Source organism: Aythya marila (assembly GCF_965140915.1).
Source record: "Aythya marila genome assembly, chromosome: 5".
In the NCBI taxonomy this organism is placed as follows: domain Eukaryota; kingdom Metazoa; phylum Chordata; class Aves; order Anseriformes; family Anatidae; genus Aythya; species Aythya marila.
In genome coordinates, this window is record NC_139046.1 from 46,232,605 (window position 1) to 46,504,305 (window position 271,701).

At 39.6% G+C, this 271,701-nt stretch overlaps 2 protein-coding genes across 4 annotated transcripts; one reads left to right on the top strand and one right to left on the bottom strand.

Annotated features, from left to right (window-relative positions):
• Nucleotides 1-11,603: 11,603 nt before the first annotated feature.
• On the bottom strand, nucleotides 11,604-109,601 carry CHID1 (chitinase domain containing 1). The gene is made up of 12 exons (XM_082762232.1): nucleotides 109,320-109,601; nucleotides 108,499-108,648; nucleotides 107,537-107,669; nucleotides 106,481-106,525; nucleotides 105,085-105,191; nucleotides 103,209-103,270; nucleotides 93,843-93,935; nucleotides 69,591-69,692; nucleotides 67,460-67,615; nucleotides 17,430-17,510; nucleotides 14,409-14,451; nucleotides 11,604-12,388 (listed from the first exon to the last, which is right to left on the bottom strand). The coding sequence occupies exons 1-12, from the start codon at nucleotides 109,428-109,430 to the stop codon at nucleotides 12,290-12,292; spliced, it is 1,182 nt and encodes a 393-aa protein (XP_082618358.1). The 5' UTR covers nucleotides 109,431-109,601; the 3' UTR covers nucleotides 11,604-12,289.
• An 8,352-nt stretch (nucleotides 109,602-117,953) lies between these two features.
• AP2A2 (adaptor related protein complex 2 subunit alpha 2) lies at nucleotides 117,954-164,110 on the top strand. 3 transcript variants are annotated; one of them, XM_082761859.1, is made up of 23 exons: nucleotides 117,954-118,119; nucleotides 132,244-132,312; nucleotides 142,847-142,989; nucleotides 143,788-143,981; nucleotides 145,709-145,838; nucleotides 146,816-146,917; nucleotides 148,364-148,472; nucleotides 148,979-149,129; nucleotides 149,539-149,707; nucleotides 150,574-150,711; nucleotides 151,843-152,025; nucleotides 152,732-152,829; nucleotides 153,004-153,235; nucleotides 154,293-154,466; nucleotides 156,285-156,448; nucleotides 158,153-158,230; nucleotides 159,141-159,223; nucleotides 159,989-160,078; nucleotides 160,672-160,795; nucleotides 161,919-162,035; nucleotides 162,258-162,327; nucleotides 163,005-163,139; nucleotides 163,959-164,110. In XM_082761859.1, exons 1-23 carry the CDS (start codon nucleotides 118,053-118,055, stop codon nucleotides 164,034-164,036), a joined length of 2,898 nt encoding a protein of 965 aa, XP_082617985.1. In that variant the 5' UTR covers nucleotides 117,954-118,052; the 3' UTR covers nucleotides 164,037-164,110. The 3 variants fall into 3 exon arrangements, with proteins under 3 accessions (XP_082617985.1, XP_082617983.1, XP_082617984.1); XM_082761857.1 differs by lacking the exon at nucleotides 158,153-158,230 and having other exon boundaries at nucleotides 117,955-118,119; XM_082761858.1 differs by lacking the exon at nucleotides 158,153-158,230 and having other exon boundaries at nucleotides 117,955-118,119; nucleotides 148,982-149,129.
• Nucleotides 164,111-271,701: the final 107,591 nt, after the last annotated feature.

Sequence of the window (271,701 nt, forward strand, 5' to 3'; positions counted from 1 at the left end):
ATTATCATCTGCAGTGGGGCTACTCAGATCTCTATCAGAGAATGAATTAGTATTGAAATGGGTTACATGAACCAGAAGCACCACGGAATTTCACAGACAGGAGTTAAAAAAAAAATAAATTCAGGCAGCCATCTGAGCCAGTCTTTTTCAAATCTCCTCTGGCTAGCTTACTGATAGCACACATCACTAGCCTCAACATAATTTCCATTTCAGTATTTCCATATAGCTACATTTGCTTATTTGAAAGCTTAAACAAGATCTCTGTTCAAGGAAGAAAGTTGCTCTGCAACTCTTTTTTTTTTTTAAGGTTTGGGTAAAATTGTTCCTGTGGCAACAATATAATAAGAAATGAAAACCCTGAAGGAATGACATTCAGCATATACAGACACACACAAGGAATTTAAGCCCAGGAATGAAAGTAGATTTGCCAGTAGGCAAGGTTGTGCTGTAGTTTCAGTTATGTCTTCAATACAATTTCTGAAGCAGAGAATATGATGATTCCCCAGGGAAACTGCACAACCACAATGCCTAAGCATATTTAAAGATTATCATTCAGGGCTTTTAAAGCCAACTCTGTTTCCATTAATCCACTGAGCTGCCAGCCCAATCTCACATTGGCAGGCTTGCTCGCTCTTTAACAATAGAGAGCTTATTAAATATTAAGGTCTTAATCTTAAGTATTTCTGTATGACTGAGAAATCCTGAACAGTGCAGAGGAAATAAACATTTTCCAACTAACACAAATATATAAGGGGTGGTATTAGATGAAGGCAAATGTCCCCTCACTAGGGGGAGAACTGAGTAATAAATCCCAGCAGTGTGCAGCCAGCGTGTCCCCACAGTCGCATTCTCCCCTGCTTGTCTAGACACGGGGTTCACGGGCTTACCTCTGAAGGACAAAAGCTTGCTGCTCTCCTGCCTTGAAGCACCAGCATAGCAATTAGCAGGAGGTTCATGGAAGGGTTCATGCTACTCCTGTGGGAAACACTACAGGTAAAGAGAAAGAACGATGGATGCTTGGATGAAGTTAGTGGGACAAGCAGCATGTTTGATTTCTGCGTACCGTTACAAAAAATGAACCAAAGGTAAAACCTAAAATGTTATCAATATAGCCTGTAACTGCAATACTTAAACTGAGTATATATCCAATAGGAAATTTTCTGAAAAATCATTTTCCACCCAACAGGGAAGAAGGGCATCTAATAAGATGGATTGTTTTTCTCTTGTATTTGCAAGTGGATCGCTTCAGACCTAGCACAGCTCAGGGAAAAGAGAAAACAAAAGGAAAGCTTTCAGCTGAGGTTTTTAGCTTTCCATACTGCTAAGCCACTGCACGGAACCCAGCAGCAAGACAGATGGTCACCAGCAAAACAGGCAGCGGAAAGAAGCCAGGGAGAACCCACAAAGGTGCTGAAACCCCACCGGCCTCTTAGGCAGATCGGCAGAGCTCTGCAGCACAAAGTGTCCTGTAACCCCTGAAGCAGCCCCAGGAGCTTGTGACGAGTGTGCCTTGCCCGAGGAACTGAGACCTCCCCCGTACAGACAGCTCCTTTGTCTTCTTTCTCTGCGCCCTTCCCTCCAACCCAAATTTTCCACTGCAGCCAGCTCTGCTCCCTGCTGCACAGCATCACCATTCCCCGGGGGCTGCCAGGCTGAAATCCCTTGGCCTCTCTGACAGCAAGTGGAGGCACGGCACCTTCTCCACAAGCAGAAATACAAACCTGAAGGTCTCTTCCTAGACTCCAGGCAGGTTCAGGTCACAAACAGCAGTCAGACAGGCAACACACTCAATACTTGGGCACTTCCAAACATGACAGAAAGAAGGAGCTTGGCGTTCATGTGTACACACGCAATAGATATCAGTCAAGAGCAAAACACTGTATTTAGGGCTGAGGTGTCTGAGGAACACAGCTACCATTTCATAGAACACGTTCTGCAGGTGCTGCATTGAAGTACGGAGGTACTGGGGGCTAGGAAACACATAAAGCTTCCAAACCTGCGGAAGGGATAATGCAGCACACAGAATTATGTAAGTCATTTTGTACTGCAAGCCAATCCCCTTATTAACAAGGGATTACAACAGTCACAGCATTTGGTATCGTTCACACACATACAACCCGTGTATTAACTCCTATATATGTGAAACCCGGTTGGACGATACACACCTGGACGACACTTTTTTCCCTCCCCCCCCCCAAGGTTTTTACATATAAGAATATCAACACATCAGATGTAAATTTCCAAAAGTGTCCTGGATTGTCACAGAGCAGGGCCACTCGCCAGAGCCGAGAGGAACGTGGTTTCTTCATTTACCCAGAGCTCACAAATCTTTGCCCTTATGGCAGCAGCCCCTATGACCATGCAGGCTACCAGGGAAACTGGAAGGTCTGAGGAGTGACTAGTCTGAAGCAAACAATATTCAGACTCCTTTGTAAGTCCTGCAGTTGTTTCAAGGACTGGCATTTGGGAATAAAATTATCTTCCACTTATCATATCAGTTCTTTTGTGTGTGCACCAGCTTAGCTTGTTTATGCCTTATTTTATACTTGGATATCTATTTTATAGTAAGTCTTTAGAAGAATTCACTATAGGTGCTTACAAGTGCTCCTTTATAAAGGAAACAACAAAAACTGAAACATTGCATCATTTTAATGGACAAAATACTTAAGGTGCAAAATAATTTCAAAGAAAATAATGTGTTACTTACGTAAGCATGGGAAGTAATTATTTTGATAATGTGCAGAACAATCCTTAAGACATTAAATAAAAATAAGCGTTTCAGCTTCCTTCTGAATAAATTCTTTTATAATCTCCTCTCTTGACAGGTAAGCCAAGTTTGGCTTGCCATAAATTCTATGTGCCCTAGCACAAAGCTTGGCAGACCTATCTCATCATAATTTAATTTCTTTCCTTATCCTTCCTAATTCTTAAAGTTTAATTTAACATTGGCAGAAATGAGCTGGAATAGCTCAAATTAAGTGGAGAACAGCCATTATTATGAATGCACATTTTGCCAGCCTCTGTTCCAAATACTCATGGAAATGGAAAGGATTTATTCTCCAAAGCATTGCTGGTCCTCAGACCCAGATCCCACATCTTAGCACCTAATGCACATTTTGACAAACTGTATATGGGACACAATCCACGACAGAGATTCCAAACAAGGGGTGCCTTTTAAGATGATTCAACACAGCATCGCAGGGTTCCTTGATTTTGTACAAATAATTAGCCTCAGCTTCACTTTCCTGAATAGTTTCTGAAGAGCCTTTTCAATAGCAATGGAAAAGGATTCATTGCAACACAGATAACTCAAAGCAAACCAAACATCCTTCCTCAGGGCGATGCAGGGGCTGCTTGCAAAATACTGCTGATCAGCAGAGCATTGGCCATTTCACAGTCCGACAGCAAGCAAAGTTTTACAGCAAAAAAATTAAAAAAAAAAAAAGCACTAGACAGGGAGATGCCATAAGAGACCTTGGAGGGCTTGCCAAGTGCATCTCACTTTCAGCACTGCTTTTCCTGACCACCTCAATACTAACAAAAATTCAAAAATGTTTTCATGTGCAGCGAGTCATGCCACAGCCCTGCTTCATCAGTGCTTGCAGTCATTCTGGGTGACATCTCCCTGTCGCCACAAGGAAACTGCCCAAATTTAAGCGCCTGACACCTGCACTGTCACACGTTTCTCACTAAGAAAAGCTTTCATTATTTTGAGTTTGTTCTGAAATTAGAAGTAAATTCTTTCAAATGCATCCATTTACTTCCAGAATACCCCCAAATGAGTCACTTGATACTGCCAGTAGAAACTTTAAAAAGGGAAAGAAAAGGGATCATGAAAGCAGCAGCATCAATAAAAAGGGAGCTGTACAACTTCACAGCATAGCTCTGTCCTCAGAAGTGTCCTCCTTTTCATCACAGAGACCACTTTCTGCTCCGCCCTACCAAACAATGGTTTTAAATTTGGTGCAGGAAGGGGGGAAGTCATTACTATTTCTTTTGATTCCTCCAGTTCTAATTGTGTCAACACAACTGCAGGAGATGAAGCTGGATTATGTTTTCATTCAAGATTCATTAAAATAACTGCAATCAGGCTGCAGCTGCACTGCTAAAAATCTGTTTTAATTATAAGCAACGATAAAAATCCTAGAAAACAAATGGGCTCCAGATACACAAGTCAGTGGCCTGTGGCATCTTTAAGCAGTGATGGTGCCTAAACATGAAGAACGTGAAATGCCAGGAAAAAAAACAAACATGCCTTCACTTAGAAAGAAAATGGCTTGGAACAGAAAGCTGAGCAGCAGTTTGACTCGGACAGCTCACACACAGACCACGCGGTGACTTTCAAAACAGAGAAGTGCATCTTCCGGAGTGCGTCCACAAGCAGAGCAAGGCTGGCCGTGCAAATGTGATCAACTGCAGATCCTCGTCGCTGTCTTAATCTAAGTAAAATGCAGCAAATGGCAGAAGTACCCAGGCACTGGAAAAAATGTTCCTCCTTTTAACATCTATAACCACTTAATGACTAGGAAAATATTCAGGCCTTTTAAAAACCCAGCTACTGTCTGTAGCCTTCTGCCTTACTGCAGTAGTTAATTGCTCCACCTGATCGCGTGCTGTGCAAATTACTGTTTCCATTTATCCCTTCTAGATTTACTTGTCTCCGTATCTACAAGCAAAGCTATTTTCAAAGCTATTCTCCCTTAACCTGTGGTGGAGAGGGGAGGAATTCACCGCTCCTCACGGTATCACTCAATGGCAACGCCATTGATGATATGGAGGTGGGGTCTAGCTACCAGTGATAGGACAGACAGAAACCTTAGACCCTGTCTGACTCTGTGACCACCTCACATAGAAGAAGTTAATTTTTCCTTTTGTTTCCCCTTCATCCTTTGGCTGCTAGGTCTGTTTAAAGCTGCATGCTCTCTGGAATGCCATCCTCTTCCAGTCTGTAGTGCATCTCCTGCCTCTCTTCTATTCAGGGAAGCCTACCTGTTTTTTCAATACAGTTATTATCCCTAACAACTGAGGGTTCCTGAATAACTTGCCAGAGAGAGAGAGAGAGAGAGAGAGAAAGGAGGAGAGAGTGAGGCGGCTTCTCATATACTTGATAAATGAGTTTAATTCTGCGTATGCTTGAAATTCAAATTATACACCAATATGCACACCTGGGAAGGCAGTAAGTATTTACAATAGTCATGTTGTGATCCACAAATTCATTCAGTAACTTAATTCTCAGCCAAAAAACACTGCGTGCAACCATCAGAACAGTACACTTAGTTTTTTACAAATATATTGGCCAAGGGTACAGCATTGACTCTGCCAAAATACTACATATTCCTTGGCTTCAAGAAAGACAAGGCACAGGGAAGATCTTGGGAATGCAGACGCTTGGCTTTTTTATTTTATTTTATTTTTTGCCAAGCGTAGCTCTTTGATGCTCCTATAATAGTTAGAAAAGGAGAAAACATCTCTTCTGAGAGCAGCTGCTTCCCTCCAGTCCCTCTCTCCCATTTTCCTCAAACCTTTGTCAGCACTGTTTCCCTTTCCTGACCCATCAACCACCTTAAGAGATGCAGGCAGAGAAAAGCTCAGTAGCTACTGCCAAGAGGAGATGAAGTCTGATATGAAACTCTGACCTTGCTCAAGCCAAATGTTTAAGCGCTGTATCCGAGCAAACAGGCAAGTACTCACTCTCCTGGGGAAGATATTCTCCCTGTCACTTTATTTACATAATTTTATATCTTATCTCTTTATATAATTTTATATCTTACCTCAAAAGAACAGATAAATCTCGCATAGGAAAAACAAGAACTTTTTAAAACCTTACTATGGATTTCCCTTTTTATCAGGCTCAGTAATCCCAAGTTTTAAAACAAATACTAAAGGTATAGTTTAGCCCTCCATGCTTTAAAATAGTCAATATACTCCTAAAGTGGTCTTTCAAGACATGAGCTCAGCCATTTTCCTCTGTGCAAATGCATCCTCACATCAACAGCAATTTCAAGGTTGATATGAATGAAGTGAGAAGGAATTAGATGGAATTTAAAATCCTGGCACACTGTTCGACACGGAAAGTCCATCTAAACAATTCCAAGCTAACAGCAAAAGCAATTTAATTTTAATAGAAAGTTCTGGGTTAAAAAACATAAGCAGCATGCAAAGACCTGATACAGCAGACAACCATTTAGTGGCTGTAATTTTAAAAGCATCATTGAATAAAACACTTTCTAATGTTAATTCAAAATGATGATAACAGCAAGCTAAATGGACTCCCCAAAAAAACAACTTCACTGGTTAACTGCATCTACTGTTGCAGCACAAGAGCCAGTATGTTTGTGTAGAGGGGTGCTTGCCACAGGGACTTGAGACAAAAACTATTTCTCTCCTTGGATTTGCAGAACTTGCCTGCAATTACTCCAAACGCCTCCACCTGGTTCACACCAGAAGTGCAAAACAAAGCGACTTGGGCAAGTAGCTGAAGTTATCAGTTGTTTTAACAAAAATAAAATGATTGTTAGCAGTTTTTTCACACCATGACATGAAATAGCAGAGTAAAACCAACACAACTGCTTGTTTTACACAAGCTGCTTGTTTTTCACAGGAACTGAAACAGCAAGTACATGTGAGAGGGAAATCAGCCCAGCTGCTCTGAGCAAAGTGGAGCTTTGCCACCCTCCACTCTGTCTCACTGTAGTAACTGCAGAGGCTAGGGAGCCACTGTGGCAAATAAAAAGGCTTAAGTTCCCTCTCCTCCCCTCTCACTGCAGACATACAACACTCTCAGGCACCTTTTACCAAACTTTCACAGCACAAGAGTGCAGATGTTGTTACTGCTGGGCCTTCATCTGCTCATGGTACACAAATGTATCCACTCACAGCCCCCTTTTTTTTTCCTTAGGTTCCAAACTAGCAAAGGGAAACAAAAGGTTACAAGCATGGCAAGAACAGGCGAATAACCAGTAGAAACTTAACTTTTCTCTCCCACAAGGGTTCATCTAAAACTCAGAGGAGAAATATTAAAGACTGGGTGAAAATAGACATAGCAAGTTAAGCAGAGACTGCCCAGTGGCTGTTCACAGTCACGCTCCCATTCTCAATAGCTGCAAGCAATTACAGCACACACCAAAGGCTCTGGCACATGGGGGGAAAACTGCCTGAAACATATCAAAGGGCCTACCCAGACCGTTTCTAAATACAGATTCTAGGGAACAGAAGAGAAAACTAACATTTAGCAAAAATTAGTGATGCCCTTAGATGTTGGATTGTTTTTGGGGGGGATTAAACAAAAGAAAACAACACACTCAGCCTTACCTTTCTGAGCAGGATGAGCAGCAGCAGTAACCAAGTAGCAGGTTCACATATGGAAGGAAACTGGTGAAGGACACCACTACCTTCTGACTTCAACACCCTGCACACTGACCTTTGAGAAAGGTGAGGTGTAGCACTCAAGCAACCCCAGCTGCAATTAATTATGCATATAAGCAGGGTCACCACAGAAGAGCTGAGAGAGCTGGAACATTAGACAGCCCTGCTCCAACGTACTGTGCCTGCATGTGCAGGAAAATGCAACCATCCTACGAAGTTTATATCAAGTCACTTACCTCAAAATCACAAAGCATACAGTCTAGTACTGGAGAGTGCATTTTTTTAACCACCGTTGTGCTTAGTAGGTTCAGGTAAATGAAATTAGGAAGGTTAGGAAGTCTCTAGAAAGTCAATGTGCTGCTTATCTACACTGATCACCTTCACATGAGCTTCATTAGCCATCTTCAAAACACACATGTACATCTGGTTAAGTTCTGTTCCCACCTGGGTAGTCACAGAGTTCATAGAAAGGGGGGCAGCTTTTAGCTTATTTTATGTTTTGCCTTTCCACTCTGGAAAATTGCTGAATTTTACCTTATTTAAACTCCACACTCCAAACAATGGGTGGATCAAAATGTGATCAAAATATCATCACCTATGCGCCCCATGAAGGCAATTCACTCATAGCCCTTTGCTCTCCTTTCAGCAGTTTATGTGAAGAATGTAAAATGACTGATTGTTTGTAATTCTGAGCCTTAGATTCCATTCATACGTGTGTTTTGTTTTTTGTTTTGAAAAATTACAGTTTGTAATAATATTCTCATTCCAATGTAATACATTACAGGCACATTTTCAGCTTTTAATCTCAAGTGCTAACACTTATAAGTGATCTTATTTATTTTAGCAATGTTTTGAATGAAGAGTGCTAATCAAATTCTATTCTAGTTATTTTCCATATTAAAGATTTTATTTTTTTTCCTAAAGAGAAGATCTATATTCCCCCAACACAGAGTATCAAAATGATTCCCTGGTAGACTACAAAACACCAATTCAGGCTTACTTAATTTGCACTTACTACATAAAAAAGATATCACTGGTGAATGAGATTTCAGGAAAAAGTAAAATAGCTACATTCTGCACCTCCTCAAGCTGCAGAAGTAGAACCCATGTGTTTTGTGCTGCCATTCATTTAACTGAAGTTAAATAGGTGCACTGGATATTAATCAAAACAACGAACTATAAAAGACATACCCCAAATTCAGGAGAGACTGTAATTACAGTTCCTATGGATTTTCATTAACTTTATAGTCTCCACAGAGAAGTATGCACAGAACAACCTCACAGTCCCCAAAATAATCACTACTATTGTATTTTTTTTTCTCAAGCCCATAAGCAATGTTAAATTGTTACAACTCCATCAAAAATTCTTTATAACTAAGGAGTGGTTCAAGAAGCTGTTCTCCTGTTGTCATACTTCACTCTATCTTGCCTCTTTCTCTCACTCCCACTTAGAAGCTACAAGTAATTCTGAAGTTTGAGACCTACGAACGGCAACGAAAAGAAATTATAAATCAAATACTGGTGCAATTTTACTCGAAGAAGTAGCATCTCACCGTGACACAATCTATACAATTTATTTTCCACAATTCTCTGTTAAAACAATTTTTGCTCACAGAGATTCCATAGTGGCTCTCGTTCTCAAGACAGACACACTTACCACAAGAGACATTTCCTGAGATAACGTACGATGTTGTTATTCCAGAAGCATGGTCAATGCGATCCTGCAAGCAGATACACTCTTTGCTGTGTTAGTAAGATACTTAGTTGTACACAGATATGGGGAAAAAAATCCTATTAAAATGATGATAATTAACAATAAAAATATGCACAGTGAAGGCCAGCTGCAACACAATCAGCTATTTCTTTTTCTCAATGCATGCAATCAAAATCGTGCAGAAAAATGAATTTACCTTAATTCTGTACAAGTCTAGCCTAAAAAAGTAAAACACGGGGAAACACAAGGATTGGATGTAAGAAAGCTCTGAGATCTTACTCTAATATATGGAAATGTGTTCCTACAACAGAATGAGGTGATAGAGCACAGCTTTTTTTTCTTACTTGTACCTTAGTGATGGAATATTCTGTTGAAATAAACACACTTCCATTTTACTACCTGCTATACCAGGTGTATTTATGCTTTATGTACACTGCTTTAATAGGAACACTAGATATTTCTCCCCAGTCATACCCTTGATTCTTTAAGCCCAACATCTTTGGCCCTAAAAGTACTTCATTCAAGGAGTACTTGCTTCTAAGGAAGAGTGAAATGTCTTCTTTTTTTTTTTTTTTCTTTTTTTTTTTTTTTTAGCATTACAGAAAAAAGCCTCAATGCACCATAAAGCAGTGCTTTCTGTTCTGTTTGAAACAAGGGAATAAAAGCCACTTGCCTGGCCAGTACCTTGGTTCTTACAGCAGTGCCACAACAGCACTCCCACCCATCATCTGTCCTTCGCTCAGCTTGTCCCCTTGTCAGAGGGAAAGTCATAAAAACTGATGAACCCACTCACATACCCAGCATCTCTCTTGTGTCATCTTTTCAAACGTGTAGTCAGGTGCAACTCTCAAGAGAAGCCTGCCTTCATCATGGATCACTGATGGCACCCGGCTTCTTGCATTCTGTGATATCTGACAAAAGACAATCTGACACTGCCACGCATTGAAAAATTAAGCAAACATAAGACAAATCCATTAGAAGCCAGTTTTCATTCATTCTGGAGCTCAAACACTTTCTGCTACTCACTATATTTTTTGAAAACTTCACCCTGAACAATTATGCCTTCCTTCTTTTGAACTACTATTTTTAAAGCACCAGATCTATTTTGCCCTTTAGAGACAAAAGGTAACATCTTTGGCCTTGAGCACCTATATACCACGGATTGCTCAAACTTGCAATGTACTTCTCATCTGGTATTTATTTTTCATGATACAGCAAGGGTTAGTTTGATCTTTTTGACACATAGAGGTATTCATTCTACTCTAAGGATGGAAAAGACACTTCTTCCTAACAGCTGCACTCAAAGACAAACAGAGCAGTTGAACTTCACAGCAAATCACCATGGAATAAAAAACTGATGAAGAAAAACATGACAAATTACAAATATCCTTTCTAGAGAGGAACCAAGCAACTAAAATGAAGTATTTTCTTCTTCCCCAAACCCTCCATGTTTGAAAGCACTACCTCCCAGACAGTACTGGTAACGGATGCCATTTCAGATCACAATCCCCTCCATTTTTAACTGACCTTCTTTTTTGTTGTTTTTATGAGATACTGTGGTTCTGTAGTGTCACTGAAAGTAGAAAAACAGCATAACAGAATTTAATTCTTGTGCTATTCTAGATACTATTGCCAGAGTGACTTCAAATTGCTTTTGAACGAACTAGAAAGTTCAAGTTAATTGAACATGAGGATTCACATAGCAAATTATCTTAGTACTAATGGTATGGAAGAAAGAAGCCTGATTAGTAAACCCCGCTGGATACTGCAATGTGAGTACTCGGAGATGCCAGAACTAAATCAGAGAGGTGAAGATCAATAGTTCTTTAATCAATGGTGGATTACAGTGGAATTTATTCTGCTGAAACCAGCAGGGGCAGATAAATCCCCCGCTGAGATTAATTACTGGGAAGGGTGGATGCAAAGAGAGGAGTGCAGTTATCTTTGTGACAACTGTAAGTGGCAAGAAGAACACCAGTGGGAGTACAGAGCTATTGCCTGGATCTCTGCTGGCGACCAACAACACCCTCATCAAATTCCCAGCACCTCCCCTTGGTTCCTTACAAGAAACTACCTTGAAGCCTGTGTATTTCTACAAATACAAAACACATAATCCAAAAAAAACAGGACAATTTCAGGAGGGAAATTCTGGCTTTGTTTTTAAACTAATGGATTGTTACAGCTTTTTGGTTAATAAAAATAAATAAATCTGTTTTATGGAGGTAAAAGTACCAATGTGTATAGTTAAAGAATGACAGCTTTATTCAGAAAGATGGTGATCACATTGGCAACACCTACTTAAGTCAAGGAATTGTCAGAGCTGCTCTGGGGCTCTCTTGGGGCTATCCGTGTAATCCATCATTACATGCATACTTCTCAGTTCCATTGCAGCTTTTGGTGCTAAACACTACAGTTCCCACAAACTAACCACTAATGCATCATGCACTGGTGCTAAATACTGTAAACTAAGAAACTAAGCAAGTTAAGTAGAAGAGAAAAATCACAAAGCATCCTCTCTTGTATGAAGAAAAAAAAAAAAGAAAAAAAAAAAAACGGTTTAGAAACAAAACATGAATCAAAATTACTCCAATTTTGAACTACCTGATGAATTTAGCAAAATGAAGGAAACAAGCAGAGCCAACAACACGGCTTGTCAGTATTTAATCCTCAATAAGCCTGAGGGAAAGATATCTAATTGCTCCCCTACCTGTGCCACCCCCCTCCCTCTTATGTTGATTTACCTTATCAGAAGACAGCAAGCTGCAGAGAGTCCAACAGATATTAGATTTGCTGTAAATATCTGTTTACATACTTTTATTATTAGCAACAGTAGTTTGAGAGGTCTCCATCTTAAACTTTGATCAGATGGTGAGAACTTGTCCATTTTATTTCTTGTAGAAAACAATTTCAATTCCAGTGCCATCCCAGTTGTGTAGGTCTGTTTTCAATGACTGTGAATTCAGAAGCATTATAATAAATTTCTGTGGCTTTTCTTTTCTTTTTTCTGAATGTTATCAGAAACCAACGATCACATCTACATGGCAAATCAGAAAAGCTTCTTTATTGGAAAAAAAATGCAATAATTTTTAATACAGGTATTATATAAATTACAAAACATACTTTAAAAATCACCTCTCTGGTATACCCAAATTAATTGAAGGTTGGAGTCTCAGCGAAGCAAATAAAGTCTCTCCCAGATCATCTCTTACTTTAAAGAAGGTCATAAAAATAATCCAGGCCTTGTCCCAGTTCCCAGATGGATATTCCAGTGCCCAATTCTTTTGCAAGCTCTAAGCGCAACTGGATGGACTAAGACAAAGACACATAAAGCAATTAGCTTTTAGTCCGTGACATCAGACATTCCATGCTGCCATCTCTTCATACCATTTTCAGACTTTAAAAATAACCATCTGTGAACTAGATACTGAAAAACTTGAAGTCTGTATATCAAGTATTCTCTGGTTAGAAAGCAATCATTTAGTAAGAGACAGTTAATTGCACCAGCTAATTCAATGACCTAATACACCATAACCAGCTAAATAGACAAAATGCCATGGAAATAAATCTGATTTATGAACTATGCAAAGGACTATTCTCATTTAGGCTATCACTTCACAACTTACAGAAATCCTAACTCTTCCCAGAAATTTCCCAAGGGTAAAATAAAACTTTATCACTGAAGACAATTAGAACAACCATCAAGATCTTGTGCATACCCTTGCCTTCTCTCAAGACAGAGTCATAATTTTCATTATCAGAATTCTATTTTAGAATGATTCTGGAAGATTAATATTAAAATGTATCCTATCTGTGCTACTGCTATTGATTCAGAATTAGTTTAGCCATTGGTTTACAAGGGAACTAATGTTACAATTCACGTTCTGAACTTCTTTCAGTTCAGACAATAAAAATAATTCCTTTTGAGTCTCATTTTCAGGTTTTCTGACTTTGAAGTGCAGCATTGCTTGAACTGCACATACCACAGGGATGCTTTAAAAACTCATTTCCATAGGAAACAGAACAAAGTGTTGAGCCACCATTAATACATCTGCTGGAGCCAGACTTCATGCTTGCTTTTATCTTATTATGAACAAGTCAATTTTGAGTCGATCAACCTACCAGTGACTATAACATTAAAAAGGGGAATAAACACACCTGTGAGAGGAGAAATAAACCAACATGCAGTGTTCCACTGATCGTCCTGATCACCGTTATGTGACTATTTGATCTGTCTCAGCATACAAGTCTCAAAGTATTTCATTACAGCCTTGTTAAAATTTGAAAGAAAACCTGCTTCTGTAAATTCACCAAACACTTCAGTTGAATATGTTATTAATATAACAAGGTGTAAAGAAAGAAATCTACAGGAATAAATGTTCCTTAACCAGGCTAGGACTGACTCTAGCAGGGTTAAATCCTTCCATAAGACCAGAGAGGATGCAGCATGACAACATGCAGCACAATTTGTCTTTTCTCTGGTAGATTGGCAATGAAACTTTCTGTCACTCCAAGACAGATACTAGGAAGCACATAGTTAGACACGGTGATTAGTATCTCATATATTGTAGTATTTCCACCTGTATTAGATTAATGAAGGGAAATATAGTTGTATTAACAGAACATAAGACAATATTCCCATTCAGAAAAATGGAGCTTTAGATAATTTCACACTAGTTTAACCATACAAAATATCTCTGCTCTCTCCAAATATGATATATTGTCACTAAAGAAGCAATTCTCTTCTAATATTAAAAGCCAGAAGAGGCTTAAGATGCTGCCTTTAGCTTAATTTGAGAAAACCTAAAAATAGCTTCCTGGGAATTAAGGCAAGTAACCATTGTATCATGTATTCTCATATATTGCAGACTACTGTCTGCACAGAAATTGCATGTCCAGCCAAAAGACTTCAGTAAGGGCAAAGTTTTCAAAATACTAAATATGTTCCAGAGAAAAAGAATGGAAGATAATAGGCTGATGAAGGGCAACAGTGCGAAACAGGACCCCATTACAGAGGAAGGTGAAACCAGCACCTGTTAGCACATGACCTGTGCACTCAAACAGATCCTCTCAGAGCACTGTCTGCCCTGGTGTGTCTTATCTCAGACATGGCAAATCTTCAAAGATTCTCCAAAACCCATTATGCATTAGACAGAAAAAAAATATCTCGTACTGGAAAATGAAGCCTTGAATCATAACAACTACATCAGGGTGAATTTCTTTCACAGAAGTCTAAGCCCACTTAAGCATTTTCCAAATTGTCTCAATAATGCAAGTCCAGTAAACACTTTTTTCCTCTTACCGCCCTCTGACCTGAGAAAGTCACACCTACCTTCAGTGTTGGATAGAAGATGGCATGTTTTCCTCCTTTATTTCTGCAAAACAGGGAAAAAAAAAAAAAAAAAAAAAACAGTAATCACAATAGCTTTAGTAGACTCTCATGGGACTTTTAGCTGGGTTTATAATTAAAAAGTTTTATTCTTTCTAATAAGAACGAAACAAAGACAGTGCTGAAGAAAACTGCTGACTTCATTGTGAAGAAGTTACCACTTTTAAAAGTAAGCATTACTATGCCACTATCAAGAGACCACTTGCAATTTAGCACCTTGTCTGAGATTTCTTACCCAGTGGTCATCCCACTCTGGAGGCTGAGGGACACTGAATTCAGATACTTTTGACATTAACGTCTGTTCAGCCCTTACTTGCCCTCTGACTACTCTAGTTACTGAGTGCAGGGTAGGGCCAAAATGTTCTCCAGTTCTCTTCCCTTTCTACTTCAGATAAAAACCTTCTACTCCTGCTCCTTTTCTACTATAGATACAAACATATCACAGTACATGAATCAAAAATGATTCATGTGGTGGGTAAAGAAAAGCAATTAAAGAAAAGCAATTAGGGGAAGCTACACCTGCACTGTGTATCTGTAAGTCAAGTATGCAATCTTTTCACTCTCCAGCCGGTCTCAGTTACAGGAATATTTGGCAGTACATCAAACAAAATATGTATTTACTCCACACAAGTGGTGTTTAAGGAGGACAACACTTAAAAGAGGTGGAAAGGCTAATAGCAAAAAACAGAGGCTCCAAGATGTCCAGAAGATGTAAACTGAAAAGGACATCTCAAGCCAGAGATGGCTTGATACAAGATCTAAGTAAATACCTTGTGATGCCTTACTGCAGCTGAGTGCAACAATATTGTAAAACTGACAGATAGTAACAGGCAGTTCTGCCTACTAAATACTTATTGGAAAAAAAAGAAAAAAGATGAAGACACTTGACTGTCAGATGCAAACTGTGAAAAATTTCCTCAAATAACCAACCATTTTTTATGTCAAACTAAATGATACCAGTATAAAATACATAGGCAAGGCAAGCTACAGTGGGCACAGATACCAAGGCTGCATTTTAACCACTAGAAATGAGAAGGATGAGTTACAGGTGGTCTCACAGCATCACTTCACCAGTTAGGCTAGGAGGGAAGGCAGAGTGCTTGGACAGACCAAGCGGACATTGCTGGTCGAATCTTTCAACTCAAGCAAATGCATACCTACCTGTACAGTGCACAGGGACAGACACCCAGCGATGACAGACATCTGTGATTATTTGTAATATATTCTGCTTCTTACGTGAAAACCATTAGCTGTGGTTTGCTTAAAGATTCACGATTTGATTTCTTAGCAACTGCAGACATGCAAGATTTCCAGGTGAGATGCTTTACTAGTGAAGCATATTTCAGGCCTACCTGCTATTCCCATCCAACGTAACTGCTCCTTTGCAAAGCAAGGTGGTGCCTGAAAAAGTGTTCCCTTATATAACCCCCTGCATTTGGCTGAACTACTGCAGACACAGTGAGCCACACAGTTGCCTGCCAAGCACTGCACACCAACTGAAATTCAGAGTGATTTTCTTACCCAGCACGTTTTACGCATCAAAAATTGTTCTTGAAAGGCCACAAACAAGAATCTCCAAAGACTGGCTTTCAAAGGCAAATGATGTAGTACTACTGACAAGCTTTCTCTTTCCAACATGTTCAGTTTGGAAGACGTTTAGGAAATGTGTTTCCAAAATGAATCCCAAACTCATGCCATTCAAACAGAGCCCTCAGATTTACTGCTTTGAGAGCAAGTTTTCATCCAGTGGTTATTGTGTCTCCAACTGGATTTTGCATTAAGATCAGTAAAACAAAGCTTTTGATTTATTTCTCTTTGGTTAACACAAAACACCTTGTAACCGTTTGACACAGACAAAGTAACCGTGCAACAGGATACCAAATAATTAAAAATGAAAGGACACAGATTCCAGTCCTGCTATACAAACACATAAAATAAATTGAAACATTGCTGACCTACAAGTAATTTTTTTTTTTTCTGATAAGAGATACATGTAAGCTGAGAAGTTTACAACGCAGGCGAAAATTGCAGGTTGAGAGAATACTTGAAAATTAATTACAATACCTAGGTAGGGCAGGGCTTTTGTTTTTGTTCTTTTTTTTTTTTTTTTCCTCAAGTTCAAAAATATCCAAAGCAAAAAGGTATTTATTAAAAAGCAATGTAGTTACATTACTGTTTTTTTTCTTAAAGCACCCCAAGATGTATTTCACTCTTAATTTCAGTGCTTCTTCTCAGCAGTCTTCAAAGCAGTAAGATTTTGTTTGTAAAATATTACTGTATTTTTGTATGTTTGTATATAACATATAGCAAATTATTACTGAGGCTTAATAAGATTTTGCTGTTTGTTTAACTCTGTTTTAAATGGATTTTTAATAGCAGCAGGAAACCTCTTGGCATTTCCTGATGAAAAAGAGAGGACAAAGAAAGTTATTAACCTTTCCCTTCATGCTCTTGGGAAAACATTCCCAGACTTTTAACAATTTCTAATGTTCACCTGATAGTCTCATTACCCTACTCCACGGTGCATTTTACTTAGTGCAATTGCTTAACCAATCTAGTCACTAGGACTTCTAAAACCAGACTCCCATTCCACAGACTTTTCTCAGAACTATATTTGGCTGAGTTACTGGTAATCACCCAATTAACTCACAATACTAATCTCAGATGCTCAGAGTAAATGACACTCAGCAGATAACTTTGATGGATAGCTTCTAAAGATATGACTCATCAGACTTCTCTTCCGAAGATTGTGTTAGCTTGGGTTATTTCATTAATCCTTCCCTGATTTAATTCTCTTGCCTGAAGCACTCTTATGCTGCAGTTCAGTGTTGACATACAGATCACAAACAACAGAATTTCCATTTGCTGAATTCAGTTGCATGCTATAGTTAACTGGTAATACATTGTGTACTGGGCCATGCCTAATAATATTTGCAGAACAGTAAGCAAATAACTGTAACTCACTTTTTGTATTTGAAGTAGTGTTCAGCAATTTGTTCATCCCAGACAATTTTCGGTTTGTGCTCCTTCAAGGTTTCAATGTACCTACAAATTAAAAACATAGATATGGAATTAACTTTTCTAAAAAGCAGTTACAAAATTAAATAGCAGGCAATTCTAAAAAGCAGCTTTACCACGCTTAGATGCTGAACACTGTATCAAAATGTTCTTGCTTACAAATAATTTTCTCAGTCAATTTTCCAATTTGCCATGTTTGCATTTATAAGCTTTTTTATTTAAGCAGTGAATGAATTAACATTCATCAGATAAGAAGATGAAGACTATTCTTCAATATTTTTATAGTCTAATTCTTATATATGAAAGCATAGGAACTGAAGTCATTCCTAGGTTGTACCTAATTAGGTAGCATGAGGCTAATCAATGCACTTAATTATAAGCCACTATTATGTGATCAGAAAGGCTGTCCGGTAAAAGGGGCTTAGTTAATGTTCTAAGAATAAAATAAAAAACTATAAAGCTTGTTTAAAAGAAAAAGTTACTGTTAAGCAACTTTTAGCAAAATTTTCTTTACCACTATCTTCTTGGCATTATTTTCTTTCATGGACATTTTGAATGGGGAATAATCTACCTCATATCTACTTGGCACAAAGTGGAAACTGAAAATTACTTGTATGCAAAAACTGTGTAGGCAACTAGTGCAGAATAGTTAGTATGTTGTAAGCTGATGTTCTTTGTTCCCAGCATCATCTCAGCACAGAGACAGTGTCTCCTTGTGTCTGCATCTTCGACTGCACAATGGAAACAATGCTGCTTGCTGCCTCATGGAACTACACCAGAAGATGGCAAGCTACTAACGAGAGACCACAGCAGCATCACAGCCTCTAGCACGTTCTTCCATCTCTTCTGCAGCATTGTAACCTGCAGCTTTGGCCAGCAAGAAGGCTGAATTAACTCTGCTGACAACTTTCTTGACTACACATTAGGGGATTTATCTGGCCACGGTCACTGGTTTCTTTTTTTTCCCCTTGGGGATTATATCAGCAATTTAAATCTGAACTCCTGTTAGCAGTTGTCCATCTGTATGATGATTATATAAAACAATCAAAAGCAAACACGGTGGTCATAAGGTAGCATTAAAGATAATTTTTTCCATTAATAATGTTTCTATAAAACCTAGTAAAACTATACCTTTCAGAATGTGTCTCATTTCCCTTTAAATCTTGTTTGAAATTTCTCCCTCCTAAGATGACTATAAATTATTTCCATCAGACACTACCCTGATCCCATCAATGCTGAAATTCCATTTCACTATACAGTTAGAGAAAGAGAGAGAAAGAATTTGTATTTCTCAGTTCAAAAAAGATTCATTTTCCCCTTCCTTACTAATCTAAATTACTACTTGCAGAATTGCAGGGAATGTTTTCCTCCTTATGCTGTGGTTTGCTCATTCATGTATTGGCAAATTGTCGCCTACTGCTAGAAGGATTAGAAAAGATTTTCATTTCATATTTAGGCCAACCCAAGCATGCTATTTAAGTATCTACATAAGCAAACAAATGGTATCAGCTATTACACTATTTCTCAATACACACATGCCCAGAAACAATATGCCTTTCCAAATAGTGCAAGTTAAACCTTGGAACCTTCACATATCCCTTTGTAACAAATACAGAACTGTAAGTTGTCCCACTAGACAAATATGAAAACAGATCTACTTTTCTACATTTAAAATTTAAGGATAGCTTTTAACATCTTGTCCCATTCCAGTACAGTGACTTCAGTAATGGCAGGAGCTAACCTTTGTGCAGAATCAAAAATGAGATGTTACAGCCCAGAGTTATCACCGAAGGAACCCTGGCACACAGTTTTCTTCTTCAACACATTCCCTCACTCTGGAAGTTCTCACTTCTGTTGCTAAAAATCCCAACACGATTAAAAAATACTCAACATACATATGAACGAGCTTGAAAATTAGAAATGTAACTTGCAGCAATTATTACAGCCTATTACATGTAAGGTATGCTGTTATTTTAAAGTTGTTCAGGCATGCACCTCATTTAATGAGAACCCATCCTGACCATGCACAGAGAATTTATTTTCCTTTCTCCTGCCTCTGGGCATTTATCAACATTGTATGTAAGAGCAAAAGTGAATTAATTCATCTTCAAATCACATCCATGGGGATGATACTAGCTCCAACCTTGACTTTTGGAAAAAATCAATATTAAGCCCAAAACTGTAACTATCATCCGATAATTTTGTGTGTCTGACTTTAAATGCATTAACTTTTTTTTTTTTTTTTTAAATTGTCTCTGTTAAGGACAACAAAAATTCAAAGTACAATGTTCAAAATAGGGAGCTCCCATTTACTTTGATTGCAACTGTGCACAGACATCTTCCAGATGTGCCATATCTCATCATCTCTGACCTATCCTATTACATGCATCGTAAGAAGGGTTACTGTGTAAAACTGCAGCACACATATTACTGCACACTTGCTTGAATCACAGTAATGCTAATCAAACATTCTTAACATGTTATGTCCTAGCTGAGGTGGTACTTGACTCAACAAACATTTGACATGTAGTTATTTCTTAAAAAATACTGGATTTAAAAGAGCAATTTTCCATCACGCTGAACCAGACAAGCATGGGATATTGGCATGCCTGGGACAGAAGAGATCCAGTTTCATTTCCACATTCTGAAAGAGGGAAAGGGATGGGCAGGGAGCTGATCACAAACAGCCTTCCTCTTTCTCTCCACCTCTCACCTCACTCCTCTCCTTTCTCGTATTCATTGCCTTTTTCCTCTCTTCTCTTTCTAATCTCTCCCTTTTTGTACTGCCACTTTCATATCCCTTCAGACTAATTTATTTTCTTCCTTGTCCGTCAGCTCTTAACTTAATAGACTTCTTTTACCAAGCTGCTTCAGCAGCTAGGGTACGATAAACACAGAAAACCTCAGCTGCCTTGCACTAGCCATTTCCCAGGAAGCTGTGACCAAAGACAAAGGAAGTCATGCTCAGTTTCTCCGCTCCTGGCCTGAAGCACAGATGAAGCACCTGGAGTGCTGATGCTTCTAATGAAGCTCCAGTGCAGAATTTCATTGGATTCATCTCTATTGAGCCTCATTTCCCCTCCGGCCACCTTCATATCTAGTTTAAAGCCCTCTAGATGAACCCTGCCAGCTCTGGGTCTACAGTCCATTTCCCCCTTTGAGACAGGTGGGACCCATCGGCAGCCATCAGGCCAGGTACCAAGGAAACCTCCCCATGATCAAAAAAAAACAAACATAAATTCCTACAACGGCACCAGCCTCTCATCCATGTATTGATCAGCCAGGCCTTCCAGGTGCACTCAGTATCCCTCCCCATCCCTGAAGGGACAGAGGAAAACACCACCTCTGCACTCACTCCATCCACTAAGTGCCCCAACCCCCTGAAGTGCTAGCCTTCAGGCTTCTCTCAGCACTTTTATTGCTGCCAGCCTGAATTATCACTAAGGGATAATAATTAGAGGGGCAAACAAGGCCAGGAAGGTTCCTGGTAATATCCCTGACCTGGGCCCCCAGGAGGCAGCGGACTTCCCTATGGGTAGGGTCTGGCCGACATATGGGGCCCTTTGTTTCCCTCAGAATCACCTATGACCATTATCTTTCTTTCCTTCTTGGTGGAGGCAGTCTTGAGGCGTGCAGTTGACCTCCTCACCCTAGACAGCCTCCTGTACGGACTTTCCCCCACACCCCCACCACACTGTCCCCCGAGCTCCCGGGCCTCAAACCTGCTGTGTGAGGGCAGCTGGGGAGGCAAGGTGGGTAGGGAGGGGGCTCCCCTGCGACGCCGAGCAGGGACCTGTTTCTGTTCCTCTCCATCTCTCAGGTCCCCTCCCTCTGCCCGACAGTGCCAGGGCTGGGGGTCCCCCGCTCTTTGGGGTGTGTCACCCTGGTGCCTTTACCTCAGGCACGGCAGGGAGTGACTCCGCAGGCCTAACTCCTGCTCACACCCCCGTAGCCCTTAATCTCCTCACCTCCTCCTTGAGCTCCGCCACCAGGCTGCTCAGCTCCTCCACCCGCCCGCACCTCACGCAGGCAGCATCTCTGTCACCCTCCGATGGCAGCGACAGGCTCAGGCACCCCTGCAGCCGGAGCCCTGAACAGCCACATGATGGGGCAGGCACTCGGCATGGGTGGCCACAGTCCTTTTGGCGAGCACTGGCCGCCTGGTGGTGGCCATGGCTGCGTTTGCTGCCTGGGAGGCAGCCAGTAGGTGTCTTACTACAAGTACAGAAGAAAACACAAACGTTACAGCCTTTCTATGCATATAGGCTTACATGTTCATGGCGCCTCTTATTCTCATTTAACTTCACAGAAGTTTTATAAAGAAAAAGCCCTGAGGGCTTACTCAGTAGCGAAGCTGGCAAATTACCCTAGGGAACCGCAAGTACAGCTGAAAGTACCCTAATGCTATCTCTTCTCAGTATAACCCAAATGGTTCTCCTTTATAAAAAGGAAAACAAAGTTATATATCGATCAGAGAATAGAAGTAATCACGTATGAGGCAGAAGAGGTGCAAATGTTTATGTATTTAAGGTTTTGACTCAAACTGGCAGATACAAGAGGAACATATGAAAATCTCCTTAAAGAAAACAAGACCTTTATTTGTAACCTAATAAATATTTCCCAGACAACACAGACATACCAGATTGAGGCAGACGGTTTGCGTATCTGTTTGGATACCTTTGATAACATGCTGCTGTTCAGCAGTCCCGTTTTATTTTGCAATGATAGAGATTTAATATTTTTGTTCTTATCCTCTGTTTGAAATGCTTAGGTGAGGCTACAAAACATGCCAATTTTCATTGCCAATTGTTTATGGTAACAGCTAGTTACTAAGTCACTGTTTGTTACACGCATTCACCTTGGGTATTTTCTATCAGAAATCTTTGTTGGGCTGACCACAGACAAAATCTCAACTTCCTAGCTGAAGCATCAGACAGTATTTCCCTTTGTATTTGTTCAGTTAGCTGTGGATTTTTCTTTCCAATTTATCCAACCTAACACATGACAGATGTGTTAGGGGTTTATAGTATTTACAGAGGTTTGGTTGTAGTAGCTGTTGCTACCTTGCAAGAATGAGTTCCTTGCCTTTAAAAGCCTGTTACGTTGTCTGGACGTCTCTTTCTGCTCTAGCCGAAGGGCACCTTCCCGTCAGGCAGAAGTTAATGGTAGAAGAGTTTACTATGCTAGAACAACAAGCGGGATTCAGGCAACCTTACAGAAACACAATTCCACAAGAGCACTGAATGTAATAAGGCACAGAGTTACAGACTAGCTCACAGAACAACTCTATTTAGTCATATTTTCAGAAGTTTAGTCTGACTATTAGCTAGAGGATTTATGTGTTTGTTTTATGAACTCAGTACATGGCTCAAGTCTTCACTAAATCAGATCTTCATTTAGTCTTGACTGCCTTAGCACACATTTTTAAAAATGTGACTATTTAACAGAAGTGCGATGTTGTCTCTGGTATTCATCATGGAATTATCACCAAGTAGGCATGCGACCGGACGAACAAAGAGTGACACAATTCTCTCTCAATTTCGGAAACAGGTCACCTCGAGGTTAACACAATTCTGCTTCTAACTTATTTCTGTTACTTATTTCTGTTATTTCTGTAACTACACCAGACAGACCTCTCATTATGCGCTCACTTCTAAGCAAACATCTTCTCCCTCCTCACAGTTTTAAGTTGAAATTAAGAGGAAAAAAAAGAGAAAAAAATGGCAGATGTATAAAACAGTCAGATGTGAATCATTTAATAATTTAAAAGTTGATCTGAAGTAGATCCTCCCCTCTCTCACACTTCTTCTTTCATAATTAAAAATGTTTTCATTAGCTATCATAACTGTCTCTGCTGTACATCAGGGACAACGTGAAAAGCCTGCTTTAAAGCAGATTGTCAGACTACATTTTGCAGATGTAAGACGCACCACACTGCAAAAGCAAACTGATTTTCCTCCAAACTCAGTCCATCAGCAACACATACCAACAAACCACATATAATATTAAACCTAAAAAAAAAAAAGGAAAACCCTTTTCCTAAATGTGATTGAAAACTTGTATTACTTGTGAAAAGACAATTTCAATAAAATGTGTGCAGCTGTACTTATTACAACATCATATGTCAAATCACACAACCTGCACTTAGTTATTAAAGTACTATATTAATTTTCTATTAGATTTTATAATCAATGTAATGTTTCAACTATTCATTATGATACTAGGAAAAGGCAGGAGGGGGAGATACCGTTTTTACTAAAGTCTAGTTACAAAAGTATTACAATAAACTCGTATGAAACAGAATATTCAGCAAAAATACTTTGTTAGCAAAGTATGTGACCTTCTTGTAGGATGTCAACTTCTAAGAAAAGAACTTCCCTCATTCTGAAAAATGAGAGAATCATGGTTTTCCCACTTTTTAATTTATTCCGTTTTAAATCACTTGCCTCATTAGGCTCTCTGTACATATATTTATATATAAATATATTTGGGATTTCTTTATTATTTATTATTATTATTAATTTTCTCTCTGGACAGGATTTGTAATCTGGATCTTTTGTGGCATATGGAAAAAAAAAAAAGACAGTGTAGAGATCTGTATTAAACTGAAATCTGTCTAGGTGTCCCCACTACATGGAAAACTGCACTGGAAAAATAACCCTCTTTTCAGGACAAGCCTCAAACTACAAATGTTGTTTCAGAATGTTTATACCTGAAGATGATAGAATTCACTTTGAGCACAATGAAAGCATTGATTACTCCAACCACACTAATGCATTCTCCACCATAATCCAGGATGAGAATCATCTCAACACCAAAGATTTGAGCACATAAACTTCCATTAGAGATGAGGAAGAGTAAATGGAAGACTAATTAAATTATACTGAATAATAAATAAATAATCTTGCTGTCAAAAATATACATAACGCTTAAATTACATAACAAGCATCTACATTGAAGAAAAGAGGCTGAGTCACAGCAATGTTATTCTTACAGAATCTTGTAATACATATTAAGTGCTTCCAGGCTTCCAAGACAATGGTACATCTAAAGGAGAATTGAAAATATGTATTGTTTTGTTGAGAAGCCAATAGGTGATTTTTTTCTGAACCACTACACTGACATTACTGCAGCTTAACGTCCATCCTTTGTAGATGAAACATGGGTCCTAATAAATTCTTGTTAGATGATGTATCATAAAAGTAGAGGAATTAGTCCTTGCTAGACTGGACAACATAAATACAGAAGCTCTACTCCACCTCATCCAATAGTATGTCTTACTACAGTCTTAGACGTGACACCATCTCTCTGGTTAAAAACTACTTCTCAACATAATAAAAAATAAGCTTGTTTCAAGAATCAGCAGGTTAATCGTAAAAAGAATTTTTTGAAGATAAAAACTACTAGTTTAAGGGCACATATTTTGAAATGCTTAAGTAACCCTCAAGTGAGGTTGAAGCATTTTCAGATACAGTACTCTAAATACAATACTGTGCTCTGTTCCTCCAAGAACTGGTATTATACACAGTGCACGTGAAAAACTGAGGCTGTCAATTCCTGGATGTGAAACCGAATAAAATTCAGACACACTAATATATCTACTACTCAGCTTCAGCTGTAAATAAGAAAAAGTATAACTATGGTAGTTCTGCTGTATGGCAATTTGTTTGTTCATTTGTTTGTTTGTTTTAACAAATAAATACAAAATTAAAAGCTTTCCAGATTACCCTCTTGCTTAGAACATGCAAATCTGCTATATTAATACAGTGCTACACAGATCGCTACAAAAACTCTTTATGCTGGGTTTGGAGCCTGCTCCATGGCAGATTACAATAATTTTTATTCAGTGTATAGGAGATGTTTTTTGATCAACTCCAGCTATGACTGGATGAAGGTTGAGCTACAGGCACTTGATATCCCAAATTCTTCCATGCCTGATTTAAAATTGCAGATAGAACAAAATTACATTTCTTTTCCATCCTCACCTAAAAGGTCAGATCTTTCAAATGCCAGAGAACATCCTGACTAACTCTTCCAGTTGCTTCTTGCATTTCTCCTCAACCACACCTGAATTAAAACCACCCCAGTACAAACTCAAGGTGACCAGCACCATCACCCAAAAGATTTAACAACCACAAAAGAAAGAGGGAGCATCTTTCCCTCACCCTGCATCAGGTAAGGAGCAGTGAAGTTGTTCCAAGCCCCCATCCCAGCCCTGCCTAACCTGGAGCTGGGGTTCTGTGGTTGCCAGGAGGCCTGAGCCAGGTAGGTGTTCTTTGCTTGGTAGCAAAGAAGAATGAAAGGGAATGTACGTTGGGTGCAAGCAGCAGAAGGCACAAAGGGTGGGAGAAGGATGCTGTGACTGCAGGTGAAGACCTGATAGCGGCATAGCTACCAGATGATGTTCTCTGGTCAGGCAGAGTGTAAAACTCACAGGCTGCAGGATTCTGGGTATATAAAACTGATCCAGGTCAGCAATGGCGTTAGGAGAGAAATGTTGTCTCTGTTTTCTCTCCAGAAATAGTGTAGGCCAAACAAAAGCAGTGTTATTTGCAAGGAAACAGAACTTCAGGTGATGAACAAACCTATCTACAGTAGGGGAGCACAGCATGAAATCCTATCCACTATTGGATTTCTTCTACTTCACAAGATGCTGGCAATGAGATGCTCCACTTCAAGGAGCCTCAGAAGAAGAGTGTTTAGATTCCTTAACTGGGAGTCATGCCAGGCCTGGCATTTCCACCACCAGTATCTCTGCCTGTTCCACCCTGGCCTTACTACTAGCGGGTTTTCAGTAAAACATGACCTGTGAAGGCAAAGTTGATAGAAAATGCTAAAGCATGGACATGATCTAGCTGTTTAACAGCTCTCTCCCTTCAAAGCAGTGGGAACGTTCATATCCTTCCAATCCCTTGAAGGCAGCCCCTGCTTCAATGGCCCTGCACTCTGTATTTAGGGTGTGCTTCATTCTTGTGCTATAGGAAAGGCAGCTCTAGAGGCAAGAAGGCAGCATTCCCCACTGCCCTTTGCACCTTTGCTAATCCCGAGCCTGCTGAATGCATCAAATCAAATGCTCCTGAGAACACTTTTAACTTCTGCCCAACAAACAATTTCATGACAGCATTTCCCTCATCAGGGACACAGTTCTCAGAGCCCTAAGACTGTAATTTTGAATGATGCTATCACAAACAATGCCCACTATTTACTTGGATCCATTTTTGTTTATATGTGAAAAGTGCATAGTAAATACTTTCAAAATGCAAGAATAATTATTAACTTTAAGTAAAAAAAAAGAAAGAATTCAACTCAGTAAGATCAATTGAGACAAATTATCTAAAAGAAGAATCAAAGAACTGATAAAGCTTTGATTATCTTAGTGTGCTGCTTTAGTTTGATAATATATTTTACCCATGGTCTCTTAAAACTAATGCATTCAAAAGCTATTTAAAGTTACATTCCTAAGTGGAAGCATACTGTAATATTCTCTGACTTCTACAGGTAGCAAGGACCAAAATCCAACAAGTTTTGCTCTTACTTCTGAGGTTTAACTGCCACATTCTCATTGCTGATAAATCTAGTTAAAATAGGACTACAAGGTTATTACATACATAGTTTTTGAAATTAATTTGCTGGAATGTCAATTAAATTTTGGTATTTCAACCTAGCTCTCACAAAACTGAAGAATGTTTCTAAGGCTATTCTATGTCTTTTACACATCACCTGTCACACTTCAAGTCCAACCTTGCAAGAGCTGAACACTAAATGCTTTCTGTAAGATAAAAGAAACACAGAATAGTGATAGTTTTTTGGCATGAAGTAGTTACAGATGTGCAGTAATACATTTAAATGATCAAGCATAGTACAGCAAACAGTATTACCTTCACATGAAAGAATTCATAAATTCAATTCCTGCCTGCAAGGACTGTAGTTAGAGAAGGCACCTATGCTAGATGAAAATCTATGGTACCTCAGTAAAATCCAGTGTCCTATGCAGCTATGAACTATATACCCATTTCCAGTTTTTGTGACTGAGCTAAAGAACAAAGAACATTTCTGCTGATTTTCCAGTTCCTTCTTAATACTTATCAAAGGGAGTTTTCGCCTCTCAATTGACCATATTTTAGTCACAGTTATATAGAGTTATTTAGGATTCACACCAACGGAACTACTACATGGCTTTCAGCCTTTGTTTTTTGAAAAGATAGAATGGTGACAAATTCATGGAAATAATTATTAATATCTCATAAATGATACAAATTTCACGGGGTTAGCACATTTTAAACAGGCTTTAGAATAATCTGGATGGCACTCTTGACTTGAATTGGAAATGGACTATGAAGTAATAAAACTATATTTTATCCAATTAGAGTGGAGATTTATGACTTTTAAGAAGTTATCTTCATCAGGGCAGTTAAATACTTGAGAATTTATATCTTCTGATATTTAGTTAAACTAATACTAAGTCATGTGGCAGTATGTAAAGAAAACCCAGCACTTTGCACCATGAAAAAGCAGAACATCTTCCATATCTGTGCAGTAAGTCAGACAAATATTTATGTATTTTTATTTGTTCAGTTTTTGCCAGAAAAAAACATATCTGTGCTTCCTGCTAAGATATGTTAAGATTATATTTTAAAGCAAAGAACAACGCGCGTATATTTATTCAAAATGATTTCCAAAAGAGGTGTTATTTAAATCAAATGGCAACACTTGGAGCACAAATCAAGGGACAAAATGATGCTCATACTTTTTTTTTTTTTTTTTTCCTTAAATTAACTGGAAACTTCAAAATGGAATATTGTCTTACCTCTAACAACTATGTGTACATATATACTTTTTACCATTAAATGAAGCAGACTGATTTTTCACATTAGCCATAACTGCAGTCTTCTATCAGGTATATAGCACTCTGGACACAAAGAATCTTTGGTTTTCTGAAGAAATTGCTAACTTAGAAGAACAGCGTTAATAGGAATTACACTCACAGCATCTGTGGGCTTTGTGTACATTCTAAGATTTTGTTACTGCCTGAGGAAGTTAGAAAGATACATCTTTTTGCCATGTTTGAACAATAAAAGTTTGTGTTCTGCAAATATTTGAGCGAATTCAAGACAGTAAGTGTTCACAATTAATCTGATTACACCGCCAAAGGTAAAACAGTACAGCATGTTCATAACTGAACTGGTTCCACATGCAAATATGTGAAATTGCAAGAAGGCTTTCAAAATACTAACACTTTGCATTCCCTATACAAGTCATCCAACACATGGAGTAATCACCAGTGCAGCTGTGCAATTAATATAAGAAGTCCTTAAAACACCTACTAATTGTAAATCTGAACAAGTTAAACATTAACAAACACAATGATATGTATGTAACAGAAGGCCAAACGATAAAGACCAAAGTAAAGTTAAAGAGCAAAAACTCCTGCAAGGCACCGATTAATAAAAGCATAGTGGAAGAGACACTAATAAAGTGGGAATGAAGAAATAATGTTTTTGTTTGTTTAAAAAAAATAGAGAGAGAGAAAAAAATCTTGGGCAGACAGAGTTTATCACTTTTCCCTTTTGCTTCAGTTTTCATCAGTGAACTTTTTTTTTTTCTTTTCAAAGTCATAAAAAGCATTTGATTGTGTTAACTGAAACATGGATTCCATTGAATTAAGTCTGCTAAGATAATAAATAGGTTCACCGCCACAAATAAGTCAACTTTTCTACCTTGAGGGAGGCCTGAAGGGAGAAGTAAAGCTTTCCTTCTCATTGCAAAGAGCCATTTCAAAACCATATGGCAGAGGTGCCATGTGGGAATAACTCCCTGTGCTCCACATATCTAATTATCACAAGCTCCTGCTACAGTCATATACCCAGAGAAGAGGTACGAATGACCTTGTTAAGTAAAGAAAACATAAAAAGAAGATGATTGCTAAGCTAGAAGATGAAGAGAAACAGATGGGACTGTCAACTGTAAAACCGCAAAGCCCTGTGATATAAGAACATGAACAACATGGAGAACAGTACCTGCATTAGAGGAAAAAGTTCTAGCTGAAGTCACTGGAAGATTTACTGACCTATGTTTGGGATTGCCAAGGCTTTTGCTGTGCATTATTTTAATTCTTTTTCATAAGGTGGAAGGATGTAATCCACTGCAGCTATTTCAATAAACCTGAGTACTGCCTTATACATATTGCAGTCTACAATGCAGCCTTTGCACCTCTTCAGAAGCTCTTTTATTTCTGTCCCCCCACTCAGGATGGCTGCTTTCTTCTCAAATCCAGGAGTCCTGAAGACATAGGAAAAATACCTCCCCAGAATATAAAAAGGCAGGTTCTTGGCTTTTCAGTAAGCTCTGATTCCATAGCTGGTATCAGTCGATGATTACCTTTTGATCAGTTTTCTGATTGATTTTGTCACTGCCTGAACTGAAATCCCAAACACTATGTTGTGAGTAATCTTTTTTCCTCCAAAGCTCTACATCTGTGGATTATGATGATTACTGTCTTTGATCAAATGCTCAAAAAGTTTCAATACTTGGAAAAACAGGAGAACTCACAGTAATATACAACCAAGAGCCTAAACCCTAACAGAGTAACACACTGGAAAGGCCAAACCAGATTTTATCAGGCCATTTGTCCATGTGTTTATCAAGTCAAGGAAGGTCTAAATGTATCATACGTGTTATAGGTTTTAGAAGCTGACAAGAAGAGATGAAGGAAAAGGAAAAAGGGGGGAAGGGAGCAAGAGCTGTTTTTTATTCTTTATTCTGAGCAAGCAAAAGCAATTCAAATATGTTGGAAACTGGTTTGAATCCTGGGGAATGAAGAGATAGGTTATTAGACCTATTAATTCATAACCACGAAATACATTCCAATTACAAGTGGTTTCTGACCCTTTCTGTCCCCACAGCCATTGCAAGAACCTCTTTAATTACTTGCCTCTTTTGCAATAAAATACAATTAAGCCGTACTAATTATTTGACACAAGATATTTTAAGTATGGAAAAGTCTGACCAGTTGCTATAACAACACAACATAATGAGCTTGACTGGCAGGTATTACAGATTCATGCCTGTGATTGCTCCTCCCTTGTCATAATGGCTTTGAACTGCATCCCCACTTTCAAATCTATCATCTTCGTTGCTATTTGTTATTTTGTACCTACAGTAAAATACGAACATGCTGAATACAAGCACACTCAAAGAACTCATAAAACCATCAAATTGTCACAGCACTTCACACTTCAGGATGATTGCATAAACATCAAGCAATTAAGACCGAGGTGGGAAGGCTGGTGATTAAAATAAAGACTCCTTTTTGGAAACAAGTTCTTCCTCTGAAAGATAGAAGTATGGGATAAGGTTATAAATTAAACTAGACAAAAGCAATACCAACCCAACCAGAAACCACAGGGATTTTGTACAATTAAACAGTGACTTCTCCCTAGCAGCAACTAAGGAGCAACTAATATTTATGCCACGATGCATAAATATTTCTTCAGAAATACTGTAACAGCTTTAGCAGATGTTTAGAAAAAGGTAATTTAAGGCAGATATCAGAAAATTATAAAAACTTTGCAAGTTCTGTACATGATTCTAGATGATCTTCATTGTGTCCAAAAGGATGCCTGGTCATGAAGTGAAATGAGAAACTAAGCTACCAAGTTAACAGAAAAGCAATTTTAAGGAAGCAAGACAAGATTGCAAAATTTCAGGAGCACTTTGCTCTAGCTTACATCTAAAGCAAATCAAACTGTTCACTACTTAATAGTTCCAGTCAGATTCAGATTTCATTTTTTAACACAATCAAAGAATGATGAATTCAAAAGGAATCCAAAACGCTGCTCCAATGTTACAGAATGGCAACACCATTCTGTAAAGAATTGGTTTTGTAATTTTGAGTGCAGAAGGACAATACCGAAGCTTCACAGAACTAGAAATATTGTTTCATTCCAGCAAACAGATCTGTTGTTCATAATAAAATACAAATAACATATCCAAGTTTTCTTACCTTTCCATTTGCATTACTGGATATTAAAATTATATTTGAAGCTAACTGTATTCATGTTTGCTTTTACCCACAGGCTAAACCATTCCTTGAAAAACTTTAGTTTTAACAATTAAAACTGAAGGCAAATGCTAGAATTTTACAACTATGACCCATAATTAACTACAACTTCAAACAGAACAGAGTAAAAAATTCTTGACTGATGTCTGATATTCATCATTACCACCAAACCTTTCTTTTTGACCTTGTGACTTCTTTAGCTAGTCAAACCAAATGAGGAAACATAGCAGACTGATAAAACAAGACTAAAATTCACAAGTGCTTTAGAAAACAGTACACACCTACCATTTTGCCACTATCAAATCAATCCTCTCTCTCCTTCATTGAACAAACAAGCATAACCCAGCTCTGTTCCTCTGCTAGTCAGTGTTACCGGAGTACAAATACTTGCATTTGGTTCTACAAATATTTTCAGAAGAGAATTTAGCTAAAGCATCAATTAAGAAAATATTTAAAACATTAAGATACATTAGTTACCTTAAAAAATATAGAAATAAATCCAAAATATTTAATTAGTAGTCATTACACAATTCTCCACTAAGCCAAAACTAGCTATCTTGCATTGCGTACACAGTAATAGTTTTTTTTGTTTTGTTTTGTTGTTTTTTACAATAATTACATAAATTTAAGCTTATTTCTTTCTTAGAAAGTATATGGAGTTTTAAAGATTCATATCTTAGTCTATGAACTATTTCAATACAACATATTTTAGCATTTTCATACAAAAAAATGTTAGTAGGACATATTGTAACAACTTCTGAGGTTAAAAATTTGGGCAATCTTTACCACTATAACATTAAAATGAAAGAGCACCTGATAGAACCTGGCCCATAATGCTTCAGCATTAATCACATCCATAATCATACATATGTATCATATTTAAAGAAAGGAAATGAAATGAAAAGGATCAAGGAAGGGAGGTAATAGACTGTGATCTTCTGTTTAGTTTGATTTTCACAGCTACTAAGAAAGCAATACATTTATTAGTCACACATGGAAAGTCACATCTCACGGGTGAGATCTGGTAGACTGCAGGATGCTACGACTGACTGTACTCGATCCCACCCCCACAAATACTGAAGAACATAGTCCTTAGGTATGGAAATATTTCCTCTCCATGAGGCAGTACTGAAAAATTGAAACTGAAACTTCACATCTTTTTCTGAAAATAGCCAGGATGGTGATAGTCATTAAAAGAAGCAAACAAAGAATAATTTATCTTCGGCACCTCTTGAACTTGACTAATTGACTGCTTAACTTTCACTGCCTTTGAAGTGTATTTTAATATAACTATGCAATCACTGTATGCAAAACATACTAATAACTTCCATAATTTACGTATTCCAAAGCATTATGAAGAGTAATGAACCTTGCTGTTGAGATTTATTATGCAAGATAACCTAGTCAGAAAGTTTGTCATTAAGCAGCCACTTTCCCTTAACAAAAAGTGGAAGAAGTCTTCACTAATGGAGGAAACACTATAAAATACATCTTACAGGTACATAAAGGCTACTTTAACCATTCCAGAAGTTTCTGTAAAATTATGGGAACTTCAGAAGTGTGAACAATTATTCATCAAAGGTCTCCTAAGATTTTTCAAGGTCAGGTGCGATAATGTTTATTTCACAACGGTCTAGCATCTTCTAAATGCTTCACTGGCATTATTCAATTAACCTTCAGAGCAGTCTATCTTCCACATAGAGGCAGAGATGGTAACTTATGTCACTAGTAAGGGTGATGTGTTCAAAGTCATCACAGGAATAGAGGTCTGCTGTTGTAAATAAAACGGTGGGTTTCTGTATGTAAACAACTGATTATTATCAAAATAGGATTCTGAAGTAAACTTAATGCACTGTTTTAATACAATTAAGTATGTAAAAAAAAAAAAATAAAGCAACCACTCACTTGATTAACACTTTTCTTCCTAAATATTTACAAGAAGCACAACTCTTGATTAATCACCCATTTGTTCACCAGTCTGAGGATAACATCAGAAGACAAGGTAACTAGATTCCAACTTGGAGAACAAGTTTATTTCCTTCCATTAAAACTAAAAGTCAGTTATTTAAGCCAAACTTTTATACTACTTTTAATAGACTTGTAATCAACAAAAGAAGAAATTCATGGAGGGAGATAATGTAAAGCAGGAGGAAGAGGAAAAAGACATCAGGATAGGAAATAAGTACAGGACTGCAAATTATAAGAACTCAGGATAAATTCAGGAAAGATGAAGCGTATATAAGACTTAGGGACTGACATGGATTGAAAAATAATTAAATTGCCAATAAGGATGGTTATTAAAATATCAATACTAAAAAAGTTAATTTACATAAATGTATGTGTTAAAAATGGGATACAAATCAAAACCAACCCTTTTCAAATTCAGTTTCATATCAGAGGTGAAAATAAAATTACTTAATTTACATCCTACATGAACTTACAGAGACAGAGGAATAAAATATCTTTTTCAATATACTAGTCCTAAGTTTGCATTTAGAAACTTGCCAAGGTTTGTGGTGATGTTATAAAGCTGAACTAGATGTTGAGAGCAAGTTTTGCTTGTATCAGTTTAGTAAATCTTGATGGAGTGAGACCTGGGAGTTGGTGCATTAGACAGCTAGCAGAGTTAAAGGGTTGCTAGCTTCCTACTCTTCCCCCTCTTTTATGGCTACAGGCAAGTTACTTATGAACACAGAATATCCCCATCATAATACAAGGTTATACTCACTTTCACAAGACATACTGAAACTTCAGACTGAACATAATACCCAGATGAAGTACTTCCAAGGCTCTTTTAGAGGATTACATAAGTACACTCAGTTCTAACCTGTATTTACTGTTCATAAAGAAATTCTGTAATTTTATAACATAGGAAAGAACCATGAAAGATTCAGTAGCAATCCTTTATTGGCCGAAGGGATTTCATCCTGTCCTGCTATGTGTATAAGCCCAATTCTTTAAATCCCCTTGCAGTAACCTATCTAGCAACCATTAGAAAATACTCTTAACTATGAAAACAATGTGGCTGATCGTGGTTTTTATATGAAGTTTTGTTTTAGTTACCTTTTTGCAGACTTTTTTATATTTAGATTTCAATATACAAGACTTAGAATCTCGAAATATCAGCTGCCTCCATTAAACTTGGTAATAAATCCAAAGGTAAAATAAGATGTAGGAAAAATCAAGTCAGGAGAGTCATACTGTCTAATGTCTAATGAGAGATTTCTCATTAGAACGAGTCTTCCCAATTGTGAGTACGTTGTAACAACTCATAAGTCCAGCTAAGCCAATTACTGAGCCATGGGAATGACTTTTGGTTAAAATTCTGACAACACAACTCCAGTACAGAAGGTTTAACGGGAAATGAAAATGAAATCTAACACCAACAAGTCTGTTTTCACTGGGCTACCTTCTGTCTATTTTTCAAAGGCACTAGGTATAGGTTAGATGCTCCACAAATAAAAAGGCAAAAAGCATGTGGCACCTAAGGTAATGCTTGACAGTAAGATATTTGGCGATTATAAGCTTTACTCTGAGTAACCACAAAAAGCCAAGTAGAGAAGCTCTAAAATTAGCATTCAAGAAGAAGCTAGTAGCTGTTGGTCAACTGTCTATCAACTAGGATGGAGTTGAATGACAGGAGCTCTGGTTGCACACTCTCGCAGCCAAGGGAAGGACGTCTGATCCTCAGCAGGCCTACCAGATGACGCAAAATAGAATCGGACAGCAAGAGCCTTGTTACAGAACCTCAGAGTGGCCCCAGAGACATTCATTATGCACTGAATGTCAAACTCGGCTTTAATTCACTAACAGAACATTAAATACATCAAAGGAAATGCTGATGAGGGACATTCTGGCATAGGCTGTCCTGCTGAGGCATGTGAGGGAAGACAATTATGTAATTTGTGGAACAGTCCCTGGCTGAGCTGGGTCAAATGCGGAAGACAACCTTGCAAAAAAATAAATATGTGGCCTGTTAAAACTGATACGTCAGACAGAACAATGCTTAAATTTAAATATGATTTCAAGGGAAATAAGAATCTACTTGGGAGGGCACACTGTTTTCTAATGCTTATACTGTGTTTAACACTCATTCTGTGGCAGCATCAGCTGATGCATTTGAACTAGTTGTACATTAAAATACTGTGCAGCATTACTATCTTTTCTTAAGTCTGAATTTATATTCTTTCATGTAATTACCAAGATAAATGTTTGTTGTTGTTTGTTTTAAATCCTCATTGTCAAATTACATGAATAAAATACTAGCTGCAGAGGTACACAGCATGAGTGGCATGCCTTCATCTCTGATTAACACACATACAGCAGCACAAGATGTGGATGTGCTGGGTCTGGCCCTCTGTCACCCTGAGCATCACCTTGCACATGGTAAGGCCTAGGTCCTAAAACGTTTTCATAGGGTTCATTTCTATTATGAATCCTAACTTTAGAAAGCTTCAGTAAGAACCAGGTGCCCAAATGCCTTGGACAATCTGGTCTGCAGACTCCAGAGCCAATACTTAAATGTACTGGGAAAAGAGAAGGTTCAGGCCTTAAGCACTGCAAATCTATCAGATTTTATGTCAAGGGTTGGTAAGGGACAGGGCAGTTATCTATGATGTCATTTAAGTATACCTACAAACTTAAAAGCACTGCAATTAATAATTAAGGTGATCATAAATTTTACACTACCCACAAAATAAATATATGTTTTCCAAATATAAAAGAAATGCATATTTCATTGCAAAGCAACATGGATTGTTGGTGGCAGTAAGAGCAGGGCTTATGCATTATTCACTGCCGAAAAAAATTCAGTGATTCAAAGGTTGCCTGATGGTATTCGTGCCCTTCTGCAATGCTAAGTCTGAAGATGAGCAAAGGTGTTTGAAGCTCAAGACCACTGAAGCGCCTGCTTTTGCTGCCAGTGGCTCGCAGGGAAATACTTGCACGCAGTGCAGGCACCTCCAGAGTGGGGTCAACAGAAAGAACATGGCAAAGCTATGGCTGTGGTGGGCGGTGTTTCTTTAAACTTCACAGCCTGGCCCATGCACAGGAAAGAGCTGCATAAGAGCTGTAGTTTTGAGAGGTCTGAGCACTCCCAGATTCAGCACCCTAGCTGAAGATGTGGTATTGCTAGTGAAGAACTGCAACACTGGTCTGTAGATTTAAAGGTGAGCAAGTAAAATGACAGAACTGGAAGGCAACAACTGCTTTAATGTGAGCAGTAATCAGTGTGACCAAAGGACATAAGCATGGATCTTCTACGGCAGGCAGTGAAAAGGCAGCCTGCAAGGACTACTGGGCATACTGGTGCATCGCCAAAAGAGACAACAGCTGCTGTACGACCAAGTCAAAAACCTCTCACGACTGATAAAAGATACTGGTAGGAATCCACAGCTCTGCAACAAGTAAGGCTTGCTCATCAACTTAACAGACAAATGGATTTGTTTGGCAATAGTAAATGGTTGGTTACACAACAAAAAGAGGTAAGCTGCAGCATTTCACAAAGATCTGTGTAGCTACCTTTGCTATTCAATCTATAGACAGAAATAACCTGAAAAAGGAGAAATTAGCACAGGTACAACAATTTGCTGATTGCAGAAAAATATACTGAAATCTGTCACAGAATTTCATAACAACAAATTAAGTGGCAAGAAAATGGCAACTGAAATCTGATGCAATAAATACAAAAATAATAACTATGAGAAAAGTAAAGCACTGGTTCTGAATAAGCTGTTATCAGTCAGAAGAATGACCTTGGTGTTTCTACAGATGGTTCTCCGTGAGCATCAGCCTAGACTTGGGTCAAACAGGATGTTAGAAATTACTAAGGGAGGACCAGAGAAGCAGGAACTACAAGTGATAAACTGTTATGTTCACTCAATCAAGTACTCTGAATGCAGTTCCCAGTTCTGGTCCTTGAAAGCCTATGATGTATGAAGAACATTTTAACAGGTTATACAGCAACATTCAGCTAAAGATCACATTTAAACAGAATCTGGCCAATCTGCAGCCAATACCATTGTCTACTACACATCCCCTTGAACTAAGAAATAAATAACAAACCAGAAATCATTCATATTACGTTGCCCATATATACCACAATCAGTTAGGTGAACATAAAATTTATCTCTGTTTGAGCACCTATTTCAACTTTGTTTTCCCACAGGGCAAGTAGGTGCCACTGCAGTACAGATGTCTAGGAATTAAAAAAGTCTGAGGCACATTTCCATTAGTCATGGTTTAATCTCAATTTCTACGGAAAAAAAAAAAAAACAAACGCTAATAGAACCTGTCAGTCATCAGAAAATCTGGGGGAAGGGTGGGGAGGAAGTGGGAAAGAGAAGATGCTGATTTGGCACACAAACCTTGTAGAAGACATACCAAACTCCAAGGAAAATCTAAGCAAGAGTGTTAATTTTACACTATGTAGAAAAGCATTAGAAACAGAATCAAGTTCTTAATTTTAATTGCAGCAGATCTGGAATTTTAAGGATATAATTTATCACCTTGATTGTCCAGCATACTTGAAGGATCAAGGGTTTTGAAATTCAGTAGATCATTTGGTTTTTAGAAATACACATCATATAAATATGCTTAGAAACACCTTAAAAGGATAGAAAGCACTGGTTTGACATTTATGAATGGGTTCTGGGATTAGCACGTTAACTTGTCACCAAACATGAATATTTTTTTTCAAAATGAACATCCTTTAATACTTGGAATATAACATTACCGATAAAATATCAGTTATTTTTAATCACAGTCATGATATTTCAGCAAGCGAGCTGCAGAAAAAGTTAAATTTTCCAATCTTGCTTTGTTTTTCACTTCTCCCTTTGTGAGGACTACTAACTTTCAAACCAGACTGGTTAGTACTAAAAACTGACCCTAGAAAAGGATATTGATTGTCATTGAAATGTTGCTTAATATATAGATTTGTTAAAATGGTTTTAACTTTCTTTTAACCCTTCATCAAAAAGAAACAATGTCAAAATTATTTTCCAATTGGCACACTAAAGCAGCAGTAAACATTATTTGCAATAAAACTTCATACATAATTTAAAGAATGTAATTATAGCATACTAAAACTTTAAAGCAACCCAATATCATAAACAGAGCCAGTATTACAATGGTACCATGGCTGGATATTACGGTTGAAATTTCAGTGAGATATGCTTTGGGGATTTCTCAACTGCAAGATCGCATGCATGTGTGACAATACTTAAGATGGTGCTGTGAAAACTAAGAATTCAAAAAAGACGTGCAGACTGAGGAAAACTCTTGAAACTTGCAAGGGAGACTGAAAGACAAGATTCTTTACCTTTGAATTAAAAAATAATGAAAACAATACAAGTAACAAACTTTAGAGTTCTGCATATGTGCACTTCTTGCCACTGTGCAGCTTCAGACTATAACATAAAATAATCCTAGTATTCCTGTAAACGTACAATGCCACCAAGTTTCTGCTTACTATAACTGCTAATGCAAGCAATGTTTCTGGATGAGACACAAAACAATAAAATAATAAATATACAGTATTTTTTAAATTACATTAAATATATAAATATTGTTTATAATATAAAAAAATCCCTGTCAATAAGACCAGGCTCGTCTATCAAATGGTACATACTGAAATACCAAAAATAATCTGCATGTCATGATTTAACACCACTTTGACAGCCCTTCAGCATGAAAACTCATCCACAGGCCTGACAAAATCTGTATCAGCACTGCTTAAATCCATTACTCAACTATAACAGGTAAAGTAGGCAAACAGACAAAGGAATCTGCATTAGGTTGGTGTCAGCATAAAGCTTTGCCAGTTAAGTGGTTTTCATCAATATTTTAGGCAAATGCCAGCAAAACATTTTAGAACAGTCTATATCTTAAACTTCCCTTGGAGTAGCAACTTTTACGCCAGTCCTAACTAACTTGAGCAGACTGCAAGATGTAGAGAGAACAGGAGAAACACAAACTCAAACTTACGTCGTCTGAAAAAATGGCAGATTTCAATGCAGTTTGTTCTTTTCATTTCACTACAGAGGTGTTAAAAATACCAGCATTTTTAAGCCACTTGTCATTTTGTGTAAGTGAAAACAATATTAAAGTAGCAAACTATGTAAACATAGAAAATGAATATTATTAAAGTAATAGGATTTACGAATATAATCCAAAAGAAAAACAGAAGTTGGACAATCTAGTGTACCTTATGTTTCTTTTCTGCTTTTGCGAGCATATTTTTGCTATTTAATAGCAATCTAAAAGCTCTGATCTATGCAGTCTGTCTCCTCATAATGAACTACAATATTTATAGATTTAAATAGAAATGGATTCCAGGATCCTTGCACTGACAATCTTCATTTTGTGACAGTAATAAACAGACTCGTCATCATTTGCTTCTTTCACATACACAGCTTTGCAAATACCATATTGCTTTCACTTGTGTTAGCAAGCCTCTGCATTGCCATTCCACCCTTCTGTTTTATCCAAAAGTAACAGCACAATAAGCTTTGCAGAACATTTTCTCATTATTCTGCACTGGAGGTCACAGAACTCCCCCCCACCAACCCCAAGTAAATCTTTCAAATTTCATTTCTTCCAGTTGAATTTCCATCAGCTACCTTTGACAAGTCAGAGAATGTCACTAAGATATGAATTTTGCTTAAGGTTATGAAAAGTCACATCTCCTATGGTCTCACGGCACATACACTTTGCAGTACGCCCTCAGAGCGGCAGGTAGCCTCCCACAACAGATGCGATACCGGATCAGGTGCTGACCATCTATTCAAACAGAGCAACCTTGGCAAAGGGCTCGCTACACAAAACTCCCATTACATTTGAATCCTAAAAGATTCTAAATAAAAGAATGAATTTGACCCCCACATGAGGCTGTCTGGTAAAGACAGACAACAAGAGACAAGGGATTTTAAAAGGAGGGGTTACCTAATGGTCCTTTACTGAGAACCTAGCAGAGAAAATATTCAAAAGGATTTTTATTTTTTTTTCCCCAAGCAGAAGAGTGAAAACTATGTGCAGGATGGGAACACTGAATGAACTCTCAAAGCCTGTAATGCAAACTCTGAATAATACTAAACAAGGAAAGTGAAACCATGAGAAAAACAGAGGCGTTTAGTATTTTGTCCTCAAATATTTTGTCTCTTCTTCTACCTAAAGTGAACAGTGCTTATTTCCTTGGACTCATTACCAAGTCCCAGTGGTCATTTATTTGCTTGTTTTTCCTCCAAGTATCACAAATATCTGATCAGACAAACTGCAAAATGAAACTATAGAACAGGAACTCAGGGAGAGTGTGTGCTGTCAGTGAATTTGCAGGATCCATGCTCGTCTGGGAACTTAAACAAGTTGAAAGGTACAGTCCATTCCTGGAGAACAAGGGTTTAAACTAAGGGCTTTAAACTAAAAGAGGAGAGATTTAGAGTAGATAGGAAGAAATTTTTTACTACGAGTGGTGAGGCCCTGGTCCAGGCTGCCCAGAGAAGCTGTGGATGTCCCACCCCTGGAAGTGCTCAAGGCCAGGCTGGATGGGACTTTGGGCAACCTGGGCTGGTGGGAGGTGTCCCTGACCATGGCAGGGGGTTGGAACTGGATGATCTTTAAGGTCCCTTCCCACCCAAACCTTTCCGTGGTTCTATGACCAGCAAAGGATGGTGAACTTCAAATCCTTGTGCAGCAACAGAACCAATCGGTACTTGTGTTGTCAGTTCCACTACTTGCCAATTTTTTTTTGTTGTTGTTGTTTGGTTGTTTGTTTTTTCCTTCAAATCCTGCAGAGATTTTCCTAGTAAAGCCCCAGTTGCAGAAACACAAATTTTCTGTGAAATCTCTGAGGGAATCTCACCACATTAACAGCAAGAATTATGTTAATTAGAACTCTGGTAAGTGGAAAATAAACATCTCAAGCAACTTATTTCAAAGCGTTGTGTGAGCTGTGCTGGAGAACTTATCCATGTACTCCTTCAGTTTCATAGGAACAGGCTATTTATTACAAAGTGGACTTTTTCCCATTTATTTTGTCTAGCCATTCATGCCAGTATTTCTCAGAACTCATGCACCAGATAAGAGATGTGGTCATGGCTCACATGAGAAAGTCTGAGCACTTAACTGTGCAGCAGATGGAACCATAATTACTACCAAGTGTAATTTTCCATGCTTCACTGTTTTGAATTTAGACTGTGTGTATTTATAGCGATTTCAGAACAAGAAAAACCTGCTGAAGTCAACTGAAGCCAATTCTTTATTGGCTTAACTGAAGTCTCTGCATTGGTTCTGTTCATCTTGTTGATAAGTTTTAAGTTGATCTAATAACAGATTTCACCCCATGACTTTTCTTTGTAGAGTGGCTTTTATATTTCTTTTTTACTTACACCTTCAATTAACTTACTGTCAAGAACCCAGTGGTAATTTTCCAGAAAGCTGAAGCCTAAGTAAAGCATTTGCCGGGACAGCAGTGGTGGTTACAGGTGTTGTACTTCGCTTGTTGCAGTATTTATCACGTGGCAAGTGAGGAGTTTTGGTATGCAGCGTCTTTTACACACTTTACACTGGGAGTGTTGTCTGCGGTAGCTATGCCTACAAATATTTGTAGTGCTAACCCCCAAAATTTGCAGACTGATACAAATATTTATAAGGTGTTCACACCAATATTTGCAAAAATACTCTGAGATCACATGTTATTTCAGGGATGGAAAATTTCCATTAAACTACTGTACCAAACAGGAAGGTAAACAAAACCCCTCCAGAACAACACTATACTTGGAGACATTGTACGTGACAGTTCAACCTACATTTTTGTGCAAGAATTTCATGTTTGAACACTTAAATGTATGATGTTTGTGTTACTGTAATATTAAAATACTTATGCAAGTGCTCTTCATGTTCAGAGCTAAAAAGTGTATTTAAAGGATGGAAAATAATTCTGCTTAATTAAGTCCATACACACATGTACACAAGGATCACAACAAAATCCCTGAAAAAGTCTGAATTTTCAGCTGAACTGACATTCCAGTAATGGTATCACTGAACTAGCAGTGTTGGGCTAACCACAAGTAAATGTGAAATCAGAAATTAAAACATGTAAGCTATTAAAGTTGTCAGTTCTTCCAAGACCTGACAGAGTTGTATCTTATTATCCAGTCACCTGCTCTAAATTTCAGAAATCCTGGTGAATTTACCCCATACAAGACTTACTAAATACTTCTTACCATCTTTTATTAAATACTTCTTACCACCTATGGCATTTTTAAACTTTAAAGCAGTACTTATGTTTTACTTTCTACAACTTCTTTAAAGGGCTATTATAGAGATATACAATATATTTAACAATATATTTATTTATCCTCACAAATTTCAAAATACCATTGTGTAACCTTAAGCATTTTGATTCACTGTGTTTTTGAACTGTGTCCCGTCCCCCCCCAAGATGGTTTTGTGTGATACAAAATTATAAAAGAAAAAAAAAAAAAAAAAGACCCTACCATCCCCTAAACCTGCCTGTTTTTCTTCATCAGCTTTTCTGTGATCCTGCTGTGACTCCATGGATGGAAGTTTCATCCTTGGCTTGGAAAACTGAAAAAAGATACCCCCAAACAGTGCTTTTCTAAGAGCCTGCTTTATCTACTAAAATAAGTTATAAATATTCTCCAAACTATCAGAGTTTATTTGGAATGATGTCTCCACTCTTACATTTGGCATACAATCCACTTGCTCCTTCCGTTTCCAAACAATAATGTTAGTTAGAATTAATAAGCATTGGTTTTGATCCAGCCTATTAACATAGCACGATTGATCCACGGGGTGTTTTATAGCTTGTTAAAAGTTTATTAGCTAACGCAGACCATCAGTAAAAACTGTTTAATTGGCTAATTACTACAGCTGTTTCTGACAGTGACGCTTGTGATTCTTCCCATACATACAGTAACATCTACTCCTGAAATCCACCTGCCTGACATTCATTTTTCATTCTTCTGCAATGTGAAGCAAACAGCAGTTTGTTTCTGCTCTCTTAACATTTATTATGAGAAACACTAGATTAGGTCAGAGCTGAAGACAGAAGAATCTTTTTTAAAAAGATGGAAAATAAACAAATAAATAAAAACCCTGCCCATGTCTTGGTTTGGTAAACAGTGACCTCCAAGTCAGTGCTACGATGAGCTGACTTGGGATTACTGCAGCATCTCAGTCTTTCTTTAGGGCTATACAGCAGCTGCTTCACAATCTCAACTCAATTAAGCAAGTATTTGCACTGGAAAACATTTAACAACCAATATTTGGTCAGCTGGAATTGTAAGAATGGTGATATTTCACAATTATTATTATTAGCTGCAATGTAGTTTTATTTGAATTCTATTTCAAGAGATAAAATTGTTTGATATGCAGGAACTTCTCATTCTCTCCATAAACAACTTGCTCTAATTGCCTGTAATATGAAGACTGTTTAAAAACATCAAGAGTGTATTTTTGCTCACCGAAACAGCTCTTAACTGTTATACATTCTGAAACAGGGTTATACTTGCAGAAATTCTTAGGGAAAGAAAATGCATATAGTGTTTATTCATTCATCTATTCCTTCCAAGTGCTGAGAAGCTCAAGCACTGCTCTAAAGTAGGTATTTCTGTAACAGTCCTCCTTAAATGTTCTGAGTGAAAAGAAAGAGCACAAGGGCTGAGAGCAGCCTGTTACAACTTTGAATTTTCTTTATTTAAAAAGGCTCAAGTAGAATAAAAGTGGTGGTGGTAAAATATTTCTGGCAAGAACCTCCTCTGGAACATCCACTTTTGCTGCAGAAAAAAAAAAAGAGGGGTCTAATTTCTTTGCAGTTATTCTTTTAGATTAATTCAGGTTCATTTTAAGACCATTCCTTGCATTCGGATTCTAGAACCTGTCTTATACACAGCATATTACTTTTTACTAGCCTTCCAATATAAACTTGATATTGACACAATGCACAAATGCACTGAAATCTAGAAAAGCTTTCTGTTTGTTGAACAACAGCAGTAGTTACAGAGCAGATTATCATCCTAGCAGATTGTTAAATCTGCTTGTTAATTATACCTTTAAGTGTTGACCAATGCTAGAAGTGAATTAGTACATTACAAAGACGTAATGTGTCTTAAACCACTGTCCTCTCAATAACGAAGTGAAAAATAATTTTAACTGCAGTTCAACTGGATAACTATATTTTAAAGTAATAGTTTATGCTACTAAAGCCTGAGTGCTTGTAAAGCTAGTGTGAGCATATCAAGTCATAAAAAACTAGGCCAGTTGCAATTTATATTGCTGCCTTAGAGTCTTACACATTACTGTAGATAATCTCTCCTAATAAATCTAAGCATTCAATTTTTAATTGTGTCCTAGTATTTCTTATCCTTGAAAAAGTCATCCTATGTGTACTTATATAGCGGGCCAAGGAAAGAGAAGAAAAAATGTAATAATTAGATATATGATTAGCACTGGCACTAGAATTTGTAGATTAAAACAAAACAAACAAAAGCAAAACAAACAAAACAAAACAAAACAAACAAACAAAAAAAAAAACACAAAAAAAAACACAAACAACACCACAGTGCTAAGCTGAATCTTCTATTCCAGACCAATTCTACTCTTACTGGTTCTCTGGTCATTTCCTAGAATTCCTCTAGTGCCATGTACAGATTAGTTAGTATTTGTAAGGATCTTCATAATTTATAGACACTGAAACCTGGAAAGAGAATATTGTTCACATTTCTTCCTCTGCGAGACTGAGAGAATTCACATTTCTGCATCTCAGTTTGAGGTAAACAGAAACTCTTAAGGATTCCTAGGAGCTATGATGGTAGCTGAATAGAACTCATCTCATGCATGGTACCCACGGTACGTGGTACTCTGACAGCTTTTGCGATATACAAGCCAACCAACCAAATTTTTTCTATCCAACCAAAATAATTGAGAAAAAGATGTTGCATAAGATAATTTAAACCAGTAAACAAACTAAACATTAAAATAAAACATATCCTGAAATTTACTTTCCTGTATTCTTTTTTTACAAGCCTCATAAGCCTCCTGAATACTTACAGAAATGAAAGGCTTAAAGAAATGGAGACTCAGATCCTGATTGTGGCACATCAGTACTGGGATACAAATAATTAATGCATTCCAATGCAGTATGACGGTCAACAGAGCATTCGTACAGCCAAAGAAAAGGTCACAAAATAAGTCTCTTTTTAATGCATATGGCTGTACGATAGCGCTGAATTCAGAAAATATTGAATTGCTCATGAGATAATGTGAAGGAGGAAAAAAAAAATGAGAAAAAGACAATTTCCACTGGAAGATTTTTTTTTTTTTTTCTGAGATGGAACCAAAAGGATGTGGCTGCCATGCACCAAATGCTATGGATAATCTCAGAGCAGAGCCCGCAGCCATTGACAGTGTGGGTTACATTGCAGTCTATCACCTGCGCTTTTAGGGCAAAAACCCTGAAAGCTTTGCAATTTCCAACGTCTTCTACCAGGGAATGGAAACCTAAAAACAAGGACCTGACAGATGGCATCTAGAGACAGAACAGCCAGCCTTATGGTATGTGTCAGAATCATGGTTTTTAATCAAACTTTGACTTTTAAGTCAAATTTCTTAAGAGCGAGCTCTGCTGAATAGGAAAGTATGCAGAGAAAAAATTCTAAAGTGGCAGTCAACAAGTCTCATGAAAGACCACACCAAACCTTTTCTAATACCATCTGTTAATACCAGATGAACACGCGGATACTGGGTTTATGCTGGCAATCATTAGCATGTTTTTCAGTTATATCTTGATAAACCCCACAAGTTGTTTAGTTGCACAGAAAATAATCCATAAAGTAAGGAGTAGGTCTAGCGAGGCCGATTAAGAAAACCCATATGGACAGGCAACTTTTGTACCATTGCAGGCTTTAAAAGGCTACTCTCTAGCCAAAGAAAGGCTATTTCTAGGCAAAGAAATAGAAGACCAAGGAAGATTGGAAACTTGAGTGAAACCCCAAGCCTGTATTTAGCAAAGACGCAATAAAATGCATCAAGGTTTTCTTGTCATTCACAGAAAGACAGATCTCATCTAAAACACGCAGCTGTTTCACAAACAAGGTGGTTGCTCATTCAGGTTTCTATTAAGAACTCCATCCGTTGTAAGGTAAGATTGAACAGCCCTTCCTGATAACCAACCAAAACTTGTACCAGCATCCACCTCGATTTTAATGAACATAACACCCTTGGCTGGTACAAAAAAAGTAACACTGTAGCGCAGTTCAACATGGCTACAGCAGAGGATAAATCCATGCTTTTTGGAACAACTTTTTAGCTATTAAATTCTGATATAAGCAAGTCACAGTTATTCTCTTTCACTAAATAAGGAAGAGTTGAGTAAAGTAGCATGCTATTACTGCGGCTGGCTGTAGAATGGGAACTGCTTTGCAAAGACTCAGTCATCTACTAGTCCAGCCACCTCCGTTTGTGAAAAATTAGGAATGATATTTGGGTGCTGAATATTTACTAATTGTAAAAGATTGCAGTGTGAAAAACACCAGTCATCATTGCCTACCAACAAAAAATGGACAATTCAGGCACTGTATATACCTCCAATTTACCCAGAAAATGTGTCCTCAGGATAGAATCAGCACAATTCATTTAATCATCCTGATTCATAGAATAGATGAATTTACATGATCTGTTTGTAATGCCAGCTGACCTCATATGAATCAGCAAGTCTGAATGAGTATTTTTTAGTCTGTGGCTCCCGGACGGTTTGTTAGAACACAAAATCACATGCTTGCAGCCTTTCACCTAGCCAAAAAGAAAACAGTCAAGCTGGCATTTTCTAGTTCATCATTCAGAGAGGCTTAGTACACAGGTAAGAGATGGAACTACATTACACCAGTCATTATCCATGCCTGAAATGTTTTTATTTGTCATATTCAGCTTCAGCATTACTCAAACCCCTTTCTGTCTTAGAAAATATTGACGTCCTACACAGTGCTCTCCAGTACCATCACCACTAGTGACATCAGCTTTGCAATATGCATGTGCGTGCTGAATGTCAAAGTCTTCACACCTAAATAAACATTGCAGGGTTTGGAGGTTGTGTTATCACTTTTGCACTGAGGAAAGGATGGGGAACCCAACCTCATGCTCAGATGTCAAGTTCATAGATGGTGCATGAATTCCGCAAATTAAAGTAATTTGGGTTGGTTACAATTCCCTGTGCAAGCATATAATTAATAAAATGGGAATAAACCTTGCTGTACAATTTGTGCCAGCACTTGCTCTAATTTCCCAGACAGCCCAGCCTCATTACCTCCAGATTTGTGCATCTCATTATGATGCTGACACTCACATTTGTGTGATTAGTGCTGAAATTACAGATTCATCCTGATTTAGTGTGGCCTTTATTGCTGTTAATTAGGCAACGAAATGTGAAAACTGTTACGGCATTTTAATTACCTGAATGCAATGAGATTTGTATGGTTAAAAAAAAAAAAAAAAAAAAAAAAGAAGAGAGAAAATGCAATCTTTTCCTTGAAACAGTTGCTGGCTCTGATGGAAAGAGCTGACTAAGAGAAATCTGATGTTTTGCTCCTAGTTGAGATGATCCATCGTGTCTGTATCTGTCGTGTGCAATTCCTTTTTTTTTTTTTTTGTAAAATGACAGATCAAATATGCTCTTTTATTAAAGGGCATCAGAATATGGAAAATCAAAACCATGAATGGAAAAAATATGGATGAATTGGTTAATCTAAATAACTTTTTAAATATTATTTTGGCCAAGATCCTTCAAAAAAAATAAAATAAAAAAAAAAAAAAGGAGGAACGGCCACAGTAAGCACAAGTAATGTGCAGAAGCATAACCTCAAGGAAAGGCAGCATCAAATCTCCAAGAAAAGAACCCCTGAAGTTGCTCGACTTGTGTTGAAGTAATTTTGCACAGATTGTGCCCTGAGCATGAGCCATGCCCTGTAAGAACGTGCTAGAGAAGGCAGCAGGGGGCTGCCCCTATGACAGGGGACTACTGCGCTAACAAGCTGTCCTGTGACTGTTCGCTTTAGGCACACAGCTCACATGTAGACATTTGCAGGTAGACACACAAATGTACACGTCTGAGTCTTGAATGGCTTCCATGCCTCTTCAGTTTGTATCTCTGGACGTACTTAATTATGGCAGACATGGTCTTTACAAGCACTGCTGTGAACACAGAGCATGGGAAGCCTGCAGGCTGATAATGAAATGTGCAATTTGAGGAAAGCACTGTTGTGGTCCCACAACTTTTGTCACAGACTCAGATTCGCAGAACATTATTTTCATTGTGCCCATTTAAATACATTAATAGTCTATTGTCCATTTAAATCATTCTTCAACAGCGCACCTTATGTAAGCGTTTTCTTATTTGACCATAAACACCTTTCTATACATAACACTATGATTTTGGTGATTCTGACTACGGTTTCTTAAGCCTGTCTACTCCTTTCATCATATACTGGATAAAATTTTGTGGTTTTTCTTTTTTTTTTTTTTTTTGATCTTGCAAAACAGTATTATGCTTATTTTTGAAAAGAAAATCAAATTGGAGCAATAGTTTTTAAACAGACAGATTTCAAGTAGATTTTAAATCAGCAAGAATCAGGAAACATGAAAAAGGACACTCTCAAAGAAATTGCAAATATAATAGATTTTATACATTTCTATCCAAACAGCAAATGCATCCATCAGTAGCCCATAACATTACAATGTAGTTGGCATGGTGTTGCTCTGAGAGCTTCTCTGGTCTCTATGCATTTATGTTCTTCTCTTAAATTATGTCCATTTACAATTTTGGATTGACAATTTTTTTTATGAAATAGATAAGGAAAATATTAAAGACTTTTTTTTTTTTTTTTTTTTTTTAACTATTCTGTAAACTTGTAATGAAACCAAATTCAAAACAGCGTGGTGAAAATACCAAAGTCTTTTTATTATTGTTAGTATTGATCTACTGACTTTTAACATGCAAAAACTTAGCATGCTTAGCCAGGTGCTCAGTATTCAGAAAGCAGAAGAAACCGTTTCAAAGAGATTTCATCCATAGTTTCTTTCATGCAGATACAATGACCAGCACCTTTTCAACCAATGAAGTCCGTTTTTTCCCCTGAATGTTGATTTGGCATAAATCCAAATTTTAATTCCATTAAAAAAAAAAAAAAAAAAAAAAGATAATTACCTTTATATTTGCTTTAATATTCCTAAAAAAAAGAAATGGCATTCTCTTCCTTTAAAGCCAATATAGTTCACGTTGTATCTCTGGAGTCATAAGACATCACCTTTTCCTTGCATTGCCGCATGCTCATTCAGACATTCTGCTATACAACAGAAATACCACCGTATTTTGCCCTCAGTAGAGAAGAATTTAGGTCCAAGTAGGAATATCTGAAAAGATTATCTGTCCCCCCACCTTCTGCCTCCCCTCTACTTTTGATACCACAGACAGTCCCCTGAATATAATTTTGACAAGTGTACCATAAAGATATTATTGAATTGACCATCTGCCTCAGGAACTAAACATGGATTAAAAAAAAACAAGACAGACAGGAATAATATAAATAAATAAGGATTTGTCCAGCTATTTTTCACTCTAAAGACAGCTTCCCCCAGAAGCGTTTTACAAGAATAAGTACCACCATTTTTCAAACTAGGGTTGCAAATATTACACAATTTGCCAAAGGCTACACTAGTCAATAAGAAAATCATAAGCAGAGTCCAGTTCCTTGCTGAATTCATTAAAGTGCTAAACAAAGTCTTTAGAAAAGGAGGGCAAGAGACACATATTCTAAATATAAGCAAGAAAACAATGTTGATGGAATAAACACAAATACAGGTATACAGTCAGCATGGCAGTACTGCAGCTTTTTAAACCACTTAAAAAAGCAGAAAGATCAAAATTTGGGGAAATAGCATCTTTCTCTTACTTTCAATTCCAAGACACCTAGTAGTTGAATACACTATTAAGAAAGTGCTCAAGTACACCCCTTTACACATCATTCCTTGACACCTCAACAACCCTAAACCTAACCCCAATTATGACCCTAGCCCAACACCAAGAACACCAATTTCTCCCATCAAAAAGTGCTCACATCAGAAGCCTTTTGCTTTGACCTGAGAGACTGTTCCTATAGGAGACCCTTTAAAATTAAAAATTAGAAGGAGGTGTGAATCATGGTTGTAAACTAACCTTTAACTTCTTCTTCAGCAAAAATAATGAATACCACGTGTAATTGGGAAAAAGTTGGATTACACAGAATTAGAATGTTTCCAAGGTATTCTGTTTTTTATATTAACATGTATATCATTCCTCATATTGATGTTCAGAGGGCAATAATACTGACCCTGAATGTGGAAATGTTACCTGTGAGGTAGGGATTTATCTATATGGTACCAAATATGGTAGCTACAGGAATGCTAATATATATCACACACACCAGACACAACATGGGAATCATCCTATAACTGAAGGGCTAGTCCTGAAAGGCAAGGGGTGGTATTGGTAATGGTAATTGGTAATTATGTGGTAATAAAGCCAGGAAGGTGCTGACCCTAGGATGGAAGGAAGCTTGCACCCTGGGGGCAGTAATTTCAAATGTAATTATTACCAAAGACGTACAAAGCCAAAGCCCCCTTGGGACCAATATACACAGAATGAAGAGGACTCCAGCTAATCCTCTAGTGAACAGGAACAGGGCATTTCACACGTTTGAGAGGTGGTTTATCCCTAGGTTAGGGGTGAGTAAATTAGAGAAAGCTATTGTGAATATATCAGCTGTAATAGAGGAATTAGAAAATAAAACTCTGGATGCGATCTAGGCACTACAAGAGGAGGTGGTGAGTCTGTCAAAGATAGCATTCCAGACTCTAAAGGTGCTGTTTCTATTGCTGCTTGCAAGGAGGGGTTCACGCTATAATTAATGCCAGTTGCTGTATGTACGTAGACCAAATGGGGCAAACTGAGACTGACCTCATAAATATTAGGGAGAAAACCAAGACCTTAAATGAGGCGACCCAAAATGACACTCCCTGGGGATTTAGAGACAGTTGGGAAAAACTGTCTGGTTGCCTGGATGGGATTGGCTCAAGTAACTATTTGTATTCTAGTAATAATAGCATTGTGCATAAAATGCCAAGTATACTCTCTGCTAATACCACTGTTAAAGGAAGTATACTTATTAGCCAGCATAATTAGCTGCAAGCTTCTGAATGTCAATTCACCATGCAAGGCTGAATGACAAAAGGGAACAATCAGTCTGACCACTAAGGTCTTTATGAATTGCAGACATTAGCAAATCTCAGTAAGAAAATGCCCTGAAGTGTATATTTGCAATTTCTCTGCTATTAGAGATTATTAAAAGTTATTCATATGCCACAGCTAGAATGGGACAAAAATAGAAAGCTTCCATAATCATCTATTATGAAGAATGAGTACCAAATGTAAAAATAATTGAAAATGAGATTGTAGGCAGCCACTGGAAAGCTAGAGTTGCCATAGCTCTAAAAATACACAATAATGTATTTGTTGGTTAGTGGCTGTAAAGGACATACAGCTGATCTGCATTAATTTATAAACACTGCATGTGACCTGGTCACTGTAACAGCTACTGCCTGCATATATCAACTTGGCTTAGTAACAGAGCTGTTGGGAAGCTAAACAGAACCATTAGATTAGCAACAATTGCCAGGTTATGAATCAATCACCCTGTAAACATCACTGATGGAAATAATAGAGGTCTTCAAGTCAAAGTTGCAAGACTTATTTTTACCTAAGCTGGAAAGCAAAGATCTAAAGGACACCCAACAGGTAGGAAGCAATTTTCCACTTTCAGCTAGGCAAGAAACACTGCAGTGACCTGCTAAGTAATCACAGTTTGCAGTCTGTACACAAGTGGATCACCCAGCTCTCACTTTACAAATGAGTTCTCCTGCAGGTGAAGGAAACAAGACTGAGTTTAGCAGAGACACTCAGGAAAACCAGAAAAGGAAACAGAAAAGCAGCCAATACACAAGCCCTCACAAAGACATCTTTGAAGAAAGTGCTTACTCTTATTTTTGGTAGAATGTTAAGTATCCTGAAATTTTCTCTTAGGAAACCTCTCTTTTTTTTTCTTTTTTTTTTTTTTTTTTCTCTCCTAGCATTAAGGGTGTGCAATGTTCAATAACATACATGGGTTCACTAACACAGATGATTCATACAGTGGTCTAAATAAAATATTCTGTGCAACTGACTTAAGTATTGTGCCTGTTACCACCAACATGTTCTAGACTTGCCTAATTTTTGTACGAGCACGAGTATACACGTAACAAAACTAGTAATCTGACAATTGCTTAAACTAGAAAGGGTATTCCCAGAGGACAACTTGTCTTTCTCAAACCTTCCAAAATAGTTATTAGATAAGGAGTCACGATGCCCACTCACACATAACTAAAGCAGACACAGCTCTCATGGAAATTAATAACCATAGATAGAGTCTATGATCAGCAACCTATACTTTCACCACATTACACTGCTCATTGTTTCGCTATCATGTTGAAGAACCTTCTTAGCTGCAATGAAGTGCCATTAAAAGAATAAGGTGCTAGAAGGAGAAAGAAAATGATGTGGCCTTGTGATATTCAGAGGTCACAGCAAAATTAATCAGCATGTGTTGCCATCAGTGCTATATCCAGAAGTTCATGCTGTCTAGAGGTGAAAGAATATAAAATTAAAGATGAACTGTGACTCAGAGAGAGGTCAGAAATGATCTCCTTTCAATTTATCTCTCAGCATAATATACTATGTGTAATAGAGGCCTTACCCCCTGAAGATGATGCAATAGAAAATGGGAAAAATACTTGTTATAGTATGTATGAAGGAAAAAAGACGTTTGCTGCATCTTTTAAAGTGCATATCTAGTATATACTACCTTTTATGAGACAACTTGTTGCAATCTAAAAACTAAGTTATGTGTGGCTACGTACCACTGGTACTTTGGTTTGTTTCATAAGAAAAAAGGAAAAAAAGGCTAAAGCCCAGAGAAGCCCAGCAACTCCAGAAGTATCTTCTCATTGTGAAAACTACAGAGGTGGAGCACCAGAAGGTGTTTACAGTTAACAAGAAAGACCTTTGAGACTTAAGGTTCTTAAAACCGTATTAGTGATGTCATTCAACATCAAGTCTCACAGAGCTTTATAAAAACATCATTCTGAAATGCAGCATGCTTCTACAAAGAAACTCATTAAGAATGATACACATAATCACGTTGACACTGGAAGAAACCCACTACCCAAGTGATACTGCAGGATATGCTGTCTGAGCGTAAAGAAGCTTTCCTTTTCAGGTCTGGTGGAAGCTCCTGGTAAACTGCATTTCTTGCAAAGAAAGAGGGAGAACAAACCAATTAACTGCTCTTATTAGTAACAACCTCAGAATTATAGCAGAGATAACAGAGTACATTTAGGTTCTAAATTCATGATCTGGGTGTGGAAATTAAATTTTCATTTAGCGATCCAAATGGGTTATGCATAGCAGCAAATTTTGCAACAGATCTGAGTTTGCACATACTAAAAGATGTATGTGCTAATGGATGCCACATGGACTTTAATATTTCAAGCTAGCAAAACCCTATCAGGCCCCTAACGACTTTTACCTATATCTTTTAAGGTATTTCCATACTAATTGTACATTGTTCACCAAATGCTACTTTGAAATAGCAGCCAAATATCTTAATAATAGTGTCTGATGATCGTAGCTCAATATTACAGTTAGAACAGTGCTCCTTCTTTGTAAATATTGTTTTCCATTTCCAGCAATGACGTTAAGCGATTCAAAAGCATCATTTCATGCTTCTTGCAGTATGCACAAAAAAAGACGTTAGTCTTTCTGTTCCCAGTAGCAGACGAATACACACAAAAATGTATTGCCAGTAAAGGGTGATCATGTTTTACGGATTTTACCTAGTATTTGTATCAAGCTTGAGCAGAACCCATGTAATATCACTGATACAGCGTAAGTTTAATCCTATTCACATGATTTTGCAGTACTTATTCTCATTATAAGCAAAAGTTCCTAAGGTCAAAGGCATTGGGGAAAATGTTTCATTTCCCTTCAAACTCTGAACGTTACCTGGAATTAAACATAGTGCTTAAGTATCTGGATGCATTTAGATCTGCTCAAAAAGCATTTAATATCCTTCTGTAAATAGCAAATTCAGTCACTGAGGTGGTGCAAAGAACTCCTGCAAGTGTTATTAAATTAATACATAAAATATATATCATACTATACTCCCTATGTATCTATATATATAAAATGTAATAATGAATTAAACATTGTGTATGAAGTGTTTGTATTTTCCACTATGATGAAAGCTTCTCTTTAGTCAAATATAGCTCTGGATTAATAGTTTCAGCTGCTTCTAAAAAAAAAAAAAAAAAAAAAAAAAAAAAGTACCTGACAAGTTACTACATCAATTAAATGGAACCAAGCCAAATGAGGAATATACTAATAACTTCTGGAATGAGAAATGTTAATTCTTTTACATTAACTGGCCTTTTGGGGTTTCTAATAGGCTGAATCTAGCATTCTATGGGATTTTAACATTGACATGTTTCTAATGAGAGGTTAATGAATCTAATCTCTCACACTACGGTGAAACACAAGACTGGGATTCAGGGAGCCAGCTCTGATGGTGTTTGGCTGTGTTCCAGTTGAGTTCACTTATTTACGAAGAAGTTTCCATCAGATGTTCCTTTTCGTACAGAAACAAAGTGACTTGGGACAAAATGGTCCCTGTGGCATGGAAGAGACTGTCAGCAGCCCAAGGAAGAGGCCAATTCTAAATTAAAATTCATTAACCTTAGCATCTGTCAGAGTTTTGAAAAAAAAAATAAATAAATAAAGGAGGGGAATACATTAGACAGAGACAAACAGAATTACCACAGTTTCTCTGCTTCCTAGCAAACTACTTACTGAATCAACAGCCTTCATTCTCTGAGAATGGTATGAGCATTTGATAAACAGAAATATGATTCTGACTAAGTACCATTCTTCACTGACAACTCCCTTCAACTACCTGCTATTTGAATGTGATGAATACCTTTTTTTTTTTTTTTTTTTTAACTGTCTTCCTTTTTCTGTCCCCCTGGTCCCACCCCCAAGGTTTTTTTGTTTTGTTTTGTTTTTTTAATACCTCCCAAATTCCATTTCTTCCTTAAGAAGCATAAAAATTCAATAAGAGTTTGCAGCCATGTCACATAGAGACTTGGTGGGCAAAAGAACATGAAAACCATTTTAAAGATTATTTGTGCTAATGAAGCATCTATACATGATGAAATCGCTATGGGTGAGACAGTGCAGTCTTCATTTGTACCATGCTTTTAGAATCCACAGCTAGCTTTCTGCTACTACAAATGCAAATAATGTATGATAGAACTCCAGAAAAGAAAGAAAAAAAAAAAAAAAGAGTAATTAAAAAAATATTTTCCTCTATTCAGAAGTAAGCATTTAAGAAAATGGTGGGCTTTAAAGAAAAACTGATAAGGAGAAAACAAGATTTCATTCTTCTCTCAACAAGCACTAAGACCAGCACTATCGATGCAAGGAAAAAAGAAAACAACACCATAAAAGGCAGGCAAAAAATTTAATTTTTTCCTTTGAAATCTACTGATTATGAGATACAGATGTATTATTAGGTAGTTATCAAATACAACTATCATAGCATCAGAGAATCTCCCAAGTAGGAAGGGACCCAGAAAGACTCTAGTCACTTCACAATCTTGGTAGCCCTCCTTTGGGCATCCTCTAATAGTTTTATGTCCTTAAATTGTGGCACCCAACCATTTTTAAGGCATAGTTCCCAAACATGTGAAACAATATGTTAACAACAAGCCTTATCTAAAACACATTTGCAAAATAACTTTTCTTCTTCTGAATTTGTAATAGCGAGTAAAATTTTGGTTTTAGGCACTGTTGAAACTTTCAAGTGGATTAACTGCTCTGCTTGAGTACCGGGAAGAGCTGATAGAATTAATGTGTAAGTACTATTTTCCTCAGGAGGCAATAATTTAGTGAGAGCAACTGAAAGATGAAGTCTGTATCTGATTCAGCAACTAATAAAGGAAGTTCGAGGTCATCTGAAGTGTGATTACTGATGCTAGTTGCCATGCAGACAGGCTTGTATATTTGGGTATCATTCTTGTCAGTTTAAATAGTATTGAGAAAATATGTTGACCTAACTTGTTTCTGGCAGAACACTGCTTGCTGTGTAACTTCATAACAACAAGTGTTTTTATCCCCTTCTTGACTCTCAGAGCAGCATAAAGCAACCAAGTGTTTTGGCCAAATTTACGTATGGTCAAGCAGAAAGCATCCCACCAGCTAGGCCTAGAAATCTACCTGCCACCAAAACACTTTTCACGCAAACCACACCCAAAGAGTCACACTGTGAGAAATGCAGACATCACGTACTCTAACCCAACTAAGCACACAATTTATGAGGTCTACAGGCATAGCAAACAGGAAATCAGATTTAATTGTTGTGTGGGGCGTGGAACTATCTCTAGCTGGACTCTCATTTAGCCAGGTAAAAAACCTTTCCCAGTTAAGCTCCATATGGATTCTCTGTAAATCAGTAACAGATATAGCTTAGAGCAGGGAGTCTTACTCTCCTTACAGCTATAGCTTGTGATTTACAGCTCTGCTAAGCCACCCACACTCAGAAAAGTTGTCATCTTTGAGAACTTCAGCCTCTGTCAAATTTGGTTTAAATTAGCCCATATATACAAAAAGCACTGCAGAGAACAACTGTGTGGACAAGATGACCAGCAGATAAAACACAAGTTAAAAGCCTTATTTCTTTAAGAAAAGGAAAAATAGTACTAATCTGGATGACTCACTGTAGAATACTCAAGATATGAAATATATCAAATGAAGCCAATAATGCATTTGAGTACATATATATTTATCTGAATATATATACAAATGAAAAATCATAAGCACCTCAAAGCAAATGGAACTGAGAAACTTCCAGAGGTTTATGAAGTGGTATTAGTGTTCACTGGCAATTCAAAAGTCAGTTAGCATTTCAATACATAATCTACAGTAATGTCCTCAAAACACACTTTTTTTTGGCAGACTACTCTGACGAATATTTGGAATTTGTTTTTATACAATTTGTATTTCCTAGCAATTGGAAACACAATCCTACAATTTAACAGTGCCACAACATGGGTAAATAAATACATTTTATGCAAGTTATTCAGACAGTCTTACTGCTTTTCAAATGTTATGTTCCTAGTCTTTGACTGTAAATGATTAGCATCCTGCTCTAATGCCTCTCTGCTTAGCTTCCTTTTAAGTTGATTCTTGCCTGGAATAAAGCTGCTTTTGAATAGAAGCAGGTTGTAGTGATCCAAAGTCTTGTAATACTTCAAATATTTGATTTATATATATATAAATACATATTATATATGTATTTTATATATATATATATATTTTAAGATTAACATGCTCTTCTGTCTCTCTCACCAGATCTTGAGACTTGGATTAGCATTTGTAATTTAACTGTCCATTCACTCTGTGGGAGCTCAGGTTCCTTATTTGGGTCAGTAAACTCCAATTTTGGGGTCAGGGACATCCCTTTTCAGTGGTGCTATACTAGGAGAAGGTTTAAGCCACTCTGTACGTGGCACAGTCCTAACAGATTGAAACATTGTAGTCTGGTAGCTTTTTCTTTCACTTTACAAGCTTGTAAAATACAAAAGATTTGGAATTATGAACAGAATCTTTTAACAAAAATACATGCTTTAGCACCAGGATAAGAGATCATCCACGGGTATGGTGAACTTTGCAAGAGATGAAAATATAAATTAGAAGATGTAGTAGAAGCTTTAAAGATTTTCAGTGCATATTTGAAGAAAATCACACATCAAATAATAAGCCGAAATAGAACATGCAGGTATAACAAGATGTTCAACACTGGTAACAGCAATGTTCCCATCAAAATGGGCCTCCACTACTGCAGAAAGGCAACATCATATGTCCTCAACTGACAAAGATTATTCTTTTCTTGGATGGGCAACATTCAAAACTAACACTGTAAACAAACAGGAAAAAAAGACAAATAACTTTGAATCTAATCAAATAACTTCAAAATAGGTAGCAAAATAGGAATAGTCTGTAGATGTAATATTTTGTTGAATATTTATTTGAGACAACCTTCTACTGTAAAGAGGACACTGTAAAATGACTTTCCTTGTTTCACTATAATGGAGGAAAATACTGCCAGTTAATACTATTAAAGATGAGAAAGTATCAAACATTCACCTTCTCAAAGCCATCCACATTTTTCACAGTCCAAACTGAGATCCCTTGTGCCACAGTGTTCCAGGATTATTTTTAATAATCGCAAACTAAAACAACAAAAACCTCACTTGCCCAATTCCTGCATTCCCATTTCATTCTTTTAAAGGCTGTTAACATGTTCAAAAGTCTCCCTTCAACAGGCTATCAAATACAGCAGAATATTCCGTCACTTCCCTTTATTCTCCCCAAGTAGTCCTGGCAACCATAAAAACAAGAGAACAAGAGGCAGAATTGCTATCTGCTGGAGGAAGGCTGAGTTCTCTGGATTACTTCATGAAATGATTATTGTACAGTCACTTGCCTGCCAGAAATTTTTACGTGAAACCAATGTTGGTAAGAAACATGTTTAGGAAGCAAAAGTACAGCTTATTCCTCATGAGAATGACATTTTCTTCTTCCCCCAGCTTTACAGAATACCTGGTAGAGGTTTTTTAGTTGTTTAAAAGATTTGCCATGGTTTTTTTCCACCTGTCAAAAATCTTCCCTGCAGTGAAATTGTCTGAAGACAAAGGGCAAAGTGACTCTATTCATGAAGATTATCTTTAGCAATTAACTAAGACAAACAGCTAATGAGTCTGAAGGTGTAATATGCAAGGCAGTTAAGTTCAGGTAGCAGGAAGAACCGTGAAGAGAAACCAGAACAATCAGGAATAGAAAAGAACAAAAGATAATAATGCCTAGGATTAATTAGATAATTGATTAAATGCATATGACTAAATTAATTCAAGAAACCAGATGAAAAGCTATTATTGGGTAAGACAAAATGTATTTGCTTTCAGCAAAAAGATCAGATGTTCCTTCTAACACCACCAAAAAAAGTAAAACAAAAAAACAAGCTCATCCCAGTTACAGTTCTCCATCTGACATCCCAGTGTTCATTACACTGTCACTGCCCAGTGCTCCTGAATTGTGCATTACCAATATTTACCATTGCTCTGAGTAGCATACCACAGTCTTTTTACGTTGTGGTATGTTATTTAGATACAGAAGGGCTACAAGAGCAAAAACTGTATATCAAAATTAATTCCAAGTTGTTTCGCACTGCACTAAAAATCTCAACATTTGCCAAAGTTCAAATGCATACCTCTTACCAGCAATACCCCTAAAACTAAATTACATCCGTCTGCTTTTCTAATAGTTCAAATAAAGGAGGAAAGAGATTAAATAAATTGCTAAGGTTTCACAGCAAAGTCGACAGCACTTTGAAAAGCACTAAGCACTAAGAAAAGCACGACAGCACTAAGAAAATAAAAAAGAACATTTTACTTCTATTAAAAATTCTGCCTTTTCACCAGCATGTTTGTTTTCTTTCAGAAACATAACCTTGAATTTTTATTTTAAGTGAGCCAAAAGAACACAGGTCTCTGCACAGATGCCTGTTTTTGATAAGCTTTCCTATCATTTGCTGTCCAAACTCTACTATGTTTCTAGTCTTATTAATTACAGTTTGCTTTGGAGGGGATGGGGGGAACTTTGCTCCCCTGGCAATGCGCAGTTAATTATCAGGCCTATTGATTGGAAATAAAGATTTATCAAAAATGCAAAGGAAAAGGAAACATTTACACAGCATTGTTTTCCTCAGAGACCTCTCTCTTACAATTTCAATACCTCTGTACGTATCAGAGTGAATTACACTGGACTGCTTCATTCACCTTACAAAGCATGTCCAGAAATAAGTGCTGTTTAAACTCCAAGAACAACTTCCCATCGGATCCATGTAAACAAAAATAAACTAAAATTTCAAATGACAAACAGTTTACATGTAAAACCAGAGACAGTCAGCTTCAGTTGTGCACAATGCGAGAAGGGAGTTTTAATAACTGCAGTGAACTTGGAGAAAGTGAATGAAAAGAGAGAACTTAAAATACAGCCCATGTCAAACTACACATACTAACATCAAGCTGGGGCAAACGGCACCATGACAGCTGTAGCAATTTTCTTCCAGGCTCCAGAATTACTAACTTTTTTGAAGACACTGACTTTTCCTTACTGCAGTTTTAAGATCACATCTTTTCCTATTCAAGTGCAAGATCACTGAGGAGGTCTTCTGAACAAGGTGTTTTATCTTCTGCTGGACTTCCTACTGCTTACATCTATCTACTAATCCACTTCAAGATTTTAATTTTATATTCTTAACACACTCCTTTATATATATATATATATATATACATATATATATATATATCTTATATATATATATGTATAAGATATATATATATATATATATCTTATATATATGTATAAGATATATATATATATCTTTCAGGACTACAAAACAGATCCTAACATACTTACTCTGGAAGATCTTACTGTACTTAGTAAAACACACAATCAGTCTTCTATTATGCACCATAATAATGACCATTTCATGAAAAACTAATGGCAAATGTTTTCTTTGCAAACTGCCAGTGTTTTCCTTCAGGCAAGTTCACAATTCAATACTATACTCTTGCTTTAAAAAGAAAACACAACCAAGACACGTACACGCACACAAAACCACAAAGATTTTCAATGATTCTTAATGCCATTGCTAAATAAATGGTGCCAGTCAGCAACAGGGTTCCAGGCATATCTTATGATTGAATATTCCCATTATGGATTTACTCAAAGAAGACTCTAGGGGTAAGGAGCAAGAAAACACTTCATTTCTGTAGAGGTTTTCAGATCTGATTTAATTTTATTGATGGGGCTCTCTGTGAGCTTGACACACTACAGCCAGTGGCGCAGGGCTTCTTTGTTTTGTCTGGGGAGAGAGATTATATTTAATTCAGACTTATCAAGCACTTCAGTTTCTCTTGACCTAAATTTTAATTGATTTTCTTAAGACAAAGCTGCTTTTTGGTTTGCTGCTTCCATCAGCTTTCTTTCATGATTAGATTTGCGTAGAACAATTAAAAGAACAGCTAAAATACACCTGAGTATAATTGGTTCTAACCCAGGAAAAGTATCACACATACTGCTACATTTGGTCATAACTTTCACTCACATTGTCAATACCATAATATATTCCACCTCTATATTGAGTTTTCCTCAAACTGTCTAGTGCCTCATTACTATAAAATGAAGAATTCAGTGAAATAACTATATCTAAATCCATTAAAACTAATTCAAAGCAGTGCAAGAACATGGAAAGTGACAGCTTCATTGACTTTTACCTTTTCAGGTTTACAGCTCCAAGTGATCAGCGTATTAAGCACAGACCTCTAACCCTCAACTCAGCTAGAAGCAGAACAGGAAAATAAATTCCTGGGACTCAAAGCCTGCATTCACTTAGACTACTGCTGACTCAGGGAAGTTTTGCTTTCACTCACACAGGCAAAAAAAAAAATCTTGTAAAAACACTGATGTGTCTACATTTTTTTAAATACAAGGAATCACTAATGATAAGATGACCTCCTCTGGGTTTAATCATCTTAGTAAATAATTCACATTTTTATTGAAAAAAAAATCACACGTACCACCTGCCTCTCTTGCCCCCACCCAGTATCTAAGGCTGGCAGTAGGACCATCCAGGCCTACAAACGTTACCCCTCTCATGCAATCTACATCCTCGCACACGAACGGGAAGTACGTATTCCTGCTGTAAGCTTGGCGATGCGGCTACTTTGAACTGCACATAAAATACAACTCTGGACAAGTTTTCTTTCTGCTCCCCAGCCATAAAGGCAGGTAAATAAAAAAGCTGATTCTATCCAGAAAACATAAGATATATGAAGAGATTCAAAGACAGCTTCTTTCTGAAATAGATAACAAAAGCTACACTAGATTTAAATATGGAAATGACATACCTCAAATGGCAAGAGGCAACTACTGAGGATATACAGACATTTTGGGCAATCTTGTACATTCCATACAGTTTCCAAATAAGGCACTTATAATAGTTTTTGTAATATTGTATCTTATTCTAAAAGAAAAACTCTGCCTTGATTTTCATCTTAGTAACATTTTGAAATGCAACTCTATTTTAAGCGCACAGCTATTTTAGCTTAATATTTGTTACTCAGCATTTTTAGACTCACTTTCCTAAAGCAAGCACAAAATAATTTAATGGTGGGAAAAAAAAATCTCCTTCTGTTTCCTGGTGTTAATAATATTCGGAAATGTCTCAAAAATGTGATGAAAAAATTCATTGGACCTTATACTGCTATTGAATGTTATCAGCAGAAACCTTATTCAATCACCTGCTTTATAACACTAGGTATAAACAAGCTGTTTGCCCAAAACAAAAGCTGTTAATGTTGTGGAACACACTTGCACTTCTATTACTCCAAAGACTCTGGAGCTATATGCTCCATTACTATTTTCTGTTAGTATTACTCCAAGCCTATTCAGAATCTTGCATATTTCACAGGCTGGCTCTTGACTCATTTATTAAGTTCTTCCATCAGGAATTAAATCATTATGCTTACGTTGTCGCTGCCATTGCTACTTTTCTCTAGAATCCTAATAAACATAAGCATTCCTTCCTGCCCAAATCACTGGGCATAAAAACATTGAGAAATGTTTGCTGTTTCGTTTTTTTTTTTTAACAGAATCTTTTCCACTGCCTTACACAAAAAGCAATCAGTACTTTTTGTAATGCTATTACTTTTTGTAATTCTGCGTCAAAACTCTGTCAAAATGAAAGGAGGCACTTTGATTTTGTACATCAGCCTTTAGTACAAATCAGAATAGAGCTTGTAAAATAAATTCTTAACACCACAATATAATCCCAAATTAACATAAGTGCTGCATTATTATTATGATATTACTGCAATTGAATAATCATTTATATAATATAATATCCTAATGATTAAGAGGTTCTTAAGAGCAGGTAGCTAACGGGGGAAAGAGTACTTTGGAAGAAGGAAGTTTGCAAGACTGAGGGGCTTGTTGACCTACTGAAGGTATCAACAAGAACTCAGGGGTAAAGATTCTGCAGAAAGGCTGAACAATTTCTTAAGCTTCGGGGGAGAGTGAAGAATTATTTACCCAAGATGTACACTTCAGAGGTGAAGAAGAAATATTGTCAGGTTCAATAGTATCAACAGAGGACACACCGGAACAAAGTGATCATAAGAGCAGCAAGCCAGCCACACCAGCTGGTTACATTCTGACAGGACTTTAATACAGAGGTAAGTTTTAATGACTACATCTTAGCAGTTCAGAAACCTGATTCTTGACAGCCAGAGGGCAGTAAACATTGCCAGAAGCACTAGAGGTGGTTTGGGGAATCACAGTCATGTAACCTTTACTTCAATTTAGTATTTCATACAAATTATGTCAGAACTAAGTATACATGGGAATGTAGCTTCCCTGCAGCTAAACAACAATGGTACTTGGTAGATTAAAGCACAAGAATGTGCTATCATCTCTGAGAGGCTCACTGTATTAACAAATAATACTTGTTGCTGCACTGCAAGTGAAAGATGAACACATCATTAAGGCAAACATAAGTTGTAGTTCCTACTGTAAAAACTCCCAAAGACAAAGCTACGTTGGGCTGTGAAAGAACAATTGTTTTCATTTCATATAATTCTGATATATAGACACATATACAAGCACAAACACACATACATATTACTTTTTCCAGTGTGTATGAAGAAAAAGGATATTATATGGACAGCCTGTATATCTTTTCAGCAAAATGGTAACCAAGTAGTTCTACCTTCAGATTGCATGCTGCAATAAGAACAGCCAGATATTTTATGGAAATAGAAACTCTATTGAAAATTGTTCTATGAGCTTCTTAACTAAGAAAACATTCAGTGAATGAGATCTGCCTACTTTCAGAATCTCTTTACATCACATAATTCCTATACTGAAGAAAAACACAAACATGAAACCAGCAAAGGTTTCTGCACTCTGCACATAATTTTACATATAAGCTATGCCAGTAATTTTAAGCACTAGCCTGTTGAAGACCTGCATGTGCAATAAATTTCACACGCAAAAACTTGAAGAAAAACCTACAACGAAGAAGTTGATAGTCCCATATAACACTTTGCTGAACATATTTTAAAATAATTTTACTGACAGTACATCACTATCCATGCAACATATTGAGGGTACCTTCAAGGAGCAATGACAAACATTCGGCACTTACTACATGACCAACACTGGATTACAGCCACCAAAATAGAAGATCAAATTCCCTGAGGACTGAAGGTAAGAAGCAAATAATTAAGCCATCCCTTTCTACACATAGCAACTTTTTACATAGCATGAAGCAGATACAAAAATGAGAAAGAACAGCATCAGCCTCAGACATGAGTCTTTTCAGATTTAAAAAAATAATACTTATGAAGCTGGAGTATTAACAATGGAATAAGTGGGAAGCTTTTGGAGAGGGAGGGAGAGCCTCTGAATAAGCTATGCCCACTGTGGGATTCAACTGGTTGTGATACGGATGGTTTTCAAAGACTCACAGATGCTGGAAACTGAGATTTTCTTACAAGCAGCCTTGTACCAATTAAGAGGCAGAAAGCTTATTTCACACTGAACTCTCTTTTACCCCTTTTAATTCAGAAGCTTGGCCTACTTGGAAACTATTTTAATTGAACCTGTTTTACTATCACATTACTATATATGACACATATAGCAATGACTAATGCATTAAGTGTGCATGCTCGAAACGTATTTCTGGAAAAGCAAGCTTAACCACAGACAGATGCTTAACAGGAAAGGCAGCAAGTGAAAACTAATGGGATTTATGTATAAATTCAAACAGTCTCTGACACAAAGACTTTATCCAGAAGCAAGGTTCTGGTAGTTCTATGTAAAATGTCAATAACATGCCTGTTAATGAAGAACATGTTAACAGAACTATTCTTCGTATAGAACATGTTGTCCCATACTGTGCACCTACAAACAGCTAAACAATGCCTTTCACTAAAACTTAATCACAGATAACTATTAGCTAGGAGATTTTTGTCATTAAAAACAACATGCAATTACTCTATAATATAATCCAGGATATGAAAGGTCTGTGCAAAGTAAAAGTAGTCACCTTTCTAGTGTGCAGTATGTTTTCTAGAAGAAACTTCACTGCAAAAGCTGCAGTTCAGGAAATACCAAGATTCATTTACTTTGCAGATTAGTGATAGTCCAACCTGCAAAAGGAACTGCAAATTTTGTAGTGAGCTACGTTAATTGTGCTGAGTTTCAAAGAATCACAGAAAGGATTGGGTTGGAAGGGACCTTAAAAGATCATCCAGTTCCAAACCTCTGCCATGGGCAGGGACACCTCCCACCAGCCCAGGTTGCCCAAAGCCCCATCCAGCCTGGCCTTGGGCACTGTCAGGAATGGGGCAGCCACAGCTTCTCTGGGCAGCCTGTGCCAATTCCTCATCACCCTCAGAGTAAATGAGTTTATACAATTAGGCTTGCAAATCAACAGTGCTTTGACTAAATATTAAAATAGCTCCTGCCTAACCACGTTACAACCAACTTTACAGAAGACATTCGGATATACTTTCCGTATACCTTCCACTGTAAATAATGGCTTTATTCCCTTCACGCTATAGTCATTTTCTACTATCCAGCCAGACTCATACAACTCAGCAAGTGGAAAGAACTATGTCAACAGTATTATATCCCAGCAAATGGCCAACGTGAAGCATGAAGACAGTGTAGGCTAGTAAAATGATGACAAAGTGTTTGTGTAACTGAAGGCACTGACATAAAGTGGACCTTACCTTATACAACCCACACCAGATGTTATTTCAGTGCTTAACTATTTTTTTAAACACTATATTGAAATTTCTTGATATCTTAGTAATCTGTGTATGGAAGTGATCATCTCTTATGCTTTAAGGTCTGCTTCCACCTACCTGTCTGTTTTAATTTTACAAATTAGTATCAAATTTCAGAACAAACCTGATTTTCCTGCCAAATTCACATTTTTCTTGCTTTCTCTTCTGGCTTGATGCATTCTACCCATATTGTATTTCTGTGAAGCTCACTGTTTATTACATGTGGTTGTTACCCAAAACTAAAACAACCATTATCTTCTGAGAATCAATATAAAATTTCAGGCTGTCTTTGGAACACTTCCCTTTATCTTCTTATAGATTTTTGTCTCCAGGTGAGCTTACTGCAGCTTTTCCTACTCAAAAGAAACTCTGTGGCATATTGCTGTTTGAAACTAATATCAAATTTGAAAGTAACAGGTAACAACATCAGGAGCTGAGAGAAAAAATCTTTAGGTCACCTGAATGAACCTCCAAACTGATACAGAATATAAAAGAATAAAGTAGAACATTGTAACACAAAGATGACAAACTGAATGTACAAACATGGAGAGAGAAAGGAAGGAAAATTGCACAAACCTTTTTTCTCTTCTGTGTTCTGACAGGGTATCTGTGCCATCTATCTGCACTTCTGTACAAGGAACAACTGATCTTACTCTAAATGGTGAAGTACTACTTCATGCACGAATTTATCACTTTTGCCATTTCTGTGTTACCAACACATTCATATTTCTAAACAAGAATGCTTCTGAATTTCCATGTTTGTGAGAATCTCATGTATAAGTACTTATAACCAGAAAAGTCTTACCTTCCACCAAGGATTGGCTCCCCCAAAGCTCCCAAAGCAGAGTAGTCCATGCCATAGAAATTCAGCCCTAGAAGAATCTTGTTTCTCCATTTTGAATCAGGATCCAGTACTTGAACACAGGCTCGAACCCAGGGAAGCGGGGAATTTGGACCAGGTCTGTTGAGTTAGACAAAAAACAAACAAACAAAACACACATGATCATGCTGTCAGAAAAAGTACATGTTCATTCTCAATAGCCCTCTCTTTTTGCAGAGTGCAATTATAGAGAAAGCTATGGCACACAAAAAGCATTGAAAATAACCTGCAAGCCTACAAAGATTCAATGCACATACTTCAGTGGCTTAAAACTGTTGCTGCACAGAACATGCTTGTCCCACTAAAAGGTCATTCATTTCTAAGGTGTACATGAAACTTCCTATGATGGGTAAAGAAGTTACCACCTAGCACATTTACCGTCACTGAGCTTGGCCCAACTGTTTTCCAATACCATCCTCAATGTTTTTACTGTACACCAGCACAATATACAGGGACAAAATACATCATTTACTCATAGAACAACTATAAAAGCAGTGACAAGGAAGCAATACAAGTTTCAAAGACTGCTTAACATTTGTACACTTTATTTATGAATAAAACTCTAAAGGGGCAATTGCTTAGCAACAAAAAGCTCTGTTGTTAGAGAGCAGCACCTGAATATGCAGACTAGTTGAACTATCCTAAATACAGCATCAAGATACCAGTCTTACTTTCTCCCGAGCTCAGAGACTAGAGCAACAGGCTCTACTGCAAACATTCACTAATACGATAAAAGTAAAAGCACATTCCAGACTTTTAAATATCAATATTTTCTGCTCAAGGTCTTCAGAATATCTGTAACATTAAAACTGCAAGTGGTAATACAGTACAGAATTTTTGCTGTATGTACACTGCTTTTAGTATACTCAAACCAATAAAAGCAAATTTTTAAAAAAGGTGTTATTGTTGTTTTTTGTTTTTTTTTTTTCCAAAACCTCTCTCAGAAACTACATTTATTTCAAACACAACAATGAGTGTGTTAACTGAACTTTGAACTACTTCAAAGTACAAAAGAATAGCAGTTCCAAGCCAGATCTAAGTAACTTAATGCAGCAGTAAAAGCATTAAGGTGTGACTGTACCATAACAGAGCCTGTAATTTTAACATGATATAAAGCATGGTGCAGCTTCACCACATAGGAAAGATGTAGCCTACAGTATGGTGTAAAACTCAAAGTGCATCCAGAGTTCCAGATGAGTTTGCACTGACTGTGTGAAAGCCCTTAGCACTTCATCTTCATAGATGTCCCATTTACCTAGAGGAAAGCTAAAATGGTTACCTCTATGCTTCATATTCCAGCAGAAGAGAGTAACAAAAGCCTGTTCTAACCTCAGTACACATTACTGCCCATGATTGTTTTCCCCTAGGGTGCTATGTTGGAAGATCTAGAGACAGGGTCTGGGGAGAGAGAGGAAAGAGGAAGGTAAATTTCAGAAGAGACATAATTGTTCTTCTATTGAACCTGCCTAGACACTATCAAAGTGCTAGAATACTACGGGTGGCAGATGTCTTAGTGATGGAACACATGCAAAAGCGATGGCATGTAAGTCTGCCAGTCTACCACAAGCATTAACTCTGGAGAAGCCACCTTCAAGCAGAAGGAATTTGAGAAGCAGAAGGAATCTGAGAAAGAATTTGTCTGCCTCAGGATGAAGCAGACAAATTACTTGTCAATTTTGCTATTCTTTTTTCCCCCACAATGATATGTACTGGATTATTTTGTACCATTATGCAGAACTGTGCCAAATAAATAAAACCAAAATATCCTAGTCTGGAAAAAATAAGTGTCACAATACTAGTAAAAGAGTAATTCTTTAGCTCAGGTACAAAGCCCTTCACAGTACTGGGTGCCAGATCCTCACTGCAGTTACACCCAAGTTATGGGCTGATTCAAAAATAAACTATCCTAACTACTAATCCAAAACTTTCCTGTCTATTACAGTTAACACACACCATCCATTTTATGGGAAAAAAAAGGTAACTCATATTGTAGGTTTCATAGCAGCGTAAATGGAAATGAGTTCCTTCAGCGTGTTTTTCCTAACGTTAGTCTTACCGTTGTGGTGTTGAATAGTCGTATGTCATGAGACTGAAGCTGTCTATTGCTGAGGCCAACTGATCAAATTCTTTCTTCGTGAACATTCCTGGCTGGTTAGTCCTTTTAAAACAAAACAAAATAATAATAATAAAAAAATACTATTGTAACAGTTGTGCTTAATTTCACCTTTGGGTTTCAAAATCTTACTTTTTTTTTCTTAAAGCACCTCAGAATGAATCTTATTTCTGTTCTTAAAATACATGTAAATTATAAAGAAAAAAAATATTCAGTGCTACTTCTGTTGCCAGTAGAAAGAATCAGACATCTACAGCACACTAAGCAAATCTGCATCACCAGCATGGCTACAATAGTGGTTGTAAGGGCTATGGACTAATCAAGTTGCTTTAGATATTAATCAGTTGAAATCTAAAGGCTTTTACAAAACTCTGAATTGCTTGGACTGTCAAACTGTCCTTGGTATTTATAAAACTAAAGGTTACCTGAGGCATACTTAAATGGATGAGTGCAGCTGTTGATAACAAAATACAAATATAAATCAAAGGTAACATCTTGATTAATCTCCTAGGCAAAGATAATTTTATCACAGAATGGTTTGGGTTGAAAGAGACCTTAAAGCCCATCCAGTTCCAAACCCCTGTCATGGGCAAGGACACCTCCCACTAAACCAAGTTGTCCCAAGCCCCATCCAACCTGGCCTTGAGCACTTGCAGGAATGGGGCATCTCCTAGGGATGTTTTTTTTTTTTTTTTTACTGTACTTAAGAAATTTCTTCCAACAGGAAAAGGTTATGTTATTTTTTTTTTCCTTCACTTCTAAAAAGGTGATAAAAAGCAGCAGGGTAATACAAGTACAGCCTTTTAGCAAAAGGCTAAACAAACCCTTTTTTTTTTTTTTTTTTTTTTTTTGAGGAAAAAAACAAACAAAACATTTCTTTTTCTTTTTGAGGGTAAGTAGCAGTAGTACAAAAGGAGAACTTTTATACCCATGTGTGCTACTAACAGTAGTAAGATAAGGCAAAGCAATTACCCATTTCTGAGAAACGGCTTAAGAGTTCAAGTCACTGCAAAGTATTCAGCAGGTATAATATACATGCTAACCAACATTCTCTTTTTTTTTTTTTTTTTTTTTAACCCCACAAATAATGGCTCATAACACAATATTAGGGAAACAAAAAAAAAAAACTATCAGTCTTGGAAGAAGACTCCAAAAAGGAAGAAGGTGACTAAAGTAAGTACTAGGGGTTGATTTTTCCTGCATCTTGGTGGAAATTCAGCATTTTATCCTCAGTTTGAGGAAAATACAGTCTATGAACTTCACATTCTATGAACACAGCATTCTTACTCCCCTGCACTTTTTTTTTTTTAAACTTATTCTTCATCACAGCAGGAAACATAAGGAAGCCTTAATCACAGGGCAAAGATGGCAGTGAACAAAAGAGAAAGAAACGGTGTTCTCAGAGGGCTCTGAAGCATAAGAGACAGACAGGTAAAGTTGGGTATTCTCCTGAATAGCCTAAAAAAAAAAAAAATAAAAATAAAAGCTAAACTAAAAGCGGGGCTCACAGGAGAACCCTGCAAAGAAAAAAAAAATTGGCTTAACAGCTACAAATTCTAGCACAACAGCCATTCTAACAGATTTAAACAACTGTATGAGATCCCTCTTGAGGATAGAAGGGAAGAGACTGAAGAATTTAGAACTTTCCAGTGATATCAGAAACTACTACTTGACCTACAAGTTAACAGGCAATGCCTATGTAGACAAGCTATACATTACAAGTCACTTGTAGTCCAACCTAAATGTAAAAAAACAAAAGATATGCTCAGCAACAGATGCAAGTAATAGACTGGAAAAAACAACAACTTATTTTGACCCTCATCGCTTTTGGATCAGTGCATAAATTCTGCATCCAACAACATTTGCTGAATGGGTCACCAGAGCATAACAGCATTCTGCTACTGTTTTAAAAGGACACTTTCTGTTCTCCAACATTAGGAAATAAGTTAACAGAGTACAGGTAATGAAGTGGGGCAGAATAAATCATTTAACATGTCTGTCATGTTATAAGGGAGCAAAGCATGAATGATATTTGCAAGTGAGGTCAATGGACCTGACCAAATGCACACTGGATTACGTAGCTCTAATTTGTACAAAGCACAGTGGTGTTCTGGCTGTCTGAAGTTTTCAGAACCAGTTATATACTTCTCATAATGAGGAGAAATCCCGTCCCCTTTCATCTGGGGTTTTAATAAATTAACACAAACCTTCACTTCTGGAACCATTGGCAGACCTCTTTTTTTTTTTTTTTTTTTTTTTTTTTTAATAGTTATCTGCCTGTCATTTACTGCAATTGCAAATTATAGCTGTTCTACAAGAATAAAGAAAACGAAGGACATTTTTGAAACAATGTCATGGCAACCTGGATGCCCTTAGGCAAAGCAATTCCCCATTGCAAACTCCAGCAAAACACATTTTCAGTAAATTGATTTTGATTACTTATGATGGGAAAAGCATAAAAAGTAATTATAATGTGCATTAGATATTATGGCAAGTCAGACTGCCTTACAGATTAATCTGGGTAGTATTTTAATGAAACTTGGATATGGAGGGCAGGTAATACATCCACTTTTCATATATATTGTCAAGGAATGGAAAAAAAATCAGGTTAAAATGGATGTAGTCATTCTGTGCAAAGTAAGCTTGTAACTGAACTACTTAACTACAAAGGAAAAGCATCTGAGGAGCAGAGGCATAAGTTTCCAACTTGGAACAAGTCTAGCAGCAATGAACATGCTTTGTCCATTCATGGTTGGTGTTAAAACCAACTTTTCTGCAAAAAACAAGCACCACTCACCAGCTCTGTCAGCACCAGTCAATTCTGCTCTAAGTCAAGCACATTGAGAAACTGCTCATTGGAACAGCACTAAGACTACTGGACACATGCCTTCAGAATGGTTCTGAGTCAAAAAATGGCACTTAAGGATAAAACCAATTATTTTTTCACAGCTGTTATGCTTCTCTTTTAAGGTTCTCCAATCATTCTGATGTTTAAGTTAGTCCTAAACTCATCTCAAGTACTGTTTCCAAAACACTCAGCAGTGACAGGCTCCATCAGCATTTATCAACAGTGTACAACTTACATACCAAAGACGCCTTGTTATTAAACTGCCAGCAGACAAACCTTGGTGACTTTTATTTATTTATTTATTTTTGCTTACCACGAACATCACAAACGTGAAGAGACAGAAAGCAGGTACATCAACACGAGTTATAGGAAAAGCAGATTATTTAATACATAATTTAATTCAAAAGTCTCTTTGCATGAAAATAACCCTAACCTCTGAAGTGTTTCATTTGCTTTATCTTTGAGTTTACCCAAAGACACAATTCAAAAATTACACCTCTTTGGAGTCTAACAAACGTACTGGATAAAAGAGTGAAGCTGAGCACTGAATAGAGATCTGCCATATAAAGAAATCTGCTCCTACTGGCCTACATAATTTCCTACTGAAATTATGCAACATGTGTTATAAATATAAAACAATTGGGTTCAAGAAGTAAATTTGAAGCAGGAAAGAGTATTCTTATTATGCCAACTAATACTAAATCCTTTTTATTTTTTATTATTTTTTTTAAGAGCCAGAGACTTGATATAATATTTGCATTTGTATTTCTCTATCTCAATAACTGAAACAAATTTCATTCATTCAGTTTCCTTAACACTCTGCTCAGATGCACTAGTGTTCTTGTTTGATTCTTATATCAATCGTTCAACATAACTAACTATGAAGCTTCCTACCTACTAACAATAAAACCCCTGCTATTCAGGTTTGGAAATGGCCATCTAATCAAGACCAAATTTGCATCTATGTGGACTGTAAAAGTCACTCCAAGAGAAGAAATTCATCAGAGATGACATTTATAGCACACTAGTACCGCTGTAAAAACCACTAATACTGAATATACAGTAAATCATTTGTTTTACGTGAGGTCTGGATAAAATGTCCATTGTGATATATGGGACAATAACCTAGGTGCTTGATGAACTTGCGTATCTTGTTTGTCCTTTTGTAGGGAACCACTGAGTTACTGAGAGAAAACAAGCACTCTACTTTTTGAGCATAATGCTTAAGAGATGAACATTTCTAGTAAGTGTCACAGTCCATTTCTTGTACAGATTACAGCTGTCCAAGATACATCAATACTTCTACTTTAGACCAGTCCGTTTGCCTGAAAGGTAATAAAGCTTCCACTACATGCTTCAAAAAGATTCACTTCTTGGCTAAAATACTGATGTTCCTGCTGAAACATTGTTTATATGACCATTCTCCCCCATATCTAGCTAAGCCACTTTTTGCTTGACTAAGAAGCTGTGGTGGTTTCACACCGATGGCCAACCGAACCTCACCACAGAGCTCTCTTACTTCCCCCCTCCTCAAAAATGGGGAGAAAACATAAGGGGGAAAAAAAAGTCACAGGCTGAGATGGGAAAAGTTCAGTTAAAGGAAAGAAGGAAACAAAACAAGCAAAGGCTGCAGAGAAGCAAAGAGAAAAATTTCTGACCCAAATTTCCATTGAACAATACAAAGAATAAATATTCCCTGAGATCATAGGTCTCATTTGTACATATCCTCTTCAATTTATTAGTATTTTTTGACAGTTGGCTTGTTTATATAGATATATATACACACACATATACAGAGACAGAAATTGGTAGTACAGTACTTGAACATCAGACTTAGAAGAAGAAATCACATGTTTTCCTTGATATTTCTCTATACCCAGCTTAGAATTTCCCAGGCCTTTTTTACTATTCTTTCCCACCTAAATAAGCACTGGGTGGTTTGTTTCATAGCTTGGAATGTCTACTACCTGAATCTTCCAAATAGCATATGGTAGTATGTATCAAAATTCCCATTAGAGCTTTACTGATAAGTATTTCTATAAGGTTTTGACTTTGTCGTCTTTCATTTTGAAAGAATGGAAAAAAATACTTCAACCATGCAAGCCACTTTCATTTACTTTCAAATGAATCTACATTCTCAATTACTTCTTGTCTCACTATGATTACTTTCAAAATGAAATAAGATAAGGAAAAAAAGGTCTTGTAGCTGACTGCTATTCCCTGCAAGTTTGAACTGCATTCTTGTCTGTTTACCTCACCTTGTCACCTACCACGAGAGCTCTTCTTTATCCTCACTTTGAACGGTCCTTCATAATGGAAAGCTGATTGATTTTCTGTTTCCTCTATATATCTATTTCAGAAGTCATCTGCTCAGTAATGACTTAATTTTCTTGTTGCGTGTAATTCTCTGTTTTCTCTGTAAACCAGCTGTTTGCAAATCTTCCCTTCTCCCTTCTGTTCTCACCACCAGATATTAGTTTTCATAGCTCCTCACAGTTAGCTGCACTAAAGTATAATGCTATTGCATTTTATGAACAGACCACTGAATTCAGTTAATGCATGATCATGGAATACAAATTCACCGTTTCTCTCTGCACCCTGTCTGTTCTACAGCAAAGAGGAACAAGAGCTAAATAAATCTCTACCATGTGGATCATGTAATTCAGGCATTGATAATGAAGTAGTAAAACACAAACAAGTTACAATCCTAAATTACTTTCTTTTCAGCAAAAATCCTCCTGGCAGTTCTGCAACTACCCTATCTCATTTTAGGTTCACCAAAACCCTAGATGGATGATAGCTCACTGAAGTAATTCTCTTCTACCAATACTTAAAAGATAGTTCTGTGTGAATCCTGGTTTCCATGGACATTTTGCAACTAGACGCTCTGGTGTCTTATAAATGTTTCATTTACAATGCCCTCCCACTGCTTGGTCTTGAAGAAAAAGATCAGTCTTACTCAGCTGCCCAGCTGCCTGTTTTCATGAAGTGGCAGGGACCTGACTATTAAAATTCTATGCCTATGTCCACTTTGTCTGAAACTGGCCAAATGGTAAATACACTTCTGCAGAGGGATGAAGAATGGAACAGATAAAGCTTTGAGACACCTTGCTTTCTGTGAAATCAGGCTAAAAATAGAATTAATCTGTGCCTGCAATAGTATTGGATGAAGCAGGCAAGTCAACAACAGGACCCTGACACGATACTGCTGTTCAGAGGCATGAACAATAATTATAGACCTAATCCTTGCTGTCAGAAAAGAACGTGACCATACTGAATGATTAACCAAAAAGGGATTCTCAGACAGATGAAAACAGATTGAATATATAGCGTGGGCTGAATTCTGTGCAGCTGATTGGAGAGTTTAAAAAGCACTGCATGATCTGCATCTCTGACCTCCCTCCATCAGCGAGTGCATCCCTGCAGATAACATATCAAGGTTTTTACATAGATGCACGTTAGTTGGTAAGCATTTCAGAAAATGCACGTGCTTAGTATTCAAATAAGCTCACATACACTTGTAATAAACCATTCTTTTTCTCGACTTCCCTTCTGAGGACAAAAAGTTTCAAGAGTTGAAGAACTGTATACAATAATATGCCCCAAATCTCCATTGAAGCAGAACTTAAACACAGTATCCGATTACGTGGCCTACGCTTCCAGATCGATATGACAACTCAGGGACCGTACATTGCAAAACCAAAACTATTAGTTCATTGAACCATAGTGTTGAGGTACATCTGTTGCAGGAGAAACAAATAACGAATTCCAAGTTATTACACATCTTTTTCTTTGTTCATGCACCGTATGCAAGTACTGTTCCTCTTAGAATAGAGAGAAGAATCCAACTGAAAAGGTAATTCCATAAAACCAATCACCACTGCTCACATACTCTCCCAATTTCAAACCTGAGAAGTCTCAGGAGAGATGGAGGGAGAGACAAAATGGTTCTTTGCCCTCCCAGCCAAACCCCATCATCTTAACATCTCCATCCACATTTTGCTTATATAATATGAAAGACTACCATGCTGGTAACAAAGCCAAAGAAACTACATTCCAATAGATGAAAACTTTGAGAGAATGAGCAAATAAAAAATGGAAACATGAAAAACTAGCAGTTAATTTTTAATGTGCTAGAACAGCATGAATATCCCAACATAAGAGGAAAGCACAGAATACTGCAGTTGCACAAGATCTCAACATTAGCTGAAGACTGAGTTAGAGTGCAGATTTACAGGCTTCCAGCAGAAGCTAATGTATGATTGTCCACAGTAAGACAATAAGAGACATGAGTGTGTGATGTCGGAAAACAGAAATCTAAAAATCACTGGCAAAAAAAATACAGAGTAAAAATATTCTCCTTGCATCACTGAGTGCTTTTCCCATTCTTGTGTTCTTCTCAAGCACAGTCACATTACTTTGGATATAGTTTGAAGAGAATTTAAAACTCTTTTTGAAGGTTTAAAACTCATCTAACATTTGAAAAGTATTATTTATCATGTCCTCTGTAAGAAACCACTGTAAGGAAGAATGAACACTGCTAGCCAAGGAACAGCACTTCTTGCTTTTTATTTACACGTGTAGATATATTGAAAACCCTTCAGGCTTATTAATTCCCTTCCTTTTTCTCTGGATTTAAAATGCACAACAGCTACTAGAGGAAAATAGAGCTTTACATTTCCTTGTTTGCATCTGTACTGCAGGCATTTATATCGACATGATTTTAGGGTTTAATTTACTGATAACTACGGCTTTGCAAACTGAGAATTACATTTTTTTAAGAGTGTAAACAATTCCAGTTTATATTAGTAAATATAAACCAACAGGACTGGCAAACAAACTTATAAAAAGAACAAGCATAAACAACAGGCTTTTTTTTTTTAAGCCTGTTTTAGTTTTCTGGTTCAATTTCAGAGATCAGCCATTTTACACAATCATTTCTCAGTCATAAGGCTCGAGGGGATGGAATTTACTTTTTTTTTTTTTTTTTTTTTAATGAAAGCTGATCACTTATCACAAGCTTCTCATTCTGGGACAGCACCATATAAATTCCATGTGTGTTTTCAAAAATTTCACTGACATAGATAATATTCCTATTTGATGTATGCCACTATTGGCCCTGCAAGAAAACACTGGACAAACAGTTGTTTAAATTATTAAGCACTTCATTCGAAAACCCAACTCATTTTCTGTAAGAATGAATGTTGTGATGAATACCAGCATCACGTTGGGAAAGGGGATTCTGCATCTGTTAATGTGACATTTGTATAACTGCATGACTTTTATTGCAGATCACAAAGCCTCTGATCCAAATACTATTTTATATATTTCTAGTTTAATTCCCTGATTTCTGAGCATTTGCAACAATCTGCACTAATATTCTACCTGTAAGCCAGCTTTGCTTTTTTTAGTATTTTGGTCTCATCTATCTTTCTGGTACCTCTTGCTATTGGAATCCAAAATCCTGTCACAATTTCTGTGTGTGGCCTTGTTTGTTCACCTATTGAATTCACATTCTAGATTATAATTTAGCAGACGTACAATGTTTGAGAATACAAATTATGTTTCTACTATCAATGAAAGAATGTGACAAACCTATTAAACCAAAGACTGAACACTTAAGGACCGTGAAACAATATATACAAACTCTAGAACATCTTATTGTAAATATCAAAGGTCCTGTGCTAAAATCATCATATTAGATTTTTGAAAAATAGGAGTGGATGGTTCACACTTCAGGGCAGAGGTTGTCCCTGCAGTAATGCATCAGATTGTTGATGCACAGACCAAATGTGCAGGCTACTGCCTTTTAAATATAGACCATCAGTTGTCAAACTTCTCAGTTGCATGAAAGGGAGGACAATGTCTGACAATCTCCGCTTGGAATAGAATCACAGAATCATTAAGGTTAGAAAAGCCCTACAAGATCATCTGGTCCAACCATCCCCCTGTCACTAACGTCACCCACTAAACCATGTCCCAGCATCACGTCCAACCTTTCCTTGAATACCCACAGGGACAGTAATTCCACCACCTCCCTGGGCAACCCGTCCCAATGCCTGACTGCTCTTTCTGAGCAGAAATGTCTCCTCATTGCCAACCTGAACCTCTCCTGGTGCAACTTGAGGTCATTTCCTGTTGTCCTATCTCTGGCTATCTGCGGATAGGACAATGCATAGCTTTAAGTTACAAAACAAGCAGGCCTGGGCTAGACAATACTGAGAACCTTCTAATGGTGCAGGTAAGTGTGGGAACATTAAAATCAACCAGCGAACAGGTGTTGTTATAAGAGCTCATTAGATAAATGCCCATCAGAAGCTACTTAATTATAGCTTATTTTGCCTTAGAATAATACCCCTTTCAATACCATTCCCTACTATTCAGAATAGCAGCTTAAATTCAGAAACAAACCTCTCCAACCCTATTTATGTAGTGCCTTCAGCTGCTGCACTAATTACAGAGACATCGTATAATTCAGATGCCTTCAGAGAGCACAAGCACTGTCAGTTGTCCACAACAAAGATCATAATTTAAACTACAAAATTAGTTCATCCTAAAAACACAAGCCTGACTTTCCTTGATGCTATTAGCATTCCTGATGTTGCTCAACTTTTCTTAATGGCAAGAATCTCTTTATCAAATTCTCTGATTAGATCAGGATAGTCATTAAAAAACAAAACTAAACTAAACCTAGCCAGCTTGACAAGCACAAAAATTTTAACCAAGTGCTACAGGTTCACAACACAAAAGAGCTGGGAGTGGTCATTCACAAAAATATGAGAGCTTCACATCACTGGGGAATTGTAAATGGTAACTGACAGAAAAACAAAAATTTGCTCTATTTTGATCAGGAAACAAAATGGTATTTGCAAACCAAATGGAATTTTTCAGATCACTGAGGAATGGCACTCTTCCTTAATATACATATCCCATCCCAGCTGTTGCCTTTTCAATACTTGGTCTCCAAACAGAGAGAAACACAGGATCTGTTCTTGTCATGGAGTAGCCTACACAGTTTTCACGAAGCCAAACTAATTACCTGTGGCCCATCTGGTATAAACCAGTAACAGAAGTCAAGAACGAGAAATACGCCAACAATTACAGGTCCTGAAAAGAAAGCAAGAAATCCCAGCAGACACCTAAGGACAAATGAACCTGAAAACTGCTGTCCTGTCTTTCCATTGACAGATTCTTCCAGCTAGGGCTGAGGCACACCAGCAGTCCCATCTGTATAACCTGCAAATTCTTAAGTTACCTGAAAAATACAGTGTATCTGAAACTCTTAATCCAACATAATAAATTAACCTGTGTTAAAAACAGACATATCTGAATATCAATGAAGAAAATGTTCCTTTTGATACTTATTGTATTTACTGTTTCCATTTTGGGGAAGATAAACTGCTGTCCTTTAATGCCATTCCTGTTATGTTGCTTTATCCTCTTCAGAGGAGTCATTTACGCAATAAATGAAAATTAATTGTGTCACCATTTGGTTCTCCTAATTTCCAAACTATTCCAGTGCCTTTGATGCCAGGGCTCAATGCCCAGGCAAGGCATGCTCCAATAGCATAACATCATGCAAAACAAGCTTGTACCCTGGAGCATATGAACCTAATTTAAAAAATCTAACACACCAAATGTAGGCTTAATTCCTCCTTGCAAAGATTAAAAAGCTCATCTTTTTTCTCTATCCACCCCCCCTCCTTTTTTTTTTTTTTTTGGAAAGTTGTCCAACATCACCCTGAAATTTCTGCAGTCATTGCTCTGTAGCAGCTGGCTTAGAACTGAGAGAGCCACAAACACCAGACACAGTGAGGAATATATTTCACTTCTCTTCAACCATCATTAGTTGACCTACAGATTATTTTAACGATTCTCTCTAGTGGGAATTCAAAAGCTGATGAGTGCACCTGCTTCAACACACAGGAGCACAGTCAGACCTTGGCTGTATTAATTTTATATAGTGAGGCACAGTCTTTTAAAAGCCATTTACTTCTAAGAATATATTCGTTCCTCTCAAGTCCCTTCTGAATCCATACAGAACGCATTGAACTTTCATGGTTGCAGTCAGAGCCATGCTGTCCTGAGCTGAAAACCCAACGAACAGCAGCAAAACCAGGCAAGTCACTGGCAAAAGAAACACAGGTAGCATTTATAGCCATTAACAAGCATCCAGATTTACTGTGGCTAGCAGAACCCAGTTTATAAAGAGAAGCGACTGGCAGATCTATTCTATAAGCCTTTATACAGCAACGAAACAAAATCCACGAGCCCAATCGCGGGACCAAGTATGATTCAATAGTATTACTGTAATTTGAAGAGGTTATTAAACTTTTTCCAGTAACAGTTACTCAGAAGTAGTTAGCAGTCATCTCATACCCAGTTTCCTGCTCTCCTCAATATAAACTCATATTTCAAGCTCTATCCTGTGATCCAAGTCACACATTTTATAAGTTCTCTAACACCCAGTAAGAACTATTACGCCAGTCAGCTAGCCTAGACAACCCACTTAAGAGTTATTTCTATGCCTTCTCCAGTGCTGAATTTTATGAACAGAGCCTAATTTCAAAGTCTTGGTTCATAAATGTACCCTCCATATTTCTGACAGTGTCACTTCTTAGGATACTCACAGGAAGATTAACGACTACAGGAAAGATGAAGGGCAGTGTGTTATTACCTACTAGGCACAACAAATAGGAAACTGCATAGTTATAAAGAGCTCTCAAATTTTCCTTCCCATGTCCTGTTTTGTGTTTATTACTTGCCCAAAGAGATTGTCTTCAAGCATCAATTTCCTTTATTAACATACAACAGGTCTGGGAGAACATACCTGGTGTATATGCTGGCTAACTATACAGTGACCATTTTGGGAATCACCTGCTTTTATGTGACTTCGCATCAAACTGGAAGGAAAAGTAAAAAACATAACATGTAGAAAGATTAGAAAAGCTCAAGAGCCTTATTGATTCCAACAAAATTAGATCACTACAGCCAGGTGTGCCACAAACACTTTAACCTTTCACAACATTAACTATAGGTATTGGTAAAAACACCAGAATCCTACTTAATAAACTCTACTCAACAATATTGTTTTTCTAACATGCTGTTATTTGAAATAACTGGTTTATTTAAAACTCCACCCCAATCTAGAAAGGGGTTTTCTGCTGTTTTGATCCCTGATATTGTTTACTTATCAAAATTTCAAGAATTTACATTCTGACCCACAGTCCTGCCTGTGAATGGTGTTAAAACTAAGTGTCTGTTCTTATTTCACTCCAGAACAAAGATATCTTAGAAGCTGTTCATAACTGAACTGCATTTGTTTACCATAGATTATCATATGATAAACAATGGGGTAATTTTATGCTACATCAGACTTACTACTTGCTAGCAATGCTTGTAAGGAAAAAAGTGCATGTACTGGAATAGTGAACCCACCAACACATCTCTCGGTATACACAAAGTCATGGCAAGGCAACTAACTGAATCTTCAGCAACTTTTAAAGATGATACTTTTGGTGAAAACTAAATTCTTTCAATAATTAGAAGTGCCCATCCGTAATCAACTTTTAAGAGACTAAAATACCTATTGCCTTTATCACACAGGCAAAACACTGGTTCATTGGGACATCCACTGAGCTGGGCAACTACAAGGGCAACAGACCATTTTCTATCATGTACCCTTTCCATTTTCCAGCACAGCATGCACGTAGACTTGTAGGAAAGTAGAAAAGTAGCACAAAGTAAAAGAAAGGAACAAGTTCTCCGTCTTGCTGACAACCTTTCAAAAGATGCAGGGTAGCACAACTATGCTGATTTCCACTGCTACCTGAAAAATTCTGAATAGCAGTAATGACGATTGAATACCTTCTGGTAATTTTGGTATAGCAGCTTTGGAAAGAAAATGCTGAAGCTCTTTAAGGTACCTCTGTAATGTGCTTTTTTTTTTTTTTTTGGTGATGTTTATATTTTATTTTATTAAACAAACAATAAAGAATTAACTGAATGGCTAAAATCTTTATTTTACACAAGTGGAAATTAAGAGGTGGAAAATACTGACACCGTGTACTTAAAGAAGCTTTGACTAACAAAGAGAGAGACTATAGGTTCTTCTACTCTTACATATTCAAATATGAACATCCAAAGTTAGGGATGCTTGCTGTATTTTGAATGAGGAGCACACATTATGTTCAAATATTTGAAGATAGAAGAGAGGTTCAGGTTCCTGTGGCTTTCAAATGAAAGCAGCTGCACTACTGCTGTGCATCTCATGAAGCCAATAAAGACAAACAATTTGATATGGATTATTTGCCAAGACTGAAGCAGCTTTACTGTGTTCTTTCCAAAGCCTAGACTATAAAAAAGTGGAAAATGAAAAGCATGCTTAACTACAGATTCAACTGCACATGTTTCACTTGCAAGTACGAAGCTATGAGCAAGATTGTTGCACAGTACAGAAGTGTTGTGCAAGCTCTTTAAAACAGGTACTAAAACAGCATTATAGACCAGTAGACCGAAGAACCTGAATATTTTGGCACAAATTGGAAATCCTAGTTTCCAGCCACCTCTGGTTCTGGCTGCTTAAGTGACTTTCTTCAATTCAATTGTCTGGCCTTCAGTTAAAGCTCTGGGAACACGTGTACTGTTTGAGCATTTTCTTCCTGTATTTTTTTGAGCATTTTCTTCAGAGATTGTACCAAGTTCAGCACAGCAAAGGTAGCAATAATTTGAAATTGAGCAACAACATTTTGAAAAGAAATCATCTCAAGATGCAGGTAGCTCTCCCTCCCCCAAATCCATTGTTACACACCTTGCTTACACCATAAATACAGAACAATTCAAAGACTCCCCGTTATATAAAGGTGGATTTTGATCCATAAAACTTGCAGTGAGGTCTAAGTGACACCTGATTACCACAGCTGAAAAACAAACATTCACTTATTCTGAACAGTCAGACAACTAGTGCCCTAAAGGAAGACACTCTGCTGCATAAACATCACCACATAAACACGAGAGAAGCTAGATAAAACTTCCAGCTTCTCCAGAAAGGTTCTTTCTTTACTTCCCACTCCATCAGAAGAACCATTTTTAACATCTTATTTTTCTGGAAATAGAATTTCTTCCTTCCTGAAGGTTCAGTGAACTGTAACCTTTCCATCCTCATACAGTTCTGGGAGAATTTCAAATAAGCGTCTTTAGGAAAAGATGAAATACTTGCCCTAATTACTATTTAACTTGGAATAATCATGCCTAAACAGCATGAAACTGAATAGGATGGTAATCTGTATTAGCTGCCTTCCACGCCCATCACCCAGAATGTCCGAAAAGATGCTTAGACTAATTCCATATATGAATAACTCATGAATAACTCACCATCACAAACCATATTTTTCAGTGCATGAGGACTGCTGTTCCAAAGTTACCAGAGACAGCTAGTTTTTCCACGTCAAAAATATAGGAATTTATAACCAGTCCCACCTGCCCTCCTCTATCACTATTAAAAAAAAGAATCAGAACTGGTACAGAACATTCCTCCTGACCTTTTTCAGGAATGTCAGACTTGTTCCTGTAACAACTACAATGAAGATTACCAAAAAAATACTACAGAATATTTGAACATAAAACACATTCTATTTGATGCCTTAAAAAAAAAAACACAGCACTTTAAGGCAGAAAAGAGGAAAATTGCTGAATCACATTAAAGCACTATCAAGGTTTTATAATCTTTCTAGTCTAAAAACAGTAATAAAGTAATGGCTTGAGATACTTTTTTTTTTTTTTTTCCTCAAAGCCTCTAGTATCATAATGCATATGTAAAACAAAAATACCCTCTGCAAGCAGCTTCCAATTGCTTTTAAAAACATAGTGTGAAGAAGACATAGCCTCAGTGTAATCCAAATCTGTTATCAGATTTTAAGACTTCAGACTGCTTGAAAAAGTACTTTGATTTCCAACTTCTTCCAGTCAAAAGAGATCAACCACAGTAAGAGGCAGCAGTTAAAAATGATGGTGGGGACAGAATTGCACTTAGCTGAGAATGGATGGGAAGCAGAAAAACACTGAGATTCTGTGCTTCACATACAGATGTGGCAAACTGCTCAGAACAGGGAGAAAACAGCCACAGTATCTGCTACAGAATGCTTTGTCAAAGGCATGTTTTGTCAATTTTAGACAAGTCATGAAAACTCACATCAGGCTATAAATTTAACAGTATGAGCCTCTTCAGCACTTTAGACATTATTTTGGAAATGTTTGTCTGGTATTTTAAATCACTGAGACTAACAGCAAGCCTACAAGTCTCAATCTAAGAACAGAATGCCAAAACCTGACTTCCATGTCTTCAGCTCCCTCCATTCCTTTTCTGTGACCCTTTTCCAAACATAACCAAAACAAACAAACAACAAAACAAAACAAACTATCTAGATTTCTGATTTACCTGAAACTTTAGTAGGAAGTTTTAAAAAGACAAAGAAGTCTTCAAAAAGTACATACCAAAATTTTCCTAGGTGTTTCTACAGCACTTTGCCATACAATGTTATTATTTTTCTAGTATTCAGCTTAAGACTTCTTTATCAAACTAAGAGCATTTTTAATCCTTTTCTTCCATGCTGACAGAAAGACCTATTTATCAGTCACTTAAACAACCCCTGTTGACATACTTGAAGACTTACGTCTCCTGACACTTTTTGCTCTTTTTAATATATGAAACACAGTCCTTCAAATTTTTGTCATAGGAGGCATTACCTATTTTCAGCTGTTTTTCTTACTTTTCTCTAAGCACTCCCATTTTTCCAAATCTTCCTATAGATATTACCTCAGACAGTCTGCCATGAGACCTCCCAGCACTGAGAAGTGCAGACTAATTACTTTTTGGCACCCTGAAAGCTCAATGCCAACCATATCTCAATATCAAAAATGTTGCGTGTTGCTTTCCCCACAAACAGCAGCGTAGACTCAGCATTTTGAAATTCTGATCCTCTTCCAATTCAATTCCAATTTCTGTTTCTGAAATAACCTCAAGATCTGATCATATTCCATTAATTTTTTTCTGCATTGTTGTTTGTTTATATATTTTTTTAAAACAATCTTGTACATTCTACAAAGTTAAGCCAAATCTACCTGCCACACCATCTTAGGAAAATGTTTTAGGTGACTTTCACATGACATACACTTCCCTAACACTTCTTTGGCCCGGATTTTACAGAAGTCCAGCAACCTGGATAAGTAGCCACAAGACCAGCAAAGACTGATTTTATACTGCATGTACAACAGGTCCAATATATCCAGGAAGTACTAGGTTTGTAAGGCATAAGCTACACAAGTGATCCGTGCAGTCCTAAGTGTTCTGTTCTATAGCACACGGACACATTTCTGCCAGGAAAATCTAAGGACCACACCTTGAAATAATTTCAACGTATTATTCGAATCTAGTGTTTGGGGAACCCTATGTTAAGGAAGACATAGGAAATTTAGTAGAGTCCAGAAAAGAACGATCCACGTCTAGAAATCTGACTCAGTAAAACGTTAAACAGACTTCAGCTTATTTAGTGCATGCAAGATCTGCTCGTGGGTCCCCTCTGAAATGTCATCACAGCCTGACAGTCACACATCTGCAGAGCAGACTCTTTTAAGAAAGCTGTGCACTTAATGTCAAATTCATACTGAGATCCTTTGCCTAAGAGATGAGGAAACACACCTTATATGCACTAATGCTTCTCAGTTCTTCTGAGAGACGTGAAACTGTGAGGTTAATTGTACCCGTTATCATAGACGAACACGCTTGGTTTTAATTTAAATATTACTTTGACAGACACTATCAGAAACTGGCCAGGAGATAATTCATTCTTGCTAGACCACATGCAATTTACCTGTAGTAGCATTTTTGAGAATTTCATAAGGGCAGCGATAGCCTCAATATCTTGTTCACAACGTGCTACGTTCTTGCCAATAACCCAAATACCATGTCCTGTAAGGACATACTGCTCAATTACCTCTGGTCTGTACTAGTAAGCATTTTACTACGACACGGGTAAGAACAACAGCTATTTTGTATGTTATTACTTAAACCAAGGATCGGGGTCTCATATACTTCAAGCATTATCATGCTAGATTTTGTAAAATTAATGAAGCATAAAGCTGCCTTGTGTTACTTGAAGTTTCTTAACAACTGAATCAATCCATTTTTAAAATTGAATTCCATGTATCAATCATGATTAAAGTGCATACCAAACTCCAAAAGCAAACAAAAGCAGCAATCACTATTCTAACAGGCTTTTTACCTGTAATGGCAAACTCTCTTCGAAGAGAAAGAAACACTCATAACGGTATGTTATTGTTTAAGGTATTTCATGTGTTTACATCAGATTTTACTCCTTCTGACTTACAATTCCTTAGAACTTTAAGAGAGAAAGAATCATCTGCTATTCTTGGAGCAGCTACTGCCCTATAACCTAAAGACAGGTATTGAAAAAGGATATCAATCATGTAGGCCATAAGTTGCTTGTTACATATCCTAAGCATCAATATGCAAGTAAAAAGCAGTGTTATATTATGAAGTTAGTGATGCAACCAATGCCATTTTTTTATTGCTACTTTGTACAAAGGATTCTACTTCAGGGGAAAATAAAATTCCGAGAAAAGCGATCACTAACAACCCATCTGTAAATATGGAGTTACTTAACACAGTGTTTAGTCTAAATAACATTTTTTTAATGACTTAGTGCCTTCAAACCTGATCCTCAACTGTTATGCCATGTGGAATGTCTGTAATAAACTATAAATGCCAGAAATGCACCCAGTTAAGGCACAACCAAGTTCCATTTGCCTTTTTAACAGCAAATTTAACAGAAGTTGATACCTACATCTATGCGCTTTTTAAAGGCTGACTCCTAATTTAAACAAAACAACAAAAAACAACACCATAACAAACACAAAGCAAAAAAGTAAACAGAAAAGACTAGTACCACTACCAAACCAGAATAGAGCATAAAAGTAGTTTACTCCAGCACAGCTACTCCATTTGAAAAGAGGCTTGTGATACAAGTAATAAAAACATCCACATCCAGCTTTTGCCACTGTAGTTTCTGCATTAAAATCACTGAATTGATTCCTTCGCTAGAAAAACAATATATAGTATGTATATATATATGTGTATATATATATGTGTGTGTGTGTGTGTGTGTATGTATTTTTATATATATATATATATATATATATATATATATATATATATATATAAACAAACACATTTAGAACCACATATTTAAGCCAAGAATTTTACCAAGCACAGGATTAGTCAGCACAAAGAGAGCTACCCAACATCACCAGTTATTTGGTGACCAACAAGCAGAACATGCCTGGCCACCCACTGCTGTTTTAGATCCGGTACTCACAGAGTTTCTACATGCATCTGCATCCATGCATGCTCAAAGCAATAACACTGTCTAACATTTTGAGGCAATCTGTTGAAAGACAGGCTGGAAGCCTTCAGCAAACCATCTGCACTAGCAACCATTTACATAACACAACAGCCCTAGCACCTCTTCTCAGACACGCACAACCACAAGTCTCCCATCCCAAAGGAGAGTCACTGCATAACACGCACACACTTCAGATGACAGCTTTGTCTCCTACTGTTTCTCCCTTGCAGTCCCTTATGTCTGTGGGAAAATCATACAGTTCCTGGACATCAGGTGGATGGAAGTGCTAACTATCTTATTTCATGTTTGCCAGCAAGGTAGCTCCACATGCATTCTCTGGGACAGCAAAGCTTGCTAGCAAGATTTCTGCCTCCCCATACATTCCCACCTTTTCATTAGGTCAGTGCATCTGTCTCAAGACAACATCATAAACAGACGCATTAAAAATGCTAGAGAGTTATATTCAAGGTCTGCTTCTACCCAGCCTCCCCAGGTGAGGCTTTCCTTTAGCCCAGAACATTTCAAAAGCAAACCAAGAGCCAGAGGCTTTACAGGATCCTTCGGTTATGAAAGCAACCTTCAGCTAGTGGATCTCTTAGTTTAAGTTGTTTGCAAAAGCTACATCTGAAAAGTTAAACAGATGACCCAGCATTTCCTCCCTGCATTATACAAATGATCTCATGTACAGCGATGCATTTTCCAGACTGTTTTTCCTGAAGCAAACCAGTATTTTTAGCTCTTAAAAGTGTCTCTTCTCAGACAGTATGCTGCCAGACTGCTTTGATCTTAATGCATATCAAAGAAGTATAAATTACAAATTCTTAAATAAACTGCTTACATTTAACTATGCTCTCTTTAAATTTTAATCAGGGTAGAACACAAAAGAAACGATGTTTCAGCTGCTAGGATCCCAGCTGGGTAGGGTATTCCATGTCTCCTTTATCAGTCCTTTGCCAGCTGTTGAACTCTAAAATATTATTTGATTCTTGATGATACTTATTTCCATGCCTTTTGCTGTCTTTTTGATTAACAGTCTACAGTGACTCCAACAAATAAAGGATATAAGATGCATTAAAGGACACTTCAATCGTGTGGAAGTATTAAAACCCAAAGTGAGTTTAAAGACACAAAGAAGCTGACACAGGATTTAATACACAATGGAATGTAAGCCTTGTTATCCTATAAATCAAGATTTTCAAGTAGAGCTACAATCCAAAAAGCAAAGCAAGGAAAAAAAAAATCAGGATTCTGTTTGCAGATATCATTAGGTCCAACAGATTTCTAAGCTTTAAAGCATCCATGGATTGTATACATTTTAGGATGTTTCCATAACTGATAGCTGCACTTTCAACTACCTGTTTACCCAGTAAGTTGAAGTGTTTCTTGTAGTTAATGCATTAGGAAGACATAAATGCAAGCCAAAGGTTTATATAACAGTATTAATCTAAAAGAATGTGACTAATTATTCTCCTGAGCAATCAAGGTTTATGATCAAATCCCAGAAACCTTTGGAATGCATAAAGAAACAAATTGTTTTAGAGGAATGAGACTTTTCAATTCTTTCATATGAACTATGGGTTTTATTTCCCAGGGCAAGAAAAGGAGACTACTTTACTACTCCTTTATAGATCAAGGCCATTTAAGGGCAGGCATGTAAAATATATATATATATTTTTAATATATATATATAATATATATTTTTTATATATATATATATATATATTTTTTTTTATATATATTTTTTTTTTCATGTCAAAAAATGTACCTCTGACAGACAGCTATTCCCAGCTCCATCTGTAAGAGGGCAGCTCTAAATCTCAAATAACAAAGTTGTTGCAACAGTGAACACCCTATCAGGTCAGTATTCAGGACAGCAGCAGGAGGGGCAAGGGCAATGCAAGGTCCAAACCTGGGTGTGGTGTTACACTTCTAACTAGTGCTCACAGTTACTGTAACAAGGCAAACTGACCAAGACAAAATGTGAATGCAGGGAGCTTACACTAGCTTCAAGTCCTTTATTATGGATTTAAAACATTAGACTGTAGAGACATATGTGACTGCATCTAAATAGAACAGACTTCTGTCCTTCTGGGCACAAGACTGAATCCAGTAGCAGCACTATAAAAATAAACAATAATCTTAAGGTCTGTGCTGTTCTCCACTTGCTTCCTAACACCAGGAGTGGATGCACCTTATTGTAACCATTGTTCACAGCAATTACTTAAGTTTTAACACTGCATGTATTAGCATTTTTAAAAGCATTTGTGTGATGAACTGATTGATAAAGCATTTCAGAAAAATGATTCAAGTGTTCTCCTTTGCTTTATCTGTAACAGACTACAATTAATAGCAACAGAAAATTGCTTTAAAAAAGGAACTTCAGTTGGGATGAAATGTAGATCATAAGACAGCAGCATGAAAGATTAGAATAAATGACAGACATAAAACCTAGTTATTTCTCATTATTTTTGACTCAACTGAAGCAAGAGAATCTCAAAGTATTCTGTTATCACCACTGAACACCCATGTGATGCAAAGTTGTACCACACCACAATTTTCTAAAGAAACCTGCAAAAAAATGAACAGATTGAGTAGCAGTGGCCTGCCAACATTGCAAAGGTTATCTCATGAGGAAGGATCAATTTTCCAGGATTTAGCTTCCACGTCTATATTTCTAAGTTCTGCAGTCATTCCTGTGTGATGCAAAGATTTAATACAAGAGATAACACTTTGGTTTACTTTCAGCCATGCTAGCAATTCTATTTAAAATTTCTGTGGTAGTAATGAATAACATTTTCCCAGTAGCTCTGATTACTTGCAACATGTGTGATGCCTCACCCTGATGAGGAAGTTCTGATCAGAAGCTCCCTTGTTTTTGATATCCCTCAGCATCTTCTGTAAATGCTGCAATTTCTGCCACCTCCCCACAGCTTGAGCCTTCCCTCATTATGCTGTGATGCTTACAAGAGGTTCCAGATTTACATGATGCAACAATAAAGAGGAGAGGCACCATGTGTAGGACTACAGTCCTGTAAATACTCAACTGACCTAACAGGAGTATGGTCTCAGGACTCATCTTCACCTGAATTGGATTTAACTCTTCACAAGAGTTGAGTGCAACGGTCTACCAAACTGCCTCAGGTTTACAGGCTGTGTATTCTGATATAGGGAGACCATGGAAAACACAGAGTACGGAGAGGAATAAGGAACAAGCCACACTAAGTCTAGAAGAAAAAAAAAACACCAGCAAAAATTGCCAGCCACACATGGAGGCAAAGGGATTTTGCATTAAATTGACTACCTCATTTTAATGGTATAAAACATTTGCACTACGCAATAGAGAAAAATAATAAAGAAAAATCCTCAGATGCTTTTACAGAAAAGAATCTGCAACCAAATTTCATCCAGCTATTGAAGAACAAAATTACAGGTGGGTATTATTCTGGACTTACTAAGTAGGCAGAAAGTATGTATGCTACATTCAGGACTCAATTTGGACAGGGCTACATCACTAACATACAGTTGAGGTGACAACAGAGTGGAGATGCCAACTGCTCTCAACACAGAAGCAGCTTTTTAGTCACCTACATGTTGTCTGAATCTTCTTAGCAGGCAGCATTTAAGCTCTGCACAGATCCTTATAGGCAGAAATGCTTTGTTTCTCCCTCTTGCTACGGGACCTCCCCACAGAACTCTGTGAAAACCTCTCTAGACCATTGCAAAGAAAAGGCCAGTTGCAGAAGATACAAGGCATTTACAAGCTTGCTCGGGCATTCCATTTTCTCAGCCTTTTTGGCACCTTGAAAATGAACGTATTCGGAAAGATTGCAACAGCCTACAAGAAATGTAGAGGCTTATCCATCACCATCCTGAAACTGCTGTTGAACTGCCATAAAGCAGTAGTGACTGTAAGCCAGTAAAACAAAGAAAGAGGATGTTGTAATTTTCTCTCTTGCTGACAAGTTTCACCTAAAAAAATACCTAATAACGGCTTTCCATTTAAGATTGACACGTGTTTCTGAATTTTCATGTGCAGATGCAAAGCTGCTGAACAGCCTGAAGAAAAAAGGAAATTTGGGAAGAAAAAAAAAAAAACAACAACAACACAAACTTTCATTGCTTACCATGCTAATATTCTAAATCTTCCCTAGTTATCATTATCAGGAAGTCAACCCCTAGGAAGCCATAGACATTTGCACAGTTACAAGGAGGTGCTATTCCACTAGGTTATATTCAGATATAAGGAACAAGAGTGATATAGGATCAGTACGTGTCCTACCAGTCACCTTTTCTGCAGTTAGTACAAACCTTTGGAACACACAGAGTTATTTTATGAGGACTGTTCCACACACATAATCCTATACGACAGGTCATGCTTTGTCACTGCTGTCCTGCATGACAGAAGTCCTCACCTTAAAAAAGTAAAAAGCCTATCTTAAACAATTATAGTTACTTGGAGTACCTTACCCAGAGTAAGAGGCCATGCCATATGCTTAACTTCAACATTTGGCCTATCTACAGTGTAACAGGGGCACTCATTGACTTCGAGGGCCAAGGAAAGGGAGATGGGAATACAAAGATTTAGAATCTGACAGTTTATGAGATAAGATAACCCCTGTTAGCACAGCTCTCTGTAAGAGATGATGTATTCCTTGCAGTATATCCTTGTAACACTATTGTGTATCATGAACACTTGTACACAGTAGGACAACAGATAGCTATGCTCACAATGCAAAGATGCCAGGCAGCTTTTCACCTGAAAGGGTACTCAAAGGTGACCAAATGTTACCAGATAGTTCTGCTGGGAGATGGATATTGGCAAAACTCCTGCTATTAAAGCTTTATAGCATTAGCATTGCCCAGACTTCAATTTGAAATGACAGCACTACAGTTCTATTACTCTGCTAATCTTCTGAATCACCCTCCACCGAAATGGCTTCAGTTCTATCTCCTCACTCTTACGTGGGTATAATCACTGATAGTCTCATCCTTCAGTGTTTCACTCGATCAATCTCCTGAAACATAGAAATACTGCAGATCCACTGGCTTTCAGAAAAAGTAGTACAATAGTACTAGAGATATACAGAGTGGAAGAATCACTGTTTTATCATATGTCTCAAAGACAATGTAGAATCTTTTATTAAAAATGCAAAACTATAAAAAAGATCCAAATTCCTTTCACATATACTGAAACTACATTCTCACTTTCCAGTTTTTGTTGGTGGTGGATTTCTTTGTCCCCCAGCAAATATAACTTAGGAAGTAAATATCCGCTATAAATATGGAAAGATAAGAATTCCTTACTGTTATTGAACCAGAAGCAGCTTATCAACTGGCATATATATCAGATTCAAATCACTGCACAAATAAGCAGAATAATTAACAATTCTAAATAGTATCCTCTTACTAAATGCATTTTTGGTACATATGAATTACCAAGTCAAAACAAATAATTTTAGAAAAAACACAGCACATACAGATTGACTTAACAACATACAGATATAATTCCTTCCTGTAGCTCTGCCTTTCTTGCTTCAAGAACAAGCATAATCTATCATTGCTGAAATTGTGCCCAGAGGCTCAGAAAGCTTTTTATATGCTACTTTTATGATATCCTTTTCACTCCTTGGCAACAAGTCATTAAGCTCCACAATTGCTTTGCTCTTCTGCTGGAAGTTCTTACCAGACATTATGGGTTAACACCACAATAGGAGGTCCTTTCACAAGTTATTTTCGTATCAAAAGTTCTAAGTTATACACAATCACATGTAGTTACTAAGACTCCACAGTGCAACATGCATGAAGACATGACTACCTCAAACTATTTTTTTCATTTAAGCAGCATAGCTACAAACAAAGCTTTGATTTTACTGCGTAACAGGCAAGCATTTCTCATCTGGAACCTGCTATTTAAATAGGAATACTCACCCTGCTGCAACTGCAGGAGGGATGACCAGTATGAGTTTTAGTTCTGCTTCATGGAGAGCTTCAGAAAGGTGAACGAGCAAGTGAATCAGCTCCCTGAAATATAAACATAGTGTTAGGGGGACAGACAGAAAACTGTTGCTACTGATTGACAAGAGCAAGTTAACAGATAACAGCAGAAATAATTTAAAAGACGCAGCTGGCAAGAGATCCAAACATGTTTTCTAGTGAATGACCATAGCAGAAGATTAAAGGCAGACTAAAAAGAGTTTACTCTCTTACAGGACTAGGAACGCTGAACTGCTGGAGATAGTTTTATTGTATCCTGTGACCTCCTTACGGCTAACACATTTTGTTGTAACCTAATGATGCATTGTTAGCACATAAAATCAGTGCATCTTATCAGAGCAGGTTACCCCTTGAAGTCATATTCAGTAAAAAGGATTAATCAATAAAAACACTGTTCTGGAACAAGCAACTGTTGAATAGAATCAAGTTGCTACTGTACTACCACACATGAGATCTGAGAATCTGTAAAGATGTTTTCACAGCAAGACATGCAGTGTTCAAGGCATGTCTCTAGAAAGAGGCCTCAAATATCTGTGATTTTTGTTGTTGTTGTTGTTGTTTGTTTTTGTTTTGTTTCTCAATATATTACTGTTTAACTACAAAATGACTTGAAAATGTCATATCTGGAAGAATCATCTCCCATATGCATAATTTAAAGATTTCTCACAAAAGCTATTTTCACATCCTTATTTCAATAGAATAATAAATTCCAAAAGTCTCTTCACAAAAACTGTTTCTAGCCTTCTCAACTTGAAGAGTATGTTAACAGCAGACTGCAGAAATGAGAAAGTTTAATGGTTATTATTTTCACCTTAAGAGAAGTCCAATGTGACCTTCAATTCACACCATAAACATAGCCCTTCTGTGTGTTTTATATCACTTACATCTTCAGAACAATATCAACTTCCCTATTTATCCATCAGCAGAGTAGATCCACAAAGGCAGGCAGCTATCAACAGGAAATTCTAGATCTGTTCAGAGCTATGCTTAAATGTTTAAACTTGAGTAGAAAGCAACTCCACAGCCCACTTCAGCAGGCTGGAAGAGCTGGAGCAGGAAAGTCAGGAAATACACAAGCAAACAAGTTGCTTGCTGTACTTACATGTATCAAACCAGATTAGACCTGAACATTCAAAAACAATTCTGGTACTGCAACATCCCTTCAAGGCAGTATCATCCTAGGAGTATTCTTCTAAAATCATTGATTTTCTGCAAAATTATCCATCATGGTAATTAACGATGTTTGACTTACACAATGTGGACTCTATTCAAATAAAGTAACCAAGTATTTTTATTTTTGCTGAAACACTTCAATACCCACTGAAAACTTCAGAGGAATGCTACAAAAAAACCCACTCTCAAACCCTTGGCAAAACCAAATAAAACAAAAAAGCGATTTTTATTACTTTCCCAATACCATCAACATTTTGTGCTTACAGTCTGCAAGTTGGGTGTGCTGAACAGCTCTTGCCAATGAACCAGGACAGTCACCTATATTTCTCATCCAGGGGGGACACAAAATTACAGGTATCAGCTCTTAGCCCATCTGCAGCACGTACTCCTACCATTCTTATGCTGGGAAAGCAACAGCTTTCCCTCCCATTCCTTACCATATTGCATTTCACATTAAGAGTGTCACTATTCAGACAAATCAATTATGGCAAAGAATCCTTTTCCATGGAAAGCATACAAAATTACAACAGTAACACATTTATCGACTCCAACATACACATCACAGCTCCCACATGACACAGTCCTATCAAAAACTATAATCAGTATTAGAACTAGCTAAGCCTTCTTTAATACTGATTCCTGTCTCACGGCTAAGTGACCTTTTAGCTAATTATGGCCAAAGTAGTACAAATATACCCTTTATAAGATGTCAAAGATGCTACTTGTAAGGTGAATTTGATCAAAGAATCAATTCCTCTAGCATTGAGATTATTCGGCACTCTTCACCAGCAGGATCTCTTCTCTACCTGGGTCCTTGTTAGCTGTAGGAACTCTGAGATCTCTGCACTGTAAAAAGTATCTTCTGACTTTAAATTGTTTAGAGGGTAAAGGGAGAGAAAGAGGGGCAAAATAGGACAAAAATATAACATAGGTGCAACATCAAGGTAACACTTTAGTTTTGGATTTAGAAGCAAGGCTGACACCACAACCCCTGCTGCAGCTTCACATATCTGCCCCAGCTCCTAACACTTTGCTGTACTGATGCAGCATAAGAAAGGCAGCTGGAATTATTTTAAACCAGATGCAAAAGAAAAAAAAGTCAAGTCAATGTTAAATCCAAGGTTCCTCCCTTCCTCTGCAAAGTCAGATGCTCGTGGTTCAGCAGGTCAGCAGAGATAAAAAAAAAAAAATATATATATATATATATATATACACACACACATGCACACACACACACACTCACAAAAGCAGTGATGCACTCACAAAAAGAGTGCACAGAAGTAGTCACACTTTTGAACTGGAAAGGCATGCAGCATAAGCAAGCCTGGCATACAGCAACTCTGCAATTGTAAACAAAGGGCAGAGATTTGAGGCCTGATACAGGGCCAGAGGCATGTTTGGGATTTCTCTTTATTTTGGAGCAAGCAGACAGGACTAACTAAAAGCAAATTCCATCAAAACAGCTTCCACCTCCCATCTTTCCTCCAACAAATCCAAGCAATATTGTTTTGGACAAAGAAAGTTAACTTCAACTAGGAGTAGGTCAGAAAGAAAAGGTATAGTAGGACAGATTCTTAAACAAGAAACCTAGATTAACATCTACCTGCTAACCTGTCAAGCCAGGTCTCTTGGCTCCAAGACCTTTATTAGCAAATCACACTGGATTAATGGTCAGACCTCATTTAGGCTCACTTCTATCTATCAGACGAGATAATTATGTAAATCAAATGTGCACTCTTCCCTCCTGCCTGAAACAGCAGTAGCAGAATGCTCAGTTATCGTGTGCTATAAATTAAAACTTTTCTGGCTCCCAGTAGTGTTTTCCAATGTTCTTACACAACATTTTCCCATATTACCACCAGTAATTTTGAAGGAACTACTGACATTTTAAACATTATAACAAAGTGCAGGGAATTAGGAATAGTATCAGTCTTCTTGAAAAGGCTACATTAAATATTTACTGGAGACTTCAGCATTGTCAAATTTTACTTCAGAGTAGTTACTAAGACATTGGCAGCTTTAAGACCCTCTTAAGCTCATTAAGGTCTACCTCAATCCGACACTGTCAGGCCTTCTATTAGTACTATCATGTGGAAGGTCAGTTTTTAAACATTCATGATTTTGAAGTATCTTGTCCCCTATGAAGTATGAACACCTCCAAATTTTCCTCACCCAAAGTTTGAGAGAAAGGGTTTTTTTGGAATTCACTTTTTCCTAACACTGCTACTCTATTGTATTTGGGACATCCTGTAACAATTTACTTTGATGCATAAAAACAAGCTGTCATTGTATTTGAAAAGCCTCACAGAAGATGCTTAAGACTGTCAGATCCTTCCCTTCAGTTACCTGACCCTTCAGAACCCTGCAACTTTCCAACTTCTGCCACTTTCTTGTGTAAGTCAGTGCTCCCTTAAATTTATGCCTTGTCAAGAAAATTGGACAGAATAAAGCTGTCTGCTTCAAGAAGAAATTGCCCTTTTGTGCCATTTCATTGCCTAGTTAATACCAGGAAACTGGAGTGAATTATGACAAATCTTTGATTAATAGATTAATTTTTTCAGGGACTAACATGAAGGATAGAACTGCCAGAAGAGCTTTTTGCTCCTATATTCCTACCAGCATTCATAAGATGTCTGAAGGTCATCTTCTGCAAGATTTGCAGCACGTGGCGTCAAAAATCATATTTTTCAGACTGATTCTGTGTGATGGCAGTGCCATCTGTCAGCTGATGCCAGACAGAGCAGAATGATGTGTACACTGTGTACACTATGAGATTTTGATGGGCACATTCATGCCTTTTTTTTTTTTTTTTTTTTAATAACATGACCCAGGTTGGGGGGAATAAAAGAAGCAAAAAAAAAAATCCATATAACAAATCCACGCATGAGATTAGCAAAGGAGACATTGTCCTGTCTGCTTGTTAACTAAATACACTGAGAAAGCAGAAGCTCTCCTGCTATCTCAGTATTTTTGCCATGTGTAATTTTCTAACCTTAATCACCACAGCATGAATAACTGACTTTTTTTCAATAAAATAATAAAGTCGATAAAATAATAAAATCAATAAAGTTTTAGATAAAAAAAGACAATTACATAATTAGGAAGCAGGCTTAAACAGTAAAAGGCAGTAAACTATATTAGAATTAAGATAATGTTTGTATTGGATACCTTAGTTGATTTTGATTTTTGTTCAGAAAGTAATTTCCTATGTGTTAGAATAAAAGATGTAAAGCTGAGTACTTTTTCACTGTGCAGTGATTGTCAGCAAGACAGAAGGGAGCAAAGAGCATTTCCTTGCAGTTAGATGGAGTCTTTTATCTCACAAATTTGACTTTACTTATTTGGGTATCAGTAATTAGGAGCTTCTATTCTCAGAAACCACAGGAAAGAAGGAGGTACGTACAGAGGGCTCTCCAACGTACCTGTACATTTACTGCAACCTGACCTGGTCAGTGTTAGGCCCCTACAGCTTAGGTCCACACGCACAATTCTGCACAATCCAGGTTATTCAGATGGAATAGGTGGTATTTCAGCATTTAAATCTGAGAATCTAATGCCATTTTAGACATCCAAAGGTATACAAAATACACATACACAATTGCTGTTCAAGCCTCCAGGCATCCAGGGCCCTCACATCCTACATGAGCAGCCAGAGACCAGGCTGCTTTGGTAATTTAGCATAAAGCCAGGCAGCTATATCCAGGCACATAATTCTTATTATATATTCTATATATAATAAGAATATTATATTCTATATATAATAAGAATATATAATAAAATTCTATATATATTCTATTATATTCTTATGTTATATAAAATTTACACTCAGTTTAAAAAAAATTAAATGATTATATAAGAGAAAATAGCATGAAGGACTAATATAATTTAAGGCTTCACTTTTCTGAGCATTAAAGAGCAAGAAAAAACAGCAAACCTAACCCCAAATAAGAATGATTACAACATTAAGTTTTTGTTCTTGAAAACAAAAAATGAATTAAGTTGGTTCTGCTTAACAAGATGTTAACGTAAGATACATAGTGAATCTAAGACTACATAATTTCATGTCTTGCTAGATGCCAGCAATATAACTTCCTAGCAACATTTCACTTCTGGAATACTAGCTAGGATAAACAAGAAACTGAAAGCTCTTTTTAGGCAACTACTCATTCCTTGCAAGAGAAATTTCCATTTGTTCCAACGATGCAATGAGAAACAAAAAATCAGGATTTTTTTTCTAGCAAGATGCAAAGTGCTGAAATGGAAGTAGATCAGTTTGCCTCTTCTTAAAAATTCGCAGTGATTACAGGTTCTCAAAGAGGCTGGTGAGAGACCTTATGGACTACAAGAACTTTGCAGAGAACACGCACTGTTACCTAGTTATGCAGAGACACTTACAAAACTTCATAGTCACAAGGCCTTCAGGAAGTTCATTTTTCTAGATTCCTTTGCAGCCTCATCTGTCTCAAGAGATAGTGGTACACTCATGTTTAATAGCAAATACCTCTGCCAAAAAGTATCACGGTACATCGTCTTTAGAGAGCGGATGCTGATGTTACAGCTGAAACACTGCCAAAGGAAAAGTTCTTCCTAACTGTAGATCAAGAACAAAAGTTCCATAAGCAAATCTCACTCTCTAGACACTGTCTGATAAAGAAACCTGTGCTGTAAGTATCCCTGCACCACTAAGGCAGCCCAAAAAATGGCATAATGGGTCTTTTTCATAATGGTACTAAAACCAGAAACCATTTCCATGGCTTTCTCCTCAATGTGGATACATAAAAGGAAGCACTAGAATAATTGAGTGCCATTTTATGATTTATGCATTTAATAGCTAGAACATCCACTTACTCTGGGTTTTTAAAAATGAAACGCATAATGCTCTTAAATTACTTTTTAAAAACATAGATCCCAACACCAATCCAAAAGGAGAATTTCAGAGTTCCAGTTTCCTCTGTCATTTCATAAGGTAAGCTGATAGCTGCAGCTTAACCCCAAATAGTTTTATGCACCTGAGTTGAATCTCCATAACTTGTTGTTGACTGCTTATGCAAGCTTAAGACTATTCTGTGTATTTCAGGGGAAAAAGCACCACGTGATTTTTTATTATTATTATTTTTAAACTAACACACATTCACAGTAAGTGGTAGGAATAAATTGTATTAGTTAGGCAGGTCTCCTTGTACTTTAACACAGCTCTGGAAGCAATTTGAAGGCAGACACTATCGGTGCCTAGAAGCATCATTATGATCTTTTATTCCTTTACCTAAGAATAGGTTAAGCTGTTTTCAGGTGTTTGACCTTGAAGGATTTGAAGGATCTGAATGAGGAAATCCTACACAATGTACCTAACAGTTAATACCCATGCTCCATATGGAACATATACAATTCCTGTTCTATCAAGGCTTTGCATCTCCAAAGGATAAAGGGTCATCTCTGTGTTGACACCTACCTGCCAATTGTCCCTAAATCTTCTAATGTTAAGAACATGCTGTACTAGTGGTGGCTGTTGCTTTGAAGATACAATCAGACAAGGATCATGTATGAATCACGTTACAATACTGCCACTCTGTGGACTAAAGAGGTCATGGGCTGCTCTAATTTACTGTCAGGACCAAGTGAAGCAAAGGGGCAGTCGATGCCTTACCGATTTTATCAGGACTAGTTCTGCTCTGCTATTCAAAGGGAAATTAACAGATCTCAGAGTAAAAGCACTCAATATGCAATTAAAAAATAAAAATAAAAAATCAGGCTTGACAAGATGCTAAGTTCACTTAATTCTGCCCTTAACATCTGTTCAAAGCACCTGTTCACTCCAAAAAATCACTGATAGGGAATTTCCCTGTGACACGGGATACCAAGCAATCCAGTTCTAGAGTGAGTAAGCAGCAGAGCAACTGACTGTTCTTGTAAAAACAAGAGTCCCTTCACTTACAAGTATCATGAGACAAAATTTTAATGAAGTGCTCCCCCTACTTTCACAAAATAACTGCTATTTCACACATTAGGGTAGCTTCACTTCAGCATGCTGCCTAGATTATCCTTTTTCAGAATGTTTTTCTTTGAGTAGGCAAAGCATTTTGCATCTTAAGCACCCCAACCATTTCTAAGGCAGTGGCAATAAAATGAAAGAAAACACAGGTGGGTTTACACTTGTTAAATCAAAAATGGTGTTGAACAATAAAATATGCAGTTCATAACTTTTGTTTCTACTCAGGTCTTTCTGCCAAACTTCTCCTTTAGAATTTTGGTTAGGATAATCCTGAAATCTTGCTCACAGGTGGCCACATATAATCAAGCATTACGGGCTCAGAGCAATGGAGACAGTTACCAGTCTGCTTCATGAGAATCACCCTCTTCTTCTCTAAGGTTTGGGAAATACTTCACATTCCTGTTTAACGATAACTGAAAAACACTGAATATGTAAGTGATGCTTCTAAACTTTGCCCAGATAGCATTCTGGTACCAAAGACTACAGTAACTGCGCTCATCTATGACAGTCAATTCTTAACATGCAAGATGGGACAAGCAAGATGGGACTGTTTGAACCAGCATTACTCCTGGCAAACAAAAAACATTTTAACCATGCAAGAATTAAACTCAATCTGGAACTAATAAATATGTATGTTTGATACTCGTTCACCATTTGCAGTACAGGATTCTGTTGTTTGTATGCTTACATTGGTTTTCAGGGAGCCTTAAAATTACAGCAATATAGTCTGACTTACGTTCATCTAAGTTAATTTACAAGAAAAGCATCAGTTTTACTGAATAACACTAGATAAACTGACCACTACACCCAACGTTTGGCTTGCAGTTACTATTTGCTTAAATCACTTTATTGACCGGCTTATTAGGAGATTGCAATAGGTGATCTCCGTACTGAGCTCTGGATCCATCAGCAACAACCTGGCAAATTACCCAGTTGTGAGCACAAGCATTTAGTTTAAGGTTTATTCATTCCAGTGTAAATGACAGAGCCCTTGGAAGGGCTACAAAGATTCAGCAGTTTCATTCTCCTATAAAATCAATACTTAGGAACAAAGGAACAGTAGGAGCCCCTTAATAGCACACTCCATTCCAGAAATAACTATTACATACCATCAGCCAATATTCTTAACTATAAACTATCCAATACCTATTACATACTACCAGCCATTATCCTAAACAGAATATCCTGGAGAAACCTTTTTGAAACGTTAAGTCTTCCACCGAATGCAGACTTCATTGTGGCACTTTTAGGCCATTTCTCCCTCCCAGACCTTTTAAGCACCAGAGAGCTATTAGGAATGCTGTGTTTTAAGGAATGGATGTCTGAATTTCCCAAGGCAAAATTTTCAGATTGCTGCACTGAATGATTCATTTCATCCCACATTCTGCCTTTTCCTCCTGAAGCAGCAGTTTGGAGCTTGCCTTACCTTTACTCTGTCCAAGATGTTAAGACAGCCAAAGGGCTTTTGCTCAAGGAAAATAGATTACAACATGTCAGGAAACAACTTAATATAGATAAGCCCTCTAGTTTCAGCACATACCATAAATTCAGTTTCTGTGAAACTTCACAGCAGAACTACTAAAAGGTAGATCAGCTACTCCAAAGTTTAAAGAAAATAATGTTGTGCTTGCAAAAACTGAAAGTAAGTTTCTCCCTAGGTTTTCTTCAGGTTGGGGATTTTGATTCTACTTTCAGCAAACCAAGAAGATCTCCATATAAAGTTTTGGAAGATTTCCTAATTAACTCAAAGCTGGTGCTCTTGAAAGTAACCACACTTCCAAGAACTACCCAGTAACCCATATCAATCAGTGATATAATAAAGGCCAGTGCCAGCATCTAAGTGCTGAGGCACCCTCTTCACTCTTGTACAATAGTAATATCTTGCAAAACTGAAATATAAAAAGCTAACATGGTCTGCTAGGTCCACTGTGAAGATTAATATGTTACCTCTGAGCTCTTGTAGAGTTAACTCTTCTCCTTAATTCTAAGTCAAGTGGAACAATCTCAGTTGTCCTAGTGTAAAGCGTATTTATTTACAGAATATGACAAATTCAAATCAACATGGACAAATTAAACTTTAAACAGATGTTTTACAATAGGTGATTTTTGGGAATTGCATCCTAGAGACTTGTACTTACTTTTGCTTTTGATTTCCCAGCTGACTCCAAACTTCAACTACAAAACCATCAAAGTTTTCATTCTTAAAAAAAAAAAAAAAAAAAAAAAAAAGAATTGACAACAATATACAGCTCATCACTATGCTTACACTTTCATCAGAGATAATACAATAGGAGAATCTTATCAAGTAGAGATAGAGCGCTGACAGTATTAAACTAGTGGATGCTACTTAGTGTCTTTGCTAACTATTGTGCATTGTGCAAATTAATTAAAGCAAGAAGCCTTGGGCCCCTTACCAAGGTTAGTCTCTTGATAAGAGTGTGAGCCTATCTTAACTGGCAGAAACTGGTCCTGTGGATAGACAAGAGCCAAGAAGCAACTGAGTCTGCGCAGAGACAGGAGGTCAACTAGCAGTGATGAGGAAGAATCACCAACCTTCATCCCCATGACCCCTGGCAACCACCACCAGGAGACACTGCACAAGCACGGATGGGAGGAGCTTATGGAAAAGACATTCAATTTTAATACGAAGGAGGAACAGGTTATGCATATGTATAGGCACATTTTGAAACGTCATAACTCTTTACTGCATAAACCATGGCAAGTTGATGCGTCACATGTGCACAACTTTGGTGGGACTACCCCACGTGCTGCCCAGAGCTGAATAAACATACCTACTTTACAATCTTACTGATTGTGGAGTCCATTTTCCATAAGTCACTTGCTAAGCAAATCATTTGAAACCCTTTATGTGTATATTGGGGAAAAAAAGTCATGAGTTATTGAATATAAAGATATAAATATTAACCTGGCATATGCATAATTCCAAATTAATTTAGAATAATAAATATGTCCATAATTCCAGAATTTAACTTGTGAAACTTTGTTTAGCATGATCAAGGATACTGTTGGACTTGAGTACCCCTTTCTTAAGAGGCCAACTGCTACAGAAGACCTAGAATTGACATAGCAGTCACAAATTTTAAGAAAGTATTCAGTTCACCTCTACATCCATCTTCCGCTAGAGCATGTTAAAATTTCTTTACAACCTGTAACAAATGTGAAGATTCTTATTCTGATAGCAATTAGGCAGGCTCTCATCAAACAACCACTAAATTGAATGTATTTAGGGAGCAGCCTGTCTAGTCCTGCGCAGGCATAACTCTAAAGCATTAGGCTGAAGGACTGCCCAGAAAAAAAAACCCTTAGCAAACAGCATGTAGTTCTTAAAGAAAACCCTCTTTTCTTTCTTTGAAGTGTTAAGAGGCTGGGGAGACTGTTTTATCAGATTTGAACAAAACTGTACAGTAACAGACACCCAGCAAGTTATTCTTGCTATTCAAAATGACTCATTTGGTTTAGCACACTGAGTTTGAGCCTACTCCTGTAACACAAACAGCAAGCACTCATTGCACCCATGACCCTTTTTCAGCCTCTCAGTAAAATGCAATAACCAATTTAGTTCATTAATAACAAATTTATTTATTAATTTCTACTAATAAAATCAATCTGCTCACTAGATGACCTCCATGAGATGTTTATCAGGTATCCATTGCTGCCTCAATCTTGCTCAGCACATCAGCTGTCGAACAGATTTCATCAATTATGCCTTATAGCAGGCAAAAGTATGCAACTGCCAATGATAGTTTAACACGTTTATGGTGATCAGACCTCTTTAGTCTCACTTTAGACTTTTAGTCAACTGTTCTTAAGTATTGCTGTACTTCATATGTACAGGAGTTGGACACATACTAGAATATACTACTAAGAATCCTGCTGTTACTTTTTCAAATAGAATTTTATACAATACAAAATTACTAGAAATAAGAAAATACACTTTAAAGAAGGAATCGGAAAGTATACTGTTTTATAAGCATTGGTTAAAGGTCTTTTTACCTTGGCTAGCAGAACCATGTTCTTGGAAAGTTCCTCTATCTCATCTTCACTGCCAAAAACACTCTCAAAGTCTTGGTAAGTCCAGCCATCAAACAAAATTCTAGGCACTATCAAGCAAAGAAGTCCATCAGTAGTGAAAAACTAAAGATGTATTACATATACTGAAATATTTCTGCAGAAACGGAGAAGTGTAATTTTATAGCAGATACCAACAGAAGCCAGCAATCAACATACTTCATAGCTAAGATCATTGCACTTTATCAGCACTGAAATTGATAGTGCAGAACAATCTTCTTTTTTTTTTATGGTTAATTAAGCGTTAGTGAATAATTGATGAAAGTTTTAAGAAAAGGTCTATTCAATTGACAACTGAACTATCACTTAGGGCCCCAAGTAGAATCTTTAAAGAACATCATTGAGAAACAGCAACCCTTCCGTAAATTGTGCATCTCTTCTACCACAAGAACAGCGAGAGAGAAGAGTTTGCATCAAATTCTAATTTGCTCTCATGTACATAGCCCTATATTACTTCACTCTTGAGGCTCTCAATAACCTATGACAAATTTTTATTTTGGAAAAAATGAGCATTTGAGTGTCCTCTCCCCTCCTCCCCAACGCATTTAAAGCACTAAAAATGTAGTCAGGCAAGAGTCAAGAAAATTGCTGTTGGAACAGTTGACAGGCGTGCTGACATGCACCCTGGAAATGCCAACGACTCATACAAAACTGTGTCTAGGCCCTTTCTAACTAGCAAGGACCTAAGAGTATTTCTGAAAAGTCTAGAGAGGCTTCAAAGGCGTTATCATCTGGCAGCTGAAGTAATTTAGAATATCTGACAGAGCATTCAATTTTTCTAATCTGTTCCAAGTTTCATACTACCTTCTGAAGCAAGAAGAATTTCACCAGCTTCAGCACCCTACAATATTCTTGCTATAGACAAATGTGAAGAGTTCAGCATCCCATTATCACTGTAGCAGTGTAATACATTTCCCTTGAGGTTTCAGCTTCAAGAGAAGAAAAGGGTGCAGGAAAGTCTGATTGCCTCAAATTTGGATTTTTTTCTCTCCTTTTCTTTAAAGCTGGAGCAATAAGCTGGAGGACTATTCCCCAGGTAAGCATTTCACGTTATGCGTAGAGTACCTCTCCAGAAAGGGCCCAGTGGCCATGGGTTTGTCTAGAGACAAGAAGCTACAGCAAAATATTAGGGCACCAACAGGATTAACACTTTGATTAGTTAACTATTCATAGCTAACTGCTTTTACTTTACTTTTCAGACGTCTTCTGTCTTATGGCTATGCTCAGGTGAACTCTCTTCTGTATATACCTGGAACAAAGCTTCCCCTTGGTCTGCTAGGAGTCAAAGAAGATGAAAAGTAAACACAAAAACCAGGCTCACCTATTTTGATGTTTTTGGAGTTTTTTCTGACATCTTTCATCCAGCCTGTCAAACGGTATCAAGTAAGAGAACAGCTTTTAAAATATGGATGTGTTGACAATGACGACGTATTTTGAAGCACTCTTCACATAATATAGCACAGTTTCACCGTATCTGTCTTCCTGCCACAGGCTATTACTTCATAAGCAATGCAGGGGAAACAGACTTTGATATACGGAAAGTAAAGCTATTCACCTCCACCATAGCACAACTAGTATTTACTACAATCTTACAGGAGTCTCTCCCCAAACCATCCTCCTTGCTGCTTGCAATTCTGCAGCATCACAGAAAATAACTCACTGACTAGTGCAAACAACACTTCCATAGGCACCAATCATCACTTGGGAGGAATGCATTTTGTTTGGTTAGGTTTTGTTTGTTTTTTAAATTAAGATGCTACTTTCAAGACTCATGATCACTTGCTCTTGGCAGTGTTTGCATTAGAATGAATTTGTTAGTAGGCACTAAAATAATAAGAACTTTAGCTCTTTAAGAGATTCCACAGACATTATCTTTCAATCAAGTTCAAAAACAAACTACTTAGTTATTATTTAAGAGCATACTAACTAAAACATGGAACCTGCTGTGAAGGGAAGTTATCTTCAGAGTAAATTTATCTTTCACTCACAAAACAAACTCACCCAAAGTTTCTTGTCTGTAGAGGGGAGGGGGCAGACGAACAAGTAAATAACTGCACAGTGCAAACACCAAGGACTATTTCTGTCTGTGCAGATTCTTTATTTCTTCCGTTTTCGAAAGGGGCTTTGTAGATAGTCTGCTGGAAGAACTAATCTTTCTTATTGTTTGGACAGAAACTATGAGCATTGGTGGAAGCAGGTGAGAACAGAAAAGAGCTCATTCTCAAAGAAACTTTCCAAAAATTTAATGGATTAAAATACTTCACCATGAGGCAGAGCGAGAATAATCCACATACATATATTACTGAACTACACATCGGTCCACAACAAGAACAGTAATCATATTTGTAATGCATATTCAAAGAAAAGAAAAGGAAACCTTTATCAGCATCGTGGAGCCCAGTGAACTGGAACCTCTCCTTCCCTTTTCTTCTCACTTGTAACCAGACTGGTGAGATTAGTGTAAACTTGTTTCCAAATATTTTGGAAATGTCATAGCCATGGCTGTTCCACTTGCAAAAGAAAGAAAAAAAAAAAAAGTGAGAGGCTCACAAGCGAGATATACAATCCACTTTTTGACCAATAAGAACTCTAACACAAACATAATCATTTGCTAGATCCCCATTCGTTAGTTTGAGGAACCCTTATAATATGTGTTTTGTTTAAATAACAAAGATCTTTAAAAACTGACAGCTACATGTCAATCTTCAGTTTGTACAAATCCACCTGAACTAGAGAAATTTGTATGTAGATTCCAACAGACATTTGAATTTACAGGCTCTGCATTTACGTCCAACAGAAATTGAGAAAGGTAAAAGTATACGGGGTACCTATTTCTCTTTTGAGCAGTGCAAGAATGAATCAAGTAAGAAGCATTCTCTAAACAAAAGAAAGCAACATTTATTATTCAAGAGAGAATGCTTTGAATAATAGCAACTGGATAGCAAAAGAGATCAGTTTGACAGCAGTATAAAATTTTTATTGTTTATTTAGAAAGTTCAAGTTGGTAACTGAATAGTACGAGGACACTTAATACTATTGATCTAATATTACTCTACTGCAACTTCACCTGGCTTGATCATAAAGAACACATGAATACTTCTGTTTTACCGGAGACAAAACCAGAATGACCTAGATACCCTTCAAGAGGTGGGTGGGAAAACACAGGTTTGAGACCACCTGAATCCCAAGCCAGCACTTGAATAATCCTCTGACTACGTGACTGTAGACCGGAAGCTCCTACTACTACAAACATAGCGTTACAGCAGGGATGCAAGACTGCATATTAGTACTGTCTACTGCATATTTATTCAAAGCACCAATTTTGTTTTATTAACTTACAGGAGTAACATATCCCAGAACATCTCCTGAGAAGTGTCTTTCCTTCATCTTCTTGGAACAATAACTTCTGTGTTCCAGTATGATATCCTTTGCCTTTGGATCCACAACTACCAGACCCCGCTCCTGCACTGTTTTATCAGAGTGCAGCACCTGAGGCAAGAAGACAGTTTTTAGAACCGTGTGCACTAGCTACTTTCAAGAGCAGCAGACCTCAAAAAGAACAAAAAAAACGAAATGACTTTAAACTGCGGACTTTTAAAATAATGTGGAACATTTTGATTTAAAAGCAAAACTGGAAAGAGCTTGGAAATGATTTGCCAGTAAACTTACCTTGTTTGCAAGGCTAAAAAAAAATAAATCAAGAATTAATAAGATTAAACATCATTCACCACAGCTGATGACTAGTACATCCACAGCATAAAAAGCAATTCTGCAAGCAGTTTAAACATGCAATACAGTACTTTCAATGTCAGAGTGAGGGTCTAGGACAATTCCTGGCAGTTAGACACGTTTTGACATTAGCACTTTCTAAATCCTGGTCTAGGACAACAAAACATGAAAACGATGCAAAAGCAGAGAAAAAACTCCTCTTAAATATTAATAATGGCCAATCCTGCAAATCAATAAAAAGTTTGTTTCAACCCAGAAAAGTTGAAAAGGACAGTTTCAGGTAGTTTCATCAGTGAGAACAGGCTTCATTGGAAACACATGGTTGCTTTTAATACAATATGGAAAGAATGAGAATCACTTTACCATCTCTCAAAGTCTGATTAGTTTACTGCTCATGTTAAAGAAGATGAGCATTCAGCTATTTATCTTACCTTTTCTTCCATTTTTTTGGTAGCACCTTTCTTTGCATCTGTTTTTGACAAGGTACCTTCAGCTAGCCAGCAAATCACAGCAAAAGAAAGTGAAGTACAGAGAAGTCTCATGGTGTTTCTCCTGATGTCAAGTTCCTCCTGCCCTGAAAATGTAAGGGTTCAAGTCTCTGCAAACAGAAAAGAATAACAGTTAAGAGAAGAAATTCAGTCTTCTTGTCTAACAAGAGTCAAGTGTTTGTGTTATCTTCTGCCCTCTAGAATCTGGCTTACTAATGCAGTTGTTTTAATACTACCTTGGCTCTTGTGGCAAAACAGAGTATTTTAAGAGATTTTTACATGTATCACAGGAAAAGCCAGTAGGATGCTAGCAGCTTTCCTTTTAAAGAACCCATAAAGAAATACAAGGTTTCACAGCTGAGGCTGCAATAAATGTCTGCTGCCCAGAATTATTACAGCACAGCTTTGCCTATTCCATAGCATGTAAGAGATACAATTTGTTTCTGCCCTACCCAACCAACAATGCACAAGCTAAATAAGAAAAAACTGCAGTGATACACACAGAACTGGGAGGGGAAAAAAAAAAAAAAAAAAAAAAAAAAAGTGTCTGGCTGTATTTGAGCTGCCATTCATGAGTTGCATTGGCTTTCCAGCCTAGTTCCCAGAAGCAGGTAAGATGAAAAAAGAAAAAATACTTTGCATTAGGGCAAGTGGAATAGGAGGCAAAATACCAAAATTGAGAAAAGTAATCTGCTGCTAATTGTGGAAGCCCTAAGGATCTCAATGAGATTAGCTTTCATCTATAATAAACTATTGGGTCTAGACATATATCTGTCTACCTCTCATAACTCAGATCCTAATAGAGAAGAAAAAAAATAACTTTTTCACAACTGTCTGAAGTTTAGTCAAACATATCCCTTGCTCTCTTGCTCTTAAAAAAAAAAAAAAAAAAAAAGATTTATGTCTGAAGAATTAACATTTCTGCTACTCCCTCTGAAGACTTACTAGATCATTTCTTCAAGTTTTATTTACAAAACTCCTTGTTCTGTTGGCACTGAGAAGGGCTGTTCAAAATCTATACAAAACATGAGGCGAGGGCTCCCACAACAGCAGACTAAGCACTCTGAAGGAGTACTGTGGCAGAAAGATCCTGGCAGAAGAAACCTAAAAGGTTAAATCAGAGTACCCAACGGAACAGAAGCCGTATGAGGCCAATCCTGGTAATACTGAGATGCAATTAACAACCCAATAAACTACACATATTTGGACAAGACTGGTTTAGCACTGAGATTCTGAAAAGCAGAGAATTCTGCAATGGTCAAGGAGGTGATGGTCAAAAAATGGAGCACAGGAAGTTCCACACCAACAGGCGAAATAATGTCTTGGTGAGGGTGATGGAGCACTGGAAGAGGGTGAGGCAAAAGCTAAATTATTGTGCTACTTAAGTTTCATTATTAATTATAGCTAGTGCGTTATGCTTCTGCTTTGCCTTCAAGGTCACTAGTAATTCTCTTGTTTTCTGCTTCCTAGAAGATTAGTCAAAGGAGTTTGCTCTCGATAGCATCTACTCTGTTCCATCTAGCTTGGCAGGATCTATAAACTACTGCAGAGAGGAACAATTGAGAGCCTGAATAGTCAATACAAGTCTTAACAGTTTGGACAGGATATCAATTCTTCCAGAAGCTGGTATATATTGATTTAGAGATGTTTGATTTCACTTTCAGAAACAATTAGCAACAGTATCGCTTTCCTAAAGAGAAGTTAGTGTTTAACAGGTAAAACACAACAGTTTAAAAATCCATCACAGAACTCTGATTAGACATCAAAATATGCTCATTTCCTTGACAAGATCATATCCATCCACCAGTTACTACAAGCCAACATCCACACTCCTGAGTCTATACAAAGAGCTGAGCCTGTAGCGATGGTTTCTGCCAGCAAAAGTCCAACATTGACCCTTGGTAGGAACCTTATCTTAATAAATGTTCTTTAATAAAATTGGTTTAGTGAAAACTAAGTACACATCATCACTCTACTACTAGAACATGAGTAAGTTAATCTTGAAATGTTTTTTATGGAAACTATAAGCATGAACTTTGCAAGCTTTATGCAACTAGACGTTCAAGTTTACTTCAGCAAGCCTTCCCTCAACGTTTTTTTATTTTCTTCATACTAACTAAACCAAGCAGAACACCAAGAGCTTGGCATTCTTGCTTTTTATCTGTTCTATTACAACCAACACGCAAAATCAAAGATTGACTCTGCTTAGGTCCTCGTAAAAGCGACACTAAAGAAAAATTCAAAATTTAATATGATTTGTTTTAATAAATTGGTCTGAGGCCAGAGTTTCTCTAACCCAGGTGGTAACTCCTGCTTAATCAGTCTCCATGTGAAGTAACACTTTTAGGCAGGTGTTTTAAATGCAACTTTATTTTAAATAGAAAAAGCTGATATAGACTGAGGCTGCCCAAAAGATGCAGCCAAAAAAAATCTAAATAATCTTGGAGGCTGGCACAGAAACTATGTGGAAATCTGAGCAAACGTTCATATATTATTTTTAAAAGAGAAACATGGTTCTAAGTGCTGCTGTGGTAGTCTGAGGTAACACACTTTGCTTAGTAAAGCAAACCCATGACGCAAATTGTTGATGTTTTTAATTTAAACTAGAAAAAGGTAGACTCGGAGATGAAATGAGTGAAAATAAATCTGCTGCTAAGTTGTGCAAACAGCATTCCCTTTCCTCTTGGAAGCTTCTCTTCTTTAAGAGCAAGAATTGCCTCCCGTGTCTCCGGAGGTAGCCAAGCTTTCTCTTTTACCTCAGCGCCCTCCCGCCAGCCCGCCGAACCCGCGGGCTCCCTCAGAGCAAGCCCCAGCCGCGGCCTTACCCCGGGGCCAGCCCCTTCGGGGCCACTGGGCCACGCTTAGGACCACCCTCATGGCCACTGGACCACCCTCAGTGCCCGTGCCGCCACCTCCCGGCTGCGGGGCAGGCTGAGAGCCGCCATCCCACCGCCCGCCTCCTTCCTTTCCTTCCTTCCCTGTCTCCCTCCCCGGTGGAGCCGCTGCCACCACCTACCGCCCGCCGCCGCCTCGGAAATGGAGGCGGGCGGCACCGCCTCCCGGCTGAGGGGAGGCGCTGAGGGGACGGTTAGGAGCTGGGCGCCATGATGACGGCGGGGTGATGAGCGGCTGAGGTGGCGGTCTAATGTCCCTGTTGTCTCAAGCCAGGCTCTCCCTGCCTCCTTCTAGCTCATAATAAATAAGTAGCGAGTTTAGGCTACACTACACGCACTGTCCTGGGGAGTAAAAATAGCATAGACCAAACCTGAGGGGGTCTTTGCATGTAGAGGGGGTCATCAAGCAATATCGCTAACTCCTGGTGTATGGAATGTGTGTCAAGCCTCAGGTGGGCATTAACAGGCTTTAAAATAAAAGCTTGTGTTTTAAATTGAGATTTTATCATCTGTTTTGACCTACCATTTATGCTTTAACATGTAGCATGAACTTGCTGTTAGTAATTTTACTGCAGTGGAAATTTTGATGTAACCCTGTTATTTCGTGGGCTGTTTATAGGGAATAAATACCATATGGGAAGACTTGATAAAAATGGTTGTGTTAACAGCATCGTGATGTAGTGGAAAACCTAGCGTGTTTGGCACTGTGTTTCCCAGCAGAAGCCTTTCTGAGACCTACTTTCTGCGTTAGTTAGAACTTGGTGTCACTTCCCAGAAGCAGAACTGCAAGTTTTCCTGATCTATCCATCTCTTTCTTTCCTTCTTATATAATTAAGATCACCATGAACATTCTTCATCATTGAATAGAAAAATAGAAGCATTTTTCCTCTGGAAAAAAGTATTGTCAGTGAACCAGATGTATGGTCCTTCTGGCAAGAGCTGAGTATGTGTACGTTTCCCCTGTACCCTAAATTCTGAAATTCTCACAAGGGCTTCAGAAAGAAAACTGATGCTTATTAGCAGGTTTGGACCCACACCCTTGCAGACTAAAAAGCAAGAAAAAGGAATGTCTCATCCTATTTTTTTAGTCACCAAAACATCTCTCAAACCTTCAGCTTCCAACGAAGAAGTGGTGCCTTTTTAATCTTATAGGACTGCATAATATGCGTGCTTAAAAGTGTACATTTTTAAATACAAACTCTCCCAAATTTAAAGGGTGCATAACTCAGTACTTGAAGTCACTTACAATCTATTGGGTACTGGATTTTCTATTGTTTTGTAAATGTTGTTCATCTTTCACAAACTTTAAACATTTCCAGGATACACTGCTCAATAGCAGGAAAGACAGAGATAAGGCAGGAGGGGATGAAAAATTAGGTTTGTTTCCAGCTTCTCTATAATGAAATCTGTCATTTCCTGTGTTGCGTTCCTATTATACCCTCCTGCTGACTCTCTCATAGCCTAGTGAGGCAGATACAAAGATTTGCTGCAGGTAGTTGACATGGTACATGCTGCCTGTAATAGAATCACAGATCATTACTCTTAGATGTAACGATGCACCCGAAGTTTTAACACATCTACCAGGTATTGGAGAGTCCTTCCAGAGACTCATATTTTACCAAGGGAAAAAAAAAAAAAAAGTGGGTGGTGGTGGTGGTAGAGGGGGGTATCTTTCTTTTACTTCTGTGTTTTCAGTCTGTACGCTACTATTCCTTTGAAAAATAGTGCCTGAGTAAGATAGGACACCTGGGGGAGAGTAGAAGTGTGCTTCTTTCCTGGAGAGTAACTGTGCATACTCAGGAAAAAAAGGCTTGGAAATAAAAATGGTGTCTCAGCAAGAAATGAAGTCTATAGCCTCATTTGGAAGCCTGTAGCTAAAGAGAAAGACAGCTGAGAGAAATAGGTACAAGGAACAGAACAAGGCCTCAGAGATGAAAGGAAAAAGAAAACACTCCTATGAGCTAGAAGGAATTATATGTAGTTTATTGCAACTCACAAAGCTACCTAGCTGTCTGGCACTACCCTGCCACCATGCAGGTGACAAAGGGGAACTTGTCCATAGACCCTTTGCTCACCCTCATTTTATCTTGTCTACTCTCTTTGAGTTTATTTTAAGCTTAAGTATTCTATTTTATGTTTTTGCATACACATGGTATTTTGAGTGCAAAACTGTTTGGGTCATTGAGATGCTTACTGTAAAGAAAAGATCTAGAAAGATCCATATCTAATTTCTAGAAATGTACGGCTTCGTGATATCAATATTATCCTAAATTTGTGTTTCTTAATCTTGAAAGCAGCACATCTGATACTCGGGAGTGGCAGAAGACATTGCTGATAAACCTATGCTCTCCATTAATAGATAATGAATGTTAGATATCAGGTAGAGAAACATGATTGAGTATACGTACAGGAGAAACCAATTCTATTTTCTCCTTATATCTTTTTGCTTCCATTATGGTTAGAATGACCATGGGGAGGAGAAGAAAACTGATGGGGTGAGGGACAAATCTGACAGAAGTAACAAAGGAAAAGGAACAATTTCCCTTTTCTGTCTAGAAATTCATTAAGGTGGTAGGAAAAGCTGGCAACCCAGCTATATACCACAGTGCATGACTTCATATCCTAAGCACAAAGCTGTCCAAATTATTCTAGTGTGATTTTGGCAGATAGTCAGGTAGGGGTGAAGAGTAGCTGTAGGTAGCAGAAGAGCTGTGGCAGCACCAAGCACAGTATGGGCTGTAAATTATTCTGAGTGTTGGATGATTTCTGGTGTTAAAATTCCTCATAATGATGTGTAATCATACTCAAAAATGAATCATATTTTGGCTTCAGAAACTAAAGAGGAAGCCACACTGTGCACAGCAGTTAAAGCTCCAGAGCAGGAGATGAACTCGTCTGTAAGCCACCACTCAGGTCTAAATGTCAGGCAGAAAAAGAAATGCAGAAAAAGCTGTAGTTCCCACAAGCAGATAGATACTCACCAGCTGAAACCAGTCAGCTTAATGGTATTAATTTTGTGGAGGTCAGACTGATTTTTCAAGTCTTTGTACCAAAGGATATTGAAATTCTGAAAAAGATTAAAGCAGTTTATGGATGACTTGGGGAGGATATAGACATTGTGGATTTGTTGGCAAACAAATGTGCTGTAAAATATCTTGCATAATAGGAAAGCATTTCTTGATATTATTTCCACTTTAATGCTGATTTTTTGGAAATTGGCAATCTCTAAAGATCACGTCATCTTGAGATGTATGGAACTGATGAAGTCTGGGTTCTCACAAGCTGGTGTTTTGTAGATGTTGAGCTCAAACTGAAACATTTTCCAGATATATCAACTAGGTCATTTGTAAGGGGTATCTAGTGTGAACTCTGTGCTCTCTAATAACACATTGGGCTCGCATTACATTTCTTTCAGTCAGAATGCATCTAGAGACCATTACGAGCTCTCTTTCCTCTAACTGGCTGTTTATTCATGTAAAATCTTTATCTTCTCCCTACCAAAACTGTCTGAAATTGGCTACTGAGCTCTAAATTAAGAGGAAGTAGGGGCATTCACCATAATTGCATAAGAATTTGTTGACGCAAAAAAAAAAAAAACAAAAAAAACACGAGAGCAAGAATGTGTATAGTAAAGACTGAAATGTCAGTCAAAGGAGGTGGATATAAAATAGCTGGGGAATGCGTACTGCATACTGAGTCAGTTAAAAATGAAATAGTTATAACACTAAAGAGCTCCACGTAGGTTTTCTATTTGAATATTTACTCCCCTTCTGAAACAGAATTTACAACCCATAATGTGCTTGGTACTGCCACAGCTATTCCACTAGCTGTATTTAAGTTCCTTCTTAAAAGGTTGCTTAAGTGTACCTGCACATCTTACAGCTGCAGTGTTGACTGGAATGCAGCCAGACAGAACTGATATACATAGCCTTTACGTGTCACTCTGCTCTCAAGAGTAGAAATTAGTTCAACATCTTGTTTTGTTTAACTCTAATATTTGTTTGTTTGTTTGTTTTTCAGAAAAAGGAATTCCTATGTAGTGAAATCTTAAGTTTTCAGCTTTGAAGGTAAATGGAAATTATAGTTAAACATCAGTATTTGATTATAAAACTCTGAAGAAGCACAATTTTCTTCATCTAAACTTCCTTATCCAGAGCATCTGCATTGTGCACAATTGCCACTAGCTGCACTTGGTCTACTATGCCCAGGGAGGAAAGGACACATTCCTGACTACCAGATGCTATCATTTTCTCTTTCTAATAAATATCCAACTAAAAAGCACTGGTGTAAAAATGTATCCTGAAAACATGCAGAAAAGACACTTGAGAGGTGACCTGGCTGAAGTGTGCCACCACTATCTGAAAAAGAGTATCAAGTATTGCATAGCTCTTTATTTATGAGAGAAAAATATATCATTAACTTATAGGCACTGAAGCTTGATAAATTTAAGTAAGATGCGAGCTTTAAATGAGGAGCATTAACCATGGGAACAAACTACCCAGAGAAACAGTACATTTGGTACCTTTTGATGATGTCAGATCAAAACTATGCCTTTCTGGACAACGGACTGTGACTAAAATCTAGTTTTTGGCTCAATGCAGGGAAGAAAAAAAAAACCAAAAAAAACCCCAAAAAAAAACACCATGCGAAATGAAATAGTTTGAAGAATACAAGAAAACAGATTAAATAAATTACTGAGTGATCTCCAGTAGTCCTAAATCCCATGATTCTAGAGGTCATTATAACCTGCTAAGTCTACTAATAATTTGTGTTATGACTGAACCTCTCAACACACTGTGGTTTAGGGAGACTAGGCCAGTTTTGACACCCTTTGAATCTATTTTCAACTGATGAGATTAAATGCTCTGTGCAGTCCAACCTCTTTGGTGTGTTTAAGAAAGTTTAACCTTGAAATGTTTTCCATCTCAGGAGCAGATGTGGCGTGGGACTGTGTTGCTCTGCACGTTCACGTCCTTCGAGGGAGACATGTGGCCCTGGCCTCGCACACCTGCACGCCCAGGGTAGCATGAATTGCCATGTGTAATGCAGAACAACTGCACTGCTTACCCCAGGGGGTTGTGACAGGATCTGCATGTACCAGCTCTTCTAACTATGCAAGGCTTGTGATGGAGATCCCATGCACAGCTTTTGGGGCCCATTTTTCACTGGAGGACTGAGATGCGTCCTGCGTTGGCCCGCACTGGGGAAACCATGGTCTTACGTATCCTACCGTAAGGAGTCAGTACCTCCCTCTCCACACTTCAGAAATAAGATCCTAGATCCAAACTTACCTCTGAAATCCCACTTCCCTGTCAGATCTGCTGTCCCTCTCCTTCTCTCTTAGAAGTTAACACTCTCTGAGGCAAAACCCACACGCTCCTCCTTCACCCATCACTAAAATCCGCGGGGGCAGGGGGTGAGGCAGCGATTAGGCCGTTCCTGAGGAGACACCGACGCCTCAGCAGAAGGACCCTGCAGCTCCCGTTCACCCCTTACAGGCCGTGCCCCACAAACCAGCCCCCAACACCGGCAGCGGGGGGCCGAGAGGGACACACGGGGAGGGCAGGGACACACGGGGAGGGCAGGGCCGGGTCCCCGCCGCCTCCGCCCGCCAGGGGGTGCCCGAGCCTCGCCGCCCGCCGCCCGCCGGGGAGCGGGAGCCATCGCGGCGCCTGCGCGCAGCAGAGGCGGCGGCAGCGGCCTGAGGAGCCCCGCGGGGAGAAGCGGCGGTGGGGTTGCGGTGCTTTGGCGCGGCGCTGGGCGGCCGTGATCGCTCGCCACCATGCCGGCGGTGTCGAAGGGCGATGGGATGCGAGGCTTGGCCGTCTTCATCTCCGATATCCGCAACTGTGAGCGCCGGCCGGGGCGCGGTGGGGCCTGGGTTGGGCAGGGCAGGGCCGTGCCGTGCCGTGCCGCGCCGGCCGGGCGATCACCGGGTGTTTTGGGGCCGCGGTGTGGGGGGGGTTCCCTCGTCCTCCCCCTCTCGGCTCCCTTCGCTGCCCCTGGCCGCCGCGCCGGGCCGCCCGCGGCTCTGCCGCCTCACGAAATGGCGACGCGCCCCGGGGGGGCGGCGGGAGATGCGGGGGGGGGAGGAGAGCTCGGGGCGGGCAGCCGAAGGCTTTCTGCTGCGGGTTTGGGGTTAATTTACGGCTCTTCTGGTCTGGTCGGCTTGATTTTGTGTGTGTGGGGGGGTTGTCCCTTTGTTGTGGCCGAGGCCTCGGTGGAAAAGGGGTGCCGGGGGGCTCGGAGCCCGTCGGGGATCCCAAAGGGCGGCGGTGGGCGGCTGGGGCCGGGGTGGGCACTGGCGGTCGCCTCTCAGAGCCGCAGCCGGCTCTCGATGCAAAATGTCCCTGAAGGAAAGCAGGCCTCTGGAAGGCTGGCAGCGAGCAGGGCCTTCTCTGGGTGTGTTTACGCTTGGCTTCAGTCTGCTTTCAAATCCTGTTGTGATAGAAAGCAGCTCCTGGGATCCGCTCGCTTGTAATCGCTGAGGGAGCGTGGCCTGAGGGGAGCGGGGACCCTCTGCGTAGGGCTGTGGTGCAGAGGGCAGAGAGAAGCGTAGGGCTTGGTGGGGCTGGGGGCTGGCTGCCTTCCTTCCCAGCCCCGGGACCTGCATGAGAGAGCAGTTTAATATTAATCGAAGTCAGAGATCTAAGTGTGTGATGTGGCAAGAATTGCCTGGGGAAGGGCTAAGGTCGCTGTGGTTGGCGTGATGAAACGGCCATATATTTTGTCCACCTGCGCGGCTGCGGATTACCTGAGGCTATTTTAAAAGGAATGTCATCAAGGCTTCGTGTCTGACAGATAAACGTGGATTTGGAGAGATTGTAATGTAAAATTATGGCGATCTAGCTAGGCGCATATTAGGATAACCAAACTGGCTTGGAAATGTCTCCACCTTCAGAGGGCTTTGTGGTGATGACTTCGGAATTAATCTAGGAGCAATAGAAAAGACTGGAGAGAAAACTGGACTGATAAAATGAGACCCCTTAAATGTGCAGTTTCCTTCAACTAAATTCAGGTGATGTGGATTTATAGCCTGGTACGTAAAATTCAAGGTCCTGAATCTTCTCTACGGAAGGCGTTGTCTCAGCATTTTTTCATAACCGAGTTTCAGATCCTTAGGTTCCTTCAGACTTCGCTCTTAATGGCCTTCTGCGCATACAAAATGTGGTGTTTATCAGTTCAAGGTTACTGACTCACTCTTGTGCTTTGGCTGGTTGGCCCAGTTTCCTGAACATCTTCTAGTACACCACTGTTGTGTGCCAGCTGCATGTGTAACATAGTTTCACCTGGTGATAATGTAAGACATTGTTGCTGATGTGTTTTAGCTCTTTTGAATGACTTATTTCATTCATTTCACTAGAAGTACTATAATTTTATTCTTCAAGTATCTCTTACGTCTTGCAGTTGGTCAGTATTCCTCCACTCGTGTTTCCTTCTACTCAATTTCTCTGAAAACAAGAGAAACATTCAAGGTCTTAGGTACCTAACATAAGTTAATAGATACAGAATTACAAGATTTAAGGTAGTAGGAAGAACAAATTAGTGTTTTTTCCACAGGCTTGCCATTGTTTAGACAGTGCAGGAACCCGGATGAAACAACCACCTGTCTGTCCAGTTTGGACAGCAAACCACTCATGCTCTCTATGTCTGCAAGAGTGGCAAAGAAGTAACTGCTGTGTGAAACAAATAAGATGTTAATGCTTTATCTGTTTAAACATATACAGATAATTCTGTCCCTTTCCAGCTACTGGAAGCTGTAGTTACCTTTGTATCTTTCATCTTCATGATGAAGAAGGCAACTGCCTCTTCTAAATAGCTGTGAAAGAGCTGATAGTTCCCACTGGTAGGTGATCTAGGCAGCTTACAAATAGCTGTTCAATAACACCTGCGTCTCTTCCATCAAGGGAGCTCCTAGTGTTGCCAGTTAACCATGGGCTGAGTAAGATTCCCAAATACACTGAAGAGCACTCTCTAGGGACTTTGCATTTTGCAAACACTGGTATTAGCTTGAGTTCCATCTTTCCCTTTTCAGTGTGGGGAGCTAGGTATTTGTCAAGAACAGAAAGTAACAGCTGCTTAGCTGACAGGATCTTTGGACATGGAGATCTAAGAAAATGTGCCTGTTCTGGGATGGGAGGGAAACAAGACACCAAGTGCAGCTTTTAGGCTCTGTTCTAGCCTGAAAATCAAACAAAATATCTGATCCGTGTACTGATGTGCCAAATACCTGCTGCTATTCTAAATTGGTCTTATTTTTGTCTTTGACTCATTCATCTCCTTTTAATAGGTGCCATCTCTTTGCCATAGGTGCCTGAATTTTTTAATTTGCCTACAATCTTTCCAGATTATAAATCGGACTTTTTTTTTCTGAAATACTTTGTGCAGATAAGGAATTTGCATCATAGATGTTGCTGAATAATGAAAATGTAGATATGTGCTAACTGCTTAGGTGGATGTACAGCATGTTTCCATGGTAACAGCATAACACTTCAAGAGGGACTTCAGTAAATTTAGACCTTCTATCTTTATAAATATTTAATCTTACATCAAGGTTTATTTCTTGGTCATCTGTACCTACAGCATCTGCAGCGCTGAACAATGTATTCTCAAACAAATTTATTAAATTACTGATCTGGGAGTCACGCTCATCTTCCATGTCTATTTTTACAAGTCTATTACAGAACTTCAAAAAATATATTTGACAGCAACTTTCAGTTCTTACAACTCTAGCTGGTTGTGAGTTAACACTGCTGGTCTGTATTTAGTAATTAAAGGTTGGTTGTTACTTTGTTGGTTAAGCATGTTTTTAGACACCTGGGTTATCTGTTAAACTTCTTGATCTGTGTGTGAAATGCTTCTATGCCATGACTTTGAACACAAGACTGACTTTCTACCTGATTTTTAAAAGTCTGCTTAAGATATTCTGTTTTCTCAAGTCTACAAAGCTTTTTTTTTTTTTTTTAAGAATACTACTTACAGCAAAAATTACAAAACCTTTTTAAGAAATGGAAGAGCTTCTTAATATTTTGACTTTGCCCTAGCGTATGTGATACACTAATACTCACTGACATTTTCAAAATGAAATGTTCTTTCTTCACATATCTTCACAAATATCAAGTGCATTTTTAAAACCCGACTGTAAGAAAACAAGTTATTCTGCAGTTTCTGGTATCAGAGTCTTATTTCAGGACAACTTCTTGTTGTAGGCCATGTATTTTGCATATATTTGTATTTTTGCTTGGTGGAGAGAAAAGACTTCTTAAGAAAAGTGAAAATAACATGACAGCTTGCTGGTAGAGATATGGGCTTGTCTAGAAGCTTGCCCAGGCAGATGGCTTTGTAACATATATAGAATAGTACAGCAAATAGTTTTTTAGCTCTTGTCTTTTGTAGACCCCAGAGAAGAGACAAGAAAACTAAAAGTTGAAAGCTGAACTGAAGCACGTAGTTGAGATAGCACAGGTAATTAACTCCTATATAACGTGGCCTACTGAGAAAATAGCAAGACAGGACTGTAGTGCAAAATAGATGGTGGTGATAGTGGAGCTGTAAAGCTGTGACCAGGGGTTTGATGGAGTGCCATCCAGATCTCAGCTCTGGAAGAGCACTTGTCACTGCTTGGATGAAGTGCCTCGAGCTGAAACCCAACAAAACCTGCATGCGTTACGCACACAAGCATATGGAGTCCTCTAAGAAATGCTTGTTTTTAACTCAAGTGTGCTAAATCTTTTTTGCAACTTCCCAGTACATGCACACAAAGAGTGATCTCGTTAAGGCAAGATGGTGCTTTATAAACTCTTCAGCTGTCTTTGCTGATTAAACAGCAAGATGCATCATCACAGGTCAGTTTTCTTTTTTTTTGTGAGAATGGCTTTATGCTTACCTGGTGATAAAGTTCCAAGTCATCTGTCACTCAGGCAGTTCTGTTGCAACAGCAGCCTTATCTGCCATTCACCAGGAAAACTAGGAGAGCTTGCGGTGGTGTAGGACTACTTTCTGTTATAGTATTAAAGATACTACTGGTAATCCAATCCTCCACTGTAAAATTATGAAGTCATCTACTCTTGCGCTGATGAAATGGGCCTACACAGAGGCAAAAGGTGCTTTTGCCCCAGGTTTGTAGGACAAGGCAGTTCTTGTTTTCCCTCCCTACTTTCAATAACTGTCTTACATTTTCAGTGGTACTGTAGAAGTTGGACAGAGTGAAGGAGGATTCCTTTAGTTTAGTTCTCAAAATATTTCCATATCTCTTCTTCTGTACCAAGATACCGCTCCTTTCTCCCTGGGCTATATTTTTTCCTTAAGTAAAGCCTAACAGATGTATTAAATAAGTATCTCTTACAGAATTTAACACATTAATTCCAATTTGTACTAGGCAGGGAAATTGTTCAGACCTCTTGCAGTCTGTTTTCAGTAGGTTTGCTTCACTGAATTGGGATGGGTACATTAGGTAAAGAACATCAGGTTACAGATAGGCACATGGGGGGGTTAAAAAAGGCTGGTTTGTGCAATTGGTCATATGCTGATTACCCTTTTGACTGGACAGTGTATAATGAAGTGCCCTACCCATGTGTGTGAGAGGGGCACACGTGAGCTTAAAGATCAGAGTTTGTTCTTGAGAGCAGCTACACAGTGAAAGAAACTTCACATAGGGTGAGTTGGGCACATAGGGCTTGTTTTGGTGCTGTATCAGTAACGTGGCTTTCAGAGCGTGGACTAAAGCCCCTACGTGCTCCTCTGAAGTGTAGGTTCTTAACTGCAGGGGGTATAATTCTAAAGTAGGACTTGTTTTACTTCTGTAGACAGTCAAGGACTTTGCTGTGTATGTGCAGACTACTTATCTCTCAGAAGAAATTTGAAGGCAAGTGTTATCAATTTGCTGTCTGTCCTGTTTGTCCTGGGAGGCTGTGGCCACTCCTCCAATACAGACGCTTCCCTGTCGCTGTCTGGCCAAAGAAGACCCTAGGAGAGGGTGCTATGTAGAGCTATGAGAAGCACCAGGTCTTGCATCACTTGCGACTATTTGCAGGAGAGTGATCTAAGGAAAAGCACAATTAGCATGAGATTAATCTGAGGGGGTGGGGGTGTAAAACAAAACTGGAGTTCTGCATGTGGCTTCTCTGTCTTTGCTTTCTTCTGCTTCTTGCACTGAACTCTTCTTTTTGATTTTTATTTTTTTTTTTACACTGTTGAATTTGTGTACGTTTGGCTGAGAAAAGTAGGTGAAAATGATAATCAGTAGATGAGAGGTAGTAAAGAGCTAGGATCTTTCATGCTAACATCCAACCACTCTGTCAGAGTCAATGGAATGGTATAACGACTGCTGCATTGGAGATGCTTTGGATAAAGGCAGCCCATGAGGGCTGGTAAGAGGAAGTTGAGCACTGCTGCAGAGAACATGGTGTTAGCTGCATCAGTTAATGAGCTCGCGTAGGATATAGTCCAGGTTAGATGTGACAGTGAAACGACGAGAATTTGGGTGAGCCTCAAACTGCTCTGTTGTTTGAACATGAACTGAGATGAAGAAGAGTCCACAGTGCCTTGAATTATCTCAGTGCAAATGCTGCCTTACCCTGGTGAAGGGAGTGTAACAGCACGATCTGAAAATGTCACTCAAGGAAATGGCCACTAAAATGCTGATCAGTCAAGGAAGGAGGAAGAGCTGCTTTCTGTGCCAGACTAATGTTGTGCTTCTGCTTTTGTATATCATCTTAGCCTGAAGCTTCTTTTCATAAGAGTCAAGGTCTTTCTGTCAACTGAATTGCCAGATGGATGCTTCAGTCTTCATAAAGTCACTAAGATATGAGCTTCCAGTAAGCTTTCACTTCATTTGGAGTAAAACCTGGTCTTAGTGCATGACCCTATTACATTGTTTTTCTTAACATGTGATGCCTGGTTATAGAAAACATCCATGGCAACGTTTAAAATGATTAAATTACATCAGTTAAGAGTATCTAAATTGATGGGTTTTGGAAGCTGCTGTGTTCTCTCTTGCATTTATTTCCCTTTCCTGAGGAGGACAAGGAATTAATAGATTACTGGATTACAGTAAAGCCTGTGACTCCCTGCTGTTTCACGAGAAGCGTTGTTATAGTGACCAGCCTCCAGCGACATACTGGAGGAAGAAGTCAGTTCTGTGAATCTCAGTTCACTCGTTATGCAATGTCTTGGAAATGTGAGGTCTGTAGGGGTCTTGAGTGTGATCACTAGGTCACTGATCTCTTCCGCTGCAGCAACGGATACCTAATTGCATCAGGATGTCCCAAGGCACAGCAGCCCTCAGCTGTCATTGTGCCATTCCAAATTGTTGTTTTTGTGGGGGCTGGAGGCAAGGAAGAGAGAAGGGACAGACACTTTTTTGTTTCCCTCTGATCAAATGTCTTGTGAAAGAACAGCATGTACTTACATTTTTATTCATATCAGGATGTTAACAACCATTAAGCAAAAAGCTTGTTATTCTGCAGCCTTGTACTGTTTGACTTTTTTGAACAAAACTGGAGCCACGCTAACATTTTGCAAAGGTATGGTATCTTATATTAGTTGCTTTGAATTAGTTTCACAGTGAGTTTGTAAAGGATAGCACCAGTGTCCTCCAGACATATTCGAGCGGACCTGTAATTAACTCCTTCTGATAGTTTACCCAAATGAAAGGATTCCTGCAGGCATACAGCAAGCAGACCACTCTGCTGCACTGCCCTGTGACGTGCTGCCTTTCAGCACTCTCACCTGCGGTGTTAAATAACCAGCTGTCTTGGAGATTAGGGGGAGGAGGTGGAGGATGGATTTGATGTTTTGCTTCATGAAATGCAGTAAATGATCTGCATGGGAGATGTCTAATCTATACGGTAGAGCTATAACATGACTGTTCTGCTGGCAGGTAAAAATAATAGTTTAGTATACTGATACGCAAGACTGTAGAAGTTTCATCACAAAGGCAAGAGTAAGTGCCCTCATTAGTTTTACATTAATATTTTCCTGTATTTGCATGATTTTTATTGCAGAGGTGCTAGTGGTTTTGATTTGGGCTCTCTCTTTCACCCGCTTTCTGTCTCCATCCTCTGACAGAGCAGGGTTTAAGAACACGATGTAGTCCTAGCATCATGCTTGTAAGCTTTTTTTAGCAATAGGAAAGGCAAGTGCATAATCTGATTGCTTTAAGCTGCCTAAAGTGTGTTCAGATGGTGAATGTGGTGAACTTGCTCTCTGCCTGGTCATGTATTCTGCTCTCTTCTGCTGGCATTATCTCTTGTGGTAAAGCTGATAAGACTTACTACTGGGACACTAAATAAACAGCTTGCTTTTGGCAGTATTGGCTCCCTGAGTCTCCTGACCTGCAGCAGTACAAGATGGTAGCAGGAATGTGTGTCCAGGGGGAGAGCAGTGCCAAGGAATGGTCTGGAGTTGCTGTCTTTTAAGAGTAGCCTTGAACCAAACTGATTACGAAACTCCATCAACGTATTGTGCTGAAGGGAGGCTTATCGCAGTTTGACTGTGGAATCTCTCCCACCTCACTTGCCAGTCAGCTTAGATGTTCCTAATGTAGAGGCTAAGGAAAACCTAACAGATGTTTAACATCTTTGTTGGTGATATGGACAGTGGGATCGAGCACACCTTCAGCACGTTTGTGATGACACCAAGCTGTGTGGTGCGGTTGGCATGCCGGAGGGAAGGGATACCATCCAGAGGGAGCTGGGCAGGCACCTCTCAGGATGGGGCTGTGTAACCTCATGAGGTTCAACAAAGCCCAGTGCAAGGTCCTGCGCCTGTGCTGGGGCAATCCCAAGCACAAATCCAGGCTGGGTGGGGAATGGATCGAGAGCAGCTCTGAGGAGAAGGAGAGAAGGTCCTGGGAGGGGGGGGGGTGTTGACAAGAAGCTCAACACGAGCCGGCAACATGCACTTGCAGCCCAGAAAGCCAACCCTGTCCTGGGCTGCACCAAAAGCAGTAGGGCCAGCAAGGAGAGGGAGGGGATTCTGCCCCTCTGCTCCACTCTCATGAGACTCCACCTGGAGCCCTGTGTTCAGCTCTGGGGACCCCAGCACAAGGAGGACGTGGAATTATTAGAACAAGTCCAGAGGAAGGACACGAAGATGATCACGGGGCTGGAGCACCTCTCCTGTGAGGACAGGTTGAGGGAGCTGAGTCACTCTGACTCTTTGTCAGGGAGTGTAGTGATAGGACAAGGAGGAATGCTTTTAAACTAAAGAAGAGGATAAATTTAGATTAGATATTTGGAATAAATTCTTTACTCTGAGGGTGGTGAGGCACTGGCACAGGCTGCCCAGAGAAGCTGTGGCTGCCCCATCCCTGGAAGTGCTCAAGGCCAGTTTGGATGGGACTTTGGGCAACCTGGGCTGGTGGGAGGTGTCCCTGCTCATGACAGGGGGTTGGAACTGGGTGGTCTTTTAAGGTCCTTCCAACCCAAACCATTCCATGATTCTAAGTTCTTATGTTTGGAAAACAGTGACAGATTTGTAACTGTCTTAAGCATCTAACAGTTCTGAAAGAACTTGAAAATGGAGGATGTGTTCTGAGTAAGAACTTTTATATTGTTCCCAAATAGATGTTCCTGGCCTCTAGAGTTTGGAGGGGAAAAAGCTGCTGCTCTTAGCCTTGATGGTATTTGTGGTGCTGCTTTCCTAAACAGAAAACTCAACTTGTCATGTCTTCAAAGCCTGTTCAATAATTGAATATGAACAGAGCAACGTGTTCTGTTGGACAAATGGCAGTGCCACAAATAGAAACCAATGCTACTTACCTTCAAGAAGCATGACAGAATGCTGGCGAGCTCTTTGTCATGCTAATCGAGCCTCCTACCCAGCGTGCTTTATAGCTCTTCACACTAATAATGGCACGGCTATAATCACAGGATCATCAGATGGCCATAGGGCAATTAAGGCTAAGAAGCAACACCATGTAACAGTTCTGACCTGTGCATAAAATCAAAATAAACCAATTAGAGGGTGGGCTTAATTATGCTGGCTGCTCGCCGTGAACAAATAAGAACCAGGTGAGTACTGGAAATATCTAAACTTCTGTACAGCAAATCTTTTGCTGTACACGTTGTCAGCGTACCAGCCTTTTAATAAAATCTTGCCTGCAGAAATTCACTCCCCTCAGTGTTTGGGTAGAACAAGTGCTTCTCTGCTCCTTAGGGAAAGAAATGCGTGCATTTGGTCAGAAATATGCTAAATGGTCTGTTTGTCTAAAAGCTAAGAACTGGTTACTGTTCTGTCTGATCACCGTGGATGCACTTGGGGCATCAGTCTTGGCTTAGGCTGTTTATCCTGAGAGCAGCAGCAGCAACAAGTTAATCCTGCTGGAGCAGGTCACTGTTTAAATGAGCCACAAGTAGCCCACTAATTCCACCCTTGAAGTACTTGCTTAGTCTTTCAGTCCTCCTGCCAAGTTAGTATTAGATTATGTCTAAACTGTTCTCTTCAAGTGAGCAGACTCGACAATCCCTTTGGTCTAACTTTTCTGTTTTCTCATTCTTCTGTGGATTTTAATGCAGAATTCCCAGCCTAGGTGCGGTGCTGTTGTTCATGCAATACTTCCTGAAGCTCTGCCCGAAGCCTGGATTACCAGGAGGTTAAGGATAGCAACTGGTTCCCTGAAGAGCTGGATGACTTTTGATGTTCACTAGTATATCTTTGTTAAACAAGATGATAATTAAAGATAAGAGTACAGCGCAGGCTAAATTTACCTTGCCTAATGAAGGCAGCAGGCAGCACAGTGGAGCCTGAAGCATGGCGGTCTGCCAGCTATGAAGTAATCGCTTGCTGAGCGCCAGGGCCCACGTTGTGGCTGGGTACCCGTTTGCTCAGGTACTCATCTCGGAGAAGGCTAACAGCAGTTGTACGCCTGTGGCTGCCTTCTTCAGAGTAGTGGGCTAAAACGTACCAGTTTGAAGTCACCTCTTTTAATAACTTGCTATGGGTATCTAATTATCATCTTGTTAGACTTGAAAAAGCCTGGATAAATGAAAGTGAGAAGGATATGGCCTGAATTCATGCGGAACGTGATCGTGTGCTCCAACTTAACTGCTGCCGTACCCATCAGTTTATCCACATGATGTTACCTTTGAGAAGTCCCTGTAAGTTGAGTAGCTTGCAGCTCAGGTAATTTCTTGAAATGGGAAGCTGCTTAACAGACTGGAAATGAGACAGGTGGAGCAATTGCCCTTGCAAGCTTTGAAAGGCAAGCTTCTAGTTCTGCAGCACAGAACTTCTTCAGCTGTTGTCAGCAGTGGTTTTATCTTCATTTTTGACCATCCTTAAGGAAGCTGAAGTATTTCTAGGCATGGCAAAAGTAAATAATGCAGAAATTCTTCACTGTTACTGTGCCTGAGTAACGTGAGGAAAACTTGTTGGTTAAACATGTTTTGTTTAATGGAGAGGGAAGATCTAGCTTCCTTCTTAGGGGAAAGGAAGATCTAGCCAAAATTGATGCTAGTTTTTTGTTGTTGTTGTTTTCTTTTTTATTATTTTCTTTATATGTGTAACAAACTGAAGCTGTATAACAAACTGAAGCTACCTGCCACTATGAGGTTTTATTTTGCTTTGTCATCCTCTTATATGAACAGTAAGTTAAGCTTGAATAAGCTTACTGTGCAACGTAACTGCTGGAGGCTTCAGGAAGTGCTGTGCTTGTGAGTTGTTGTGTTGTCTTGTTTTTTTTTTTTTTTTGTTAAGGTATTTCAGCTTAATTTTAACTTAAATGTTGACATTGAGAGGATATTTTGCTTGACTTTGGAATGGCTGATAATGAAATCCATTCATTAGCTTAAAAGTTATTTACACCATTTTAGTTGCACTATTAAGTGTAAAGTGAACTTCGGGAGATTAAAAAAAAAAAATTTTTTTCTTTTACTCTTGTTCTTCAGCTAACAGCAGCTTTGTTGATCTTAATAATCCCAAAGGTGACTTTCTGAGTAGCTGTAAAAGTAGCAGCTTTAACTGAAGCAGTTAGTGAGCCTGCTTGCTGAAATCCGCAACAGCTCGCTCTAGACAAGCTTCCAACAGCCTGCTAAATGAAACTTGGAAGAGATGAAGTAATTTCTTTACTTCCAGATGCTTTATGGGTGAAATCAATGTGGTAAGGAGGCACCTTAGGACTTAATCATCCACGCTGGGGCTCCAGTATGGGGAGTTAAGTTTTTATCACCAGCTGGTTGCTATGGTATTGGTGTTTTGTCAAGGTCTAGATGAGATTACATAGCGCGTTCAAAATAGAACGGCCTGAAAGAATTACTAAAAACAGGCTGTTTTTCTGTTCACGTGCTATGCAAGTTCTTGGTTTCCAATGAAACCAAAACTAAAGACCTGAGGTTGTTGTTCGGTGTGGGTCTTCCTGACAGCTCACCGTTGCAGCTGTGCATGGGGGATTTTGTTTATTCTTTTGCTGAGGCTGCAATCTGCTTCTACCAAAGGGTGCTGACTTCACAGATTCCTAAAGTATTTTAGTCTAGCTTCCCTCAATACTCTGTTGCTTGCTTAGGACACAAAGAACACAGTTTCTAGCAGTAACTGATAACGTGTGAGTGTAATGGATAGAGAGGTTTGTGGTATTGTTTTTGTGGTTTTTTATTTTATTTTATTTTTTTTAAAGCCATGATTTTGTTTTGGGTTTAAAAAAGCTGTATGACACTGAAGTACTTGTCATGTTTCTTCCATCCCTCCCCATTTTAAGCCATTTTAAGTTTCAGTGATTATTGCCTCACTTCCTGAGGTTAGAGAAACAATTGCTAATAATTCACAGTAAATATTGCAGTGTGTTTTACCTGCAGACAGAGCCTAAAGACACAGCAAGGACCTAGCTTCTGAATTTAGGTAATTAAATATTCTACTGAAGTTCACTAACTTGAATGTATCCCAGACTGAGGTCAGTGTTCTCTGACCAGTTTATCTAACTGAAGTACACAGTCTCTGGACTCAATGGTAACATTTTAAAATGAGATATGCCCTTTGCTTGGTAAAGGGGGGAAAGAAATTGGTAGCTTTAGAAATTAAAACGTTACGCTCTTTATTATTATTATTATACTGGAACAGATTAATTGCTGAAAATAACGGAAGTATTTTCATGTTTGAAAAAGTGCTGATTGAAGGTAGCTTAGGAAACTTGGAATGCTTTTTATTTACATTAACACTTGCATCCCTTTGGCATATGTTACAAAAGACTTGCTTCTGTCTGGTAGTGAATTCCTAATGCTGACAAGTACCTTAGACATGAACACCTGGTTATCTCTGGCATGTGCACAGGACAAATAATCTAATCCAATTAAGACAGATCTAAAATCTGTGGTAGAAAACACTTTAAGCTTTAGATTCTATCAGTTGGTGTCCATTTATGCAGAGAGTATTGTTACAGCTTTAAAACCAGCTTATTTTAGGTAGGCCATGTTTAATTTGAAGAAAACTGTTGCATGAAATATTGGTTAAATTCCTGATCCAAACAGAGGCATCCTGCTGCCAGATCATCTTTGGAATGGGGAAGGGATGGGAAAGTCATTGGGCGGCATGGGAAGTTTGGACATGCAAATGTAGTACGATGTTTAAATGCCGGGAGTTGTTCTGCTTATGTGGCAGAAAGGGATGAGCCTGGAGGTGTTGTGGAGTGCTGGTCCTGATTTGCTCTTCAAGCCTTGTCCTGTACCCTCCCTGCACGGACATGGCTGTGGTTGTGATCAGAGAGGTGGTGAGGAAAGGGATTTGTCACAGTGGGGCATCTGATTGCCCCTGCAGATCAAAGTGGATCACTTTCATGCAGGGACAGGAACTTAGGTACGCAACCTTGTAGCCCAATACGCTTGTTAGAGAGTAGAGGCAGCTGCCTTTTTCTGCGGCCACTTCAGATGTTTTGGAAACTGTTAGAAAGTTAATTCCATACTGGTCTGAACTTGCAACCCAACTAGATGTCCAGTTCTGAGTTGCTGGAATGGGCTTCATTTGTTTCCCTCAAGCTTCAAGCAATTGTATATGATACCTGAGTTGGATGCTTTATCCTACCATGCTCACTTTGATAGGGGATAACTGACCCAGACCATTGTAGAATCTGTCCCTGAAAGACAAAATGCTAACAAATAATGAATTTGTTTGGTTCGGACAATTTAAGTATTACCTGGACAAGCTTGTATCAACAGAATTGAAACTGCAGCTTATTTCTGTGGTTATTAAACTCGGCATGGTAAAACCTAATACCTGTCCTTACAACCAGAAGCTGCTATGGAATATGAATTGTTAAGGAGGCTAAGGTGGTAAAGACATCTAAGAAAACGGGAGTTGTAAATACTTCTGTTTTCTAAGGTGACTTTTCTAGGATATATCAAATGTCTAGTAAACCTTAAGCATGTATCCCTTCTGTCTGAGGTCTTTCAGTCTTTGTGGCGCTCATAGTTTTATTATTGTTCCTTTTTAATGCCCATTAAGAATGTAAAGGCGTTGTTTTGAAAGCTGCTTGAATGACTATTCAATAGAGAAACAGTACATTTGCTCCTTAAGCTGAGGAGCAACAGAAGTTGTTTAGGAAGATTCGTTTCTCTTTCCTACCGTTCTGCGATTCTATGATTCTTTCTTTAAGAGCACTGTCAACCTAGTAATCGAATCAGAAGTCATTCTGTTTCCTCTTCCTGTTTTACTCCAAAGAATACAGGAATTGAGGTGTTTGTGCAAGTCAGTAATAAAGACATTTCAGATTAGACTTGAAAGTCCTATATAGTTAAAGTCTGCAAGTGCAACTTTTTGAAATGTAGAGGTGTTGTTAGCTTCTCAGATTCCCCAATAAAGCAATGCTGAAGTTAACTCTGTGATGTTTCCCTTCATCTATTCCTAATGCTGCTGTGGGCTGGGGGGGAGAGCAGTAATTCCTCCTGATGTTTGTATGTTCATGCAACGTGGTTGGGTGTAAAGAAGCTTGGGGTTGGCAGAGGGCTGTAGACACTGTATCCTGATGTATGTTCTTTTGATTGCAGGCAAAAGCAAAGAAGCAGAGATAAAGAGAATAAATAAAGAACTAGCAAACATTCGGTCAAAATTTAAAGGTAAGTGACTTGACTGTTTTAAACTATAGTGTTTGCTTTCCTCATGGCATTTTTGTATGGGTTTTTGTTTTGCTTTTACATGTTCAGATTTTCTGTCAGCTGTGGACATAAGCAAAATGCTAGCACAGACTGTTCCAATAGCTACTGAAGGTGTTCTCTTAAGCACAGAGCTTCTTTGCAGTCCTGTGACTCAGCCATAAGGAAAGAAAACTCCCTCCTCTATCAAAGAGCTGAGATAGTGTTCACAAACTTTCTAATACTTTGCCACCCAACCATGTGACTACTTTACCTGTTTTTTTTCAGGAGGCCACAAACTAGTTTGAGAAAACATGAGTGGGTGTAATTATTTTTACTAAAACAGTACATGTTCAACCATCCTCCCACTCCCAACCACTTAGGGAAGTAATGTATTAAATTGTCTTCTGAAAAACTTAAGATAAAAATATGTAGTTGATAGGCCATATGTCTTGACCTCTCCTATAAGTAACAGCAGTAAAGGTTATTCATATGAAACAAAATACATGCAATGACTAATTCTATCCTCGTAAATTCCAAGAGGAAACAATTCACTTCTTAAGCAATGCATAGTAATACTCATGCTATAAGTGTGTTCAAGTTTTGTATGTGGCCTCAAATTTTAAAGATTTTGAAGGGTAATTGAGATGTTTTTAAATGAAATTCCAGCAGACGTGGCTATGGTAAACATTCTGTTTAAATAGATATGGGGCTGTGTGTGCACCTAGATAAGGCATTGCAGCGTGGAGTTCATATATGTGGCTTCAGAACTTGCTGATTTTGGATTAAGCCTTTTTTACCTTCATTTTTCTATTCTGACTTTGACTAATGTTTCTATTTGGAATGCTTTTTGCACTACCAAAGTCTGAAGTAGCTTTCCTGAACTTCATATAAATCTGTTGATTTTTTTAAAGTGCTGCATCTCATAAGGAAGTATGGCAAAGTGAAATGAATTGACAGATGAAGTAACATTAAACTTCTGTGGTTAATTTATTAAACATGTACAGTAACTTCCTAACCTGTTTTCAGTTCAATTCAGCGTCTTTATCTGCAAGACATATTAACTGTGTCTAGTATAGATCTTGCTTGGAGATTAAACTGCCTTATTAAAATGCCACCATTTTATGCTTTTACTTGGTGATGAGATCATGCAGTTGGAACTAACAAAAATGGCTGTTAATCTTGTAAACAAGTGCTTAGTAGACCCTTGAGCTATGTACTGGTTGCTCAGTGTGTGCAAAGGCGATGTCTACTGGTCACTGACTGGAGAATGGACACAAGTTTTATTCTTGGATTAAATGATGGGAAAAACAAGCTCTAGAATAGACTACACAAAGCCTGCTACTTCTGCCAAAAATCAGTCCAACATCAGTGTTAGATAGATGCTTTGCTGTGAAAAGGAAGTGAAAAATAATGGCATACGAGGGTGAATATGAGAACCTTCCTCTTTTCCCTTGGAAAGTCACTGCATTTACTCAGTTACCCTATGACAGAGGTTATTATATAAATACGTGTGTGTATATATCTGCATGTATATGTATTTTTTTGTGAATTGTCACGTACTGTTGACATGCTTGATGGGAGGGGAGAGTGAAAACATCAGTGAAACTTAAGCTTGTGACATTTAAAGATGTTTGCTGAGAGGCGAAAATTCCGTAAGGGAGTCCCAGCCAAGTCCTGTTTTGGATGTGCCTTGCAGTGCACGTATGAAGGTACTAACTTTTGTTCTATCGGAGCACCACATTCTACATCCCTAACAAGAGTGAATATGAATCTGAGAATTGTATTCATTCTGTTCCAACTTTTCCTGAACTTGACTAAAACTGGATTAATTTAAATGGTCTTGCATGCAGCAGAGATGATGAAGACCCCTGAAAGTGACGTACACCAGTTCTTGTTTTGGCTTAGTGTTTCCCACAGACTTACAGGGTATAGTTTTCTTACTTCTGCATTGTTTTTGGAAAGCAACTCAATTGATAATATAGTCAGCTGGTTATCTACTCACTGGAAGCTCTAGATTTTTAACTGGGCTCACCTCAGGGCCTAGGTGTTCTAATATTTCTTGAAATTTTTCTACCATCTGTTCAGGAAAGCTTTACTTAAAACCTCCTCTGATTTCATTCTGGGTTCTTCTAATATCATGGCAGAGGCAAACAAACAAACAAAAAACACCACAAAACAAACAAACAAAAAAGAATGCTACAGCCTTTCCTTTTACATAGATTTGTTCACTTCCAATAAAATAATTGGTGTTATTAATAAGGGGAAAATCTACGTATTTCAGCTTGTATTGTCTGAGAACTGCTTTGTGTGGAGAATACTATGTTTTCCAAAGTAGAAGAGCCTATTATGCCTGAAATTGACAGGCATAATTGGTCTATGTGCTAGAGCTAGAGATGTCTTACCTGACTCCTCCTGGTTGAGAAAAAGTGTTCTGGTGTTGATGACTTGGGTAAATTACTGCTTTGCTGTTTTTCTGTTCTGCTTGCTCTGTGAGCCCTCTTGACATTTGTACATTTGTATGTCAAGGCCTAGCACGCTGAGCCTTTGGTCGCTCAACTGTGGAACTTAGCTCATAGGTCAGTAAGTATACATACAACCTGAATACAAATAATACCTCCTTTATTGCTAGAGCATAACCTCAAGAGGGCCAATTCTGTCTCTACATGAGGCAGGCTCTTCTTATGGAAGACCTTGAATTCACCTCGATAGAAGACAGGTGAATTAGTTGTACCTGGCTTTAGAAGTTTAGTCAAGAAGATAACAGATTTTTTACACTCTCCATGAAGGTGCCTTTTGCCCCTCTACTAACAGAGTCACCCTAGAATAGTATTCATTTTTAATTTTTCACCTTGTGTTGTAATGGAAGTTTAGATGAGTTTATACTAAGAGCATTAACTTCTAGATCTTTGCAGACAGACTACAGAAATCCCTCAGCTGAAAGATTAATAGACAAAAAGTCTGTGTCAGAGAGACTGCTCCCCGTCACAGTTGGGAAGTCCTGACAAGAGTAGCATAAACTGGCAGGGACAAGCCAATTCCAATGCAACATTCAGTCTTAACGTGGAATGTGCAAACTTGACAGGTTGTATTTTGTCCCTCTGACAACTATAGATTACAGAACCATTAAGGCTGGAAAAAACCTCCAAGATCATCCAGCCCAATTGTCCCCCTACCACCAATATTAATGACCTGTATCTGCTTTGCAGCTCTTGCTGACAGAACAAAGCCATCCTTTCTCATATTAGAGGCACATAAAAACCTGAGGAAAGCTTATGTGACTCTGATAACAAATTATGTACTATTCAGGATGAATTTCATAGTTAAAATTTACAAGTTAGATGATAGTCGTAAGTGCAAAGAGACGTTCTCCCCATTTCAAACAGCTTCACTAGTCAACTTGCCTAATAATGGAGCAAATAATAGCTTAATTTCCAGCTATGATTTTGTAGTGCTACTGACTTCTGTTCACATGCCTTTTCTTTCCAAATCTATAATATACTGTAGTTTGTAGTCAGGCTGACTTGGTATTCTTCTGGAACATCCCTACCAACCTGTTGTAGTTGGCCTGAATTGACTAAAAGAGTCAAACAGATTCCAAACTTCCCTGCCCTTTCTGCAAAGCTGCTCTGCTGGAAGCTCTGAGCTATCTCCAAGCTTCTTTACTTGAGACTTCAGTACCAGTTCTCACCGTTTCTGAAGGTTTTTTCTGCATCTAAATATCTTTACTTAATATTTAGACAGGACAGATCATCATACAGCCTTTCCCATAGATATACTAACAATTATTTTGCCTATGTTATTCTGTCATCATGAGGTTAATGCCTGACTGGAAACTTTGCTGCAGTCACACTAATGTAGAAATTCAGTGCTTTCAGCAACGTAACTTGAAGCTACAATACCTGTTGTTTTTTTTCCTAACTTGTTTTGACTGATGGGCAGACTTCAATTTGTTTACAAAACTTTGTCAATTTTTCACTAATGAAAGTAGAAGCTCCCACCAGACTTTCTTTAGTTTGCAGTGAGCAAAAACTTCAAAAGGTGTTTTAAAAAAAAAAAAAAAAGAAGAAACAAAATCCAATTACTGAAGCACCTGGAGAATCTCATTGCCAGCTGCGCATTCCAGTCTGCTTCAAGCATGAAGGAGGTTTCGTTCACCTCACTGCTAGTATTAAACAGGCTGTCATAAATGCAATAAGGAATCGCAGAAAACATTGCAAAGAAAATAAATGAGTCAGAGAATATACTTTGGGTACCACAGCAATCCTTGCAGTCTTAAAAAAAAAAAAAAAAAAAAAAAAAGTACATAATGCTTTCTGAGTGCACTTTATTAGTAAAGTGCAGTAAATAGTGTTTGAGGATTCTGGAATGAACAATGACAAGTAATTCAGTATTATGCTACCATCAGTCATTCTGAACCTTGTCCTGTGAAGTGTGAATGAACAGGTATTCAGAGGTCACTAGTGTAACCTCTAGTACAAGTCTGCCTAGCGTGATAGAGCTTGTCCTCACTGTTCCCTTCTGCTCCCTTCTTCCCTCCTGATGGAGGAAGGTAGCAATGTAAGCCACTGTATATAACTGTAAGAAAACTTGGCAGTAATGAAGCTCTTAGTTGACTAAAATAGCATTCTCTGGTTGATATAGGTAGTTCTTCAGCTGTGTTGTATTGCTGTAGGGTAAAGCTGCTGATGGCACAGTTCATGAGGACCTGTGAAATTTTGTTCCTCAGTTTTGCAAGGTAATTCATGGCTTAAGTACCAAAATATTCAAACGTACAGACACAGTAAATTCTTCTCTAGTTAACCGATGCAGAGGAGAAAGGACCATAGAAGCTTCCAGCTGTGTAGAACTGTCAATCAGGCAATGATCAGAGGCTCAAGGTGTTGTGAGTAAAGCAGTGTAGTAACTTCAGCCTGTTTACCTTGTGCATAACATCCTCTAAGCACAATTTGAACAGTTCTGTATAAATACCAGTATGTGTTCAATGAGTAATGTGAGTGAAATGTGACTCAACTTTCCCCTCATGTATACTTCTTTACTTTGTGTGGATTTTAGGTGAAAAATGTCATTCAGCTGAAGACAATGACTTGACATACTCAGAAGAAAAAACAGAAACAAAAGTCAAAATGTGGTTGAAGTGAGTTTGGACTGCTTGTTGTGTAACCGTTTGCGTCCTTGAGGGTGTGAGGAGGTGATAGCTGTGTATCTTTCTGCTGCAGGATTTCTGTGGGGGCTCTGAGTTGCATGGTTCTCCCTTGCAGACTATCCACATAAAAATAACCAGACCTTCATTAATGCTTGTTTTCCCCCTCAGTTTAAATAAGATTATTCAATTTAACCCAATTCCTTTTTATGTAGCACTGACTTTTAAAAAAAGTGTTAGTTAAATAGTTTGTATTAAGGTAAATGTATGATGGAGTCCCTTAAGATGGAGTCTCCTACTAAATAATTATGGTGTGTGCAGGGGCCTTGTGCTAATTACCTGGCTGGAGATGCAGCAGTTGGACTGGCTGAGTTGCTACAAATCACGGAAAGGGACAGCTGCAAGAAGCACAGCTGGCAGTCATGTCTCCTGTCACAGATATGTTCTCGCTTGAGCCCAACATAAGAGGCTGGTATCCTTTCCTCCCACTAGACTTCTATAATCTTCTGCATGTTGTGTTGCAGTATCTAGACCCTCACTCCGTGTAGCTGGCAAGACAGCCTCTCTCTATAAGCATGTGAATATTACTACTCTTGTTACTCTCACAGAAGTAGCTCACAAGCCTGTTACCCACCTTATGTTTGGGTTAAGCTGCTGCTTAAAATGCCCTTGTGCTCAACAGGCTGGGATGATGCTGCACATCTCTGGAAAAGCCATGCTTTTCTTGAACTGGTGCAGTGTATGTCTTGGTGCTGGGCTTGGATCTGGCTTCTGTGCTCTGAGCTCAGGAGGAATCCAGGATCTCTGTACTTCAAGTGGCTTTGTCTCTTGTTTCAGCGTGAGGAAGCTGTGTTGTTAAGGTCAGCATGTCCTTGACGGTTGCTTTAAATACTTCTGCATTAACTGAGATAAGATGAATGCAGTATAAAGAAACTACACGAGTGTAATAAAGCAGAAGTTGTAGGAGTTGTGTGAAACAAAAAAAAAATCCATTTGTTTAGTTTTCAGATTATAAAATTATTTTTTTCCCATGCTTGAGCCAGACTTCAAGTCTAGTTGTCAGAGTAATAATTGCTTTGTAAAGGACATCTGCTTTCTTGAGTGAAAAATACCAGGTTTATTGATGTGTTGCTTAATTTTGATCTCTCAAAGCAAAATCTGTATACTAGTGAAACTGCCCACAGATTTATATGCTGTTTCTGCAGGCAAATGAGCTTTGGTTACCGCTTGATTCAAGCATGTTCTTTTTTCCAGAGCTGACACTGGAGCTCTTTTTTTTTTTCTTGTTGCTTAATGGGTTCTGTGTTAGAAGAGTAGCTGCTGGATTTAAGACATCCTACTGAATCTGAGCTTTGGCTTGTGCAGAAGAAGGAACACCAATGTCAGTTCGTAATATCCGCTTTTGTTTTTAACTTCAGCTTACTTGCTTTCCCAAGATTGAGCACGTTGTCCCAAACTACACAGTAATCCATAAAAAGTCCAAGCCTCTAAATACATGTTTTAAACAAGCTGTGTGACAGTGGATTGCTTTCCTGCCATGCTGTGTAAGCAGCCTTCCATTATTTAAGATGGGTCTGGTGTTTTAGTCACACTACTTTCATACGCCTCTTAGACAAGCAGGAGACAATCTGACAGTAAAATAATGGTGTCTTCATTGACAGAGTGAATTGTTGGAAGCAAAACCAGGCTTCAAATATCAACCGAGTTGTAGGGACGCTGTAGTAATCCTGTTTTGGTGGTAGTAGCAGTCGCTAAATACCACCTTATGAATTGGTATGGGTTATCAGTCACAAATATTCAGCCTTTTGGTTAGAGGGCTTGGACTGTATCACGTTCAGAGGAAGACAAATCTTGTCATGCCTTAAAGTTTAGATACATCCATAAAAAGCAACTTCCATCTTTTGGCTTTCAAGCTAGGAGCAGGCCTTCTGTTACGTTAACCTGCTGGACTGCTGTGCCAGCTGCACAAACAGGTCAGTGTCTGAAGTTACACAGCTGAAGTCATCTAAGGAGGAAGCGCACTGAATGCAGAGGAGCACGGATGTTTGCTGCTGTGTTTTGTATAGGTCACAACTGAAGTTCTAACTCTAAGGAATATCTAGACTTTGAGATAGCAGTCGACTGTTGGGCTGCTAGAAGGACTAGACTTGCCAGGCTTCCTCACTCTGTCCCCCAGTGAGCACCCTACAGGACCAAACTGCCTTCCCGCCCCCTCCGGCTGGCAGCAGGCTCTGTAGCTGTGTAGCAGGGTGGTTTTTAAGTGTACAGAGTAAGATTCAAAAGCAAATGCTGTGTTTTAACTCATTATCCAAGTCATGGACAGAAGGTGCTGCCTGGGAACCAAAAGGTCTTGTAAAGCATTTGTGCCTTATTCTTCCCTCTTGGAAGGCTGCCTGAAAGAGATCTAGCAAACTTTTCAGGGAAAGCAAGTAGTCTTTGAAATGCCCACTGTGCTCAAAACCTGCTGATGTGTGTTCTGGATCCTTCCTGTTTCTGCTGACTTGATTTGCAGTACTTGCAAATGTTCGTGGAAGCATTTAAAAATGAGCTGAGTTGAAAGAAATGATTGTGTATTGCAATAAAGATAACACAGAATGTGCAAAACTTCCTTCTGCTTTTGTTTTCAGGATGTTTGCTTGGGGCTGGGAAGGGCTGTGCTATTTTTGCATGGACTTCAGCAAGATGACTTGTTAGTGATGTTTAAAATAGAGCCTTTAAACTCAGTAAATGCCACATGGGTGGAGAGGAATTGAACAGTTAAAATTTCAGTAAGAACCTCAAGCAAAGGCTTCTTCAAAACACAGTTGAATTTACATGAATGTAGTGAGACCTTTGGCTGCGATGATCTTTTTTTGAATTGCACAGCTAATTAAATGGCATTTAAATAAAAGGGGGGGTGGTAGTAGATGGAAATAACATATTGGGGACTAATAAAGCTTTAAAGAGAGATCTAATGTCTGTTACTTGGCTTAATTTAAGCTTTCCTCTTAATCATAACTTTCAGATTACCTGTGCTGTATATAAGGGACAGAGGCTTTTCAAAGTAGGCGTGAAATATTTTTTTCTTGTCTTAAGGAAAAGTGTTTCAGGTACCAATTTTACAATACTGTTCTCAGTTAGCACGTGATATAGAAGGAAGCTGCTTTTTCTTTGTCAGTAGGATGATAACATTTTGAGCCTTGACTGCAGAGCATAACTTCTATCAAAGATGCCTGAAATACCTGACAATTCAAGGCCGTTGTTAATCTGAGCTCTACCAATGCTGGTAGCTTGGAAGAATATAACTCTTTAAATACCTGAATCCTGAACCTGAAAAAAAAGAATTGCCAAATCACGACAAATACTTTGTTGTGAAAGCCTGTCCAGTTCTGAGCATGCATACTTTCCTCTACTTGTGTTTTTCATTTAAACAATTGGATTGCAGTGTTCTATGCTCCCTCCTCCTTTGTGATCTCAAAAGGCAACAGCAGAGCCATTTGGCAAAATTAGAGAATGGGTTTTATACCTGCAACTTCTGCGTAATGCTGCGCTAACAGGAAGCAACAATTGAGTCTTGGACTCGGTCTTGCAGGCTCAGGTTTCTTCCACTTATGGTAAAGTAGATATGAAGCTACTTTCTGACACCTTTTGGTCTATCTGTATCTCTGAGAGAAGTAACTAGTGATAGGAATGCTATTAAATACCATAGCAAGTCCTCAATTACATAGATCTCAGCCACTAGGGGATCAGAGGCTTAAATGGGTTCAGGGTGTTTAGTGTCCCCTTCTGTGAATCATAATTGTATCTGGTAATGGGATCCAGCATCACCTGTTCCTTAAATCATTCACCTGGAAACAGTTGGTTTGTCACTAGCTGGCATGTGCTTATCACGAAGTAATATAAAGCCCCTCTGGCTTATGCATTGATTCTTTCTTTCCCTTTCAGATCTCTTACAGAATACAAATTGAAAACCTAATACTGAGAGCCTGTAGAAACCTTTCTTATGGTAGCAGCTGAAAAATGTTTAAAAGTTAAAGTTGTCACTCTGCCTTTGTGTGTGTGTGTATATATATCTAATATATTCTGTCTTTCATAAGTAGGATGTCTTTGATTTATACGGTTCTTTTCCTTTACAATAATGCAGTGGGAGGAGGTTTCAGCTGTTGAGTACCCTCTTATCAGGAAAATAATATAATATGAAGTATTCCTTCCCCAGGTTGCAAATGTAGAAAGCTTTATTCTGCTGCTTAAGCTGTAGTTTGATAGCAACAGTGAATAGACGTACATGGCTGGGTATGTTTTTCCCTTGGGCCATACTATTTCCGAAGAAGGAAATAAATGTGTTTTTTTTTCTTAATCTGGATATCTTGTTCTGTTATGTCTAATGTTAATTCGGGTATCTAGTAAAGCAAACAGGCCAGGATTCATTTGGCTGCTGACTCAGCAGCAAAATAGCCTTATGGCAGCAAACTGTTTGTGTGACTCAAAGAAAACATGATTTGGGCCAGTTTTCTGCAGAGCTGGCTGCAGTGAGAGGTTCCTGACAGGATCCAGTATGGCAGGACTTCATTACTATGAGTATCTTAGGTAACGCTGCTCCCTGTGTTTAAGGGAGATGTGATGTGCTAGATTCCACAGTATGGACATAAAGGCAGCTTTTCTCTGCTTAGCATAAAAATAGCTTCAAGCTTCAAAAAGCTTATTTTTATTCATAACTGGTACATTGTCATTAAAAAAGGAAGCAACCCAAATCCTGTAAGATCAACTGCTGTCTAAAGACTAGGATTTGAAGGGTACCTCCATCCATATTAAAACTGCAATTTTATGCTTACATTTTGTTTCTCTTTTAAAATGAATCTAAATAATAATAAAAAAAAAATCCTAGCTGTCATGTATGTAGGAAAACATTGGTGTTGTTTTTTGCACAAAATGATGTAAAGAGTTTTAGTCCCAGTTAGGTCAGAGGTGTGGATCTCTTGCATTTTTTTTTCAAAGTAGAGTGAACAAGAGCTCAAATAACAACTTAAAATGTGAAATTTAAGTACTGCAACAATTTTAATTCTTACCTTTCTGCTGAAATTGTGGAAATAGTGATTTGCCTCTATTGTACACTTGCACGTGGTCATATATGTTGCATATGGGACTGTACATCTGAGATTGTAAAACTCAACAGTACATTAAATTTTCATTTATTGTTCACTGAATGCCAATGCATTTTCTATTTTGTAGTGTAATGGATCGTGAATCAAATGCCAATCTTCATTGCTAGGTACACCTATGTCTTCTTACTGTGTTTAAGATACATGATATTACAGTAGAACCCTCCCGCTGGCTGGGAGGGAAAGCACGTATAGGAACGACGCAGACTTAATTGCTTTTTGTTTCCTTGCTTTCTAGGAGACAAGGCTCTGGATGGTTACAGTAAGAAAAAATATGTCTGCAAGCTGCTTTTCATCTTTCTCTTGGGGCATGACATTGACTTTGGTCACATGGAGGCTGTTAACCTGCTCAGTTCCAATAGATACACAGAAAAGCAAATTGTGAGTAACTCCATCCCTGCAAAAGATAAACCATTTTAACAGTCTGCTTCAGCTGTAGAGCCTGCAAAACAATTTTCCTCCCTCTCTCAAATGAAAGCCTTGTTTTGAATCTAGCAGTGATTTTAAAAATGTAAACACCTTTGTGCACAAGGAATCTTGCTTTATTAAGTGACTTGAGAGGTGTTGCTGTATGGTCTAAATAAATTCCACTAATTATAACAGCTAAAATATGTACTCTGTAAGGTTATTACTCCTGCTAGGTAACTGCCTTGAGTCTTGCAAGCAGGTAGAAATAGAGACTTCAGAGAAACATTAGCTACTGATAACAAACTATAATGCAAGTATGAGTTCCAGTGCAAGTACTATGTACTGGCTAGCTGTACAATATGTGAATCAGAATAGGCAAGTAACCTTTATTTTTCAGAATCTCTTTACATTTTCATAGGCAAGGTCATATTTATCACACAAGTGTCGCTTCCTAGAGTCTAAACAATAAGCCAAATTCTTCATTTGCATACAATTCAAATATCCCTTTCATCCAAAATAATCTTTTGAGTATGTGCTGAAAGAGATTGATAGGCCTTGAGCCATCTTTCTCTAAAACATGATAAATTACAGAAACATTCAACTAATTAATCCACACGTCATCTTTCTAGCCTTCACTCTGGTGTCTGAATATCTTTCTGCACATACATTTGGTATTGCACAAGAACTATATGTCTCAAAGTATTAGTTGTGGCATTAAAAGAGAACATAACACGTCAGCTAAAATTAATTTTCCTTTTTCCTGAAACGCAGGGATATCTCTTCATCTCCGTACTAGTGAACTCCAACAGTGAGCTGATTCGCTTAATAAACAACGCGATCAAGAATGATCTGGCAAGCCGCAACCCCACCTTCATGGGGCTAGCTCTGCATTGTATTGCTAACGTGGGTAGCCGGGAGATGGCAGAAGCATTTGCTGGAGAAATTCCAAAAATACTTGTAGCTGGGTAGGTATGATGTGCCTCCTTCAAACAAAACACCAGTAAACCTTTTCGGTGACTCACTTCAACAGAAGTGGCTGAACCCATGCTTTGAGCTACTGTGCTTGCAGTACAGATAGTGACAGTCTCCAATAACTGCAGATATTCTGGTATACCTGAGCATGGAATTCCTTGTATAAGTCTAGAAATACAACATGGGAAATTAAGAATATGTCAACATCTTGTATAGGCTTTGTGTAGCAAACAATTTTTTGTTCTATATACATGTGTGGTAGTGAATGCCTCTGAAATGTCTGTTTTACTTCCCTTACCTGTCTTGAAGGAAAGAGAAATAAATGTACCTAAATAGAGGTTTAAACTATAAATCCTGTTATAAAAGCTTTTAAAAATATTCTTGACATTATAAGGCATGTGAGAATATTCTGTGGAGTGACAGTTCTTGCCTCTTCCGTTGACCATGTGAACAGCAGTTCCAGTAAGTAGCAAGTAGTCACAGCCAAATCTCTAACTTTCTCTTTTTGTTGATAGGAAGTCTCTGAACAGACTAGGTAAATGTCTGGAACTGTAGTTAACTAAACCTATAATAAAGCTTGTGATTGCAGGGTTATTTTTGTTTTGAAACTTATTTTGAAGATGCGTTCTGGGGCCCAGGCAGGCTTGCTGCTGTCCTGTCCTATTGTGTCTTTGCCAGGGTGCTGTTCCCCATGCAGCATAGCAGAGAGAACACTAGTGATGAGTCACAGATTTAATAAGCTACCCTTAAGTTCCAAAAATTTCATATAGGGTCATCAGTCAGAGCACAGCATCTTCAGTTCAGGCTTGTTTGAACTTTTGATTTTTTTATGTTCTGAGATCAGTCTTCAGGGCCTTGAAGAAGTTTGAGGCGAGGGTTTTGGCTGTGGCGGGGGGGATGTGTTTGGGTTTTGGTTTTGAACTGTGATCCTACATGATCTCATGAAAAATTGATTAACTTCATAAAGAACAAGTCGACTGAACTCCTGGGGAAGTTTCTGAATATTTAACCAAGATCACACAATTTAAACTGCCTCTTAAAACTTCCAGTGCTAATGCTCCATAATTTATTTTAGCTGTTATGACAAATGCAATATATTTAAAACAAACAAACACACCACCACTAATTCCCTATTTTGTGAAAAGGAGCTCAGTGAACTGAAGTAGTAGCATGCTGCTCCTAAAATAGTCAATTCCCGTGCCAGCAGTATGGATGGCTAGGTGAACAGACATGTGGATTGTGTGCTTGGTAATAAACAGCTAACTTGCATGCTAGCTGTTGAGTAGTTAATGATTCATGTCTGACGTGCACAACCTATCAGGAGATCCAGCTGTACTCACATACGTAATGTGTTGGATCTTAACTATTTGACTTTAGTCCATTTGAAAGAAGCTTGTGCTTGTGGTACTTCAGTGAGAGCTTGACCCAATTAGGAGCTCTGATGATGAACCTTCAGCTCTGATGAAAAGATATGAGATGTCTCTCTAAGTAGCAAAGGGTCATTATAGATGCTGCTAAGGATATGTAATGGTTGAAAACATATCTAGTTAAACTTACTGGCCAAATTTAACAACAAATATTGTAATGCAGGAAGAACTTATTTAGCAAACTTCTGTTGAAAAGTTGCTACCACGCTAGTGCACAGATTAGCATGGTACTATCCTGTGAGTATTGCTGCGGCTTTAATTTGGGTTTAAGATATAGTGGTTATGTCTTGCAGAGATACAATGGATAGTGTGAAGCAGAGTGCTGCCTTATGCTTGCTGCGTTTGTATAGAACTTCTCCTGACCTTGTCCCCATGGGAGACTGGACGTCCAGAGTGGTACATCTCCTCAATGACCAGCACTTGGTAAATTGACTTAGTTATGTTTCTTTGGCCTATTCTATATAGTGAATGATGCCACTTCAGCTGTTAAGTATGTTATGAATTTATTTCCTCTAGTGTTTTTCAACCAGCTGGGCTGTCGTTTACTTAAGGCTTGCATAAAGAGTTGGAAGGAAAAGTTGTTCTCTTGTTAATTGCTGTATATATTCATTTCTAATAAAGTCTTGCTTACCTTAATCTTTTCTGGAAGTAAAAGGAATGGTATGCACAAGTTCTTTATTTGGTCTGACTGTAAATTAATCCTGTGCCTTGTGATCCTAAGTCATATGTATGTATCAGCAATACTGATTGTCTTAGTATTAAACTGGGACTACAATCCAAGACCTTACTTGTTAGTGCTTGAAATTCACTGTCCTGTGGTATCCGTGTTGTCATTCTTATCCTGATGGTTCAAAAAAGCCCTATTCTTCTAGATAAGAGGTTCTGTGTTTTTTCTGTCTGTCTACTTTAGAAAGGAGTCTATTTAGACCTGTGCTTCAGCAGTAATGGAAGCAATTTAGTACTCAGTAGTATAGAACATTTGTATTTTTCAAAGCCCTCTCTTCATATTGGCCTTCCAGAATCCTCTTCTGGATGAGCTGCTGCATCTAATTTTTTTCTCATGTTTCTCTTGTGTAAGAAGACAATTTGCATCCAGCCTTTAGTATAGCTATCTAAATATGATTTTAGATATACTATCCAAACGTGAGACAAAGCTAAAACAAAAGTAGAATGAAATGCTCTGTACACGTGGCGGTATCATGTCGTTGAAGGTCCTATCCAGATTTAAAGACTTGTAATTTGTCTAGCTGTTTGCAAAATAAAGGGCTTTTTAATATGGGCCTTTGTCATGGGGATTAACTTTGTTTTTCTTGTATATTAAAAGTTGCTTCAAGTGGTGTTAATAAACAGCATCCTAAACTTTTATTAAAATGATTGTACTGTTTTGTTTTTCTTTTTAGGGTGTGGTTACTGCAGCTACAAGTCTGATCACCACTTTGGCACAGAAGAACCCAGAAGAGTTTAAAACTTCTGTCTCCTTGGCGGTGTCTAGATTAAGCAGAGTGAGTCCAATGATAACCCTGACAATAATTTACTGTTGCTTAGTTTACTTGGCTTTCTAGGTCAGATTAGCTTACTGTTGCTTTTTTATTCAGTTTTCTATGTCAGATTAGTTTAGTACACCATAAGCAGTTAAGATGATTCAGTTTCACTTCATACATCTGGTTTTGTTCTAAGGTTTGTTGCTTACCTGGACAGAAAACTGTTTTAGCTTGCCCAAACTTTTTTTGGTGTAGTCCTTGCTATGCTGCATGGGTGTGTAGCAAAATGGTCTCTCAGCTACTGCTATATTGAATAATCCCAATGAGACAGTTGATAACACCAATATAACACCAAGGAGTACTTGGATCAAAGGCTGGGTCTGCAAATTTCTGCATGGAACCCTTGAAAATTACAGCCTACTCTCTTAAGTTTATTTAAGGTTCTTACAAGATGAGTTGTCTTCGTATTTTCACTTTTGAGCTGCTGCTAGAATAATATTCAGAAGTATTTGATATTCTGTAAATGGGTGTAGGGAAGCAGGAGCATGGAATGCAGGGAGAGGAGCAGAGACATTTCTATACAAATGCAGTCTTCAAGTTAGTATCTCCATGCTGGAAAACATACATTACTGTGTTGTTTTATTTTAGTCTCTGGAAGGTATTCAAGACATGGGAAGATAATACTTCACACGTGTTTTAAGCCTAAGTTTATGTAGTCTTATATCCAAAATAAATTACATACAGTTCAGAGATACTTCATTTCTCTTCAAATCTGAAGATTTTGTGTAATACTTAAAAGCAAGGGAGTCCTGAGGGAAGTGCATAGCTGTTCTGTAAAGGAGCAGCAAGGATTAGTCAGGAATCTCTTCGAGCAGAGCTAATGCCAGGCTTATGCTTACCCTAGAATCAAAGGTGGAAAAGAAATCCACAAAAAGAGGTGCTCCCTCTGAAACCTAATTTATTCTTGTCACACTTCTCTCTATTCATATAAACCTCTTCTGTGAAATCTATTGGTTCTTTGCTTTGGAGTAGGAATAGTAATGAAGATGTTAGTTCAGTGTTCCATAGAGTCTTGTATTTGAAATTCAGAGTTCACCTATCAATGGTCAGTCAAGTATAACACTATTTATTTAGGCTTTCTGTTGGTGGAATCTATGAATTGCTGAATCACAGAAAGTCAAGCTTCTAGTTAAACATTTAGATGCTATGAGATGGTTGTCTTCATTCTTAAGAAAAACAAGTATGCTTTCAGGAAGAAACTCTGTCTGCTGCTGTATGATTACAGAACCTGATGGTATACTTGATAGTATAACAATTTGCACCTAGTTAACCTACTTTATTAAACATTTCCAGTGACACAGTTTTGTAAGCCTCTGTCAAAGGTGACCTACAGTGTTCTTGGGGTGATGGTCTTGATTGCAAGTCACCTAACTTCAGTAGCTGAGGTGCTCTCTGCTTATTTTACAGATTGTAACTTCTGCATCAACAGATCTTCAGGACTATACATATTACTTTGTTCCTGCTCCTTGGCTATCTGTGAAACTTCTGAGGCTCTTACAGTGCTATCCACCTCCAGGTAATGCACAAATCACAACAGTGGTCATTTCTAACACAGTGCATTATCTACAAAGAGCTGTTGTGCTGTAGTGTGACTATAACTTGGAGTGCAAGCACTGTGTTGTAAGACAAGGATACAGAAGCCTGTTCTTCCGAGTATTTCAGATTGCTCTGAGCTATTATGTTTTCTTGAATTATGTTGTTTAATTTTAAAGTGTCAAACCATCTTGCAATTTGCAAATCACTTGCAACAGCTGTTTTAAGCATACGTTAATGCTATCAACTATATTATAGCCTTGAAATATATTCCAGTGCAGATTGTGTTTGGATTTTGCTCTTACTTAAGTTAAAGTGTGGTTTAGACTTCCTGCTAACTGTACACTGTGGTTGGGGGTGGAGCAGATGAACTATTTAATGTACCAGAATATTTCAGTTTAATCTCTGCATTTAGCAAGGTGGAAGGCCTAAGATAGGAATTAGGGTGTTGAGCAAAGTGAAGTTGTCCAACGGCTTGTTCTTCTCCAGAAGACCCTGCGGTACGTGGTCGTCTCACAGAATGCCTGGAAACTATTCTTAACAAAGCACAGGAGCCACCAAAGTCAAAGAAAGTACAACACTCAAATGCGAAGAATGCTGTGCTGTTTGAGGCGATAAGTTTAATTATACATCATGACAGGTAAGCTGTGAAAACAATTGTATTGCAACAGGATTTGTCGAAATGAAAAGCCAAGGCTTTTCACTGAACAGATTTTTACTAGCTGGGGGGAAACAGAATATGAAGTTGCTTGCTAGGTTGGAACACAACCACAGCAATGGGTTTGAACATTAAAGAATGGTGTCACTGTCAGAATAATTTTTATTTATTTATTTCTTGCTTTTTGGGGGGTATTTTGTATTGAGCCCACCACTTAAAGCCATTGGCAAAGATTTGCTCACAGTATCTGAATTTTCATTTCACCAGCAGAACATTCTAGCAGACACCACCTGAGGCACTTTAAGAAATTTGCACTGCAGAAATATTCTGTATTTGATGTACTCGAATCTGTTGCTTTTAACCCTTTCACTTTCTCTCCTGTTCTGTGCAGTGAGCCAAATCTACTAGTCCGTGCCTGTAACCAGCTAGGTCAGTTCTTGCAGCACCGAGAAACTAATTTGCGTTACCTAGCACTGGAAAGCATGTGCACGCTTGCCAGCTCTGAATTCTCACATGAGGCTGTGAAAACACACATAGAAACTGTTATCAATGCATTAAAGGTAAATATTAAGTGTGCAGTCTGTTCTGAGTCTCTTCTCCCATTCCCATGTCCCATCCCTCACCTTCCCCCCAAACTTCTCCCCTCCCTCCAAGCTCCCCATCCCTGGTTAGGCTAAGTTATACTCTGGGACCAAAGGAGTTATTTTCCTTAATCATGATGTGATGGCAACAATAGAGGTCAGCTTTAGTTTATTTCTGCAACTTATAAGTGAATCTTTTATTTGTACCTGTGGCCCCTGTAACAGTATGGTACCCTCCTCAACCTGTAGAGTGAAGCTGAAATGGTGAAATACAAGATGGAGAATGCCGAGGAAGACCTTGTCCTGATACTCTCTTGCTGGTATCAGACATTTTACCTTCACTGCAGTAGCTGATGGGGAGCAGTGAAGTAGATCAGCTTCCACTGTAGCATGTGCCATTTTCCAAAAGCTGAGAAACCAGAAAGACAAATTCTTAGGTCAAGTTTATGTGATGAAAAAGCAGAAACCAAGAGGAAGACAGTTTTTCTTTTACATTTAGTTGCACAGTTAAGTGTTTACATGTATTGTTTCCTTCCAAGCTCATACTGTAGCATGTTAATATGTTTGTCTAACCTTAAAATAAGTGTCTGTTTCAGCTGGGCTTCTGTTGATTTGAGGCAAGTTCAAAATTAAACCTGATGATACAATTTGGCAATCTCAGCCAATTATTAGTTAAATTGTGGCCAATGGTGACAGTTACGTGGTGCAATCTCATTCATAGAACTTCATTGTGCATATGAAAAATTATTAAAATTGAATTTTACTGAGTTTTATGTCTACAGTAAGTTGCAAGTTTTCTAAATAAAGGTGAGATCTTTTGACCCCTTGCTTTTGTCTTTTTGCAGACTGAAAGAGATGTGAGCGTACGACAAAGAGCTGTAGATCTCCTGTATGCAATGTGTGACCGAAGCAATGCCCAACAGATTGTGGCTGAAATGCTGAATTATTTGGAGACTGCTGATTATTCCATTAGAGAAGAAATTGTGAGATTTTTGTAATTCCTTATTTCATAGCTGGCTTTGGTACCATATATATCACTTATTAATTGGGGTACTGTTTGTTGTAGAGATTTTTGACAGTGGTTTAAGAAAAAACAAAACAAAACACAAAAGCTGTAGTCTAATATCAAAGAATATTCTTCCATTAGGTTAAACTAATGGAGGAGGGGAGAAAAACACTTGAAAATAAGGAATTCTAAAAGCTACTCTCAGTTACAGGGCATTGTATATAGTGAAGTGAATTTTATCAGTGCTTGAGGAAATACAATCTGTAGGTCTGAGAGTTATGTACTTCTCAAGTCAACTGTCTAATAGCTTCAAAAACTAGTGTTTTATCTACTTATTCGTAGACAGAACTTCACACTTTGTATGCTCTGAGGATGCTATTTCAGCCTAAGGATTCCCCATAACAATGCCTTATGATCAGCTAAAAGGGAGGCACGATGTCTGTCTCCTTCATCCCAGCAGAAGAAAAAGTGCAAAAGGCGAAATACCCAATTAATGGCATTCCTTGAATGGTAGCCAAAATCTATGCTTACAGTAATTATTTAGTTTTACTAAGTATTAAATTTTCTTGATCAGAGGAATGAACAGAAAATACGATGTTAGTTGTTTTACTTTTTGTGCTTTCTTGTTGATGTTGGCGATCTATCCTGACTTAGCAGTCAAAAGTGAATTTCATCCTGTTAATTTACTACTCCTAAAAGAATATGCCACTACAAATATAAATGAGACCAAGTTATGTGGACATCTCTTTGTATGCAAATTGTTTTCTTCAGGATATAGGAATCTGAGACCTGGAAGAGGCAGCTGGCCTGTGCCTACCTTGAGTGTCCAATTTTTTTTTTTCACAGGTATTCAATTTCTCAATTAGCGTAGCATATTCAGATGTGTTACTAGGAAAGTATTAAGTACCTGGCAGCTGGTGTGTTCTGACACCAAATCTCAATATTGGTCTTTAGCCTTTGCTGTGGTGCAAGTTAGCTAGCAGATGCATCTGAAACTGAAGCTTTTGGGCTACCGTATGGTATCACTGGGTGTATATAAAAGTGAATCTTGATATCAAGGTTATAGTAGAAGTTAGTCAACCTTCTTAATTCTCTTATGTGTATACAGGTACTGAAAGTTGCAATTCTAGCTGAGAAGTATGCAGTGGATTATACCTGGTATGTGGATACAATATTGAATCTGATTCGCATTGCCGGTGACTATGTCAGTGAAGAAGTATGGTACCGAGTTATTCAGATTGTCATCAACCGAGATGATGTTCAAGGGTATGCAGCAAAGACCGTTTTTGAGGTGAGAATAACTGGAGCGATTAGTAAGGAAACTATATTACCTGGAAAATAATCAAAATGTAGTAAAAATAGAAACCTTTTACATTTTTTCCCCCAAATTTTCTGGATACAAGAAACCAAAACACTCAGTAATAATGTAGCGATCCTTCTGGAAGTATGTAACCATTCCTTCTGTTCAGGATCTGATAGAACTGGAATTTGAACTATTAAAGGAGAACACTTTCAAATATCTGGTCTTGTTGCTCTGACTTTACTTGGGTTGTTTGTATGGGCTTTCTACTTTCTTGTTGTTGTTCCCTTTCCTAGATGTTTATGCTGATTTTTCACTACTCATCCCTGCTATGTGCTTCTTCATGCTCAAAAGGGGCAATATCTATATCTTGGGCAACTTCAGCACATTCCTGCAAGACTTAATCTAAGTGTATTAACAGCCTTCTGATTCTTCCAAGAATGTCAGGGGAAATCTAAGCAGTTGTGGTTGTCCACAAAAGTCGCCAGTCGCCACTCCTAGGCCAGTAATGCTTAGAGATTCTTCTGTAAAATCGTGCCACCTGTTGTGCTTTTCTCATAACTGGTTCTGTAGTGCCTTGACCTGTGATCTGCTCTTCTAGGAAAGTAGAGTTGGAAACTAGACATGGGAGTGACAGATGGAAAAAGATCTTTTTTTGAAACACTGCAGGTCAGTAGCTATTCATGTGTTCTTACAGGCCCTTCAAGCTCCAGCATGCCATGAGAATCTTGTGAAAGTAGGTGGCTACATCTTGGGAGAATTTGGAAATCTGATAGCAGGTGATCCAAGATCAAGGTAAAACACCTTTTAAAATATTTCATTGAAGTAGCAATACTTCTTTTGGGAAGAAACCATCTGTTTAATGTTTGTAAAAGCCAGTTAACAAATGAGTCAGCACTTGATAGTAATGACATTGTAATTATCCTGTCAAAAGAAACCTAACTAATTATTTTTCTTCCTATTTTTCAGTCCCCTTATCCAATTCAACTTGCTACATTCCAAGTTTCATCTGTGCAGTGTTCCTACCCGAGCTCTGCTTCTGTCTACCTACATCAAGTTTGTGAACCTGTTTCCAGAAATCAAAACTACAATTCAAGATGTATTGCGCAGTGACAGTCAGCTAAAGAATGCAGATGTTGAGCTGCAGCAGAGAGCTGTTGAGTATTTGAGGCTCAGTACTATTGCCAGTACTGATATATTGGTAAGTACAGAAACTTTATTACGCATAACTCTAGCTGTTTCTTCTGTCAATAAGTAAACTTCACTAAACTGTAGCTGATGGATCAGAAATCTTAATGCAAAGGTCAGGACGTAGCATGGGTGCTGATCATTTTTACTGTGCCTAATTCAGCCACAGCCCTCTTGAATTTAGAGCTAAAGCCAAAGTTGTTACTTCTTTAGACAAATGACCATTTGTATTTTAATATAGCATTCTAGGTTGTCAGAGATTTGATAAGTGTTTCAAAGATGTACATATTGGATCAAGTCTTCCAACTCTCAGATGTGGAAACTTTTTTCCACTTCCGTTCCTCCACTCACTGGTCCAGTGTCTTGATGTCCTTTAGCTTTGCAATTATTGAAAAGTTAATGGCAGCTCTAAGGGTGAGCAAAAGGAAGTAACGCAGCTAAAAGAACTGTTTGACAAAGGGCATACATGACTTGAGACTAAACAGAATAATAAGTCCTCACTTAATCCTAAGCTTTTTTGATGCTTATGCTAAACTGATGCAGACTTCTCTGAAGATGTGTGAAACCTGCTTATTTCCTGGTGGGCAGGAAACTTGTAGTTTTCTGTGCATTTTTTTTTTTTTTTTTTGGTCTCTAAAGTTTCTGAGCGTTTTAACCTTATGCTCTTGGACTTGGCCAGCACATGGTGCTCTCAGTCTTGACAGCTAATAAATGCTTAGGTCAGACTAGATTCTTGGATAACCTTCTGTGGTTTCAGTCCAGGTCTGCTATGGTCGCTTTTTTCTTTGTTGTTATCTCTTCTCACACATGCACGTTTTTTTAGTAGCACTTTACCAAACAGGTAATATATTCCTGTTCTTGTAAACAACTGCTCTTGGAGGACTTCAGAAAATTTAAAATAATTGCTCTTTAAGGCAAGTCTAATCTACCACTGTGTACCGTACTGCATAGTCACTTTCTGTGTAGGTAATTATTTTTGCTTTTGTCTGAACCTATCTTCAAAGACTGGGAAGTTGATTTAGCTTGTTCTGTAAATACAACTAATATACTTTTTTTTTCCCCATGTTAAGGCTACAGTGCTAGAAGAAATGCCTCCCTTTCCAGAGAGGGAATCTTCTATTTTGGCTAAACTCAAGAAGAAGAAAGGTCCAGGCACAGTTACTGACCTGGAAGAGATCAAAAAGGAGAGGAGCTCTGATATGAATGGAAGTGCTGAACCTGCCTCAGTCAATGCCAGTGCTGTTGTGAGTTTATAGTTTGTTCTTATTTCACTTATTCAGAAGGTGTGAAAGTGGGGAAAGACTCATTTCCTTAAAGTGGCTTTTTAGGAATTTAAAGCTTCTTGTCTTAAATTTCAAACTATGGGTGCTTGCTATAAAGTATTGGGAAGCATACAGCTATTCCCTGCATATGGTTGGTTGCAATTTTCCTTTGAAAATCATAGCTATGCTGTAAATGAGGCAAACTGTCTGCAATTTAAACAATACGTTTAAAAACAAAACAAAACAAAAACTTTGAAAAACATTGCTTTAACCTTAGAAACAGAGACTTCCTTGCTGGTAAAGCTGCAGTGAAGGCGAGATGATAAAATCAATATACTTCAAATTCAAGTTACTCTTTTTAAAGTATCAGCTGCTTCTGCTTTGTCTAACTTACCTACTTCTGCATTGTGTTTTTGGGTTACTGTTGTTCTTTACTAGAAGTGTACAATGCTTGCATTGATTTAAGGACATCCAAGTTGTGTTGTTTAGTCAACAGTACTATTAGAGTTCAGTTATGGTGGGCAGGGCCAGAGTCTTGTTTTTTCTGAGCTGAAACTTCTCATTTTAAAGTCAGTTAATGCTGCTTGGACAAATTATTCCCATAACATAATACTTGATGCTGTTCTAATTGACAAGCATAACTTGTAAATGCAGTTGAGATGCAGTAGTATTTTAGCATGTTCCCTTCCAGTTGCCTTAAAACTTTATTCTTTAATCACTGCAGTATGTTAGAGTGCATGTTCCAAATGCAGCATGTTTTAATGGACAGAAATACCTTTCCAGCAGAAGAGATGCCAAACTTTGCATGCCAAATTGACTGAGGTGTCTGATAGATAAAAGTTTATTATGTCTTATGAGCTTCACTTTCAGGTGCAGCAATGTAAGAAATTCTGCTAAGTTACCTTCAGCACTGGTTTGGATATGACCTCCGTCATAGATGCCAAGAATATGTTCTGAATTGGAGTTCAGCTCCTTGGTTTTTGAGTTTTCTTATTAACTGATTTCTGAGAAAAACAAATAGCCAGGGAATTTCTGGTTATCCTGCATCTAATTTATTTTTTGGAGTATATGATAACTTTTGAGTTGGTTTGTATTTGAATTGAGTCTGAAATTTTTGTTCTTTTATCTCATGATTTACATCTTCAGCATGTCTGTTGTATTTTAAGATGCTAAAATCTAATGCATGAATGCTTCATTTAACAATCTGTGCTTTGTTCTTGCACATGACCTGGGCACATATTAATGGTGCATGATTCTGTGTCCTGGTTACTTGACCTGTTCATTTTGAGCATTTTTTTTCTTTAAAATCTCACCTGTGCTTTTAGTGTTTGCAGCTTGAACTAACTACAGACCCTGCTTTTTTGCTAGCTAGGTTTTGCATTGTTTCTAAGTTTTGCCAAGCTTCAAAAACTGAGGACTAAAAAATGGTCAATTTAAGTAAAAGTCACTGCCTTTATTGCTGGATTCTTCATGAATGAAAAGCAATACCTTAAAATTTTATTCCCTATGGTACTTAATTTCTCTTGGTTTTCACAGAACCATATTGCAGATACAAGTTTTTTTTATATACAAAGCTATTAGATGGATATAGCTGTATTCAAAGAAAAAAAGAAAGCCACATCTGTAAATGACTTTAAATTGAAGCACAAGGGGATAACTACATTCATGAAGCCTTCTGCTGTCTGTTCCGTTCTTTATTTGAGGAGGGGAGGGGCATTTTGCCATAGCTTAGTTGTCTATGCAAAAAAGTCACCTGTAGTCTTGCTGTAGATTAACGCCAAAGTATCTTGTCTTCCGTAGTCTACTCCTTCTCCATCTGCGGATCTGCTGGGTCTGGGTGCAGCCCCTCTCACCAATTCAGCTCCCCCACCTTCCTCTAGTGGTAGCCTCCTGGTGGATGTATTTTCAGATTCAGCTTCTGCTGTTGCACCTCTTGCTCCTGGTTCTGACGACAACTTTGCGAGGTAATTATGTCACCCTGCAAGGTATCTGAGAAAGCATTTGTCTGCTGAAACAGGACTAGAGACAAGAAATCAAACAATAACTTCTGGTTTTGTTCCAGTTTATTGAATGCATTCCTGGGTGGTAGTTGTGCAGCAAGAGAGGTATTCCTGAACTTTGTGCTGGATATGCTACCTTTAATGAATACCTCTGCTCATGGAAAATTAGTCTGTAGTTATGAGCCTGAGAATATTAGCCACGCAGTCTTGCCTAGTTTTCATGCTGGTTTTTACTTCTTTGTTAAACTAAGCTGCTTCTGCATCTCAATTATATATCTTGAATTTGGGGGATGTCTGGCCTGACATGAATATGTTTAGACTTGTCCTGTTTCCATAAAGTATTCTTGCATCTATATACTTAACGGAAAACTGATACTGGAACAATGAGTTGGTTTATATCTGGAGATACTGGTTCTCAGAATTTCAAGATATAATGAAATTGTTCTGCTACTGTCTGACAAACAGGTGTAAAAAGAAAAACAAAACAAGCTTTTCTTTTTTAAGGGGATTTGTTACAAGTATCTTCCTAATTATATTGCTAACTGTATTGTCAAGTGCAATAATTATTAATCCCTTTAAAATTAATAGCCACTGTGGCTACACTTAAATGTTATTTGGCTAAAATGTTGAAAATAGTTTAAGATCACAGTATATATTTAAAAATATGTAATTCTTTGGCCAAGGTACATGATAGTACTGTCAAAGACCAAATTTAGAATGATGTGATGACAAATTTGCAAGGTATCTTAATATAAAAGACATAATCAGTGAAACTAAACTTCCTGAACCATTGAGAGTTTTATCAAAATTTTATACTAGGCAATATACTGTTGCAGGTTTGCAGTGATTTAAGACTTGATCCTGTATTTCTCTTGAAAGTTGATAAGTGATTTAATAATACTATACAATACCAAGACTTTAAGAAACAACACAAGTTTGTTGGAGCTTTTTCTAAAAAGTTGCCTGAAAAGGGTTTTCTCTTTCTGCTGAAGAAAGCATAGCATTGCTCAACCCCTTGGTCTGTCTGTCTGTAGGTGATGAAACACTTCTCTAATTCTATTGAGAAGTTGTCTTTCATAGTTTCCTTCCACTTTTTAATGCTGTCATCACTCTTGCTTCTAATCTGTCACTTGGGTAAGCCATTCTCTGTGTGCCCGTATATTCTTGCCTACATTTTAAATACTTGTGAGTATTGTAACTGGTATACTTGTTAACTGATTGTGCAGTTGTAGTTAGAAATGCCACTAATTTGATGAGGTCTCTGCTTCAAAGTGCACATCACAGTAGCTAATATACATCTACATTTATGGTTTTGAACTAAAACTTTTCTACTGTCACAATTAACCACCCAAAAGGGTTTGGTTAAAACGTATAAACTTAAGCTACTGAACACCTTCAGCCACCTCTTGCCTTCAGGAGGAATCCCTGGTTCCTAACAATCAGGGATGGGTGGGCTGGGGGATAGAAGAGGGAGGGGGGGGGAATCACTGCCTAAAACCTTTCTAGGTGTAATGAGCTAGGGCAGCTAATTATTTTTTCATGCATTAAACTCAGCAGTGCCGTTTTTGAGGAAGGAGGTAAAAGAAGTAACTAAGCACTAAGCTGTCTTTACTAACTCCTGCTGTCTCTGTCGCTACCACCTTTCTTCCTTTGTGCTGCCTGAACTAGCCCTGACCTGGCTTCATCTGAGGTAGTTTCTGAGGAACCAGCTGATACTGTGCATGATGCTGATGAGCTTTTTCACAAGTAAGCAATAATAAAACCTTGCAAGGCTGGGCAACTTCCAGAATATAGTTACAAAGCAAAACTATAGTATACATTGAGCTAATACCAGCAAAAGCAGACAAACATGCTGTCAGACTTGTGACTAGAACACGTCTGTAGATACTGTGCATTTTATGAGATGCTTGTGAAAACACAGCTTAGAGCTGGCTTTTATGAGTCAGTGCTATCACCAAGTGCTCTAAAATAAGGCAATGACAGTTGTATATTAAGCTTTGCAACTATTCACAAAAAAAGGAAAAAAGGGTAAACTATTAAAAGTATCGATATTTGGAAGTATGTTTTAAGTGCCTTGTATGAAAAAGGCCAATGTTTGCTGACCACCTCTTCTACTTTAAGTGAAGGGTGACAGACAGAAGGACTGAAATCACTACAGAATGTGCTTCTCTCAAAATGACTGAAAAAAATACAGCTCCCAAGTCAACATGTACGTGATACAGAACTGATAAAAACAAGGGAACTCTTTTTTTCTTTCAGGTTGAAACAGTCAAAGCTTCCAACTTTTGAATTCTGCGCCAGCCTAATGAATTTCAGAAGTTGTCAAGAATATGAATAAGAAAAATCCTAGTCTGTTGCCTGGTCCTTAATAGTGTGTGTGTGTGTGTGTGTAGCATATTGTGGCTTCCTTTGTAGTTTCTCAGGCATCCTATCAGATAGAAATTTCAGTTATTTTAGTGTCCTGCAAGTGGTGATTTAGGTTGTAAAATGGATTTGTCTCTTTTTAACTGCAGTTTTCTGCAAAAGCCTCTCTCGCAGACTGATGCCCTCTAGGTTAACAACAATCTTCATCCACTCTGTAAACCCTGAATTGTGTGGTTCTGAATTTTGTTTAATGTGTCTTAATTTAAAACACATTTGCCCTCTCTTCCTCTAGGTTTGTGTGTAAAAATAACGGAGTCTTATTTGAAAATCAATTGCTACAAATTGGATTGAAATCTGAATTCCGACAGAACCTGGGTAAGCTTTCAGAAAGAGTGGCTGTCCGCATTATCAACCCAAAAATCAGCACGAGGTTGAGGATAGGGCTTAGTTTTTGTGTGCTGAAGAGGGGAATGTAATTTCAGGCCTAACCTGTCTTTCTAAACCTTGCTGTTTGTGTGTCACTGGCATCTGTGTGAGTTCTTTTCTTAAACCTTTCAGTTGTTTTGGTATCTGAGATGAAATGGGAGCCTAAGTTGTTCCGAGTTCCACTTCTTACTGCCTAGTTCTAAGGCCCATACAGCCAGAGTTTTATAAAGGGACCGTTCTCCAGATTTTTTTGTATCCTATGGTAGAGCTTATGGTAATACTATGAAGCACAATATTTTTTTAGACATTTTTCTCCTAATATATTAATGTACAAGATAGTGAAAGTATCTAGTGAGGAGCTTGGAATCGAGCACTGTCCAGAAATAGGATTGCTTGCTTCACCCCTTCTGCATTACTTTTGGTACTGCAGTAATCTTTTTTACAGAGATGGTAGCATTTTCCAGCAACTGGAAGATTTCATACAGGCAGTTAAATAATTAGTGGGACACAGAGGTCTCTTGGTTTGTTTTAATGTGTTATTTTATTTTGAGCTGTGAATATCTTGGTAAGATAAAGCATGTAAATTATGCTTGATTTTAAAAGTTGTTTCAAAGAAGTGTAGAAAAACAATGTATTAAATACTTGAGGCACAATAGTCCAGTATGATCACATGCGGTGTGCCTAAAACTTCTGCTGTCTTTCTTTTTTTTCTAGGACGTATGTTCATATTCTATGGTAATAAGACATCAACACAGTTCTTGAATTTTACTCCAACAGTAATCTGCTCAGATGACCTTCAGCCAAATATCCTTAAATGCAGTACCAATTGCCTGTTCTTTGGGATTTGTGTTTTATGCTACACATAAGTGTAATAAAGCTTGCTGGATCAGGACTTCACGTCCTCAAACATGAAGTAGGAACTTGCTGATATCTTTCTAAACTTCTTATAGAAAGAACAAATTTTGAGCAGTGATGGAAGAATCTCCTTAAAGTTCTGCTTACAGAAACACCTTTTACACTTGAAATAAGGGGGTGTAATTCTGAATAAATATGTAATGTAACTCGGTAGCTTTCTCCATTGTCATGAGGTAGTTGAGATATAGACATGGTATTCTTCAAGTGCTGCATTAGCAGATGACTTCTGACTTGAGCTGTAGGTAGAAGAATGCATGTACTCAAAGATGACAGTACTGTAAAATAAGCTTTTACTTTACAGTTTTTCCCTTTAATGCTTTATATTGCAAAAAAAAAGACGTGGGCTTTGAATTTTCAGTAGAATACAGAGAATCAACAGACACAATGTTAATTCTTCCTGCAGTTTACCAGTAATACTCACTTCTTTTAAATTTTTTGGTAAGTTATCAGTTCATTGACCATTTTCCTTAGCCACTTTTCATGCCTGAATCTTCAGACAAAGCCTGTTGACCCCACAGTGGATGGAGGTGCACAGGTTCAACAGGTTGTGAACATTGAATGTGTGTCAGACTTCATGGAAGCTCCAATCCTGAACATTCAATTCAGGTAAAAACGAAGTAGTTCAATGCTATTGAATTAATTAAATGAAAGATTTTTTGTTGTTTTGGACCTCTGACTGAAGTGCAGAATATAGAGTCTCAAGATCAAGTCTGTTCTCCAACGTGATGGTGACAGGACGAGGGGGAATGGGCTTAAGTTGCGCCAGGGGAGTTTTAGGTTGGATCTTAGGAAGAACTTCTTTACCGAAAGGGTTGTTAGACATTGGAACAGGCTGCCCAGGGAAGTGGTGGAGTCACCATCCCTGGAAGTCTTTAAAAGACGTTTAGATGTAGAGCTTAGGGATATGGTTTAGTGGGGACTGCTAGTGTTAGGTCAGAGGTTGGACTCGATGATCTTGAGGTCTCTTCCAACCTGGGAATTCTGTGATTCTGTGTGATTCTGTGAAGATCCAAAGCTATCTTGGGTATATGATTTACCTGAAAATGTGACCTAACAAAGTTTTCATGTACTGGAGGAGGGTGGAAACCCACTTGTAACAATATAGTTGAAGGAAAAAATATCATAAAGAAGCAACTACTGGTTAAAAAAAAAAAAAAAAAGTCTCCATGTTTGCTATCTCTGCTATGCATATAAAACAATCATCTTGGCATTTATTCCAGACATCTTGATGGGGAATATATACAGTAACTTTCTGGCAACTAAGAACACTTCTGCAAAAAATTTCTGGATAAGAAATGTATGTAGTGAAAATTAGAATCTTGTTATATCATCTCAGCATCAACCTTTGAGAAGGAATCATTTACAGTCTTGGTTTCTGTCCTCCATTCTGTTGTTTGAGTCTAAGCTGTTTTTATTGGTGTTTTCATAGGAGAATCTTTTCACTCCCTTGATGGGGTACTATCTAGAAGGATAGCAACCTATGTTGAAATATATTCTTATTAGAAATTCCTTCAACTTGCCTTCACGTGCCATTTAAGCAGAACAAATAAAATAAATCTGTCAGCAGATTAAAACTACATCTTGGAAATAACATCATCTGCAGTTCTTGGATTTTAATCATCAGACAACTGCAACTCAGAGTTCATTCTCAATTGCTTGGTTTATTTAGGCTGTGAAACTGCTGGCACTTTGTACTACACATACCATGTTCTGTCTGTTCTGTATGCAGGTACGGGGGAACATTCCAAAATCTTTCAGTAAAATTACCCATCACGCTGAATAAATTTTTTCAGCCAACAGAGATGTCTTCTCAAGACTTTTTCCAGCGTTGGAAGCAGCTGAGCAAGTAAGGCTGTGTCTGTATTTGGGCTTGAGGCTTTTGTGGTGGGCCAAGAAAAAGCAAAACCAGTGTACTGTGAATATAGCTGATACAGTGCTCCACTTCTTGCTTGGTCCTGAGAATTATAAACTCTCCTAAAAATAACTTTCCTAAGTTATTTAGTTGCTATTGAATGATACTGTATGTATTACACGTTATATGAGGTATTCATCTTTCTTTGTCTTGCAGTCCTAAACAAGAAGTACAGAATATCTTTAAAGCAAAACACCCAATGGATGCAGAGATCACAAAAGCAAAGGTTGGTGGTAGTACAGTATTTCTAACCTTGTAGTGTAAGGGTAGTGGTATAAGCAAGCTCTGTTCCTTTTAGTTGAAAGAGCTATCAGATCATCCTGTTAAAGCATAAGTCTGTGTGTAACAGACTTTTGGCAGGGCTGGGTTGGAAGGATTGTTCCTCAGTATGGCTTGAACTAATTGTAGTTTTTAACAGCAGTTGGAAATTTTATTTATGTTTTATTTATTTATAAATATGATTATTTATGAAAATGTGGAGTCTGTTTAAAACTGAATTAGAAGAAACTTAAAGCCTTAATTTATTCTAGGGTTACTAGTGAGAGAAGAAAACAGAATAGCACTAAGACCTCTTGTAGAGCTGTCTGCCTTAGGCAAAGCAGAAGTGACTGCTGTAAGGCAGGAATGGCTTTATCAAAAAGAGGGGAGTTTTACGTTTAATCTAACTAATTTCTCAGTAATTTGCCAGAAGAACATATTCAGGGGCAACTCAGTATCAGGCATCACTCTTTCACTCAAAATTTCTGTTGTGTTGTACATTGGTATTGAAAAGCTCATTAATGTCTTGAACACTTCAAATTAGTCTACTGGTTGTTTTGCTAATGAGCGGTGGCTGTGCTTGGGTAGACTCGTTATTGTTGTCCTGCTTTCCTGACATTTAAATCTTCTGGGTCTCTTTCACAGATAATTGGCTTTGGATCGGCCCTACTTGAGGAGGTCGATCCCAATCCTGCTAACTTTGTTGGTGCTGGTATCATACATACAAAAACTACTCAGATTGGATGCTTGCTGCGCCTTGAACCCAACCTCCAGGCACAGGTATCTGTTTCTGTATCTACAGCTTAAATACAAGTTCTTGTCTGCACTAAATAATTAAAAAAAAAAAAAAAAAAGTATATATCTGAAATTCCTTAAGGTTATTTAGTGAGAAGTGTATTTTGTAATTGCTAATTGTGACTGTAGGCTCTAATAAGAAATGAAATTGCAACAGCTGATTCTGGCATACCTTTGTAAGCTGTTGCTTCAGAGAAATTCTTTTCCATGTACATATCACGCTGTTATTCCAGACTCCGTGGATTCTCATCTTCCCTTGAAGGCTGGGAATACTTAATGTTTTCATTTTTTTGCACCTTGGATAAGAATAACTCTAATTCCCTTTGCCAATTAAAAATAATAAAAGAATAATGTAGCTAAAAAGTAAAATGAACACAAAATTGTTAAATCAGAGGAATATTATTTTCAGAAGTATTTGGATAGAGATTTTATCAAAAGATAATTGAGGGCCAAAAGTAAGTTTTGGGTAGTAAGTCCCCTTTTTTCTGAACAAGTGGATGTGAAGAGTTTATAGACTTTTCCACAACGCTTATTCCTCTTAAAGGAAAAAATGCTGTACATCAGGTTGTCAGTAGAGCTTAAACCCATCAGAATAATGGTAACTTTCCCAATGAGGGTTTGAAGACTTGCTCCATCCTATGCTTTGAAAGAGCTACATTGCTCAGTGACTGCCTGCTTCTGAATGTTCTAACTTGGTCTTTTTCTTACCAACTCTAACAAAAGAAGTGAATAGTAACTGGTTAACTTTCACTAGTTGTTTAATACCAAACGATATTTAAAAAAATATTTTGTGTTCTTTTTCAGATGTATAGGCTCACACTACGAACAAGTAAAGAAGCTGTATCTCAGAGATTATGTGAATTGCTGTCAGAACAGTTTTAATACTAACCATGACAGTTTTGTTTTTCCATTTATATCATTGTCATCATACTTGCAAATAAATGTCTTGTACATCACTGTCTGAGTACTGCAATGTTAACAAATACCAGCTCCCTGCCTTAATAGGACTTGCCCCTTGTTTGAAATTGTGATTAGAAAATGTACAGTACAGGGAAGTGACTTTTTACATAAAAAGTGGCTTTTAGTATGTTACACAAAGGGTGGAAGGGTTGTCTTTGTGCTCCTTTTATTGCAGAGGTTCGACTTTTAAACTTGTTAAAGGGAAGTTGATTTTGATAGGGTGACCAAGGGTTTCAACTGGAAAAGATTAGTAACGTTTCTCTCTTACTGCCTTTAGCAGGTACTCCCTCTGCTCTGAGCTGAAAGAAACCAGTGTAATGCTGCTCGGTAGGGTTAATGCCAGATATACATGTAGAGTTAAAAACCTTGTAATGTTAAACATTGCCACAAGTTTTGTACTGGATGGGAAGGGCAGATTCCAAGGTGTTTGATTTAAATAGACATTTATGTTGAATGTCGCCAATCTGTGTTGTATTTGAAAAATGATACAGGTCCAGAGTCTTAAAGTATTAATCTTATAATCCTTTATGTCTTACTGTTTTCTGATCTTTGGAAAGTGGATTGAACACAAAAGCTATTCTTAATCCTTCTGCTTATCTCAAATAATGAGGTGAGCTTCTCTGATAGGTAGTGAATGAGTACATGCTTGTTGGGTCAAACCGAAGTTAAATATTCTGTTCTGTTTTTTTCTGCTACCCATCAGATTTAGCAAGCAGCAGTCCCAATGATGTGATATAACTAACTGCAGAGAGTAAGGGTTCTCATCAGTGTGGTGTTGTATAAAAGGAAAACAGGGAAGAAACATGCCCTTTAAGGCTAAGGCATGCACTTTGCTAGACAAAAATCTAATTTTAAACTTTTTTTTTTTCCCCAGTGTATAATAATGTTAAAGCTTGAGGGGCTGAATAACTGCTATCTGTATAGTTTTCTGTCTGTCAGTGGTGGTAAAAATATCCAACGTGGTGTAAAGATCTATGTTGAGACTGAGCTAGAAAAGCTGAAAATGTTCAGCTTACATAGTGGTTTTTACAACCAAAACCTCTGTAGCTTGTTCCAGATCATCAAACTCTGCAGCCTCTCTGCACAACTCAGTGGGCGGAATTTTGGCTCACATTCTTGAAGCTTTGAGATGCACCAGAGGCTGCCAGAACGAGCAGGTGAGGTTGTGCAGTTAGAAACTGCGGGCAGTTGTCAGTGAGGCAGTACTACAGGTCAGGATGAACCAAGAGGTCAGCTGCTGCTGACGTGAGAAGTGAACCTCGGATTAAGGTTGTTTGAAGGAAGCCCGGGACTGTTGTCTCAGCACATACAGCCAAGTCTGCCCTTGAAATAAAAGCTTCAAGTGATAGTGCTGGTGATGACAGTGAGAATCAGGCCCTGCTGCCCAGTGCAAAGGAGGGGACAGGATTCTCCTTGGTTGAGTGTGCCTTGCTTTCCTTCAGTGCTTTGAGTTGAAGATGAAACTAGGTGATTACAGTTTGGTGCAGTGGAAGGCTAATGGTTGTGCTTGAGTACCAGTGAAAAATGAGAGGAACAAAGGTTTGGGTGTGGTGTGTGATTTTGTTGCTTTGTTTTGCTTTTTTCCAGAAATGGTTGGTAATTTATGGATGTTATGTCTGAAAACTTGTCTATTGACCTGGTCTTTCTGAAAAAAGTTCTCTTAAACAATTGGCCCTCTTGTGGCCTCCCACGCAGCTAATCACAACTCTCTGGTCACAAATATTGTCTTTGAAAAATCTTCATACACGTTTCCTACACTCAAGTTGGGTAGTTGGCAGAGTACTACTGGAGTACCTACATTCTGTCCTTTGGAGGCTGTATGATCTTTACTAATCCCATGATCTTAACCATGTTGGCTACTGTGTTAAAAATCTGATGTGCTGAACTAAAGGGAGTCTTAGCAGAGACAGGGAGTAGCTTCTTTCATTTTTTTCCAAATCCTGTTGTACATCTGTTCCTCTGAGTATGTTCTGTGCCCTCATTAAAGGACATCTTGAGACACACTGTACTATATTAGTTCACTTAGCTTTGGTTCCAGCTGTGCTAAATAAAAATGTGCATTAAAAATATGGGTAGGAGGGGGGTAAGGGAAAGCATCTTTTCAATGGTGACTGTATTAAGCTTATGACTGTTCACGTTTTGTATTAGTTGTCAGCTCAGTGAAGCCATGAGCAGAACAGTGAACAAATTAAGGATAAATACTTGATTTTTTTTTTTTTTTTTGTGAATGATGGTTAACTTACCAAAGTGATGTATCCTCTCAAGCAGACAAAGTAATTTCTGCAGTAAACAGTGTTATTGTTTTCAAGTACAGTATTTTCAGGCATTGACATGTGAAAATAACTGAATAGCAAAACAGGTAGCATTTGTTCATTCTTGACCTACACTCCTGTATGTAACATTTATGGTGATTGTCTTATTTGTATAAAACAAAGTTCTGTCAAATTAAGTGGAGAATTTTCATATAGAAGACTATATATTAGACTATATTCATCAGAAGAACATATTAAGATAAATAAATGATTAGAACAGTAATCAGACTGTCCTTTTTTGTCTGGGGAAATGGGAGCATAAAGAATACTTGCCCAGAATGGTTGTTTCATTCTGAACATAATGTTATGGACCAACAATTGACGTAGGATGGTTAATTCTTTCCTACAAATGACTGACTACAGGGTTGTGTTTGGTTCAGTCTTACCTGTCCTGCAAATCTCTGGTTCCCCACTGAGTTTGGGTTTCTGTATGGATTATTTTTGTCACATGTTATAAATATTCTGCTGTAAAAACTTGATGTAAAACCTGTCTTCCTCTATGTTTGTATGTTTAACAGCTGACCATATCACTATTAACAGTACATGCTACCGTAAACTGGTGTAACTCCTCAGAATAATAACTTTAAACCTATGTTCACAGCTGCTTTTTGGATTTCAGCTTGTTTCAAAACAGTGGTTCTTTACTTGTTTCCATTCATTGCAGGCTACAAATACCAATGTACGTGGCATCTCACACACAGCTTTCCATGTTACTCTATTTGAACGATGGGGTAAGCCAGAAGCCGCAAAAGCACACGCCCCTATCACACCGAGGCAGGACATGTAAAAGGTTGATGTTGCTGTAAAAGAAGAGAGTACCTGAACAGCTAAATAGCTTCACTCGAACTTTGCATGTATGCTTCAGGTTCTTCTTACTTCTCTAAAACTTACTTTAAAATAAACAAAAAAAAAAGCCCCTGGGCATTATGAACTTCTGTGCAACTTTTTCTCAAATGAATTGCAGATGGGTGATAGTAAAAAAAAAAAAAAAAAAATGCTAAAGAAATACTCACTACTAGCAGCAAGTAGAAGTTGCTTGGGTGAGCAACTGCCTCTTGTTTGAGCATCATGGTCTGGTAAGTACTCTTTGATACTTAAACTTCTGCCAGAGAATTGCCCTACAAATTTCTTCTTTGTCCAAAAGCCCCTAGAAACATCTGTTAATTACATCTTCAGAAACGCATTAAGGGTGCAGGGAGAAGCCTTCTCCCAGTAAGGCTGAGTCACACAGTACCTTACTGTCTGCCAGCAGCTGTGTATGAACAAGCACAAACACTGTGCCCACTTCCAAAGGAAAGGCAGCGGCTCACCGCAGCCATCTCTTCTTGGATTGTGCAGTGATGGGCTACCCCCAGGTCCTAGCTCAAGTGTACAACCTAACCCTATTTTCAGTTAAAATAATTAGCCAGACAATAAGAAACAATTTAACAAATTCAATTCCTTCTACTTTATTTGGAAGTCAAATTTCTGTTATTGCACAGTGCACAGGCCAGTGTTCAGCCTCTAGTTAAATATCACCCTGAGCATGGCCAGACTGTCTCTGACGTTGTCGCTCCCTACCCCTGCCCATTCTTCTTTCTCCCTACCCTTTCCCCCTCCCCTCAAAATTAGGAATAATTTATCATGTAGTTAACTTCATTGACACTCCAGGTAGCTGCTCAGGAAGCCTCTGCAAGGCTAACCATATAATCAATACAAAAGAACTCCCAGCCAGGAGCAATCCCTGTGGAAGTATGTAGTTGTAATTAGCATTTAATAAAATTAAAAATATATCTGTATCTGAGGCTATCTGGAGGTCTGGCTATTGTATGCAGGTGTCAAAGTTGCAAACGCAGCCACCAAACACGGTGATTTCCTTAACAAGCCTTTTTTGGGGGTTATCTGGATCTTCACATGGTAGCTGGAATTCCTTCTTATAAAGTCTAAGAGGCCTACAACAGCCGCATGCTGTGGTGACCTCCATGGTCTCAGCATTCAACCTGTTTGGAAGAGAGGGAGGATCGGTTACGACTTGGATACAGCTTTTTAGGTTTTGTTCATGAATGTATTCTGTGAATGGAACAGTCGTGCAAGGTGTGCAGAAGCCATTCATCCAGCTCACACTGTGCCATTAACCAGCACTGCAAGATGCATAAAAAGTGGAACAAGCCAATCCTTTGGGCTTGTATGGAAAAGGTATTTAGGTAAGAATATCTGTAAATAAGGGAAAAGTCTGCATCATTTTCAGTAAGAACAAAACTTTTCTTTTTAATTGCAGCTTTCTTGTAGTGATAGTGATAAACCTTAGTAGTGCTTAAAAACAAAAAAGCAAACAAACAAACAAAACAAACCTTCAGGTTTAACAGCCCTTTTGAAAACTCGGGACCCAAAGGTGATAATTAGTTTTCAAAACGCTGGGGGACAGCTGAGCTCACCTAGCTCTTAGCTTCAGGATTAATTTAAATTGGTTATGGTAAAAGCAAAACGCTTAATTGTTTTCCTATTCTGGAACATATTCATTCCCAGCAGTGCATGCAACTGCTTTTAACTTTTTTCTCAAATAAATATGAACTCTAATAGTGCTGCAAGCAGAGTTTACTTTTATTGAAGCTGTCATTCCCTGTTTGAGCAAGCAGAACTGCAGAGACATCACGTTTGTAGCTGTAAAGCATCCCTGTAAAATAACCTGAGAACACTGTGAGGCAATGGGAATGACCTGAAGGATTTAGGTGGGATAAATATTTTGGGTTACATTCTTGATTTTTGGAAAGTAGTTATTGGTAGTCTGACTAAAAAAAAAACAAAAAACAAACAAACAAAAAACTTAAGTGAGGAGACATTCCCTGTTTAATCTGTTGGTCTCTACAGACTAATTGACCTGTATTAGTGCTAGCTCTAGCCAGCTGGCCTATAGTGCCACACTATTGCTAGATAAATACCACAAAGCTTTTTCTCACTGAATTATAAAGGAGAGGTAGTTGACAAAGATCAGTATTCATAGATAAGAAAGAACTTCACTGTATTTATGATACAGAAGCTCTCAAGTATCCTTACGTTGTTGAAGATGGACACGATCCTTCACATCGGCTCAAAGTGATGTTAGCAGAACAGCCTTTGTAAGTTATTTTTTCTTCATATTCGACTTTTAGGCAATTCTCTGTCAAACATTAAAAAAATAAAAATGTATCTTAGTCTTCTAGTGTGACTTTTGATGGATGCTGAAAGCCTCTGTACTCAGTTTCCTGCAAAACCGTTCCTATTGCATGACTTCAGAGGGACTGAAGGAGGATTGACAAGTCACCAGTAAGTAACATGGCAAGAGAAGGTTTTTAGGAACTGGAACTGTGAGATGGTGACATAGCGGGACAGCTATGAAAATACACACAGCTGGAAATAGAAATGAGAAAAACAAAACAAAACAAAACAAAAAAACAGAAAAATCTGTTAATAATGGAATGCGAATTAAGTCCAGGAGGAAAAAGCCCTAATCCACTGATGAGAAAGCAAAGATGCAAATAAAACCATTAGCTGGCTAATTCCAGCAGAATTATTTCTGGTTCGCAGACTTGGTAATAGATGTGACTTACTTGAAACATGCTTAATTAGCTCATTTTAAGGATTTATTTATTTCTAGGCATATTTTATAAAGTTTATAATAACATAAGTCAAAATTTCATAATTCAAATCTCTAAATAGAATGCATAATGCTACTTGGAAGGTAATGGTGTTATGTATTGATCTTGCACTTTTTCTGGTCATGTCCTGACTTGAAGCAAGACACTAGGCATCGTATGAAGCAAAAAGTTGAATGAAAGTGAAGTTTTCAAATGAGCTGAAGAGGTTAAAGGTTGTGGTTTGTACCCCTTAACATGAAGAATACTGCGAAGGCAGTTTATGTACCCTACACTGCTCCTGCAGCATGCTCTGTCAAGCACATTCAGGTTCCTAGCTTGAAGCAGGTTATGGATGAAAGCCAAGTGTTGTTGAGGGGGCTCAGTTATACTGTAGGGGGTTTAGAAAAAGGCAGCTAATGGCACACCACACTAATGTGCTGTCTTCTGCCCGTATCTTGTAAAGTTGATAAGAGAGGCTCTAACCTTCATTTAAGCTCTAACCTTGCTTTCTAGACTGAAAGGTATTGTTGATCTGTGAGACTGACAAGTATGTGAATTGCTCAGTTGAGGGCAGACAAATGTGCAGAGAAAGGAGAATTTGTACACAACTCTGAATTTATGAACTGAACCCCAGGAGGCACTCACTGCCTGTTAACAGCAAGGACCTAACCTGGTAATGGTATGGTTGGGAAGGCAGAGTTCGAAAGAACTATCTTCAAAACTGAATGCAAATAAAAGCCAAAGCAGGCAGCAAAACATAAATATATTTGGGAATATGAGGGAAAGCCCTTCTGCTTAGAGGAGTACCTAATTGTATTCCTGTTCTGTGAGGTGAAAATTGTGAGGAGGCAGGGAAAGAAGGGCCAAAAATAGTTGCACAATAGAAAGAATCCCATCTTCTTGTATCAAACCACCATTTCCTGATGCTTGTGCATTCATCCAATTCTGGTTTCTACTATTAAATATATATATATATATATATAATTGAGCTGTTTGGTACTGCATTATTTGTGTAAAGTGGGATGAAGGACAGACTGTGCATTCAAGTGCTTGCTTCTGGGCATGCTCCCACTGCACAATTCTGACCTTCCTTGTGGCTGAGCTGGCTGACCTGGATGAGCTGCTCTCTGCTGACAAAGTTAATGGAGGAGACAGGGACAGGAGGGTGAGCTAAGGTGATTGCGCCCACTGTTACACATTGAGTCACATCACTATTTGAGAGCAGTTCACTGCAAACAGTTTCCTTAGTTGACTTTTGGGGATCCTGTGTGTAAATCAGTTTTGTGCAGTGAGACTTGACAGATGACTGTAGGGATGACTTGAGTGTGGTGTTCTGCTTTGTTCAAATTTTGTTGCTGTTAGTGATAAGCTTATGGTTCAGTTGCTCTGATCGTAGTGAAGGAATGGCAGACTGCGTGTGAAGATTCATAGCAGCTAAGGAAATAGCAAATAGGTTAGTGAAAATTTTCGAATGCTTCAAACAAATATTTATAATCTCGTTATCAAGCAGTGTAGAAAAGGGCAGACCTATGAGGCCATAACTCTTGAAAAAGATCAGGCAAGTGAAGGCAGTAACATGTTGGAGGTGAGGTTCCCTTTCTTTAGGAATTAAACAAATGAAAAGGACAATGGATAGAGACAGTGGTGCGTGCGTGACAGTAGAGAAGGAACAGTTACAGGAAGAGAAAGCAGTATGATATGGTTGCGGTACACCTTCCAGATCATTTCTCCTTTCTTTGTGGAACTAACCCAAAAGGGAATGCAGAAAGTAGCTGAAATTGAGATGTCAATTCTCTCCTGGGTCCTCAAACAGCAATTTTAAGACATAAAAATATATAAATATAAAAATAAAAACCATAAAAACAGCAATTAAGACATATAAACATCCATAAAACATTACCACCAAAAACAAAATAACAAACCAACAAACCACACAGGAAATTCTACTTCCATTCACAGATTGAAATATGCACCGTTCATTTCAGTTTATTCTTAGAAGGGTTAATGCATACCCTAGAAGTGCTGAATGAAAACTGCTTCACTGCCTGTTACCAGCAGCAGAAACTAGGTATCTGTGCACTCACACCAGTGCTCCTGACTCCAGCCCTGTAGGTTATAAAGTAGGAAAGCTTCAGTTCAAACCAGTAGGAATGATGCTGCTCTGTGCACCTCCCTTTCAAAAAAGTTACGAAGAATTATAAAGAGTGTGCTATGCTTCAGTCCAAAACTGCTAGGTTTTATTTACGCACAGGTGCAAAAGACCATTACTGTACCTAGCCAACACTGGAAAAAAATTACCAGTGGAGAAGGTATCAAAAAATTCAAAAAGAAAAAAAAAAAGCATTTTCAGAAAGTGTATGAGAGTTAATAGAAGGACTGTACAATGAGGTAAGGCAATAGTTTGTCTAAATAAGTGGTGTCTTTCTTACACCATTAAAATAAGATTTTTAAATAGAAATAGATTCTATGACTTTCTCTGTGGTAAGTGTCCTGTCAGCCTGAACTCGTGTTTCTTAGTGTATGCATCAATGCATTGCAGGAAGCCTGCTGGTATGAAAACAATGACACCAAGACAACTATAGGTATTAGAAAGTAAAATGCAGTAATGATAAAAGAGGAAGATACAGTCAACGTGTACAAGCAAAATGTGACGTAGCAAAAAAATATGAAATGTCCCAAAAATTAATAAGTATGAAACAAAAGATGTACTAAGCAACAAAGCAGGATAAACTAAAGAAATACTTTACCTTGTGGTACTGCAGTTGGTCTAACAGAAGACAGGGATGTTGAAAGTTCAGATGTAACAGAAAGAGACGATGTGGTACGCATGGTAGTTAGTGTAGTTGTTCGGATAGAAGTCTGTTCAACAGAAGGGGTCTCTGTAGAAGCAGTGGTAACAAAACTAGGAGGAAACACAGTTGTTGTAGGTAATACTCTTGGGATCACAACTGGGGTGGATTTGGAAGAGACAGCAGTTGGAAGTGCTACTGAAAATGTTTCGCCACGTGGAGTAAAAGAAACTGTGGTGTTTGGTGAGGGGGAAGAATAAGTGGTACTCTCAGAGGAGGTAAAAGTGGGAATAAAGGCTGTAGGCATGGGCTTTGTTGGGGGTGACGGGGAGGAGGCTGTGGAAGGGGCGGCAGATGGCAGCCTGGTGCTGAGAGGGCTGCTGGGGGCAGGCGACGTCCTGGGCACTGGCACTGCTGGGCTGCTGGCGGGGCTGGCCTCGCTGGGCACGGACGTCCTGGAGGTGCTGCTGGCAGACGTGGCCGGGGTGGTCTTCTCCGTGCTCACGGGCGGCACGATGTGAGGCACCGTTGTCTCTTTGGGGGTGGAGGCTGCCGGGAGGAAAGCACAGGGGGACTGAGGGTGGCAGGGCAGGAGGGGCAGGCAGAGGAGGAGCACTTGTTCTGGGCAGATGCTCCAGGACAGCCCCAAAGGCAAGGAAGGTAGGGGTGTGCAGCCCTGAGTCACGCTGGGCAAAACAGAGGAACGGGCCAGGGGCTGCTGCCCTTCCCCTCCCCATCTTGATTCTCCCCACAAAGGTGGTGCAAGGACAGTGTCCCACGGCTGCCCTACAGCAGCTCAGCACCCTCTGCTCCTGTCTGAAAGAAGAACCAAAATGAAGGCCAGCCTATGGTGAGTTCACTACAGCTGGATTTAAGCCTCATTAAGTCCCTCATTTGTTCATCCTCAGGAAGGAACTAGAAAGCAGCTGGAAGGGTAAGAGAGAGAAAACATTCAGGCATAAAAATACACAGTGCAAGACCTGAAGAAAAACAAGAAACCAACAACCAAGTGAAGCAAAGGCAATCACTGCCCACCTCCCACCAGCACACCCAGGCCCAGCCAGGCTCTGAGGAATGGCTCGTTCTGAAACCTGCAACCCTCATCGTCTTGCTGAGCGTTTCAGTGTACGGTAAGGAATGGCTCGCTGGGCTCTTGCTGTAAGCACTGCCAGGTCTGTCCCCTCCCTGTCTCTTGCTCAGCCCGAGCCCAATTGCTTGGGAGCAGACAGAGAAACAGAGAAGGTCTTTGTCATGGTTTTAATGTTGATACACTCCATTTCCATCACGGTATTGTCTACAGTGATACGTTTTCAATTTTGGATGGGCATACTGTTGAGAAAACACATTTCAGCTGCTGCTGAGCAGTGCTCACACCAAGTCAAGGACTTCTCTACTTCTGATGCTGCCCTGCCAGCGAGGAGCCTTGGGGTGCACAAGGAGCTGGGAGGGAACATAGCCAGAACAGGGGGCAGCACAAACTCACCCAGGGGCTCTTCCGCACCATTTGACATCAGGATGAGAGATAAATATTGGGATGAAGGGGGAGGAAAGAGGAACAGAAAGAATAATGGCATTTGTCTTCCCAGTGAAGGGCAGGCAGAGCAGAGGGAAGGCAGCAGGGAGCCTTACCTGGCTGTGAGGAGCTCGGCACTGCTGAGGACACAGTTGAGAGCGGGAAGGACGTAGATGAGGGCAGCGGGCTGGTTTTGGCTGTGGAGGGTGCGGAGGACGCAGGCGACTCTGTGGGAGCACTGGTCCTCGGGGGAGAGGGCTTGGGCCTCAGGGTCGTAGGCGTGGGCTTTGGCCGGGAGCTTGGGGGCGACGGGGAGGAGGCTGTGGAAGGGGCGGCAGATGGCAGCCTGGTGCTGAGAGGGCTGCTGGGGGCAGGCGACGTCCTGGGCACTGGCACTGCTGGGCTGCTGGCGGGGCTGGCCTCGCTGGGCACGGACGTCCTGGAGGTGCTGCTGGCAGACGTGGCCGGGGTGGTCTTCTCCGTGCTCACGGGCGGCACGATGTGAGGCACCGTTGTCTCTTTGGGGGTGGGGGCTGCCGGGAGGAAAGCACAGGGGGACTGAGGGTGGCTGAGGGTGACAGCACCCCAAGGCTTCCCTCCAGCAACTCAGCACCCTCTCTGTCTCCCTGGGGCCAGATGGGATCCCCCCAAGGGTACAGAGGGACCTGGCAGAAGTGCTCCCCAAGCCACTTTCCATCAGTTACCAGCACTCCCGGCTACCACGGACAGCCCCGTTGACTGGCAGCTAGCAAACGGGACACTCAGCTCCAGGAAGGGCCGAGGACGTGGGGAACTACAGGCCCATGAGAGTGACCTTGGTGTTGGGGAGCTCGTGGAGCAGATTATCTGCAGTGCCGTCACCCTGCACTTGCAGGATACCCAGGTGATCAGGCCCAGCCAGCATAGGTTTATCAAAGGCAGGTCCCACTTGATGAACCTGATCTCATTCTACAAGTTGTGGTGCTCAGCGGATGAGAGATGTGGTCTACCTAGGCTTCAGGAAGGCTTTTGATACCGATTCCCACAGGCTTCTCCTGAAGAATCTGGCATCCCAAGGCCTGGATGGGTATATGCTTTGGTGGACTAAAAGAGTTGGGCTCAAAGAGTAACGGAGGTAAATCCAGTTGGTGGCTGGTCACAAGTGGTGTCAAACACGGCTCAGCGCTGGGGCCAGTTCTTTCTAAGGTCAATGATCTGGATGAGGGGATGGAGTGCACCCTCAGGTTGCAGATGACACCAAGTTAGGTGCAAGTGTTGATCTGCTCGAGGGTAGGAGGGATCTGGAGGGATCTGGACAAGCAGGGCCAATGGGCCAAGGCCAATGGGATGAAGTTCAACAAGGGCAAGGGCCAGGTCCTGCACTTGGGGCACAACAACCCCAAGCAGCGCTACAGGCTGGGGGCAGAGTGGCTGGAAAGCTGTTGGTGGGAGGGGACCTGGGGGATTGTTCAACAGCTGGCTGAATGGGAGCCAGTGGTGGGATCAGGTGGTCAAGAAGGCCAACGGCATCCTGGCTTGTGTCAGAAACAGCGTGGCCAGCAGGGCTAGGGAAGTGACTGTCCCTCTGTACTCGGCTCTGGTGAGGCTGCACCTCAAGTATTGGGTTTGCTTTCGGGGCCCTCACTACAAGAAGGACATCAAGGCCCTGGAGAGCGTCTAGGGAAGGACTACAAAGCTGGTGAAGGGTCTGGAGAACAGGTCCTACGAGGAGCTGCGGAGGGAGCTGGGGATGTTTAGCCTGAAGAAAAGGTGGCTCGGGGGAAAACCTTATAGAACCCTACAATGACCTTAAAGGAGGTTGTATTGAGGTATGGATCAAGCTCTTCTCCCAAGCAGCGTGTGATAAGACAAGGGTAAATGGCTGCAATGTTTCCTGGGAGAGGTTATGGTTAGCTATTAGGAGACATTTCTTTATGCAAAGAGCTATTTGGCAGTGGAATGGGATACCCAGGGAAGAGGTGGAGTCACTGTCCTGGGAAGTCATCCAGACGTGTAGATGCAGAAGGCAGTAGCATGGTTTTGTGGTGGACTTGTCAGTACCAGGTTAAAGGCTGAAGTTGGTGATCTTTGAAATCTTTTCCAACCTGAATAATTCTAGGATTCAAGGATTCTGTAATCCTTATTCTCCAGGTGGCCAAAATTCACACGAGCTATTCCATACCATTTGATATCAAGCTGAGCAACGGAAGTTGGGATAAAGAACTTCAAAAAGGGGACACAGGTCACAGAGAGAAAATGCCAAAAGCAGCAGGCAGAGAGGATGGCTGTCAAGGGGTTTGCATTTCCCTGTACAAAATAAAGTGAGAACTGGCAAGGGTGGGCAGAGCAGAGGGAAGGCAGCAGGGAGCCTTACCTGGCTGTGAGGAGCTCGGCACTGCTGAGGACACTGTTGAGAGCGGGGAGGACGTAGATGAGGGCAGCGGGCTGGTCTTGGCTGTGGAGGGTGCAGAGGACGCAGGCGACTCTGTGGGAGCACTGGTCCTCGGGGGAGAGGGCTTGGGCCTCAGGGTCGTAGGCGTGGGCTTTGGCCGGGAGCTTGGGGGCGACGGGGAGGAGGCTGTGGAAGGGGCGGCAGATGGCAGCCTGGTGCTGAGAGGGCTGCTGGGGGCAGGCGACGTCCTGGGCACTGGCACTGCTGGGCTGCTGGCGGGGCTGGCCTCGCTGGGCACGGACGTCCTGGAGGTGCTGCTGGCAGACGTGGCCGGGGTGGTCTTCTCCGTGCTCACGGGCGGCACGATGTGAGGCACCGTTGTCTCTTTGGGGGTGGAGGCTGCCGGGAGGAAAGCACAGGGGGACTGAGGGTGGCAGGGCAGGAGGGGCAGGCAGAGGAGGAGCACTTGTTCTGGGCAGATGCTCCAGGACAGCCCCAAAGGCAAGGAAGGTAGGGGTGTGCAGCCCTGAGTCACGCTGGGCAAAACAGAGGAACGGGCCAGGGGCTGCTGCCCTTCCCCTCCCCATCTTGATTCTCCCCACAAAGGTGGTGCAAGGACAGTGTCCCACGGCTGCCCTACAGCAGCTCAGCACCCTCTGCTCCTGTCTGAAAGAAGAACCAAAATGAAGGCCAGCCTATGGTGAGTTCACTACAGCTGGATTTAAGCCTCATTAAGTCCCTCATTTGTTCATCCTCAGGAAGGAACTAGAAAGCAGCTGGAAGGGTAAGAGAGAGAAAACATTCAGGCATAAAAATACACAGTGCAAGACCTGAAGAAAAACAAGAAACCAACAACCAAGTGAAGCAAAGGCAATCACTGCCCACCTCCCACCAGCACACCCAGGCCCAGCCAGGCTCTGAGGAATGGCTCGTTCTGAAACCTGCAACCCTCATCGTCTTGCTGAGCGTTTCAGTGTACGGTAAGGAACGGCTCGCTGGGCTCTTGCTGTAAGCACTGCCAGGTCTGTCCCCTCCCTGTCTCTTGCTCAGCCCGAGCCCAATTGCTTGGGAGCAGACAGAGAAACAGAGAAGGTCTTTGTCATGGTTTTAATGTTGATACACTCCATTTCCATCACGGTATTGTCTACAGTGATACGTTTTCAATTTTGGATGGGCATACTGTTGAGAAAACACATTTCAGCTGCTGCTGAGCAGTGCTCACACCAAGTCAAGGACTTCTCTACTTCTGATGCTGCCCTGCCAGCGAGGAGCCTTGGGGTGCACAAGGAGCTGGGAGGGAACATAGCCAGAACAGGGGGCAGCACAAACTCACCCAGGGGCTCTTCCGCACCATTTGACATCAGGATGAGAGATAAATATTGGGATGAAGGGGGAGGAAAGAGGAACAGAAAGAATAATGGCATTTGTCTTCCCAGTGAAGGGCAGGCAGAGCAGAGGGAAGGCAGCAGGGAGCCTTACCTGGCTGTGAGGAGCTCGGCACTGCTGAGGACACAGTTGAGAGCGGGGAGGACGCAGATGAGGGCAGCGGGCTGGTCTTGGCTGTGGAGGGTGCAGAGGACGCAGGCGACTCTGTGGGAGCACTGGTCCTCGGGGGAGAGGGCTTGGGCCTCAGGGTCGTAGGCGTGGGCTTTGGCCGGGAGCTTGGGGGCGACGGGGAGGAGGCTGTGGAAGGGGCGGCAGATGGCAGCCTGGTGCTGAGAGGGCTGCTGGGGGCAGGCGACGTCCTGGGCACTGGCACTGCTGGGCTGCTGGCGGGGCTGGCCTCGCTGGGCACGGACGTCCTGGAGGTGCTGCTGGCAGACGTGGCCGGGGTGGTCTTCTCCGTGCTCACGGGCGGCACGATGTGAGGCACCGTTGTCTCTTTGGGGGTGGGGGCTGCCGGGAGGAAAGCACAGGGGGACTGAGGGTGGCTGAGGGTGACAGCACCCTGAGGCTGCTTTCCAGCAACTCAGCACCCTCTGCATCTCCCTGAAAATGAAGCTAAAATGAAGGTCAGAAGTGATTTCTGTACTTCATCCCAAGAGCCTGCTAAGCCCCACTCACACTCTTGTTTGCTCACCGTCAGCAGGAAAGGGGCCAAGAAACAGAAAGGAAAAAGAGAGGAAGAATTCAAGAGTCAACACATTGAGAGTAGGAGAACAGAACAAATATCAAGAAAAGAAACCCCAAAGCGAAGCAAAGGCAATCACTGCCCACCTCCCACCAGCACACCCAGGCCCAGCCAGGCTCTGAGGAATGGCTCATTCTGAAACCTGCAGCCCTCATCGTCTTGCTGAGCATTTTGGTGTACGGTAAGGAATGGCTCGCTGGGCTCTTGCTGTAAGCACTGCCAGCTCTGTCCCCTTCCTACCTCCACCCACCCCGAGCCCACTTGCTCTGGAGAAGACAGACAAACAGAGAAGGTCTTTCTCATGGTTTTCAGCTGTGATGCACTCCATTTTTATCACAGTATCATCTACAGTGATGTGTTTACAATTTTGGATGTGTATAATGTTGAGAAAACATTGTTGGTTGAGGTGTTGATGAGCAGTGCTCACACGTAGTCAAGGACTTCTCTGCTTCTGATGCTGCCCTGCCAGTGAGGAGCCTGGGGGTGCACAAGGAGCTGGGAGGGAACACAGTCAGAACAGGGGGCCCAAACTCACCTAGAGGCTGTTCCACACCATTTGACATCAAGATGAGAGATAAATGTTGGGATGAAGGGGGAGGAAAGAGGAATAGAAAGAATAATGGCATTTGTGTTCCCTACAAAGAGCAAGCAGAGCAGAGGGAAGGCAGCAGGGAGCCTTACCTGGCTGTGAGGAGCTCGGCACTGCTGAGGACACAGTTGAGAGCGGGGAGGACGCAGATGAGGGCAGCGGGCTGGTTTTGGCTGTGGAGGGTGCGGAGGACGCAGGCGACTCTGTGGGAGCACTGGTCCTCGGGGGAGAGGGCTTGGGCCTCAGGGTCGTAGGCGTGGGCTTTGGCCGGGAGCTTGGGGGCGACGGGGAGGAGGCTGTGGAAGGGGCGGCAGATGGCAGCCTGGTGCTGAGAGGGCTGCTGGGGGCAGGCGACGTCCTGGGCACTGGCACTGCTGGGCTGCTGGCGGGGCTGGCCTCGCTGGGCACGGACGTCCTGGAGGTGCTGCTGGCAGACGTGGCCGGGGTGGTCTTCTCCGTGCTCACGGGCGGCACGATGTGAGGCACCGTTGTCTCTTTTGGGGTGGAGGCTGCCGGGAGGAAAGCACAGGGGGACTGAGGGTGGCAGAGGGTGACAGCACCCCAGGGCTGCCCTCCAGCAACTCAGCACCCTCTCCATCTCTCTGGAAGAGGAGCATCTCAGTGTGTGTCGCTCAGGCCCAGGACAATGGCATGGGATATCAGCTGCCTGCTGCAAGCCGGGACTGTGTGACTCAAGAGAGAAACCTGTGCTGCAGCACAATGACCAAAGAACCTCGAGGAAGAGGAAGCTGTCAGGGCCAAGGAGAAGGCCACCCATGGTGAGTTCACACTGGCTGGTGGTTGAGACCCACTCAATCTCTCTCCCACTCCCCCACAGCAGGAAGAGGGCCACGTACCAGAAAGGCAAGAGAGATAAAAAATTAATGTGTCAGAACTTGGATTGTACAAGAAATGAAGGAAAGACAAGAAAAAGAAACCCCCAAGTGAAGCAAAGGCAATCGTTCCCCACCTCCCACCAGCACACCCAGGCCCAGCCAGGCTCTGAGGAATGGCTCATTCTGAAACCTGCAACCCTCATCCTCTTGCTGAGCGTTTCGGTGTACGGTAAGGAATGGCTCGCTGGGCTCTTGCTGTAAGCTCTGCCACCTCTGTCCCCTCCCTGCCTCTTGCCCACCCCAAGCCCACTTGCTCTGGAGAAGACAGACAAACAGAGAAGGTCTTTGTCATAGTTTTCAGCTGTGATACACTCCATTTTCATCACAGTATCGTCTACAGTGAGGTATTTTCAATTTCGGATGTGTAAAATGTTGAGAAAGCATTGTTGGTTGAGGTGTTGGTGAGCAGTGCTTACACATAGTCAAGGACTTCTCTGCTTCTGATGCTGCCCTGCCAGTGAGGAGCCTGGAAATTCACAGGGAGCTGGGAGGGGACTCACCCAGAGGCTGTTCCACACCATTTGACATCAGGATGAGAGATAAATGTTGTGGTGAAGGGGGAGGAAAGGGGAATAGAAAGAATAATGGCATTTGTGTTCCCAGTTGTCCTGGTTTCAGTTAGGAAAGAGTTAATTTTCTTACTAGTAGCTGCTAGAATGCTGTGTTTTGGCTTAGGATGAGAAGAGTGCTGATAACACCCTGATGTTTTAATTGTTGCAGAGCAGTGCTTACACCAAGCCAAGGACGTCTCAGCTTCTTCCTCTGTCCTGCCTACGGTCAGGCTGGGGGTGCAGCAGGAGCTGGGAGGGGACAGAGCCAGCACAGTGGGCCCAAACTAGCCAAAGGGGTATTCCATACCATCTGACGTCATGCTGAACAATAGATAGGGGTGGCTAGCTGGGGGAGGGTGAGCGAATGGCTGTGTGGTGTTTCGCTGCCGGCCAGGTTACACCACAACACCAGTAAAGGGCAGGCAGAGCAGAGGGAAGGCAGCAGGGAGCCTTACCTGGCTGTGAGGAGCTCGGCACTGCTGAGGACACAGTTGAGAGCGGGGAGGACGCAGATGAGGGCAGCGGGCTGGTCTTGGCTGTGGAGGGTGCAGAGGACGCAGGCGACTCTGTGGGAGCACTGGTCCTCGGGGGAGAGGGCTTGGGCCTCAGGGTCGTAGGCGTGGGCTTTGGCCGGGAGCTTGGGGGCGACGGGGAGGAGGCTGTGGAAGGGGCGGCAGATGGCAGCCTGGTGCTGAGAGGGCTGCTGGGGGCAGGCGACGTCCTGGGCACTGGCACTGCTGGGCTGCTGGCGGGGCTGGCCTCGCTGGGCACGGACGTCCTGGAGGTGCTGCTGGCAGACGTGGCCGGGGTGGTCTTCTCCGTGCTCACGGGCGGCACGATGTGAGGCACCGTTGTCTCTTTTGGGGTGGAGGCTGCCGGGAGGAAAGCACAGGGGGACTGAGGGTGGCTGAGGGTGACAGCACCCTGAGGCTGCCCTCCAGCAACTCAGCACCCTCTCCATCTCTCTGGAAGAGGAGCATCTCAGTGTGTGTCGCTCAGGCCCAGGACAATGGCATGGGATATCAGCTGCCTGCTGCAAGCCGGGACTGTGTGACTCAAGAGAGAAACCTGTGCTACAGCACAATGCCCCCAGAACCTCGAGGAAGAGGAAGCTGTCAGGGCCAAGGAGAAGGCCACCCATGGTGAGTTCACCCTGGCTGGTGGCTGAGCCCCATTCAATCTCTCTCTCACTCTCGCTCAGCAGGAAAAAGGCCAAATAACAGAAAGTCAAGAGAGTGGAAAACCTTGCACATCAAAACATGGACACTGGGAGAGCTGAAGGAAAATCAAGTGAAAGAAACCAACCCCTAAGTGAAGCAAAGGCAATCACTGCCCACCTCCCACCAGCACACCCAGACCCAGCCAGGCTCTGAGGAATGGCTCGTTCTGAAACCTGCAACTCTCATCGTCTTGCTGAGCATTTTGGTGTATGGTAAGGAATGGCTTGCTGGGCTCTTGTTGTATGCTCTGCCATCTCTGTCCCCTCCCTAGCTCTTGCCCACCTTTACCCTACTTAGCGAGGGGTAGAGAAATTTGTTTGCTCATCTCTGGGGCCCCCATCCCAGGAGGGACTTGGATGTATGAGAACTCCAGAGGACTAGCAATGACTTCTGCCTTCTCTGTCTGCACCTGTGGGTGCAGCCCATCAGGACCCATCGATGTATGGATGTCCGGCTTGCTTAATCAGTCCTTAACACAGCTGTCATGAGCCGAGGCAAACTCCTTTATTTCAGCTTCCTCTGGGGTCTCAGGGGTACAGGGCTCCTTGGGAGAGTCTCTGGCATATGGACATAGACAAAGAAGGCATTCCATAACTTGTTTTCTCTTTATCTTCTGTCACCAGGGCACCCACCTCATTCATTATTGGGCCTGCATTGCCTCTAGAGTTAGTTTTATCCGCAATGTATTTAAGAAGCCCTTTCTGTTGTCCTTGACTCCTCTTGCAGGGTTTAATTCTAAGGAGGCCTTAGCTTTCCTAGTTGCCTCCCTATATCCTCTAACAGCCTTATTCCTCCCAAGAGGCCAACCCCTCCCTCCATGACCTGTAGACTCTCCTATTCCACTTAAGTCTGCCCAGCAGTTCCCTGTTTAACCATGCAGGTCTCCTGGCTCTCTTCCCTGACTTCCTACTTGTTGGGATGCTCTGATCTTGAGCTTGGAAGCAGCAGTCCTTGAACACTAACCAACTGTCTTGGTCCCCTTTTCCTTCAAGTACCTTATCCCATGGAATTTCCCCTAGCAAATGCTGGAAAAGGCCGAAGTCGGCCCTACTGAAGTCCACGGTTGTGATTCTGCTCGGTACCCTGTTCCTGCCACATGAGATCCTAAACTCCACCATCTCATGGCTGCTGCAGCCAACGTTGCCCTCAACCTTCACTGCTTCAACCAGCCCCATCTTGTTTGTGAGGACAAGATCCAGCAGCGCTCCTCTCGTCGTTGGCACATCCACTATTTGCATCAGGAAGTTACCCTCAGTACACTGAAGGAACCTCCTGGACTGCAGATGGCTGGCTGAGTAGGCCTTCCAGCAAATGTCAGGGTAGTTAAAATCCCCCACAATAACCAGGGCCTGTGCTCATGAAGATGCTACCAGCTGCCTGTAAAAGGCCTCGCCATCTTCCCCATCCGGATCTGGTGGCCTGTAATAGACACCCCCAACAGTATTCCCCATGCCAGCCTGCCCCTTAATTGCCATCCACAGACTCTCAACTCGCTCCTCATCCACCCCGGACAGTACTCAATACATTTCAGTTGCTCTCTCACATAAAGAGCAACTCCGCCACCTCGCCTTGCCGGCCTGTTTTTCCTGAGCAGGACATACCCATCCACGGCCACATTCCAGTCGTGAGCTGTCCCACCACGTCTCTGTAATCACCACCAGATCATAACCTCCTGACTGAACATGCATTTCTAACTTCTCCTGCTTATTCCCCATGCTCCATGCATTGGTGTACAGGCACTTCAGGGAGTGAGCTGAGCACGCCGATTTCACCCTAGGGAGGTGGGAGGTCTCACAGTCTTCATCACTGCTAGGGCATGCAAGCCCAGCTACGACCCCCTCCCCCTTCAGATCTAGTTAAAAGCTCTCCAAATGAGCCCTGCTGATTCCTGTCCCAAAACCCTTTTGCCCCTGTGAGATAAACCTTTCCTGTGTATTACTTTCAGGCCTGGAGTCTTATAAAACCACACATTATCAAAGAACCCGAAGCTCTGCCCGTAGCACCAGTCACATAGCCAATCATTTATGGACTGGATCCTTCTATTCCATCCCATGTCATCACCCCAGAATGGAAGGAGGGAAGAGGAAAAGGACTTGTGCCCCAGGCTCTTTCACAAACCGTCCCAAGGCCTTGAAATCTTTCTTCATTCCCCACAGACTAGAGGAGGCAGCTTCCCATCTGGAAGATCAGCAGCGGGTAATAGCATGTTGAGCACACCAGGTTGGGAAGCGTCCCTGATCCAAGCTCCAGGTAGACTGCAGACTCCCCTTCGATGAGGGTCAACTCTGCATATCGGGCCCTCCATTCCACTCAGAAGGAATCTCCTACTACAATTACCCTTCTTTCTTTCTTTTTGGAGGCAGTCATGAGGAGTGGTGCCAACTGCCTCTTCCTACGTAACCTCATAGGTGGGCCTTCCACAACATCATTGCCTACCTATCCCTCAAGATCCAGGGCCTCAAACCTATTACCAAGGGACACCTGGAAAAGAGAGGTAGATAGCGAGAGGGGTTGCCCATGATGCTGAATTGGGACTTGCTCTTGCTTCTACCCCTCTTTCTCGTTTTGGACCCCTACCTCTGCCTGACAGCAACAGAGCTGAGGCTCCACCACCCTCTGGGGGGTATCCCCTGGTGCCCTTTTCTCAGGCATGCCAAGGAACACAGGGGGCCAAACTCACTCAGGGGCTGTTCCACACCATTTGACATCAGGATGAGAGATAAATGTTGGGATGAAGGAGGAGGAAAGAGGAACAGAAAGAATAATGGCATTTGTGTTCCCAGTGAAGGGCAGGCAGAGCAGAGGGAAGGCAGCAGGGAGCCTTACCTGGCTGTGAGGAGCTCGGCACTGCTGAGGACACAGTTGAGAGCGGGAAGGACATAGATGAGGGCAGCGGGCTGGTTTTGGCTGTGGAGGGTGCGGAGGACGCAGGCGACTCTGTGGGAGCACTGGTCCTCGGGGGAGAGGGCTTGGGCCTCAGGGTCGTAGGCGTGGGCTTTGGCCGGGAGCTTGGGGGCGACGGGGAGGAGGCTGTGGAAGGGGCGGCAGATGGCAGCCTGGTGCTGAGAGGGCTGCTGGGGGCAGGCGACGTCCTGGGCACTGGCACTGCTGGGCTGCTGGCGGGGCTGGCCTCGCTGGGCACGGACGTCCTGGAGGTGCTGCTGGCAGACGTGGCCGGGGTGGTCTTCTCCGTGCTCACAGGCGGCACGATGTGAGGCACCGTTGTCTCTTTTGGGGTGGAGGCTGCCGGGAGGAAAGCACAGGGGGACTGAGGGTGGCTGAGGGTGACAGCACCCCAGGGCTGCCCTCCAGCAACTCAGCACCCTCTCCATCTCTCTGGAAGAGGAACATCTCATTGTCTCTCTGTTAGGGCCGAAGACTATGGCACGTGATATCAGCTGCCTGCTGCAAGCCGGGACTGTGTGATTCAAGAGACCTGTGCTGCAGCACAATGACCAAAGAATCTCGAGGAAGAGGAGGCTGTCAGGGCCAAGGAGAAGGCCACCCATGGTGAGTTCACCCTGGCTGGTTGCTGAGCCCCATTCAATCTCTCTCCCACTCCCCCACAGCAGGAAGAGGGCCACGTACCAGAAAGGCAAGAGAGAGGAAAAATTAATGCGTCAGAACTTGGATTGTACAAGAAATGAAGGAAAAACAAGAAAAAGAAACCCCCAAGTGAAGCAAAGGCAATCACTGCCCACCTCCCACCAGCACACCCAGGCCCAGCCAGGCTCTGAGGAATGGCTCATTCTGAAACCTGCAACCCTCATCGTCTTGCTGAGCGTTTTGGCATACGATAAGGAATGGCTCGCTGGGCTCTTGCTGTAAGCTCTGCCAGCTCTGTCCCCTCCCTGTCTCTTGCTCAGCCCGAGCCCAATTGCTTGGGAGCAGACAGACAAACAGAGAAGGTCTTTGTCATGGTTTTCAGCTGTGATACACTCCGTTTTCATCACAGTATTGTCTACAGTGAGGTGTTTTCAATTTCGGATGTGTAAAATGTTGAGAAAACATTGTTGGTTGAGGTGTTGGTGAGCAGTGCTTACACATAGTCAAGGACTTCTCTGCTTCTGATGCTGCCCTGCCAGTGAGGAGCCTGGAAATTCACAGGGAGCTGGGAGGGGACTCACCCAGGGGCTGTTCCACACCATTTGACATCAGGATGAGAGATAAATGTTGGGATGAAGGAGGAGGAAAGAGGAACAGAAAGAATAATGGCATTTGTCTTCCCAGTGAAGGGCAGGCAGAGCAGAGGGAAGGCAGCAGGGAGCCTTACCTGGCTGTGAGGAGCTCGGCACTGCTGAGGACACAGTTGAGAGAGGGAAGGATGTAGATGAGGGCAGCGGGCTGGTTTTGGCTGTGGAGGGTGCGGAGGACGCAGGCGACTCTGTGGGAGCACTGGTCCTCGGGGGAGAGGGCTTGGGCCTCAGGGTCGTAGGCGTGGGCTTTGGCCGGGAGCTTGGGGGCGACGGGGAGGAGGCTGTGGAAGGGGCGGCAGATGGCAGCCTGGTGCTGAGAGGGCTGCTGGGGGCAGGCGACGTCCTGGGCACTGGCACTGCTGGGCTGCTGGCGGGGCTGGCCTCGCTGGGCACGGACGTCCTGGAGGTGCTGCTGGCAGACGTGGCCGGGGTGGTCTTCTCCGTGCTCACGGGCGGCACGATGTGAGGCACCGTTGTCTCTTTGGGGGTGGGGGCTGCCGGGAGGAAAGCACAGGGGGACTGAGGGTGACAGGGCAGGAGGGGCAGACAGAGGAGGAGCTCTGCTTCTGGGCAGGACGGTCCTGGAGGCAAGGAAGGTAGAAGCATGCAGCCCTGAGTCACGCTGGGCAAGGGGGAGGAGTGGGCCAGTGGCTGCTGACCTTCCCTTCCCCGTCCTGGTTCTTCCCACAAGGGTGGCACAAGGACAGGGTCCCAGGGCTGCCCTCCAGCAGCTCAGCACCCTCTGCTTCTGCCTGGAAGAGGAGCCAAAATGACAGCGATATGTCCTAGTTTCAGCTAGGACAGAGTTAATTTTCCTGTTAGCTGGTATGGTGCTGTGTTTGGGATTTAGGATGAGAATAATGTTGATAACACACTGATATTTTAATTGTTGCAGGGCAGTGCTTACAATAAGCCAAGGACTTTTCAGCTTCTAACACTGTCCTGGTCATGGGCAGGCTGGGGGCACAGTAGGAGCTGGGAGGGGACAGACCCAGAACACCCAAAGTGGCCAGAGGGGTATTCCATCCCGTTTGACGCCATACTGAACAGTTATATGGGGTGGCTGGCTGGGGTGGGAGAACCAGCTGCTCGGGGTTAGGTTGCGCATCGTTCAGCAGGTAGTCAGCAGTTGCATTTTGCATCACTTGTTTTGTACACATTAGTGGTAGTAGTAGTAATCATTATTATTACTTTTCCTTTCTTTTCTGTTGTAATAAAATATCTTTATCTCATCCCACAGGCATCATTTCTTTTTGACTCCCTCTCCCATCCCAGAGATGGAGTGGAGGATAACTGAACGGCTGTGTGGTGCTTAGCTGCCGCCTGGGTTAAACCACAATGCCACGCTATCATGATTTCATCCCATGAGCCTGCTAAGCCCCACTCATGCACTTGTACACTCCCCTTCAGGAGGAAAGGGGCTGACAACCAGAAAAGCAAGATGGAGGAAGAATTCATGCATCAAAACACAGATGGTGCAAGAACTGAAGAAAAAGACAAGGAAAAGAAACCAATGCTGAAATGAAGCAAAGGCAATCTCTCCCCACCTCCTACCAGCACACCCAGGCCCAACAAGGCTCTGAGGAATGGCTCGTTCTGAAACCTGCAGCCCTCATCGTCTTGCTGAGTGTTTTGGTGTACGGTAAGGAATGGCTCATATGGGCTCTTGCTGTAAGCTCTGACAGCACTGTCCCCTCCCTGCCTCTTGCCCACCCTGAGCCCACTTCCTGGACACCAGATAGAGGGCCTCTGTCATAGTTTTCATCTGTAATACAGTTCATTTTCATCACATAACTTCTGTGGCGAAGTGTTTCTGATTTAGCATGGGCATACTGTCGTGAAAATGCTGACATTTCAGCTGCTGCTGAGCAGTGCTCACACCAAGTCAAGGACTTCTCTGATTCCGATGCTGCCCTGCCAGCGAGGAGCCTGGGGGTGCACAAGGAGCTGGGAGGGAACACAGCCAGAACAGGGGGCCCAAACTCACCCAGGGGCTGTTCCACACCATTTGACATCAGGATGAGAGTTAAATGTTGGGATGAAGGGGGAGGAAAGAGGAACAGAAAGAATAATGGCATTTGTGTTCCCAGTGAAGGGCAGGCAGAGCAGAGGGAAGGCAGCAGGGAGCCTTACCTGGCTGTGAGGAGCTCGGCACTGCTGAGGACACTGTTGAGAGCGGGGAGGACGTAGATGAGGGCAGCGGGCTGGTCTTGGCTGTGGAGGGTGCGGAGGACGCAGGCGACTCTGTGGGAGCACTGGTCCTCGGGGGAGAGGGCTTGGGCCTCAGGGTCGTAGGCGTGGGCTTTGGCCGGGAGCTTGGGGGCGACGGGGAGGAGGCTGTGGAAGGGGCGGCAGATGGCAGCCTGGTGCTGAGAGGGCTGCTGGGGGCAGGCGACGTCCTGGGCACTGGCACTGCTGGGCTGCTGGCGGGGCTGGCCTCGCTGGGCACGGACGTCCTGGAGGTGCTGCTGGCAGACGTGGCCGGGGTGGTCTTCTCCGTGCTCACGGGCGGCACGATGTGAGGCACCGTTGTCTCTTTGGGGGTGGGGGCTGCCGGGAGGAAAGCACAGGGGGACTGAGGGTGGCTGAGGGTGACAGCACCCCAAGGCTTCCCTCCAGCAACTCAGCACCCTCTCTGTCTCCCTGGGGCCAGATGGGATCCCCCCAAGGGTACAGAGGGACCTGGCAGAAGTGCTCCCCAAGCCACTTTCCATCAGTTACCAGCACTCCCGGCTACCACGGACAGCCCCGTTGACTGGCAGCTAGCAAACGGGACACTCAGCTCCAGGAAGGGCCGAGGACGTGGGGAACTACAGGCCCATGAGAGTGACCTTGGTGTTGGGGAGCTCGTGGAGCAGATTATCTGCAGTGCCGTCACCCTGCACTTGCAGGATACCCAGGTGATCAGGCCCAGCCAGCATAGGTTTATCAAAGGCAGGTCCCACTTGATGAACCTGATCTCATTCTACAAGTTGTGGTGCTCAGCGGATGAGAGATGTGGTCTACCTAGGCTTCAGGAAGGCTTTTGATACCGATTCCCACAGGCTTCTCCTGAAGAATCTGGCATCCCAAGGCCTGGATGGGTATATGCTTTGGTGGACTAAAAGAGTTGGGCTCAAAGAGTAACGGAGGTAAATCCAGTTGGTGGCTGGTCACAAGTGGTGTCAAACACGGCTCAGCGCTGGGGCCAGTTCTTTCTAAGGTCAATGATCTGGATGAGGGGATGGAGTGCACCCTCAGGTTGCAGATGACACCAAGTTAGGTGCAAGTGTTGATCTGCTCGAGGGTAGGAGGGATCTGGAGGGATCTGGACAAGCAGGGCCAATGGGCCAAGGCCAATGGGATGAAGTTCAACAAGGGCAAGGGCCAGGTCCTGCACTTGGGGCACAACAACCCCAAGCAGCGCTACAGGCTGGGGGCAGAGTGGCTGGAAAGCTGTTGGTGGGAGGGGACCTGGGGGATTGTTCAACAGCTGGCTGAATGGGAGCCAGTGGTGGGATCAGGTGGTCAAGAAGGCCAACGGCATCCTGGCTTGTGTCAGAAACAGCGTGGCCAGCAGGGCTAGGGAAGTGACTGTCCCTCTGTACTCGGCTCTGGTGAGGCTGCACCTCAAGTATTGGGTTTGCTTTCGGGGCCCTCACTACAAGAAGGACATCAAGGCCCTGGAGAGCGTCTAGGGAAGGACTACAAAGCTGGTGAAGGGTCTGGAGAACAGGTCCTACGAGGAGCTGCGGAGGGAGCTGGGGATGTTTAGCCTGAAGAAAAGGTGGCTCGGGGGAAAACCTTATAGAACCCTACAATGACCTTAAAGGAGGTTGTATTGAGGTATGGATCAAGCTCTTCTCCCAAGCAGCGTGTGATAAGACAAGGGTAAATGGCTGCAATGTTTCCTGGGAGAGGTTATGGTTAGCTATTAGGAGACATTTCTTTATGCAAAGAGCTATTTGGCAGTGGAATGGGATACCCAGGGAAGAGGTGGAGTCACTGTCCTGGGAAGTCATCCAGACGTGTAGATGCAGAAGGCAGTAGCATGGTTTTGTGGTGGACTTGTCAGTACCAGGTTAAAGGCTGAAGTTGGTGATCTTTGAAATCTTTTCCAACCTGAATAATTCTAGGATTCAAGGATTCTGTAATCCTTATTCTCCAGGTGGCCAAAATTCACACGAGCTATTCCATACCATTTGATATCAAGCTGAGCAACGGAAGTTGGGATAAAGAACTTCAAAAAGGGGACACAGGTCACAGAGAGAAAATGCCAAAAGCAGCAGGCAGAGAGGATGGCTGTCAAGGGGTTTGCATTTCCCTGTACAAAATAAAGTGAGAACTGGCAAGGGTGGGCAGAGCAGAGGGAAGGCAGCAGGGAGCCTTACCTGGCTGTGAGGAGCTCGGCACCGCTGAGGACACAGTTGAGAGCGGGGAGGACGTAGATGAGGGCAGCGGGCTGGTTTTGGCTGTGGAGGGTGCGGAGGACGCAGGCGACTCTGTGGGAGCACTGGTCCTCGGGGGAGAGGGCTTGGGCCTCAGGGTCGTAGGCGTGGGCTTTGGCCGGGAGCTTGGGGGCGACGGGGAGGAGGCTGTGGAAGGGGCGGCAGATGGCAGCCTGGTGCTGAGAGGGCTGCTGGGGGCAGGCGACGTCCTGGGCACTGGCACTGCTGGGCTGCTGGCGGGGCTGGCCTCGCTGGGCACGGACGTCCTGGAGGTGCTGCTGGCAGACGTGGCCGGGGTGGTCTTCTCCGTGCTCACGGGCGGCACGATGTGAGGCACCGTTGTCTCTTTTGGGGTGGAGGCTGCCGGGAGGAAAGCACAGGGGGACTGAGGGTGGCAGGGCAGGAGGGGCAGGCAGAGGAGGAGTGCTGGTTCTGGGCAGATGCTCCAGGACAGCCCCAAAAGGCAAGGAAGGTCGGAGTGTGCAGCCCTGAGTCGCGCTGGGCAAGAAGAAGGAATGGGCCAGGGGCTGCTGCCCTTCCCTTCCCCATCCTGCTTCTTCCCACAAAGGTGGCATAAGGATAGGGCCCAAGGGCTGACCTCCAACAACTCAGCACCCTCTGCATCTCTCTGGAGAAGAAGCTAAAATGAAAGTCAGAAGTGATTTCTGTATTTTATCCCAAGAGCCTGCTAAGCCCCACTCACACTCTTGTTTGCTCCCCCTCAGCAGGAAAGTGACTAAGAATGGAAAAAGCAAATGACTGGAAGAATTCATGAGTCAACACACTGACAGTAGGAGAACTGAATGAAAAACCAGAAAAAGAAACCCCCAAGTGAAGCAAAGGCAATCACTGCCCACCTCCCACCAGCACACCCAGGCCCAGCCAGGCTCTGAGGAATGGCTCATTCTGAAACCTGCAACCCTCATCGTCTTGCTGAGCGTTTTGGTGTACGGTAAGGAATGGCTCGCTGGGCTCTTGCTGTAAGCACTGCCAGCTCTGTCCCCTCCCTACCTCCTGCCCGCCCCGAGCCCACTTGCTGGACAGCAGACAGAGAAACAGAGAAGGTCTTTGTCATAGTTTTCAGCTGTGATACACTCCGTTTTCATCACAATGTCATCTATGGTGATGCATTTTTGATTTGTGTGGTCAGTTTTGGGCCCCTTGCTGCAAGAAAGACATCGAGGTGCTTGAGCAAGTCCAGAGAAAGGCAACAAAACTGGTGAGGGGTTTGGAGAACAAGTCTTATGAGGAGCAGCTGAGGGAGCTGGGATTGTTCAGCCTGGAGAAGAGAAGGCTCAGGGGTGACCTTATCACACTCTACAGGTACCTTAATGGAGGCTGTAGCAAGGTGGGGGGGGCTCTATTCTCCCATGTACCTGGTGACAGGACGAGGGGGAATGGGCTAAAGTTGAGCCAGGAGAGGTAGAGGTTGGATGTTAGGAAGAACTTCTTTACTGAAAGGGTTGTGAGGCATTGAAATTTGCTGCCCAGGGAAGTGGCTGAGTCACTGTCCCTGGAGGTCTTTAAAAGACATTTAGATGTAGAGCTTAGCGATATGGTTTAGTGGAGGACTTGCTAGTCTTAGGTCAGACGTTGGACAAGGTGACCATGGAGGTCTCTTCAAACATAGGTGATTCTGTGATTCTCTGCTGCTGAGCAGTGCTCACATCGAGTCAAGCACTTCTCTGCTTCCGATGCTGCCCTGCCAGTGAGGAGCCTGGGGGTGCACAAGGAGCTGGGAGGGAACACAGTCAGAACAGGGGGCCAAACTCACCCAGGGGCTGTTCCACACCGTTTGACATCAGGATGAAAGATAAATGTTGGGATGAAGGGGGAGGAAAGAGGAACAGAAAGAATAATGGCATTTGTGTTCCCAGTGAAGGGCAGGCAGAGCAGAGGGAAGGCAGCAGGGAGCCTTACCTGGCTGTGAGGAGCTCGGCACTGCTGAGGACACTGTTGAGAGCGGGGAGGACGTAGATGAGGGCAGCGGGCTGGTCTTGGCTGTGGAGGGTGCGGAGGACGCAGGCGACTCTGTGGGAGCACTGGTCCTCGGGGGAGAGGGCTTGGGCCTCAGGGTCGTAGGCGTGGGCTTTGGCCGGGAGCTTGGGGGCGACGGGGAGGAGGCTGTGGAAGGGGCGGCAGATGGCAGCCTGGTGCTGAGAGGGCTGCTGGGGGCAGGCGACGTCCTGGGCACTGGCACTGCTGGGCTGCTGGCGGGGCTGGCCTCGCTGGGCACGGACGTCCTGGAGGTGCTGCTGGCAGACGTGGCCGGGGTGGTCTTCTCCGTGCTCACGGGCGGCACGATGTGAGGCACCGTTGTCTCTTTGGGGGTGGAGGCTGCCGGGAGGAAAGCACAGGGGGACTGAGGGTGGCAGGGCAGGAGGGGCAGGCAGAGGAGGAGCACTTGTTCTGGGCAGATGCTCCAGGACAGCCCCAAAGGCAAGGAAGGTAGGGGTGTGCAGCCCTGAGTCACGCTGGGCAAAACAGAGGAACGGGCCAGGGGCTGCTGCCCTTCCCCTCCCCATCTTGATTCTCCCCACAAAGGTGGTGCAAGGACAGTGTCCCACGGCTGCCCTACAGCAGCTCAGCACCCTCTGCTCCTGTCTGAAAGAAGAACCAAAATGAAGGCCAGCCTATGGTGAGTTCACTACAGCTGGATTTAAGCCTCATTAAGTCCCTCATTTGTTCATCCTCAGGAAGGAACTAGAAAGCAGCTGGAAGGGTAAGAGAGAGAAAACATTCAGGCATAAAAATACACAGTGCAAGACCTGAAGAAAAACAAGAAACCAACAACCAAGTGAAGCAAAGGCAATCACTGCCCACCTCCCACCAGCACACCCAGGCCCAGCCAGGCTCTGAGGAATGGCTCGTTCTGAAACCTGCAACCCTCATCGTCTTGCTGAGCGTTTCAGTGTACGGTAAGGAACGGCTCGCTGGGCTCTTGCTGTAAGCACTGCCAGGTCTGTCCCCTCCCTGTCTCTTGCTCAGCCCGAGCCCAATTGCTTGGGAGCAGACAGAGAAACAGAGAAGGTCTTTGTCATGGTTTTAATGTTGATACACTCCATTTCCATCACGGTATTGTCTACAGTGATACGTTTTCAATTTTGGATGGGCATACTGTTGAGAAAACACATTTCAGCTGCTGCTGAGCAGTGCTCACACCAAGTCAAGGACTTCTCTACTTCTGATGCTGCCCTGCCAGCGAGGAGCCTTGGGGTGCACAAGGAGCTGGGAGGGAACACAGTCAGAACAGGGGGCCCAAACTCACCTAGAGGCTGTTCCACACCATTTGACATCAAGATGAGAGATAAATGTTGGGATGAAGGGGGAGGAAAGAGGAATAGAAAGAATAATGGCATTTGTGTTCCCTACAAAGAGCAAGCAGAGCAGAGGGAAGGCAGCAGGGAGCCTTACCTGGCTGTGAGGAGCTCGGCACTGCTGAGGACACAGTTGAGAGCGGGGAGGACGCAGATGAGGGCAGCGGGCTGGTTTTGGCTGTGGAGGGTGCGGAGGACGCAGGCGACTCTGTGGGAGCACTGGTCCTCGGGGGAGAGGGCTTGGGCCTCAGGGTCGTAGGCGTGGGCTTTGGCCGGGAGCTTGGGGGCGACGGGGAGGAGGCTGTGGAAGGGGCGGCAGATGGCAGCCTGGTGCTGAGAGGGCTGCTGGGGGCAGGCGACGTCCTGGGCACTGGCACTGCTGGGCTGCTGGCGGGGCTGGCCTCGCTGGGCACGGACGTCCTGGAGGTGCTGCTGGCAGACGTGGCCGGGGTGGTCTTCTCCGTGCTCACAGGTGGCAATGTAGTTTTGGAGGCTGTCAGGTGGAAATTGCTAGTCAGTTGTTATTTTTAGAGCAAGAGCTGAAGGGAAGTGAAATGGGCAATTCTAACGTAAACATCTCCTCTTGGGGGTAAGGATACCGCACCTCAGTGACTCTTTTTTTTTCTATAGAATATAACAAAGAGATCTATGATGCCCAGCATGTCCCGTCCTGTCCCATCCTGCTACCCCCCAGCATGGCCAGGTAGTCATGATTTATTAGGATGCCCTCCATCAGTTCATTTTTCTGCTCTTTCCTTAATTCTTTAGAAGGGAAAAAGTATCTCTACTTTCATTTTTCCACATGTTTAGAAGTAGTTTATCATGTGTCTATTTCAGAACATGCTGGGATGGTTTCCTGGGAGAGTTGATGCTATTGATGGGACAGGCATATGCCCTGGGTGACTCTTTACTCTCTCCTGACCAGAGCACTCACCTGTTACTACTTTACTAGTTGGAGTCTTAGCTCTGGTTGGCTCCCTTGCTACAAAGAAAGGGATGAGAGAAAACAATGGTTGAGTCTTGGAAAGGATCCTAGGCAAAGCATGTTGTGGGATCTCCTCAAAGAAGGTATCCTGTTTGACACCAGGAAGACCTGGGCATTTGTAGCCCCATAGGTCTAAGTGGGAGAAGTGTACCCTGGAGTTTGAGCGTGCACATTCTTGCCCACCCTCCACTGGTGATAATTTTGCACCCAGGGTCAACATCTGTCTTTATGTATGGTGCAAGGAGTTGGCACTTATTGGCCCATCTTTATCATGGGTGTGTCGGGGCCTGGGCTTCCTTTGGGTGGAGAGCATCCTTGTTTTCTGTCTCTCGCCCCAAATTTTCCCGGAGTTGTCATCTTCCACTCTCCACTGCCTTCTCTCCCCACTGCTGTGCATTCTCAGGGTACCACTGTAAGGGGAGGAGTTGTGTTAACTAGTCTCCAATTACTAGTTGCAGGGCCGGAACTCACAGAGGTCTGTACCCTGATGAAGTCCTGTGCCCCAGAGCCAAACCCCTGAAGCAGCAGCGGAGAAGGATGGCCAATGTGACTGCCAGTCCCAGGACGTGCCTGAGTTGCAGGAATACCATGGCAAGGGCAGTAGGAAGAGGAAATTAATACTAAAAGTGAAACCTGTGCAGAGAACTCCACTTAGAAGAGAAGGGTGGGAGCTGAAAGGAGCAGGCAGCAGCAGCAGGAAGAGCAAGAGGGGCCTTACCGGGATGTGATGGTCTCAGCCGTGTTGAGGGCAGGGCAGATGAGGAGGAAGAAACAGATGAGGTTGAGGTGACAGGTAAAGAGCTGGGGCTCGGAGACGTCTTTGTCAGTGGGACTTCTGGACTGCTGGCAGGGCTAGCTTCTCTGGAAACAGAGGTCTGGGAGGTACTGCTGGCCAATGTCACAGGTGTGGTCTTCTGCGTGATGAATTGTGGCACAGTGTGTGGCACAGTTGGCCTTTTGTGGGTGACAGCTACCGGGAGGAAAGCACAAGTCGATAGAGGGTGGTGGAGCTAGAGGGGAAGGTGACAGGGGTGGGCAGTTCCGTGCCAGAAGCCATGGGCTGGCACTGGGACAAGAAAGGCACAATCTCTCCTGCTGGGCAAGAGGGAGGAATGGCCCAGTGGCTCTGGCCCTCACTTTCCCCTTTCTGCTTCTCCCTAGGAATGCAGGGCAAGAACTGGGCCAATTCAGCACCCTCTGCCTCTTTCTGGACCTCATGAGGGAAGATGAAGAGCCTCTCCCGATGTGTGTGTCTCCCTTGAAGGCACTCCGGGCTAGGCATGGGCATCCCATGGGAAAGCTGGGTAAGTGAAACAGAGTTGTAGGCTAATGGCAGCTCTCAGGTTCTTCTTACTCACCTACTGAGATTCGGTGGTGTAGAGTGGTTGCTTCAGTTCCCTCACTCTCTGTAAAGTAAGGGTAAGTGGACATTTAGTAATGGTTGATATCTGAGAAGGTGCCTAGTTAAAGTGGGTTGCGATGCTTCCTCAGACTAAGCTGTAATTGTTGGCACAAGAAGACCTGGATGTATGCACCCCAACAGTAAGGATGGGAGATGTGTGGACTGGGAGAGAGCGTGTGCCTGCCCTCCCACTACAACTGACTTCTCCCTGCACACTGTCCCAGCTTCTGATGTCAGAATACAGCATCAGAGGAGGCTGTGCTTGTTGACCTACAGAGTACCTGACAACCCAAAGCGTAAGTCCTTTTGTGATAGATAGGATTTATGATTTTCAGAGAAGTTGTTACAATGGCATGGGGGAACACACATTCCACCATCTGTAAGGTTTTCAAAACTCACTTTGAAGCACAAAGTGATTTTGCCTTAATTTGGAGGAATTGGTAGAATATGGTCTCCAAGAGAAATGTTAGGTTTAAAGATCTTATTGGATGTCTGATGCTTGTTCCATCGAGGGACACCATAATATCTATTTTTGTCACACTCCTTCAGACACCCATGCCCTTTCCTACTTGCCATGTTAAAGACATCTAGTAAGAATGCCTGTTTTTATTACAAGGAATCCATTGACATGTTTTTTGAGTGATGGTTTCACATGACAGATATCAATCAGTATTTACCTACTGTTGTTAGTTCAGGCTGGCTGGAAGTTGCAATCTGAGATGTAGTATGAGAAGGTATAGAGGTGGTTGTCATTTCCTTTTTTGTAGGAGTCTCGAAGAGTGGTGTAGTGACCCTTACTTTTTCTGTCTCTGTTGAAGCAGTGGTTGATGAGGCAGTAGGTGTAGATATCGGCTTACTGGATGTGGTCCTTTTTGTTGAGGTAGTTATGGAGGGTGTAGTGACAGTTGTGGTCATACTTGGTGTAGTAAAAACCAATGTTGTATGTTCTTTTGGAGTAAAAGTAAAGAATATAATGTGAGTAATAAATTTACTTAAACCCGTATTCCAGAAAACCAAATTTTGCTCTTGCTCTTTCCAATGCTTTGTGTAATTGTTTGTATTTGTGCTCTCATAATCTTGCCATACATTTTCCACTTGTATTTGTTTTCTCATCTCAGATATTTCTTTGATCTCATTTTGTGTGTTTTTCCTGTGCTAGATTATTTTTCATATAATTTTTCTAAGAAGTTAGCTTTGATGACTTATTAGCTACAGTCTGTATGACTTAGCTAATGACAAGATTAGCCAATGAAGTTATGTTCTGAATTGGCCACAGTTTCAGCTTCTCAATTTGTATTACAAAATCAGATAACATCATACCATAGGACTTCACTTGTCCCAGTGCTCAAGTCACCTGGCACAATGACAGCCCTTGAAGTTTTGTTTTAACTCCTGTGGTAACTCTTTTCATTTCTACTTTCTCTGATAGCCTGGGTCCAGGATAGATTTTTAGTTAACTGCATGTCTGTGGTAAGTTGTATCCTATTATTAGTCTCCTCATAACTGAACTAACTGTAGAACGGGCTGAACAGGCTGAAACTAAGCTAATAAATCCAACTGGAGTTGAGGTGGCTCACTGCTTATAGAACTTCTCATGCGCTTCTCTGGTGAGTCACACGTAAGTTATTTTGGTTGCATTTTTAACTATTATCTATATCCTTTCTCTTTCCAGGCACTTTCCATTTACGCTTCTGAACATTTCTGGTTTGCAAACTCCTTTCTCGAAGCCTGCTTTGCCTACCTCATAATTCGCAGCCTTATGCTTGGACGTTGAGGCAGCTTGCAATACCTAGCAGCTTCTTAGTAGAGTGATGTCTAAACTATGTATAGAATGGGTTTGGTGTAATTTATTTTAGACAGAAACGCTAACAACCTACCAGTTGTTGACTTTATTGTGACAAGAGGTGTTGCTGATGAAGTTCTTGGAATGGTGATTTTTGAGGTTATTGGTGGACTCATGGTCTCAGTTGATACAGTAGATGCAGAAGAGGTAATAGCAGGTGATGCTGGTAGCACAGTTGCGGGTGATGTGACTGCAGTAGAGCTTCTTGTTATGTTAGGCTGCACTGTTGTTACTAAGGGAAAAATCAAAATCAGAGGATAATAAATAGTTCTTAATAATCTATTATAAATATGCCTCTATAAATTTATTTTTTTCAAGTAAAAAACCAAACAATTACTTGTAGTAACAATTATTAATAGCTACTACCTTAATTTTAAATGAAATATTTGGGAAAAGCTTTCTATCTATTCCTTTGCAATTATCTGCAGTATATACACTGAACAGGAATTTTTACAGCTTATTCAGACAGCCATCAGCATAACTTTTTCCCAATACTTTTCATCTTCATGGAAATTAATGTAATTTCTAACAAATTAAAGATCAGTATATACATATTTCTTTCGTGGATCAGGCTGTTCGGGCTTGGTACACATGAGTTTCCATGAAGACCTTCTTAAACTGACCCAGTGTTATAAGGTCAGCCACCATTAAAAATTGTGGTGATTTTTTGGTGTGATTTCTGTGTATCAGAAACAAAACAGAAATCGTTTTTGACTTAGAGAGGTATTTCACTGTTGATATCTGGAAGTGCCTAAGTGTACTCAGGGAACACTGTTCTCTCAATAATTTCCTTTCCCAATTTAAGATTTCTAACAAATGTTAGAATAAAATGTGATAATTACAATAGTGAGTAGTTTTTCATTATTGCATCTTAAGCATGTGAAACTGGTGATGTCATCATATCAAGCAAAAAAGGATACTAGTTATCTCAGAAACACATATAACAATGTACATCACTGTGTAAGTACTTGTTTTAGCCAACTGCTTAACTAACCTGTCAAAGGTGAAGTTTCAGGTGTAGTACTAATGCTTTCATATCCTGTTGGATAAAGGTAGAACAGGTTAAATTTGTGAGTGGAAACATATTAAAAATATTCCAAATAAGGCTAATTTCAGACTGGGAGAAAAATAAAGATCTTTCCAAGGATTGTGTTACTTAGTGAAATCATCCTGAAAATGTTTGCTACTACTTACTTCAGTGGGGGGCTTAAACAATAATGAAAAAGTTAATACACCTCACAATAATAATACACGAGCATATTTTTGCTGCCTGCCTTATGTCTCTTACGGATAAGGGTACTCTCTGAATTTATTTTTTTTTAATGTGTAAATGAGATCACTAGCTGAGATTCCAGTTTCACAGGCTATAATTCTGTAAAACGAAAAAAAAATTGTCCTTGAGGTCATTTTTTTAAATCTGCATGGAAATCCAAACTGTGCAGCTGGACTCTATTCACAACATTATTTAGTAAGACAAGTTTTCAGAGTAGCACACCATACGGTAATAAATCTTAAGTTAAAATAATTAAAACAAACATACAAACAAAACCAAACAATTTAAAGAGAATTGCTATGCAAAGTCCACTAGCTAGGTCTGATTCCTTTCTTCATGTTTTCTTTGTTTAAGGAGGGCATTGAATGTATCTGGGACCTATACTTTCATCTTTACTTCATATAGATTAGAACATCAATGAACTTTCAAGAACACCCATATTTTGAGAAGTACTCATACAATTAATAGAATTTTTCACCTTCCTGATTAAAATCAGTCAGGGTCATCCAGCTTCTCTATTGTAGCATTCCTTATCCTAATCCATATTTTAATTAGTTATTTTCATTACTTTATTTATAAACCAAAGTTTTACATACTAGCAGTACACTAATAAGATTCTTTTGAAGAAGAGTTATACTAGGATGAACACTCACTGTTAATTGAGAGGTACTAGGAAAAATACTTCTTTGAGAACACACCAAGGTTTTAGTTACTGTACAAAAAGACAATGAGTATGTAGGTCCCTACTTACCACATGGCATGCATTTTTCCGTCTCATAGTCAAAATATTCATCATGAGAGCAGTTGTAACAGCCTGAAGAAAGGAGAAACTTGTGTTACCTTCCTCAGAGAACTGCATATAGTCTATACTATGTGTATAATCTAACTAATCTTTCTTTTATGAAGAGATTGTATTGATTACAACTTAATATATTTAGGCAACCACCTCCAACATAATCCTCAGAAGGATTGATATATGTAGTTTTTTTTTTTTGGACTCCAACTATATCTATTTGTCTAACAGAAATAATACTCATAATAGACAATACATATATTTTCTTACATAAATAGAGCAAATTCTTTTAATTTGGTGCGCGTCAGAGGATTTCTCTTCAAGCTAACCCGAGGTCAATACAAAATTAGGTATAGTACAGGCAATTACACTGATCATGCATCTAAAGCAGTAGTAGTAAGGTAAAGATCAGCAAAACTGCTTTAAAGACAACACCAATTAGAGCACGACTATTTAACAGTGGCACGACTGAAAATAATTATCTTACTGCTTTGTGGTTTGAAATAGCATAGCTTCAATTACCTTCAATGTTGACATATTTGTAGTTTTGGTTTGGACAATTACAGGGCCTGTAATGCCAGGTGCAGTTGTCATTGTTGTAGGCATAGGATAAAGCACCTCCACTTCCTGTGTTTTTATGAGAATTGTAATACTCACAATAGACAGCTAAAAAGGACAAAAAACATGAGAGATGTCAGAATTTTGCAAATTAATGACATTATTTTCAAAGTACTTAATGGAGGACAAAATTAATCAATGGCTTGAATCAAAAATTTTGTCACTGGAATTATCACTATCTGATGTAAAATGAAATGTATGCTTTAGTGAGATGAGTCAGTTTCTTTTTCTGTGAACAGACTATGCAGACATTTCCACAATTTCTAATGTATAATACAGTGAGTGCGTGAAAGAAACCATCAAAGATGACAAGCTTAGCATTGATTTATAACACTCATCCTCTTTTTTCCTCCATGTATGGTGTTCTGGGACACACTGATATTTTCCTGTTTTACAGTGTTCCAGCCAGCACAGCTGTCTTTATTCCCTTGACATCCACACAGATAGTGAATTCATCACAGCTAAAAGAAAACATTTTTTTACAGTTTCATATCCCATCTTCTTACAAACTGACTATTCACTGTACAGTAGCAGCAGAAAAAATACGCTGCCTTCTGTGATCACTTATCTTCTCATTATTCCACGGTAAAAACAGACATAATATTTTGGTTAATTTAGCACAAATGAAAAGTACAGAGTTCAAACTTCACGTTACTGAAATCAACTATTGGCCCATACAGAAAACATACCCTCTGAGGTGCGTATGTAAGCAATTTCCTTTGTTACCATATTAATATACTCACGATAAAAATAATCGTCTCTTAAACTGATTAAAGAAAGCTTAAAGAAACTTACGGCAAAACTCAGGGGTCCTCCAGTCAATGCAGATACCTTTATCTAAGCATGCCATCGCATATACCGCAATGGCATCACACATGCATTCACAATCCCCTCCAATGTCACAGCCACATGAGTCTCGAACGCAGGCCTCGTAATAGGGCATACGATTCACCTGCATTGGAAAATTAAGTCATGAATTTTCTAGGATTCATTGCTTTCTACAAGTACCTAACAGGAGGCTGTAAGGTATTCTTACCTTATTGTGACAGGCAGAAAAGACTTGGCTGTTGATGATGGAACATGTCTTTTCTGCCCAAGCCTTACGGTAAGGGTTCTTACTACATGGGTCCACTACAAAGTATACGTCCCCACAGAGAGGATTCTCCTTCCAAGAGTTCACAAATTCCAACTCATTTGATGCCACATACTTGCTTCGGGTTTCAAAATCATCTTTCATATTGCCATTATAGTTCCCACACAGACCACAAATAGTTTCCTGCATAAAATGAAAACATGGTAAGTTACTTTCCCTCTCAGTTACTGACATTTTTTCCTGTGCATCACTGGTGACTGTGATCTACAAATACTCTCTCATATGTTCTTAGCCCCTTGTGCATGAGGTCCTGTTCATGAGTGGATGCCCTGCTCTTCTAAAGTGTAATTTGTCTTTGTCATCATTTAGAGATCAAATTCAAGCAAAACATGCAGTTGTTGTATAAAATACAAGCTCTTTAACTCAAAAAGTTCCCGTCACGCAGAAGGGTAATCACATAAAGTCAGACTTTTTCAGACATAATGATTCAGAAAATGAATTGTTAGTAGAATCTCTGAAAAACCTTTGTAATCATAGACAGTCAAGACAACTGTCATCAAACTGGCAGGTCAATCTGAACTGAAGGATAGTTTACTGAGGAAGTTATTCTGCAATACCTGTGTTTCCCTGGAGATCTTGATGAAGAAGTTCATGTGCTTATTCCAGATAAGGGTCATGTTGTATTTTCCTGGGATAATGATATCAAACATCAGGTGGAGAGCATTCTTTTTCACACTGTATCGCACTAAAGGATTTTCCCCAGAAACAGAGAAGGTTTCATCTCGCAGTACAAGCGTCAGGTTCTGGAAGAAAAATTATGTGTATGTTACTACTTACCAAGTTTCAGTATTTTTCTTACTTTCTATGTCACGCATGTTGAAGGTCAGATACTGTGCTGCTACAGACCATCTTGTCATTCCTGTTTATTCTACAGTAGCCAGATACTGCTGAATAACTTTCTGTCATCAGTGATGGAGATCTTAAAAGGTAGTTGAGTTTCCTTGGGTTGTCACCCTATCTCAAAATAATTGTCTTTTGTTTCTTTTTTTTTTTTTTAATGTATATGCAAATCTCCATAGAAATATTAAATATATAAATATATACACAACTGTCCTCATTATTCTCAGTGTTACCTACACTGGCATTTGGTGGAAATAGTATGGGAATCTATATGAAGCCAACAGAGTACAGGAGGTACATCTTCATGTATTCTTAGAAATAAAATATAAAAAATTACAGAGAAAATAGATCTATCACTAGAGCTCTGTTACTATCTCCTACTCTCAAGTGTACTCTTACAAACCCTGTTGTAGTGCAGTGTTTCAGAGTCTAGTAATAAACAGAAATGTTTGTCTGGAAAATGCACTTATCAAGCTGGCTCCTGAGCAAACAATAAACTTTTTCAGCACAGCACTGATGAGCTGGAACTGCCACTATTCAGTAACCTGGCAAATGTGTACTGCTTGTAGTGACTGTTTAGTGGGATAAAATCTCATCTGTCCCTATACTTCTCTCTGTCTGATAGTGAAGACTAAAATGAGCTGATACTACTGGGCATTACTGTTCAACTACATCCAAGGGCAAAAATTATCTGATTTTGGAAGCTGTCAGACAGCAGTAGAAATGAGGATAATTGCTCATTACTTTAATTTCAAAGATGTATCTCAGGTAAAACAGTAGCGATCTGGATATATTTTGAATTGGTGGTTATTACCTGGACTAAGAAATCTGGAGAGGTTTTGTGTGTCATCCATTATAAGAATTCCTCAATTTTATACTAGTGTTTTCTTAGACTGAGTTTGGTGAAAAAAATAATCTTTTGACAGAGCCCACTGTTGAGTAGGTAAGGTTCAAAGTTTTGTGCCTTCTACATAGGGAAGAAGTTTGAGGACTGAAACACTGACATGAGAACTGATAAAAATGATGGCAGTTTCTATTAACAATGAAGCTCCAGGTTAAGTACATAATTTCACATATAAAGACACCACTTTGAAGACATATCTGAAGTTTCCAAAATTGAAGCAAGTATGGGCTTAAATGACTATTCTGCTGGATAACAGAAAAAGATCTTACCCCAAGGTAAATGCTGATGGATCTAGAGCATGTAACCCCTGATTTCCCACAGATGACATTCTCAGTAATGATTTTAAAAGAAGAATGAGGTCTATTAACACTGCAGCCGTCCTAAAAAAAAAAAAAAAATACATGCAAAAAGACCTAATAAACTCTATGTCTGAAGTGTAACAAAGTAAAGAAAGCTTAAACATGTCATGGCTGTGATTCTGCCTTTCAACACAGCAAGCCATCTCTATCTGATATTCTCATTCTCATGTGAGAGACAGCCCATCTGTGAATGTCTTAAAATTCACTGTTGGCTACTAAAATATACGTTCTAGAATATTTTACAACTTTCATAGCTGAACCATTCTATTCTTTGCAGAACCCACACCTTTGTAGGTAGAAAGGAAAGAGTTACTGGGGTATCATGCTTTAGCTATTTCATTGTTTTGGGAGGTATCAGTGATGACCTCTGATTTGGTGGTCAAAATGACATCACTTCACTGAAAGACATAGTTGACTGGTAGAGAGTATGTTACATATCTATGACTTTATATGTTATTTAATTGGTTGCACATATAAAATCACCTTAAGTGTTTAGAAAGATTCAGAGTGCTATATTGGATAAAATACATCCTATGATATTTTCACCAGCCATTTAAATCAATGTATTCCTTGATGCTAAGGTATAGCCAAAAGAAGCAGTAAGATCCAGGTTACCATAGCTAATATGTATTCACAGTTGCCATCAAAAACAAAACGCTGTCCATCAAAAGTGGTGATGTGGCCTTCTCCATAAAGATTACACGTTGAAGAACACTTTGATTTCTGAACACATTTCCATTTGCCTTTTCTGCAAGTGCTGGGAGTGAGAAGAGAAACTATACTCAGATTTCACAGGAGTAGCACCTTAACCTACATCTTCTTACATACATACATTTTTATAGATAAGACATTCATTTAATTGAGTTGTGTACGCTGTGACCAAGTCACAATTAATGTAAGGTATAAATACATAAATAAAAGTCATGGATTGCTGAGAAAATTAATTCATGATAAAGAAATCTTCACTCTCTTTTTCTTTCTTTTCCATTAAAGAAAAATACAAGCTCATTTCTTTTTGCTATTAATGAAAATAGATATCTGTGTTTTGTGCCGTTTGGGTGCTGCTGGTTTTTTATACTAGATTAGAAACTGGAAAATGAATAAAGTACCTTGATAATGTTGCTAAGGAGATGGAAGCAATCTTTTTGGGAGGTTGTTTATATCTATAGAGAAGGAAGACAGTGCCCTCATCTTTATTTAGTTGTTAATCCTTGTGGATCTGTTAATCCTCAACCTTACAGAGTTTACATTTATATGCCCTACAAAGGATGCCCTTATTCCTTGGATATAGAGGTGGAAGAAATATCCCTGAAGCCAGTACAGCTGACTAGTAGACCATGACTCATTTGTACATAAATATTGCCAAGTGTTAAGCTTCTCTTTATTTAAGGAATATAGTGCTTCGTCATTATATTCCTTCAGTTTAGCTTTCAGCTTTTGCTATTTCCTACTCTCCTATCAACTGAATGCTTTTGTTATATAGTTGTATGGCTGAGTGAAACAGAGGTTCAGGAATAGAAAGTGGTGTGACCCTTACCAGATTTCACATTCAGTTTGGATTTGTTCACCTCTTCCATACGCAAGGCCACCATATTCACAAGGACAATCCTCAGCTGGAACACACTTGCCATCAAGATTTTCGTATAGCCCATCAGCGCAGACACATCCTGATTCACATTTAGTAGGTATCTAGTAAAGATCAACAGATTGCAAAATGAAAAAGAATGTAAAATGTATTTTATCTTGTACGTGACAGGTGTCAAGAATGAATCCGTGCTCAGTTTCTAGTTTTCTAGTTTCACTGAAGTTATAAGATATACCTGTTGTGTGAGATAGTAAACATACTTGAAGACTGAAAAATTTCTTTTATTTCTACAGACTTTTCTTTCGTTCCGTTCAGACAAACAGAGCACAATATAAGTTTCTTTATACCATGGAACACTATTACATTACAATGTTCCAGTCAGTCTTTTTCCTTAGTATGAAAGCAAAAGAAAACCCTATCAGGATAGACCAGAAGTCCACCTAGCTTAGGTATCTTGAACCCTACAACCATCGACACCAGATATTTGTGAAAGAATCGAACAGAAAGCTACATGTTCTGTCAGTTTCTAGCAACATGTAGCTTACGAAGCCAGAGGTGATAGTGAAGGATTATATTATCCTTAATGGATTTTTATTCTATTTGTTTCATATAATTTAATTCAGTAATCCATTTAATTTAATTCCCTTAATCCCTTTTTGAATGTGTGTATGTTTTTACTGTCTACTGTCCATAGAAAGAAGGTTGGTGCTCAATTATATATGTTAGAAGAAGTATCTCCTTTCATTTCTCTAGAAGGAACTGAATCCTGCCCAGATTTCTCACGTTCTAGGTAACTACCAGAACATTCTTCCTCTCCCCTAGAGGATTAATATCCTAGGGCTGTGAAACTCACACATTCAATTCCAGTAGCCAGCATCTGACAGGTAGGGGCACATGTAGCTCCATACTTGTTTTCTAAGTTGTCAGAACATGATATATATTTCTTAGGAGCTCTGCAGCTTTCTATAAAAAAAGAAAGCAAAACAAACATAGGAAACTGTGAAGTAGAAATTTTATAGCAGAAAAGAATATGTTACAAAGTAAACCACATCAGACCCATACCTGCAGGATTTTGAGGTTTGCCAGTGCAACTGAGCCTCCCATTAACACAGTAGCTAGGGGGAAAAAAAATAGAAAAAAAAAATCAGTGCAGTTCTCTCCTAAGAAAGAAATACAGATTTTCTGCAAAATGACAACTTGTTTTTCACCACTGAAGGTGTTTCATTTGTGTTAGTAGTACCTCCCCATCCTCCAGAACAGAACATGGATCAGTTTGCCCCTTTTTGCTTTTAGCGCACAGTAGCATCAGTTTAGAAAGTGAAGGGTGAGCCATCTTGCTGTTTGTATACAGCAGTACAAATGTGGTTGGCAAAGTCTCCTACTATCTTTGACTAGAAATAATCAGATTTTACCTATTATTTTCTAATTTTCTACCATATCCAAGCTTAAGGTTTGTCAAATATTTTCCGTTTAAGAATCTCTTCATTTTAGGAAGTGACAAAAAAGATACCTTAAAAAATACTCCTTTGCTATTAAAATAACAGAAACCATACTGTTTTTGGCTGGAATGGAATTCATATTCTTCATAGCAGCTTGTTTAGTGCTATGTTTTGGATTTGTGATCAAAATAGTGTTGATAACTGACCAATGTATTGGTTTGTTATATAGCTATTATATATATAACATATATATATATGTTATATATATAACATATATATAACATATATATAACACATATATATAACATATATATATATATATATATATATGTATAAAACTGTTGCTGAACAATCTCGAGGCCTTCTCTGTTTCTTAAGCTGCCCCACCAACAAGTAGGCTGGGGGTGCACAAGAAGTTGGGAGCAGACACACCTGGGACAGCTGACCAAAGAGATATTCCATACCACATGACACTGTGCTCAGCAGTGAATTTGGGGTAAAGAAGGAAGAAGTGGGGACAGACGGAGTTATGGCATTTGTCTTCCCAAATAATCACTATGTGTGACAAAGCCTTGTTTTCCTGGAAATTGCTGAATATCTGCCTGTTGATGGGAAGTAGTAAATTCCTTATTTTGCTTTGCTTATGCACACTACTCTGCTTATTAAGTAAGCTTATTTTTGCTTATTAATAGCAAAGGAAGTTATTAAACTGTCTTTATCTTGATCCATGAATTTTCCTGTTTTGCCTTCTGATTCTCTCCCTCATCCCACTAAGGAGGAGTGAATGAGCAGCTCTTTAGTGCTTAGCTTCTTACTATGGTTAATCCACAGAGGCCCCATGAAGACATCTTTTCATTTGAAATTAGTTGATCCTTAAATACTTACCAGGTAATCCCACCACTCATTGTTGACTGATCAGGTAGGATGTACTTCCTATCTTCTAAGTAACAGGGACAGTGAGATTTACGAACACACTCATTCTTGTGGTTCAAATATGTTCCTTTCGGACAATGGCAGCCTTCAATAGGGATGTCAGTTGGATGACATTCCAGGGCTCGGTAGGAGAGTGACAAGCATGTCCTGTCGCATGCCTGAGTGTTGTAGCTGAATGTTTGATTGCCTGTACAGGGAATGGCTATAAAACAGGAGAAGAGCGTATGTTACACTTCATTTTCTTATCCTCTTTGCTGTGAAAGATCACTGCACTCAGAGTAAAATGCCACATATATTCTGTCAATAGCTTCAATGCTTAAGGCTACCTATGGCTTCTCTTCCTGAGGATGTGGAGCTGTAGTAAACAGTATTACAGAGCAGGGCTTAACAACAGCCATGTGGTTGTTTCGTTTTTTTCAAGGTTAAATATCTTGTTGCCTCTTTGTGTATCTTGGAATGAAACGACGCAAAAGGAAGCTTTGCAGAAATACCAATGTATTTTTACACAACTGTGAAATTTGTGTCAATCTCTAAGATGCAGAATAGCCAAAATCACATCTGCAACCAATCTTTCATTGTTTTTCCTAACCCTATACAATAACACAATACAGTTTTATCTGTCTATTCCACCACTTAACTATCAAGTCCTGGAAGCATCCACATGTTTATCTTAAAGCATGTGAATAAAGTTTTTGATAAAAGTCTTAAAATAACAGTCCTTTTCTGAAACAGACTAGCAGGGTATTTGTAAGTTCGATATCTGCTAACCCACTTCTGCTTTCTTCTTTTTTCCATCAATTACTTTCTGCATTACTCTTAAGATGATGTGGACACTGCTTAGAATACTGTTGTATCATTTATGATTTTTTGTTGTGTTCTGACACATCTGTGAAGTCACCAGTTCATATGAATGTGGCTTTTACACATACTAGTTGGTCTGCTTAAACAGTATATAGTTATTTTCTAATGACTAATGTAGTTTTAAAATATGTTCTCATCCTTTCTCAGTTTTTGTGATAGAAAATTCATGTTTGATTCACTTAAATGGAAAGAAATAGACCTCTATGCATGCAATAATCTGATGGCTGACCTGAGGTTGTTCAGTTACTTACTGCAATTGTCCATACTCTCTCTCCAGTTTTCAAGGATTAAACCCATCGAACTGCATGTTCGTGCATACGATCCCAGAGCAGAACAAATATAAGGGAAGGTCTCTTCGTAATTACAGGCTTGGTAGACGCATCTCTGAAACCCAACATATGGAAACTATTCTGTTACTGGGAAGCAGACATTTGGAAGTGCTAAACATGCTGAACTACTCAGGTAACTCAAGCAAAACACATATTATTGCATAACTAAAATTGATGAAAACGATCGGGTTAATTGTCTGATTGATATGAAGAAAATATACTCAGTACCTAGAAGATACTTTTGTATATTCACCGCTTTTCAATTTTAATTCTCAAAATGTTTCACAGAGATTGGCAAATGTAACGAGCTCAATTATGCGCCAGGGAAAAACAATACTTTACAGAGTTAAAGTTTTTGACATGGAAAATTGCAGCATAAGCAAAACTATTTTCTTATTCTTAGAATCACAGAATATCCCAAGTGAGAAAGGATCCACAGGGATCATGGAGTCCAACTCCTGGCTCCACACAGGACCACAATATGTCTGAGAGTGCTGTCCATATAATCTTAGGGATGAGATTGGCAGTCTATGGTCAAACACACTTCCAGCGTAGTGGAGACAAAAACATGCTTGTTTCTTAGCCTCTATGCATTGCTGATCCCAATGAGTGGCATATTATATATAAGCACAATGTGGTCCATATTTGGATGCCCTCTGTACTCCATGTATAGTAATTCCTACCTTGTAGAAAGGAATGGGGTTCACCACAGTATGGCACTTCTCAAACACTGTACCTTTCTTTGTAAGAATGGAGCAATGAGTCTCAGCAGATATTTCTAAGAAAAACAAAGCCATGGACATTAAACACCAGTGAAAGTTAGGAAAAAGAAGATTAGGAGATTTTGCCCTGCCAGTTACAGAATTCGAGGCTTGGAAGGGATCTCAAAGGCTCATCTGCTCAATACCCCTGCCAAGAAACACCAGGAATGCTTACATTAGTGTTGACTAACATCTGACTAACCTATTACTAATTACCTCCAATAATTCAGATTTCTTAACATCCCAGGCAATCTGTTAAAATGCTTTGGTATCACAGAAACATTTAAGTTGGAAAAGACCTTCAAGATCATCAAATTCAACAAACAAATTATTATGAGTTCATGATTAGAAAATTTATCTAATAGAAAAACTGAATATATTGCAGATTGTGTCTTTTCTACCAGTGATGTGGAGGATACTATTATTTTATTTTTAGAAGATATGAAAACTACTAAATCTCCATTCATTTTTCTCCTTGTTAAATTCTCCTTTTAGTGTATTTGTCCCATTTTATCCTTGGTCCCACATTGTAGACCACAGATTATTCTTGCTGGCCTTCTCTGGACTCCCTCCCTAAAGCTGGTTCTGCTTTTCTCAAACCATAGTTTTACTTTCTAACAGCAAAAGTAGGCATGCTACTCTAGCTGAGCTGTTGGCAATGATGGATTCAACAAAAGGACAACTTCATATGTCTTGCAAGACTATGGTTTAGCTCAAGCAGCTCAGCTGGGTGCCTTTTAATACCAACAGCTGCAGGGACTTGAGAAGGTAAAGCCTGGATTTCAGATACTGTACTGCTGAACAACAGTCTAAGACATTCATGGATGTTACAATTTCACTGGAAATATCAACAAAAACTCTCATTCATTATCTCAATCCCAGATCTCTAGAATGAGATCTAGTGAGTTTTCACCACATATATATTCCACAAATCAGAAATGTCTTCTTGGTGACAGAATTTGTGATATTCAATTGTCTCAGCCTACGCTTCTCTCAAATCCTCTTTGGGTTTATGGAAGTGGCAGACAAAGCTAGCTGGAGAGATTGGTTAACTTACTGTTCAGTTGACTCAAAGCACAAGGGTCAGTCTCTCTCTCTAAAGCAGGATTGCAGTTTCCTGCCCTCCAGGAATCTACAAACAGGGAAGCTGTTCCTTCAGTGATATCCATGCTAGTCATGAAGTCATCTGTAGTGTCTCCATTGTAATTGCCACACAAACCTAATAACATTAGAAATGCAAAGGATGACTGAACACCAAAAAATGCATACACAACAGTCTATGTTTCATTCTTCTACAATAGTGAAAAAATTTGTCAGAAGCTCTAGATGCATGTCACTGAATATTTTAGGTCAAGTCGCCAAAGAATCTTGATTACGTTTGCATTCAGCCACTAAGCCTCCCTCTAACTTCTCAGGTTAACATTATCCACTTCTACTCTATGACACCAATGCACACAAAAAGTTTTGTCTTGTTTTTGGATAAAAACATTTTCAGTGGTTTTAAACTAGAAAAAAAGAGAAAGGTCATGAAATACTTTTGCATGTTTTCTTATGTATATAAAATCTGTAATGACAAGAATATACATTTAGACTTTTTTTAAACATTCAAAGCCTCTCTAATTCCCCTCAGAAAACTAGAATGCAGGTTGTGCCTTTGCAGTTAATGTTGCTACACAATAAACACAGACTATATCTAATCATTTTACTGGCCCTTTTCTGGACCTGCTCTCCAACAGGTCCATGTCTCTTTTGTGCTGGGGGCCCCAGGCCTAGGTATAGTAGTTCAGGTGCCGTCTCAGGAGAGCAGAGTAGATGGGGAGAATCACTTCCCTTGCCCTGCTGGCCATGCTGCTGTTGATGCAGCTCAGGATATGGTTGGCTTTCTAGGCTGCAACTGCGCCTTGCCAGCTTGTGTTGAGCTTCTCATCTGCCAGTACCCCAAGGTCCTCTGCAGGGCTGCTCTCAATCCATTTATCACCCAGTATATAGTTATGTTTCAGACTGACCCAACCCTGGTGCAGGAACTTGCACTTGGCCTTGTTGAACTTGATGAGGTTCACATAGACCCACCTCTCAAGAACATTATTATACTACACGTGAAAAACGTCTCCCATCAAACTCCATTGATTATTTTTAAAGTTGTGCTAGGAATTTATTTTTCCCTGACATCTGTTTCCCAATGCAGCTTTTTTTTTTTTTTTTTTTTTTTTTTTAATCTAGAGAAGAATGGTTATTCCTTAAAGGCTGAATATTGAGCTTTCAAAATTACACTCTGTACATTCTCCCCTTCACATGGGGACTCGATTTCTTACCCAGGGTTCTGCCTTTGAACTGTGATCCAACTTTCACATAGGCCTGGAACACAGGTGATGTTTGAACTAGAATTTCCAGATCAAACACTGTATGTATTTGAATGAACATCGAGGACTGTCTGAAAATAGTGATGTCTCCTAAAAGAATAAGAATATTTTTAAATAGAGATTTTGAAGCATAGGAATACTGCTACAGATTTTAATGCATATATATGTATATATTGCATATATTTTTAATGCATATATAAATGTTCTAGCATTCTGTCTACACATCTTCTCCATCCACATACAACTTTTGACAGAGGGACAGATGAATAGGGAAAGATTTTAACCTTCCTCTAAAACCACTGCTATTGGCAATTACTAGAGAAAAGAAGCTGGGTTGTGTGTTGTAAAACAGATACTTAATACAATACAAATTTTACTTATATTCCCTTTTCTTTACCTGATCTGTAAGGTAGCCGTTTAAGTTCATCATCATCAGTAAGGAGTTCATTCTGAGAAATCACAATTTTGTCCTGTATGAAAAGGACATAGAATCAGAAGCAAATAGCTGTACTGATGGTATTTATATTTTTCTTTATTTTAGCAAGTGTGTTGTCAAGGACCTACATATTAGAAAGAGACTGATTCAGGCTTTTTCTCATGTTATTCCATCCTGCTTTCAGTTTTCACTTTGAAAATACTGTAGTTTTCTTCACAGCAACTCTAATTTCATAAGTTGATTTGGCAACACAGATCTTTAATGTGTATGCATACACTGGAGCTTGTGTATAATATCTATTTCCCATAATTTTTCATCTCAGGTTACTAGCAATGACTTTACATATTTATTTTACTATCCTGGTTACTGAAGAGCTGGATAGAACCTGTGGAGGGATTGCTTACCTTCGTAGACAGGTAAATTATAGCACTAAGTGATGTTTCAGAATGAGAATAACCAGACTTTTCATATACAGCCATTAGGGTTCCATTGTTTGGAAGGCTTGAACTCTGAAGGAAAATAAAGAAAATGTAAGTCTGTCAGAGTAGAAATTATTTGTGAAACAAATGCATATCATAGAAACACCTCAGCTTGTGTTCCAAGAAGATACTGAAGGTAGACTAAAAGTATATTAATTTGATTTTGTGTGTTTCTACATTTCAGGAAATTACCTTCATAAGAATATAAGTGCAAACTCCATGGAACCTGTATGATCTAGAATCAAATGTGGTAACAAAGGAGCCTCCTTCCAGTGAACACCTTCCAGGGCAGGGCAAGTCTTTGCAATTCCATTGACCCATTGTACATTTACTGAGGAAAAAAAGAAATTTGGTGTAAGATTATTCTCATACCAGGTCACTGTTTATAAGCAAAGAGAATTTGATTATCTGTTCTGGAAGTTTTGCTATAACTGATCAACATGATAAATCAGTTGTATACACTATTTAACATATATATATAAACTGAATTTTTATTTCCACTATTTTGAAATTTTTCTTCACTTTCATTCTAAAATCTCAGCAACTTGCCAGTGGTGGAAGATAAAATTTTTATCACTTTTCCCTTCACACTTTCCGTGCTTTAATTTTCTGCGTGTAAGTATATGAGCTGAAGTTTTTTTTATCTGAATTTAAAGCTGCTGAACTCTGGTATGGACTGCTATAAAATTTGCTGAATGGGTTACCCATGAAAAGCACACTTACTCTTTTAGTTCTGAGGCCACTTTCCAGATTTTATCCTCTACTTTATTTATCTGAATGATGACAGCAAGAGAAGTAACACAACAAAAATGTCATTCTGCATTTAATATAATTTCCAAATTTAAAAAATATTGTCTTAAATAATTATTTTCTGTTGCAGAACCAAAATACAGTTTTAAGGACTGATTTGGTGATTAAAACTGCTGAGATAGCCAGGAAGAAGTATATTTTTTATATTTGTTTTGTACTAACTAATTCTACCTCCACTTCTATAGGAGGTAATGTTATTGTTTTGTATGGCCTCCTTCAAGCATTTATATTTCTGCAGATGAATCATGAAATAAAACATGTGCATCTTAAATTAAAAATGTGTAGTTTGTGACACTCAAAGAAGGTGACCTCAGAGATGATTTCACACATTTGCAGCTGTCTTCAGAAGAGTTAGGATACATTTTTCAGTCACTTGGAACCCATTGCTACTCACCACGTCCTACACGCTGCTTTCATTGTCTCACCAGGAGCATATGTTTCCCCATTCAGTGTACATGGGCACTGATTAAGGTGAACACATGTTCGATTCTTTGAGATGTCATCAAGAACAGTTCCTGCCAAAGAAGGCAAACAACAGAAATACTTTTCTATATCATTATTTAACACTAAAGCTATTATAACTTGTATGTCCTCCAAAATCAGCTTGCAAATGCTATTCTTGCACAGCCACTGCCTATAGTTAGAAATACAATGTGGAGGAAATTTTCCCTTATAATTAAAATAAAACTGACTCTTTACAAGTGATAATGAACTTTGGCTAATTTGTTACATGAAAGTGCAGGTAATTAATTGTCTTAATTTGAACTTAGCCCGAAGTAACACTACGCCTGAAGTTTATTTTTTCCAAATTTTCACTATGGTGCTCTAACTAAGTTGAGAATTTTGGGACGGACACAATCTAGTTCCTAAGTCTAGTTTTAAATGTGTATCTCACACCATGTTATTTATCGCTACTATAAAGTGATGGTAATAACATAAATACCCATATCACAATAACCTTGGGGAATATTTCAGTTCCAGAAATTCAGTTCTGGCTTCAGCTTCAGGAAATAATGAACATGACAGTCATAATTATAGTTTTTCTATGCTTGTTCATCTTGAACTACTTTAAAGGAGCTTTATAAAATGCCTATAATATTGCAGAATTTCTCTGAGGTACTCTGCCTCTTGCTGGTGCTCTGAAAGGCTAGATACCTCTTTAGGAGAGGAAATGAACTATATCTTACTCAATTTGCATTATACTACAGAAATATAAGAAGGCAGCATACAATTATCCCATTGCATACTATGGTCATCTGAGGAAAATGCGTTTATGACTATGTTCTAGCAAATAGTGACCAAGGATCTTTAATGACCATGACTATTCAAGACTCCAGTTAAATCATGTTCTCTCAGAAATGGCAGTGCTAGCAGCACAATGCCAGTTTACTGTTTTAGAAGTCTATTCCATTTGACTATAGATATATGCCAAAAATATTTGCATGGGTCTTTTATGATGAGTATAGAAATGATACCTTCTGGACAAAAGCAGCCATAGGTACAGTGACTGGAACAGCTGTATTCTGGGTTGGAACAGGTTTTAATACACGGAGAACCACATTCTTCATAGATCTGGTTAGCAGAACATTTTCCCACAGCTGCAACAACCGACAGTGTAAGTGTTAAGGCTTCTAAAGCATAAACATAGAAGAATCTCTCATCTGCCACAGAGGATGGAGAAGACCTTGTGATTACTAGCATTAACGTTCTGTTACCCCATCTAAGTACTCAGTTTATCATTGGAATATTCTTCATCATCATCACCATTCTAGCCTTTATTAATTTCTGATGGCAGACTTACTAGAAAATCCTTTCAGAAACCTGAAAAAGTTTCAGAAGCAGAAGCTTGAAGAATAGTAAGCAGGTAAATTAAATTTTCACAGTATCACGAAATATCCAAAGCTGGAGGGGACCCACATAATCATTGAGTCCAATTCCTGGCTCCAATACACAGGACTACCTAAAAATTAAACCATCTGCCTGAGAGCATTGTCCAAATGCTTCTTGAACTCCAAGAACTTCTGTGGTATTCAAAGGACTTAAAGCATATAACTCTTTATCTTCTGTATAGTTTCTGTTTCTCAGGCATTAACTGCTTTTCAGAATTCAATTATCTAGCAATAATACTAGGATATGGAACTTAAAATACATGTTTTATTATGTATTAAATTCAAGCAGAGTTTTTTCACCATCTGAAAGAGGAAAGTGAGGTGGGGAAAGGGGACATTAGAGACAAGGTTGACAAAGAAACAATTAAAACTTAAAAGTTCATTAAATTTGTATGTTTGAAATATATTAGCAAATTTGAAGATTCTCAGCTTCGTTTTTGGAAAAAAAAAAAAAAAAAGGTTCACAGTCACCACCTGGCACTCTCCTGCCCCTTTTTTTTTTCCTTTCCTTTTTTAGCTTTGCATTTTATCACTTTACTACCAATCTTTGTAATGGTCTATTGGTTATATGAAAACTGCTATGACTTTGAGACGACCGTGATTTTACTGTAATTATTAAGACTTACTGTACAGTTCTGTAAATTTACATAGTGCCTTACTAATATTTATCAATGTTTACAAAATCCCCTGAAGAATTTATAATTCTGAAGGTTTAAAACCTATTGCAGACCAAACAAAAAATAAAATGGGTTACCAACATATATGACGGATAATGTTGGATAGGAGGAGAAGAAAAATTATTTCAGAAGGAAGGGCATGTTAAAGATTTGGGGATAATAATGGAAATGAGTAGGGAAAGTTTTCAGTAAGAGGAAAGAATGAAAAAATCTCATTGTTAAATAGAAAACAAAAAATGAAGAGCCATGCCAGCGCATATGAAGATCAAGAAGAAAACAGAAAAAAACAGTATGGGAGATGCTGGTAGGGCAAAATGATGCAAGGCCTTGAAAGTAAAAATGGGCTTTCACTATTCTTATGCTAAAATCGTAATGGTAGCCAATCTCAAAGATTATCTCAAAAGAATTGATTTTTTTCAATGGGTAAAGAGAAGTATGTTCCAATCAAAGCATTTATTTTTACCAATTTCTACTCTTCAATATAAATATATATAAAGGATAAATACAAATATAATTAAAAAATGTGTTCTTGAAGGACAATATGACGTTAAGCTTGGTCATTTTGAAACTTCCTTTTTGTTGGCATGAGCTGCATTGTCAGGCAGTTTAGTATGTGAATTAGTTTAGAAATAACATCAGATTCAGTTACTTTTGACTCTTTCGTGATCATAATGATCTTTTATAAAACAATGAATCATGCTCCATAATACTGACTATAGGTTTAAGTTTCAGGTAGATCTTGTAAAAAGTGAATCAGAACTTTGATAACAAACAGGCATTTGAAAAAAAACAAACAAAAGTGTGTCAAGTCATGTACAGCTTGGAGAATAATGGAAGATTTGGTTTCTATTTGCTTCCTGTCAGTAATTGTAATTAAGAAGGCTGAACACCTGAAAATGGACTAGTGAAAAGCTATGAATAAAAGGGCTATAGCAATTGCTAGCGAAAAAGTTCAAATGCTTCAGAGCCTATTTAAAAGTTGTCTCTGTTCATTGGCTACTTTACCAAGTAGGATAATCAAAGTACTATATTAAGAGAAAATAGCCTCCTGTCAGAAATTCAACTCTTTTCACATGGTGGATATTTCCCTCCTTTATGACACTGATCTACACCTAAGAGCTACTTTTCACACTTCCTCTTTCTCCTTTGATATTTCCATGCTTTCCTTCTCAATGCCTTACCAAATACCACTTTTGTTTTTTTAAAGAAATATTTTCTGCTTGATTTATGACAGAAGAGACTTTTCTCTCAGTCTATTTTGAATTCCAGTTAAGAATCATTCTCCCTCTATGTAATACATAGCAAGATTAAGTACAATCCATGTGAATATGCATTAGAACTTCTTTACAGTGAGGGTCACAGAGCACTGGAACAGGCTGCCCGGAGAGACTGGGGAGTCTGCTTCTCTGGAGATATTCAAGGCTCACCTGGATGCTTTCCTGCTCAACCTACTGTAGAGAACCTACTTTTAGCAGGGGGTTGGACTTGATGATTTCCAGAGGTCCCTTCCAACCTTTATGATTCTGTGATTCTGTGAATAAAATATCTGCACTTACAGCAGAAGTTTTCAGTTCTCCAGTTGAGCACCACTTGATGGGACATAGCACATTGCCTTGAATACTCTGACAGTGTAGAGCAAGTACAATTCTTTTGTCCTGGCTCACTGCAGTCCTGCATATCAAGCTGACAACGAATGACAAACCCATCCTTTGGCACACTGCAGGTTGGTGACACTAGGTTAAGTAGCTGAGAGCAGATCATGGCCTAAATAAAAAAAAAAAAAAGAAAAAAAAAAAAAGTTCCTAGTAGTATTTTTCCCATCTGAAAACCACAATTGGAAATCACTGCTAGTTATGATTTTACTGTTGCCTTTTTTCCCCCCTACAGTTTTGTAATATACATTTGGCTTAAAATGCATTACAAGTTCACAAATGGAAGGGAATATAAATGTGCTGTATAATAGAAAAATCTTGATATGTGGAATTAGTTCCACTTCTCATTAAGTTGAAAAGTAGTCATTGTTTCAGTACCATCAATCTCCCTACGAATGGCTGAGACATTGCAATATGCTGTCTCATGGTGAGTCAGTAGGGAGAGGAATGTGTTCCAGGACAAACATCAATATGTGGAGATAGCAACATGCATTCTCCGTTATGCATGCAATTGATACCTCTGTATTGCCTCTGATGTTGCCTACTGAAGTTTAACATGTCAAAGAGAAACAACATAAAAAGGTTAAACTTGTTATCCAACAGAAATTATTCACCAGATCAAAGTAATTTTCTCAGTGTGAATACAAGTAATATTGGTAAAGCTGTTCTTCACAGGGCTCAGGACAGTCTGGTCCTTGCAGGACCCACAGAAATTCCTGTTCTCTGTGGAAATTATGATTTGAATTTCCTTGGTCAAACAACTTAAGAAGATCATCCTACTAAATAAGACTTGGTTCTTGTATCTGCAAATTCAAAGAAATGTAAGCACTTTGCTGCTACCAAGTGCCCTCGGTCAAACCATATTTATTTGGATGCATCATGTTGCAGGTATGCTGATTTTCTTCTCATCTAAGACTGGAAGTGATACAGCTGATAGTGGTTGACCCTGTTGTGAATGGTGTTACCTGGCAATACATGTATGTTTAAAGTACTATTGAATGTCTTCATGTCTGTACAGCTCATAATGTCAGATTGTTAGTTGTTAAGTACGAAGTTCATTAAAGCTTCACTGAGTTCCATGAATTTCCTGTGTTGACCTGCACTGATTTTCAGAAGGCTGTGAGCTGAATGCTGGTGGATTTATACAAGTGATATAAATCCAGCTTCAGTAATGCCCCTGGGCCTTTTTTGAAATGTATTTTGATGCAAAGAACTCCTTTCCTTTACTGTATCATGCTATACAACTTCTAACTTCATCCGTTTTAATGAAAGTGAGCTTTATGAAACCATTGCCTCTCTATTGGTAGTATCTAATTTGTCTTTCTATCACTCTTGAAAATCTTGCTACAGAAAATCCAAGATCTTTCTTACGTATTTTTTGTGGGGAATGGCAGGAATCGGTATCTCCTCAGACAGGCAGATCTCTGATGGATCATCCATTTTTTGTAATGCAGCATATTTGTATGCATCCAGCAATTTTCCTGTAAATTGAAGGGTTATAATTTGTCAGGAGAAAGCCATGTGGATTTGTTTATTTGTTGTGATGTAGTAAAATCCAGATACTACTCTTTGGCTGTAAAAGGTTCTATTAAGTCTAATTTCTGATAACAACTATCTCTTTTGCCCTTTACCTGCATTCTATTCAGTAAAACATACTTTTACCACCTTGATCATCTCTCTGGGCTATTACCTAATTTAGCACATCTACTACCCTACAAGACAGCAGCTGCTACTGTTTTTCTGCCAATTACACAATCTTTTGCCAGCTACTAATTCATGCCTCATTACCCTATTCACTATTCTGTATAACCCCCAAAATGTGGGGTTAAACTCATTACAACCTGAAAAAATATCGTAGCCTTCTCAGAACTCTTTCTTGCATACAGAACACTGTACTGCATTTGGCAACATTAATTTAGTTAGATCTGCCCTTAGATCTTACCTTCACTCACAAAGTCATTTAGTTCATAACCATCATAATTTCCACACATTCCACAGGTTTTTCCCATATACTTTTTTTCAGTCAAAACCTAAAATAAAATAAAACAAAACATTTATAAGAATTGCACTAATTAAAATAATCTACACAGTGTTACCTTTCTGAAACAAATGCAGTTCAAGAATCCAATTAAAGCAGTTCCTTCTCATTAATTTCAATGACTTGACTGAGGGGGAGAGTTTTGGAAGCAGTATCTTATTTTCCTGATGAGCACATAGTGCCTGCTGTGATTTTATTTATTGATTTAATAAAATAATAAGATTCTAAGACAGTTGCAGGAAACTGAGGGTAGGATAATATTCTAAGTAGCTGAAAGGAAAATAAAAGTTTTCTTTTGTAAGTTTGTTGACAGAGCACAAATTCCAGGTTCTGACTGTATGTAGAATATGGTATATACCTGTCACAGAAGTATTTCCTGTTGTATATGTGACAGCAACGGTGGAAATCTCACAGACATTTATTACACATTAACCTGTTTTATCAGATTTACCAATTCAAAATTGTCTTTTGTGGCATTAGTATTACAGCTCAGGCAGAGAAAACTTATGCTCTTCTCTAAAATATATCAAGCATTTGGGGGCAAAATATGAAAAGATTCAGAAAAAAAGGACAAATACAAAGGAGCTCTTATGAGCACTATATATTTGTAAACAAAAGATGTCCAGGGGAAGCACACTGTAAATAACATAACACTGTTAAATTCTACAAAACTTCAATTCAACTTCAACTTCAATTCAGCTTCAAAGAACTTCAACTTCAATTACTTCAACTTCCCTTTAGCAAAATATTTAAGCTATTGGAATAGACTGATGAATGCACAGAATTCAAAGAAATGTCCACAGATCTCAACACTGGTGGCTTTAGTTACCTACCAATGCTGGAAGTGAAAGGATATGAAGGCATAAAAAGCAAAGTTGCTTATTTCAAGGTTAATGGATGAAACAGGAGAAGAATACCCAAAAAGTGATCACAGGCAAAAAGCACCTATTAAAACTAAAGAGAGCTTGTCATTCCAGTAAGTCCATGAGAATTTTCTATTTTGTTTTACAAAAACATTTTACTAACCATGAGATAGTCCTCGTTGTTCCACATGACAACTAGCTCCATCTCCATCAGCTTGGCCACGAGGCGGATGCTGCGGCCGTAAGGGGCTATTTGAATTCCGTTGTTAGCATACGGCAACTTAATGACACTGTAATGAGGGAGAAGAGAAACCAATTCTCTCATACCTCTGGTGTTGGATGTCTCTTTTTAGACATAGTACACACTGTAATCCTAGTATTTGTAGCAACAAGAAATAGAGTTTTTCTCCTTTGTAACTGTAACATTTCAAGTCTGCAAACTTAAAAAGGTTAAAGAAAACCATAATGGGGATACTGTAGCAGAATTAGGTTTTCAGCCTTGCAGCTGAAATCTAACATTACAAAGCAACAACATTAAAGAAAAACTTATTTTGCTAAGTACTTGGTAAATGTGTGACACAACCACAGAAACATAGGTTGTATGGGCCCTTCTATGGTTACCCATGCCAACTTCCCACCTTACCACAGGACTTTCAGCGACATTAGCCCATGTCAGTCATTGTGTTTAGTTGCTGTGAACGCAAGACAACAATTTAAAATGCAGACCACTGGGTTAGACCTAGAGATTTCTATATTTCTCCTGGAAAATAAACTAATAGAGGACATCCTTCTAAATACAGTTTGCTAAAATTAAGATACAGCTGCAAGTCATCTTTTTGTGCTGATGGTTATTGTATTTAACTGAGTGAGTATAACAAAATACAGACAACCCTTAGGCAACTATTTCCCATATCTGCATGTACCCACAGACCAAAAAATAAAATAAATCAATGCTGCCTATCTGATAAAAGTGCTGAAAACTTCCCTGGATGAGTGTTCCTGTCTGGGAACAATTTGTCTAGAAGAAAGAGCAATGTGGAACCCAAGGGTTCCCATCAATTCAATTCCTCAATAAAACAGCTGTTTTCTGAAGACAGTAATCCTTGGATAATGTAAACAGTCCGTGGTCTCATACACAAGAACTTCTTTGAAAGCCCCTTCAATACTTTTCACTTTGTTGAAAACAACATTTGTCAATTTCTCTTGTACTCTAGATATGTGTTACCCTTTAGCACAGAGGGCTCAGAATTACCTAAGTCTCAAATCAAATGCATAACACAGGAATTTAAATATTGCCGTACCTACTAAAGCATATAAACTGTTTCAGCTGTGCTTAAAGTAGAGTCTTAAATTCTTGTAAGTAGACTATTATTAGTGAGGCGACCATAGTTCCAACGTGAAAACTGCTTTGGTTAGTTTATCCCTTTGCCTACACAAATGTACTCTATGTTTGATTCAAATAATTGCTGAAATGAAATACTTGAGATTCTATAGGAAGAAATGGGAGTAACCTGTGTTAACTTCTATAATTTCATTAATTTCCAATACGCTTCTGCACTGAAACTGCTGTATAGCTCCTTGCCTTTTTTAAACACTACTTCCACTTTCATCTCAGTATCTTACCCAACACTCCTGACAAAAATGCTTTCTTTCTCAACAATGATGACAGAAGGTCCCAGCTCAATAATGATCCTCGCAATCTTTTTGTCCAGCCCACGGCGGAACTGAACATTGAAATCTGGGCTGGATTCATCACATACAGTTGCAAAGATGTAGTTGCAGGTCCCGGTGAAGTCATACTGGTATTTATCAAAGGTTGAAAAGTGCCCTCCACCCCAGGTAGAACAGGAATCCTTGCTCATAACTATAAACGAGAAAGACAGATTTAGGTCTCCTTACAGTACATTTATTCATTCTGATTGCCATTTCAAACATACTATCAGGAAAATCTAGTAAGTTTCTACCCATATTAATTATGTGAACAACAAGCTAGTGACTCTTCTGTAACCTCAAAATTTTATTTCAACTCAGGAAGCGAAACAATTGTTGGAGTAAGAGCAATACCCTTTCATTGAACGCAAGCAAAACTCCCTGGCTTCCTTTTAGCTTGGGAGACGCCATTCCATCTCCTTCTTGGGTGATAAAAAGGTTTACTATCTTATTGTAGTCTGCACAATCTGTTTGTAAAGGCAACAACTTTCTATTGTAGAGACATCTTAGGATCTCAGATACACCATTTATGGGGCTATCTATGGCTATCTAAGCATCACGAATCATTGTACGGTCAGATCATTAGATATCCAAAGACAGTATACAAAGCTCCACTTTAAGTCCCCACTCTTTCTGCTCTCTTTTTGTGTGACAAAGTTCAAGCCAGCTTTGTAAATACATGGAATGTTTTAATCACTTTTCATTTTTAAGAAGCAATCGCTATTTGTCGGAAGGGACAGCATAAAGGAGGTTGAATTGAATCATAAAGGAGAGATACAACTCCAGCACTTGATGTTACAGACACTTCTATACCTACTTAAAGCACTTGAGCAGTCCCTCTGAAGCTGAAAGAACTACTGAAATAAGTAAAATCATATCTTTTGTTATGCATTTCCAGACTTACATCATTGCTTTTCATTGTTTAATGATTTTGCTTATGCAGGTTTATTAAGCACAGGTATCTTAGATTACATCTTTGAAGCTGAAACTATCAGGTCAGTTTTGCAAAGTCTACCTGCAACTTATATTCACTGTTTCAAAGCTGAAATATATTTTTTAAAGAGTGATGTAATCTCTGTAGAATGCTACTATTTTTATTCAGGTTGTGTAGAAAAAAAAACTGTCTTCCAGTGAGCTGTTACCTGCCGGCAAAAAGTACTCCTCTTCCATACTTCTGTGCTGTCCAGAACGTCTAACTGGAAAATAGGAATTGGCTAATTGTTATCATTGATCCTTCATGTTCAAACCTAGCCAATTCAGAGTTGTGCTTAACTGATACTGACCAACAAACCCCAGCTTTCTCAGAGTGTGCCAGGGAATGATTACCTGGGGTTATACAATGGTCAGAGTGCAATAGGTGTTTGTTTCTACATATAAAGGAGTGCCTTCAGAATGTAGTTTATTTGTTTTTATTTACATCTTATCAGAGAAAAGTAACAAATGGGAATGTGAATAATTCAAGATAGTCTAAAATGAGATTATATATATTTGCGCCAGGGGTGTTTTAGGTTGGATATTAGGAAGAACTTCTTTACTGAGAGGGTTTTAGGCATTGGAATGGGCTGCCCAGAGAAGTGGTGGAGTCACCATCCCTGGAGGTCTTTAAAAGATGTTTAGATGTTGAACTTAGTGATGTGGTTTAGTGGAGGACTTGTTAGCGTTAGGTCAGAGGTTGGACTCGATGATCTTGAGGTCTCTTCCAATCTAGACAATTCTGTGATTGTCTTTTGAGTTCAGTTTTTATTATAGCAATATCTAGGGATTTTCTTTTAATTTGTGTATACCTGTGCCTTACTCTTCATCTTGTTTTATGAACTGACAGAAGACAGGGAAAAGTTGCTGAATTCTTTTAATTGTTTTTCCCTTTAGCATGAACTAATGTAGATTTCCATACAGCTTTTCCATTTACAAGCTGAAAGAGAGACCACACAGCACAAGCCACTCTTTGTTGCTTTGGCCTAAAAAAAATGCCTCTCCTATTAAGTTTGCATTTTATATCATTCTTTTTTGTTGTTGCTGTTCTACACCTCTGCAGTTTCCCCAAACTAGATTAAGAATTTCATTGTCAACCACTGAAATGCAGGAACTGTGGAAGTACTCAAAGTTGCGTTTTGACAGAATGTACTAGAAAAGCATCATATTTTAACATAAGATGTGAAGATCATTGATTACTAGGAAGAATGTCAGTAAACAGAATATGGTGGAAAAATTGTTCAGAATATTAGAACTGATACCCACATTTATTTCAGAAAGTGTGCTTTCAGAAGGGTTATATCCTTCTGTATCCTGTCTTAGCAGAACAGCACCTCATGTAAAATACAGTCTATCATCTCAGCAAGTTGATATGTATTTATTCTTTTCAGAGTTGCGAAAACTAGATGTTTAACGAATGAAATGTAAAATCAAAAAGTCAGTGCTTCACGTTTCTTCAGAACATATGAAGTGTTGCACTTGTTCTGCCCAAGGGTTGATGTAGATCAGTATTTTCTTTCCAGTAGTGATCTTTAAGAGACTGCCCAAGGGAACAGTACCATCAAGTCATTCACATATAGTTCCCTAGGTACTTTCTCAGTCTCCAATTATTTTCAATTTGGGGGATTTTCTGAGGCAATTGGAATTTGCATATTCCCTTTGGACTCTGGCTTCAAGTACTTGTTTCAGCCTCCTCTTTAACCCAAATGAAACTTCTTTGTAACTGAAAATACCACTGTTGTCAAAAGATACAATTTTAATTATAGAGCAGTTCTGATTGCTAACTATTTTAGTAATTAGAATTATAATGTACTACTTGCTTTGCGCTTTGGCACAAATATATTACCATCTTTCATAGTTTTTAGACTCAGAAGGACTAGCACAAATTTGCAATAAGTAGGTGGCTGGAGTTAACTTTGCTTAGAGAAGATGATGCATGCACACAAACTTTCTTAGGAGTTCAGGGGGAATTTTTGTGAAATTAATCAGGACTCATAGAACAATAGCTGCAGTTGAATGTTGGAGTGGAGATCTGTCTGGATCAGTGGATACCCTGACACCCTGCTGGCTACAGAAGAGAGGAAGAACAATCCCATATTCTGATCCTTTATTTGTGCATAAATTTGTTGTAATCTACAATCTTTAAAATAATCTCATAGATTTAAGTGTATACATAGAATCAACTTTCTCACTTCCACGATTTTGGAAATGATTCAAAAGAATCAATTTCCTAAATTCTTAGATAATATTAGACAGTGAACTGCAGGAAGGAAAATCAAACAGCTAACAAAAATTCAATAGCAAATTTAGAAATTTGGATTCCATCATTTGAAAGTCAATGTAACTGCTCATAACTCCTCTATCCTTAGGAATCAAACTCAGTATGGCAGACCACAGCATTTTCCAATTAGTGTCAAACTTACCGTAGCCAGATGAAACATTTTACCACCTTTTTAATAGGAAAATACTTCATTTATAATTTAAAAAAATAATACTTTAAAACAATAATACTTTAAAACAAATGCTCCTTGAGGCAAGGCAAGGACTTATTTTTAATGTGTTTTGTACAATGTCTTTTGCAATATTGGACTGTAGTTGAATGCAGTTTTTACTCATAGTTGCAACATGAACATTAAATAATAGGTCAGACACTTACTTCTTTGCAGAGTTTCTTTCTGTTTTTGGAGAAAATATTGGGGCCAATAATTTCCTTCAAAAGCTGTAAGGTGAAAAACAATATAGATAAATTGTCCTCTAAGCACAAGGATTTTTCTTTACATTTATTTTGCTTTATTTTTAAATATCATACAAGTCAAAGTAGGGGCAGCATATACAAATTGTGTCTTGACACACAAATCCCAATGGCAATTCTAGTGGAAAACCACATACTTCAGCTTGTAATAGAAAATTCTTCTGCAACTGATAAAATGTTACCAACAGCTGCCAGAAATCCTATGTAATATGGGATTTCCTGTACTTAAGCCTCAAATCCTGTGTTCCTTGTTAAAAACACATGGGATAAATCTTTTTGCATGTTTTTGAATTCTTAGTCCACCATCTGGGCAGAAGCAGTGGAGGAAAGAGACAAAACTGGAAAAAATATGGAAAAAACAACGTCCCATGTGTTCTTCACAAGTATCATGGGATTTGCAGCTGAAGAGTGAGAAACCCCCAGACCTAGTTGCTTCTTTAGCTGTTCCTGTTCAGGCAGAACGATGAAAGCTGTTACCTGCTCCTTTCCACATACCTCTTTACAGTCTGTCTAGTTATGAAAAGCCAAGGAATGTTTAGCAAACGTGGTGTATGATACCTTTTCTGTCACATAACGAGACTTCCTGCATGTGCAGAACAGCAGCGTGTCCTCATACATACCCAAAGGTTCTCTCTACTAGCAGCTTGCTTCCTGCCAAGGAACTAAGAAGAGTCTAAGATGTTGAAAACTGCTCCTACAGCCCATCAATAAGCGCCACTCCCTGCACGGGTACACAGGTAGTGTATGCAAGGAACCAGCTTTCATGCAGTCAATAGCTGGATGGTAACAAAGGAAACTATAAGAAAGAGGACCCAGGCATGCTTCAGAAATGTGTTACTCATTTTTTTAAAGTTTGTCAGGTCTGGTATATCTTGGATAATAGAAGCAAATATCCTGTAGAAAGCACATAATTCTTCATTATATGTTTCAAATCTTTTGCAACAGAGAAAATATGAAGGTATATTATGACAAAAGGCTTCTCTAATCACTGATACCATGCCAGGTCTACACACATTTATACACCGCAGAGTTCTGTTGTTTCCATAAGGAAACACTGAAGAGAATAAAAGCCCTTATGGAGCTCCTCAACTGTAACAGACTCTTTAGGCAATTTCACACTGCACTGTTGAATGTGAGGTAATATTTATAATATGGTACATAGCATGCTTCTGTCTCTGTCCTTACATGTTCCTAATGAGCCATGCATTACAGTTTAGTACACCTCAAAGAAAAAGACAATGAGTTTGCATGGCTGTTGAGCAAACACTCACCACATCGTTAGTTGTTGTATATTTTGAACCCCTTAAGTTTGATATTTCCATTTTTTCTATTATTGTTCTACTGTTTTATTATAATCCAATCTATTATTGTTGGATTAACAGTTTTGCTATCACTGCAGTTTAATCCCAAACTACAGACACCACATTCAAGGGGTATATGAGTGCATATACCAGAGGATATTTGATTTACAAGAATTGGATATGCCTAAAGCATTATTTTAAGTGAAATTTAACTAAAGAACTTGATGTAAAACAGTATGTCTAAAACTGTATGGGCAAATATTTTAGATCAGAACAAGCATTGTATTGATTTAGAAAGCTTATTTGTTAGCTGTTCAAGCATAAAATTTATAAGTCTAAGCATGCCAAACTGTTGCAAAATTTTACAAATACTCCAGGGTTGGTATTTAGATTAAAAAAAAAAAAAAAAAAAAAGAAAAAAAGAGAATGTAATAATTATCCCAGATTACATGTAAGTGTGCAAGGTTTACATTAAAAATATCTAATGCTATGACATCCACCTTAATATTTTGCTGAAAGAATGGCAAGTAAAACAAATACATTGAAAAAGCTTTCCTGGTAGTAAATGATATTTCCAAACCACTGAAATGATCCTTACTGACATTTTACTATAAGTACTGTATTACCCTTTCAGAAAGGGGATGATTTTCAGTTGTCGTGAAATACTTCATTTTGAATTAGTTCAATAGAACTTTAAACAGACTTTCACTTTTCCTAGACAAAGGAAGTTTTATTTTCAATTCCTACTTTCTTCTAGTTGGTTGGACTTCCTTGAGACTTAAATCTGTCAAAGCACAGTTTCTGTGCAGGCAGCCTGTCTGTTTCTTTATAGGAATGTAATCCAGATGGGAACCTGACTTACTGTGAAGAAATAAGACATTTTGATCCTATCCTACACTTACTATCAGACATCCCTATGCAAAAAAAGAATTTGATGTTGTAACAACTTGAAGTATTTTATATCAGCTAAATGAATGAAAACAAAACATTTTGATTTGATGAAAAACATTAAAATAAAACCTTTTTTATATCTCAAAACAGAAACAATTGGGGAATTTTGTTGTTTGAAGGATTCAATTTTTATCATCTCTTTGACCATAACAGGTATCTCTTTGACCATAACATAAATAAATAAATAAATAAAATGTTGAAATATCAGAAATTCTGGAAAAGAGGTAATTTAAAAATATTAAAAAAATAAATTTATCATTATTATTATTAAATTTTAAATTTGAAAAAGATTTTAAGAGGTATTTATTTTAAAATAAATTATGTAAATCTATAATATATGAATTATAATTTATAATACATGAATTATATAAATCTAAAATGAAATTTAACAGCAAGAGCAGTGTTAAAGTCAGCTGTATTACCAATAATCAGTTGCATGTGTTCATGATTATTCCTGTTCAATGTGAAATTGTCTCTTGCAATGCACAGTGGCTGAGTAGCATAAATTAAGGTAACTTTCTGGTTACATACTTAGTGCATAAAAATACCTTGACTGTACATAAACATCTCTTAAGGATCCATGCAGAGTTTTAACTATTGAAATAGTTAAAATGATGAAGTCACAACAAAATCAATGATTTCACATCTATTTAAGCAAAAGCTAAAACTAACAGTTTTAATCTGGTTTTAAATGTCTTCTCTTTTCTTTCTTTCCTTTTTTTTTTTTTTAATTAGTCTAATGCACATTTATTGCTTTTTTTGAGTTATCAAAGGAAAGAAAAAGTGGGTTTTCAGTCTTCCATGAGACTTCACATAAGAAATATATGCTCTTACAATGAATTTTTACATTTCTGGTTATAGACTCCTGATGCAGAATTTGGATCCATGAAGAGAAGAACTGGAGATCTTGCTTTAATTTAACTCATGCTAAAGAGACAGGACTTGAATCTATAGCTAGAAACAATGACTATCCTTCCTGTTTGCAGATTTTAGAACATAAGAATCAACATCTTATGGTCCATATATGTGTCCAAAAATGGTCAGATTTCAGAGCTTACTTAACAGAATTAAATATATTTGTTTTCATGGTCTCAAACCTACCATGCTATTTCACAGCCTAAGAATGTTGATAGCTCACAAAGTAAAAAGACTGCTTTGCTACTTTACATCCTCTTTCTAGATTTTTATGTTTAAATTCAACTGAAGTTCCATCCTAGACAACACAATCCTTTATAAGGTGAGGCCCTATTTATAATTGCTAACTTTATAAAGAAAGCTTGGGGTTGAGTAGGGGTTTATAGTAATTTTCCAGCTGATTGAGAAGATTAATGCTTATAGTAAATATATCTACTCACCTAATACATGAAATCATGTATGTTAAAAACCTGCAGGCACTGGCATTTGGGGCTAGTACCCAGTGTTCAGGTGCTTGACTTGATCTTGGATACAATGGTGCTAATAAAGTGAATGGAGTTAAACTTGATTTATAACAATATGACTGAGATCAGAAATTGGCTCTGAGAGTTTACAAAAGGAAGGGCTCAGTTGCTTTTTTTTTTTTTTTTTTAAAATCTAGTGCTGCAGTGATTTAAGAGTAATACGTGCCCTCAAGCAATTAGAACTATATGGTCCATTAAATGTAGTAAAAACAATACAGAAGAAATAAACTTTTTCAAAGTAAAGTAAGTGAAGAATGCTCTTTAGCAGCTTGCAACACGTTCTTGAAATTAGCACTGTAACAACTGATAATTACAGAGAACTTAGAGGAGAGATAAAAAAAACTAATGTTATCTTAGACAATGCCAAATGATTGGCAAAGGCAGCTCGCTCTCAAAGAATCTGTTGAAAACACTATAGGAAGAGGAACGAGTAAGGTAGAGTAACTACAGACTCAATAAACTTATTCGTCAAGTCTTCGTTAAAAATTACATGGCCATCTGATACTCACATGGGTTGGATCAAAAAGGAGCCCTTTAAAAGACTGAAGAATTATACTGAATAATATATGAAAGGATACTTAAGAGTCATGTAAAAATCTAATACATGGAATGATTTGCCTATTTTCCAACTATTCCAAACCATGCCATAACATAGCTCATACTTAAAACTTTTTGCAGTTTGCATAACAAAGGAAAAAGATCTTAATAGTTCTATACAGTCTCTTCTATACAGCTTCCCCAATGACATCACTAGGGCACTGAATCATGAACACCTGAAAGATGAAGGCACTCTGCAGCTTAGAAACAAAACATAAGTGTATTAAAAATATTTCCTGTATCCAGGAAGTGTATTATAATTTCTGCATTTCATACCAGTTTTAGATCATGATCCAACAGAACCACTAGTAACTGTATTTAAAAAAAAATAAAGGAAAGAATTGTTTTATTTCCACCATGAATTTCTTAAATATGCGGTCACACTAACATGCAGTGAGGTAGAAGAAAATGTGTAAACTTCATTCTGCTACTCATCAGAAAGGTGAGCAAGACTATGTTGTAATATTACAATGGAGTTTCCCACTTCGTTTCAATACATGTGTGTTTTCCTTTAAATCTTATACAGAGAAGGAGGATAGACATCTTAGACTTACCAGCACATTGCAGAAAACTGCAGAAGACAAGCAACAGTTCTGTCAGAAACATGATGCATGCCCTAACTGGAGAGGTTTTTTCCAGTACCTTCCTCTGTTCCAAAATGGGCAGTACTGCTGCTGCCACTCTCAAGGCTTACCTCTTCAAGCCTGGATGCTTTATATACAGGATTGCAATGCCCTCCCTCATTCCCACAGCTTTCAGAAATTGTAGCAGCAGAGTACCCGCCAAACAGGATCTCCTCTTTATCAAACTCAACACACCTAAATGCCATTTAGAAAGAGGGGGAAAAAACAACAACAACAAAAAAAAAACAACCACCCACCAAACCTTCTCCAGTTTGTTATCATTCTTACAACACTGTTATAATGACTTCTGTTTGTAAAAGCTCAAATACATTTAGCTTAATTTACTGAACAAATTTGAAGTCATACCCCCAAAGCAATCGAGATCAATAATACGCAAATTATGATCGCAATCTGATAAGGACAGGAATAATATTGGACAAGCACACAAAATGGAAGAATGAATTGCAGGAGTTTAAGAACTGCTGCAAAGAATGTTTGGATAAACAATGGCATGAATGAACAGAGATCCAGATCTCTCTCTTTTTTTTTTTTTTTTTAAATTAATTCTTCAATCAAATTTTATTCATTCTCCTTACTGGTTGTGTTCATTTCTCCCTTGTGTGACTTTTCAGGCAGAATGATAAACTCTGCCTCAGTAAAATGGGCTGTCCATGGTACAACCACAGCTTCTTTCCTGAGCTTGGGGAGCAGGGGAATCTCAGAAAGTTCTTGAACACCACCTTAGCACTGCCAAGGACAGAGGGCAACCCTTATCACAGAATTGGGAAAGCCACTGCATTGCAGTGCTCTGGCATATGGCAAGTTCATCTTCTCCAACATCCAAAAGAACAGTTCCAGTTCTGTTACAATGCTTGAATCCCACCACATCAGAGTCAAAACGCTGAACACTCTGGATATGTCTGCTGTATGACTGCCACTCACAAACTGTCAGAATACAGACAGAACTTCACTTGCTTGTCATTTCTCACTAGCACAGTCATTATCTCAGGAAAAAATAACTTTCCCCATAAAATACAAAAGATATGGATTACCTCTCCATATGAATCTCTTCAGCTTTTCGTGTTTCACCTATGCAATACTTAATTATGCAACTCATTACGTTTCTGGGTTCCTATTGCTCTGTCCTCCTCTGGTGTTATGCCTTTGCTTAAAAAGTGGCTCCTCACCATGTTCTTAGAGTTACCCCTTCTGAGTAATGGGAAGACGTGCAGGAGAGATGGTAAAAATCCCTTAATATAATTGCAAACCTGGCTCAGCCTAGTTGTAATTAAAATAGAAGCATTAAATTTTAATTGAAATTAAGGTCTGGCTTCATTTTCTTGCTCCTTCTTTCCCTTTCCCTCCTTTCAACTGGAGGGTAGAACAAATGTCTGTTCATAATAGAATTGAAAGCCCAAATTCCATTTTCTGTTGAAATTTTTCTGTATCTGCATTATGATGAAACAAAGTAAATGAACAAGATTAACATAAAATATTTTCAGTGGGAAAAAAAAAATGTTTAGTCAAAACCTTGGCATTTCAGAAAGAATTTTATACTTGGCCACATCTATATACAGATCATTAACATATCCCATGATTTCAGCTGGATGGTGAACCTGTAGTATTAGAAGCATCCACCTATCAGAAGGCAAGAATGTCATCACCTTTCACTCTGATACCTGATCCATCTTTTTTTTTTTTTTTTTTTTTTTTTTTTACATATCCTTTTCACGGATTTCACCTCAGTACAGTTAAAATAATTGAACATTTAAAATTAAATGTAATAATAAGAGGATCACCATTAAATTCCAATATTTAAATCTTGTATGTGGCTTTCAGGGAGCTCCCTTCTGGGATGCAGGAGGTTATAGCAGCACCTACAAATATATTTCATCAGTCAACTCAGGACTATTGGTCAAAAATATTCCTCACAGTCCTGCAGCAAATGCTATAAGTCCTCAATAACAGGATAATTATTTTATATAGAACAGATTTGTGGAAAATGGCTATCCAGTTACATAAAAAAAGCTATTTAGAGGTATTTATCCATTTTTTTTTGGGGGGGTATTTTTTCTTTTTCTTTTATGAGAGGATGACACTCTTAATTAATGTTGTATTTTTTTCCATGCCATCATTGTAACTAATTTATTAATATCATAACACTCAGTAGTCAATGTTATTCAGGTGAGCAGAGATTATGCTGGCTGTATACATGTATATTGCTCAGTAAATGTTTCTCAGTAGCTAGCTATAGATCACTTTCCAGCACGATGTATAATTCTGCAATATTTTGAAATATCAAAAAAATTTATGTTAAACCAGAAATTATACATATTGAGAGAGCCAAAACAAGTTAGCTAAGTAACAGACCATTTTGCACTGTACAACTTAACTAGAAAATTATATATGTCTACTTCTAGGATATTTTGATGCTTTTAGGATCGCTAAGAAAACATTCCACTCTCAGTAATACACCCTTTTTTGTGTATCATTTTAGCAGCCCTGCATATGTTTGGATAAATTGCTATGTATCTTTATAAACTGTCAAACCAAAATACACCATGTGGTTAGACCCTAGGTCTTGTGGGTATTTAAGTAATTTCCAACTTGGTAGCTTGTGCCTGTGAAATTCCATTGTTCTTTTTAGTATGTATAGATACTGGCTGCAGCTTGGTAACAATCCAACTCAGCAGCTGATCTGTTTGTTGTTATGTTTTTTCTTTGAGGTGCATTATTTTTCTTTATTATTAAATTTTGAATCATCATAAGATATATCAGTTTAACATGAGACTATTAAGATCATACATATTTTAACTTCCAAATTATTCCAGATGACTGGTGTTTAAACAAATATTCCAGAATTCTGATGATAGCACCGTTTATGCTCAATGAATACAACCTTTAAAATCTCAGACATGCAGTTTCAGAATAAGGTAAAATAAGGCTCTTGAACAAAACAGGGTTATATTTATTCTTGATGACTGAGACATTCACTATGACTGGTAGGGCAGATAAGGAAGTTTTGTCATTCCAGGGAAAACTCAGTATCTGGCAATGTTTTGTAGCACCTACTCTGCTATGAAGAGTCAAAAGGCATTCCTACGCTACTGGTGTGTAGAATTAATGGAAATGGTTAACTTGTAGAGGTTTTTTGGTATAGATTGTGCCAAGGTAGCACCATGTTCTATTATCGTAGCTTAAATATATACATTTGAACATATCTGGTATGAATACAGGCTTGGAAAAAAAAGTTTGAAATATTTCAGAAAAAAATATCAAATTTCAAAACTTGGAAAATAGGATTGCCACATGAAAAGGACTTCAAACCAATTCTGCTGTCTAAGGCAGAAACACTAAATGCCTATTGTGATAACTAAATATATGCTGACTGCATCTGCCATGAAAAATTTGCAAATTATTAATGTAAACAGAACTTAGCAACACACTGAACAAAGCTTTAAGGAGTAAATGAATGACAAATTTGTCATAGCCATGGACAACCAAAAAAGAACTGAGTAGCTGTTTCTGTGTTGTTGTAGACAAAGGTGGGGTATTTTTGACTTCTCTACTACAGTGGAAAGGAGTTAGAAGGACATATTCCTAGACTGTAAAACATACTGCCATATAAGTGTTCTTCTGCTCTCACAAAAATAAAATCAAATAGAATAAAATAAAATAAAATAACTGAAAAATTACAGGAAAACAGTGAATGGTGAGTATTAAGTACTTTACATATGATTTTTTGAATAAAGGCTAAAAAAATCAGTATTACAAACATATGACAGGAAGGAAGAGGAATGCAAAGAATGTCAGAATGAGAAGGCAAAGTCTTTTGTGTTCTACCTTATACAAATTTCATCAGCAATCCATTATTTCAAAATTAACCAAAAAATCAACATAGGTGGAAAAGACAAGTTCCCATTTGGTCTGCTTGTTTCTCTTCTTTCACAAAGCTGAGTCAGGGAACAAAGGACCACATATACTGCTAAGCTTACTGCACACCTCAGAGGTTCCTATGTGGTTGTCCAAAAAGCAGGCAGGCAATCAGGCAGGCAGCCAGCTGGTTGCCCCTGCTGCCAAGCTGCTTTCTGAAGAAACTGACACTAAAAGAGATACATATTCAGATAACTTTCCAAAAGTGGTAATTATTTTTTTATTTTTTTTTAGCTGAGAAATAGTTACAAAAAAAATGTAACCAGATTTGGCCTTGTTTATATCACACCTTTAGAATCCCCTGATACTTAGGACTATTCTGTGTGCCTTTCCACTCCCATCTCTTCATGCTCTTTGCACCCTTCAACCCCCTCCCCAAGCAGCACCTAAGAGAAGCCTCATGTGACTGTACCATTAGAGACTAAATAACCCACCTTCTGATTTTAGTACAAATCCATGCTTCCTGCTTTCCTTCCAGTCACCAAAATCACACAAATTATTTTCCTTGGTATCTAGACAATGTTCTTCAATTCTGGAATTCATAAGACAGTCTTCAAAACACGTGAGACGCATCACCTACAACCAGAAAAAATACTACTGAGGGGACCATTAGGGCTGACATTCACCTGGAGCTAACTCTGTCTTTGAGCATTTGATTATAGGTATTTAAATATAAATTTCATATAAGAATGTAAGTTATGCTTTGTTGCAATGTACAGAGATATAGTGGCTATGGGTGTTGTGCAGGATTTCAGTTCTTGTTTCAAAGTGCATGTAAATGGAAATTGAATATAAACTAAGAAATACAGAGTGTGTGTATGAAAAACAGGGAGTGCTCTTTCAGTGTTCCAAAAGTACTCTTGTACTTCAATGACTGTAAAGTCAAGTCTTTCCCACATACTTGTTTAGAAAAAAAACAAAAACAAAGTAGAAAATCATTTAAAATACATGCCTCCAAAGTGGTAAAAACTTCATCAGTTGGAACTTAACTTTTAATTACAGCTTTTTGGGGACAATGGCCAGAGACCTCCCCGTGTTGGCTTTATGCCTCTGGCATTCACTTTGATGAATATGTCAAATACTGTAGCTGTGGGGACCTCAGCTGGTGTCATTCACTCTTTGTATCCTGCCAGCACAAGAGGCTGGGAAAGCCTGCCCCTCCCACAGCTCTCTGAAGCATATCTGCAGGCCTGAAGACAAACTTGGACAAAATATTTGAAGTGTTTCTGAGCCCTGAGTAAAACACGTGGGAAAAAATAAAATAAAAAATCCAAAGCCGACCAACAATGAAGCAAGGCCTGCCACTGTGAGAGAGAGCTCCCGAATGATACCATGTTATCCTTCCTGTGCACAGGAAGGCATGCAAGGCAAGCTTCATTTTCTCCCACGCTCTGTCCTGTATTCATGAACTCCGTGTTGTTGATGATGGATTTAAAGCAGTTTGGATTCTGATTGCTGAAGTAGTCTGGGCTGCAGAGTTTGTTCTTTAACACCTAGTTCTAGTCAATCTAGTGATAGGCATGACAGTAAAACATGGAATGAATGATACAACTGTGGAAAGAGAAATTGTAGAGGAAACATCTCCATTATTTGTGTCTTTATTTTTTCTCCTGATACCTACACATGGCCTTTTAAAATTTCCTTCAAACATTATCATTATGAGGAAAATCTGTGCAGAATATCTTAAAAACAAATTCATCTTCTAGCAATTAACTAGTCTGTGGAAGAAGATATTCTCTCATTTCATTTACTTACAGCAGTGGGAATAAAGGCACTTCTTGTCATTGCTTCACGTGAGATCATTTGTGATGATGTCACGACTCTACAGCCAGATTAGAGTTTATGATGGACTTGGTGTGCTCCTCTTTTTACCCAAATAGAAAATGTCACAAATTACATTTTTAATTCCTTATATATTTTTTTTCCTCTTGGCTGTACTAGCATGGAGAACATTTATCTTGTGATCAAAATTTGGGAAGGCGCAGGTAACCGTTTTTTCAGCTTTTAGGCTTTAGCAATTAATGTGTATTCCTCTTCTAAGGGAAGCTCGGAGATCACCATGAATCATATATCAGCAATGTTCCTGAGCAGCATGCATTTTGATCCCATACAACAACAGAGCAAGGGAACAGAAACCATTTAACATGAAAGCAGGTATGGTTCAAATGTTTCTAGCTTAGTTAGAACTCAGTTAAATATGTCAGATGAGCAAAAACAAGGCCAAATTCTCCTAACCAATAGCCTCATAATTGCCATGCTAAATCTGTAGTTTGCAATTAAAGTTCAAACTGGATTTAGGCAAAATAAAGTTATTTGCTACTTGTTACATCACAACTCTATTAATTAAATAATTAGATTTTATTATCAGATAAAGAATGAAAAATAAATATACTGTGTGTACCAAGAATCCATTAAGTACACGCTTTGACCTCTACTGGTAAGGAAGTAAAATAAAACTTGTATTTATACAAATATTAAGAGCCAGGAACAGGAAGTCAGTAGTAATCGCATGTTTACATTGCACTTTAATGTGTGTGCATTTTAGAAAAGCTAGTCTCTAATTGATGCTATTATAATGCATCTGCTAAGATAATACCTTTGAGCATATACTTTTGTTTACCCTTTACTTGATACATTTTGATCCTTTTTGTTTTTATGCACATTTTGTTTGACAAAAAAAAAAAAAAAAAGGTGCTCAGTTTGTAAAAGCTCTTTGAATGATGAAATCATGTTAGAACAGATTTCATTTATATATGACTTATATCTGCTTCTGAAATCTGGAAACCTCTTTCCAGTTCTAAATAAAGGAAGTTATGGAGAGAATGAAGCAAAGCTAAGGATGTAAAAAGTGTAAAGTGATTACTGAAGGTAGTTTCCATGCATACAGCATCAAGAATAAATGCCAACATCACAGTTTTTCTATGGCCATGAGAGCACTACCTAAGGAGAAAAGTAAAGAGAATGCACGCATACAAACATGAGCTCTTCTGCAGCAAGAATGAGCAACTTACATCACTTTTACATATCTCTACTTTTGAATAGTAGAATGACAAATACATCAGCTGGCAACTTGCATCCCGATTACAGCTGTCTAATCCCCTGGTCCTGAGAGCTATGTTTCTGTCATGTCTGCTTCCATAAGCTGATCATTTAATGTAGTAAGACTTCATTGCAGGGAGACTGGCAGCCATTTTGTGCTGGTATTCATGTAGAATAAGGATGTCAGCACCAGATCCTCTCACAAAGATGTGCCAATTTCTGTTCTTATGTTTCACCTTAACACATGCAACAAATTCAGATGTAAAAGCTCTTTGTTTCTGTGTATGATGAAATGTAATCTATATGCTATTATCAGTCACACAGTTATACTAAGAAGAATTTTTCTCACAGGGAAAAAAGAACACAATTTAAAAATTCTGTGCAAATGCACATACATTTTTAATATTCTGAGGATCCTAAAGCAGATCAAACGATGTAGGAAGAATCAGTTGGAAAGTGAGAACTAAATATCAAATTGTCTTGTCTTGGCAGTTTTACTTTTCAGTTTTTAAACTGTGCATAATGTACTACTGAATTGCTACATTGTGCCATGAAGTTATATCTCTAATTCCTCAAACTTGTATTTACTCCCTTTCAGATCATGGGTGTCTCACACGCATATGTACAGGCAAAATATAAAAAATATTTCAAGGAGCTTAGGTAGGATCTACTTAATTACAGTCCTTGCATTTGTGAGTATGACTACTCCCTTGCACTCTTTGTTAAAGTAACTGCTACATAACTAGTAGGTAGTCTCAATGATTTGTTCTCAAACTCTGTTAGTCCAGACTTGCTTTCCTTTCAGGTACATGCTCCACTACTTGACTCAGAATCTCCAGTTTCTCATTGTTTTCAGTGTAAGAGCAAGGAGAGGGAGGAATAACAAAAACATGCCCGTATGTTATATAACTGAAATACAATACAAACAAAGCATCTGCCAAATGTGCTTTCTAAGGTGCAATATGCTGATACTTCCCTAAGAAGTCAGATCATTTATTACTAAATGCATCTAAGATCTCATCTGCTTAAGATTTTTTCCAAATAAGCTAGATCACTTCAACTATTTTAACAAAGCTTAACATATTTTCCACCTGCTAAAACTTACTGTATTATATAAACAAACATATGTATGCATGCACACATACACACTGCTCTTTTGGATTTTTCTGGCCAGCCCAGAAAACAGCACTGCAGTCAGATTTGATGACAGCCCTATATAGGACTGAAAACTTTGACCAATCCAAATGCTTAATGTGGCCCAACACATGTGGAAAAACAAAACAAAACAAAAAAAAGAGGCAGATTTTGTTTCCCTGATGTAATTCTGGTATGATGTCCACAATTCTATTTGAGTTAACGTCACAGTTGTTCCAAGGCCTGTGACTGCTAACCAGTATAAAATATACTTATCTTAGTTTCTTAATGAACTATCAGTAGAGTACTTGCTTGTTGAGAGTATGTGGTATATGAGAACTTGAAATTGCCTGTGGGAAATCTGGCAAGTTGAACTGCTCCTGTATTTACATATTTTTAATTAAACAAAACTAATACTCTCATGAGGAGTACTGGCAGCTGTTGAAGTCTGGGATAAAACTCCCAAGCTCTTTAAAGATATTATTCTGTAAGTCTGAAAAGCAGTGGAAAATTCGTATCTGAAAAGTACCAGAATGTAAAGACCATTTTCAAAACAAAAGGGGAACTTAAGCATTTCTTTTTTCATCTTTATCTATCTTCCACACATTTCCCAGTAGAACCCATTTTATTTGTGCTTCATTGATCTTACCTCAACATTTGCATATACTCTCAATTACTACCACCCTCCTCACTGTGTGTGGCAGAGTGGTGCCTATGTAAACATGAGGATTTAAAGAACTGTTGCATATTCTTTGCCCCCACTATGGAAGCTTATGTTTCTGGTTACTTTGGGGTTTGGTAACCTCTAAGTTTTCAGTAAGCAGACATTGTAAAGTGTATGTTCTATACAGAGATAGAAAAGGATGGGAAGACTGTTATGCTGTCTTCTCCTGCAAGAACCACAAATATATATGTAAGGGAATTTAATCCTTAGAGCATCCTTACTGACTTTTGTTAGGCTTCATATAGGGAGCTGGGCTTTGAAGGCACCTTTATTCTGAGGACTAAGTCAAATTCAGCTTCAAACAGCATATTCCATTTGTATGAATCACAAATGCTCTATCATACCTTCTGGTACATCCCTTTCATGACCTTGTTTGACTTTATTCCTATAATGCATCAAGAAACGAAGGTACTCTTCAATCCTATTCTTTCACAAAGGCAAGACAGATATTTGTCACATGGTTCTTGTCTAGAGCTGCTGTTTTACAAAGACCATGAAATGTAATAGAAACATTGAGGTCAAGGCCTTGCAGATAATACACAAGTAGCAGGCAGTCCTTCTCACTGCCATATTAAATAGGTTCTTGGATAAGCTTATTCCTCCTATAGGCTAGCTTATTGAAAAGACTACCAACATTTGCCAGAAGAGCATTGCTAATAACTACAGCCTTTTTCCACAGCTTTCAAGAGACTTTTAGGAATATTTACCTCATATAAGGGAGTCTGCTGAAGATAAGGACTAGGACATGCAACCAGATTTTAAATTGTATGGGAAGGCAGTACAGATAACAAAGGACTACCTAATACAGACACACACACACACACATATATACGTAAAACAAATGATATATTTGTAATAGATTGATGAGGAGGTGCTCTGCAGCATTGTGCATTGGCTGCCACTTTTCACGTACTAAAAACTTTATGTCCAGATATATTTATTCTTTCTCTGGAAGCAATGGGATAAGGCCATGTTATTGTCTGGAAAGATGTTTAGTAGCCATATACCGGGTGAGATAAAGCCACCGGACTGCTGAAGGTACACTGCATGAAGGTTCTTTCCAATTTCACAGATAAGAACAGTACACTTAGGACACTGCTGTCTGTATTACTATATTGAGTTGCATCACTGAGATTATAACTCCAAAGGTCTTTTTTTTTTTTTTTTTTTTAAACAGTATGTGAAAATGACCATGATTGAAATTCTTGCAGGCAAGAATAAAAATCAAAAAGTATCTCAACAGTGAGAAACATAATTTATCTTATCAGAACATCCTTAAGTGTTAGAGGCTTTGAAATACCAACTGCAATGCTCACCAATTCGTACAAATATAACAATTTATGAATGGAAGTTAACTTCACATTGCTTCTTGTCAGTAAAGATATGCAGTCCTGTTCCTTCCATATTGCCTTTCTACATATTGAATCCATTTTGAAGCATAATAGATTTCGACCAGTCATGTGTTCAATTTAACCAAAAAAATGTTCACTCAGATACTGGCAAAGAGTGAAGGAAGAAAATCTCTCACTAGACTATGTACTGTTATGTATCGTCATTTAAAATGTCCACTTTATTCAGGAACAGTAATTAAGACAGCTCCCAGACTATCTTTCACAGAATTAGAAACAGGAAAAATAACGAGGTAAGACTTTCCGGATTTGATAACAATGATGATCCACATAAAGACAGTAGTATACCTTGAGGTGGCTAAAGATTGACGTACAGTTGAATGCCTCAATGAACTAGGGATCCGTTGTTTGATCACCCATACAAAATGATATTGTACCCAAGTGTAGCAACAAAAAAGCAAAATGATAGCACAAGAACTCCGGGAAATTACACAAGTTATTAGCGAGCTGGTTTGGAAGCATCTGTGACTTGTGACCTTAACAAATAACTGCTGCTTTTGCCAGGATCAAGCATCCAAGTATGTCAACAACTTACTTTTAGTAAAGACACTCATGAAATCACAAGTTGGAGACGTATCTCCAAGACAGAGTTTTTTGTTTTTTGTTTTTTTTTTTTTTTAAATTGGAAATTACTTTTCATGGGGCACTCAAAACTTCTGGGTCGTACCGTGCTTTGTTGATATCTTCACATTGAAATCATCTGAGAATGAAATTGCTGGACATCATCAGAAAGTTTTTGAACCATATGACACTCACCTGTGAGTAGAGCGGGTAAACTCAGTTTGTAATGTCCTGAAGTCAAAATCCTAGCATTAAGTTCAAACGTTTTTTGTGTTTCTCTATTTTTATCACAATTTCCTACTTCAAATTACAAAAGTTGCTGAAGTTCTCCCCTGCCTCTTTGACACTAGAGTTCCATGGATATCAATGCAAAAATAAGCAGAAGCATTCAAAAACATCAACAACTGACTGAGATATGGTTCTACTCTTTCTAGTATGACAATCCAAGATCTTTAGTGATTTTCTGTGACAATTTGACATTGGAACTGCTCTCAGCCTCTCCTAACTAGATAAGCCTGACGCACTTAAAGCTTACTAACCAAGAACACTGATGTGAACTGAACAAAAATAGAAAAATAAAACAAATATTGTAATTGTGGCTCTGGGGGCTTGTTTGAAGTTAGCGTGGAGTGAAATACAGTGTTAAAGAGTAAATTTCTCTCTCCCCAAGGCCTACTCAGCTCTTCCAGTTGTGTCTTTATGCTATAGAACATTATACTAAATATATATCCTCCATTGCATGCTTGTTTACAAGCCATAAATAAATAGATAAAATCAGTCGTGAACATACCGTACTGACTCCTGTGACACATTCAAGCAGACTCAAGTCTTGAAAATTACTCAGTTTCAAAAGTACAGTGAGCTCATGCAGGTGTGAAGGGGTGCCTGATTAAGAAAACATCTGGTGAATTCAAAATAATTTAACCCATAAACTCATAATGAAGTACCTTTACCACAGGCTATCCTCAAAGAGGGTGGCAAATCACTTAAGCTATGTTAAAAGCACCACATCCAAACATGATGCAAATTAAAATTGTTAGCCAGAAGTTATGCCTGCCAAGTCAGAACTACTGCAAGCACAGAGGAAGTGATAAACAACAAAATAACTTTCCAAGATACTGTGTATGAGTCACTTATTTTTCAGTATTCCTCTGGAAAACGATCCAAATCCTCATCATGTAAGAAAGACTTCTATCGATTCTAAACAATTCATAGGCCCCTTCTAACAGATAGAAAATAAAAAGAAACAAACAACCAAACAACAAAAACCCCCAAACTTCCTGATATTCCTAGAATTTTACTTGTCATAACTTAGATTTTAGCATCTTTTCAAACATCCTTCAGCTATGGTTAGTGACTCACAGGGCGGTGTGTTTCGTAACAGCAGTGCCTTCACCTCATGGGCTCTGGGACTTAACCAGCACCAGCTGCGTCTGAGCCGCCGATGTTGTGAGCAGGCTGTGGGCCTGCCATTGTGACTTCCTCATTAAAACCAAGTTTTCCTGAAAAAAAGGAAAAAAAAAAAAGTGACTAGAAAAATTACAATATTAAATGGGGAGACTTCACATGTTTTTGATTAAAAAAAAAAAGGAGAGGACTGCAACAAATCCTCACTCACAGCGTCCTCACGGCCCAGCCTTTCTCCCTGAGGCACGTTTCCTCCCCAGGAAACCTCCTTGGCCTCTGTTGCCCTCTGTGCAGTTCCCTCTGTGCTCCCAGGATCTCTCCCCTCAGAGGCTCAGGGGTCATTTTTGCTTCCTGCTCTTCCCAACAGTTGCTCTAAGCCTTGCGCTAGGGGCCTCCTCACAGCACAGGTTCGTTCTAGAACCTTCTGCAGCCCTGCTTGTGCCTGGTTTCCCTCAGGGAAAGCCCCGCCCCTTCCTCAGGATCGCAGCTGCCTTGAGGGAACAGGGCTGATTTCTTCTGCCAGCTAGCCGCCCTCTTTTAGGGCTGCATACTATAAAATTCAGGCTAAATGGCAGACAAGAGCATAAAATCTGTACTGTTCCACATAGTTTGAAAAAACTAATTGGGGGTGGTGATGGACTAATATGATTTGCCAGAGGTTTGTGTGACTTTTTGCTTCACCTGCAAATACCAGAGGGGTCCCTGATAGTGTATCTCAGTGGGGAAACATGCTAAGGTTAGCCTTAAAACCTGCCTCTTGTTTCTGTGCACTGAGAGGAATTACATTTTGTCAGAGGATGGGGAGCTGTCTCAATGTGATTTTGCTTCAAGCAGTCCCTGAGGGAAGTTCCTGGCCTCTGAAGGGCAAGTGAGGTGCTCCCCTGAGAAGTGACCATGCTCTGAGCCCTCCTTTCAGCGGTAGCTCAGTGGCATATCCCACAAGTGGCTATTCTGCAGTCAGTGGTCATCATTTCATCTGTAATGCCTGTGGTCAGCCTGTCTGAGCTCCCTGAAGCCATCACTCAGAGGGAACACTTGCTGTGATTCAAGTAGTCTGCAGTGGCACTGAGCATACCCTTGCTGGCTGCTTAAGCAAAGGTAGGAATGGCACATAACCATTGGGCAAGATCATAGTTTGTCTAAAATGTCTAAATTCGGTTAAAAAAACATCTATCTGTGATGCCTGTGTGAGCTGGTGGAAGTTTGTTTCAGGCCTGGGTTTATTTTTTTAGCCACAGTGCATTGCCACTGCTGTTACACTTCTGTTTGTTTTGCACCTCAAGTGCAGCAACCTGACTGATTTTAACACCAAATTTTACTACTGTGGTTTTAAAATCAGTCCTGAACTCAGTGAATATTTAGATATCTCAAAAAAAAAAAAAAAAGCCAATAAACTTGGTAAAACATTAAGTGTCTCTTGATAGAAAACAAATTCTGACATCTATCAAAGGTTTAGTTGTATTTACAGCTGTATTTCTATAATTTCAATGACAGTACATCCTTCTTGTGAACAAAAACCCCACCCAGCCATGTTTGTTCAGTTTGATTTGACCCTAAAGCTTCTTTATTGGTAGCTTGCAATTATGAAGCTTTTTATTGCAATGCAAATAGATATAGAGTGTCAAACAGAATTCAGTAATGGGATTGATGTAGTCTATTTTGATTATTAAAGTATTAATTATCATTTTCCTTAAGTTCTTTGCTGTAATTTGTTCAAAAGTATATATAAAATAAACTTTTAAAAGTTGATTTTAAAAGCTTTAAAATCAACTTACCTGTGATATGTCAAGAAGTAGCATCTTTTTGGTGTAATTTATATTAAGCACGTTAAGAAATTATGTTCTCTTGAGCTCTAGGCAAAGAGCAGAAAAATAAAACATACAAATTTCTAAAACTATTTTTCATTTTGTAGACCAGTCTTTTTTTTTTTTTTTTCTTCCTCCTTCTCTTAGCTATAAGTATTGTTGCTTTAAATCTGTGGGGGACAACATGTACTTTGCTATGTCTGGACTTCAGGATTCTGAGTATGATAACAATCTCCAGTGTCACCTTTATATCAAGGACTCCAATAAAATTTTTAATGTTTGCTCTTAACCGCATTTCCAGGACTTCAATTCCGCAATCAATGTACAATATGTTTACATACTACTAGTACTCAGTGAGTCACTGTATCGTATTTGCATTCAGTGATGATGTTAATAATGACAGATTGTAATGTCTTTGCAAGTTCCATTTGGTTCTTTTATTTTTTATTGTTATTATTATTTCTCTCATCTTGTACCTATTGTGTCTGAAGAAACTTCCTGGATGCTTCTATAGATTTTGTTAGAAGGAGTAAATTGAAGCCTCTAAAGCAGAGCAAATGTGGAGAGAACATCTGCGTGCCATGTTTTGGTACTACTCCTTTTGGGGCAGTTGCTGAACTGCTTATAGGAGAGCTTTCAGAGTACGGCACTGCCTACCTGAGATAAGAACCAAGTAAAGTAAGTTGTTGTTTTCTTTAGCACTTTTAATAGATTTTGCTGATTAATTTGTGCTCTCTGGATCCAAGCAGGTTCTGTGATTTTTATTTAAAAGTAAGTGGGGAAAGAAAGACTGTCATTATATATATATATATACTATATATACACTTTATCGGGCATTATCTAGACAACTATTTATTTTTTTCATTAAAGAGGCTATGTGGTTGGACTTAACTAGTATGGGATTTATGAGGATGGGAACTCTTTTCCTACAGCACAACAGTAATTTATAAACAGGGGCCATTCTCTGTCAGTGGGATTAAAAAAAACAAAAAACTTTTTGCTGTGAGAGTGGTCTTTTAATATTTCTCACATAAAGTGTCATCCACATATGTCTTATTTAATAATCTTAAACGATCTTCAAAGTTTAACCCTACAAGGGTTAGAAGTAACGCTAGCAGGTGGATAAAAACATCTAAAAATCACAGAACGGTTGAGGTGGAAAGAGAAGTCTGGGGATCATCTGGTCCAACCCCTGCTCAAGCAGGGCCACTCAGAGCTGGTTGCCCAGGACTCATGGTCAACTTGGTGTCCACCATGACCTCCAGGTGTCTTTCTGCAGAGCTGCTTTCCAGCTGGGTGCCCCCCAGAATGTGTTGGTGCCTGCTGTTGTTCCTCCCTGAGTTCAAGACTCTGCACTTCTCCTCTTGAACTTGGTGAGGTTCCTGTCTGCCTTCTTCTCTAGATTATCTGTCAGAGTTGCTCTGGATGGCAGCACGACCCTCTGGTGCATCAACCAGTCCTCTCAGTTTTGTGTCATCTGCAGCCTCGCTGAGGGTATGCTCTGCCCCATCATCTATGCTATTAACGAAGATATTAAACTGAATTCCCTGGAAACTGCTGTCAGGCAAAGCACTGAACACTCTCCTTATATATTAAGTATTCTTTTTAGGTTTAATTGTTCAAAGTTATTTTGATTTGTTTTTACAATTCCAAACAACTGTCTCTGTATTTTTTTAGTAAGTATAACAGGAGTAGTTCTTTAAAGAGAATTATTACCATTGGTTGTTCAAATACTTAAAAACTTATTTTATTTTCTCTAATAATCTTTTCTTCTGGCTGTCTGAGGTCATGACTTCTGGCCTAGATCCCAGCAGTCCTCCCTCAGCTCTCTTCTATCCTCATCCCTTTTTTGTGCCAAGGCTTCCCTTATTCTGCACCATACAAAAATGTTAGACACACCGCTACCTCCTACTGCCCAGATGCCAGACAGAAGAAAGGACTGCAGTCAGTGGGATGCTACTGATTAGAAAGAAGTTGATGTCTCTAGGGCAAGGCAGACAAACTGTCACAGCAGTCAGAGATGCTAGGCAGCATTCTGTAGAAGGTCCAGACCTAGTGATCATCGGCAGAGCTTGGTCTAAATTCCCTGCTCTAAAATCACGTGATTCAGATGCTATTTCCATTTTAATGCAGACTTTTTTTGCAAGGGCTAAAATGACTTGATACTAATTTGCAAGATTTGGTTTATCTGCCTTCCCCTGAGCTGCACAGCAAGGTGACTTCTCCTTTAGGGTAGGATGTTATCATTTAATCTCTTCTATTCCCTGCTTTCGTTATTAACTCCCACTGCCACCCACCCTGCTTCTTTACACATCTTTAGCAGTGTTTAATTAACACTGATCTGCCAGGCATTAAGAAACTTTATTGGTTTTGTGTGCTCACCAAAAGATGAGGATAGCAGAAGCAAAGATAGCACTAAAAGCACATATTGTTTTACTGTTTGTTTGACTGCTAAGAGCTTATGGCAGGACCCTATGTTTCCCAGGGTACCCTTAACAGCCATTTGCCAACAAAAACTGACCGACTACTTCTTTGCACCAGTCTGTCATACAGAAAACTAGATACAGGCTTACCATTGTTTTATTCACTTTGAGGACCTGTCATCCTGCTTTAACACCAAAAGCAAAGCCTGATATAACAGTCATCTTCTTCCAGTGCCCTGTTTCTTTGCTGTTAATGCAATCCATGTGGTTTCTGTGTTGTCTCTGCTGTGTACGCCTTTGTGTAATTTGTGTGGGCACCACAGATCTGCAGCCTGAGAACAACAACTGTTCCTGACAACAACTTTATGCTGCATCTTCATATGTGGTAACAACTGAGGAAATGTTTGTCATTTTGAGATTTGTGCCTTTCAAGACAAGGAGGATTGGCAGCCATTCTGAATAACAACATTTATTGTAGTCCCAAAGCCTGTTAGAATGGTAGCCCGCTATCATGTTTCTTTGGGGTCAGTTTATAACAAAAGGTTGGCATCATCAGTGTACTGCACAGTTTATAAACATGTACAAATGTGATTGCTAGGATGGAAAGAAACAAAATTGATTTGCACTGCATCCTCTGAACATCCCCTCAGAAGAGTGTATAATACTGTACAGCTGCATCTTTTCAAGAAAAGAAGTCTCTAAAATTGCAGGAGTAAGTGATCTATTATGCTAAACAAAGAAGCAATTTGGAAAAAATTAATCCTTTCATTAGGCACAGCAAGCACTTACAATGCAAAGGAGGAGGATATATTTTTACTGTTCTGGTTTATTGGGTACAAGATAAATAGGTAATTAAAATGGTACTTAGTGATACTTCAGTTTCACATTAGTTCATTTGTTTGGGGGTCTTCATTTCTGCATGAAAGGCTTGGGCAGGACTTTCACTTGCCAAGCAGCCTAGGAGAGGAGTGTCATTCTGTGTCATGCTAATTCATAGGAAAATGCTGTCTTCAGAAATTTGGGTTGGAAATATGTACATGGCCTCTAATCATGTTTTTCTGTGAGCAGAAGTCAAAATGATTTGATAAATGGCTTCTTGCAGCCAATAATATAGCAAAATTTTCCCTTGTCTGGCTATAGGCAAGAGTTTTCCAGTTTCTCCTGCTGTGGGTCCGGAAATCCGTTTTATCATGGAGAGAATCCGTGTGCCTTGGCAGGTCTGCAGTTCAAACTTGATCGCCCACCCAGAACTCCCTATTGAAATCCTCCGGGAGACTTGGCTGCTTCTGCATGCACTCTACTGTCCCTTAATTGATTAATATTGCTTCATTTATAACATTCTGTAGGCAGAGGTGACATTTGTATGGTTACGTTTGGATGGTGTTTGAAATATTGCTGAGTACAGAATGGCTATCACATTTGACAGCACAGTTACAGCACTACCCGTATTTTATATGCAATTGTGAAAAGTGATTTGGGGATTTCTGAGTCTGAAAGCCAAAAAATTCTTTCTTCAGTCCGTGTACAAATTAATTATTTGGGGGGGGGGGAGGAGGGAGGAGGAGGGGAGTTTTGCAAGTTTCCACGTTTATCTTTGAAAGTAACAGGCAGAAAATGGACCTGGCATATGTTAGACAAGCTCTACTGCTTCGTAGGAGTCATTCCCTGGATTATCACAGGTTTAGCATAATGACATTTATCTACCTGTAAATATATGTTTATGCATATGAACATATTGCAGTTGTTGATGGAAGAACTGCAGAAACGTGACTGGCACTTTCCTGATAAGTAGTAAGCAATAGGTTGCTGTATACTTTACTGGCAGGTGAAGAGCAGCTGTGCCTTGTGATAAGTGTTTGGATTGTTTTGAATTCCTGCTTGTACGTGAACAAGGAAGTTTTTTGTAGAAATCTCACCATCAAATTATTGAATTTACCTTCTTTAATTTAAATTTATTCATTATTAATAAATATCAGAAAAAGAAACAAATAGCTTTTTGTTTGTTTTTAAGAAAAGCAAACACAATTTCAGTGAAAATTATATTAAAAAAAAAAAAAGATATTTAGTGTGCTCTATTATTATGACTTCTAAATATTGCTATGTTTATTTACTTTTTTAACCAAGCTTAAGAGCAATGAATCAAGGCCTGCTTTGCATCCACATTCCAGTTCTGGAGTCACTGTCCCTTCAGTATTGTCCTTGGGCCCAGATGGAGCTTCAAAAGGAAGGTGCAGCTCTGTAAGTCTCAGTCAGCAGGGAGTTTCTGGGGGCAGGGGCACTTAGTCTTCATTCCTTCAGGAACATCACAGTTGTTGTGGAGCTGGACCTCCAAATGAAGGAGGCACGGGAGGGGTTCAGACTGTGCAGAATCAGGAAGGATGACAGAGATCAACTGGATCTTCCCTGAGAGCTAGCAGCTTCAGGAGCCGGATCCTTCCTCCTTCCTCTGTGATGGGGGAGCAGGACAGCCCACACCTATGCATTTGGAAGATGGAACCTGCCATTATGACAAAGGATGGAAGCTGGTGACTTCGCACTGGTAGGAAGGCTCTTGCCCCACCTCATGATTCGCACTCACAGAACAGGTTCACTGCTCTCGTAGCTGGTGGGAGCTGGGAGTGCCAGCAAATGGAGCATCTCCGATGGCTCACCCTGAGGGACTGGAAGGAGGGGCCAAGTGATCATGGGTAAAGACTCCTTGCTGCAGGGGTTGAAGGAGACAAAATCTGCCAACCTGATTTCTTGTTCAGGGAGGTTTGCTGCTTGATGAACATTTGCAGTTGGGATGTTGTGGAGAAGCTGCCAAAGCTTGCCTTGCCCTCTGACTACTATGCCCTGCTGCTCTTCCATGTAGGTGCCAATGATACCACCAGGAGTTATGTGGAAGTATCAGACTAAACATCTTTGGGGCAGTGATCAAGGGCATGGGGATGCAGCTGTTGACAGGAGAACTGAATTTAGTAGTGAAAGATAAGATGAGTGGTGATTATAAAGGAGCAAGTAGCAAATATCAGAAATAAAGGACCAGAATTTGCCTGAGGTAGCATTCAGGTAATGATCTTACTTAATAAATATTTTTCGTCTGTTTGCAATGAGATATTTCTATTTTTGAAATATTTAGTGATGTTCTTTAAAGTGCTATAGTGAATAAGGCAAGCAGAACAATTTTAAGCTATAAACAGTCATGGGATATATTCCAACCCTACAGAAAACAAACAAAAACAATGAAATTGATTTGGAAAAAACAAAATGAAATGCCACCACAAATAAAAGATGCTGATTAAAAAATGAAAAAATATATACTCAATATAAAATACTGTACATTGGTATCTAATAATGTTAAAGAAAAATAGTAGTGGTATGCTTACTTCACTGTCAAGATCTGGATGAATTTTAAAGAAACATACTTGTTATCATAAGCAATAATAATATTTTAATTTTCTTGTTAAATCAAGAACTGTGTTGTCATTGAGTGCTCTGATTGGGTCATCATCAGTTGCTGATTGTTATTTTCGTTGATCATCATTTATGGAGAGGTACTAGCCTTATGTTTTTAAAAATTAGCATCTTCTCCATTGTCTCCCTGGACTAACTATAGATGAAAAGTAAAATTAAGATCTAATTTAAAATGTTATTTCAAAACCAAAACTGTAATTATAGCCTAATTATTAACCATGCAACCTTAAATCTTATAAATAGGATGTGCTTAAATACATCAATGCAAAAGTTGAAGTCATAATATACTTCTGAGAAACTAGTAGAAGAAGGAACATAAACCCTCTTTTTTCCTATGTTCTTGGGGGAAAAACAAATAGTAGAAAGATAATCAATGAGTCAGTTGTCTACTGACACATTATCTTGGTTTTCTGTTTTCTCTAGAACAGTTAATCCGCCCAAAGGAAAGGATGTCAATGTTCCCATTTATTGACTTTATATCTACTAGCAAATTAAAGTAGCATATTTTTTGTAGGATGACTTAAGCCCATTTGGGATGGGATGGGAAATCAGTCATCCAAGTTGAGAGGCAGCTATAGTCTGGAAATTCCTATGCAATTTCTGTTCCTGAGGAAGCATCATTTTGCAGGAAGGATGTGCCTGTGACTACTAGTAGAATGTGTTAATTTGTTTGATACGGGGTCAGAGTGCCCTGAGAAACTTGTTCATATTGTAGACACTACAGAGATGCACTACACGCTGCTAGTAGACCATCTCCATTAGACAGGAAAAAAAAAAAACAAAAAACTGTCTGCAGACAAAATGATGTTATTTATGCAAATCATATTCATCAACTAAGTTTCATATCTGACTTTTCTGTGCCTGCAAAGTTTCTGATAGGGAGCAGCAAGGTGATTTTTACAGAATTCAGCCGAAATCTGCTTCTGAGCCACCATAATGGTTGTTAAAGCCAAATGAACACTTTGGAAAAAATGTCCAGATGACCATCTTTTCCTTCTCACAGCTCAAAAACTGGACAATAACACTGTTATGGTGAAATTTGAAGGTGCTTGGCTAAAAATCAAAGAAAATGGTAGCATAATGCTGCTTATATAGAATGAAGTATGTTCCAGGCAGCTGGATAGTTCTGAGTAATGAAGAGCCGTGTGCCCGTAATAAGTTGTACGCGCCATTGTGCAGCAGACAGGTAGGCTCTGTGTTATGGCTTTTCACGGTTTGAGCAGGTCTTTCGTGATAGCTGGCTTGGTTCCAAACACCTACACTTAAACTTTTAATGTCAGGTCTTGTGTAACTTTGTAATTGTTCATAAATTAAGGCTTTTGTTGCAAGATGTAGGCTGCATTAAGAATGTCAACGAGAAATATGGCATGGGTTTTACAAAAAAATATGCTACTAGTTCATGGGTGAGTCATTTCTTTCTGTCATTTCAGGAGCTTAAAACAACACTGGGTATCTGGGGCTGGTATTGAGACAGGGTTTTAACCTTTTCCCCATGTGTTTATTTCTATTGCTTTAATAGATAGCAAACATTCTGTAATCTTGGAGTCCAACATGATAAGATTCTTTACTTTTCCCCTAACCATCATGGCCATCTAGCCTGCAACGTATGGTTTAATGTAGAGAAGAAAATAATAATAACTGTCCATGTTTTCATAGTGATTAGATTTCATGGATAAACTTTTGCTGTGTGTAGAGTCTGAGTGAACATGCTCTACGTGGCAGGTTTTTGTGGAAAATGGGAACAGCCTCTCCCTTGTCAAGAGATATAGCAGCTCCATGAATACCCCCTCATTTTTTAGAGCTTGAAAAGTAGGCAAAGGACTTGAAAAGTAGGTGAAGAAACTCCCAGACATTGGCCAGTGAACAGTCCTGCTGCTGGTCTTAGAAGAGACAGGTCACAGATGTGCATTCACTTTTCTCAGTGTACCTTGTGTGTGGAATAAATGGGGAAAGCTTTGTGTGAATAGAGCAAGATGCTCTGCATCCCTGCTGAGCATTAAAAAAAAAAAAAAAAAAAAAAAAAAGCAATTTACAGCACCTGAAAATTGTAGATTTCTGTCATTTCGTATGAATTGTCCCATGATCTATAAAGTAGAAAGCATTTTGATGTTAACTTTATCACAACTGAGCAGGATTTTATTTGCAAAAAAATATTCCTGAGATATAAAATAAGAGTATTCTGCTATTCTTAACTGTTTATGGTCAAATAGGGCCAGTAATCCACATTAGTATAGTATTTTCTGTGTGATGGCAGTTTGGAAATAATAAAAAGAACACAGAGCAAGATAGAAAAGATCTTTTTCTGCAGTTCTTATAATTACCCCTAATAGGCGAGCAGAATCACTGTTCATAATGTCAAGCAATGCCAGGCAATCTGTTCTGAGGCAGGGAATAACTCTTTATTTTTTTTACTGATGGGAACATTTGGCATTTGCAGTTGCCAGACTATACATATGTTGGCACCAGATAAATTCTCATTATGCTTCTTGAATATTTTCTGCCCACTGAATGACTTGTGGCTGAAAGCAAATCTGAAGAACTCCTGTTTTCTCCGAGAAGTTCATCAGAAAGACAGTTCTGTTCCCTACTGAGTCTGTGGGAATACAACCCCTCCTGCCCTGCTCACCATCAGGCTGCCTCTAGTCTGTGCAGCATCACTCCCTTTTCCTCCCATTGTGATCCTGTGCAGCGAGATTAATGGAACCAGAAATGAAGTGAAGGAAGAGGAGCACAGTTCTGGGGCTTCTTGGGACAGGCACTCATCTGGGAGGTGGAAGGACCTCCGCTGCTCACGTTACGGTTCAACAATTTTATATCACACTTTCAGTTAGGAGTAATTCTGGAATCTGTGCCTGTATTTCACTATCATCAGTATTATTACAATTTGTGCATATTGGCCGTCAGCTTAAAAAAGATTAAATTATGTGTCCTAGTGGACTTCACGTAACACCAGGCTAGAGAGGTTCATCAGCAGGAGAGCACAGCTATATTTCTGTGCACAGCAAGTAGTGCTAAACACTGACAGATCTCAGGACTTAAAACCTGAAACCTATACCTTGAAAGATGAGTTTACACTCATTTTTTTCATTGTAGCTGCTTCTCAGTGGGGGTGCTGCTTACTTCTGTGTGTGTATCTGTTCGACACCAATTCTTAGGTCAGGAAATTGGAAATTCATGTTTCTGAGGATTACATTATAAGAAATTACTTATGTAAGCAAATCATACTTTTTTTTTTTTTTTTTTTCCCATAGTTGTCATGGCAGATTTTACTGACAGAAAGAAAGGGAAATCTTACTCCTGATAGTTACTTGTAACACACTATCTTACTTGTCTTAATTAGTCTCATGGTGGTGTTTCTGACTTCTACCTATACCGTGCCAGGGCAAGCAATACATGCAACAATGTGGTGCAAAGTTGGCTTCATGTCTTTTTTTTTTTTTTTTTTTTTTTCCCGTCTTCGTTTGAGATCAGCTGCATCACTGTCTTTGACAATCACTCCCTGAGCTAGATCTGCATGCTCATATTGCTTCTAATTATCTTTTGTTTTCTAATTATAGCTTCACTGGGTGGTAGTAGAGCTCCTGCCCTTCAGGGATTGCCATTGTGTTGCTGCTCCAGGCATGTCATGATTCCAGAAAGTAAAATGCATGTTCGCTTTCCTCTGGGAGTAGCAGCTTGTTTTTATTTTGGAGCAAAGTCAGTCTCACCTTTAACAAATGCAGTAACATTGCAGAGGGTTTTCACAGCCAGCATTACTTGCTTCTACAGTGTGATGGCTCCTTTTTTTCTCTCTGAGTCATGCTGTCCTCTCCTGGGAAACAGTTACCGCCTGTATGTATCTGCCCACTGTGTCAGGCAGAAGGAGAAACTTAAAACTTTCCAGTCATCATTATTCTTCCATTTATCTGAGGCAAAAAAAACTGAACTGGTTTAATTTAAATACCGTAATTCTCAAGAAAATACCCCAGATTAGATCATGGAGGCGATCTCAATGAACACTAATTAGTTGTCTCATGGCACTGAATCTGGACAATTAATCATTGCATGGGGAAGTGCCTGCAAAGCGTGATTCTGGATGCTTGGAAAGGCCATATTTGAAAGCCCTCCTGTTACTCACATTTCAAGGAAGGCTGTGCCAACCAGCTTTTCCTACTGGTAGTACTCTGAGCACTTCCCCAGAGAGGCTGCTTGCTGGTGATTGCAACAGACTCCCAGCAGGTCTGTGGCTGTAGAGCTGTGAACAATGCCAGGAGAGAAAGTTGGTTAATAAGTTACAGTGCCCTCAGGTTAGTTTATTGTGAGTGACCTGGATCATGGTGCGTGCTTTACGATGCAGTGGTTCGCAGCGTCTTGTTTCAGGTGCCCACTATGAAGTACACTGGGATATAGGCAGTCCAAAGGCGATGGGAAACCGGCAGCTCATGTACATTACTGCAGAAAAGTAAATAGCAAACTTTAAGAGGTCACAGACTGTTTTATTGCTTTTTATTTTTTTTTTTCTTCAGGATTCTGGAATTTGGGCAGTACAATTGGCTGACAGAGGAGCTAATTAGAGGTCACGCAGGGCATGAGACTGGCAACTGTCACCCTCCGAAGGGAACAAGCTTGAGTCTGTATTCATTGGTCTGGCCTGGGAATACAGGGTGCAAACATAATGATGAAGAGAGACTGATTCTGCTGTTTGCAGATTTCCTTCTCCTTCCTCTTCCCTTGGTCAGTGATTTTCTACCAGGAGAAGGTCCTTATTATTTTCCATTTTCTGTGCAATGTCTCTATTTTCTCAGCCCCACCATATGTTGGCAGTAAATTTTGACAGGATACTGCTGCTTTATGTTTATTCAAATAGTTTCATCTTTGGAACAGAGTATAAAGGCTGTCTGGTGCTTACACTTTCCCACAGTGCGAGGGAGGAAGTGGTGTTAGTTTCCCTGTATAGGTGAAGAAATGGAGAAGTGACTCATCTGAGATTGCACAGCCTGTTGGCATTACTGCTAGAGAGATGGCTCGGTGCAAAACTGTTTCTGAGAACGATACTTCTGTGGAAAGAATTCACCTTTTCAGTAGGAAAGCAGCATTCTTCTGATCAGACTTGCTTAGAATATCCTTTCCAAGTGCCTCATCTCCATACTAATCAGTTCCATCCCCAAATTTCTGACACAGCTAATCCCCTGCTGAAGCCGGGGCTTCTGTCTGCAGTGATGCTTTTGGTATTTGTCTTCTTCCAGTCAAGCTTTTTGTCCATCATCACTCGCCCCACGTGCCTGCTTGCTTTATATCTGCTGAGAGAAGTGCATTGCAGAGGAGGTGGCTGCTAGATGTGAGTGCTGGAGTGGTGCATCAGGTGACAGAGCTGCCTGACCTGGCAGCTTGGGTGCCATGCTGGGAAAAACATCCTGCTTCTTAATTTTATGGTTTACAAATAAGGGTATGATTTCAGAGGTTCAGTGTGTTTCCTCACATCAGCTGGTCTTTGAAAATCATGTTCCCTGTCTGAGGCAATGAAAGGTAAAACAGGTTAGCTTAAATGACTGAATAAATTGTAGAATTTAATGTACGACTGATAGTACTGTATAAATTACTTTGTTTTACCCACAGCTCCACTGATTCAACTTACTCTGTCACCTAGCATCTGTTCTTTGTTCCCCAGTGGTGGGGAGCAGGAGAGTTGGAAGAGCATGACAGGCAGCTTTATCAGTCACCGCTTGCCTCTGGAGTGAACGCTGTCACAGTGAGAAGCTGCAAGCAGCTGCTGCAGCGAGCACTGTGCTGCAGTGAATCAGTGAACTGAGCACAGCTAATCACAGTGAACCCCGCTGTTAAGAATTACACAGGAAGATCCCTTCGCTCAGCCACAGCTGCTGAGGCACTGCTAGTTCTTATTCAGCAGAACTGGAAGTCCCAGCTCTTGCCTCCACCTGCACAGTGGGTCCAGTGAGTTTGCAGAGAGAAACCAGGGTTTCCTTTAAGTAGCTCAGCTCTGGAGCCAGGAAGTCTGGGGAGGAGCTGCAGATACTCCTGTTCTGGTATGTGGAGGCAGATGGAACTGATTGCTCAAGCACCCTTGGCCTGCAAAGATCTGAAAACATCACAAATAACATGTTTTCTCTCTAAGCCAGTTCTGAATTGGTGTCTCAGTGCAGTGAGTAATAGGCCTGCCAGGGTTCTGTCTTCAGGGGCACGATATTCTTCTGTCAACCAATCCTGCAGGTGACAAGACATTTTCAGATTGCTGCCCAAACTGTTTTGTATTGTTGCTCACCAGGCTTAATAGCTTATGCGCTTAACACCAAATCTAACTGTATGCTAGTGGTGATGTATTAGAATATAGGAATTATTCCCAGCGTGAAGTATTTTTTATTATTATTTTTAACTTTACTTTCTTCATTCTTGGTAGTTGCCCTAATATTTCTAAGCAAAAATAATAGCTAGTTCTAGTGGAGGAATTCCAGATATCTGGACACAAGATAGTGTGTAAGTGGATTTCACTGAAAATCTCTGCAGGAATATGTGTGTGTATAAATATACATACAGACTTAAAATCATGATTTCTCTTGTATCTTCTTGAGCAGGGGTGGGACCAGATGACCTCCAGAGGTCTCTTCCCACCTCAACCATCCTGTGCTTCTTCTTGGGAAATTATTAGAGTGTTGTAAAACAGACAACTCTCTGGTAGTTTGTATTATGTCCAATTAGATGCAAGAATTAATATAAAATATTATTCTGGAGTGCATGTGTTGAAAGCATAGTTCGGCTGCCACCTTTTTGTCTGTGCTGGCTTGCTAGTTTTCTTTCATGTTGTCTTTCAGGAAATCTGGCAGCCCCAGATCTTCACACCTCTTAGCCATTTGAATGATTGGATCTGAATCTGAATCCCTTTGAATGGATTAAGGACAGTATTGTCCACCAGTCATTTGAGGATGGTTATGTGTATTTTTACAGGCTCAGTTCCAGTAATTAGTCTGGTCAATCTATGATACAGGAAACTCTGAATTAGTTAAATATGAGGCAGTAAAAGGCATGCTGATCTTCACTGGGTTCTGTTCTTGGAGGTGGAGGGCACTAGGAAAAAGCTATGTGTGTTTGTTATTAAGCAGTGCTGTGGAACAGCTCCTGAATAGTGCAGGAATGCAGTGAGGCCATGCCCTGGCAAGACATCAGTTATTCCCAGTGTTTGGCTTGGTCTTGGTCTGTCATTGCTGAGGTACAGGATAAAACACCTGAAGTCTAAGGGCCTTGGGAAAAAATGTCAGCTGGCAGTCAGTGAATAGTTGTTGAAACTAAATAAGGCAGCTGAAACACTGCATTGGGGTGCAAAATTTATGGTGTGTGAGCCAAAAATAGGGTCCTTTTAGGGGATGCTAACTTGCACATAGTTTTTCTCTAACCATTGGTTAAAAAGAGTAATTTAGGAGCATTAGCTCTCCTAAACCAAGTGTATTCCTTCCTCTTTCACTGTTTATCATTACAGACCAAATACAGCTATTGTACAGAACATCTCTAAAGTTTGCTTCATTTGTTGTAGTGAAGAAAACAGGAGGCATCAGCCCAATGATAGTGTAACACTGCAAAAGTATGCCTTTGTGTACAATATGTCAACCTTATACCATGCATTGTTTAATTGCAATGTACAAGGCCTAGACCATACTAAAGAATTGCTAGCTATCAGCTATAAGAAAACTTAGAGTTTCAGACAGTGGCAAATGTCTTTAGCCTGAAATCTGCAGTTATACTGTCTTCTCTAAAGTAGTAGGGAAAAAAAAAGAAAAAAAAAAGAACACGTTTAAACCAAAAATTCCAAACCAATGAGAGGCAGTGAAGAATTTTATGCACCATGTCCATTTTTTAACCAACCGATTTTAGTTAATTGATACATATGTATAAACTATTTTCATTAGTGTTATTTTTATTTCCAGAAATACTTTAAAATATTATTTTATACAGAGACAAACCAACACGTTTCCCATTATTTTTAACCTACACTAGAAGATTGATACAACCCTCTTTTTAGTAGGATTATTTATGAATTATTGCATGGCTTAACACCTATCTTTAGAAATAGAATAGTTATTTTAAAATTCTGTGATTCAGGTCCTGAGTTGTTCAGCATGGATGGATTGAGAGAAAATAAGTTTACAAAATAGTTTTTGTATGTGAAAGTGTCATACTTTTGTATGTGAAAGTGTCATAACGAATTATTCTGTATGTAGAAATTTGTATGGGTTTTGAATCAGATGCAGTGCTGTCTCTGTAAATTCCCTGTATGCACCTTGTTCACTGTCACAAATGACCAGATCTTTGATCTGCCATTAGGCTGAGATTCAGTATTTTCCTTCTCTTTCTTTCAGCCTTCTGGTGTGGTCAGGTTGTGTATGGTGCTGTGTTTGTTGCTGTTTGTTGCATTGGAATGCAACAAAAGCTCCTAAGGCAAAGGACTCTATTTTAAGCAAAATGAAAAGAGCAAGAATATGTATATAGTGACCATAGTTTTTCTGATTACAGATCTTTGCCTTGAATCCTTTTCCTAAAAAGAAGTAATGATGCCACCTACTGGTCGAGGACAGACCACTTCTGGGATCAGGTACTTGGTAATGAAACATATATATTCTGGTGAGTTGCAAGTCTGTTTTTCCAATATTTGAGTCATTGATCTTTGTCGCAAATACTCCACTGAGGCAATTACTTCTGTGTGCAGTCAATGGGTTATGACGAATTGCATCAGTAAATGGTGTAAAGGAGTTTAACAAAATATTAATATTTAATATGACCTTCGTTGTCATTTAATTGGTGAAACTAGTGTTAATACATTTTTTCCTTGGAAAAGTGTAGTAATAGAATCAATTACTTGCTACCCCTGTGCCTCAGTCAGGAGGTCTTTTTCATCACCACTTGAATGACAAACTGAGTTTTCTATGTCTCCTGACTTAAATCGGAGGTCTCAGCAGAGGAGCCATCATTTTTGAACCAAAGCCAACAGATCCCTCAGACCCTGCTGCTCTTTCTTTTAGTACTCTTATTTTTAATGAATGTTGTAACATACTCCAGGAAGCTGTGAGTATGCTGTTTCTTTGCAAGGAGCCGGAACAAGACTGTTACAGAAGCAGTTGTCATGTTCTTCTTTACTATTGAAATATGTGCTGTTTATATATGCCTGACCAGTGGAATTATCTGGAAGAATACAGAAAAACCATCTCTGTCTCTCTGACACTTTAAAGTTAGATGCAGGACCTGGCAAGTTAATCCTTATGGTTTCTCTTAATATATCTTAGAAGAACAGATCGCATTCCTCTTCTCAGTTAGAGGGAAATTTCTCTTGAGACTGCCTTCACCCTAGTTTGAAGAGACAGATTTTGAATCCATTCTCTTAAGCCCTTTGCAGAATGACTCTTGCTTTGACTCATTTCTTCTCCATAAGCTTGGATCCATTTTAAGTCTTATTTGTCTTGTTTCCCCAAGTATTAGCTGCTATCTCAGTACAATTCCTGGAACTGCAGAAAAAAATGAAAAACTTGTGTGTGCACCAGAGTACTACATCACCTGATGGAAATCTGAAATTCTGTTCATCTGTACTAACAGATGATCAGCTGAAACTGGAAAATGTTACAAGGAAAATGTATAAGAAAAAGGATTCACTAAACAGGCCTTTCTCCTTATTTGAAATAGTTTTTATTATAGTCCCATTTGACTTCTGTGCTTGCTGCATTCTGAACACCATGTAAATGATGTTGTTCTTCCTATTTTCAGAAGACTGCTGATCACAAGGAGACAGATGAAGGAAATTTCTCATTTTGACCTTGCTGACTTTTGCTGATTTTATGTAGGTCCCAGGATGCTGTTTGTGGAAAGCCCAGGCCTCTTGAAGGCCATGGAAATGCTTTTTCATGAGTAACCACACGGGGGCACTGAAGGGCGTAACATTACAGCATTTTCTCTCTGAAAAAGCATTATTTCTGATGAAGTTGATCATCTGTATCAGCTGCAGGATGAAGTGAGGTGCTCTGGATGGGAATGGAATGTTAAAAATTTATCCTCTGGGATAAATTCTGTCACTGGCCACCACTGAAGAGTGTCTGGCTCCATCCTCCATATGTCCACCTTTATCAGGTGTCAATTTACATTTATTAAACCCTCGCTCAGAACCTTCTTTTCTCCAGGCTGAATAGTCCCGGAAATCTTGGCCTCTCTTGATAAGGGCTATGCTCCACTTCTTTAATCATGTTACGAGCCATTCTTGGACTCTCTCTGTGATGTCCATGCCTGTCCTGTCCTGTCCTGAGCAGCCCAGAACTGGACATAGTACTCCAGGTGTGGCCTCACCAGTGCTGAGCATCAGGGAGGAATCACCTCCCTCAGCTTGCTGGCCGTAGAAGAGAATAGAATAGTTCAGTTGGAAGGGACCTTCCAATGTCATCTAGCCTGACCACTTCCAGGCTAATCAAAATTTAAAGCATAGTAAAGAGGGCATTATCCAAATGCCTCTGGAACACTGATAGGCAAGGGGCTTCAACCACCTCTCTAGAAAGCCTGTTCCAGTATTTCACCACCCTCATGGCAAAGAAGTTTTCCTAATGTCCAGGCTGAACCTCCCCCAGTGCAGCTTTGTGCCGTTCCCTTGTGTTCACTGGTTATTAGGGAGAAGAGGTTGCCTCTTAGGCTGCTTTCCTCTAAACTAGCCAACTCAAGTGTCCTCAGCCTCTCGTCATAGGACATACTTTCAAGCCCTATTACTAGACCAACTGCTCTCCTCTGGATACTTTCAGGGACCTTTTTATCCTTTTTATACTATGGAGCCCAGAACTGCACACAACCTTTAAGGTGGGGTTGCACCAATGCTAAATACAGAGGGAGAATCACCTCCTGACTGGCTGTTTATGCTGGGTTTAATGCATCCTAAAATGCCATTTGCCCTTTGGCTGCCAGGCACGCTGCTGGCTCACTTTGAGCCTGTTGCTGACCAGCACCCCCAGATCCCTTCTTGCTGAGCTGCCCTGCAGCCACCCATCTCCCAGTCTGTTCCCATGTCCGGCATTACTCTGTCCCAGGTGCAGCACCTGGCAATTTCTTTTGTTGAATTACTTGCCATTGCTTATTACCCAGTGCTTCCTTTGCAAAGCCTCTCTTCCTAAAACCTGCCAGTTTAGTACCATCTGCAACCTTGCTGTGGATACGTTGCAGTCCTGTATCTAGGTTATTGACAAAAATGTCAGGTCTGGCCCTGGAATTGAGCCCTGGGGAACACCTGGGAATGCCCTGTGCAATGCAGCCAAGAATACCGCTAACCTTAGCGGCAAGGGCACGTTGCTGACTCTTGTTGAACTTGGTGTCCACCAGGACCCCCAGGTCCTGTTCTGCGAGGCAGCTTTGCAGCTGGCCACCCCCCAGCATGTCCTGGTGCCTGGGGTTGTTTGTCCCCAAGTGCAGGACTCCGCACTTCTCCTTGCTGAACTTCGTGAGGTTCCTGTCAGTTCTGTGGAGAGGCTTGTGAGGCAGGATGACTATTTGATTTTTCCCTCGTGGGTGCTGCTGACAGGACTGCTGCTGAGCAAATCCAGCATCCCTGTTCAGCGCAGGGAAAGGGTCCATCAGAAGTTCACAGAGGTGTACAAGTCCTTCCCAGCTTTGGGCCCAGGAACTTCAACTTCAGCAGAGACTGTCTCAGAGCCTGGGGGCAACTCTGAGCCACACAAGCCCTCCAGAGTCCTTGTCCCCAAGCTGCAACCAGCCAGAGCCTGCTCCTGTTCCTTTGTCACATCTCGTGGTGGAGGACAGGGCCCAGAGGCTCCTGGCCAGACGAGGGAGGCCAGGCTGGGCCTGTGGGATGGTGCCAGGTGCCCCAGGTCACCCAGCTTGTACCAGAGCCCTGCTCTTTGGCCGTGCGATTTGGACGCCCTTCTGTGGCAAAGACTCAGAACTGCAACCCTCTTTTAGGCTTCGTGCACACCCCAGGCATCCCCATCGCCACATAAATCTGCGTTTATTTGGGGGAGGTGTCCCCCGAGTCCTAAAGCCCTTTGTAGGAGACACAGGCTAAACACAGCTCCCTGGAAGGGCCGTGAGCTGGCAGATGCCCCGCAGAGAGGGGAGGAAAGAAGGGGTTAAGGAAGAGAGGGAGGGACAGGCTCCAGTTAGCAGATGTCCAGGGCTGAAAGTAGGTCACCTATTTCTGCCTGGGAAGGGATTTGAAAGTCGATGCTCCATCGATGTGCAAACAAAGCCAAGTAGTAAGGCAAGGAATAAAACTGAATGTTGGAAGCTTGTCAGAAATCCTCTGAGTACACAGGGCTGCTCTAACACACCAGACAGCTATTAATTAAGGCTATCTAATAAAAAATGTACTTTACCTGCATATGCATATATACAGTCACATATGAAGGAAAGGCTAATAATAATAATAACAAATAGTGAAATTAAAAAATAATAAAATCTTTGAAACCTATAAACTCCAGAAAAGCAGAATTTCTCTCATTGCACACATACAAGGTTTGGGCAGATGTGGGCTTAATTCTGGTTTTCTCTCAGTAACCTTGGACACAGTATTTAGCCCTAGGTTCTCAAGGCTAAGTACTAGCCTCTGTTGATGCCTTTGTCACGGCAGCCAGGGAAGCCAGAATTGGCAAACAATTCTGAGGTTGTGATCCTTTGTGTGCCCATGATATAAAAGAGGTTAAATAGTATTGCCCAAGTATATCATGGGGTCTCTGCAAAACATTCCCTATCTCAGAGGTTGGACCTCTATAAATTGTTAATTGTGAACTTACACTTTCTAGGAACCTAATCCTGGCAGTTCTCGTATTTGCATACATGGGGACAGCAGGTTAGGGTGGGTAGGAAATGCAGGGGGAGCACAGGAAAGCTAATCCACAGAAAGTGGATTTCTCTGGCCAGGTCAGTATAGGGTCATGTTGCAACTATTTACAGTGTCTAATTCAGGAAAAAAATAAACTCGAGAACAAATTCTGACTGACATAAAAACAGCTTCTCTAGCCAGTTCAGCTTCAGTGTGCCTAGGTGTCTAGCACGTACTAATTGCTCCTGAGATGCCATTGTCATAAAAAATATTGGAGTTACTGCAACACAAAAGATCTTTCAGGTTAAAAAAAAAAAAAAAAAAAAAGACAAAAGACATTACTTTGTACAATTTGTTCAGCAAACAAAATATTTCTTAAATTTCTGTAGTTTTTATCAGTAGCTGAGGCATCAATGAGAAACTTCTGAAAGAGTTTCGATGCTGCAGAAGACACGTGTGTGGTTTTCTGTTTGGTTGGGAAGGGTATACCACAGAACAGTTATCAAGCACTCTTTAGAGCTTTCTAGTGCAGAGTCTCCCAAGGCCAATTTCAAAACCCTTTTCCACTGATGTCCTTCTATTTATTTCATATCAACTGCATGACTCTGGGGAAAGAATCTGTCAGCTGGAATCTTCTAGCACAGCAGATTAAATCAGCTTGCTAAAACCTAGATTAGGGAGGTGAGGAAATGTTTCACATTTGCTACAAGCCAAATCCTTAGTGAGATAGTTTGAATTTGGAAACATTTGCTCATGAAAATCTCATCTGGGGTGGAAGACTGCCCTTGATATTCAGGTTTCTACCTTAATCCATCCCCTGGTTAGCTTGAGGTCTGTTTGCTCTGGATATGGCATCCTTGGTGTACCCCTGACTCTTTTTCCTAATTTTAAAAGGGTTAAATAGGACTGCCAAAGGGGGTCATGAAGTCTCTGCAAGGTATTTCCTATCTCAGAGGTTGGAACTTCACGAACAACTAGTTGCAATCACTTACCTTTTAGGAACCTAATCCATTTCACTGCTATTCCTCCTGTTTGCATATGTGCACCATGCTATGGGGACAGCAGATTAGGACAGATGTGAAAAGAGCGGAGCTGGGATACAGAAAACATCTTTGTTTTCCTAGAAGAAGAAGCACCATGAAGGTAATTGCTCCACCTTGTTTTTCTTCTGTGCTAATTTAATCAGTTTAGCTACTAAAAGATGGACTTAAGTTGATCATAGTGGTCTTTTCTGGCCTTCAAACAAAGAAATGTTGTCTTTCCTCTGTTTATTTCTCTCTGAAACAAGGCAGTGAAAAGCAGAGACAAATTCTGGTTTTAATGTTGCAGTATGTAAACCCCATGCAAGTTTTCATCCTGACCATTTTGGGGATGGCACCTCTTTTTTATGGTGGAACTGAAAGGGGAGAAAGAGAAGGGAGAGGGAAGGCTTGCAGCAAAAATAAATTGCAACTGGTGCTTATGACATACACTTGATTAGATGATTATTCCCTGGGCTCACAATCCTCTTTTTCAGTCCTATGCTGCAGTTTCACAGAGATATGAAATCAGTAGTTACTGGGCAGCTGTATGTTAGCTAGTTGGAAAGTGACACAATATATGCACTTGGCATGCTTGGAAAGCACGTTTCTTTTCCCGGGAAAAGTACCATAAAGGTAATTTCTCTACCTTGTTTTTCCCCTGTGCTTGTTTAATCAGCTTAGCTATTAAAAGATAACAAGGGTTTAGGACTATCATTAGCCCAGAGTGGTCATGTGGTTGTACTGGTAATTAGCACTGCTGTTGAACTCAGTATTGTTTAATAGGTAACTACAAAAGCAGTACCAACTGTACATCTATACAAGCAAGAAAAAATGAACGCCTTCTCTTCTTTAATTAATATTCAGTTATTTGTTTAGCTGTGTTTTTTTCCTTTTTTGTCTCCTCTGTGACATTAGTATGTATATACAAAGCATTTAACTGCTTGAAATGGGATTAGGACACTACAGTCTAAAATTGCAGTCCCGCGATCCTCCTGCTCAGCTGCTGTGTAAGCTTTAAGGTGTCAAAAATCCCTGTGAGGGCTCTGAGAGGGCCAGATATCTCACATCTGAATCACAACACAGAAAGTCTGTTTTGCTTGTCTGAGACTCCAGGAGTTCAGCTTGGTTGCTATCCTGAGTTCTAGGCATGCTTCCAGGTCACTGGACTCTTCTCAGCTCCCAGCCCTTGGCTATATTTGCTTTTGAAGCACAGCCAAAGGGAGAAGAAATGAAGATGGGTGCTCCTCATGTACAACAGTCTAGGGCTTAGCTCACTCAGTGAGGTTGTGGCACAACAGGCACAAATTCCCTTCTTTGCCTATGGGAATTTCAACCTGCACCTCTCAAATGTCCCCATAATAACCACCAGGTAACAAACTCTCCTGAGGAGAGCCCCAAGTTCTGCCAGCTGTCAGGGCAAGAAGAGCACTGCTGTAGTCCAGTCACCAAAGGCAATTTCTCTGTGTCTGCAAATATATTTTGTTGGAGATTACTTAATGGATATTTAATTAAATTATGTTCACTTGTTTTCATAGTGTGACTTGGGTCTTAGCTTCAAATGCTAGAGACATTAATAGATTGCTACAAAGAGCTGAAGAAAAGAGAAGACTATGACCTCAGGAGGTGATGGACTGAGAGGGGGGTGACATACAGATATGCTAGGAAGTACTTTATGTGACTTCTGCATTATATCTAGCCCAAGAAATTAATTCACAAGACTTCTAGAAACAAACAAACAAACAAAAACCCTACATCTGGTTAATCAGCATCACAATTCTATAATAATAATAATAATACTTTGAAGGGAAGTTACCATAGAAAGAACTAGGATGCAAGCAGCAAAGAAACACTGCAGTGGGACTGTGGAGAGGATTTTGATGTAAAATAATGCAAGGATTCAAGTATAAGAAAATTAATGCAATTAGTGGCATCATGCAATTGTATCTGCAAAGTCCTAACTTTGTTCAGCAGAGAAGTGATTTGGAGCATACTGACTGTACAAGGGATCTGTGTTAACTGGAAAGGAAAAAATCTTTGTTGACAAAGGTGCTGCCAGGACACTTGCCTAACTGTTGAGCTACCTTGTGATCCACAGCAAGGAAGGCCACACTCCTGTGTCTCTAGTTTCACTTCACTGTTTAATTATTTCTCACTGAAGAGGCTGTCTCTTTTAACTGATTTGTATGATATATATAATAGCTAACCCTTTGGCTCTATTGCATTATTGTAAATACTCACTGCATGTGGTTTGTTTCCAAGAGCCTTCCAAATTTAAAAGGAAGCAAAAACCTATGAACTATGCAAGTAGCTGAAGATAGATGCAATATTTTTGACAAGTGTCAGGCAAGAAGTTGCAACAAATACAGATGAAATCCTGTAATAACTTAATACCAGACTGTTGTGCTGCAAATTTTCTTTATTGTCACATGTTACATTACAGGAGTTATCAAGAGGGAAACTAGAAATGTTAGCAGCTGCACAGAAGGTTAGACAGGGATTTTGTCATCCATAGAGGGTTAACATTTCTTAGGAGGACTCTAACCAGAGCCTTCATTTTATCACTCTTCTCCAAGACAATCTGCATGTGCTGCTTGCAGCCCAGCAGTGAGATAGAAGCAAGCTACTTAATGTTTGTCTCTTTGATATACCAGAAGCATTCATTTTCCATGGAAATCTGGATTTCTGTAGAAATTCATCCCAGCACTGTGGTTCAGCTACCTTATCAAAAACAGCAAGCAATGAAGCAAAAGAACAGACAATGACAATAGACAAGAATCAGCAGATAGGAACTCTCCCTGGCAGCAACAGAAGATGACAACATCCTTCTGCTATTCCTCCATATCAGTAGGTTAATCCAGAATGAGAGGGCAAGATAAATATCACTAGAACGATCAAGAAGCAGAATATAAAAGTTCAAGCTTTATGCTGTACACTGCAGATCCTGAAGGGGAAGTGCCAGGCTCATCTTGTGAGATAATGTGTTTTTATGACTGTAGATTGCAAGAAGATGCACATCCTTGGTGGACTTCATTTATGGGCCATTTTGGTCAGACTGGAAAAGGGAAGTTGTCATTTGAGAAATTATGGGCTATGCTGTGTTCTGTTTCCCTAGGCTAGTCTGGTGTCTCATTCAGCCTGGCTTCACACAATGCAAATGCATCCATGTCCACATGAGTGGCCGTGTGTTCCTCGAAGTTAGTTTGTACCTATATTGTCCAATTTCAACTCAATTGAAAAGGGTTGAAATCTCACCAATATACTTGTGCATGTCATCTGGAGCTTGATGTGGAGGGACAAAATTGAGCCTGTTTACCAGCAATGATATGGTGGGCTGGTTTGCAGGTCTTTTGGGGTTCAGCACAGCACATGCTGTCTCTTGTCAAAAGTGGGTGTTGGGGTAAATGTTACAGGAGATAGGGAGCTGAAATTACTGTGGGAGGGGAGAATATAGGGGACAGAGTACATGTCGCTTGGAGGCTATACTTAGTTATTTCTGCTGCTTACAGTATAACCTGGTTTATTACCAGGACCTAATTTGGTGTCTGGTGTTAATAATTAATGTAACAAGGCCTTCCCCTGTTACCCTTGATTTCTAATTAACAGTGCTATAAGTATTTTCAATTGGAAATAAAGTGTTGGCCTTTTATTTGGACAAAACCAACAGGTCATTGCTCCAAGGAAACCACCCTGACACTTACATGGGTTTGGTGGTAGCACCAGGGAACAATGTTCAAGATCATCAGGCTTCCTCTTCTGCACCCTTTTTACCATATAGTAAGGTACAGGGAGCCTCCAACAGACTTCGCGAAATTGCCTTGTTCTGCACAAATAGCTTTTAACCATGTACACCACTGTTTCCTTGATGATTGTTTTGGGTCCCTTCCAACTCAGGATATTCTGTGATTCTACGATCCTCTGAGAAGATGGGAGAACCATCCTGCAGAGAGAGCTGGGGTTAATTAGCCAGGATTTTTCCCTCGTGGGGCTTCTCCACTCCTTTGGCCACCCAGCAGCCCACATGTTGTGCCCATACTCTGTGGCCAGCAGATCTCCAAAGCTAACAAGTTCTGTTTGCTTTTTGCTCCTAGGTGATAAGCCATATTTTTTTCGCATCAGCTCCCAGGTGAATGCTGGGGAGGTGGGAAAAAATATGTGAGGACGGGGGAGGATAATCAGTACTGATCTAACCCTCCCATGGTGACAGGAGGGGGCTGACTAAAGGGCCAGGTGAAAATTGAATGAGTTGGTGCCAAAGCTTCCCTCCGTGCCTGTGCTTTCCATCAGGACTACAAGGATGGTGTGGAGGTCCCACCCTGGTCCCCAGCAGTTTTTCCTTAGAAATGCTGATAGGATCAGTGTTAGAAATGAGATTAGACGACTGAATTTGAACATTTTGTTTTAACTAAATGGATTAACTTTTGCGTTTGGTACAGCCAAGCATCCACGTTCCCCCTCAGCAGCATAACCATGAAGTCATTGTTCAGAAATGCTTCTTCCCTCTTCTTAAAGCTCCTTAGTCTTCACAATTTTAATAAGCTGTTGGGCTAAACATTAAGTCATTAAAATTCTTTAAAGATTTTTCTTTCTTCTCTCTTGAACTGTGAGGAGGATAAAGGGTTTTGTAAGGGTTGTGGTGTTATGGCTAAATTAGAGGTGTTTGTGTCTCAGCTGACCTTCCCCTACAATTGTTACTTTCTTGTTGAATTAACACAGCTGCAGGACTTCTTTGGTGCAAGGCGCCCAGTCATTCAACTCTTTCTAGGTCTGTTTCCTAAGTATAACTTGTCAGGACCTAGAAGAGTTAATTACAACCAAATTCAGACGGGTTTAGACTACAGCTTCATTGTATGCCTGATTTGCTTCAGGCCACGTGCTGCCAGTGGGGAGGTTCAGCTCCAGACCTCTGCACAGGTGCTAGCACTGCCTTGCAGGCACTGGTGCTTCCCTGTTCCTCTGGGGGGAAACCAGTCTGCAAGCTGGGCAAACTGGAAATGAAAAGCTCTTTGTAGGGTCCCTCAGCTAGGTTGCTAGATTCCTGGAGAATACAAAGGGAAGAAAATGGGCTGATATAGCCAGGACCATGGTGCTCCTCGTATACGCCATGCACAGCCTGACCTGTAGCAACAGCAGCAGCTATTGTCAAATTGTGGTGAAAGGGTACAGTCCTGCTCTCCTCCTCTGGTGTCACATCTAGCCACGGGGTGAGCTGGTTTGGCAGGTTACCCTGCTGCTTGGGAAGACGAGCTTGTTTTCCAAGGAGTGGCGGCAGAGCTGCTGAATCACAGCAGCAGGCAGCAAACGTGGCACCTGTGCAGTAGGGCCTGCCAGCCCCCGACAGCTTCAGGATGTGGTAAGAGCTATGGCTGAGGGGTTAATGGTACGTGGTGATGAAATGTGCTTGTTTTCAGCTGATGGGGTGATGGTTACTGAGCAGGCTGTTCATTGCTGTATTTGCATTCTACTGTATGTTGAGGAAGTGGCCAACTTGTATGATTAGAGGGATCCAGAAGAAGCCTCTGGAAGTGCCCCAGGCAGCTACCATCACAAAGTTAAGATACTGACATTTACAATATCAGGAACTACCCATTTAGTAAAACATTACAAAGCTTCAGGTCACAGACCATGACTGTAAGTTCTGAGTTTCCCTGGCAGCAGTCAGTTGTAGTACTTACAAATATGAAGCAATGTAAAAACAAAGTATATATAAAGCAACTTGCTAGTAGCTGCTGCTGCTAATGTCCGAAACTTTTCCAGAATGGAGAAGGCAGTGATAAAGCCCTTGAAAATTAGGTGTGTGTCAATGTAAACATCATCCTGCCCCTTCTGAGCTCTCATCCATCCCTTACATTCAGGGCACATTTGTTCAGAATATAGAATGTGTCAACAACAGCAGAGTTTAACACCACTTTATTGCAAAGTCAAAACTTATACTTAGGAGAGCTATACTGCATAATAGCAATTTACAAATGTTTTATACTCGAACAGCTAGTCCCTTCTCTGGATAATACCTCTAGTGCTTGCTAAAGGTTTTGACCTCACCATCCTTTTAACAATCTAGTTGCTCATCCTAAGGATGCCATTTAACATTGTACTCTCATTTATCCATTATTTATACCTGTAAACCATTCCAGACTATTGTCTCCCTGCTCATTTTCCTGTGCAGAGTCTTTCCCACAGACTTTCATCAACAACTGAAAATACAACAAGCACTGCCTCACTTTATATAGGGAAATCTCTGTTGTATTCTGTACAGGTACTCCCTGCTAGAATAAAAAAGTGTCATAGAATCATTTAGGTTGGAAGACACTTCCAAGATCACCTAGTCCAACCTATGACCTAACACTAGCATGACACAGAC

Coding starts and splice junctions, on each gene's coding strand:
- AP2A2 (XM_082761859.1), top strand. CDS start 118,053: ATGCCGGCGGTGTCGAAGGGCGATGGGATGCGAGGCTTGGCCGTCTTC. Junction 152,026..152,731: donor CAGCAAAGACCGTTTTTGAG/GTGAGAATAACT, acceptor GTGTTCTTACAG/GCCCTTCAAGCTCCAGCATG. Junction 162,036..162,257: donor CGTTGGAAGCAGCTGAGCAA/GTAAGGCTGTGT, acceptor TTTGTCTTGCAG/TCCTAAACAAGAAGTACAGA.
- CHID1 (XM_082762232.1), bottom strand. CDS start 109,430: ATGAGACTTCTCTGTACTTCACTTTCTTTTGCTGTGATTTGCTGGCTA. Junction 107,670..108,498: donor TTCTGGGATATGTTACTCCT/GTAAGTTAATAA, acceptor TTCTTTTGCAAG/TGGAACAGCCATGGCTATGA. Junction 12,389..14,408: donor TCTTCTATCCAACACTGAAG/GTAGGTGTGACT, acceptor TCTTTGTCTTAG/TCCATCCAGTTGCGCTTAGA.